Source organism: Triturus cristatus, chromosome 1_1, assembly GCF_964204655.1.
Source record: "Triturus cristatus chromosome 1_1, aTriCri1.1, whole genome shotgun sequence".
NCBI classification, from domain to species: Eukaryota; Metazoa; Chordata; class Amphibia; order Caudata; family Salamandridae; genus Triturus; species Triturus cristatus.
In genome coordinates, this window is record NC_140579.1 from 78376012 (window position 1) to 78607625 (window position 231614).

Here is a 231614-nt window from a genome sequence, read left to right on the forward strand (position 1 = left end):
TGAAAGCAAGACTGCAGAAGTAATTACTCCAGTACGCCTTACTAATTACAAGAAAAAAAAGATACCCCACAGAGCAGTTTTTTCAGAAGAACTGACATTTGTTTTAGGTGTCGTAATTCCGTTCATACTAAAAATGGTAGGCCATGTCCAGCTAAAAATGTGGTATGTCGGTCTTGTGGTAAAGTGGGCCATTTTGCCAAAGTATGCTAGAGTCACAAGTGAGAAAATGTGCGGATAGGACGCGTCAAAGACAACAGTGACAGTGAAAATGATGATCCCTTGGAAGAATTGAAAGATATGATTCTTGTAGTAAAGGACAGCGATATCAGAACAGGTGATCCCAATGACTGTGTAGACCCCTATGTTAACATAACTGTTGGAGAAAAGTAGTCACGCCTTCTTGTGGATTCAGGTGCACGTATCACCATGATTACAGAGTCATTATTTAAAGCAAATTGGGGCGACAGGCCGTTACTTCCCCCAGATTGTGCCCCTGTGTCCTACGAAGGACGTAAAATCAACCTCCTAGGGTACTTTGAAGACGTCATGGAGTTCAAAAACAGGCGCAATACATGGCAAAATATATGTGGTCATACATGGGTTGAATATCCTAGAGTGGTTTCACCAAGGGTTATTTGACATGATGTTATGTCCAGGTGCAAAGGAGCAAGTCTTGGCCATTCGCGATTCAACTCAAGTGGAAGAACTTCTTAACAAATATCTTAAAAGACTTCTCAGGAGAATTGGGAAAAATTAAAGGTTTCAAACATAGAATAAAAGTTAAAATAGGCGCTATTCCCGTAACAGATAAACTGAGAAGTGTACCATTTAGAATAACGGAAGATCTGGCAAAAGAGCTCGTGTCTATGCGTAAAAGAGGAGTGATCGAACCTGTCGAATCATCGGATTGGTCATCTCCATTAGTCGTAGCACGAAAAAAAAACAACAAGCTGAGGATATGCATTGACTTGCGCAGCCTGAACAAAGAAATTTGGGTTGACTCGCACCCTCTACCCAACATCTCTGAAATGTTGGGCATGGTAGCAAGAGCCAAAATATTTTCAAAACTCTGCCTGGCGTCCGCATATCACCATGTTGAACTCGACAGAGACTCCCGTCATCTCACAGCATTCAATTCACCCTCAGGCATGTATCAATTCTGTTGCATGCTGTTTGGCTTGGCCTCAGCAGCTTCAGTTTTTCAGCGTCAGCGTCTCATGGTCAAACTCCTCAAAGGCATCAAAAACGTGGCAATTTTCCAAGATGATGTCCTCGTATACGCTGCTGACCAGACAGAACATGATGAAACTCTGGGTCAGGTACTTTCCACATTTCAAGAGCATGGGGTTGTGCTTAAATGTGACGAATGCTTGTTCTCAAAAGACTCTGTAGAATACCTGGGTCACACGATCTTTAGTGCTGGTGTAACACCTAAACCCAGTCTTGTCCAAGCCATTGTGGATGCCTCAGCCCCAAAGGACAAAACAGGTGTGAAATCCTTGCTGGGACTGACTGAGTTTCATTCACGGTTCATTCCCGATTATGCTACCAGAATACGCCCCATATCAAATTTTCTCCAACATCAAACGGTTTTCGTGTGGGACGATGAATGCAAACATGCATTTGAATGGCTCAAAACTCAACTCACCATGGTCAAAGCCTTAAAACCATTTGAACCCTCGATACGTTGTACCTTGACTGTAGACACCAGCTGTTATGGTCTGGGTGCTGTCCTGACCCAGGAAGTAGGTACTCAAGAACACACAATAGGTTTCACATCTAAGGTTCTGCGGGACACAGAATCGCACTACTCTGTCATAGAAAAGGAACTTCTTGCCTGTAGGTGGGCTATCAAAAAGTTCAAGTGCTGCCTATGGGGCAGGAAGTTTACCCTACAAACAGACCACAAACCATTAGTAGCCATTTTGAGGAACACAAACCATCGCAACACCACGCCACGGATAGCCCGTCTTGCATCCAAACTGCTCCAATTCAACTTCGATGTTGTACACATCTCTGGAGGAAAGAACGTTCGAGCAGATGCACTTTCACGTTTGCCTCCTATTCCCAATGAGTTAGTGTTAGAAGGTGGTTCTGACACTATGGGCCGCCCGGATTTTTCGCTTTTTGAGTACCTTATTGTGGAGCTTCTACTGTGGGGGAGCCTCATAAGTTGGGACTCACCCACAGTGAACTCAGGATGGAAGAGACATGCCAGGGAAAGTCAGTGTGTTTTACTGTGTTTTCACTTCCTTATTCCCCTATGGGAATGTGGAGCCAGGGGCTATATTAACTTCAATTAGGCCTACAGATTACAGACATGCACTTAAGTCCAATGTAGCAAATGTGAAAAGAAGTATTCTGCAGAGTCCAAAGTCATATTTGTACTGCTTTTGGGTCATCCAGAACTGTCATATTTCTCTGAGCCAGCCATGACCAGACCCAGGCTGAGGGCTGACCTCAGCTGGAGGGATTGATAACCTTTCTTCCACAAGCTAGGGCCTCCTCTCCACGAAGAGAAGATGGGAGGGGCTACAGGCTCATCAATTAGCAGCTGTCACTGGGTGCCAGGCACCAGGCTGCACCAAGGAGAGAAGGCAGCGTGGAAGGAGTTGGGTTTCAGAGGCCATGTGGCCAGAGATACTGGACGACGCCCTTTTGAACAAACCCAGAGGCTGGACAAGAAGGAGGGAGCAGGGGCAGGAAAGTGATGTGTCGCTGTTTGATAGGACCAACAGGGACTTCCTGCCAGCTCCCTACTCAACTTTTAAAAAGTGCTTGCACAGGAAGAGAAGCTCTCTCTGGGGTGTGGTCGGCTGAGGCTGAAGGTGCTGGAGCCTGGCGCAATGGGCAGTTGGAAGGAAAGACCCCCTGACTGCCCCCAGGGCCCTAACAGCACCCGAAGAGCCCAGGACCGGTGCGCAGGAGCAGTGGCCTCTGCGCAGGGAAAAGAGGGGCCCAGAACCAGAGTCAGGCGAAAGGCTGGCCAGTGAAGACTGTTCCCTGTAGAAGGCACCCTCTTGGAGACCCGGAGGGCGAAGGAGAGTGCTCTCAGTGGCTGGGGGGCGCCACCAGGAGCAAGAGGACGCAAAAATGGGACGGATCGGACCCCCGGGGGCCGAGATATGGCCCCCAGAAGGTAGGCGACCTTTGACCCCACCTGGGACCGACGACGAAGAGCGTGGGGCTCTGCCGCCGGTCGCGATCATGCCTCGGGGTGGGCCAGGTCCCTGGGGCTGCCCTCGGAAGATGTGAAGGCGGGGGAGCGGCGTCGCGCCCCCCCCCCCCGTGAAGATGTGCCCAAGGGGCCCAGGAGTCCATCTCCGGGCCCCGAAGCAAAGTCGGGTAGCGCCGTCGAGCTCCCCGTGAAGTTGCCCCAAGCGGGGCACCAGGAGCCCACCCTGGTGCCCGCCGAAACCGTGAAGAGGAGGGAGGGACCCGGGATCCCATCCCCGGGCCCCGAAGTAAAGCCGGGGAGCGCCGTCGCACTCCCCGTGAAGTGGGCCCCCCAACGAGCGTGGAGCTGCAGGAGGGCCCGGGTGGGACCAGGCCCTCGTGAGACAAAGTAGGCTGCGCGGCTCTCCCCGGCACAGCGGGAGAACCGCTGTTCTAATATGCACGGGGCATGACGGAAAATCGCCCCATAATGCTTTGCGCCGTCAGGACTGGCCTGACTGCAAACCTTCCCGTTTCTCTGCTCGTGGTGGCCCCAGGAGGACGGGGACACCACCAAGTGAGTGCAAAGGGGCCGGGGGAATGGCTGGAGGAACGCAGTCTCACCCCAGCATGAAGAAAAGTCCCACCCCAAGTTTCATGGGGCATCTGAAAGAATAACCCCTCAAGGGCTCAGCCAGCATTTATCACCTTCTGGGCTGGAACTTATGTTCTACAGCTGAGGGTGTACTACGAAGTGCATCAAGGAGTGAAGGGCTGAGTTGGAGATGTCTGGAGAAGGGCATCCCCTGGAGGTGAAGTGGGGTAACTGCACCAAAATGCATTTGATGGAGCAGGGTTCTTACTATAAAACCGAATACCTGTTTCATTTCCGTATGTTATAATTAAAAATACTACTGATTAATTATTAATTATTAAAGATGTGTCGTGTCTAGTCTAATCAACCTTATTAACAGAAGAATTACACGTGGGAATGCTATTGCATGGCTAAAATAATAAGTGAACTAAGTTGGTGTGCAAATTGACAGAAATAGATGTTGCTTATGAGATGTTATTGTGTTTTGCGCTTATAATTAATACGCATTAATGGTTTTTGATGTCGCAAATGGCTAGGTAAATGCATACACATAAGGGTATTAGCAGGGGAATAACACTGTATAATCATTTCCGTGCAGTAATTATGTTTTGTGTTTCATTTTTGTTTAAGTTGTCCAATGTGGCCTACTTAAAGATGGCTACCACCCACAGCCTGCATTCGAGTTGCTAGAAATTTTGCAAGAAGGCTTTGCGCTACCTGTGACCTTGTCCTTCTGACGACCTGAAAAGCCATGACTATGACGATGAATCCGGGATGGATGCCAAGAGACCCTGAACCGGAAACTTGTTGCAAAACAAATCACTAACTTTATGAACTTACAGTGGTCCCATGGATGAGATACAAATTATCCAAAAGAGACATCCGTAGAAGTAACGAATTAGTTATGGACTCTTTATTTCTATTCATTATTTTGACGATCAATGTGTGTGAAAATTTTCTAATGTAGACCAATGTACCAAGACGACTTTATTTTCCGCTATTCAACTGATTAGTATGATATGATTGCAACATTAGGAATGTAAATTTTAGTATAAATATGAGTAGACTAGAGAGGTCTTAGGCCACTTCTTCCCGAACTGATGATCAGAGGTCCCGATGCTGACGGAGAGAGGACAGTGACTCTACATGACGGCTAGAAACTCTGTTTTGCTGAGGACCGGTTCTGACTTAGGATCTGACTTTTAGACAGAATAGGTAAATATGAGAAGAAATGAACTTGCATTTAATTGGCTTTCCTTACAATTTTAGATAAACAAATATTCTGTTTGAATTACTGTGTCGGGTGGTTATTTTATTGTCATGTTTATTGAATGTACAGAATATTATGATATCTTTCACCAGATCTATAGCAACTAGTTGATGCCATTGACCTCTAGGTATATGCAGATTGGTTAGGTACAGGAAGGTGTTTTCCCTTATACATGGCACAGATAGAGTGGTAGGATGAATGTTGGTGTTATGGGCCCCACCAGCGTGTGATGTGTGTATGCGCGTGTGACTGTGAGATCACTCCGTCCGTGGATGTAGAGGGGATTCGGAAGCTCCGATCTGCATCAGATTTCTTGGTAGCAGAATGATGGTTAACTATTGTCTTGATTTGGTGAAATTGCGTGTATATAAGCTTATTGATTATTGATTGATATTGATATTTGTACTAACACTATATGTTGAAGTCGCGTTGAGTTTTATGTAGTGTGTACGGCTTCTGGGACGTAGGAAGTCGGTGACAGTTCCGTAGTAGGGCAGAGGGAAGTGCTGCTCTCGGAAAAGGCGGGATTGTTGGCCCTGTATGTAGACAGGGGAAAACGTGTGACAATTGAAGTTGCGCGTCGCATTGTCTGGGTTCGATGAGGTAGCATCGCCGTGTGTTGCCATTAGAGACATTTTCTGCGTGAGAGAAGTGTGTATGATAGCGAAGGTCACCTGTGAAATTCTGGTCTTAGGTACCAGGGATCCAATTGGCATTCCGTTAACGCTTACCACTGGAAAGGTAATAGGTACTATCTGAGCTTGTTGGAAGGACAAAGGAGAGGTAAGCGCTGCTTTGTTAACGTGTGATATAATTCTGTAGTAGGACAGACTGTTCGCTGTTCTCGGGAAAGACAGGATTCTGTGTGAATGTACTACACTTTCTGGTGTGAAAGTGCGTGGATGAGAAGGCATTCTGGTTAATTGTGAAACTCTTAGGAGCATTCCGGAGAAAACAGTTAATTGGTGCTTGTTAGAGGGGTAGAGTAGAGGGATGTGCTACTTTATCAACGGAAGTAATGATTCCGTAGTAGGGCAGAGGTAAGCGCTGCTCTCGGGAAAGGCGGAATACTCGTGGGAAAGGTCTTTTGCTGTTCTTTGGTTAGCGAAGCGGACAATGGAGATGTTTGTATGCTGTAACTAACAGACTCGTAGAAATTGAAACAAAGTCTACCGGGTAGTTTTGTAAAGGAGGGGTAGACGAGAGACAGGAGACAGGAGCAGAAGCTGCTGCAGCGACTGCTGACGTCAGAAAGACCGTGCTGTGATTGGACAGTGGGTTAAAACGATAGAAGCACGGTGATTAGTGTGCTAGTGTACGCCGCACAAGGATTGGGAGACATACAGGGTGACATAGACGCTCCAGGATTGGTGCGTTGGTGTGAGTCGCGCTGCAATTGGACAGGAGATCGTACAGTTGTAGAAAAGACAAAAGGGTTGCGGAAAATAAGAGAATGTATTACCACGCTGACGAAAAGAAAAAGAAATCCTTGTTTAATAAGGTCCAAAACTGGTTTGACAAAGATAAGGATATTGTGACTAGGGAAGGACAGTTACTACCTCCGATAAGAACCCCCGCATCCTTTATGGTTGCGAAATATGGGTATCATACCTGTATATGGTTGGACAATTGGGTGAAGTATACGAAGGATGACGGAGTTTTAGCTTTCCCAGAACATGGCTCATTTAATCTGGCCATAATGAGGAACTTGCGGGAGAGGATGATGGGCTTAGAGCCTCGGCCTAGGCCAACACAATTCGAGGCATTGACTGAATGGGAAGATGAAGTGCATGAGCGAGAAAAGCAGAGAGGCGGAGGGAGTTACCGGTATATGTTTGGGCGAAAGCTTGATCGCGAAACCCATCATGACCGGATGAGAAGATGGGCGAGATGCTAGCATGACTGAGGGATTATATCCTGTGAGAACTGTAGAGGAGACAGAAGGGAGAAAGTGTACAGAAAAAGAACATAATGTAGAAACAAGGAGGTATGGGGCGAATGAGTCTGATGATGATGTCTTAGATGACATGTTTTACAAAAGATCACCCCCATATAGACGAGAACCAGAGATAGGAACAGCAGCTACTCCAATGAGAGACACCCTACGGAATATAAAAACAGAGGTTATGACCCCTGAGTTGAAAAGCAGTAATTCCCTTGCAGAGAAAGAGAGAGAAAGAGAAAGGGAGAATGAAATTGAGGATGAAAAGACCAGGGAACTAGCAAGGACCACATTTGAGTTGACGGAGAAAATCAGAGAACTGACGAAGAATCTTGAAGCAGTTACGGTGCCTGTAACAATAGGTCAGGTTATGCCTGTGTTTGACTAGCAGAGGGTTAGTGAAAATGGTTTGACAGTTCCATATGTAGCCAACAGATTGATTGTTCCTCCAGAGCAGACAGAAATGAGAACGGGAGAAAATCAGTGGAAATCAGGAGAAAATCAGTGGAGACATACCATATGTGGAGGAGAGTTGAATGTGCAGACTAACTCAGGGTTGAATTCCGGTTGTGTGGAAGGGAACAGAATGATTGGAGGATCGATTTTAGAACCACAAAGAGTAACAGAACCAGGGGGTGTAGAAAAATCCGCAGGGATAACTGTGGAAGACTTGAATGATTGGCTGAAAGCTTTGCAGAAGAAAGAAAAGGAATCCCAGGGAATTGATGTAGTTAGGCTACGTATGGAAATGGAGGAGCTGATTGTAGGAACAATCCCTACAGAAACGCTGAAAAATTATCAGGAAGGGGAGATTCTATTCCTGTGCAAGAGCATCACATGGAGAGCAAAGAACATACATGACAGGTTGAAAGGAATAGCCAGTGAAATGGGAATTGACATGGACAAGGTAAAAGCTTTACAAAAGCCTTACCGAGTGGATTTTACAGATAAGGACATCGAGAATCTGAATAATACAGGCCAGACAGGGCAGATTAAGGAGATGATTGCTTTGCTGAGAAAATGGGGAGATGTGGAAAGATGGAAAGACAGATGGTATAGAAAACGAGAGGATGTAGCAGACAGAACTTATTCAACATTCCCCCTGAAAGAAAAAGAGAAAGTAGTGACAGCTTATCCCATGAGGGAGATTCCAGGAGGAGGGTACGTACATGTCCCATGGACCAGACAAGACATTTTGTCATTTACAAATGACTTCCCTCGACTAAGAGAGAAGCCCGTCGAGTGGTATAGACAGGTCGACAGATTTGTGAAGTTGTCAAAAGTGCTGTGGATTGACCTGAATAGTCTGTTTGACATAATTGTGCCAGCAGACCTGGGGGCTGAATGTAAAATAGTCATAGATTGGCCCACTAAAGAATACCCAAGAGATCCTAAGACAGGAGCTCCAGACCCGGAAGTTATGAAAAAGTGTGAGCAGGTTATGGCTTTCCTGAAAAATAAGATACCCCCTAAGGAGACAGACTGGGTTAAAATAGATCGAACACATCAGGAAGTGAAGGAATCAGTCCATGCTTACTATGAAAGACTAATACTGGCTTTCAAACAGTTCAGTGTAGAGGAACATCTGGGTGACAAGGATCTGAGCCATTTTGTATACAGATTTGTGTATGGCTTGCGACCTGAAATCAGTGAAATGATCAGACAGCATACCGTAGACTGGCAGAGCAAAAAGATTGATGAGATCCTGAGACATGCAAAATACTTCAGTGATGAAATTGAGGCAAAGCAAAGGAAACTGAAGGAAAAGGCAATGTGGGCACAGGTGAAAGTTGCAGAAAGACAGGAAGCTCAGTTGGTTGAACAAGCAAATAACCCGGGAAATAAACCTAGGTTTGGCTCAGGAAAAGGGAAAGGCAACATTGAGGAAGCAAAGAAAACGTTTCCCTGCCACAACTGTGGAAAATTAGGGCACTGGAAATCCGAGTGTAAGAATCCACCGTCTACTAATGATGACAATCCATCATTGAATTCACAGGTGCAGAATGAGGGGTGTGGTCAGCATCAGCAACAGCAGAAGGCTGTTAAGCAGCAGAATCAGGTGCCAAAACCGCCCTTGCCACAGAGAAGAGGATCCCAGAAGTACAGTCAAGATTCGGGGTTCTACGATGAAGAGCAGGTAAACAAGCCAAAACGCGCAAGCGCTGTGTCACAATATTGGCTAAGGAATGAGGGAAGTGATTCTGAGGTAGAATTCTGACGGTGCCGAAGAGAGGAGGAAGAGTGCGTACTTGGCGCAACTCTAGAAATAGACCAGACAGGACCATTTGTAGATGGGAAAATCAATGGTGAAAGTGTTACTTTTTTAGTTGACACAGGAGCTACGAGATCAACTGTCAGGTCAGCTGATATAAAGAATCTTCCTCTCTCGGATGAAGCAATCCAAGTAGTTGGTGTATCCAACACACAGATCAGAACTAATCTTACTGAACCAGTAAGAGTTAGAATAGGGAAATTTTCAGAAATGCACCGATTTGTGGTGTGTGACACTAGCCCTGTGAACTTGCTAGGTAGGGACCTGCTGTGCAAGATGAATTTCACTATTTTCTGTACTCCAGATGGAATAACCTTTGAAACACCAGATGAGGATGTCCTATACAGAATGACCATGGATAACAGGGAGTGTGAGGCAATGGGAACATATGCTGTGTTTAATCCAGATGCATTACCCCCAGAATTAAAACAGACAGTAAAAGCAGCAGTCTGGGATTTTACTGGAGAAGATGTGGGCCTGATGAGAAATGTAGATCCAGTAAAGATTACTGTAAAAAAGGGAGTGGTTTAGCCAAATATTCCACAATACAGACTGACACCTGAAATAATTGAAGGAATAACACCCATAATTGAGAAAATGATTCAGCAGGGGGTGTTAAGGGAAATACTGAGCAGTCCATATAATTCACCAATAATGGGACTGAAGAAACCTAATGGAAAGTTCAGAATAGTACAGGATTTGCAAAAAATTAACAAGATTGTCGTGTCTTGCTGTCCCATTGTGCCAAATCCATCAGTGATTTTGTATCAGATTCCCCATGACGCAGAATGGTACACGGTAATTGATTTGTGTCATGCTTTCTTTTCAATCCCGTTGCATCATGACAGCCAGCCAATTTTTTCATTTAGATTTGGAGAGCGAATTTTGGCATGGTGCCGAATTCCACAGGGGTATACAGAGAGCCCTTCGATATTTAATCAATTGCTGAAGAAATCTCTGGAGAGTCTAACAATGCCTGAAAATTCAGTTTTGGTCCAATACATTGATGACCTGCTTGTGGCATCAAAAACACGAGAAGCCTGTGAAGTAGACACCATTGCTTTACTGAATCACTTGGCAGATGGAGGATTAAAGGTATCTCCAGCCAAATTGCAATTTTGCAAGAAAGAAGTCCAGTATTTGGGACATAATATTGAGAAAGGCCTGAGGAAAGTGACAATTGACAGGATTAAAATCATCAGAGGGATGAGAGCCCCAATGACACAAAGAGAAGTATGAATGTTCCTGGGGATGGTTGGTTACTGTCGTCAGTGGATAAGTAACTTTTCCCTGATTGCCAAGCCACTGATCAAATTGACAAAAAGTGAGGTGAAAGACCCATTGGAACTAAACCCAGAACAAATGGCAGCATTCAAGGAGTTAAAGAACAGGCTATGTGAAGCTCCTGCCCTAGGAATGCCAGATTACGAAAAAGAATTTGAGCTGTACTGTAGTGAAAGGAATGGATGTGCACTTTCAGTGTTAATCCAAAAACATGGACGTCTGAGAAGGCCTATTGCATACTTCTCATCAACACTTGACCCAGTAGCTGTGGGTTTACCAGGTTGCCTGAAAGCAGTAGCTGCTACATGCAAAAGTCTGGAACAAAGTGAGGGAATAATAATGGGATACCCTGTACGGGTATTCGTACCTCATGATGTGGCAGTCCTTTTAACAAGAAGCCGGACACAATTCATGTCTCATAGTCGGCTGACTAAATATGAGAAAGTCATTCTTGGTGCAACCAGTGTGAGCCTGGAGAGATGTGTGAATGTGAATCCAGCGACACTGTTGCCTGATGCTGAATGTGTGGGAGTGAGAGACGATGTTGATCATGACTGCCTGGATGTGCTTGATTACTGCACAAAGCCAAGGCCTGACATAAGAGATCTGCCACTGCCTGAGAGTGATCATGTGTTGTTTGTGGATGGATCATGCTTGAGAACGGATGAAGGAACATTGAGTGCTGCATATGCTGTGTGTACAGTTTCAGGAGTTGTGGAAGCATCACCTTTGAAAGGAGTTAAATCCGCTCAGGTGGCAGAATTGGTGGCACTAACGAAAGCTTGCAAGATTGGAAGAAATGTGAGAGTGACTCTGATGACTGACAGCCAGTATGGCTTCGGAGTTGTCCATGATTTTGGCCAGTTATGGCTACAAAGAGGTTTCCTGACCTCAAGTGAAACTCCCATAAAGAATGCTGAAGTGGTTGGAAAATTGCTAGAGACGATACAGCTGCCTAAAGAACTAGCAGTTGTAAAGTGGGCTTCACATGGACAAGGTGATGATTTTGTCACCGTTGGGAACAAATTTGCCAATGACATAGCACAATATTGTGCAAGGAATAATCATTCCATTAATCGGAGTAAAGAAAGAGAAATGTCTTTTTGTTCCTTAATGTTTACTAATGTGGTGGGAACATGGGAGGAAGTGAAGCAGTTGCAGGATGAGGCAGAAGATGAGGAAATGAAAGATTGGGTGAAAGCTGGTTGTGCACCAAGGGGAAAAGATCATGTGTGGGTCTATAGGGATGGAAGACCAGTCATGCCAAATAGCATGCTATCAACAATGGCAAGGATGTATCATGGCCAAGGACACCTGGGGAGGGATGCTATGATAAGGGCCTTTAAGCAGACCTGGTATAATGCAAAATTCAGGCTGATAGCAGAGAGTCTCTGTCAGAGATGTCTGATATGTCAGCAATTCAATCCTGGAAAGAGAACAGTGGTGAGCCTAGGAACCATAGGCAGGGAGGGAGGACCATTCACAAGAATGCAGATAGATTTAATTGAAATGCCCCAAGTCAACAGATTAAGGTATGTCCTGGTGGTGGTCTGCTTGTTCTCCAGGTGGGTGGAGGCATATCCAACAAGAAGAAATGATGGGATAACAGTGGCCAAACTACTGTTAAGAGAATTCATCCCAAGGTATGGGTTCCCAGTGACCATTGAATCAGACAGAGGAGGACACTTTTATAATGAAATAATGGGTTTGATCTGTGAAGCATTGAGTGCACAGCAGAAGCTACATTGTGCTTACCGACCAGAGGCTTCTGGTGTGGTTGAACAAATGAATGGTACTATCAAAAACGGAATTGGCAAAATGTGCCTAGCCACAGGAATGAAATGGCCTGATGTCTTGCCTCTAGTCCTGATGACAATAAGGTCTACTCCAGACAGAACAACAGGTTTGAGTCCACATGAAATTATCATGGGACGTGCTATGACACATGCCTTTGTACCAGTCAACAAGCTGATGACTATAACGGATGACATGATTTTGGATTATTGTAAGGGCCTGGCTGACGCAGTTCATTCTGTGTTTCACCAGGTTGGAGAAGACGCCACCACACTTGAAAAGAAACCAGCCCATGATCTGAGCCCAGGGGACTGGGTAAGAATAAAAGTCCACAGAAGAAGAAATTGCCTGGTTCCAAGGTGGGGAAGGCCAAGACAAGGCGTGCTGACTACAACGACTGCTGTGAAGTGTGCTGGAGTAAGAAATTGGATACATGCGAGTCACACTCTGAGAATTCCGAATCCAAGAGACGGCACTGGAAAAGAATACTTTGAAGAATCAGATTCTAGTGATGATGCAGACAGTAAGGCAGTAAGAAGGAAAAAGAATCCTGAAAATGGGGAAAGTGAGTCAAGAGAAATCTTCATCCCACCAGAAGAGGTTCTAAAAAGAACATTGCAAACTCCTGAGATAAGTCCAGATTCTGAAGAAGTGCCTGAAGTTCCAACTGACAGTGACAAACACAAAAAGAAAGAAAGAATAGAAAAGAAAAGAACATTCCAACAGAAGTAACACCTGAATCAAATGAAATAATTGGACAAGTTCCACCTGAGACTATTCTTGAAGAAGAAGGGACAGAAAAAGAAAGAGAGGGACAGATTGCGGAAAAACCCCGAGGAGGTGTAGGGAACATCAACAACAAGCTAGGTGAAGGGATAAGTAGACAGCAAGAAGATTGCGTGTCGGAGACCCGAGGAGGGACAGAAGTAGGGAAATCTCAAGAGGTGGAAAAAGAGACTGTTGGAGAAAAGAAAACTGTTGATGAACAAGAAGCAACTGAGACAGAATCTGATGAGAGTGAAAATGAGATACATGGAGGACGAGTTCTGAGAAAGAGAACTTGGATTAAAGAAAGAAACAATAAAGAAGGAAGACAAAAGAGAAACGCTAAAGGAGACCTTTGCCCAACAAGATAAAGAGACTGAGGTATCGACTGACACGAGTTAACTCTTCGAGAGCAGAACAAGTGAACGAAGTGTCAAGTCAAAATCCAACGAAAGAAGAGGAAACAAAGATATCAGAAGGAACTAAAAGAATCAGAAAACCAAACCAGAAGTATAAGTCACCAGAATGGACGTATGTGGCACTGCCTGAACAAGGAGAAGAGGCAGACAGTCAAGGAAGTCCAGAGGAGGCTTTACTGAAAGTGGTTGAAGAAGAAGAAGAAGCTGTTGGAATCCTGAGAGTTATCTTGTCCGATATTGGAGACAGATGTTCAGGACCTAATACAGTTTAATGATGATGAAGAAACAGTGAAAAGTGATGAAAATCCAAATTGAATAAATCCAAAGAAATCATTTGGAGAAGAAAGGAAAAGAAGTAAAATTAAAACTAATAGACTGTAATAATCTGTTGGGTACTTGCTGCCCTAAAGTTCGGTAGTGGAGCAGAAGAGGCTAAGTCAAAAGACACGGTCAAATTAACAAGATGGCTAACACTGAGAATAATCAAAGTAGATGTACCTTCTTGAAAAGATGGTGCAAGATGTGCTGCTGCTGTACAGGATTATTAATGCTACTTTGGAGCGTGCTTGCTCTACTGATCTCTTTTAGAGTAACAATAGACACTTTAGAAGGTCATACTGAGAACAGGACTAACATAGGGAAGAGTTCACAGAAGATAGTTCCAACTAGAACTAGCAATGTGTATATACATAAGGATAGGTCAATTAATGATTTTTCTAGCAATGTTTTTTCAAAATTGCTGTATGAATACGTAAAGACAATGGAAGTAAGGGATTGCTACGTCTGTATGCAATTACCTGCTTCTGTTTCGGAAGGAGTGACTTATCATCATCTTCCGGCTACGTATGGAATTTCATGTAGTGTGTTGATTAGTATATTTTATCAATTAGGGAAACTAGATTATAATATGTCTAACATAGATAATATTCTTGGGCAACTGCCTATGAATAAAGAACTGAATCCTGCTAAAGAAGCTAACACTTTAGGTGAGATTTTTATAGAAACTAAGGAATTAACATTAGAATATGTATTTAGAAACAATTTAACCTGCAGTTTGAAAGAAGAAGAGAAAACTTTTCTAGACATGGTTGAGAGAAGAAGGTTGAACATGCACAAGAAAGCAGAAGGACATAAAATGAGTGAAACAATGTGGGATATTGAGAAGGAAAAGGAGTTGAAAAATGGAGCCAGTCCAACTATGGCTATAGATGCACCACAGAAAGGCAAATTATGCATTACCAGGAAGAGATCCCAGTATGATTATTATTTCATAGGGACTAGTGAGTGCCATGATACATACTTTATTGCAACCGGATGGGGATTTAGAGGAGGAGATGATCCAGTTTTTCAGGGAGTGTATTATATTTGTGGGAACAAGGCTTATTACCGTTTGCCTGACCATTGGTTTGGCACATGTTATGTTGGCCTGGTCTTTCCAAAGATTTTTCACATGGATAGAGTAGAAAATGCTGAACAAACTAATCCATTAACACGCTATAGAAGAGAAACATGGTCAGAAATTGTAGGAGATATTTTTGGAGCTTTAATACCAGCAGTGGAAATTTCATTGAATGCATATGGCATTCGGAAGCTGTCAACAGTGGTAGATCGTTTGTCAACAAGCACCGCTGGAGGCTTTCTTTTGGTAAATACTGAAATGGTTGCTTTGCGCGCTATGGCGATGCAAAATCGACTTGCCCTTGACATTCTATTGGCAAAAGAGGGTGGAGTCTGTGGAATGCTGAAAGATCAACATTGTTGCACTTACATTCCAGACGAAAGCAAAGATCTAAAGGTCTATATCAAAAATATTACTGATTTGCATGAAGAATTAGTACCACTGGAAGCTGAAAGTATCTGGACTAAAATGGCTAATAAGATGATTGCTATTAAGAATTTTGTAGCTAAAATAGGTAGTACCATTTTTGGTAAAATATTATTTCCTTCAACGTGTGTAATTGTTACTTTATTGATTCTTAGATTAGTGTGTATGTGTTGTAGATATAGAAGAAATAAAAAGAAAATTACAAAGCAAGAAAATGTTAAAAAGAGACAATAGAAACCAGAAAGAGATCAACAAGAAATAGAATTAGAAGAATTAAGAGAAAGCATGTATATAGAAACTAAGAGGGAAGATGAGATGGAAACAAAAGGGGAAATTAAATTGATTTTTTGGGTTTTTTTTGATTTTTGTGGTGATAAGATATCACCAAAGGGGGGATTGATGGAGCAGGGTTCTTACTATAAAACCGTTTCATTTCCGTATGTTATAATTAAAAATACTACTGATTAATTATTAATTATTAAAGATGTGTCGTGTCTAGTCTAATCAACCTTATTAACAGAAGAATTACACGTGGGAATGCTATTGCATGGCTAAAATAATAAGTGAACTATGTTGGTGTGCAAATTGACAGAAATAGATGTTGCTTATGTGAGGTTATTGTGTTTTGCGCTTATAATTAATACGCATTAATGGTTTTTGATGTCGCAAATGGCTAGGTAAATGCATACACATAAGGGTATTAGCAGGGGAATAACACTGTATAATCATTTCCGTGCAGTAATTATGTTTTGTGTTTCATTTTTGTTTAAGTTGTCCAATGTGGCCTACTTAAAGATGGCTACCACCCGCAGCCTGCATTCGAGTTGCTAGAAATTTTGCAAGAAGGCTTCGCGCTGCCTGTGACCTTGTCCTTCTGACGACCTGAAAAGCCATGACTATGACGATGAATCCGGGATGGATGCCAAGAGACCCTGAACCGGAAACTTGTTGCAAAACAAATCACTAACTTTATGAACTTACAGTGGTCTCATGGATGAGATACAAAGTATCCAAAAGAGACATCCGTAGAAGTAACGAATTAGTTATGGACTCTTTATTTCTATTCATTATTTTGACGATCAATGTGTGTGAAAATTTTCTAATGTAGCCCAATGTACCAAGACGACTTTATTTTCCGCTATTCAACTGATTAGTATGATATGATTGCAACATTAGGAATGTAAATTTTAGTATAAATATGAGTAGACTAGAGAGGTCTTAGGCCACTTCTTCCCGAACTGATGATCAGAGGTCCCGATGCTGACGGAGAGATGACGGTGACTGTACATGACGGCTAGAAACTCTGTTTTGCTGAGGACCGGTTCTGACTTAGGATCTGACTTTTAGACAGAAAAGGTAAATATGAGAAGAAATGAACTTGCATTTAATTGGCTTTTCTTACAATTTTAGATAAACAAATATTCTGTTTGAATTACTGTGTCGGTGGTTATTTTATTGTCATGTTTATTGAATGTACAGAATATTATGATATCTTTCACCAGATCTATAGCAACTAGTTGATGCCATTGACCTCTAGGTATATGCAGATTGGTTAGGTACAGGAAGGTGTTTTCCCTTATACATGGCACGGATAGAGTGGTAGGATAAATGTTGGTGTTATGGGCCCCACCAGCGTGTGATGTGTGTATGCGCGTGTGACTGTGAGATCACTCCGCCCGTGGAAGTAGAGGGGATTCGGAAGCTCCGATCTGCATCACATTTACTAATAGTTATTTCCTTCAGAGGGACTGAAGTTCATTTGTTTAATGTGATGGTGTAGGGTGATGTCATAAGCCAAGTGGGGTTATGTTGCCAGACAGTCCTGCTGGGGTGTCTGGCTGTATATGCGTAATCCTGTGATTCCATCTGTGATGCCTTTAGAGGCTGTAATTGCAATGCATTCAAATGATCAACCAAGGTGATGAGTACTGTAATTCTAAAGTGTGCGTAAACACGGATTGTTGCTGCTGCGCTTAGGTGAAGACCCCAGACTGCAAGCCCTTAAGATATGGAGGTGCATACTTTATGGTCAGTAGGAGATGCTCAGTCAGGGTCATGTGTCACCAAGGCAGGTTTACCCCTTTTTAATGCTTGTCGAGGTAATGGGGTAGGTCGCCACTGGGATGGTGCCAGTGCGCAGGGTCCTCGCTCCAGGTTATGTTCAACTAACTGCATTGGGGGCAAGTTGATGTGCATACATGGGAGTGGTGGTACTAGACCCCACCCCCCCTGCGGGAGGGGTGGAGATGTTATGCAATGTCCCAAAGTAATTCCAACAGCTTATGTATATTTGTAAATTGGTGCATAGTATTGAGTGGTGTGTGTGTTTAATAAATGTACTCTTACTTTTATAAAGCAAAGTACAGACTGGACAATCAATTATTGAGTGTTATTTTTGTGCACCTGCAAATGGCGATTACTAGCCCACACCATGTCCCTTGAGTAAGCCTCAGACTGCTCTGCAACGCTACCCTCTGAGTGTCAGGCGCTACAATTGGGTGTTTGGTTCCCAGTGAAGGACAAATGTAGTCATGTTATTTGTGCAGGCCTCACAGATGCTGCCTCGTTTTCCAACAGTCAGTGGTTGACGAAAAGCATATTGACGATGATGAGCATGAAGACTTTATAGTTGCAAGGGTAGAACTACAAAAGGGGTGTTCTGTTGTTGAAAGCAGCTGGTATGCTGCCATGGACTCAGATGAAACATTGAAAGATGTAAAACAATACATTATCAATGGGTGGCCTAAAGAGAGGAATGTAAATGTTGATATTCAACCATTTGTTAAAGTCTGTGATAAGTTATCGCTAGAAGATGGTCTTGTTTTCAGACTAGATAAAATAGTTCTTCCGTTCAATATTAGGAAAACGCTGTTGACCAAGGCCCACGAGGGACACCAAACGTAGGATTCGTGAATACTTCTGGTGGTCCTAAATGGACAGAGACATTGATGCTTTGGTCCTAGAGTGTACCATTTGTGCGGGTATTGATAAGACTCTACGCACATCCAATCCCCCCCTCACTCCCATACCTCTTCCTGAGAATCCCTGGGAAAAATTGGGAATTGATGTTTTGAGTCCCTTCCACACCCTACCCCATCAGACACGGTTTGCAATAGTTTTAGTTGACTACTACTCTAAATGGCCCAAAGTCAAGTTTGTACCCAAAGCTGACTCAAAAGAGATTCTCGAGTTTATGAAAGAGATCTTCATGAGGGAGGGTATTCCCAAGACTGCCATCTCAGACAACGGTGTACAGTTAGTCTCGGCTGATGTCGAAGAATTCCTTAAAGAATCCTCCATCATCCACCTCAAAAGCTCACTCTATCATCCCCAAACCAATGGGCTTGTGGAGAGACTTTTATAGAGTCATTGGGGATTGTATAAGGTGGGCCATTGATCATAACAAAGCCATACCCACCGCTGTAAGAACAATGCTGTATTTATACAGGACCATACCCCACTCATCCACAGGTGTGTCCCCCTTTGAACTGCTCAAAGGCAGGAAGCCCAGCTCGGACTTTAGGCCAGCATGGATGTCTAAGTGGTTCAAACGCAGCACATCAGCACAGGAGCTTGATGTAATGGTTAGAAACAAAGTTAGTGATGTTCAAAACAAGCAAAAGACATATTTGATACCAGGAAACATGTCTCCAACAGGAAGATGGCTGTAGGTGGCATAGTGAAAATAAAGAGACAGGGCTTTGTGAAAAAGGGTGATTCTAAGTTCAGCGAACCTGTCTCCATTGATAAAATATGTGCTTTTTGTGTCAATAAATGTAATCGGTGGAACATGAACAAGATCGTAAAAGTCAATGTCAAGGTTGGTGAGAGTCCAAGTGTAAGTTCTGATATGGCCTCGTCACATTCTTCTGTTCCTAGAGACTGTGATTTTGATGTTCTCAATAACCCTCTTGCTTCCCCCAGGAGGAGTTCCAGAGTTGTCAGATTACCCGTAAGGTACAGGTAATTTCTTTACTTCATTCTCTCCCTCTCTCCCTCTCTCTCTCTCCTTCTCACTCTCTCTCTCCCTTCTCCGCTCCCCTGCTTCCTCTTTCCTCCTTTAGGGAAAGGAGATATATGTAGTGTTCTCTCCTCGCGCGCCGCTCGCGTGTGGTCACTGTTCTGTATGCTGTCTCGTGCTGCCCATTGGCAAGCGAGCCTTTCCCCTGGTTGACACTTGGTTTGCTGTGACAGTTGGTTACAGCCACTGAGGTGCTTGCACGCACACGGCGTTCGTCTGTGGGAACTTGTATTTGACATAAAAACTTACCTAAACTTCCTCACGTCTCCTCCGTTATTACAGAATCCTTCTCACAAAAAGACGGTTCCAGTCGGGGAGCACCAAAGTCCGTAGGCGGATAACGCTGCTCTCGGTCCCAGATGCTGGCGCCTGAGTTGGTAATTGATAAAGATTTCTGCGTCAACAGAGAGGGAGAGAGCAAATAGGGGTCTCAGAGGCACATGCAGAGAAAGAGAGAGCGAGAGAGTGAGAGAGAGAGAGAGAGAGAGAGAACAGACAGGGGTACTAGAGGAAGAAGCAGAGAGGGAGCACGAGAGAGCAGAAAGGGGGTACCACTAACACGCTGAAAGAGCAGTTTGAGTCGCCAGAGAATTGCTCACAGAGAAAAGACAAAGCAAACAGACGGGGCTCAGACAGAGGAGGAAGAGCTGATGGAGGGAGAGGAAGGGGGTGCAGAGCAGCGGCACTATGACAGAAGATGAGGCTAACAGAGACAGACTCAAAGGGACAGCGGCCGAAGCAGAGACGGCAGACAGAGCTAACTAGGAATGAAGTCTAGAAAGGGCGGTCTGGCCCGGGAGCGCAACAGAGGGTGAATGTGAGCGGCGACTTTCAAGCAGACCTAGTGGTTCAGCCAACAGCACTAAGCATGCTGGAACTTGTTGTCTCACCTGTCTCTTTTGTGCTTTTGGTTGAAAACCCCTGATTGGTTGAAAGACAAGGGAATGTGCTAACTCTGCTTGGCCCCTCTCAGGCTGCAGTGTCAACACTTAAAACATCCTACAACAGAGGTCATCAGCACTGGGAAAGTTGTAAATGAGGACACTCAGCTACAAACATCTAACAGAAGAAAAGAGGCTACACACATCTACCATAGAAAAAGAGAGGCTACAAACATCTAACACAGAAGAAGAAGAAGGGCTACTAACAGATCTAACATAGAAGAAGGGAGAAAAGAGAGCAGAGACAGTAGTGCAGAGAGATTGGACAGACATAATAAAGTGGGAAGCATGGAGAAAACAGAGCTAACAGGGAGTCATATGAGTGAACAGACAGGACTAACAGAGATGGAATTACAGAGAAAACAAGAGTTAACTAGGTCTGGGCGGAGTTTGCAGAGCCGCTGAGTTTGTTAGGTTGTGCGCGTTCGCATTGATTTTTAACGCAGGGTGTTTGTCCCGCACTGGAAAATCAGCAAAAATGGCACCATGCGCAGTGCAAGAGGGCGCTGCTACTTTCTGCCTCTCAAGTAGATTTTCTACTCGAGGGGCAGCTTTCCCAACGTGAACGGACGGTTTCTCAGCGCGAGTGGTCAGGACCATCCGCAACCACCCGCATCGAGAAATCTCGCTGGGAGGTGGTCTAGTGTTGAATTTTCCTCGCTCACGCCGGCCAACTTAACAGTGGCACGCAAAGAAAAAATCTCTGCTCTGCTCTGCTACGTCGAGCGGAATTTTTCACAATTCTGCGTGCTCCGCGTACTGCGGAAAACTCTGCCAACACTTGTGAACGGAGCGGAGTTCACCGCCCAGGCCTAGAGTTAGCATAGAGACAACAGAGAAAGCAGACAGAGTTAACCGAGAGAGAAGTACAGAGAACACAGAGCTAACAGAGTTCAACAAAGAGAGGACTGATAGAGCTAAAGGAGACAGAAGAACATAGAAAGCAGAATCCTCAGAGACAGAAGCAAAGCACCAGCAAAGGATGCAGAGGCAAAGGCTCACAGGAAACATACATGTGTGACAGAGAATGGAGCCAACAGACAGAGAGCACTGAGCACACATGCACAGGAGCACACGGTGCATACAGCGCTAAGAGAAAGGTGAGTGGTAAGAGTCAGAAGCAAAGGATGATGGGACAGATCTATGGGAAATACAAGGAGAGAGGAAACAGAGAGCAGAGACTTGAGCACACACAGGGCCAATGCCTCCATGCTGTAAGTAATGTAGGGTACCGTCACTAAATTACACTAAAGCACGGGAACAGGCACCAAAGTAGGCTCATTATTAGGTGACAGGAAGGCACTCCAGTGGTAAAATACTCGTCAATTTGGACCATCGAAAATGTTTGCTCTGTTCTCAAGGGTAGCCCTCTCATTTTTGCTGGCCTTGGTCCGAATTCCCACTCAAGCACACACCACCCCTTCCTGCACAGAAACAATCCTAAGAGGTGTTTTGTTCTTTCTATGTGTGCTGCAAAATGCTGCTCATGGAAAGAGGGAATAACAAGGGGACATAAAAACAATTCTCCTCACTACGCTTCACCTAGGGAGGCGTAATGATTTGGGGGCATATCAGCAAGGGGCCGCGATAGAATTATCGCCGCTTTAGCGTCCGTTTTCAGGCAAAAAGCGGCGATAATTCTATCGCACTATCAGCAAAGACACGCTAGCGTGTGTTCTCATGCCTCAGCGCCCTTTCCCTTAACGGCCAGCTTTGCATCTCTAATGAGATGCAAAGTGGGCGTTCCTCACCAGAATAACGTGGGAAATGTCGCTAACCGACATTTCTCCTATTATTAATCTGCACGCTAACCTGCACAGCGATAAGAAAAGTAGCGCTAACCGCGCTTATTGCTACTTTCCTTACACCTGGTTTCAATCTGACTTAGCCATTATATCCAATGGAAGGTGGATATTATTGCTAAGTCTGCCCTGCCCTATCATCAAGCTATCGCCTTTCGCTGTGCGATTATCGCTGGATTTCCAGTGATAATCGCACATTTAGCAGCTATCGCTTGGATTTTTATCGCTTTGGAGATAAGCGTCGCTGATAGGGTGCTATCTTATGGATAAAATCCAGCGATAGCCAGCCATAATTATCCTCGCGCTCAGCGATAATTATCGCCGGCTGTTGCTGATATGCCACCCGGTATTTCCCCAGGTTTACATACTCGTGTAAATCTGGGGCAGCGTCAAAATCCATGGGTGTTGTGACGGCAAACCCACCACAACCCCCATGGAACACCTCCCGAGCTCAAAGTAAGGCAATTCAGCAATTTGCGCTGCCTTGCCTTACTCCAGATCTATGAGGCCATGCAAAGCCACGCATTCTGGCTGTGCGTGTCCTCATAGGAATGATTTTTTTGTAATTTGCGCTGCCGGAGCATCACAAAAAGTGACGCTCCGGTGGCACAGGGGGCTTGTAAATATGCCCCTTTGTTTTCACTGTTAAACATGCAACTAAGCTCAGAACTCAGCATGAAACATGTTATAAGAACAGGCAAGTTGCCTTCTCACATAGCACATTCAGGAGCATATTTATCATGGGTGTGCGTTGCATTTGCATCATGCAACGTGGTGCAGGCATGACACATACTCTAAAATGCGATATATCAAGCCCCGCAGGGCTACTTTGCGTTGCTCTGAGTGGCTTGATAAATCAGGAGTAACTCAACGCAGTGCAAATCGCTGCATTGCGTTGCTCTGCCCCGGGAAGGCATTCCATGGGCATTGCATGGGTGTTCCCTTGCAACTCCAATGGATTTTGATGCATTCTCAGATTTACCATTGCTGGTAAACATGGGATTGTGCCACAAAGATACGTCTTCCCAGTAGAGGTGTAAAGAGGAAGAGAAATGTCTTTATTTTTCCTTGTTACTTCCTTTTTAGGTCTCGGCTAGCGTGGATGCGCACATGCGCAGCTCGCTCGGCGAGATTTAATGATTCTGAGGGAATTCTGTAAAGGGCTTCAAGCCCCGCCCCTCTTTCCCATTGGCTTGCGTCACCGTTTAAGCTAAACGGTGGCCAGTAATTGGGAAAGAGCACTTTGTGCCGGCTCATCTGACGTCCTCCCGTCGCAAAAGCTTTCTTATCTTTATGGGGCCATGTGTTTCAAACACATGGCCCCATAAAGAGAAGCTCCGGCGCGTGTTTATTTTTGCATCTCGCTTTCACTTTCAAATGAAAGCGAGATGCAAAAATAAACCACGGCTGCCTGGCGAGAGCTTGTTCTGGTTATCCAACTGTGTTATCCTGGACACATCTCGTTATCTTTCCCTGCTCCTCGTTTAACTTTAGTTGGAAAATCGAATGCACCTTAGAAATGGACTCCACGCCAGCACAAAAACAGTGCACTGAAAGTTGGACATGCAGATACGTCACTTATTTATACATTTTGGGATCTTTGGGCACATTAACTACAGGCATGTGTTTTTGTATAGGTGTTTTTTCAGCATAAACTCCATGATTCTGAATTAAATTGTTGGGCGTCATGTGTGTACGGGAGAATTGATTGGGTACCACGGTTAGCTGATGAAACAATGTCCGCCCCGCCTGCTGCTTCCCGGGCTGAATTTAATTTTATTGTGTGCTGGGCAGTGGACCTGCTGAGGAGGGACCCTGGGATTAGGAAACCCCAGGGGAGGATCTCCGGTCTAGCGCTCACACGGAGCCAGACTGCGCTTAAATCTAGCCTCAAGCTACACATTCAGAAGCATGGGAGCCGCGCTCAAAACTAAAGCGCACTGAGGACAGGCACCAAGTCAGAGCCGTACTCTACTCGGGAGCAGCGCCTCTCAGAGGCAGACTGCACCCAGGAGCTGCGCACACTCATAACGGAGCCCACTCGAGACTGCCCCCCCCCCCCCCGGGAATCGGATCACACGGACAATTGGCCTGCACCCGCCGCTTTATTTGTTCTTCTCTTCTCGACACTTTCATATGCAATTCACCAGCACTTAAAATGTTCCACGAAGTCGCTCTGATCGATCCTGAAGGGGGAGAGCAGAGGTAAGGGGGCGTTGATGAAAGGAGGAGACAATAGGAAAAGTGAGGGTAGAGGGCAAGGTCTAGAAAGGAGGAACCGTTGCCCAGGGCTGAGAAAGGAGAGCTGGTATATGAAGAGTGGGACAGAGGAGGGACGAGATCAAAGAAAGATAAAGGAGGCGGGTGAGAGGAAGGGAGGCACGGAAAGAGGGGACCGGGAGAGGGAGTCAGGGAGACGGAAACGTGGAGTGATGGCAAAGAGGGGAGAGGCAGGAGGAGGGAGAACAAAGATGGATAGAAAGATCTCTCAAGTAAGGGTAAGAGGGGACAGAGTAAGGAAACGGCAAGGAAAAAATGAGAGGGTAAAAAAGCTTTAGGAAAAGGATGAAATGGAGAGGTAGGAGACCATGGATTCAAGATATGAAAAGGACTGAGACAGACGGGCTGAGGAGAGGTGGGTCATGGCCGGTGAAAGAGGCCGGTGCGGCAGCGTGGTGATTCCGGCACTCTGGCTACCCACCTCTTCCATTTGTCATGTCCTTCGCCTGTCACTCCAGCAATATGTCTCTCCTGCATCCGCCGTGGCCCCTGCCTCTTCTCAGTGTGCCACTTTTCGTTGCCCGCGTGTTCATATTAATGAACTCACCCATATCAATTTGCCTGTATTCGTTTGTCCCCTCTATTTATTTTAAGACTTTTTCTGTGGCACTGCCAAAGCACTTTCTAGCGCTAAGCAATGGGAGTCAATGAGCTTGTAAAAGAGCAACTCGCTGAATCGAAGTAGCCAATTCTGACCCAGGGCTTTTGGACAGGGCGCGATGTCAGGATGTCTGGGGTAGCTGGCAGAAGAGGTGGCTTTTTGCCCTCGGGGGAGTTTAGTGTGGTTCTCCTCACGTCTGAGGTATCTTTGGAGCGGGCTCCAGAGTGTAGCGCCTTGAATCTAAAAGGAGCGCCAGTCAGATGTTCTGCTCCTCGCAGGACGAATAGCCAGGGAGTTCAGTGATGCATTGATGACCTCGGGTGCCCGGGTGGCTGCTAGGGGCTAACACCTTGGATATTTACCCACGTGTGCTGCTGTGGAGTGCTCCGGGCTTCTCGAGCCAGCCAGTGCAGAAACGTCAATGTGCGCGTGATGTGGTCTTGGCCAGTGACTGTGAGTGGCCTGGGCCCCATTCCCTCTCCCCCAAAAGAGGGTTGGGGAAATGAAAGGCTATCAGCCGTGAGGTGGGGGGGGCACCAATGGCACTTTTTCTGCCCCCGCCCGTGAATGCAAACTTCTCACTGGAAGACAGCACAGTGATTTAGTGAAAGAAAACAATCGGCCGCGAGCTACTCTGTAATGGGCCATCAGCAACTCGCCTTTACAGTGCCCAAAATGTTAATGTGTCCTGAAACAGCTCGGCATGTCTTGTTAGTTTAGCCAACAGGGCATTGTATTTTGGAACCTATAGTCAGGGTCAGTGGAATTAAGCATTTTTGTGACCATGGCGATTCCTGCATGATTATGGATTTGTGGCATTTTCCCACATAATCCACAATCTGCTGCATAATCTTCAAATTTCAATAAAAAACAAGCATTTGCAATGCAATCGGTCTCGCCGTTGGGACCTTATATGTATATAGTTATGCAGCACATTAGCCTGGGTGCTGAAACATCTACTGTATCTTTTAATTGCACTGTTCTGTTGTTTCCTATAGAAATGTAAACACATGGTGCTACAGTTCAGCCAAAAGAGGCATGCTCCATGACATTTCCTGTGAAAGACAACATTTATTACTGTCAAAAGTGGTAAAATAATACTGTTCCAGTTCTTCAACTATTTAAGATATCGGTCAGCCCAAAACTGTGACAGAAATTGTCTTTCTTTATCGCTTCCAGTGCTCACTATATGTCAATAGCCACGGTCCGTAAGTCGAGGCCTAAAAATAGAGATGAGCAGATATATAGGCAGTTGTCTTACTCTGTATAAAGTAGTAAAATTGAGTGAAAATGCTCCAGTGAAGAATTATGTTCGCTAATGCTGTGATATCACACCCTGTCGAAGTTCAGAATGCCACAATTTGGATACTGCATATACTGCACTGAAGTAAACAGAGAACTTCCCATAACTTGTGTCAGCAATGAATATGTTTGCCTTTCCGGATTCAGAGTGAAACATTGACGAAGTTGAGGGCAGGAGATGGTTTCCTTTCTTTTAACCGCTTTAGTGTGACTGTTTACAGTGATGTTGTTGGGAACCTGTCGATGGCCACATGTTAAAAGTAAATGCTTTTGGTGAAAACACTATAAACATTTTCTTTACAAAAATTAAAGTTAGAGTGTGAGGGTGAAGCCTCCTTTATGTCCCAAGTTTGATTTTTTATTTAGTTTTGCTATAACACCAGCGAGCACAGAGAGCTGGCATCACAGCAGAACAAAGTGAAAGTAGAACGTGCTAAAGCCGTAGTCTACTTTCTCTGTTGATTGATGCTGGAAGGCATAGCTTTTACCCCCAAACACCAATGTCTGCAGGAGAAACAGCATTGGAAAGGGTACAAAGCCCCTTTCCACTGTTGTCGCTCCATTGTAGATCTCTACTTGGTGATAGTTCTGAGATAGAACTCTCCCAGCAGGGATCAACCCCACTGAACACCAAGGTAGTAGTTCATTGTAGAGGAAGCAGTCTCTTGGTTAAGGATCAGTGCGCTCACTGACCAAAGGCCATAACAGTCATTCTGACCTCAAGAGGTAGAAATCCCACTAGACAACAGGATTGTGCATGGTGCATGGTGGAAAATAAAGGAGCTGGGCAGCTCACTCTAGTATCGGGCCAGAGCCACACATCAATGTGCATACTGTCTTTCTGCACCCTGGGGGTACATTGGGGATTTATTCTTTCTGAGGGTGCTGCCTCTTGGGCATGCTCCATTGACCCCTTCACACCCACTAGGGGCAATACAGTCTTTCTCTCCACAGTGTTTAGATTTCAGAAATGTCTGGGTCTGGAAGGTTTCCCTGGGTGGCGGCACAGTGTGGGCCCAAATACCATAGCTACCTGTTGCTTAAGTGAGACAATTTTGATGGAGACACATAAGTAAGGTACCATTTTTATTGAAAAATGTGCAGTAATTGTGGGTGGTAGCAATTAAGTGGTCTTCCCCAGCCTCCATAGGTTTCCTTCACAGAAATGTGGGAGAAATGTATGATTTTAGCCAAGGTTTTTATGTTTGCAGTGCATTGTGGGTAGGAAAACTTAATGAAATACATGCAAGTCAGACCATCCTGGAATCTCCTGGGTGTCTAGCTCTCCAAGTGTCGGGGTTTTGCAGGTTTCCCTGGGAGGCAGCTGAGCCCAGGCACAAATATCGCAGCCACCACTATTGCCAAAACAGGTATTTTCTTTTTCAGTAAATGTTAATATCTCCACGTTGTGTTAAGGGAGCTTGTGTGCCAAGGTCAGTAGTCCCAGCCACAAAAGTTGGGTACCATTTTTATCAGAAGAAATGCAGAAACTGTGTAACATTTGCTGTAATGAACTGAATTTTTATTGGCTTCCAATTGTAAGGCAGTGAGCAAGAAAGATCACATTTTGCAAATTACCCACTGAATCATATGCTGGAATGGGTAATGTTCCGAGCTGTACCAATAACCACTGTTCATACAATCAGTGTTCATACAATCAGTATCTAGAGTACATTTAAAAAATGTATAGGTTTCCCTCATACCCATTTATCAATCATTACATTTTACCTACAACGAAAATCATTATGAACTGCATCTCAGTTTTTGGCTCTTGGTATTGCATGTTTACGCGCAACCAACAAACACTATATATCCCTGCGAACAGAATGATCTGACTGATGTAACAGTATATTGCTTTTGCAAATAGGTCATCGGGGCAAAACATTACAGATAAAATCGCTGTTCGGTTAGCTTTTCTATTTTTTCCTACTATTTCCATTTTTTTTAAATCTCAATACCTATTTTCTTTAGGGAAACCATGAGTCAGATAAAAAAATCACCCAGAATTCAGAAGTGTATCTAGTTTTCAGAAATGTATTTCTTTTCTGGTTCACCCATGGCTTTATACCGGATTCCACCACAAACTGAATGTAGGTTGTAACCACAACAAGGGGATACATTGACTACCACTTAGAAAAATGCAAACACTGTGGTAAACATATTTTTTACAGCCCTTCTAGTTCATCAAAGTGGGACATTTGGGATCGTAACACTGCAAATCTTTCAATGATGACATTTCCAGAAAAAAACACTTGATTACACAACACTTTTTCCCCTTTAGATTAAAAAACAAAATAGCACATTTTGGCTTTTTTCTCTGTTCCCTGGTACCTTTTGAATCCCCAGGGTATGAGGTAGAAAAGGATGCACATTTGGCTACCTTTTGTGGATTAATGCTATAAAGGCTTAAACATAAAGTACCCCAAACAACAAAAAAGGGCTTAGCAGTAGCAGAGGAAAAGTCTCGGCAACTAAGGGGTTAATCATCGTTGTTTACTTATTCAACATAAACAACAGATGTTTCATTGGATTAAAAATAGCTGTATTGAAATTGCGTATGCATTGGTCTCAACTCTACAGCTTAAATGCACAATTTTAGAAACAATAAAGGCTTTCAATATTTTAAAATGCGTTTACATATGTAAACTGTAAGTATGGTTCACAGCTTATACTTGACCATTAAACAGAACTGGAAGGCAAACATGACATTTTTGCGGATATACTTCCGTCAGAACTCATGACTCCCAAGTGCTACCATTGCCGCAGCAAACACAATCAAATACATTCTGGCTTCTGCGTACATCTCTCTGGTCTCTGCTTGCCCTAACTCCTCGCCTGGCGCGCTTGGTGGCCTAAAGCATCTGTGACAAAGGTAGCCATGCTGATGTGCCCTACTCTGGTTTTCACTGCCTCGGTCTGTCATATGCTTCCGACCCATTGATCACAAAATCTGAAGCAGCATGGCTAATGCAGAAAGAAGGATTTACAGGGAAGCCAGCAGAGGGTCTGCCAGAGGAGCGCTAATAAAAGGAAATTATGAGGTCTGAGCACAGCAACAGTCACACTTTTAGGGAGATAATGTTTAGTTGTTTAGGTCGAGCCTAGAACAGCGCATGCGCTTGAGGAAATATGAATTTTGTGATCAGTTATGTCCCCTATCGTAGACCCCAACGGCTCCATGTGCATGCTATAAGTACATGTATGTTCCCTCCTGCTCCAGTTCTGAAGACGCAAATATATGTGCGTCCACCGTCAACATGTCCTCTTTCAGATCCGCCATGAATGGGTCAGATATTCCATTCCTAAGTATGAAAGGCCACCGACTTTATGTGGTTCACTTTCCACATCTCACAGATTCAGGCGAGTAGGCCCGAATTCTGTCATCGAGCCTTTTCCTGCCTTCTGCCTCTGAAAGCTCCAGTCTGAGCCTGCATCCGTGACCATGAACTTTGTCCTACTCCCTGCGCGGCTAACGGTGCCCGATCCACCATATTGCCTGCCAAAAACTGTATTTCACCTTCGAGATTATCTCCTTCGCTCCTCATCCGATGCATTCCTGTCTAGTAGTTTAGGTAAACATTCTTCCAGCTTCCGTGCAAAGGGCCAGGCTTCGCTGCCCTCATGCCAGTAATTCATAAGCCCCGTTACCATGGAATATTCCTACCCCCTCGCATCTAGTGTAGACACTTAGACGCTTGTACACGCACTAACAGTCAGTATAGTCAGTATAGAATAAGATTCTACCCTAAGAGACCTTTCCTTTTGGATAACACAGTTCTTTAAACATAGGATATTAGATATGATTTGGAATTAGGTTGACATAACCCCAGACTTCTGTCTCCACATGTAGAGCTAAATGTCAAGTCTCCTTCACCCTCTAGTTGCACGTCAATCACACGTCATGCAGCTGCGCGCGCATCTCTGCCACATATTTCTGCTGACATTGCAGGATTCTTTTATGGATCCACCCACTTGTAACATCATGTTTAAATGACGTATTTTAGTTACACCCATGTTTAGTTACGTATGTACAGTTTATCTGAGTTATCAGCTGTCACGCCTCTTGCATCTGTTTCACTGTAATGCATTTTCTATAAAACCGCCTAACTGTCAATAATATATGTTCCTTCCTTCCTGAACTTTCGTGGTGATGGAATAGAAGGCCCACAATTCGAATTGTGTTCCTTTCTATAGGAATAAAGCCCTTTTAAACCCTCTAATACCACGGATTCTGCCTCTCATTTTACTGAGTTATTCTTAGACAGACTTTACCACATAAAAAATAGTACCGGTAACGAAATATGTCTACAGTGTGGCCCGGCCATTTGTGGCCTGTGTGCTACTGCATGTGTTCCACATCCCTATTTACAAAGCATTGAAAATGGAAAAATAATGCTGCAAGAACAGATCGACTGTCTCATGAAAATAGACGTTACATAGGGGGTTCACTATGGTACAAGGAGGGAATGAGGAAAATAAAAATCTATGAGGCCTATGTGTCCCCATGTGCCCCCCCCAAACGCTTATATGCACATACATGTAACCTATGTATTTCCCCTCCATGGCCTTTCTATCATGATGCTTATGCTATAACGTGGCCTGCCATCATCCAGTCTCCCATGAGAGAAACGACAAATCTGTATTGAGGCCTACACGTTTTTCATCATGTTTTCCTGCATTTTCATGAAGCCCATGTTTATGGCTCAGCCAGAGCCGAAAAGAGGTTTCATGCCTCAGAACGCTCTGAAAGCTGCAGCTACGTATCCTTGGCCTTGCACACTTGGGCCTCAGCCAAAGGGGCCCCGACCGAGGTGCCGAGACAGTATTGAGCACGGTTATCTGCTTACTCTTACTGAAACCACATTCTTGCCTGGTGAAGGAGGAATGAACGCGACCCATCTGCAAGGAGGGAGCCCAGCCCTACTGTCTCTCTTTGTGAGATTGCAAAGCTCACGTCAGTAAAAAGCCCATAGCCCCCATGTAAGGCCTCTGCAGTAAATGAAGAAATAGATGCCACATCGGCTCTTGGTGATGAGTAACCTATGTCACAAATCAGTCCCTGCTCCAGACATCGGATATCAGATAATACAAGATGTGCTGGTCGTCCTGACACTGAAGGCCTCACTCACTGAAGGCCTCACTTCCAGACTTGTCCGGTTGCATAGCAACCCTCCCCACGTCAGTTACACGTCATGCTCGAGTTGAGCACAAGTAAGGCAAAGTTCCAGTACAATTCCAGCAGATCACGCAACCCCCTCCAGGTATCCACCCACACATGACAAATTACCCATTATCATCAAGTGGACGCCCACATGGACGCCCACCTTCACGCCTACTTACACGCCCACATGCTCTTATCTCATTCTCTCTTGCTCTTTTGCTTACGTACAATTGAGAAATGTATATATACTGTACTCTGTGAATAATGTTTTGAGAATATTGAGAATACTTTTGAGTCCCTTTCCAGATCCTTTTTGGTGATGGTAATATTCTCCCTTTGACTCGAGTTATTGGAATAAAGCCCTTTATGAACCTGATACCACAGACTCAGCCTCTTGCTTTATGCTTTATGCTTTTTGCTCGACATTTAGTATACGGGTTTCCAAAGTGCTACCTCCCAGACCTCGCTGGCCTAGCGCTTGCGTTCACGTGAGCGTGCACGCGTGCAGCCGCCAATCACTGCTGCGCGTGCACCACCCGCGTGCTTGACACACAGCGCGTCCCCTCCTCGCGATCACTTTCGCTGTGATCGCGATCGCGATTACTTTCGCTTTCACGGCCGCGCGGCCAATGCTTGTTTTTCAAGATCTTGAGATTACGTAGGATTTGAAACACACATGGCCTCTTAAGAACCAACATTTGCAATCTTTCTATTTCAGAGACTTATCCCCGTTCGTTGTTAACGTTCCCTTCACAAATCGGACCTCTTTAAAGCTTCAAACCTTTTGAGGACTCGGAGTAGCGCATTCTTCTAACTGACAATGGTGGCTTTCTTCTAACTGATGACGGCGGCGCTGTTAAATATTGGAACAAATCAATAGGCGAGATTGCACATATACCAATGGAAAATATCAAAGCTGCATACTTCTATTACAGTGAGGCAATGCAAGCAGGTTTGGATATTGCATATTACACCTGGTGAAGTACGATCCTGCTTGTTGGATTTGCAAAGCTCCTTGAAGCACTGTTGTTTTCCATAGAAGAAACACACCATACATAGATCCATATTTCATTCTTGCAGATAAGTGTCGTTTAATCAAATGCGACGTTTTACTAGACAGACTGCGGTGCTTTGATTGCACCAAAATAATAATTGTGCTAACATTAGATGTGACACCTTTAATCAAACAAAGCATTGTACCCACTTTAGGTTTGGACCTTTTTTTATTGTTCAGTCCCACAAATGAGATATTGGACAGTATCACTAGTAGTGCTGTAACTAGTTTGGATACGCTGCCTGGTAGTGCGTGTACAAAGGGCGGCGGTGCTTGGGGCAAAGCTTTGGTTACCATGTGCATCATTCATACTTTAATCAGAATTATGCTGCCTTATGGTGGTAACTGCATTAAACAAATGCATTTACCCTAACGAGAAGTGCGCCATCCGCAGCATTTTAATTGCAGTGATGTAATGAGCCTTCTGGGTGGCTGGGTCAAATCAGATGCTGATACTAAGATCACTTTAAGTTGCCTGGTGAAGTTCTGTCATGCCAGTTGCGACTTTGCGAAACTTTTTTTTGGGAGTTTTATATAGCGCAAACTAGACCCGAGAAATCGGGTATCGGAGCGCTTTACATGAGCACCAGTTTTGTTACAAATTGACTCATTCATGTTTGGCTAGGCTGGGGAGATTAAGTGATTTGCCCAGAATCTTGCGCGTTGTTGCCCAGACTCGAGCCCGGTTCCCCAGCTTCCAGGTCGACCGCTTTTGCCTTAAGGCTACAGAATGATCACTGTTCTAATTACATAAATGTGCTATGCTATTTCGGCGAAGAAGTGACGTTTTATTGTGTGGTTGAATGTCGGCGCAATGACACTGACCGTAGCTCAAGGAATTTCTGTCAATGGTGGGTGGCGATGCTGGACTAAGAACGGCGCTGACTTTAGCCCACTGAACTCGTGTATCCGCATTTACGCGAGGTCTGTCAGAGTGGCTTCATTTGTTTCTAAGCATCCGTTTACGCTTCTGCTGCTTGAGGCATCGATTTTCCTCTGCACCCCTGCATATTTGCGTACTTTTGTCTTTTTTGCTTCCCGTGTCCCTAACCAGATTCCTTTCTAAAGCTGGTGTAAATAAGGCATTATGGCAGTGAAAAAATAATAAAACGTGCCTCGCTTATTATAAATTTGTTGTTGTATGCCCCACATACATACACATCCCATGAGCAATTATTCATACATACGTCACTGCTATTTTACAAATGTCTCCAATGTGTATTTAGCCACCAGATTCGTATTGGGACGTTTAGGTGAAGCAGCCGGTACTTTATTTTGCAAGACACTGGTGCAACTTCATGTCCTTTGAATGCGCGGGTCCAATAGACTGCGACCTCCGGGGTGCGACATCTAACTATCGTTCATCTTGTATTTGTTAAAGTATTCCTCTCGGCGTTCAAAATGACAATGTTTTTTATTTTTGCTTTTTTTTAAAATACCAATGGCAATAGCGCTATGTAAATATAATTACTCCACTGCAAATAAAAAACCATATGTAAAAAACATTGCCATTTTCAACGCCAGCAGCTCTAACTTTAACAAATGCGAGGCCTATTGCATTGCAAATGCTTGTTTTAAAAGTTAACTTTGGGCCGCGATTAGACGGGTTTATTTTAAGGTATTATCTTTCAATTTACGTCAATTTGTTTGTCAGTTATGAAATCCTCCTCTCAATCACTGGAACCGCATTGATCTTTTATCTCTTTTATGAATGTTTATTTTACGTAATTGTAGAACTTTAGATTTTCAGCCATGTTGGCCTGTGAAGAAAGTACGTTGGCGATTTTGGGGCCTGGTGGGAGTAGTGATAAAGGCTTCTGCTCATGAATCCAGTAAGTTTTATTTTATAATACTTCAAAGACTGCCCCCTCCCCGCCTATCTCCCTCATTCCGGGCTGACGTCAGGGCTCCCGGCTGGGGTGTCTGACCCCTGGGCAGCAGAAAAATGAAAAGATCCTGGGTTGCCTGGCGATCGTGAAATTCGCCATCCGTCCACTTCTGCAGCCTCGCATGTGCAAGCATACACACAAGCATCAACTCATCACACGCTTGCTTAGGCATGCTGAAGTGGATGCCTGCTTGTGCCCCGGGGGGACCGCAAAGTGCTTTCTGATAGAGAAGCACTCTAGTAGGTCCCTGCTTTTGCCCCAGGGGCACTATAGTGCACGCAATGGACACAAAGATAAACCCCTTTATGAGGGCTTGTTTTGAAGCGACGAGCGGTGGCGTAACATATAAAGCTGCCGACGTTGGAGCTGGAGAGCAGAGTTCGATCCTCGGCTTGGGCTGTATAATGATAAATAATTAAAAGAAGGTCCGCTGCGTTGGCTGTATTAATCCTAAATAATTAAACAGAGATCTCAGATAAAACAAGCTTTGTGGGGAGAGATAAATAAAACAAGCATTGGCAGAGACAAATACAACAAGCATTGGCAGAGACACATAAAAGAAACATAAAACAAGCATTGGCAGAGACAAATATATATTTAATCTTTATTTCGGCCAATTTGGCCATAAAAGATATACAAAGGAAACACATATTACACATATAAAACCATCAAGGAAAAATAATCAGGCAACACATCAGATAAAAGGCCATGCGATTAAAATTTTGGCTTAAAATTAGGTGAGAGCCGGCGACTTTAGAATACGGGTGCGAATATACCAGACATTAGTAAGAAATTTGGCTAATGCAAACACAATTGGACCTGAAACGTCAGTTTTTAAAATTCTATACACCGGGAGGTACTCCCTAAAACCAAGGTTTCTAATGAGTGGTAGGAGCCAATATTTCCTGGCGGCCTTGTAAGTTGGACAAAACAAGACCACATGCAGATCGCTTTCCTCGGCACACACACATGCCGGGCATTGCTTGGTAGAGGGCGGTGTTGACCAGGAACAGGTGTAAGATCGCAGAGGCAATGTACCATATCTCCATTGGAGAAATAGCTTCCTGGCCAACACAGGAGACATAGCGTCCAGAACCCACTCCAGCCTGTATGAGTCCTTGCTTTGCGTGAATACAAATGTTAATGACCCCTCATCCTTGCAGTCTAGGGCCATAGATAATTTCTGCTCGTGATAAGCATTGACCAAAGCTCTTCGTGGGATCCTTAGTGAGGCATTAGCTGGATCCGACCACAGGTCGGGAAGCCCCAATCTCACACAGGACTTTTTTATATATTTTATCCACGGGATCTGTAGAGCTTTAGGGTGGGTTAGAAACTCCCTCAGTTCCGCCCTATAAGAAGAAAGTTCTTCACTGCTCCATAGCCTTCGCCAGAAGACTATGGGTCTGAGACCTAGTTCATCTGCTATTGGTCTCAGTCCCAGATCCATCCTCAGGGGGAGGAGCGGGGTGCTGGACGGGAGTGCTACTATCTGTCTAATGAAGTTGTTCTCAGTTATAGACAAGCTGCAGGAGGCTGTATGACCCCACAGTTCCGCCCCATACATCAGAGCTCCTCTAGCCTGTGCCATGTATATCTGGATAAGCGGCCCCAACGGTCGATATGTGGAGCTTTTCATCAACCGAGCAATGCCGCCAGTGGTCTGCACTAATTTAAGATTAGCCCTAATCTGGTGAGTTCCCCAAGACATGGTTTCATTCAACGTTACACCTAGATATTCAAAGGTGGAGACTCTCTCTAAACGTGATGCTCCCAGTAGGGGGTTCGGGCGTGATCTTAGGGTTGGGTTCAGGACCATAAACTTGGTTTTGGTGGCATTGATTTCTAACCCCCTGTCTGTGCAAAAAGACACAAAAGAATCAAGGATCCTCTGTATCCCCATAGGGGTTTGGACAGCAGCAGGGTGTCATCTGCAAACATAATTGCAGGCACCCTGCTGCCATTCAATTTTGGGGTGTCAGTGTATTCAGTTCCATTGAGATGGGCGATTACCCCGTTGACAAAGAGGCAGAACAGGGTCGGTGCCAGTACACAGCCCTGTCTAACCCCCCTGTCAACGGGGAATCTGTCCGTTAATTCCCCAAGTTTCCCGCACCTGACCCGGGCATAGTTATTATGGTGCAATCACTTTAAAATTATCAGGATATCTGGGGGGACCCCCATCTCAGCCAGAACACTCCAGAGTTTCCCTCTGGGCACGAGGTCAAAGGCGGCCCTCAGGTCCACAAATATGGTGTATAAACTGCCACCTTCCAGTATCGCTGCCCTCCAATAGATAACGTTCAGACGAAAAACCTGATCCACTGTAGAAACTCCCTTTCTAAATCCCGCCTGATACGGACTGAGGGCGCCCGTTTCCTCCACCCAGTCCTGAAGCCGATTCAGCAGTATCCTGCCAAACAGCTTCTGTGACACGTCGATTAAACTGATCGGTCTATAGTTGGCTGGGAGCAGGGGCGAGCCCTTTTTAAATATAGGAACCACCTCTGCCCCCAGCCAGGTACTCGGGATTTCCATGCCATGCAAAACTCCATTAAACACAGCGGCCAGATAGGGGGCCCAAACATCGGGCTCCTGCTTAAACAGGTCCCCGGGCAGGCCATCCAATCCTGGCGCCTTTCCACCTTTAAGTCCTAATAATGCTACCTTCACCTCCCCCACTGTTATCAAGTCCCCGTCATACTCTGCCAATCCAGTACCGATGTCAATCTTAGTTTCTCCCAGCTCAGAACTGTAGAGAGACTGGAAGTGTGCCTGCCACACCCCTGCTGCAATATTTGGCTCTATTGCCGAATGGAGGTTCCCCGACCCCCCATTTACTACTCTCCAAAACATTCGGTGGTCTCTTATTGCGAGGGAAGTGGTGAGCTCCTCCCACTGGTTCTCCTCCCATTCGGTTTTAGCATGGGTGACTAGTTTTTTATAAGCCCGTCTACTTTCTCGCAGCTTCTCTCTGCCTGTTCCCTCCTTGATGTTTCTGAGGAGTTCTCCCTTTGCCTTCCTGCAGGCTGCATTATACCATAAGGACTTGTGTTGCTGGGCCCTCCTCTGATTCTGGACCTTGCTAAAAAGCTCAGAGGCCGCTCCCTTTATAAGGTCCTCATGAGCCTGATATAATTTCTCATGATGGTCTTTATTGCCCACATCGTTGGCTAGATCTCCCACTTTTTCCAAAATAGGAATTAAACCTGCGTAGAGCTTCGAGAGTTTCGCTTGGCTCGTAGCTAGTTTATCCCACCTGATTCTTCTCCTGTTATTATCTAATAGAAGTTCAGGTTTGAACTCCTCAATGGTTGTTATGGAGGCCTCTAGCCCGGGATGACTAAGATCGAGTTCAAGGGCATTATGATCACTATCTAGTCTCTCCCTAACCCTAAAGTCCAAGATAGAAGACCAATTCACTATCTGAACAAGGGCATAGTCCAAGCGGGACTCTCTTCCCACTCTGTTCTACGTGGTTTTGCTTGGTACATCAGACTTAATACGTCCATTGCAGGCTCTAATTCCATGCTTTAGGGTAAGGGCAGTAATCTGCAGTGCCACAGGCGTCCATGCCTTTGGGGAGGGTGCTACAACAGAAGGTACTGACCACCTGGACTCTTCTTCCTTGGGGAATCTCTCTACGAGGCCGACCAGCGGCTCGAAATGGGAATTTAGATCCCCTCCCACTATGTAAGGAATGTCTCTTGGCATTTCCGCTAAATAGGCTGAAAGCTCCTCTATAGTGGAAGATTCACGCGAAGCTCCCACTGGCCTGGAGTAAATATTTATCAGGGCAAGTTTCGCTAGGTTCGGCCAGGCTAATAAAACCACTAGGATGTCGTCTGATGGCACCGGTAGGCGTGAAGCCTGGCATCCTAAGTGGGATGCCACCCAAGTTATGAGTCCACCAGAGGGGCGGCCCTTGCCCTCCCACCTAGCCGGGATGGAAAATGACACGTAACCTTGGTGCTTATATTCTTCCCTTGCCCAAGTCTCTTGGAGCATGCAAACATCCCCGGACTCGATGTAAGTTATCCAATCTTGAGTGCCCAGTTTACTGGCTAGGCCAGCCATATTCCACCAAATTAATCTCATGTGCGCTGGAGCAACCACAGAAGGGATTGCAGAGGTGGAGTGGAGGGAAGAGCCAGTACCAGAGCCAGATACTACCCCAATTGCTCTATCAGGGTCATTTTCAGAGGTGGGTCTAGCCGGATCAGAAGGTTTGCTGGGACCGTTACCCAAGGTCAGAGGGTTTGAGTCCGGGTTTGAGGACAGTCAGTCACCCCCATCCAGACCATTCAGACAGTTGAAACGATTATGGTCCAAAAAGGGTGTCTCCGGAGGTTGATAAACCGGACGTGGAGCATATCCCCTATGTCTAGGTCTCCGTTCCACCCTTGTCCAGTTACCTTGTAACAAATCATGGTGCATGCGAATGGGAGGGAAAAAGAAAGAAACTGGCAAAGTCTGTATGGTGGAATCCAGTGATCTATTTGACTCAGCACAAATGTGTAGTACTGTCCCAGGGTCTCGAAAAGACACCATGACACAGTCCCCTGCTATTGTTTTTTCAGTCTCCCCCAACCATGGTACCCTTCTCACCATAATGATCTCATTATTGAGGTGGGCTGGAAGAGGTCTGTTCCAATTCAACCATTTGATGATTTTCCTCTTGAGTGAGTGAAAGTTCTCATTTTCACCCATTTCTAGAGGAGGAACACCCGCCAAAACCACCATGAGGCTATTAGCCTCTGGTGGTAAGTCGGGTCTCCGTGGTCTAGGGGCAGGCTTACCAGGGAATAGGGGGGCAATACTAGCATTAGGCAGGACCCGAGGGTTTGTGCCAGGGGCTATACATTGGGAAGCTGGGCTATCTGTCTGTGGTGGTAGGATGTTAGGATTGCTAGGTGGAATTGGAACTGAAATAGCCATAAGTGGCTGTAAAAGGGGAGCGGCAGTAGTGCCCAAAGGAGGCCCCGTGTGGATCGGGGGATTTTGAATATTGGGGAAGGTTCCTATTGGTAGATTGGACTCAATGGTTCTACTCTGTTTGCTGTCCGAGGTTTTCAGGCTGGTTAAGGTTGCCTCCAAAATGGTCAGCCTGAATTCTATTTTCTTCAAGCTCTCGCTAATGGGCAACAGGAGTGATCCAATTAGAGATTCAATGTTCCCCAAAGAGATGCCAGGGAGTGATGTGTTAAGTGGGATATTCCCTTTGTCGCTGGTGGAAGCAGTGATAATAGTATTAGTACCCTTGGGGGGAGTAGCATTATGCACATTAACTAATGGCCTGTCAAGCATAGATACGGACTTAAGTGTCTTTCCAAAATCAGAATGGGGGATCTTGGTCTTCCCCTGACCACCCCTCGACTTCCTTCTGCGCTTCTTTGGTGGTAAGTCATGCACCTCTGCCACCACAATTTGCTTTGGCTTATTATTCCTGGTTTTAGCTCTAGTGTGCGTTTGGGTGAGTAAGTCAACAGGCGAACTACTGGCGACTAGTAGTGGAATGGTGTCCGTAGTTTGTTTAGGAAGTGAGCCAGGGTTGGGAAAGCTATCCCGTAGTAATAGGGGAACATCTTCTTGGGATAAAAGATCCTGACTACCATTAAGGGAACCTTCCTCTTGGGAGATGGGATAGGGAGTTATGTCACTGCGGGGCCTGTTTTTCATGTGTTTGATCGAGCGACGGCGCTCTGCCCTACGCATCTCGAGAGAGGTTTCGATTCCCCCATCACCCTTTGCCGATTTAAAATAATTGTCCAAAGTCCCGATGTTGGCTCCCCCCTCCTTTGCTGGTTTTTCACCTGTGACCGATGATGGCATACCCAGAACCTATTTCACAAACCAGATTTGATCAAGGAAATGCAGGTGAAAGAGAGTGGGCCCAGCCCAGCCTCCTGCGGCCCCTGACGGCCACAGACGGTCCCGCCCTTGTCCCGGGCTTATCCCCGGGCACTCCCGCGACGCGGAAGTTGCTGTTTAAATTTATAGGAGGAGAGTTAAGCTGTAAGTGGGGCGGGGCTTGCAGGGAGAGCGGCCAGGTGGCAGGTGGCGCGGGTTGACAGGACTGCTGGGAGACGTAGTCCTGTCCCGCCGCTCGCAGCCCTGCACTCACCCAATCCCTCACTAAAACAATCCACAGGTCTTTCACAGACGGCTCACGCGCCGCAGCGGGACCCGCGAAGCGGGTTCCGCAAGGAGTGGTGGAGGGTCCGAAGAAAAGCCAACAGCAACCAGCAAGTCCGAAAGGTATCCCAGGGCAGTGGAGCTCAGAGGGGCTTTTTCAGGCTGTAAGTGGGGCGGGGCTTGCAGGGAGAGCGGCCAGGTGGCAGGTGGCGCGGGTTGACAGGACTGCTGGGAGACGTAGTCCTGTCCCGCCGCTCGCAGCCCTGCACTCACCCAATCCCTCACTGAAACAATCCACAGGTCTTGCACAGACGGCTCACGCGCCGCAGCGGGACCCGCGAAGCGGGTTCCGCAAGGAGTGGTGGAGGGTCCGAAGAAAAGCCAACAGCAACCAGCAAGTCCGAAAGGTATCCCAGGGCAGTGGAGCTCAGAGGGGCTTTTTCAGGCTGTAAGTGGGGCGGGGCTTGCAGGGAGAGCGGCCAGGTGGCAGGTGGCGCGGGTTGACAGGACTGCTGGGAGACGTAGTCCTGTCCCGCCGCTCGCAGCCCTGCACTCACCCAATCCCTCACTAAAACAATCCACAGGTCTTGCACAGACGGCTCACGCGCCGCAGCGGGACCCGCGAAGCGGGTTCCGCAAGGAGTGGTGGAGGGTCCGAAGAAAAGCCAACAGCAACCAGCAAGTCCGAAAGGTAGAGACAAATACAACAAGCATTGGCAGAGACACATAAAAGAAACATAAAACAAGCATTGGCAGAGATAAATAAAACAAGCATTGGTAGAGACAAATAAAACAAGCATTGGCAATGCAATAGATGGGGGTGTGAGAAGGCATTGGAAGAAAGTAGTCTGTGCAGTAAAGGGGACAATAGCCGTGGAAGGACACAAATGAAGAAATGTCCATCATAAGGAGGGACTAACAAGCCTACAACCAATCGGAAGGCACCATCTAGGACACCAGCCAATGAAAATGATGGGTGGAGAGTGGGTGGAGCTTATATACACTATAGTGTATACTGCATGTCTCAACGAGACAGCGCAAGCGCTGCCTAGGCGAGACCTAATGAATTGTAGCCCAAAAGTGACTGGATGTGTAGCTGCACCAGTTGCCGCGCACTGGAAGGTCCCTCACAAAAGTTTACTGGTCACCTTTCTGTTGCCTATTTCTGCATTTGGAAGTCAAAGTGGCACTAATAGCGTTAACATATCTAAAAAGTTTCTTTGCTTGCTGCATAATTCAGCCACTGTGCCACATAATTTGATCCTAATTTACCACATAATTCCAGTGGGCCAGCTCAGAGTTGGCTCTAAAACATTATAAACATGCTCAAAATACCCCAGCATGCTAAATGTTATTGGCTACAATGCCGAAGCAGGATGCAGGTATGGTGCATGATGTGGGAACATTTGATACCTAGGTACGATGTGAAAAAAAGAAACATTAATTTTGTATCAAAACTTCTTGGCCCTCTAAATAGAATTGGTTTTCTTCATCTTTTTGTGCACTGCAGAAAAATACGGTGAACCCCTTTTTCCTGCATTCCCTTTCTTTATTTTCTGATTCACGATTCACGTGTTTCTTGGTGTTCGCGTTGGACTAGGAAGGGTGGAAAGCCTTTTCAACCATGCAAAATCTTAACTGGGCAGACCATTTGCACAAAAAAAAACACAGGGTATCTCTTCCGTAGGCTGATATTTTTTTTTCATCCCACATTTTGGGCAGTTTTGTATGCTCACTGCTGCATCTTACATCCCTCATTCGTTTTCGCTCATTTGCTACAATATACTTTTCCTATCAAGTATGGGACACATTCTAAGAAAAAAATGAAGCACAACATGGCTATTGGGCTATTCTTTTGAAATGCCCCACTATCCCGCAACCACATATGAAATGTTCGGCTTAATTGCTAAACATACTTTTATTTAATGTCATAAATTGTAGAACATTGTGGCTCAGTTTCTTTTAATAGTTGAAGGCTGTGCCCCCAAGACCTACCAACCAAACGCTATAGGCTACTTGCAATATTCAATATTTTATATATTAATTATTTTATTCATGATGACATTGTATTTGGATTTGAGGAGGAGGAGACAGAGCCATAACATACAAGAGCACAGAGAGAGGAGACAGAGCCATCACAGACAGGAGCTCAGACAGAGCCATCACAGGCAGGAGAACAGAGAGAAGACAGAGCTATCAGAGACTGGAGCACACTGGGAGAAGACCGAGCTATCACAGACAGGAGCAGAGAGAGAGTGTGGACAGAACTATCACAGACAGGAGCATACAGAGAGAAGACGTCACAGGCAGGAGCAGAAAGAGAGAAGACGGACCTATCACAGACAGAAGCACAGAGATAGCAAACAGGACTACCAGAGACAGGAGCAGAAAGAGAGCAGACAGAGCTAACAAAGACAGGAGCACAAAGAGAGCAGACAGTGTCCTCCCAGACAGGATGCAGAGAGAGAAGACAGAGTCATCACAGACTGGGTGCAGAGAGAGAGCAGACAGAGTCATCACAGACTGGGTGCAGAGAGAGAAGACAGTGCCATCACAGACAGGAGCATAGAGAGAGCAGACAGAGTCATCACAGACTGGGTGCAGAGAGAGAAGACAGTGCCATCACAGACAGGAGCATAGAGAGAGCAGACAGAGCCATCACAGACTGGGTGCAGAGAGAGAAGACAGTGCCATCACAGACAGGAGCATAGAGAGAGCAGACAGAGTCATCACAGACTGGGTGCAGAGAGAGAAGACAGTGCCATCGCAGACAGGAGCATAGAGAGAGCAGACAGAGTCATCACAGACTGGGTGCAGAGAGAGAAGACAGTGCCATCACAGACAGGAGCATAGAGAGAGCAGACAGAGTCATCACAGACTGGGTGCAGAGAGAGAAGACAGTGCCATCACAGACAGGAGCATAGAGAGAGCAGACAGTGTCCTCCCAGACAGGGTGCAGAGAGAGAAGACAGTGCCATCACAGACAGGAGCATAGAGAGAGCAGACAGAGTCATCACAGACTGGGTGCAGAGAGAGAAGACAGTGCCATCACAGACAGGAGCATAGAGAGAGCAGACAGTGTCCTCCCAGACAGGGTGCAGAGAGAGAAGACAGTGCCATCACAGACAGGAGCATAGACAGAGCAGACAGAGTCATCACAGACTGGGTGCAGAGAGAGAAGACAGTGCCATCACAGACAGGAGCATAGAGAGAGCAGACAGAGTCATCACAGACTGGGTGCAGAGAGAGAAGACAGAGTCATCACAGACTGGGTGCAGAGAGAGAAGACAGTGCCATCACAGACAGGAGCATAGAGAGAGCAGACAGAGTCATCACAGACTGGGTGCAGAGAGAGAAGACAGTGCCATCACAGACAGGAGCATAGAGAGAGCAGACAGAGTCATCACAGACTGGGTGCAGAGAGAGAAGACAGTGCCATCACAGACAGGAGCATAGAGAGACCAGACAGAGTCATCACAGACTGGGTGCAGAGAGAGAAGACAGAGTCATCACAGACTGGGTGCAGAGAGAGAAGACAGTGCCATCACAGACAGGAGCATAGAGAGAGCAGACAGAGTCATCACAGACTGGGTGCAGAGAGAGAAGACAGTGCCATCACAGACAGGAGCATAGAGAGAGCAGACAGAGTCATCACAGACTGGGTGCAGAGAGAGAAGACAGTGCCATCACAGACAGGAGCATAGAGAGACCAGACAGAGCCATCGCAGACTGGGTGCAGAGAGAGAAGACAGTGCCATCACAGACAGGAGCATAGAGAGAGCAGACAGAGCCATCGCAGGCTGGAGTACAGAGAGAGCAGAGAAAGCTACCAAAAGCAGGAGCACAGGGAGAGGAGACAGGCGTATCGCAGACAGGAGTGCAGAGGGAGCAGACAGAGCCACCATAGACCGGAACGCACGGAGGGAGCAGACAGACCCATCACGGACAGGAGCAGAGAGAGAGAAGACATAATTACCACTAACTGCAGCACAGACAGCTACTGTAGTGATCGACCGATCAGCATTCTAGTGTTCAGCATGTTGTAACACACACTGAACACCCACCCACCACAGGCGTCACCAGTCAGGTGACCCTGGCAATAAAAGGGGCCGAGCGCACGTGCTCGAGGCCAATTACCTAACCAGTACTCCTGTGTCCGTGTCCATCCTTTTGGCTGCATGTGGGCCTAAGACCCAAACACAACAATGGCGATGAGCGGGCTAATCCCGTGTGTGCAGCCACCTTTTGGAAGGTGGTGAGGGGGAGATCTGGCCGTGCGTGCAGCAGCCCAACTGATTGGAATAAAGGGGGAGAGAGCTGCCCGTCTCGAGGGCACCCCCAGAAGCCAGCGCAGAACACGCCCGATGGCCCGCAGGGCATGTGAAGAGCCCTGGGCCTGCGAAAGCGAGGTGACCGAGAGCCCACCCCGCACCTCATGAGCCTGCCTGTCTTGATCCGCACCCGCGAGGCGTGAGAAGTGCCCCGGGTGGAAGTGTGAAGGTCGGGAGCCCACCCCGAGCTCGCAGTGCCCGCATGTGGCTGACCCCAGGAAGCGCCGGACGCGTCTGAGGTCCCACGGGGCGTGAGAAGAGCCCCGGGGGTGCGAGGAGCCGAGTGGGAGACCCCCGTGTCGGAAGAGCCTGAGGCAGAGCAGGCAGACGGTGAGCCTAACGCAGCGCGAAGAGTGACCCAAATGGCATACAGTCAGCGGGTGCCCACCCCACATCAGCAGAGCCCCGTCAAAAGCCAGCCCTGCGTGGCCCCAAGCAGTAAGTAAGTAATTGTTTATTTGTACATGATTAATTAAAATCTTTACAAAATATCATAAAACATCGAAATAAGTGTTTAAAAATTCGTTAATACATTGCCTTAAAATAAAAATTTACTTAAGATCAGTTAAATAACCTTAAAGAGTTTTTTAGTTGTCATCAGGTGCTCTTAAGTCTTTTTCGCATTAAATCAAAAAACTTTACGACCTGGCAGTTCAGTTTGGTATATTTCGGGTTAAAACACAGTATTACAGCTTGTCTACAAGTCCGCATGCCATACTGCTTAAAGAATGGGCTTAGTAAGTTGTGCCTTAAGTCATTTAATTTAGTGCAAATGCAGATCACGTGAACAATATCCTCCTTGCCAGTTTTGCACAGTCGGCACTGCTCTGAGGAGTTATTCCTCTCCCAAGGTGGCAAATGTGGGAGTATAGGAATTACTCCGAGACGTAATTTCAGAAACCTTTCTTTGATTTCTATTTTCATGCCAGTACTAAGGTATACTTGTGGTTGTACTGGCCCGTAATCACCCAGCGTTGTCCAACCATGCGCTCTTTTCGCGAAATCATTCTTGTCTTCAATTACTGAGATGATGTGCGCTGATTTTTTTGCGATTTTTTTTGAAGGACAGGTGGTCTGTTGGAGTTTCCCAAGAGTCGGTCAGGCCCAAGACTTGAAGTGATTCAAATAGGTAGTCTCTGGCCAAAGATTTTTGATGTCGAAATAGCTCCCCCCATACGTTGGAGCTTAAGGAGCCAGTCTCAGCAGTGCGAATCTTGTGCCAGGTCCCTACGTACGCGCACCGCCTTCCTATTGTCTGTTTAATTATACCAAATTCCAGCCGAACCTGAGCAGGGGAAACATATTTGGGGAGATTGAAAATGGCCCTATATGATTTGGCCATAACTATGTCCAGTCGGGCGGCGTCCTTCCCATCTAGGGATTCGCTCCCGTATGTGAGGGTCGGCTGTAATTTTGCACGTAGTATTTGAAGGAGAGGTTTAAGTGTAAGATCAGGAAGTTTTGCCTTTAGTGATTTGATGGCCAGATGGATCATAATCGCCTTCCCTCGTAGGGATTCAAGTTGTGGCTTAGACGTGTTTTTTGCGTCCAGGATTACTCCCAGATATTTATAAGTAGTTACCAGATCCATTTTCCCTCCATTCAGGTACCAACGAATTTCCCTTTTTTTCCTATAGTTCACAGCCATGGCCTTAGTCTTTTTAAGATTTATTTGAAGGGCGTTTCTTTCAGAAAAAGTATATACAACGTTCAGAAGATGTTGAAGGCCCATTGGGGTTCGACTTATTAACACTAAGTCGTCTGCATATAATAAGTTGGAAAGGGTAATTGACCCCAATTTGAGCGCGTGGTTGGAACATTTGTCAAGTTCCCCTGGTAGGTCAGCTAGAAAGAGGTTAAATAAGAGAGGAGCCAGTACACACCCTTGTTTTAGTCCTTTCGTTGTCTTGATAGGTTTCGAAAGGTGTGTTCCTGTTCCAAGTTTGATTTTAATCCAAGTGTTGGAGTGAAGTAGTATTAGCACATCTAAGAGATGTTTCGGTATCCCCCAATGGCTTAGTTTCTGCCAAAGTTTGTTACGATCTATGTGATCGAATGCGGCAGTGTAGTCGATGAACGTAAGATATAAGGGTGACTTGGTCTCTTTGGCCTGTTCCATCAGCAGGGACAGTGCCATGATGTTGGTTGTAGTTCCTTGGCCTCTGCAGAATCCTGTTTGAGTAATGGGGATAATGGATTTTTCAGCTGTCCATGTTGTTAACTCTTCCAGAATTATGCCTGCAAAATATTTAGCCTCTACATCTAGTAATGCAATAAGCCGGTAATTATTTGGATGCTTCTTTCTACCGTGCTTATAAATCGGGCTAATAACTGACCCATACCAGGACTCAGGAAGTATCTGGGTGTAAGTTAGACTATTGAATAAAGATGCCAATGATTTGCTCCAGAATTCCACGTCTTCCTTGTACAACATGGGTGGAATGCCATTTGGGCCCGGTGCTCCCGCAGGTCGCCCTCTTTTTATTTGTCGTTTTACGTCGGCTGGGATAATTAAATTTTGCCATTGCTCGACACATGTCGAAACTTCTGCCGCTGGTACTAGTTTATCGAGTTTAGGTGAGGTCGTAGACCCATTCTCACGCTTTTCCTGGGACCTTATGGGTGTGCAACTGGTTTCTTTGCCTTCAGTTTTGGGCCACATGGTTTCTGCACGAGGTATGTGTGTTGCAACACCCTCTGTGATGTCCTCATTGTTAAAATGCAATGACAGATATTTTGTCCAAACCTCCTCTGGTATGTGGGAGTTTTGACCGCGGTGGTCTGGGTTATTTTTTTTTTTAACCATTTGCCAGAACTTCGAACTATTTTTCTGCTTCCCTTCATAATGGAGCTTTGCCCATAGATCTTCATTCTGTTCCTTCCTTTTTTCCCATTTCATCCGTTTCAGGTGTTTTTTTGCTGTCTGTAGGACTGTTCGCAAACTGCAATTTGTTTGATCCTTTCGTAACAGCCTTAGTGTTTGATTTATTAGCTGTTTTTGAGTCTTCATTTCCAGGGTTACTAGATTTTTATTAGGGACTCTCTTCCCCTGGCGTAACAGGTTTGGCAGGTTTTTTATCAGCTTCTCGCTAATTTTTGTAATGAAGCTCTGCCAGTTTTCCGACGCTTTACATGAGGAATTGGCTGTTTGAGTAAAAAGGTTTTTTGCTGTTGTACTTACTGACCCGATGTTATCAATGTTGCATCGTAACCGCCGTAGGTTTGACGTGACTTCCAAGCAAGGGCCTTTGTATAGTTCTTTTTCCAGTTTTAAGTTAACTTTTATTATGGTTTCTAAGGGTAGATGGTCGCTGAGGTCACTCGTCCCTATTCTGAACATTTTAGTCCAGCTGAACATGTTTAAAGATATAAACATGTACTCAAGATGAGAGGTTTGTTTATTAGAGTGGAATGTTGCAACTGGTGGGTCATCTTCGACATAACGCCCATTCAAGGCCCTTAGGTTGAGATGTTCCAAATTTTGAAGTACCTTTTTTGAGTACTTAGTTAATTTGCTGTTTTTTAATCGAGCCTTGTGTGGGTACGCCCCATGCCACATTCAAGTCTCGAGTAAGGTCGTCGTCTTGGTCCTCACTGATGAGAAGCATGTTAAAATCCCCCGCCATGATGATTAAGTCGGAGTTCTGTTCTTCCCTTATCTTCTCCAAGGCTGCTTCCAAATCTTTTGCAGCCTTTTGCTTTTGTTTTGGATGTATGTATATATTAATTATAATTACTTCTTGAGGCAGGTTCCGTAACCAAAGTGAAATCTTTACCACCTGTATTGCACTCGGGGGAGGTATGTGAGAGTCTATTTCTTTAATTTCGCCTATTGTTTGTATGGAGGCAAAAAGCATCAGTCCACCTGACCTCCGTCCAAAGGTGGAATTTTTATTAGCCGGGATGCAACATGATGCAAACCCTAACAGTTCAAATGCTTTTTCTTCCCAGGTTTCTTGAAGCAATAGGAGATCAAATCTGTTCAGATATTGAAGAAATTCCGGATCATTGCTTTTGCTGGCTAAGCCATTGATGTTCCATGAGCAGATACTAATATCCCTCATCTTATTTAAGGGATTAGCTAGTTCTTGCCCTTTTTGTCAAGTTGCGCCAGTCGTTGTGCTAATTGTGCGTTGGATTGACTTCCAATTAGGGTTACAGTCTCGCGAAAAATAAGTATTGTGGTTTGGATTTTGTCCTGTTTGTAGTTTCCTATTGTCTTTGGAGTATGCCCTCGGGGAATTACTCCTGGCACCCCTTAAAACTGAGTTGGTTCTTTTGGGTGCTAAAGACCTATTAGGTGGTAAAAAGGGTGTTGGATAGCGGGGGCGCTGTTCTAAACTCAACTCTATCCCCCATTGTTGGAATGTGTCTTCTTCTTCCATGATTTTACTCACTGTCTCAGCGGAGTTCCAGGTTGCTTTCGTTATTTCCGGGCGATGGGGTTCGGTGTTTGGCTGAAACTCTATTTGTGCAAGTTCTGAAGGGCTAATATTTTCTAGGGTAGTGACTGAGTGCAAAAGTCTTAGTATATTACCCCTGTTCAATATATCATCCCTACCTCGGAATGTATATTCAGGAATGAAGAGGATTGATGCCCGACTATGCAAATACTGAGGTGCTATTAGATTTACTGGAAGTCCCACATTATCTTGGTGGATGGGTTGAGGGTAACGTGCTAAACGTATTGTGTCTGAGTGGTTTAGTTGCTCCGTTGGAATGTTATCTGCCTTTTGAGGCCTTGTGTTGCTGTTTAAGTGCCATTTTGGTTGATGCGGCAACTCTGCTTTGATGACTGCAGCGTTGTCCGCACGTTTTATTATTCGAGTATGTTCAACAAATGTTGGCTCGACATTGTGAGCATTATGTGCCAATTGATTTAGTTTGGTTTGAGGGCATTCCTGTTCAAGTTCTTTGAGGACAATTTCCTGAGTCGAACTGGTTATCTGTTTATCGCAGGATTCTAAAAATGGTGAGGAAGTGCTACCTGTGGTCTTATAAGAGGCTGATGATTGATCATTGTTTTTTGCTTTTCGTCCGCGAGTCGCTGCTAAGGCGGGAGGATACAGTTGTGTCTCTTTATAATGCCTTCCGTTCATTGACAACCTGTTCCTTCCTTTCCTTTTCTTCTTTCTACGAGTTTTATTCAAAGCTTGATTGTTTGTTAGAGTTGAATTATCTATGAGTGTGGAAATAATCGTAGGGGCAATATCCAACGGGTCAAAAGGTGATGTTTGTTTTGAGAGTAAGTTGGTTGTTAAGCTCTGTTCGGCAGACGGCTCGTTCTCTCGATTTATGTGTGTCAATAAGGACTCTGGCGGTGGGTCCGAAGTTTGTGGGATCGGAGTTTGTGAGGCTGTCAGTTTTAGGTCATTTATCAAATCTCCCAGCATTGCTGGTAAAGATGATAATTTGTCCAAGATCGGGTCGTAAGTTTGCAATTGTGGAGGGTTTGTTTGGGACTCATAGACGGCGTCTTGGCCTCTTTTTATGAGACCATTTAATTCTGAAATTTTCCGGTCAATTCCTGAAATTGTGTCCGCCATTGTCTGCAGAATTATGAGTTGCAAGTCCATTTTTTGGGATTGAAATTCTAGAGCCGTAGTCGAATGCTGCAGAGTTTTCAAAATTATTGCCCATATTGAGTCGTTGCCCAGATTATCGATGTTGTTAGTTTTGTCCAATCTTGGTGATGCGTCGATGGGTGGACTGCATCCGACTGATTTCTGATTGTAGGTTGCAACTAGTTCCTCCCATTCTTGCGCTGCTATGGAGGACATGTCGTTGTTTAAGTAGTTGTCTGTGGGTTGAAAATCGTTGTACTGTGGTAAGGTGCAACGTTGAGGTGAAGTGAGTATTGCTGACCTATCATTTAATACAATTTTTCCTATATTGCTATTAAGATTTATTTGAGATGTCTGGTTTTGGATCAAAGAGATTTTGGCCAGTTGATGACACTGGGTTCTGCTTCCTTGTTCCATTATTTTGGTTTGCTGCAATATTTGTAATTCTTCAATGTCCAGGGTTACCTTCTTTGATTTCTTTGATTTTGGCGAACTACTTAGTGGTTGGAGACAGTGTAAGTCTTCCCTTTCTTCCTCTTTATGACTCTGGATCTCAAAATCCTTGCACTCAACCTGGCTCACTGGATTTTGGTGTTGGTGGATTACTGCCTCTATGGATTCAACTTTCTTTGATAGGCTCCAATTTTTTGATAACGTATTTATTGGTCGGCTCTTTTCCCAAATTTATGTGGTTGGAAATTGCTTGGACTGCCAGGGTTGCTAAGTGGGTAAGTGACCCCGCTTTCCTGTTTTTTACCTTTGATGGGGTTGGTACTGACCTTGCTTCAGCTACCTCAATATTAGATGTATTCAAAGGCCCAGCTTGCCTGGGGGGGCCTGTTAGGTTGCTGTCGGCGTTTTTTATACAGCTTTGATTATGTTCGCTTGGTAGGAGCGGTGCGTGGAGGCCCTTGATGCTCCCTGTCTTAGAAAAAATTGCTGATCCAGGATCTTTTAGGATAGAAAACTTCATATATATCTTCGGTTGGTAAAGACGTATCTTTTTCTTCACTGGCGTTCCCTCAATGGTTATAAGGTTGTTTAAACCCATTGGTGGTGATTTTAATGCCGAAGGCGGAAGCACCTGGGATGGTTCCTGTGGTTGCTGCAATCGTTGAGGAGCTGTCGCTAGACAGGGTAATACAATAAATTCGTTGTCGTTGTCGTGACACTTTATGTTTGAGGATTTGTTAAAGTCCGAAGTGGGAATTAGTTCACGACTAGTTCTTGGTTCTTGGTTAATAACTGACATCGTATCTTCCCTGTTTTCCGTTTTTTGACTTTCTCCGTTTTTGGTGGAGCTTTAATTTATTGGTGAAGATACTGACTCTAGTTTCCTTTTCCGAGGTTTGGATGGGGAGTTGATTTTGGAATTTGATTTTATATTGGATGAGTTGGAAGGTGGTTGCCTCACTTTGCCTGATCTCATTGCTTTTTGCTATATTTTCCGTTTTATACACAATTGATGTATTTGATATTTGTTTATGTTTCGTTATGGTACGTGGACACGGTATGTAGCTTGTTACTTGTTCAACTCTTGCACTGCTAAGTGACAATAAATTGCGACCTGGTGGTGCAACAATTTCCAGTTTCCCTATGTCCTTTCCATGTTTGTCGTGATGTTTGCAATATCCAAAATCCAAAGTAACCTATTTTTTTTTGGAGAGGTTTTTGGGGACTTCAAAGGACTTGAGAGAAGTAAGTGAGAAGTAAATGAGGCACGGTAGTGCACGATGATGTAACAACCAAGTACGCAACAGAGTTTTTGTGTCGATTTAGAGCAGTTTTCAGCAATTTTCAGTGATACAGCAATAATGTCCAACGATATCCAACTGCTCTTGAACTCGGTGGGTAACACTGGGATGACGCTATAATATCACCAATACCTGACTAGCAGCTGTTACCTGTTTGTGAGCTAATGAGCCCTTGGGGAGGGGGTACAACCCGGGCTGTTCTAATGCTGTTCTAAGCTCTATCTCTCTATTGGTTTGTACCCCCCTTTTCCTTATGGTTTGTTGTGTTTTTTTTTGTTGGTTTTTTTGTTTTTACACCGGGCTCTTACTTTGCGACTGCCTCTAATGGCAGCTGCGCTCGTGCGTCGTTCTCTGCTTTACCCCCAGCACCTCAACACAGCCTCGCCTCGCCTCACCTCGATCAAGTGGGAGCCGGGTGAGTGACTCCCACGCTCTCCCCTCCTGGGAGGTAGTGCAGGCAGTAGTAGTAGCCAGAGCGAAGCGGGAACAAGACCGGGGCTTAAAGTCCGCTGCCCGCAGCTTTCCCGGTTTCCTCCCAGCTTTTTTCCGGCTGCTCGCTCTGTTCCACTGTTCAACACCGAGAGTTACTCAGCTGTCAGCTGTCATCTTCCAACATAACCTAGCGATTTCTGCCGGGAGAAGCCAGAAATCGGAGACGAAGATCTCGGGAGGGAGTGCTCAGAAAGCAGGGCAGTTCCCTCCCTCAGCCCCTTCGTTACCTCGAGTACACCTCTCAGCTGCCTCCACCGGTCCGCCAGTCCGGGATCAGAATGCTGGTTTTCGCCACTGCAAAAAGCTTCAGTCCTCCGCTTCCTGCCACGGCCACCACAACCAGGGCACAATCACCAGCCTCTCCGCCAGAGTAAGCACCTTGGGGCAGTTACGAGGGGTCCGGACCGGGGGCCTTAGGTAAGCGAGGTGAGCCGAGCTGAGCCAAACGCAGTGCAGACCTCGACCAAACAGCGGCGGGAGCAGCGGCAGCAACGAAAACACGGAGCGGATTCAGTCGAAAAAACAGAAAGCGTGGCCCCAAGCGGAACCTGCACGCCACGGTGAGGATGAGGCAGGGCACCGCAGTGTCCGGTGGCAGCGACACCCTGTAAGGAAGAGGCAAGGCTGCTCGGGTGCCCGCATGGGTGAGGCACGCCCCCAGTAAGGTGAACAAAACCGCCGTCAGCAACGCCTGCCCCCGCGCAGCCCGTGAAGTGAGAGAAAGGACACCTACCGCATGAAGGAGTACGCGTCCTGCAGCCTGCATGTGTCCCAAGCAGCAGCCATCTGGAAAAGAGCCCCGTCCACGAGGCCGGAGAGCGCGTAGCCGGCAACCCTGAACGGGCACTGCTATCGGCCGGTAATACATTCCACCGGCGAGGGAGACACCGGGTGTCCCTAATGCTGCAAGGTGCCAGCAGCAGCGGGCCACGCTTCACGCGAGCTGGGACTGAACTAGCAGACCCCAAGACTCTGTCATGCGAGAGCAGCATGAAGGGCAACATACCCAGTAAACGAGCACTGAAAGCAATGTAGGCACGAATAGACCTTCAGCAAGGACTACACTGTTGTGGTCCACGATTATTCTGGGAACGTAGAGAAGAGCGTTTGCAGCATTTTAAATGTACGGACAAGACAACTCTTCACAGGAGGCAGCTGTACAATAAAAGGAACAAGGGACAGTGTAACAGAAAAGGCTACACTGGACAATGAGGACTGCCAAGTGCGTACAGCGAGTGCACAGGAAAGCTGCCATGCCAGAGTGGTGCCAAACCATCACACAGCCTTTACAGATGAAAAGACCATGCGCAAGAACGCGCCAGGAGTCAACGGAAACACCGCACCAAGCAAATATGCAGCAGCACAGGAACAGCGGCTACAGCTCCAGGTATGGAAGACTGGAGAGAATGCGCAGCAAGTGCGCCCAAGGAAGCACACGAACGGCGCAGTCAGAAGCGCGCCGAAGCAATGCGACTGCGGAGAGAAAGGACAGTGGTTGCGCGGACCACCAGAAGCACAAAGACCCGCAGAAGGAGGAAGAAGCCGACCAACCAGATGGTCGCGAGGAAGAAGCCGACCTGTCAGACGGTCGCAAGGAGGACAGACGCCGACCAGCCAGTTGGTCGCAAGGAGGAAGAAGCCAAACCAGCCAGATGGTCGCAAGGAGGAAGAAGCCGACCAGCCAGATGGTCGCAAGGAGGAAGACGCCGACCTGCTGATGGTCGCAAGGAAGAAGCCGACCAGCCAGTTGGTCGCAAGGGAGAAGCCGACCAACCAGATGGTTGTAAGAACGACGCTGACCAGCCAGATGGTCGCAAGGAGGACGGAGCCGACCAACCAGATGGTCGCAAGGAGAATGCAGACCTACCAGAGGTCAGAGAGCACACTGACCTGCCAAGAGGTCAGAGCGGGAGTGAAGGGGAAGACCGAGGGGACGTCAATGAAGAAGACCCCAGGAGAGGTCCGCGAAGAGGACCAGGAAGAGAAGGACGAGAGGTCCAACAACATCACTTGAAATCAGAAGTAATCACGAGAAAGAAGGTCGCGACGACCGGTCCAGTCACAGAGTGAAAGGAAGACAGTGTCCTAGTGGTGGGACAAGACCAGAGGGAAACGTGTAGAGTGCACGCTACACGCAGAAGCCTGGTGAGGACGAGCATGAAGGCGAGAAGACCGGACCGCGTCGCAAAGGAAGGAAAAGAAAGACAGATCCTGAGTGGCAAGACGCCATGACGAAGGAAGAAGAAAAGGAGGGGAGAAGAGTAAAGAGGTGTGCGTAACAGATCAACACACACACCAGAAGGGGAAGACCCGAAGAGGAAAGTGAGAAGGTGCATGGACATCCGAAAACAATACCCGGGAAAACATCAGCTCCACTGGGAGTACACGTCTATGTGCATACCTGAAGGTCACACGGGGACGACAGAGGCGAGCAGGCCGGTCCGTTGGTAACAACCACCTCTGGGATGGAGCGGAAACAAGACCGTGGATATCCAAGGGGCAGAGGCCTCAGGGACACCGGTGGCAGCGGATCCCAAAACGAGAGATGGACTGTTGAAGCTTGCTCTGGAGATCCTGGGAGAACAAAGGCAGAGCGCGAAGGACCAAGTGCCAACAGCACCCTTTGCAGGTGGAGCTTCGGACACGGAGAGAGGACCCGTAGCGACTCCTCCAATGCGGTTGGAGCGACAAGGCGGCAGTCCACCGGTCCAGTGGAAGCCTGGCAACAAAGGGCCTCCGGGTCGTCCAGTGAGAGGGGACACCCACGAGAGAGGGGTATCCGTGAGAGGGATATCCTGCAACGGTGAATCCTGTTAGAAGACAATTACCAGTTGGAGAAAACACCTCTACCAGGACCATACAGCGGAAAGTAGAACAACAATGGTCCACCATCATTACATCTACACTTTCACTGACGGCAGTACAAGAAAGAGACTGTAAGGTGCACTTCCACGGTGCAAGTTCAAACGAACACCTCCGCAGAGCACCCGGACATCGTGCCAAGGAGACAGAGTGGTCCCGGCCGCAAGGATACCATCGCCGGCAGTTGACCATCAGCGAAGAGGCTATGTGGAAGTCCTAATCACCGATTTTATATTTTGTTTGTAACTTGTGTTTTCATCATCATCTTTCTTTATTTCGACATTTGTCATAAAAGAATCGTACATTTAAGCATTATATAAAAAAAAAAAAAAAATTATTGCAAATATACATAAAACAGTTATTACATCAGAAAGAAAATAACAACACCCATGGGAGATGCCAATACATTAAGCCTCCATACAGCCTACTCTTTGGAGGACCTCCTCATGGCAACTGTGAAACTATAAAGGAAGGATCTAGTTTCAGGCAAAGTGTTCACAGCCTTCTTTTCCTCCACATAGCTGCCAGAAGTGATGACACAGCAAAAACTATTACAGTGGTTAAGTCTGTTTTTAAAATTCTATAAGCTTGCATACGATGCGTAAACCCCAAATTTTTACAAAGGGGAACAATCCAGCACCTTCTATACTTTTGATAAACAGGGCAAAAAAATAGTATATGCAGTTCATTTTCCAGGTCGAAAGCACAACCCGGGCAATTTTTGGGAGAGAGCGGGGACCATTTACTCGTAAAAGCTCCAATAGGTAGGGTGCCATATCTCCACTGCAAGTACAATTTCCTCGCTACAGATGGGCTGATATAATTTAAAATATGCTCAAAATAGTAACAATCTTTAGCCATTGTAAAAGTTCGTATTAAAGTAGCAGATTGAGAATTCTGTATAGAAGCAGTTAGTTTGGTTTCATAGTACAGGTTAGCCAGATGCTTGCGTGAGATGCTAGCGCATGCTGTCACCGGGTCAGACCACAACAGTGGGAGACCTATTCTCCCCAATTCCTCTTTCACATACCTCAACCAAGGATGTTTCCCCACATTAGGGAGCCCTAAAACTTCCAGGAGTTCTTTCCTATAGTCCTGGAGCTCGGGGGTAGTCCAAATTCTCCGCCAAAATGTTGAAGGTTTCAGACCCAATTCCTCATCTATAGATCTGAGGCCCAAATCAAGCCTCAGTGGCAATAAAGGAGTGCTGGGGGGGAGGGCCAACATCTGCCTTAAAAATTTAGTTTCTGTGACTATGATCTCTGGACGACAGTACAAGCCCCAGAGCTCACCGCCAGAGATTACTCCCCCCCCCCCCCCCCTTGCCTGTAGTTTATATATTTCGAGAGGTGGGCCGATTGGTTTGGCACATGATTTATTTAGTAGTCTTAGAATACCCCCCGCTGATTGGGCTAGCTTGAGTTGAGATTTGATTTGGTGTGGGACCCAAGGTGTTTTCTCTCCCACAGGTTCGGACTTCATTTGTTTTAACTTTCATTAAAGTTTGGGAGGGATGTAGTGATCGACCGATCAGCATTCTAGTGTTCAGCATGTTGTAACACACACTGAACACCCACCCACCACAGGCGTCACCAGTCAGGTGACCCTGGCAATAAAAGGGGCCGAGCGCACATGCTCGAGGCCAATTACCTAACCAGTACTCCTGTGTCCGTGTCCATCCTTTTGGCTGCATGTGGGCCTAAGGCCCAAACACAACAGCTACCAAAGATAGGAGCACAGAGAGAGCAGACAGAGCTGTCACAGACAGGAGCATAGAGAGAGCAGACAGAGCTAACAAAGACAGGAGCACGGGGAGAGGAGACAGACGTATCACAGACAGGCGTGCAGAGAGAGCAGACAGCGCCGTCACAGACAGGTTCGCAGAGAGAGGAGAAAGTTACCACAGACAGGAGCACAGAGAGAGCAGACAGAGCCACCACAGACAGGAGTACAAAGAGAGCAGACGGAGCTACCACAGATAAGAGCACAAAGAGAGCAGACGGAGCCACCACAGATAGGAGCACAAAGAGAGCAGACGGAGCTACCACAGATAGGAGCACAAAGAGAGCAGACGGAGCTACCACAGACAGGAGTACAAAGAGAGCAGACGGAGCTACCACAGATAGGAGCACAAAGAGAGCAGACGGAGCCACCACAGACAGGAGTACAAAGAGAGCAGACGGAGCTACCACAGATAGGAGCACAAAGAGAGCAGACAGAGCTACCACAGACAGGAGTACAAAGAGAGCAGACGGAGCTACCACAGATAGGAGCACAAAGAGAGCAGACGGAGCTACCACAGACAGGAGTACAGAGAGAGCAGACGGAGCTACCACAGACAGGAGCACAAAGAGAGCAGACAGAGCCACCACAGACAGGAGTACAGAGAGAGCAGACAGAGCTACCACAGACAGGAGTACAGAGAGAGCAGACGGAGCCACCACAGATAGGAGCACAGAGAGAGCAGACGGAGCCACCACAGACAGGAGTACAAAGAGAGCAGACGGAGCCACCACAGACAGGAGTACAGAGAGAGCAGACAGAGCTACCACAGACAGGAGTACAGAGAGAGCAGACGGAGCCACCACAGATAGGAGCACAGAGAGAGCAGACGGAGCCACCACAGACAGGAGCACAAAGAGAGCAGACGGAGCCACCACAGACAGGAGCACAGAGAGAGCAGACGGAGCCACCACAGACAGGAGTACAGAGAGAGCAGACGGAGCCACCACAGATAGGAGCACAGAGAGAGCAGACGGAGCCACCACAGACAGGAGTACAAAGAGAGCAGACGGAGCCACCACAGACAGGAGTACAGAGAGAGCAGACGGAGCTACCACAGATAGGAGCACAAAGAGAGCAGACGGAGCCACCACAGACAGGAGTACAGAGAGAGCAGACAGAGCTAACAAAGACAGGAGCACGGGGAGAGGAGACAGACGTGTCACAGACAGGCGTGCAGAGAGAGCAGACAGCGCCGTCACAGACAGGTTCGCAGAGAGAGGAGAAAGTTACCACAGACAGGAGCACAAAGAGAGCAGACGGAGCTACCACAGACAGGAGCACAGAGAGAGCAGACAGAGCCATCACAGATAGGAGCACAAAGAGAGCAGACAGAGCCATCACAGACAGGAGCACAGAGAGAGCAGACGGAGCCATCACAGACAGGAGCACAGAGAGAGCAGACGGAGCTACCACAGACAGGAGCACAGAGAGAGCAGACAGAGCCATCACAGATAGGAGCACAAAGAGAGCAGACAGAGCCATCACAGACAGGAGCACAGAGAGAGCAGACGGAGCCATCACAGACAGGAGCACAGAGAGAGCAGACAGAGCTGTCACAGACAGGAGCACGGGGAGAGGAGACAGACGTATCACAGACAGGCGTGCAGAGAGCAGACAGCGCCGTCACAGACAGGTTCGCAGAGAGAGGAGAAAGTTACCACAGACAGGAACACAGAGAGAGCAGACAGAGCCATCACAGACAGGAGCACAAAGAGAGCAGACAGAGCGATCACAGACAGGAGCACAGAGAGAGCAGACAGAGCCATCACAGACAGGAGCACAGAGAGGGCAGACAGAGCCACCACAGACAGGAGTACAGAGAGAGCAGACGGAGCTACCACAGATAGGAGCACAGAGAGAGCAGACGGAGCCACCACAGACAGGAGCACAAAGAGAGCAGACGGAGCTACCACAGACAGGAGCACAGAGAGAGCAGACAGAGCCATCAGAGATAGGAGCACAAAGAGAGCAGACAGAGTCATCACAGACTGGGTGCAGAGAGAGAAGACAGAGCCTTCACAGACAGGAGCACAGAGAGAGCAGACAGAGCCACCACAGACAGGAGCACAGAGAGAGCAGACAGAGCTGTCACAGACAGGAGCACCGAGAGAGCAGACGGAGCCACCACAGACAGGAGCACAGAGTGGGGAGACGGAGCTACCACAGACAGGAGCACAGAGTGGGCAGACAGAGCCACCACAGACAGCAGAACAGAGAGAGCAGACAGAGTCATCACAGACAGGAGCACAGAGAGAGAAGAGAGCCACCACAGACAGGAGAACAGAGAGAGCAGACAGAGATATCATAGACAGGAACATAGAGAAAGCAAACAGCTACCACAGACAGGAGCGCAGAGACAGCAGACAGGGCCATCACAGACAGGAGAACAGAGAGAGAAGACAGAGCCACCACAGACAGGAGAACAGAGAGAGCAGACAGAGCCACCACAGACAGGAGCACAGAGAGAGCAGACAGAGCCACCACAGATAGGAGAACAGAGATAGCAGACAGAGCCACCACAGACAGGAGCACAGAGAGAGCAGACAGAGCCACCACAGACAGGAGCACAGAGACAGCAGACGGAGCCATCACAGACAGGAGAACAGAGAGAGAAGACAGAGCCACCACAGATAGGAGAACAGAGAGAGCAGACAGAGCCACCACAGACAGGAGCACAGAGAGAGCAGACAGAGCTGTCACAGACAGGAGCACCGAGAGAGCAGACGGAGCCACCACAGACAGCAGTACAAAGAGAGCAGACAGAGCTACCACAGACAGGAGCACAGAGTGGGGAGACAGAGATATCATAGACAGGAACATAGAGAAAGCAAACAGCTACCACAGACAGGAGCGCAGAGACAGCAGACAGGGCCATCACAGACAGGAGAACCGAGAGAGAAGACAGAGCCACCACAGACAGCAGAACAGAGAGAGCAGACAGAGCCACCACAGATAGGAGAACAGAGAGAGCAGACAGAGCCACCACAGACAGGAGCACAGAGAGAGCAGACAGAGCCACCACAGACAGGAGCACAGAGACAGCAGACAGGGCCACCACAGACAGCAGAACAGAGAGGGCAGACGGAGCTACCACAGACAGGAGCACAGAGTGGGCAGACAGAGCCACCACAGACAGCAGAACAGAGAGAGCAGACAGAGTCATCACAGACAGGAGCACAGAGAGAGAAGAGAGCCACCACAGACAGGAGAACAGAGAGAGCAGACAGAGATATCATAGACAGGAACATAGAGAAAGCAAACAGCTACCACAGACAGGAGCGCAGAGACAGCAGACAGGGCCATCACAGACAGGAGAACCGAGAGAGAAGAGAGCTACCACAGACAGGAGCACAGAGACAGCAGACAGGGCCATCACAGACAGGAGTACGAGAGAGCAGACGGAGCCACCACAGACAGGAGCACAAAGAGAGCAGACGGAGCCACCACAGACAGGAGTACAGAGAGAGCAGACAGAGCCACCACAGACAGGAGCACAGAGAGAGCAGACAGAGCCACCACAGACAGGAGTACAAAGAGAGCAGACGGAGCTACCACAGATAGGAGCACAAAGAGAGCAGACGGAGCCACCACAGACAGGAGTACAGAGAGAGCAGACGGAGCTACCACAGACAGGAGCACAGAGACAGCAGACAGGGCCATCACAGACAGGAGAACAGAGAGAGAAGACAGGGCCACCACAGACAGGAGCACAAAGAGAGCAGACGGAGCCACCACAGACAGGAGCACAGAGTGGGCAGACAGAGCCACCACAGACAGGAGCACAGAGAGAGCAGACAGAGCCACCACAGACAGGAGCACAAAGAGAGCAGACGGAGCCACCACAGACAGCAGAACAGAGAGAGCAGACGGAGCCACCACAGACAGGAGCACAGAGAGAGCAGACGGAGCCACCACAGACAGGAGTACAAAGAGAGCAGACGGAGCCACCACAGACAGGAGTACAGAGAGAGCAGACGGAGCTACCACAGATAGGAGCACAAAGAGAGCAGACGGAGCCACCACAGACAGGAGTACAGAGAGAGCAGACGGAGCTACCACAGATAGGAGCACAAAGAGAGCAGACAGAGCCACCACAGACAGGAGCACAGAGAGAGCAGACAGAGCCACCACAGACAGGAGCACAAAGAGAGCAGACAGAGCCACCACAGACAGCAGAACAGAGAGAGCAGACGGAGCCACCACAGACAGGAGCACAGAGAGAGCAGACAGAGCCACCACAGATAGAAGCACAGAGAGAGCAGACGGAGCCATCACAGACAGGAGAACAGAGAGAGCAGACGGAGCCACCAGAGACAGGAGAAATGAGAACAGGCACAGCTAACTGAGCAGGATCACAAAGGTATTCATGCGAAATGAATGAACGAACGATGGACGGAATGAATGAATAAATGAATGAGGTAAGAGAGAACTGACGGATACAACATAGGCAGAGATAGGGCCTGGAAGCAGCGCGACACGTGCACAGCGCTGCAGACCCACGTGTCTGGCCCCTCTCCCCAGAGCGCCCTCTCGCCCCTTCTTCTAACCCCCTGCCCCCCTCACGCGCTCCCATTGACCTCAGTTTAATTTTTGTCACCACAGGATTTAGAACAATCTAAAAAAAAAAACAGGAAAAAAATCAACTCCGGCATCAGCAGCCCTTCCTCATCCTCCCTCCTCCCCGGGAGAAGTGAGCCGGCGGGGAGGGAGGCGGGCCAAGTGCAGCAGGGGGGTCAGACAGGGCAGAGCGAATAGATGAAGCACAGACTGGGCACGGACAGGGTGGGGAGACTCAGAGAGGCCACGGGCATGGGGGCTCACAGGGGGCACGGAAGGAGGGCTGACCATCAGGGGTAATTCGCAGAGAACGCACAGAGAGAGGGCCAGCCGGCCACCAGAACTGCTGCCAGCTTACCAGGCTGCAAACAGCTCCAGCGTCTGGCAACCAGACCCGGCTGGACACCTGTACCCAGCTCACCAGACCTGCACCCAGCCGGATACCTGTACCCAGCTCACCAGTCCTGCACCCAGCTGAATATCTGTAACCAGGCTCACCAGACCTGCACCCAGCCGGACACCTGTTACCAGCTCACCAGTCCTGCACCCAGCTGAATATCTGTAACCAGGCTCACCAGACCAGCACCCAGCCGGACACCTGTTACCAGCTCACCAGACCAGCACCCAGCCGGACACCTGTTACCAGCTCACCAGTCCTGCACCCAGCTGAATATCTGTAACCAGGCTCACCAGACCAGCACCCAGCCGGATACCTGTTACCAGCTCACCAGTCCTGCACCCAGCTGAATATCTGTAACCAGGCTCACCAGACCTGCACCCAGCCGGACACCTGTTACCAGCTCACCAGTCCTGCACCCAGCTGAATATCTGTAACCAGGCTCACCAGACCTACACCCAGCCGGATACCTGGAACCAGCTCACCACACCTGCAGCTGGGTACCTGTAACCTGATCTTTATCCAGCTGGGCACTTTAACCGGCTCATCGTACCCGCAGAAAACGTAATTCCTGTACCCAGCTCACCAGGCCTGCAGTCGCCTCCCTAGACTTGCAGAAATTGGATATTTTTACCAGCTCCCCAGTCCTGCAGTCAGAGCTGCAGTCCGCTGGATACCTGTGCCCAGCTCACCTTTAAACAGACCTGCACCCAGCCGGATACCTGTAACCAGCTCACCAGTAACCAGACCTGCACCCATCTAGATCTCTGTGACCAGCTCACCAGACCTTCAGGAGGATACCTGTAAGTGTAACCAGCTCACCAGGCTTGCACCCAGCAGCATAACTGTAACCAGCTCACCTGACCTGCACTCAGCCGGATACCGGTAACCAGCTCACCAGACCTTCACCCAGCTAGATACCTGTAACCAGTCACCATTCCTGCACCCAGTTGGATATCTGCAACCAGCTCTCTAGACCTGCACCCACCCCGATACCTGTAACTAGCTCTCTAGTCCTGAACCCACCCGGATACCTGTAACGAGCTCACCAGACCTGCACGTAGCCGGATACCTGTAGCCAGCTCCCCAGACCTGCACCTAGCCGGATACCTGTAACTAGCTCACTAGACCTGCAGCCATCTTGCCGGACCGGCAGCCGCCGGACCAGGCCAGCAAACGGTCCATCAAACATTGGCCAGTTGACCGGTCCTGCAGTCAGCGCACAGTGCCTAAAGCAAGTACGCAGGCCCCGCAACCACGTCGAGGACAGGTAAGACCCCCACAGGTAACGCTGACAGCCTGATGCGAGGGATTCGCGGAACTGCACGTTCACGCGCCGGAGGTGGGAGCAATCACCCGCTTGAAAGCAAAGCTGGAGAACCCGCGTGGGTGACAATGATGAAAAAGAAGGGCTGAGAGAGTCTGCGGGCCGGTAATGGGTGGGTAGGGGCAGAGGCGTTTTAAGGCATGGGCAAAGTGAGCCCATGGGCCCTGGGCCCCCACCTTTTTATATTTGACTATTGTCGCTCTCCCCAGTGTCATATAAGGATTTTTGGGGTCCTGGGGAAGAAATATGAATTGTTTTTTTGATCCTGGTAAAATGTAACATATAAATGAGTATTGTTTGGCATCATGCAGTTTTATATTAGCAGGAAATTGATAATGAAATTCAAATTTGTTCTTTACAGGGGGCCCGAAAAATAAGTCTTGCCTGAGTCCCCCAAAATCCTTAAGATGACACTAGGTGGGTGGGTGGATGAAATGATGGATGGAATGAATTGGAATGACTGGATTCTGTGAAATTGATCTATTGATGCATGGATGAATGGGATTGTAGTGAGATACATCATTCTAGGGCGTTGGTTTAGTCCAATGGATGGATGAATGGTCGGGTGGATAGATAGACGGGTAGATGGATGGACGAACGGACGGATGGATAAGATGGAGTGAGTTTGGTAAGGAAGATGTGGTGAATGGATGAATGATGCATGGATGAATGGGTGAATGGGTTGGTGGAATGAATTTGGTGAGATGAATGCGCAGATTGAAATCAGGAGTAGATTGAGTGAGATGGATGGATGAATTGAGGTATGTATGAGTGGATGTTGTGGTATTGGCAAGATGGATCTATGGATGATGTAGAGCTTTGATTTGGTAGAATGGATGGACGAATAGATGGAACAATGTGGTGTGTTTTGTGAGAATCGTGTGGATGGATGGATGAATGGATGGAACGATGGGGTGTGTTTTGTGAGAAGCATGTGTGGATGGATGGATTGATGGGTGAATGGATGGATGGATGAATGGATGGATGGAACGATGGGGTGTGTTTTGTGAGAAGCATGTGTGGATGGATGGATTGATGGGTGAATGGATGGATGGATGAATGGATGGAACGATGGGGTGTGTTTTGTGAGAAGCATGTGTGGATGGGTGGGTGGGTGGATGGATGGATGGAAGAATGGACGGATGGAACGATGGGGTGTGTTTTGTGAGATGCATGTGTGGATGGATGGATAAATGTACGGATGGAACAATGGGGTGTGTTTTGTGAGATGCATGTGTGGATGGATGGATGAATGTACGGATGGAACAATGGGGTGTGTTTTGTGAGATGCATGTGTGGATGGATGGATGAATGTACGGATGGAACAATGGGGTGTGTTTTGTGAGAAGCATGTGTGGATGGGTGGATGGATGGATGAATGTACGGATGGAACAATGGGGTGTTTTTTGTGAGAAGCATGTGTGGATGGGTGGATGGATGGATGAATGTACGGATGGAACAATGGGGTGTGTTTTGTGAGAAGCATGTGTGGATGGGTGGATGGATGGATGAATGTACGGATGGAACAATGGGGTGTGTTTTGTGAGAAGCATGTGTGGATAGATAGATGGATGGAGTTGGTTCGGTGTGATGAATTTTTGAATAGATAGAGGAATGGGTGGAGTCGGTTTGGGAAATGAATGAATGGGTGGCTGGAAAGACGTGGATTAATTACATGGATGGATGGGAAAGGTTTGGTGAGAGGGATGTAGGGAGTGGTGGTATAGATAGGTGGTTCATGGGTGGATTAGGGTGGATTTGGTGAGGTGGATGCTTGGATTTGGTCTAGCACATATTGGTTCGGTGGATGGTGTGGGTGGGTTTGGTGATGTGGAGCTGCATGGGGTGGGTTCAGTGAGATCGATGTATGATAGATATAGGGTGTGGTGATATAGATGGGTGGTTCATGGGTGGATAGAGTAGACGTGGGGAGGTGGATGCATGGATCTGGTTAGCACATAGATGGTTGGGTGGATGGTGTGGGTGGGTTCGGTGATGTGGAGCTGCACGGGGTGGGTTCAGTGAGATGGATGCATAATAGATATAGGGAGCAGTGATATAGATGGGTGGCTCATGGGTGGATAGGGTAGATGGAGGGAGGTGGATGCATGGATATGGTCTAGCACATAGATGTTTGGGTGTATGATGTGGGTGGGTTCAGTTAGGTGGAGATGGGTGGTTCATCACGGGTGGTGGGTTTGGGCATGTGCCTTTGTACAATCAAAGGCTCTGATCGAGATGGTTTGCTGTCTCTCATTAACAGGTTAGTTGGTGGGAGGAGGTTTGCCCTAAAAGGTGGACGGTAAAGGGTGGTGGATGATTGGTTGGGTTTGATGAGATGGGTGGGCAGAATGAATGGAGGTGGCTCAGTGAGAAGGATCGATGGATGAGTTAATGGATGGATCGGGTTAACAGGGAGGGATTGGATGTCTTCTTAGGTTTGGGTGGGTGAGCAATGGATGAGGGCATTTGTGATTGATGGATGGGTGAATGAGTGGATGGGTGTGTTGCACGAGTGTTGTGTGGGCTTGGGGAGGTGGCTGTAGGGAGTTTGTTTACTCGAATAAATGTGAGCTGGGTGAATAGATAGATGAACGAATGGAGATGGATGGATGGGTGAATGGATGGGTGAATGGAGGGGAGTAGGTTTGCTCTGATGGATCGATTTATGTATAGGATTATCATGGACCGATGGGTGGATTCATGTGTGTGAGTGCGGGTGGGTGGCTGGAGTGGGGTTGGTGAGTTGGTCTCAGTGAGGTGAATGGATGGATAGGTGGATTGGTAGATGAATGACGGATGTAGATGGTTTGGTGAAATGAATGGCTGGAAGGATGTAGTGGGTGGGTTTGGTGAGATGAATGGATGGCTGGTCCAGGAGGGGTGGGTGCCTTGAAGGGGACGGATGACTCGCTAGACCGGATGGGTTTGAGGGTCTCTTTCAAACCACTTCAAACAGTGCTTGATGCAAACACCAGCTGTATTTCCCCAGGGCCACGGGACGCTTCAGTGTTAAAAGTGTCTCTGTGCTGTGACACAGACCAGTTTGAGAATCAGGACAGAGGTGCATTGTGAGAGCTCTGAGAAGGCCTCACCACTGAGGAACCAGTATGTCCTGCAGCCAACTGGAGGTGCGTTCTAAAGCATTCAGTTTACAGTGCCCAGAAATAGGTGCATAGTGCCTTGCAATCTGAAGGTGCACTGTGTGTCCTACACGGCTGCCCCAGTACTGGGATACAAGTGGAGCCTGAACCCAATAGCAGAGGTGCATTGGGAGAGGCAGTCCCAGTACTGGCATACAGGTGCACACTGCAGAGAGAGCCAGCAGAAAGGTACTGGACACGAGTGTAAACTGCAGGTCCTGGCACAGGTGCATCGTAAGAGTTACTGGGATACAGGTACATACTAAAGGTCAGGATAGAGGAGCATTATATGAGATCTGTCCAGCTCCCACTGCTGGGTTACAAGCAGTGCTTGAGTTGTAAAAGATTAAGGGCGACATGTATGACCATTTCATTTTGTGACTCTCTAAGTGCTATTTTTTGTGGACTCGCAAAATTAAATGTACTAATGTCTCTCCGACACACTTAGTGATTCCCAATGAGGTCGCAAGTGACCTGCCTCATCAATATTCATGAGGCAGTGCACAATTTATGACCCATTGGGAATGGCCTGTACTCACAGGGATGGTGGCTTGCTGGGGTCAGCAGACCACTATGTCTGTGATTGCTTTTTAAATATTTTTGTGAATGCAGTCGGATTTCCTTAAAGGAAAACGGAATGCATTTAAAAAAGAAAAATTAAAAGCTACTTTTAAATTTTTTTAAGAGGCAGTGTTCTTAAAAATTTTTGCCACCCACATTCACAAAGGGGAAGGGGTCGCAAACATGCATTCATGCCCCTGCGACTTGGCATTAGGAAAGGATGCCCTTGGCACGACCCTCCCCAATACCGACTTGCAAACCGTATTTTACCAATTAGGTTACCGGCTCGTAAAATAGAGTTAGTACATGCTGGAAGCCATTTTAGCTGTCGCAAACGGTCCGATTCTCCTTTTGTAACAGCTAAAAATGGTCATACATGTGCCCCTAAGTGCCAAGGCCCAAAGTTTTGCTCTAAAGCAGGCTACTGGCGCTATTTTAGATCAGCATACCAAATACCAAGGCTACGCAGTCTTGATTCCACTTTATGTCGCTTTAGCTACTCCCTGCCCCTTTATCTCCCTTGTGCAGGTTCATGCGTCTCCCGTTTGTCATATTTTTCCAACTTTCTCTTTCTTCTTCTTTCTCCCGAGTGTGCTTTAACTCGATTTCTCTGGCTGAAAATCTGATGAAGAAAAGAAGTGCTGGTCAGCAAAAATGGGTACCAGTGGCCCCACCCGGAACCACCAGATCGAATTAAGCTCTGGGTACAAGTACCTACTACAGGTCAGGCTAAACAGCCATTGTGTGAGTTCCATTGAGGTCCTAGTGCTGCGGTACAAGTAGGTACTACAGTTTGGGATAGAGGGGCATTGGATGAGCTCTGCAGAGGTCCCGGCGCTGGAGGTTCAAGTACATACTACTGGTCATGGTTAGCTCTCTGTGAGTGTCCAACCCTGAAAGTAGACATATTACAGGTGCAGTACAGTATGCACCCCTTCCTACTGGAGTACAAGTAATTTCTGCATTTGAGGATAGAGGTGCATTGTGAGAGCTCTGTGCATGCTCCTGACTGTGGTACAAGTACATATTAGAGGTTGGGATAGCGGTTTATTGTGAGAGCTCTGCAGAGCTCCAAGTACTGGGATGCGATTACAATCAATACATTCAATAAATCAATCAATCAATAATTTGTATAGCGCATTATTCACCCTGAGGGGTGGGGCTACTCGAATAGCTGGTTCTTGAGGCCACTCCTGAATTCGGGGAGGGAGGTAGAGGTTTGGAGGTTGATGGGGAGGTCGGTCCAGGCCTTGGCAGTGAAGTGGGAGAAAGAACGTCCTCTGGCTCGAGTATGATAGATGTGGGGGATGGTGGCGAGGTCCAGGGAGGCAGACCGTAGGTGTCTGGTGGATTGGTAGAAGGTCAATCGGTTGTTCAGGTATCCTGGTTCGGTGTTGTGGAGGGCTTTGTAGGCGTGCATGAGCAGCTTAAAGTAGCATCTCTTCTTGACAGGGAGCCAGTGCAGGCTACAGACGTGTGTGTGTAGGAGGGGGTGATGTGGGGTCATATGGGCAGGTCCAGGATGATTTTGACTAGTGCATTCTGGATAGTTTGGAGGCGCTTGAGAAGGAGGGCGGTGGTTTTGGCATAGAGGGCGTTCCTGTAATCAAGTCGACTGGTGATGACAGCTTGCGTGACGGTTCTTCTGATGTCGGCTGGAATCCATCTGAAGACTTTACAGAGCATTTTGAGGGTTTTGAAGCAGGTGGAGGCAACCGAGTTGACCTGTCATGGAGAACTCACTGTCGAGCATGATTCCGAGGGCGGGTGGTGGGGGTGTGTGCTGGTCCTAGGGCAGAGGCCCACCAGGAGTCATCCCAAACTTTGGTTTTGTAGGTGTTGAGTTTGAGGCAGTTGGCTCTCATCCAGTCGGCGACGGCAGTCATGGAGCGTCGGAAGTTCGCTCTAGTGGCATCCGTGTCTTCGGTGAGGTAGAGGAGGAGCTGGGTGCCGTCGGCGTACACAGAGGTTAGATAGGAGTGTATTGTGAGAGCTCTGCGGAGCTCCCAGTACTGGGGTGCGAGTACACACTAGAAGTTAGTTAGAGGTGCATTATGAGAGCACGGTAGCTGTTTGCACACTGGCATATAGATAAATAGTAAAGGCAGTGTAGAGCTGCATTGTAAGAGCTGTGCGGACTCCCCAGTACTGGAATACATACAACTAGTGAAGACAGAAGTGTGGTATACCAGCGCTGGGTTCCGTGCACACTACAGGTTAGGGTAGTGTGAGAAGTTGGCCTGGTATATGCTGTTCACTAGTTAAAGTGGACACCTTGCACCAGTACAATTCGACTCTTATGGTAGTAGATTTAAGACAACCTTTTAAAGAAAGCTATACTAGTGGTAGCTGTGGAGAGCAGCCTTCAGGCTAAGCCTTTAGAGGAATGTAAAGCAGCTTGTTTTACCTTATAATCTCTTGAATTACTAAATGAAAGGACACCACACAGGTATATATATAAAATATATATGTATTTATTACTAACAACTCTCTGCTAATCTCTTTATGAGATTAGAAGTCAAGGACATATGCACAAATCAACATTTCCCAACAAGTTAAGCACAAATATGGCTGGGGCCCTACGGGCGTACCAGACCATATACTAAAAAAGAGACTTAGAGATAACGACTTGCAAGGGGACAAGGTCTAGGGCCTTCAGAAGTGCTGGGGCCTCACTAATCCACCCAAAGCAGGTAAGTAAAGTACCCATGGGAGACGCATGCAGTGTGAGAACACAGCCGCGGATCCCAATTGACTTCAATGGAGCAAGTCGCAATTGGAAATTTAGAGTTTTAAGATACTTCGGGAGAGTCTACAAGCAAGTCACTTACAGGGTAAGTAGTTCTAGAGCCAACACCCACAGGAGCACCGTAGTGCTGGAGTTACCTCACCGAGGGAAGCCGGGTGCATAGGTGTCTTTTGGAGTCGGGTCGCGGTGTCTTTTTCAATGGGAGCCAAAGAAGACTTGCTGCTTGTGAAGACAGGAGAAGTGTCCGGTGGAATCCAAGCCTGGATTCAGAAGAAGGAAGACCTGAAAGCAGAGGGGACAGTGTTCAAAGTCACTTGGCATTGACCTGGGGCAAGGAAGATGGATGCCCACAGTCATCGGGTGGTTGCAGTTGATCACGGGTGTCTTGACTCTTCAGCCACGAGGTCCAAGAGGCGTCGACGATGACCAGGAGCTGGATTCGGTGTGTGCCATGAAGTCTGCAGCTTACTACGGTGTCGGTGACCAGATTGGAGCCAACAAGCCTTGGTAACAGCAAGTCTCGTGGAAAGTGTAAAAAGTCAGCGGTGCAGTCCAGCAAGGTCTGAGGGACTCATCCATCGAGGGTAAGTCAGGGCAGGCCTGGAGCAACCAGGAGAGCCCTTTGGAACTGTAGAAAGGTCTTCAGGGGACCCACAAGCCAACCGGCAAGGGATTGCAAAGACGCCTCGGGAGGATTCACTCACCAGGGGCCCACGGCCACTCGCGACGGCTTAGGCCTCTGATCTTCGGAGGGAATCCTGCTGGAGGTTTGGACCACACGTGACCCAAAGCACACGTTCGTAGAACGTCGTGAAGGGGTTGCACTCGAAAATAGTGCACAGTACCCAGGGATTATGGTTCCTCGTCACTCGTGGGGTCTACTTGTCTCAGCGTCACTGGGGACTCACGATGGCCTTGGAGAAGTCAGGAAATCCTCTTCCTGGGCTGCAGGGACTTCGGACTCCGACGGGAGCGGGAAGGTTTGCGACCGTTGATTGCAAAGTTTGGTGCCTGCCAAGCAGGGGAGTCACTCCTTGACTCCAAGGGAGATTCTTCAGTCTTCCAGAGGAAGTGGAATGTCGAAGGTCCAGGATTCTTCTTCAGAGCATCGTCCAGGGATATATCGTTTGCAATGGCAAGGGTTCCCTAACTTATACTAGAAGGAAGGGAGGGACTAGCTCTATGACCCCACCTATGGGAGGGTCAGGGGAGTGGGTGGCTACACCCACTTCCCTTTGTCCAGTTTCGCGCCAGAGCAGGGGCAGGTAGCCCCTGAGCTGGTTTGAACTGGTGTATGCACAGAGGAGCCTACTGCTCCCCCAGTGCAGGACTTCAAAGCACTCTAGGAGTGCACCCACCCAGCCCTAATACACTAAACCCTGTCTGGGAGGTGACCACACCTCCCTGTGACAGGATGCCTATTGTTGGGCCACCTCCACTGCGAGTTTCGGTCATCAGCAGGAGGGCAGCCCAGTGTCTGTGACTGGTGGCATCCATTTTGTGATGCCAGGGCTCTTCAGGATTCTACTGTGTTTCCACAGTAGGTACATGTCTATCCCTCTAGAAGGGTGGGATCATACTCCCACACCAGTTACTGGTGTGGTGGTATGATTCCAGAGCATTTGACACCAAACACGACATGTTTTGATGCAGCCATCCCAAAGTTAGCATTTACCGAGAGGTTATAATGCACTTAAGAGTATATGGTTTGACCGCATTACCAAACAGCCCCAGAGAATAGACTCTGTGAGCTGCAGAGTGGTCCTGCTCAGGCAGAGGCACCCCCTCACATGGAAACCAAGCACCCTGCCCTCAGGATTGATAGGGCCTGCCTTAGGGGTGACTGATAGGTTTAAATGTGTGTGCAGGGAGAGATATAGTGAACCTAAATCTCAGTGAGGAGTGCTAACACCACCTCACCCAGGCTGCAGCAGTAGGCCTGTGGTGTCAGATTTAGTCTGCTTCCCAGGGGTGGCATAATACATGCTTCAGCCCCTGGTAGGCCTGTGAAGTACCTGTGCATTTGGTACCTAAGGTACCATATACTAGGGGCTCATACGGCACCACAGTAACCAATCACTAGTGCACCTAATATGCACACCAAGTTATTTAGAGAGAACAGAGAGGCTGGGGCCCTGATTAGCAGGGTCCCAGCCAGACTATAGCCAGAAACCAGTGTAAACATCAGAAAAAAGTGGGGGCAACATAAGAGGCAGATCCTACTCTCCTACAGGTAGAGGTGCACTGATGGAGCTTTGTGGATATTATCAGAGAGCTGGGAATCAATAGGTCCATTTTAGAACAATGTGTATGTCCTAGCAGTGGGATACTAGTGTCCCGGGAGGAGGCCCACTGGCGGAGCGCTGTAGATTTACAGTACTGGGGTGCAACAAGTGCACACTCCAGGTTAGGAGAGGGTCTGGCCATTTTAGAGGAGCTTTAAAAGAGCTTTGTGTGTGTTCCAGTGAGAAACAAACACCTGCCACTGACCATGAAGGAGGTGAACTGAAAGAGCTTCAGGGGTGTCTCAGGCTGGGGCTAAAGGGCACAGTGCATATGGGGCCCCCAGTACGCAATGCCGGCTACGATGTGAAACTTACACACTCATTTATAGAAGGGTGTAAAGGAAGTTGGGTAGATTAAAACAAGAATGTTCATATTTTCAACCTACACAACTTGGAATCAGGGGAGCAGCTTGGTCAGTAAGATTGGGGGAGGTGAGCTTCAGATATTCCATCAATCAGGCTGGCACATAATGTTAAAATAAATGTATATAACAGACAGGGAGCATGAGAAAGGCCTAAGGGGCAGTGAAAAGGGGGTGGAATGCAGGTTGGCAGGGGCACTGAGTGAGAGAAGACACATTATTTTGTGGAATAACCAACATGTTTGAAGTCTTTCCAAACACAGAGAGGGAGAGAGTGTGGGGCACCTTTTTGTCTCTGTGTGTAAAACTTCCTGGTGAAATCGGACAGACACCTCAGCCCTACACGATTAAAAGCACCTGTACCCAACTATTTATCACAAAATACATTTATTAGAGGGGTGTAATCAAAAGAACGTGGTCATACATCAGTGAGTAAAAGTAAAAAGTCAAACATGCCAGACTTACTACTGTAAATGATTTCGGACCACCCTTACTCCCTCCTCACCTAGCTCATTGTGGCCCCAGCTATGATCAGAGCTAGATTGTGCCCCAGCTAAACTAGCACAATAGAAAAACCAACCACTACAGATGGATATAGTACTAAGTGATAAGGATGTTTGTTATGACCAAAACCAGCTGAAGCCAAACATAATTCAGCCCCACCCATCTGGCCTTTCCTGCCCATTTGGCAGCAATCCCAGTTTACAGTTAGCTTTGCCTGTCCTTGGGGAGCATACTACTGCAAGATAAAGAAAAGTACAGTTTGCTGTTGCTGTTTCTGTCCGTGATCTCACTTCCTGTTCGTGATCTCATTTCCTGTCTTGATATAATTTCCTGTCTATGTCATGTGGTCATTTCTTTGTTTATTTCATACATTGTGTGTGACTCCCTAAATATCACGAGATTGTATCTCATCATTTCGAGTGATGAGGGTTTAATTAGCCTTTTTTGTTCTTGGGCTCCCTCAGTCTCAGTAAGTAATAAACCAGTGTTTCAGGCAGCAGTTGAATTCAAGTAAAAAGCAGCACTGGCAAAGCAAATAGGTTTTGCCTGTGAGAACTATGGGCAATCTTTTGTAGCCATGCTGTACAGCAGCGCAGGTGCTATGAAATGTGGCTAAAACGAATTTAAGAAAGCGCTAAGATGCAGCCAGTGGTAACGCATTTTTTTAAAGTGCATTCGCACTGGATGCATCATACGCTCTTCCTTTATTATTTTAGAAATCATTGCCAAATGCGGCAATGCCCATGCTGTACAGCATGAAAAAAAGGCAAGGGCAGAGCCACTATTCTCAAAGGTGAGACCTATTGGCTTTGCAAATGCTTGTTAGGACTAGGCACAACACCCATGTGATTCTGAGCAAATCACTTAATCTCCCCTTGTGTGAAAAAGAAAAAGAAAATTGACATTTGGCAAAAGAATTATATCACATAAAGAAAGCAATTGCGCCCATGTACAAGTCTCATTGAAAATACATTTGGAAGCAGATACCATCTGTTGTCACAATAAAAGCAGCCAATAACAGATGTTGTTACAATAAACACCCATTTCAAATGAGAATAAGGGCTTCTTTGAAGTGTGTGTGGCGTTGTATAACATAGCTACACATTTCAAGAGGTTCAACAAGGACAACAGGGAAGAAGAAAAAATAAAAGTAATATCTCAATCACAGCACAATCAGCTGAAGGACATCATTCAAGCTGAAGTAATCAGTACTTGGTTCATGCTCCGGCCGAAAGAAGATGAAGTCAATTAGAAGACAGTAAATAAGATCAGCAGTCAAGCCAAGGAACGTTAAGCATAGGGTGAGGTGCAAGCCCCTTGTTGTATACAATACTCTCGCAAGCGAGAGCGCATGCCGCACATGCTCTGTCGCAGGCGAGGCCTAAAACTGTGTTGCTAAGTACCATGGGGTGGGATCAATGAGCGTGAGGGCGGGGTCAAAGGTGTGACTAAAAAATCAAAATATTCTGTTAGTATTTTGTTGGTCTTTCACTTTCAGGTAACTGCATGCAAAAAAACCCACTTTAAATAAAAAATAAATGCAAGCTGAATGAATCAGTGGGAAGCGCACTACTTTACATTATTAAATCTCAAATGTGTTATTGCAATCAGTGCAGATGTCTGCGTGTGTAACCAGGGAGCCACAGAATTGAATCCTTGTTGGTGCAGTGGTGAATAGTGATTTGTGTATTTTTAGTGCTGCAAGGTCCCAGTTTGTGAAAGAAAGTCAGTCATTATTGTAAACATGCAGTACGCAAAGTATTAGATGGGCTGGCACAAAATGCGTGATAAAATGTGGGTTTCAGATTTTAAAAAGTGATTCCAAAATGGAGATTTTGGTGATTCCAGAATGTACCTAGTGCAAACAAATGTTATAACTGTCCATTAACAGCACGGAGGCCAGAGCTCAGCTAGGGACACCCTTACAATATCTCTCGAAAAGAAGAATCTTTGTCATCATGAAGCTTCAGGGACCTCCATGAATTAAAGCCAAGGCCGGGTTTTGAAGATTAAACCCCTGCACATGTTTCTGGGTGCAGGACCTGGCAAGAAGGCTTGTTTCTTGTTCAGCTGTATAGCCCTGCCTCGGATTCACAGTTTAAGAGGCTGTCTCCCTTCCATTTCAGCCGAGGCATCGCAACTATGGGAAGTAACCACCCCTAGATAGTTGTATTTTAACTAAAAGTAGGGGAATTGTTTTTATATGGCACGTCGTGCCCCACAGATACCCCCACCCCCACTTCAACCTCTGGTTTCAGGCACCGGTCGCTCTAATCTGAGGACGAACGAGTCTATGGACCCCAAACCCGCCCTGGTGATTGTATGGTGCCCACAATGCATCTCGGCCATGAAGCTAAAATAGGGGTCGTCATGGTTTTATTCGGCTTTTCTCAGATTCTTTTTGGTTGTGGCCTGCGGGACACATCTGAAGCACTGTGTCCAGTAGTCAGTACTTGACCGGTGGTCAGGACACAAGTCGAGGGCCTTTTGTTGGGGTACCCTGGCGGGGTGCTATCGGGAGGCTCACACCAAGATGCAATGGAGGGGAAACAAAGGGTCACAGCTTATCAATTGGCGGGCACTTATGAAAGGCATGCTTTTGACTTTTTTCAGTCCCTGTATATAAGAGATATGCAAAGACTGTAAGAATGTCAGATATGTTGGTCTGTCCCACTATTTACATGAATATCAATTTAAATACCACTATTTGGCTTTAGTTCATTTATAGCGCTTTAGCACTACTCATCCCAATGCAGGGCGTCAGAGCGCTGGACATCGCACATATACATTATACATTGACAATAAACCATATGTGTGTAAATCAATGTACAAGACGTGTTACATAAAACAGAGAGGGTTACAAGGTGTGGGAGACGTGTCCCTCATAGCTCGCTGTAGCAAAGTAGTAGGATTACAATTTATGAACTGCAAGTAACAAAAGGATCTCTGTGTTAAAAACCGTGAGCCACTAATCCATTTACATAAAGTCAAAATCAGTCATTTGCATGTTGCATAATGTGCTCTGCAGAAGACTTATTAACCCTCTATGGTACTTTGATTCTAAACTGGGACTGGACAAAACACATCTCTCCAGCAAATACATTATCCTCTAGCGTTATCCTACCATTACTATTATTCCCTGATATTTAGCTGGCACACAAAGATCTCTGCAGCAGTTGCCTTAACCCCATAAGTTATTTTTAAATACAGATTTTACAACCAATTAAGCGTAACAGATTTACTGCTACAGTTCTCCTTGTTGCCAATTTCTTTGTGTCAGGGCTTTAAAAAATAAATGTATAAGTTGAGGCCTAGATTTTACACCTGGGTTGTGTCAATTGTTTGGCACAACTCCAAAGTAAAATCTCATTTTATAAATATTTTAATGCACTCAAATATACTTATGATAGACCTGCTAAACTTATGTGAGGTCTTAAAATCAGACGTCATTTCCTGTTAGGTCATGGGTTGTGACGCCATGATGTCACTTAGATACGGCCACACTTGAATAGTCCTCCCACTCCTTTTTAGGTCTCGCCTTGGCAGCGCATGCCCTGCATGCGCTGTCTCAGCAAAACCTAAAGTAATCTCTTTATGTTGGCAAGCAGTCGGTAGTTTCTCCTGCCGCTTGCCATTTGCTAAAGGTTATTATCGCTTTTTCTACATTTGTTTTCAGTGGCTGTTGATGTCCAACTGACTTCCGTGTAGTCCGGAAGCAGCGGCCACCAACTACAATTTTCGTCCGCACTGTTCGGACTTTTTGTTTGTCCAGCGCATCTCTGCCTGACCTCAACATGGCAGCGGCACATGCGCAAGGAGCCGGGTGCGCGAGGGGTGGGCAGCGCATGCTGCTTGTTAACTTCATTGGTGTGCGCGGCTCTTGCTTCATTGACACCTCGCTCTGCATTTAGATCCCACCAGGTTTGGCCCAGAGGCAGTAAGAGTCAGTCTCATGGCTGGAGTCTGCACCATCGGATCCTGGATGGAGGTGGGTGAAATTGCTTTGGTGTGAGGGGATTAGTAGGCCTTTCACTCACGGCCCAACAATCAGGCTTCGGTTCCTCATTCCACTGCTCCCCGGGTCCTTTCTGTTAGCAAGAAGGCACGTAGGTGTAGCCGGTGGCAGAAGTGCGCTTGTGGTTACTTTGTGTTGTGTTAAGCAGGAGTCCGCGCCTGCTCGGATGAATGGCACAGAAGAGGGCATAATGGGCTCACTCAGGCGTTGGGAAGTGCACCAAGCGATTCAGCCCACACTGCCCTTCCGCACTCCAGCATTTTCACTCCTTGTAGGAGACTTGCGGTGTGAGGTCTCGCAGTTTATTCGTGGGTGTCATTTTAAGCACGCTGTATATTTTTGTTTCTTTTTTGGATGGGACCGAGTGGCAGACGATGACCCTTTGCAGTGTCACCCCTTCCGCTGCACCCAGCCACCAAAACCAATGCTGATTTATTATCTGAAGCTTCTCTTGCTACTTGGGCGGGCCTTCTGCAGCACTTGGCCCCTTTCTGCATTTCGTACTCAGTTCATATTAAAGCGCGTGCCTCACGGATTCAAGCAGCTGCACCTGGGGATGCCTCACTGCCTTGCACCTGTGTGCGCCTCCCACGGTCAGCCCTGGGCGATTCTTGTCCTCCTCTTCCCCCCCCCATTGTATGCACATCTCACCACCCCTGTGGTCTGTGCGCCTGAAGCCCATGTTCTTTTCTTTTGTTAACATATGCAATAAATATATTTTAAACCTTTAAATCATGTTGATTGCAGCCACTAGTGGCTTACGTTAAATGAGGGGGCAGAGCCATTCTCATCCTTCGCGACCCTTCTCCCTCTTTCGACATGGTCTCTCATGTCATCTTGCTCCCGAGAATGGAGATGGACATAGGGGGAACTGTGTTGCATTGGTTTAGTTCTTTTCTGAGCCGACAAACACAAGCTGATTCATTGGCCACCTGACAATCCACCTTTAAAACAGTGACGTGGTGTCCCTCAGGTATCTTGCCTTACAAGTTTGAGCTGTTGGCATTGTAAATGACAATGCCTTTTATTTAAAAGTTTATTAGCAAAACAGATAAATAAAAGGCATTGTCATTTACAATGCCAATAACTTAAACTCTCGCAAATGCGAGACCTATTGCATTGCAAATGCTTGTTCAGGACTTGTGCCCTGCCTGTAGTATAGCGTCATTCACACCTCACACTGAGTAAGGTGGGTGCGTTAGATCAAGAGATGTGTGGCCAGGTTCATGTGAACCTCTGTGCTCATTTCTGAGAACCACACTGGAATGTTCATCAGATGCTGGTGGCCCATATCCGGTACATCGTGTCTAGGCCGGGATGCTACAGAGGAAGTACGGTGTCCAGCTCTTGGGGCCATCATTTCAGCATTGTGTCTAGTTCTTGAGACCGTATCGTATCTGGAGCATTGTGCTCAGTTCCGCCAGCCTTACCAGAGCTATTGAACTCAGCGAAGGTCACGTGTGGCGAGCGCTGACCCCGAGAGGAGTATTGTGCAGTGACGTAGTCCGTGTGTCACGGGCCCTAGTGCAAGGAAGGAAATGAGCGCCCTGGTGATGTTTGAACTGTGAAATACAGCAATAATCAGGGTTTATTGGGCCCGTGGCCGCGGTGCCACTGCACCTGCTGCAGCATTAGAAACCACGCCCCTGGCATGGTGTCCAGTTCTGAAGGTTCATCTTCAAAGCATGACAGAGAGTGGTGGCAGTCCAGGACATGCTGTGAGAAGAGTCTAAGCATGTCATGCTGGAGGGAGGGGAGGGAAACAGTGAGGCCCACCCACATCTATGAAGGGAAATCACACAGAGGAGGGCGCATCTGTGAGTGGAAGATGGACCCTCGAGTGGGAGGGGCACAGATGGGGGCTGTGCACCGGAAGAAGTGCAGCCTGCACCGGAAGTCGGGGCGGGTGCATGGCGCTGCCATCACAAGTTCTGTAGAAGTAGTGGAGTCCAAAGGGGCCAGGCTAAGAACTTCCCTTCCTCTTCAGGCACTTCCTCTGCAGGGTCACTGCCAGCAGCAAGCCCCCCTCCCCGCTGTTAAAAGGAAGTGACTGTGGGCCCTCTCTAAAAATACCAGGAGGCTGTTACTGCCACCATCACTACGACCCGCCCCCGACCCTCCGCTTCCCCTCCTTTACAGGAGCCTAGGCCAGGGGTTTCCTGCAGCTTCCCACCAGATCAGATCAGGTCATTCCTGCAGATCACGCCCGGGTAGAACATCCCTGCAATTCACACAAGGTCAGACAATTCTGCACCTCCGACCAGATCAGATAATTCCTGCAACTCACACCAAGGTAGAACAACCCTGCAGCTCACACAGTCAGTCATTTCTGCACCTCATACCAGATCAGGTCTTTCCTACAGCTCACACCAAGGTAGAACAACCCTGCAGCTCACACAGTCAGTCATTTCTGCACCTCATACCAGATCAGGTCTTTCCTACAGCTCACACCAAGGTAGAACAACCCTGCAGCTCACACAGTCAGTCATTTCTGCACCTCATACCAGATCAGGTCTTTCCTACAGCTCCCACCAAAGTAGGATATTCCTGCAGTTCACACCAGATCAGGCCATCTCTTCAATTCATGCCAAGGTAGGACATATGACATTCCTGCAGCTCATACCAGATCAGGCCATACCTGCAGTTCACACCAGTTTCTGACATTCTTGAAGCACTACGCAATGGGTGTTTCCATTCCTCATCCTGATGATGACCCTGTACAAATAACCTCAAGGGGTCGAAACGTTGAAACTATAGTAGTGTACTGTACTGTTTATGCAATTCAGAAGCCTGCAACTCTATGCTAGAGTTTAGATCAAACAATTGTGTATTCGCCACAGTCACTATTTATGTATATATTGTATAGCACTAGCGCACTTCTTACTCACTTACTTCACACTCACTGTGCCTTTGTGTTGCTTTGGAGCACCGCTCTAATTTTGACTGTATATGGTAACAGGGTGAAATGATTTAATCTTCATAAGATTCCAAGTGGGGAGTAATCAAATAAAATATATTCTTTCTAGTAAAACCAATCTATTGATGGTTATTCACTAGGTTTCCGTGGAAGATGAAGTCGCACTTCCCCTTTCAGGGACCATTGTTTCCTATATGACTGTACTACCCCGGCCCCAGGGTTACTGGGTTGCCCCTTCTTATATGAACATCTACAGAGTGCAGGGAAGGATCTAAGGCAAACTGCCTCTGGGTAACGGACAGAGAAGGGCATAGTCACAGGATTAATTCCTTAGGACTGGTATGTTTGGGGTACACAGGCCCTATCCTCTTCCCCCAGATGTGCCACTTCGCTGGCAGTCTCTACAACTTATGGTGAAGTTCGTCATATTCCCCTTGTCCAATAGTCAGTGAAAAAGGATTCTCTCTGTGATGGCGTTTTCGTCACCCAGTGGAATCACGTGTGCTAAGCACAGGGGTTTCAAGTAAGTAGTATGCTCGCTATTAGGGTTCCACCCAGGATGTTTTCTCCAATAGTACAGGCGAACTCAGAAAAATACAACTGCTTATGCCAAAGCACTCTGATGCCCTCTTTTCCAGTTCCTGCATAATATCTACTGGCAAATGGGTGCCCACCCTGGGTTTATCTTTCCTCCAGCTCTTCCGCTGCCTCTGTCTGCGGTCTTTGCTCTGGTCATCTGTGAGAGAGGGGGCTCCGACCCACTTTAACTGGGATTTTGAGGTTTAGGGCCACCTTGTATTTTGACCTCTGGTGTGAGTCTTAATAATTGAGTTTCACTCCCTGTAAGCTTCTGTAAAATGGATTGTGCGCTAATCACCAGGGACCACCTACTAGAATAAGGTCGCTGCGGCACTGCTGGGGCAGGTGAGTCTGTGCTGATTGCACACGAAGACGTCACAAGTGCACAGCTGTGTGGGCTGAGCGAGTAGGACTGTCTGTGCACAGGTAGCCTACCGCAGACCAAGGCTACATAGTTGTGCCTTGTGCAGGCCTTATAATTTAATCAGGCTTCCAAAAGAAACACCCCATTACTTTTTACTATATTGTGAGTCTTTAGTGCCTGACTGTGAGCCCAGAGTGCCTCACTGTCAGTCTGTGTTGCTCTACAGTATCCACACTTTAGGTAAAGGCTGCACCAAAATACTAAGCTTGCATTGGCTTAACGTAAAAAAATGAAAATGACCGGCGTGGAAATTTAATATCAATTTGGAGTTATTTGCACTTTTTCATATCCTTTTGGGTTTGCAGTTTTTCCAGAGTCTGTCCTTAAAGAGATTCACATTTGGAACTACCCTGATGGGCCAAGTTGATGACTCCCCTGGCCAGCAGGTAGATCAAACCTTCTCCTGGACAATGTACCAATTCAGTGGAGATTAAACCTACTGGTAAAAGAAGTGGTTGAGGGAAATCTGCCTGGGTAATTTACTATCACATCACTGACACGCCTGGGCTTTCCATTCTCACATGCACAAAAGCAGGCAGGCAGACCTCTGCCTCCAGTAACATCAGGCTGCCTCTGGAAGTCTTGGCAGGAAGGAACCAGTGTACAGTAGCAGTTAGGGTTGAGGCTAAACGCAGGAGAGCGCCTTTGCAGACCAATAATTGATGCTCCTTATTGAAAAATCCCATCGTGATGTGTGAAAGGGAGGACCAGTCACTGGGCTGCTCCTAGAAAAAGCCTTTCGGGGATGGAGGAATGATGTAGCATCTTTGGACTAGGCAGAGATACTCAGGTCCAAATGTATCAAAATGTAACGCAGCGCAGCAAGTCACCTTGCTGTGCTGCACTGTGTTACAGGGAAAGGGCAGGAATGAGCCATATTTAGCACAATATGGCACATTCCTGTCTTTTTCCAGTGCTGGCGCTAAAAGTGTTTCCTAGTGCCAACACAGGCACTCTTGCACCATGGTGCAAGGGTGCCTGCATGGCAAGCTGTATTGTTTTTGTGCAGGAAGGAGTGCCATTCTGCACAAAACCAATCCCCTGAAGCATTTTCCTTTTTCTGTGTGTTTTGCAGAATGCAGCACACATAGAAAGATTAAGTAACGAGGAGAAATAAAAATCTCTCTTCTCGTGACGTCTCCCCTGGAAGGGCGCGGCATTTTGTTGCATTCCCAGGTTAACCAGTAATGGTAAATCTTGGAATGCGTCAACATTCATGGGTGTTGCGTGGGAACACCCAAGCAATGCCTGTGGAATGCCTCCCGGGGGCAGTGTAACGCAACGCAGCTATTTGTGCTGCTTAGTGCTACTCTGAATTTATCCAGCCACTCAGGGCCATGCAAGGGGGACTTGATAAATCACATCTTATGGGTTGCGTCGCCTGTGCATCATGTTGCATGGCGCAAAAGCAACACAACACAACCCCTTGATAAATATGGCCCTCACCATCTAGAACAATCTACCTTTAAACTCCTGCACAAGGGAGGAACTCTAAAAATAAGTGGATGCAGAAGGGGAGCAAGGGTGGATCCTGAGTGGACGTGAAGAAACACTTGGACGTATTTGGACTCTGGTTTCCAATGCTAGTGGCATTGCCCTCCCCCATAAGAGGGTGGACCTACTGGTAAACCTGTATGAGTTCCCACTGAACTTCTCTTGGTCAGTTCTGCTGGACGAAAAACTCCAGACTGATGTAAGACAAACAGGTGCCCTGCAAATGGCTAGAAGACCATGGGCCTGAGGAGTGCAGGCAGGCAGGCAGGCAGTGTGGTTTGCCTTGAGAACCACTTGGTGCTACTGCAAGAAGACTGCTGAGGGCCTGATGGGGAAAGGGGGCAGTAGTTTGTGCTCGTCCTCATCAGAGGAGGAGCAAACTAAATTAAAGAAACGCTCCATCAAGCAAAATGGAAAATGTAGAGGTCAGGGGGCTCTAAATAAACACTCCTGGTAGCTAGAGCATAGGAGCTTGGGAGCAAAAGCAATACACTCTGCCTAAAGCACCAGGCCTGAGATACACTGCTCCTTCGTGGCTTTTCTCAAGACCAGCCGGGCTGGGCAGAAGTGTACAGTGTCAGGCTGTTGATTAGATATTCTCATGGGAGGGTCAGTACCCTCGGGTCCCTGGTGGAGCTTCCTAAACCCCCGGGCAGGGCCAGTGCCCTCAGGGAATACCTTAACCCTGGGGATCATGTCCCGGTCGCTCATAGGGCCTTCCCTCAGGGAAAGTCAGTGCCCCCGGGGAACGATCTACCCTTAGCTTGTGTGGAACACTTCCACCCCTCCTGTTCCCCATGTCCGTGCCCTGGGGGAGCAGGAGAGCAAAGGAAGCCTAGCTTCCTCTCCTGCGACAGTGGGGAAACTTGAGGGGAGACATTTGGAAGAACACAATTCCCCACTAGCACAAAAAGTCCACCAGCCGGGGCAGGAAACCAGCTTGGCAGTGCAGGTTTCAGCTCCGAAATGACTACATGTGTGGTGCATTGGTGCCCCAAACCGGAAGGCAGGTAAACCCACTTCAAGAAAGAAAAAGAAAAACAAAGCCCAAGGGGCCAGGGACACCTCTGAGTGAAAATATTTGCTTTGGAGACCACCAAGGGGCAGCAGTGTGGCAAGTCCAAGACTTACAGGATGACCTTTTATGTTATATTATATTACTTTGCTGTTGTATAAGGACAAGCGCCATTGATAGATATGGAATTGCAGCACATTCTTTATATAAGCGACCTTTACTGCTGTTCTGGGAAGGCCAGCCATTGAAACCAAAGGTCCATCATTTGCTACTCTATGGGGAATATTCTTAAGAACGTGTGATAACCATCGCAAAATTAGCTTAACGCAACTTTGCAGTCTATCGCGGGAAAATAACACAGTGGTAATGTGGCATTCTCAAGCGGCAGTACCATGCAATAGGCTCAGGATAACGCATCAAATATCTGCGATAAAAGCATCGCGAGGCCGCAAAAATGCGAAACACGAACACAAAAAAAGCTGCGATGAGGCCAACAGTGATACAAAAACCCGCGAAAACCAGCGACAGGCCTGCAATTCCCACGCGTCATGCGGGAAAATGCACTATAAAAGCAGGGTACAAAAACGCGAGATTACAATGTACGAGCACAACCCCACATCCGTGACGTAGAACAAATGACCATTGTCACGCATTACATAGGCATCTCCTCACAGACACAATGTACATTGACATGCAGTCTGCATGTAAACTGTGCAAATGCAGACACATGTATGGAACACACAGAGAAACTGCAACTTTCCTTCACATCGCAGAGGGACAAGCAACCCCTCCTGCACACAGACGTGTCATGGCCATGATCAATCAATTATGACAGCGTGGACAAATGTAGGGGCAGTGACTCCCACTTACGTACATGTTGCCATGTTGTGGGACTTGAGTCACAGGGGGGATCCCTGCATCATGGTGGTACATAACTGAACCCAAAAGGAGCCCTGTTGTCACCTGAAGGTCACAAATGTCATCCAAAATGGAATGATCTTGGACACATGTGAATCGCCGAAGAGTGGGTTACCCTACTAACTGTGACACACAGAACTGGCAGTCCGAATGCGTGACACCCCAAACTGCCTCTCTGCACAGAGGTGACACACCCACCATCCATGAACACATCATAAAATTGTAACCAACACATGTCGCACTCACACTTGTCTGAGTGATGTGCTGTACAGATGAGTGACATGCACTTAGGGAATGTCATTTTGGATTCCATCTATTTGCACATGCTGTGCCTGTGGTTACACTGTACTGTCCCATGATTGCCAAGGACTGTCACAATGTGACGTGCTCATCTGAAGAAATTTGCAATGAGGGTGTCACTGCGGGCTATTCCTGCTGCAGCTGCAGTGGGGTGTGGTCCACCTGCCTCATCTTCATCATCATCGTCCGATGCCTCTGGGACTGGTATCCACGGTGCCTTGGTGCATACACATATGTTGTGCAACACACAACATGCAACGATCATCTTGCACACGATGTCTGGGCTGTACAGGAGCCTTCTACCTGTGACGTTCATATGCCAAATGTGCGTTCCACGATGCCCCTGGTGCGTTTGGGGGCAGCATTGTACCGCCTCTGGGGCTGTGAGTTCGGGGCTCTGAGGGGTGTCATCATCCAAGCGCAGAGTGCATATCCTTGGTCACCTGTGACGGTGCAAAGACATGAGTCAATAGTTGGTTATGCATGATGTGTTGCCAGGCTCACTGGTTCATTGGTGTGTGATATATGTGACTTTGTGATTTCTGTATGATATGTACTGCTTGTTGCAAATGAGCAGCATCACTGTGTATTACGTAGCCTCACTGCTGCTCCTCCCTCCCCCAAGCCTATTCACTAGTGTGCGCAGCGCGGTTGCATCACTTGCACACCTACGGCACACCATTGTCATGCCCGTCAGCGCATGTTCACAAGCCTGACAATGACACAGTGATGTTGTGCGCTGAAGGTGTGCGTCCACGTGTGTGTGTAGGCCTATGGTAAGGACAGGGTGGACACAGATATAGAGTTCATGCCTGGCTGAACTCGCACCGCGGTTGAGGGTGGACCTTTGGCTTATGCTGCGGAGATAGCGACACACACAACAGTTGGCATGTCTGATCCCGGACCCCGGGCGGGCTTGCTCACCCTCATGTACCCCTCGGCCTTGGCCGCACTCCGTGGGCATGCTGCATAGCAACATTGCACATTGCGTGATGTGTGGCGCAGACACCACACCAGAGACACACGCATCAGTTACCTCTTGGTAAAATCTAAACTTAACCACACCCAGAGCCACGTGTCAAATGACCACACCCCTACGCCGTACTGCCGTACGCCGGTCCACTCACTTACGCTCACAGGGGGGTCCGACACAGCCACATATCCCAGGTGTACCCCACTGCCTGAGGTGACAAGGTGCATACACATATGTTGTGCAACACACAACATGCAACGATCATATTGCACACGATGTCTGGGCTGTACAGGAGCCTTCTACCTGTGACATCCATATGCCAAATGTGCGTTCCACGATGCCCCTGGTGCGTTTGGGGGCAGCATTGTACCGCCTCTGGGGCTGTGAGTTCGGGGCTCTGAGGGGTGTCATCATCCAAGCGCAGAGTGCATATCCCTGGTCACCTGTGACGGTGCAAAGACATGAGTCAATAGTTGGTTATGCATGATGTGTTGCCAGGCTCACTGGTTCATTGGTGTGTGATATATGTGACTTTGTGATTTCTGTATGATATGTACTGCTTGTTGCAAATGAGCAGCATCACTGTGTATTACGTAGCCTCACTGCTGCTCCTCCCTCCCCCAAGCCTATTCACTAGTGTGCGCAGCGCGGTTGCATCACTTGCACACCTACGGCACACCATTGTCATGCCCGTCAGCGCATGTTCACAAGCCTGACAATGACACAGTGATGTTGTGCGCTGAAGGTGTGCGTCCACGTGTGTGTGTAGGCCTATGGTAAGGACAGGGTGGACACAGATGTAGAGTTCATGCCTGGCTGAACTCGCACCGCGGTTGAGGGTGGACCTTTGGCTTATGCTGCGGAGATAGCGACACACACAACAGTTGGCATGTCTGATCCCGGACCCCGGGCGGGCTTGCTCACCCTCATGTACCCCTCGGCCTTGGCTGCACTCCGTGGGCATGCTGCATAGCAACATTGCACATTGCGTGATGTGTTGCGCAGACACCACACCAGAGACACACGCATCAGTTACCTCTTGCGAAAATCTAAACTTAACCACACCCAGAGCCACGTGTCGAATGACCACACCCCTACGCTGTACTGCCGTACGCCGGTCCACTCACTTATGCTCACAGGGGGGTCCGACACAGCCACATATCCCAGGTGTACCCCACTGCCTGAGGTGACAAGGTTGCGCACGCTGTACACAGCACAATGTGATGTGGCATGGCCAGGGGCCCTCATGCATACATAAGGACACACAGAGATGATTTCTGGAACTGGCTATGGGCACGTGCGCCCAGCACCTTTTATTGCCAAGGTCACACGTCCAGTGATGCCTGTGCTGGATGGGTGTTGGGTAGTGTAAGCAACCCCTCAGGGGTTGGTTGGTGCTGGCAACAACTACAACAGTGATCAGACAATCAGAAGTTCAAAGTACAAACAGCAAGGATCCATGACTTGAGCTGCACAGAGTTAGTGGCCCCGGATGCACAGCAGCCGGCACAGGGACACCCGCAAGGGACGGTGACTTGTGGTGCACTGAGATAGGGCCACACGGGGGACAGTGGAAGGTGTCCATCCAGGGCATGATGCAGAGGGCAGAAGCAAGCAGAAACAGGCATTATGGAGGTGTCAAATGCTGCAGTCTCCTTTTTCCCACCATGTCAGTATCAGTTACATGATGGAGACAATCCCCAGGCCATAGACCCAGACGCCAACAAAGTTCAACGGGAGAGTGCCCATGACTCCCGTGGCACAGAGTCAGTGGCACCAGAGCTGGAGGGGATGCAGTCTGCGATGAGGCCCTGTACAATGATATAAACTCTGCAATGGACAAATCAATACTCAGTTCCAATTGTGTGTCCAACTCGACCGCAGTGTGTGCCGGAGGCAGCGGTCAGTGTGGGGCACCCGCTGTGCAGCCATCTCCTCCTGGATCTCTAACACACGGCATTGAAATGGCATGTGGAGAAGATTCCTGGTTGACAGAGGTGGAGGCACCAGAGCTGAGCTGCTGTGCACCCTGCGACGATGCCATGTCCTGCCGGGGACGGACTGGATTGGATTTGTCCGAGGCCTGCTGGAACAGTGTGTAGGCCTAAGGCAGAAGTCCGCAAGGGCCCACAGAACAGACACGTGTGGTCGGAATGCTATGCACAGAGTTGGTGTCACCACATCAAAGGGAGTATAGGAAATTAAATGATGCCATGAATATGTACTCTGTCATTGTGTAATCAAGACTCAGTTCCAAATGTGTAACCTACTTGTCCGCTCTGTATGTCAGAAGAGTGTGGCAACGGGAAAGGAGTACTGTGGGCCTTGCTCGCTGAGGCCGCGATGGTCTGAGGAGGCTGCCAAGGTCATGGGCCTCTGGCTTGGAGCTAGCACAGGCACGTGATGGGCACTCTTGAAGACACGCCGGTGTCGGCAGTTGAGCAGTGAGGCCTGGATGCGCAGGGGCGGACGAGACTGGTTTGGGGAGCAGCGGTCCGGGCTGTGGCACGCGCACAGAATCCCAGGCACTGCCACAAACGGCGTCGGCTTCGTGGTGGCGTGAGAGGCGCCACCCTGGTAGACACGTTGGCCATTCCGGAAGAGAACCACTCCCTGGACTACATGCTTTTTATTCACACCCCTACTCTAGCCTTGCGTACGCTGGGTAAGCCAACTCCACACACGCTTACAGGGGGACGCAACAACCTACATTTCTGTGATCTTCCCCACTGGCTGGGGTGACATGGTTGCGTCCACTGTCCACAACACTACCAACACCAGCATCATATGTCGACATGGATATGTCTGTGGTCTGCATACTGCAGTCTGTCCAGCACATCCACGCCACACTTGGCAATGTGTGCATTCTCATTCATGGGTCACTTGCCCCCTTCGCACATGCCTGGTTGCTACCTACCTCCACATTCCGCTGGTGTGTGGCTGATGTGCCATGACGTTGGTGGCTCATGTACATAGCTAGCCCAGGTTGCCACAGTAAGTTGTGCTGCCATGTCTGGTGGGTGGGCATGTTGTTTGGCATGTTGTATGTGAGTTTGTAACGTGTGCATTGCCAGAGTTGTGAGTTACATGATTGTGGATTGGAGGTGTGTGGTGTGATCATTTGGTACTTACCAATGAGCACTGCATTTCCGTAGGTGCCATCCTGGATGCGCCGGTTGATGATGGAGTGTCAGAAAATGTATGAAACAAGCACACTGCCTGGGTAGTTGGCGACGACATTGGTGAAGAGTCCCCGGTGGTCCATTATTGCCTGCACATTGATGGAATGCGTGTGCTTTCTGTTGCGGTAATTGTGTGCAGTGTCGGCAGGGGGCACAAGTAGAACATGTGTGCAGTCAATTGCCCCCAACACGTGCGGGATGCCAGCTATGGCGTAGAAGCCTTGCTTGGTCTCCAGCTGCTCCTGCGCAGTGTGTGGGAATTACAGGTACTGGGGTACCAAGCTGATGATGGCATCCAGGACAGGTTTGAGGAACTTGGATAGGGCTGGCTGTGAGACTGCTCCGACTCTGGCGGTTGTTGGTTGGAATGTCCCAGAGGCCAACAGGTGCAGCACAGCCAGCAGCTTGGTTATCCGCTGTGTTGGTACCGTCAGCCTGTGGGCAATGATGGTCAGGATGCGGAGGATGGTTGTCCCTTTGACCCTGTAGTGGGCGATGACATGCTCTGGTGTTAAGTCTGTGAGGCTAGTGCGTTTCCAGAGGGCCGCTGTCTTTGTCTGTGCTGCCTCTGTGGTGGTTCAGAGGGGGGCTGGGAGAGGGGGTGCGGGGGGGGGGGGGTCCTGGGGGTGGTGGCGGTGGGTGTTGTGGCCCTGTTGGGTCTCCGAGCTGCATGATGAGTAGCTCCATGGCATCTGTTGTTCTTCAGGTGTGGCTGTGGGCTGGGCTCCCTTTATGCTGCAGGTTGTCGTCCGACTTTGCACCAGGTCAGAGCAGGTGTTATTTTCCTGTTGCTAATGCGCCTTATCGCATGTTTTGGGATCTTATCGCCGATCGGCATGGTTGAGAATGTTGTGGAGAGGTGTTGTCGCGACTTTTTGCTCGGAAACGCCTATTCTGCATCTCCTTAGCGTTAGTTGCCGGGGTAATCCGTGGCGATGACTTTTGCGGCTGCTATTGCAGGTAAACTGGTGTTATCGGCTGTTAGCGCCAGCTTGTGAATGGGGCGAAAAATTTATCATGACTTTGGATGCGCTAAAGTGCCGATAACTCGGCGATGGGTCCTTGAGAATATACCCCTATGTTGTTTTATTGGTGTTTGGTTTCTTTGGTTAGTAGTGAGTCTGTTCAGTGTTAAGTTTCCAAATGGATTTAGTGAGCTAGCGTTCATGCCAATGAGTTTGATCTTAGAAGATCTTTGTAGTGTTTTATGTCTGTGGGTATCAGGATTTGTGGGTCTTGGTCGGCAGATCGCCAGTCTACCTTGCTCCCCAGATCGTAGCTCTTCCAGCGCGTGCGCGCGTGAGCATGAATAGCAGAACTAAACCATGGAGGGGAGGGGAATGGAAGTGATGCAATCTCGTCTACCACACATCTCTCATACTCCAAAAGATTCTTTTTTATATATATTAGTTTTATTTTGGATAGTTCATTAAAAATATGACACATAAACATCTTGGCGGGATTAACAATATACATAGCAGCATAGAGAGCATAAAAAAGACAGGGAGATAAATACATGTTTTATAAATTAATCGAAAAAAGTATTACTACATAATTAATAAAATCAACTATTACACGTCTCCCAGAGACCACCCCGTTTTCCAACGACAATCGTTGTTCATTTGAGCTACTTTATCCCCCCTCCAATGCATCAAAGGAAATTCCATAATGCTTTGAATTTAGCAAAAGAGCCAGACCTCGAACTATACACATTTTGTTCTGCCATTGTTGGAGTGTTGGGGTATGTTCGGTTCGCCAATTGCACATCGAAAACATCTATCTGATATCTGTGGGCATATGCTATACAGAAAGGCTGGGGTCCTGTATAATAAGGAAAGACGTCCCTACATGTCACTCCATGGGGAGTATTAGGTAAACATTCTTCAATAATAAACGCTCGTTAATCAAATGTTAGATCAAAGCTTCATTTATTTTTATAGAATCTCATCATTATGTATAGTGTTGTTCAATCACACTATTTCAATATTTACACATCAGATATCTGTTTTTCCATCACCCAATGCATTTCGGGACAAGCCCTTCGTCAGGGGAGGATTCCTAGAATATAATAAATCAAGTGAGTCTCAGTGCGACCATGCAAGCAATTGATATATAGTCAAAAAAAGTTCAGGGAAAAGAAACGTGAAAGGAACATGAAAAAAACATGAGTAGAAAAAAGGAATATTAATGCCTCGATGGGCGGTGTCAATGTCCATCATTCCAAGAGTCCTCTGATGAGCGACAAAATTCAGGGGTGTCAAGAGAAATTGAGCGCGTAAAACTGAAAATCGTGAAATAGCAGTACAAGTGATGAAACGCCAAAAAAAGAACAAAGTAACTGCCCATCATTTGAATCTGGCTGTGACAAGTGACCAATTCCAACTTTGTCTTACAGGGTAAAGTTTGTGCAGCCAAAGATCGCCGCGTGACAGTATATGTGACAATATTAATCAAACGTAAAAATTCATCTCCATGGAGTACGAAAGTCTAAGTATAGTAACCGCGATGTTTCAGAGTAACTCGAAGACAGTCAGTGATTTTAAAGACGGTCCCCCAGTGCAACAGCATCAATGCGAAAATGTGAAAAAGTGAATAGTAAAACCTGGAATAGAAAGGTTATGTTAAAAATGTCAGTGCTCTCATAGTGCCACAAGAAATCATAAAACATATTAGTGCGAATCAAGAATTACATACCGCCCTATTAGGTCGAGGAGATATCAGTGTGCCCTATAGGAGACGCCAATTCCACGTGGCTTTGGTCTTATGTTAAATAAAGTCTGGAATTAGGGAATTAAGATGTCCTGTGTGCAACTGCAAAGTAAAATTTCAATCTTTGCATTATTTATTTTATATCCACCTAGTTCTTGGAATTCCCTAAAAATCACAAAGATTTCCTTCTGAATATTTTCCCCGGGTTTAAGAAATAAAATGCTATATTGTCGGCATACAGTTTTATATTGGGCATCCCATTTATTGGTGCTGTCATAGTTGCTTTTCCCTAAGAGCTATCACCAATGGTTCTATGAACAGGGCAAAGAGTATAGATGACAGGGGACATCCCTGGTGCGTGCCTCCATTGACTCTACGTGTGCCAATATTTCTGTAATTAATGATTATTTGCGCTATGGCCCCTTTATAGAAAAAGGTTATTATTTGTATAAACCTTTTTGGGAACCCAAATTTCTCAAGAATCAGAAAAAGTATTTCCGAAGACACCAAGGTGCCGATCAGGATCCTGGAGAAATTTTCCCCGTACGACTCGTATCCGGTCTTTTTACCGTACGAATCGTACAAGTGCCGTACAAACTGCCAAGTACGATTTGCATGGGAAAAACTCCATACGAGTCGCATTGGGAATAATTCCCCACACGTCCTCGGGTCGGAAAATGTGTCCGACACTTCCCCGGACGATTTACCGTACAAACGTGAAAAGTGAAGTCCGACCGCGCAAGTACGATCCATCCCGTGCGTCCGATGTCACAACCGGATGGAAAAAACACCGTCCGCACCGAACTCCCATTGCAACCATGGAGACATGTGCCCACATACGTGCCGTACCCCCCCAGCCCCCGTGAGTACGTGTCGAACCCCCCGTGTATGTACACCCGTGTACGTTCGAGTCGTACCCCCACCCGTGTATGTACATCCGTGTACATGTCGAACCCCCCGTGTACGTACACCCGTGTACGTTCGAGTCGTACCCCCACCCGTGTATGTACGGTGCGTACCCCCAGCGCGTAAAATTTCAATCTTTGCATTATTTGCAAAAATATTGCCGTCCGGACTGCTGTCGGTTCGAATCGTACTTCCTGGGTCGTGAAACGCTGCCTGACAGCGTCCCGACGTGACGTCGGAGCATTCCCGGATCACATTCGTATGTATATTTTCGTCGGACGGTGTTTTTTACGAATCGTACGGAAATGGTGTTTCCGTGCGAATCGTACTTCCATGATTGTAAAGTTTTACAACCGGGTACGAGTCGGACGGAGAAAATGCTCCGACCGACGGTTCGTACCCGGTTTTTCCAGGATCGTAATCGCCACCCAAATAGTAAGCTTTTTTTAGCATCTAAAACCAGCACCTGTACTGGTATTTTATTCTGTCATATAATCCAGGGCTTTGATTAAAACATTTGTATTGGTAAAAAGCTGTCACCATGCCACAAGCCCGCATTGATCTGGATGAATAATAGAGCCTATCACTTTGTTCATCCTATTTGCTAAAAGTTTGGTAAAAATGTTATACCCTACATTTCATAGGCTTACAGGCCTATAGGATTTGATATTCTCTTTGTTCTTATCTTTCTTTAGGAAGCTGATTACCACAGCGATGCGAAAAGATGGCGGGGGCTCCCCACCTTCCAATATATGATTGGCAAGCTTTAAGATTTGTGTATTTAATATTGGAGCTAATTTCTTGTATAATTATTCACTTGCAGATTTACTATTCGATTATGAATTTACTACACTCTCTATTTCTTCAAGGGAGAATTTAGTAACCGTCATCTGGCCTTGTTCATTTGATAGGCATGGGATTGGTAGTTTATCTAGAAACCGCCTGAAACGGACAGCAACACTCTGCTGCTGTGACTTATTGACTGATTCATAGCGTTTGAAAAGGCCTTCTCAATATCTAATTATTTGGTTAAGTGCTCCTTAGTTTCAATATCTACCAAGGATGAGTTCCTATTTCTTGCTTGTCGTTCTTTGGCCTGCCACACCAGTAATCAACCCGTATATTCACTTTCTTCGTAGACTCCATGGAGCTAGGCAATGTTAGCAGTATTGCCTTGTGCGTAATAGTATTCTTGCATATCTAATTTTGCTTGATTAAAAGATTGCTTTGTAGCAGAATTTCTAGGTTGTAAAAATGCAATGCTAGTCTGCTCCAACAAGGCTTCCAATTCCCGCCTTTCTAGGAATGTCTCTATTTGTTACTGTATCTCTTTAGTTGTGATATATATCCCCGATGTGTGGCCTTCAAGGCTTCCCATACATTCTCTAAGAAAGCGGTGTTTGTGTTAGCCATAAAAAAAATTAAATCTCATCCTGGACCCCTAAACACCACTCCTCATTCTCCAAGTTAACTTTATTAAACAAGCATAGCTGATAGGTCTTGCCTTTGGGACCTTATAAGTGATTAGCCAGATGTTTTTGCTTGGCCTTTGTTTTAACCCCTTCGATGCTCAAGATGGAATGGTTCCGTCATGAGCATCGGTGCCCCTGTGCTCATGACGGAACCATTCCGTCATGAGGCCAGGGGCACGAAATCCCTCTGCTGCAGACAGCAGAGGGATTTCTATTTCACCCCTGTGACTTTGGGAGTTGGGGAAGAGCTTCCCCAGCTCCCGAGGCCCCCTCCCTGGTTTCTGTGCCATGAAGATCAGCTGGTCATTGCACAGAAACCGAAACTGAAATGAGCCTTTAGGCTCATTTCAGTTTCACTTTCTATGTGCTCAGCGGGCTATCTCAGCCCCCCCGGGCACGTAGAAAGACGGTAGAGGTATCATTGGAAAGGGGACATTAGCCCCCAATCTGCACCCCCGGGGGGGCAAAAAGCCCAATAGTCACCAGGGATTTTTTGGGGGCAAATTTGAATTAGGGTGGGGGCTGCCCAAAACAGGCATGCCCATGCCCCCACCCCCTCCCTCAAGCAAAAATTACAGTATTCCTGCCCCCCCTGGGTGGCAGATGGGGGCATTAGCCCCTAATCTGCCCATCCGGGGGGGCAAAAAGCCCAGTAGATGCCAGGAATTCTTTGGGCACATTTTAATTAGGGTGGGGGCATTGGCATGCCCGTTTTGGGCAGCCCCCACCCTAATTAAAATTTGCCCAAAAAAATCCCTGGCATCTAGTGGACTTTCAGCCCCCCCTGGGGGGCTGATGAGTGAATTAGCCCCCAATGTGCCCCGCCGAGGGGGGGCCAAAAGCCCACTAGACGCCAGGGTTTTTTTTGGGGCAAATTTGAATTCGAGTGGGGCTGCCCAAAACGGGTATGCCCATGCCCCCACCCCCCCGCAAAAATTACAGCCGTCCTGCAAAAAGCCAACTAGACGCCAGGGATTTTTTTGGCAAATATTTATTAGGGTGGGGGTATTGGCATGCCTGTTTTTTGCAACCCCCACCCTAATAAAAATTTGCTCAAAAAATCCCTGGCGTCTAGTAGGCTTTCTGGCAGATGAAGCATTAGCCACCAATGTGCACCCTCAGGGGGGCAAAAAGCCCACTAGTCGCCAGGGATTTTTTGGGGCGAATTTGAATTAGGGTGGGGGCTGCCCAAAATAGGCAAGCCCATGCCCCCATCCCCTCCCCCACAAGAGTTACACCCTTCCTAATCCGCTGGGGGGCAGATGGGGCATTAGACCCCAATCTGCACCCCCAGGGGGGGCAAAAAGCCCACTAGTCGCCAGGGATTTTTTTGGGGCAAATTTGATTTAGGGTGGGGGCATGCCCAAAACAGACCTGTCCATGCCCCCACTCCCTCCCCCTCCAAACTTACAGCCTGTCTGCCCCCCCGGGGGGCAGATGTGTCAGTAGCCCCCAATCTGCCCCCCGGGGGGGCTAAAAGCCCACTAGACGCCAGGGTTTTTTTTTGGGCAAATTTGAATTCGAGTGGGGCTGCCCAAAACGGGTATGTCCATGCCCCCACCCCCCCCCCTGCAAGAATTACAGCCGTCCTGCCCCCTGTGGGGGAAGATGGGGGCAGTAGCCAGCAATCTGCCCCCCCGGGGGGCTAAAAGCCCACTAGACGTCAACGATTACGCTGGCTTTTTTATGTGTGGGGGTGGGGGCTTCTCAGAATGGGCATACCAATGCTCCCACCCCCCAAAAAAATAGCCACAGTGTTTCTGCCCTCCTTGGGGGCATATTGGGGCAACCCCACCCCCGATATTCCCCCCAGGGTGGCAGAAAGCCGACTAGGCACGGATTTGTTTTTAGCAATATGCCTACCTGTCGATTTTGGGCCCTAGCGCAGCCGGCACATAGGGAAGCCTAGCAAACCTGTACATTTTTACAAACTAGACTCCCAGGGGAATCCAGGATGGGGTAACTTCACTGGCTCTCACCAGGTTCTGTTACAAAGAAAACCCTAGCAAACCTAAAAATGTGTCCAAAAAAACAAATTTTCCTCACATTTCTGTGGTTGAAAGTTCTGGAATCTGCGTGGATCCACAAAATTCCACACACCCCGCGTTCTCCAAAGTCTTCCAAGAAAAATGGTACCTCACTTGCGTGGGTAGGCCTAGTGCGCGAGACAGGAAACGGCCAGAAACGCAACGTGGACACCACATTTTCACAGTGAAAACTGACTCTTTTTTTGCAAGGAGCCTAGCTGTAGATTTTTAACCCTAGCTCTGCCGGCACCTAGGGAAACCTAGCAAACCTATACATTTTTTTAAACTAGAGACCCAGGGTAATCCAGGATGGGGTGAATTGACTGGCTTTCATAACGCTCTGTTACCCAGAATCCCTTGCAAACCTAAACATTTGTCAAAAAAAACAAATTTTCCTCACATTTCTGTGGTGGAAAGTTCTGGAATCTGCGTGGATCCACAAAATTCCACCCACCCCACGTTCCCCAAAGCCTTCTGAGAAAAAAGGTACCTCACTTGCGTGGGTCGGCCTAGTGCCCGCGACAGGCAAGGGCCCAAAACCTATTGAGGCGACATCAAAATTACCTATCACAAAACAACCTGGTTTTGCAAGGGGTTCCCATGAGTTTTTGGCCCCGAGTTTGGCTGCTAACTAGGGAAACCTACCAAACCCTCACATTTCTGAAAACTAGACACCCGGGGGAGTCCAGCGAGGTATGGTTTACGTGGGTCCCCCAACGTTTTCCTACCCACAATCCCCTGCAAACCTCAAATTTAGCTGAAAAAATCACTTTCTTCTCAAATTTCTGTGTGGGAAAGTTCTGGAATCTACATGGATCCACAAATTTCCTCCCACTCAGTGTTCCCCCAGTTCTTCCGATAAAAATGATGCCTCACTCATGTGGGTGGGTCAAGTACCCGCGACAGGCAAGAGCCCAAAACCTATTGAAATGACATCGACATTTCCTATCACAAAACAACCTGGTTTTGCAAGGGGGGGGTCCCATGAGTTTTTGGCCCCGGGCTTGACGGCCATCTAGGGAAACCTACCAAACCCACACATTTCTGAAAACTAGACCCCCGGGGGAGTCCAGCGAGGTATGACTTGCATGGTTCCCCTAACGTTTTCATGCCCACAATCCCCTGCAAACCTCAAATGTAGCTGAAAAAATCACTTTTTTCTCAAATTTCTGTGTGGGAAAGTTCTGGAATCTACGTGGATCCACAAATTTCCTCCCACCCAGTGTTTCCCCAGGTCGCCCGATAAAAATGATACCTCACCCGTGTGGGTGGGTCAAGTACCCGCGTCAGGCAAGGGCCCAAAACCTATTGAGGTGACGTCAAAATTACCTATCACAAAACAACCTGGTTTTGCAAAGGGGGTCCCATGAGTTTTTGGCCCCGGGCTTGGCGGCCACCTAGGGAAACCTACCAAACCCACACATTTCTGAAAACTAGACACCCGGGGGAGTCCAGCGAGGTATGGCTTGCATGGGTCCCCTAAAGTTTTCCTACCCAGAATCCCCTCCAAACATCAAATTTAGCTAAAAAAAAATCACTTTTTCCATACATTTGTTTGTGGGATCACTGTGCCGGCACAAATGTCCTACCACCCAGCGTTCCCCTTGTTCTCCCGAGTAAAATGATACCTCACTTGTGTGGGTGAGCCAAAGGCCTGTGGCTAGGAAGAGCCCAAAACATAGGGATTTAGAGTATAGCACCGAGAATTCTAAGCGCTACATTTTTTTAAAAATACGTTTTTAGCCAATTCTGCTTTGGACACCCACACAAGTGAGGTATCATTTTACTTGGGAGAACAAGGGGAACGCTGGGTGGTAGGACATTTGTGGTAGATTTGCAAGGGATTCTGGGTAGCAGAACCTGGTGAGAGGCAGTCAAGTCACCCCATCCTGGATTCCAATGGGTGTCTAGTTTTCAAAAATGTATAGGTTTGCTAGGTTTCCCTAGGTGTCGACAGAGCTAGGGTTAAAATAATACAGCTAGGCATTTTGCCAAAAAAGGGTCATTTTTCACTGTGAAATTGTGGTGTGTCCATGTTGCGTTTTGTGCCTTTTCCTGTCATTGGCACTAGGCCTACCCACACAAGTGAGGTACCGTTTGTCTCGGAAGACTCTGGGTAACGCGGGGTGGGTAGAAATTTGTGGATCCACGCAGATTCCACAACTTTCCACCACAGAAATGTGAGGAAAATGTGTTTTTTTGGACACTTTTTTAGGTTTGCAAGGGATTCTGGGTAACGGAACCTGGTGAGAGGCAGTCAAGTCACCCCATCCTGGATTCCAATGGGTGTCTAGTTTTCAAAAATGTATAGGTTTGCTAGGTTTCCCTAGGTGCCGACAGAGCTAGGGTTAAAATAATACACCTAGGCATTTTGCCAAAAAAGGGTCATTTTTCACTGTGAAATTGTGGTGTGTCCATGTTGCGTTTTGTGCCTTTTCCTGTCATTGGCACTAGGCCTACCCACACAAGTGAGGAACCGTTTGTCTCGGAAGACTCTGGGGAACGCGGGGTGGGTAGAAATTTGTGGATCCACGCAGATTCCACAAATTTGTTTTTTTGGACAATTTTTTAGGTTTGCAAGGGATTCTGGGTAACAGCACCTGGTGAAAGGCAGTCAAGTCACCCCATCTTGGATTTCCCTTTTTTTTAAACTTTATTTATGAATTTTGAGCAAAGTTTACAAGGCAGTAGGATATCAGGCAGTACGGTCAGGATCATACAGATATATGCAACTTCATGTTTATGTACAGTGTCCATGAATATGTCCGGTCAGATAGAGATTCACAGGTGGCAGTGACATACAAGTGACTATATCAGAGTCCCATTCAAATATATGTAGCTTTTCCTAATGTCACCCACTAATAGTAACCAAATAGTAGCTCCGCTCAACATTTTCGAAGGAAATACCACTTATGGAGTAGATGTGTTCGTAGGAACCTGAGCCAGTAGATATCCATGCAATGGTCCCCAAATATCCCTGGGCTTAGAGGCAGATGGCAATAGTTCAGCGTACGTGGTAGTTTGCTCTTGACAGTACACCAGATCTGCCAACCATTCCTTAAAGTTCGGCGCTCGACCCCGTCCCCATCTACATGCCACCCTCCGCTTTGCCAACAAGAGGGATAACACTACGAATTTCCTACACTTGATAGGTAGCTGTTTTGTGTATCCTAATAGTGCAAGAAGTGGGTCTCTGGCCATACAGATATCAACCATTGTCTCCAGTGCTGTAAACACCTGTTCCCAATATTCCTGCACCGTTGCGCATTCCCAGGCAAGGTGTAGAAATCCCGCCCCCGGCTGTTTACACCTTTCACAGCGATCATTGTCTGCCAACTGAAATCTGAGCTTTTTCACTGGTGTGTAATACAATCTGTGTAGGTATTTGTAGTGCAATACTCTCAACTGGCAGCTGGACGAGATCTGCGCCGTTGTAATGTCCTGAACCCCGTCCTCCACCCAACGCTGTCTAGCCGAACCAACAGCTTGCTCTCCATGCTCATGGATCGCGTGGTATAGTCTAGATACAAGATGTTTCCCATCTTTGGACCCCAACATCTGGTGTAGAGGCCCCAGGCATTCTGGTTCCCACGGGAAATCTGGGAGAAGCGTCCGCATCCCTTGTCGCAGTCGCACATAAAGGAACACATCTAGTGGCGTTTCATGCCTTCCCTGCATGAAGTGATCTAGTGTGCGCAACTGCCCTGCATGAAAGAGATCTCCCCACGTGCTGACCCGGGCTTTTTTACAGAAATCCTGGAATCCTCTCTCCTGTAGGAGAGAGAGACTGGGATGGTAGGTTAGAGGTAGCCTAGGGGAATACAGAAAAGGAGCATTCAGATGCTTCACTATCTGACACCACGCATCTACCATGCCAGTTATTGTAGTGGCCTGCTCCCCTCGGGGGCGCCTTGAACCATGTTTGAGGCCGTTGAGCGGTATTGGTTCTGCAAGCCAATCTTCCACCGCCACCTGCGGCATATAACGGGGAGGATATACCCAGTAATAAGCATAGTGTGCCTGGGCACTCAGAAAATACACCTCGAAGTCAGGAATATTAAGCCCCCCTTGGTCATATGGCCTAGTTAGTACGGACCATCGCAGACGTGCCTGCCTCCTCCCCCAGAGTAGCCTAGTGAGTTCCGAACGCAATCCTTGAAAAAAATATTTCCCAGGGTAGTAGGGTATATTAAGAAATAGATAAAGGAACTGTGGGAGTATTATCATTTTTATGATAGATGCCCGTCCTGCTAGCGAGAGGGGCAGGGAGATCCATCTCATCACGCTGGTACTTAAGCGGTCCATAGCGGTGCCGTAGTTTGTCCTTATGGTCTCCTCTCTGTCCCTGGTTATCTGTACCCCCAAGTACTTTAATTCAGGATGACACCACACCAATGGGAAATCAAGTGGGAACAAGGTGACCTCCTCCGTAAGTGGAAACACCTGAGATTTCCCCCAGTTAATACCCACTCCAGACAGCCGACTGAAACGTATGAATTCTCTCAATAAAGGATTTATGTTATCCTGGGGGTCCCGTACATATAGCGTGATGTCGTCCGCGTATAATGAGATCAAGAGCTGCCAGAGACAGCAACGGAACGCCTTGTCACGGTGAACCTGCCGTAGCCTAGAGGCCAGTGGTTCCACCGCAATGGCGAATAATAGCGGGGACAACGAACACCCCTGACGAGTCCCTCTCGATATTAGGAGCTGTTGAGACAAATGTCCATTGATCAAGATTCTAGCCGATGGCTGACGATACAGTAACTGAAGCCATGATAAATACAGCCTTGGGAACCCCATCCTCTGCAATATCCCAAATAAGTAATCCCACTCCACCGAATTGAACGCCTTGGTGGCGTCCAGAAACACCGCGGCCAGCGGGAACTCCGGGGCCACCGTCTGAATCAGTGAGAACAGGGTCCGCAAATTATGAGACGTCGCTCTACCCGGCACGAATCCGGACTGGTCCGGCAATATCAATTTATCCATAAGTAGGGACAGACGGTTCGCCAAGACTTTGGCTAATATCTTGGTGTCACAATTCATCAGCAACAGTGGTCTGTATGAGTCGCACAACTCTGGGGGTTTCCCTGGTTTCAGCAGGGAAGTGACTACAGCTTCCCTCATTGAACGAGGCAGAATCCCTGCCTCCATGGATTCTTCATAAACCTCTTTTAGCACTGGTGCCATGATTTCTATATAGTTTTTATAAAATTCAGCAGGTAGCCCATCCGACCCCGGCGCCTTGACAATTTTTAGCTGCTTTATTGCTTCCTTTATTTCGTCTAATTCGAACGAGACTCAGAAACTCCCGCTGTGTATCACTGAGCCACCCTAGAGACACCTCCCCAAAAAACTCGTCTAATTCAAGCAGTCCCTGTCTCTGAGAGGTATACAAGTCTTTATAGTGGTTACAGAACGTGTTTAGAATATCCAGGGAGTCTCGTTTTGGCAGTTCTCCTGGAACCTGTATTTCCAATATATGTGAAGCAAATCATGGGCGTCGGGTTATCTCCGCCAATGCCCTCCTCGGCCTTTCCGCTTCTCCATATCTACGAGCCACCCAGTAGCGCCCTTTGTGTTTTGCTTCTCGTTGCGCCGCTTCCTCGTATTCCGTTAGTTTCTCACGAAAGGTTTTATGCATTTGTCCCACCTCTTCGCCCTCCATCTGTCGTTCTAGGCTCTTCAGCTCTCGCTCAAGTCTTTGTAATGTTCGCTGCAAGTCTTGCAGTACTCCAAAACTTTTGGAAAGACAAACACCTCTTATGGTCACTTTGAACGCTTCCCATATCATTTCTACGCTATCTACCGACCCTTTGTTCCTCTTGAAAAAATCGTGGATTTCTTCTACCTGGAAGACCTCATCCATTAGGGCCATGGGCTGAAGTAGCCAGTTCGGTCTAGGAGTGTCATAGCCCGGCATAGACAACGTCACCTTAACCGGGCAATGGTCTGAGAAGGTTCTAGCCAAGTGAGCCACTTCTTGTACAGCCGACCCCATCCCTCTCGACAGTAAACAGTAATCTATTCTTACCCAGGTCCCCCTGTAGGAAGTAAAATGGGTACCTTCCCTTCCCTGTTGATGTAGGTGCCGCCAACTATCTATTAGTCCGCCTTCCCAAATAATGCCTTGTAGTGCCTCCTGCGCCTTGCTATAATGATGTGACACCGGGTGCGATCTATCCAGTGGTGGCTGAAGGACTGCATTAAAGTCCCCCCCATATTATGTGTGTGGATCCAATGGTCAAAACCTTACTCCACAGGTCAGTGAAGAATAGTGGGCTGTCCGAGTTGGGACCATAACAATTTACAAATGTGATAGAATCTTTTCCCAGTCTCCCCCATACAATAATGTAGCGGCCTTGCGAATCCTCTGCTGCTCCTATTTGTTCAAAGCGGACCTGTGTCTTGAATAATATCGCTACTCCCCGAGCATACGATGAGTAGGATGAAAATAGTCGTTGTCCTGCCCATTTGCTCGCAAATCGGCTACCAACCCTATGGTCTATGTGTCTTTCTTGCAGCATCACCACATTAATTTGGTGCCTATCCAGGTACACTAGCACCTGCCTCTGTTTCCGCGCGTCACCGAGCCCTCGAATATTCCAAGTCATCACATTCAATGCGCCACTAACCTCCTGTATCCCCATCGCTCAGCAATCTCAACTGAATCGTGTTTTGTGAGTGTTCTGATCCAGAACAATGGTATCTGTGATAGACTCTCTTTTCGCACATGCCTACCCACTGCCATTCTGTGATAACAACATATTGAACTAACTCCTCCCCTCCCACTGAAGCATCCCAATCATGCCAGAAGTACACATTCCCTCCCCCCTCCCAGCGCCCATTAGTCCTGCTCGCACCAGCCAACTAACAGTCCCCCCCGGTGATTCACAGTGAAAGGCAAGTACAGACAGGGATAAAGGGCAACAACAAAAATACAACATAATAGGGTATTCCCCGATGGGGTTACGCCTTAGGGCTCTCTTGGCCCCCAGTCCTTCCGCCTTTTTCACTCCACCGTTTGGGATGGAGACCGTCTCGACTCTTCCTGCTGCTCCGCTGGTTTCGGCTGTCGTCGTAATTTCTTCAGGAACTCCTCTACCTGCTGCGGCCTGGTATAAAATGTTTGCTTTCCCTGGTGCGTGACTCGAAGACGGGCCGGATATAAGAGGGCATAATCTATCCCCGCTTGTCTCAGTTTTTGTTTCACCGCCAGAAACTTGCGACGTTCTTCCTGCACTTGTAGGGTGAAGTCTGGGAACATCGTGAAGGACACTCCCTCATATGTTAGGCTCCTTTGTTCTCTGGCAATCCGCAGCGCAACATCTCTATTTCTGTAATTCAATAGGCGCGCGATTATGGGTCTAGGCGTTCCTCCAGGTGGGGGTCTCAGTCCCAGGGAGCGGTGGGCTCGTTCCACTATGAAGTGAGGGGAGAGCGCGTCCGTGCCCACCACTGCCTTCAACATGTTCTCAATATACTCCTCCATTCTTCCCGTGTTGGTGCTCTCCGGTATGCCTAAGACGCGTATATTATTCCTGCGACTGCGCGCTTCTATGTCCTCGTTCTTTGCTGCGATTACCTTAAGTAGCTTGTCTAGCTGTGCTGTTGTCTGTTGTACTTGTTCCGCTGTATCTTCGACGGTAGAAATGCGTTGCTCTGCCTCTTTCAGCCGCGTCTCATGACCTTCCAGAGTGCGGGCAATGGCATCCATGCGTACCGCCATTGTATCCATTTTGCCTCCTATTTCTGCGAACCCCCGCCGCATTTCCAGCAGAAGCGCATTCAGCCCCTCGCCGGGCCCAGATTCCGATGCTGTTGGCGCTGATGCTGCCTCCGTCCCTCCCTCAGTGTCCGCCTGGGGCGGTCTCGGCGGCTTCTTGGCGTCAAACGTAAGTCGCGACTGACGGGCATCCGTCTTCCCCATCTAGTCGCTAAGTGCAGCAGCAGCCTATTTCGAAACGGGAATATGGTCGTTTGCGCTAACAATAGCAGGTATCTTGAGCGTCAGCCTTCTGCCAGCCAGTGCGATGGCTCTCACCACCTCCGCACCGCGATTCCCTGTATGCCAACGTCTCTACACGTAGCGGAGGGATCCCAGTCACAGGCGACCAGAACAAGTAGCTCTCGTCTCACCCTCCGTCCCCTCCGTCAGGAGCTCTGAGGGAGTTTCAATTGGCGGCAGACAGACCCTCTACTCACTCATTCGGCCTTACGTCCTCAGGCCTCTCACATCCGGACCATCCGGAGCATGAGGATTATTCGCCATGCAACGCTGGACCGCAAGTCCTCCGCACTCGTGCTCCGACCACAGACAGAGGGTCCGCCACTCAGCGCTGTGTCATCCCCACCACCGGGCGTCGATGTACACACATCAATTCACCGCTGGCACCCCGATTGATTCAGCGCGAAAGGTCTTATCAGCCGTTCAGTTCCTGATATCACCGCGAGCCTCTCGCTACTTCGCCGGCCCTGATGTTCGCACTCATATACGCCTCTCCGCCTCTTCCACGACGCACTGCTTGTGTCGGACCCCGGGTCCCGCTCGTAGGCTCACCTCCTTCACCCCATACATCAGCATGTGCAGCAGGTCAGGCAGTTAGGTGCCGTCGCGTCCCAGCCGCCACCTTTCGTCAGTACAACCGCTCCAGGCCACACCGCAGTTCCCTCACGTCTTTCCCGCCGCCAGCCTCTTTGAAACTCCTGCCCTGCAGTCTGGCAAGCGGAGCTGTTGTCAATGTAAGTTCTACCAACCCTGGGGTCAGCGTCGGTAGTCCGCTCGCGCCTGCCGTGGGCCGCGCACCGTCCAGCCTTTCCAAGGCGCTGTAGCCTCGGCTCTCGCGTACCACGTCACGCCACCACCTCGCTCCATGATTCTGGGGCGATCACCTCGGTCTCCGCTGGCAGCCCGTGAAGTCTGGTGAGGCGGGCGACAATCGACCAGGTCCGTGCGTCGCTAGGTCCAGTAGCGTAGCGGGTGCATCTCGCTTCAAGATGTAATCATTTAGAACGATCTTTCCAGGATAAATACCGGATCGGATAGACAGCTTGCGGAAGCCTCACGTTAGTGCGGCCATTCCGCTCGTGCGCCACCTAGCGCCCTCCCTTGGATTCCCCTTGTTGTCTAGTTTTCAAAAATGTATAGGTTTGCTAGGTTTCCCTAGGTGCCGGCAGAGCTAGGGTTCGAAAACTACATCTAGGCACTTTGCCAAAAAAGATTCATTTTTCACTGTGAAATTGTGGTGTGTCCACGTTGCGTTTTGCGCCGTTTCCTGTCGCGGGCACTAGGCCTACCCACACAAGTGAGGTACCATTTTTCTCAGAAAACTTTGGGGAACGCGGGGTTTGTGGAAATTTGTGGATCCATGCAGATTCCAGAACTTTCCACCATAGAAATGTGAGGAAAATTTGTTTTTTTGGACAATTTTTTAGGTTTGCAAGGGACTCTGGGTAACAGAACCTGGTGAGAGGCAGTCATGTCACCCCATCTTGGATTCCCCTGGGTGTCTAGTTTTTAAAAATGTATAGGTTTGCTAGGTTTCCCTAGGTGCCGGCAGAGCTAGGGTTCGAAAACTACAGCTAGGCACTTTGCCTAAAAAGGGTCATTTTTCACTGTGAAATTGTGGTGTGTCCATGTTGCATTTTGCGCCGTTTCCTGTCGCGGGCACTAGGCCTACGCATACAAGTGAGGTACCATTTTTCTCGGAAAGCTTTGGGGAACTCAGGGTGAATGGAAATTTGTGGATCCAAGCAGATTCCAGAACTTTCCACTACAGAAATGTGAGGAAAATGTGTTTTTTTTGACAATTTTTTAGGTTTGCAAGGGATTCTGGATAACAGAACCTGGTGAGAGGCAAGCAAGTCACCCCATCCTGGATTCCCATGGGTGTCTAGTTTTCAAAAATGTAAAGGTTTGCTAGGTTTCCATAGGTGCCGGCAGAGCTAGGTTTAAAAAACTACAGCTAGGCACTTTGCCAAAAAAGGGTTATTTTTCACTGTGAAATTGTGGTGTGTCCACGTTGCGTTCTGCGCCATTTCCTGTCATTGGCACTAGGCCTACCCACACAAGTGAGGTGCCGTTTGACTCGGAAGACTCTGGGGAACACAGGGTGGGTAGAAATTTGTGGATCCATGCAGATTCCACAACTTTCCATCACAGAAATGTGAGGAAAATGTGTTTTTTTGGACAATTGTTTAGGTTTGCAAGGGATTCTGGGTAACAGAACCTGGTGAGAGGCAGTCAAGTCACCCCATCTTGGATTCCCCTGGGTGTCTAGTTTACAAAAATGTATAGGTTAGCTAGGTTTCCCTAGGTGCCGGCAGAGCTAGGGGTTCGAAAACTACAGCTAGGCACTTTGCCAAAAAAGGGTAATTTTTCACTGTGAAATTGTGGTGTGTCCACGTTGCGTTTTGTGCCGTTTCCTGTCACGGGCACTGGGCCCACCCACACAGGTGAGGTACCATATTTCTTGGAAAACTTTGGGGAACACGGGGTGGGTGGAAATTTGTGGATCCACGCAGATTATAGAACTTTTCACCATAGAAATGTGAGGAAAATTTGGTTTTTTTGACAATTTTTTAGGTTTGCAAGGGATTCTGGGTAACAGAACCTGGTGAGAGGCAATCAAGTCACCCCATCTTGGATTCCCCTGGGTGTCTAGTTTTCAAAAATGTATAGGTTTGCTAGATTTGTAGTGCTAGGGTCCAAAAACTACAGCTAGGCAATTTGCAAAAATAGGGTAATTTTTCATTGCGCAATTGTGGTGTGTTCACGTTGCGTTTTGAGACGTTTACTGTCTTGGGCACTATGCCTACCCACACGAGTGAGGTACCATTTTTATCGGAAGACTTAGGGTAATTCAGATTTGTACAGCAAATGTTATTACCTATTGACTTTCGATGCATTTCTGCCTTCCAAATGAAACACAATGTGTAAAAAAGAAGTCATTTTGAAAAATGACCGATAATTCTCATGCTAGTATGAGTATTCCAAATTTCGGAAATGTGCAAATATCTACTGTTTCTAAACTCTACATTTTGTTCCCATTTCAGAAATACAAAGGTGTCTTTCATACCGATTTTTCCATGTATACATTTTCCCAGAATAATTGCTATACACCCGGTACGGATGTATGACGTTACTACGCACACTTTTACAACGCATGCACTTACAACGCATTTTTTACAACGCACAATCCATTACAACGCATGACATTACAACGCATGACACTACAACGCATTTTTAAAAAATACCTTTACAACGCATTACCATTACAACGCATACTACCTTTACAACGCATACCATTACAACGCATAATATTAAATTACATTTAAGGTAAGTATTAGATAGTATAGGGGTAAAAATTACTATTCTAACTCCAGGGGGTGCAACAGTAGGGTAAGTGTTGGATAGTATAGGGGTAAAAATTACTATTCTAACTCCAGGGGGTGCAACAGTAGGGTAAGTGTTGGATAGTGTAGGGGTAAAAATTACTATTCTAACTCCAGGGGGTGCAACAGTAGGGTAAGTGTTGGATAGTGTAGGGGTAAAAATTACTATTCTAACTCCAGGGGGTGCAACAGTAGGGTAAGTGTTGGATAGTATAGGGGTAAAAATTACTATTCTAACTCCAGGGGGTGCAACAGTAGGGTAAGTGTTGGATAGTATAGGGGTAAAAATTACTATTCTAACTCCAGGGGGTGCATCAGTAGGGTAAGTGTTGGATAGTATAGGGGTAAAAATTACTATTCTAACTCCAGGGGGTGCAACAGTAGGGTAAGTGTTGGATAGTATAGGGGTAAAAATTACTATTCTAACTCCAGGGGGTGCAACAATAGGGTAAGTGTTGGATAGTGTAGGGGTAAAAATTACTATTCTAACTCCAGGGGGTGCAACAGTAGGGTAAGTGTTGGATAGTGTAGGGGTAAAAATTACTATTCTAACTCCAGGGGGTGCAACAGTAGGGTAAGTGTTGGATAGTATAGGGGTAAAAATTACTATTCTAACTCCAGGGGGTGCATCAGTAGGGTAAGTGTTGGATAGTATAGGGGTAAAAATTACTATTCTAACTCCAGGGGGTGCATCAGTAGGGTAAGTGTTGGATAGTATAGGGGTAAAAATTACTATTCTAACTCCAGGGGGTGCATCAGTAGGGTAAGTGTTGGATAGTATAGGGGTAAAAATTACTATTCTAACTCCAGGGGGTGCATCAGTAGGGTAAGTGTTGGATAGTATAGGGGTAAAAATTACTATTCTAACTCCAGGGGGTGCATCAGTAGGGTAAGTGTTGGATAGTATAGTGTAATATTATGCGTTGTAATGGTATGCGTTGTAATGGTAGTATGCGTTGTAATGGAATGCGTTGTAAAGGTAGTTTTTAAAAATGCGTTGTAGTGTCATGCGTTGTAATGTCATGCGTTGTAATGGATTATGCGTTGTAAAAAATGCGTTGTAATGGTAGTGCGTTGTAAAAGTTGCGTTGTAAAGGTTGTTCCCCACCCGGTACATAATAAAAAACCATTGCAAGTCGCTGCTCAGTTTTTGGCTCTGGGTTCGTCGGGTTCTTGGTGAACCTACAAGTCCTATATATCCCCACAACCAGTAAGGTCCAATGGATGTAACGGTATATTGCTTTCAAAGAGCTGTCATAATTAGAAGAAGTTACAGGTGAAAACGTTGACACAAAAGGCTGTTTTTTCAACTAATTTTCAATTTTTCCCATATTTAACTGTTAGTTTCTATAAAGAAACCTTGAAGGATCTACACAAATGACCCCTTGCTGAATTCAGAATTTTGTCTACTTTTGAAAAATGTATAGCTTTCCAAGATCCATTATTGCTTGTATACCCATTTTTACCATTAACTGGAAGGAGGTTGAAAGCACAAAAAATAGCAAAAATAAGCTATGTCCCAGAAAAATGCCAAAACTGTGTGAAAAAATTTGGTTTTTCTGACAAAAGTTTGTAACTCCCTAAAAGCTGGGAAAATTGTGATTTCAGCCCCACAAACCCTTTTTTGATACCATTTGCAAGGAAAAAAACAGACGCTTCATTTGCAGCAGTTTTTCCCATTTTTCCCCCCAAAAACCAAAATGTAGCTGTATTTTGTCTAATTTCTGGGTCCCCTCCAGGGGAATCCACAAACCCTGGGTACCTTTAGAATCCTCATGATGTTGGACGAAAAGGACGCAAATTTGGCATGGATACCTTATGTGGTCAAAAAGTTACAGGGGCCTAAGTGCGAACTCCCCTAAATAGCCAAAATGGGGAGGGGGGGGGGGGAACCTAGCAGTGAAGGGGTTAAGCTATGTTGTAGAGCAGTGTGGCTGCTGTGCAGCTGTGTTGCTTTGTAATGTTGAGCTAGCTTTGTGTTGATCACCAAGTTGGTCGCACACTGCTCCACCCACTAGCGTGTTACCCCGAAGAATTGTGGTCCCTGTAGTCAGCGTCGGCGGGTACGCCTATGCTCAGTGGTGCGTGCAAGTCAGAGTAGCGTTAGCCATCCCTGGACACGTGTTTCGCGGTAGTTGCCGCTCGTCAGCAGGGAGTAGGAAGAGTGCAGGGTTGCTTGTGTAGGCTGCTAAAATCATATCAGGTCTGTACCTCTCGTAGCGAACGCAGGTGCGTAACCATGAGCCCGTCGACTCCGGGGCTCAGAGAGCCACTAAATATATATCACCAAGTTGGTCGCACACTGCTCCACCCACTAGCGTGTTACCCCGAAGAATTGTGGTCCCTGTAGTCAGCGTCGGCGGGTACGCCTATGCTCAGTGGTGCGTGCAAGTCAGAGTAGCGTTAGCCATCCCTGGACACGTGTTTCGCGGTAGTTGCCGCTCGTCAGCAGGGAGTAGGAAGAGTGCAGGGTTGCTTGTGTAGGCTGCTAAAATCATATCAGGTCTGTACCTCTCGTAGCGAACGCAGGTGCGTAACCATGAGCCCGTCGACTCCGGGGCTCAGAGAGCCACTAAATATATATCACCAAGTTGGTCGCACACTGCTCCACCCACTAGCGTGTTACCCCGAAGAATTGTGGTCCCTGTAGTCAGCGTCGGCGGGTACGCCTATGCTCAGTGGTGCGTGCAAGTCAGAGTAGCGTTAGCCATCCCTGGACACGTGTTTCGCGGTAGTTGCCGCTCGTCAGCAGGGAGTGGGAAGAGTGCAGGGTTGCTTGTGTAGGCTGCTAAAATCATATCAGGTCTGTACCTCTCGTAGCGAACGCAGGTGCGTAACCATGAGCCCGTCGACTCCGGGGCTCAGAGAGCCACTAAATATATATCACCAAGTTGGTCGCACACTGCTCCACCCACTAGCGTGTTACCCTGAAGAATTGTGGTCCCTGTAGTCAGCGTCGGCGGGTACGCCTATGCTCAGTGGTGCGTGCAAGTCAGAGTAGCGTTAGCCATCCCTGGACACGTGTTTCGCGGTAGTTGCCGCTCGTCAGCAGGGAGTAGGAAGAGTGCAGGGGTGCTTGTGTAGGCTGCTAAAATCATATCAGGTCTGTACCTCTCGTAGCGAACGCAGGTGCATAACCATGAGCCCGTCGACTCCGGGGCTCAGAGAGCCACTAAATATATATCACCAAGTTGGTCGCACACTGCTCCACCCACTAGCGTGTTACCCCGAAGAATTGTGGTCCCTGTAGTCAGCGTCGGCGGGTACGCCTATGCTCAGTGGTGCGTGCAAGTCAGAGTAGCGTTAGCCATCCCTGGACACGTGTTTTGCGGTAGTTGCCGCTCGTCAGCAGGGAGTAGGAAGAGTGCAGGGTTGCTTGTGTAGGCTGCTAAAATCATATCAGGTCTGTACCTCTCGTAGCGAACGCAGGTGCGTAACCATGAGCCCGTCGACTCCGGGGCTCAGAGAGCCACTAAATATATATCACCAAGTTGGTCGCACACTGCTCCACCCACTAGCGTGTTACCCCGAAGAATTGTGGTCCCTGTAGTCAGCGTCGGCGGGTACGCCTATGCTCAGTGGTGCGTGCAAGTCAGAGTAGCGTTAGCCATCCCTGGACACGTGTTTCGCGGTAGTTGCCGCTCGTCAGCAGGGAGTAGGAAGAGTGCAGGGTTGCTTGTGTAGGCTGCTAAAATCATATCAGGTCTGTACCTCTCGTAGCGAACGCAGGTGCGTAACCATGAGCCCGTCGACTCCGGGGCTCAGAGAGCCACTAAATATATATCACCAAGTTGGTCGCACACTGCTCCACCCACTAGCGTGTTACCCCGAAGAATTGTGGTCCCTGTAGTCAGCATCGGCGGGTACGCCTATGCTCAGTGGTGCGTGCAAGTCAGAGTAGCGTTAGCCATCCCTGGACACGTGTTTCGCGGTAGTTGCCGCTCGTCAGCAGGGAGTAGGAAGAGTGCAGGGTTGCTTGTGTAGGCTGCTAAAATCATATCAGGTCTGTACCTCTCGTAGCGAACGCAGGAGCGTAACCATGAGCCCGTCGACTCCGGGGCTCAGAGAGCCACTAAATATATATCACCAAGTTGGTCGCACACTGCTCCACCCACTAGCGTGTTACCCCGAAGAATTGTGGTCCCTGTAGTCCCTGACTTGCACGCACCACTGAGCATAGGGTACCCGCCGACGCTGACTACAGGGACCACAGTTCTTCGGGGTGACACGCTAGTGGGTGGAGCAGTGTGCGACCATTTTGTTTAGTTATTTAGTGGCTCCCTGAGCCCCGACAGCCGACGGGCTGTAGGTTACGCACCTGCGTTGCTACGAGAGGTACCAGACCTGATATGATTTTAGCAGCCTACACATGCAACCCCACACTCTTCCTACTCCCTGCTGACGAGCGGCAACTACCGCGAAACACGTGTCCTGGGATGGCTAACGCTACTCTGACTTGCACGCACCACTGAGCATAGGCGTACCCGCCGACGCTGACTACAGGGACCACAGTTCTTCGGGGTAACACGCTAGTGGGTGGAGCAGTGTGCGACCATTTTGTTTAGTTATTTAGTGGCTCCCTGAGCCCCGACAGCCGACGGGCTGTAGGTTATGCACCTGCGTTGCTACGAGAGGTACCAGACCTGATATGATTTTAGCAGCCTACACATGCAACCCCACACTCTTCCTACTCCCTGCTGACGAGCGGCAACTACCGCGAAACACGTGTCCAGGGATGGCTAACGCTACTCTGACTTGCACGCACCACTGAGCATAGGCGTACCCGCCGACGCTGACTACAGGGACCACAGTTCTTCGGGGTAACACGCTAGTGGGTGGAGCAGTGTGCGACCATTTTGTTTAGTTATTTAGTGGCTCCCTGAGCCCCGACAGCCGACGGGCTGTAGGTTACGCACCTGCGTTGCTACGAGAGGTACCAGACCTGATATGATTTTAGCAGCCTACACATGCAACCCCACACTCTTCCTACTTCCTGCTGACGAGCGGCAACTACCGCGAAACACGTGTCCAGGGATGGCTAACGCTACTCTGACTTGCACGCACCACTGAGCATAGGCGTACCCGCCGGCGCGGACTACAGGGACCACAGTTCTTCGGGGTAACACGCTAGTGGGTGGAGCAGTGTGCGACCATTTTGTTTAGTTATTTAGTGGCTCCCTGAGCCCCGACAGCCGACGGGCTGTAGGTTACGCACCTGCGTTGCTACGAGAGGTACCAGACCTGATATGATTTTAGCAGCCTACACATGCAACCCCACACTCTTCCTACTCCCTGCTGACGAGCGGCAACTACCGCGAAACACGTGTCCAGGGATGGCTAACGCTACTCTGACTTGCACGCACCACTGAGCATAGGCGTACCCGCCGACGCTGACTACAGGGACCACAGTTCTTCGGGGTAACACGCTAGTGGGTGGAGCAGTGTGCGACCATTTTGTCTAGCTTTGTGTTGATGTTGTTTTAGTTCATGCTGATGTAGTGCATCACTTATGTTGAAGTTGTGCTTTGTTGGTGCTGAATTGCTGCTGTGGTATGGCTGTGCTGGTGCTGATGTGGGGCTGCACTGCTGGTGTTGTAGTGATGCTGATGTGGAGCAGCGTTGATGCTGAGGTGGTGCAGCACTGTTGCTGAAGTGGTGTTGTGTTGGTCTGGATTTGCTTTTGAATTGTGGCTGCGTTGGTGTTGGTGCATTGATGCTGGGTGGAGCTGAGCTGATGTTGAGATGGTGCTGTGTTTTGCTGTGCTGTGTTGATGTTGAGGTGCACTGGAGCTGAGGTGGCACTGTGCTTTTTTCCGTTTTGGTGCTGCACTGTTAGTGGTGCATTGATGCTGTTGTGCTGTGTTGGTGCTTAGGTGGTGCTGTGGTTGTGTTTATTTGCCGCTGTGCTGGTGCCGATGTGTTGCATAGTGATGCTGCGGTGGTGATTAGTGATGTTGAGGTGTTGCTGAGTGATGCTGTGGTGCTGTTTATTGATACTGATGTGTGAGAGTGATGCTAATGTTGTTCTGTGTGATACTTTGGTGTTGTGCTGGTGTGTAGGTGGTGCTGAGTGGTACAGAATCACACGACTTTGAGCAGAAGCCAGGATGTTGTCCCTGTTCAAAGTTAGCAGCACTTACCACTATGCTACATCCCTTTCACAGTGACTGCATGCTGACTGATACACAAAACGACCATGTGGCATGCAAAACGTGGGTATATCGCATGTGCAGCCTACCAAGATTACTGCATAGTGACCGGTACAAGGGGACGTGTGAAGAGCAGAACGGCGCGCATTGCCTGTTTACTGAAGGTCGAGTAGTACACCAACATCACAGATGTACATTGCAGACGTGTGCGCCTAGGCATTGTTCTGTTATTACTGCATGCTGATTGGCGGAGTTCACATGTAAAGTGGAACGTGAGTTCCAAGGTGGTACAGACTCACACGACTTTGAGCAGAAGCCAGGATGTTGACTCGGTTCAAAGTCAGCAACGCTTACCACTATGCTACATCCCTTTCGCAGTGACTGCATGCTGACTGATACACAAAACGAACATGTGGCATGCAAAACATGGGTATATCGTGTGTGCAGTCTACCAAGATTACTGCATAGTGACCGGTATAAGGGGCCGTGTTATCCCATTATGTTTGCAGCTACCCAAAAACTAAATTAGTATTATCAAAGATAAAATACACTTTTTTGTAGCAATACGATTCGAACTTTGTTTTTTAAAACAAAAATGTTGATTTTACGCTGGTTCATGTAGCTGTGCAAATAAATCCCACTGTATTAGCATCTGTTTTGGAGGAAAAAAAGAGCCTGAAAGTCTGCTGTAGTGTGAAACATTAGCATGTTCCCTACAGCTGCGAAAGGAAACCAAGACAAGCTAATTGAGTGTAAATAAGCCTCATTGTAAAGATCGTAATCTTTGCGTCTGCAGCATCTGTGAGATGCAGATCAGTAACTTAAAAACAACGTGCAAAAACAACTGTAGGTCACAGCTAAAAATGTACAAAAAACAAGAAATGCGACTCACACGCAAAAGGATTTTAAAATTTACAATTGATTTTATGGATCCCACACAGGCCCTAAAGTACATGGGACTACATTTATTTTATAAAAGCGTTCCACCAGTCGAAGATTAGATCGTCTATTGTAGTTCTCCAAATCTTGTAGCTTGATTGCCATCTGACTTTTGTCATTCACCATTTGGGTGACCTCTTGCTGAATGCTGATCAATTTGTCCTCCAGATCTGAGATACGGTTCTCTGCTTCATTTATTCTTTTTGGTGTATTGAACATGTTGTCTATCTCTTGGGCTTTTGATATTTTCAGGTCCCTCGTTTTTCTCAAAATGGTAGCCAACATATCTTTAATTGATTCATCTTTTCTTTCTCCTTCTGCTACTCTTTTGTCCGTAGTACTTATCTTGAGAGTTCACCCTCCATGCATTTTCCTTTCACTAGTGAGACTTCTTGTGAGCTTCTGCTGATATCCTCCCTTAATGGGGGCATAGTAGTTATTGGGGAAGTGATTTAGGACAATGATGAGCTCATAGGTAAACTTAATGCTAGGCATGGCAGACTGGATGTTAGCATTTGCACTGAGAGCTGGGTCTGGGCCAGTGTAGATGTAAGAGGAGCGGCGCACTCACCTCGCTCCAGCTGGAGGGAGGGACAAAGGCCGGCCGGTACCCTCACGATCTTACAGACTCAAGGCTCTCCGACTTGGGGTCTGATTCCTATGTTGTTCGGAAGGCCTCCGAATCGGGTTCAGATTTCCCGGATCCGATTCGTAGCCCTTGTTTCTGACAGAATCGTACACAGGTCCGAACAACCAAGTACGATGCTAAGATCTCGTCCGCGTCAACCGAATCATTTCCGAACCCGATCCTGTCCATACAACTCATTTGTAGCCGAATCGTGCTGCGCAATGGAGCTGGATTCCGAACCAGCGAGTACAATGCACGATTCGGACAGCCGTATCGACTCGATCTCAGTGAGACTAAACGGCTGTTGGAATTGGACTTCTGAGGGCCGCAGCAGGCCCCCCAAATCCGTCATGGGGGTGCCCATGGGTCCCCCCAATCCAAGCATGCACAGTGTGGTGGGCACCGTGGAGTGTACACTTTTCACCACCCACTCCTTTTTTTCTATGGGAGCCTGTGTACGCTTTCAGTATATGGGCTCCCATAGAGTTCAATGGGAGTCCGAGCGACCCGAGTCCGTAGCATACGGATGCATCTTACTCGCTCGGTCGGACTCCAGTACTCCGAGTCGTACAGAAAGCATTCCAATCCGATTTGGTCTGGAAGCTTTCCTTACGAGATCAGAATCGACCCCTTAGTTGCGGACTGCACAAGCCCTACAAGCCCCGCACGAGGCACCAACTCTGCTCGCTTGTCTCCTTGTGAGCCGGCAGTCCAGCAATCCAGCAGCCCAGTGATGGCAGCCGACGTAAGAAACCCGCTAAGCTAATGAATATCCGCACTCTAAGGAGGCACGATGCAGCATTTCCAACCACGGTGCCTTCACAAAGCCCCCGGCATTCAGTTGTGCTCAACGGAGCACCTCGTACGGAGCACCATGTCCGACTCCGTAGCTGGCTGTCGGCAGTTTGTTCGACATCCTGAAGCAAGTAGGTGGGTCACAGGACCACTAACGGCAGCGTATTGGGAGACATCTGCCATTATCCAAAGGATTCTTGATAGTGTTTTCAAAGATGAATGCCAAACATATACTATAGATATAAAATATAAGCAAAGTTTTAATATGTTGCATAAACATTGAAATTATCTTAGAATTGAAAGCCCTGGTGGATAGGCTTAGTGACTTCATAACAGTGGGCTGCAGAAAACCCAAACCGCAATTGAAGGAAGCTGGTAACAGCAATGGTGGAATCCTGTGTCAATAGCGAACGACAAATTCAGGATGGAAGTGGGATTAAAAACACAGAATCCAAAACCAAAACCAAGATGTAATACAAACGCAAGTCAAAGTTCAAGCAAAAAGGCCAGGGACCTGAAGGAACTGAAAAGAGAACAAAATAAGAAAGATGAGGGACACAATAATGGTGAACAAAGCCAATTGAAAGAGAAGGACGAACAAGCCAATACAACAGAGTCAGTTGTCATGCCCCTTCCTAAGGTAACTGGACTGCTTATAAAGCTCTGCTACCTCGCATGAGCTGGAGTTCCCTCCACTTGACCCCCACCAGCAATGATCCTGCCGACACAGCTGCCATAGACTGGTTCTCCATACCTTTCCTGGCTTTCTCGTCCATATTCTGTGGCGACCAGTCTCACAGGCGAATCCCTGAGCCCACCTAACTCCCTTATTCCTGTAAATAGGTGAATGTTCCAAAAAATCTGTCTGTTTTTTTCTTTAAATTGTCCATTGCTTAGCTCCAACATGGTGTTTCCTATATCTGCATCACAACTCTGTTGGTGTCTTGTGTTGCTATGTTGTTTGCACGTTGGTGTGTAAAGTTCATGCTGGATTTTTCTGTCTTTTTTCTGGGGTGTATTTTGGTGTTGTCTATGACAGTACCATTGATTGGATCATTGGCCAATGTATTGTTTCAGATTGATATTGTTCCCACAATTGTGAGAGGGTTCTGTCTAGAGTTTCTTATATGGTGAGAGTGGAACAATGTTGTGCAGCGGTATTGTTGAATATAAGATGCTTTTGGATACCTAGTGAAGCCCAAATATGGGGCCTCGGAAGGATGTTGGATGTCTGTCTAGAATGTGCTGATTGGGAGGATGTGCAGTGAGTCTTGGGCTGGTTGGTATGTGCATCCAGAAATAGGTTTTCTCTAAGCTTCAACTGCTGCATTCATTGGTGTGATGTTAAGTAAAATCTCCTTGAATAGTTCCCACTTCTTTACTGAGCACTGGACTAAAGAGGACTTGAACCTATCGTGTGGTATGAAGTTCCCTCAGAGATCTAGGGTCTCCATTCCTCCTTGTTTGCCACCAGTATCAGGTAAGTCTTCCGGGTTCCTCTGTCCCTCACAGCCAGTTAGGCTGTCCTGGGAACACCTATGGCTGCTGTCCTTGCAGACATAGGATTCAGCGAACAATGACCCGGGGCAACTCTGATTACTTGGTATTAAACATTATTTAGGAATACAAATCTGGCAAACAAAGAGGGGCAACAGGAGGAGTATGGACAGAACAATGCCATTTACTCAAATATCAATAGAAAGCTCATGATTCCACATTCACGCCTCATTCATGTCTTCAAATACACTGTTTTCATCCTCCCTCTAAAGACAAAGTACACTGCAGAGAAATTCTTAGAAAGCAGCATTAGATACAATGGTTTTCCCTTAAGGAAGACACTGCGTGGCTTAAGAATTGATTATCTTCGATTATCATCGATGATGATGATCGATGATAATGAATTGTTAAGCCACATATTGTTCTTTCCATACTCCTTGTGTTGCCCCTCTTTATTTGTCCTATTTGTATTCCTACATGATGTTGAATACCAAGTAATGTGTGTTGCCCTGGGTCATTGTTCGCTTATTGCATTTCCCTGCCTAGTGGAACTCCTACCCAGTTGCAGGAGGCCCTTTTCTTTACATTTTGTAGCGATGGGAACCAGGTCCTACTTCGAGTTCGCTGAATTACCATAACGCCCCTCTTCAGGTCATGCCTTACAGGGGTACAGAGGTTGTGCAGTCACTGGTTACTTTTTGAGGATGGCATGGGCCAGAAAGACTAGTTCAGCCAGCACATGTCTCACTCACTAATAATCTGCTATTGGTATTATTTTTATTAAAAAAATGAAGACTTCCCAGCAATGGGAATGCGAATGGTGCAATACAAAATTCCCAAAACACCTCAAACATCATCATACATACTTGCACTCCTCTCGCTTGCGTTCTTCTGCATTTCACACACATGCTCAGTTATACACACAGACACTTGAACTTTCTTTCAGCCCAGTGACACTGTCTCCTCTCCCTCGGGTGCGCCCCTATCAGAACATCAGCTTCAATCCCCAGATCCTGAATATGGACACAGGACATGGGACCCCCCTTCTCCCACGCATTCCCATGTTGCATAGGCCCCCTGTGTGGACAGTTAAATATGCAAACCATTCCTAGGTGTGAACAATAAGTGGAGTCCCCACACCATCTTTTCTGTGAACATTACTCGTTTAACACCAACTAAAAACCTATAGCCATGGGTGACTTGAAAATTCAATATTCTGACCACATGTACATTGCCAGATAGCCGTTTGCACCAGAGGTCGAAGTGTGCAGCAACTTCCAGGAACAGCGTTTCACTAGTTCGTTTGTTGACGTTCCCTCTCCTTCCTTTCATCAAGGGAATGAGATTAGGGAGGAGTAAAAAGGGTTTAGGGAGGGACATCACCCAGCCACAAAAGTATGCCAATTTGCCATACTCCAGGGGTGGACACATGTATTTACAGTCTTGTAGTAAATTTACACTCATTTGTACATATTGAAAAGTAGCACATTTACTCCAAACTGTAAATTACTGAAAAGTGTAAGTTACCTTTGTAAATTAGGCCTGTTTTATTCTAGAGGTAGAGTCGAGAGATGCTGTTAGGGGGGCTGGCCTTGGAGGCGTGGTCTGAAAAGTGTAAGTTACCTTTGTAAATTAGGCCTGTTTTATTCTAGAGGTAGAGTCGAGAGATGCTGTTAGGGGGGCTGGCCTTGGAGGCGTGGTCTGAAAAGTGTAAGTTACCTTTGTAAATTAGGCCTGTTTTATTCTAGAGGTGGAGTCGAGAGATGCTGTTAGGGGGGCTGGCCTTGGAGGCGTGGTCTGAAAAGTGTAAGTTACCTTTGTAAATTAGGCCTGTTTTATTCTAGAGGTGGAGTCGAGAGATGCTGTTAGGGGGGCTGACCTTGGAGGCGTGGTCTGAAAAGTGTAAGTTACCTTTGTAAATTAGGCCTGTTTTATTCTAGAGGTAGAGTCGAGAGATGCTGTTAGGGGGGCTGGCCTTGGGGGCGTGGTCTGAAAAGTGTAAGTTACCTTTGTAAATTAGGCCTGTTTTATTCTAGAGGTGGAGTCGAGAGATGCTGTTAGGGGGGCTGACCTTGGAGGCGTGGTCTGAAAAGTGTAAGTTACCTTTGTAAATTAGGCCTGTTTTATTCTAGAGGTAGAGTCGAGAGATGCTGTTAGGGGGGCTGACCTTGGGGGCGTGGTCTGAAAAGTGTAAGTTACCTTTGTAAATTAGGCCTGTTTTATTCTAGAGGTGGAGTCGAGAGATGCTGTTAGGGGGGCTGACCTTGGGGGCGTGGTGTGAAAAGTGTAAGTTACCTTTGTAAATTAGGCCTGTTTTATTCTAGAGGTGGAGTCGAGAGATGCTGTTAGGGGGGCTGACCTTGGGGGCGTGGTCTGAAAAGTGTAAGTTACCTTTGTAAATTAGGCCTGTTTTAATCTAGAGGTAGAGTCGAGAGATGCTGTTAGGGGGGCTGACCTTGGGGGCGTGGTTGGCCGGTACGTTAGGTGCAACAGGAGCAGTGTTGTGCCACTCCGTGCGAGCTAGGCAAAGGGTTTTGAGTTTGATACATTGAGTGCAATGATGTGATCAGAGTCTTTGGGCACCAGAGTTGTCCACCCTTTGTCATTTGCGTATGTTTCTGCAAGGAGGCCTCTATAGATTCCATTGTAGCAATTAATGTATAGTGGGGCCGCTACTCATAAGAGCGTGGTTTGCTCATGAGTTTGCAGGAGGGGAGAATATCACAGAGGCCAACAATCACTCTGAAGCTTGCCAAGGCATTTGGGTCAGCTGTAGGTGTTCGCCTCTTAGAGCCGAGTGTGGTCACTGGTTTTTGTGGAAGATTGATACAACCTTTCCATCCGAGATGAAGGAGCGAGCCCGCGGACTAAGCCCAAACCATAATGACAGTATTCGATGCTTCTACACCAATGTGTAGTACCTCAGCGCTATCATCCTTCGGGCAAGGCCTTTTGTCAGACATCCAGTTTTGCCCATGTTGGAGGCAGTCTTGCTCTACCATTCTCTTTTCCAAATATTCACACCCTAATGTGTATTTGGGTATTGTCTACAAACATGTGGTGTGCTTATGGAGGATTGCTGCATGGGGCCGTCAGGTGTTGCAGAGGGCCAGCAAGAAGGGGGAATTTAGAGGTACACCAAATGTGACTGAGTGGTGTTAATGAGAAACGAACAGAGTCCTAAGTAGTGATTGTAGTATAAGAGAAGTGTTCCAAGCCATTGTGAGACACATCTCCCTTTAGTCCAATCAAAGGACATCATTTATTGTTCGGTGGTTGGCTTGCCGACTGTCAGGGTGGCAAAGAACATTACGTCCACCGCTCTGACGGACTACCAACTACCAACTGCCAAATTCAAAGATCAGAAGTAGCCCAGCCATTACCTCTGTGCCGTTTGATGAGCTGGCATCAGAGCCGTTCATCTGAAGGCACTACAGGTTTGGTGGATGGCCGCCGTCTGTTAGGCAGCTGTTCACCAAAGCAGGAGTTTGCTTCTGGAAAAAAAAAACGAATGCCCTGTAGAGACATTTTTACAAAGAAGTGACGGAGCGCTGCGTTACCCTTCTTGGCTTAACGCCGCACTCCGACACTTTTAAAACACAGAGCTGCACAGTATTTACAACAATATGGTGCAGCCCTGTGTTTTAGTCTTCGCTGGTGCTAATTTCAGCTGCTTTCCGCCAATGCAGGCACCCTTGCACCATAGTTAAGCCACTTAACGCTGCCTTGTAAATAAGGCCTCCTTTCATGCTATAATTAGCATGAAAGGGGTGGGCAGTGGGTGTTGCGGTGGGCGTTCCACCGCAACACCCATTGATTTTGATGATGCCCCCTATTTAGAAGGGTGGCGTAAATAGGAGACAGCGCCAACATTAAGACCAGAAAATACCTTGTCTTAGCATGGCGAAACGGGAGAAATGCTTTATTTCTCCTCGTTTTTGCTGTTTCTATTTGTGCTGCATTGTGCAGCACACATAGAAACAGCAACATGCCATGCATGATTGTTTACGGGTAGGAAGGTGTCCCTTCTTTAAAAATGACGAGTTGCAACCTCTGTGTGTGCTGCATTGTGCAGCACACATAGAAACAGCAACATGCCGTGCATGATTGTTTACGGGCAGGAAGGTGTCCCTTCTTTAAAAATGACGAGTTGCAACCTCTGTGTGTGCTGCACAAAGCAGCACTCATAGAAGTTACAATCACCGTTTTAAGATTGTTTATGTGCAGGAAAACGTTTTTAAGCAGAAAGAAAGAGATTCACGTGCTGAGTGAATCAGCTTGAGTTTCAATTACTGTTTATTTCAGGTTAATGAAAACCACACAAACTGCATGACTTATACATCCATGAGTGGAAGAAGAATTCATAAACATTATGATGTGTATATAAAGAATCCACATGTTTCAATAAATCGCTACTGGCGAGAAACATCATAAAATCCAACAAGACTAAAATAAAAAACAAAAGTACATGGGAAAGTGTTTGCCGCCCCCTTCGTGTTCCCCACTCCACTAACATGGGGTTCAGCTTTCTCAAAATCCAATAAACTTTCTTATTATAAAGGATCCGCCTAGATTCAGCCATGACAAAATCCAGAAAAAGAAAAAAAAATCTCTAACTTTGATCTAAATGATCTTTTATTCTACAACTTTTCAAAGCTCACCTTCACAGTTCGAGCGTCCAGCCCCAGTGCCCTGGCTTAACCTGTTGTGTAACCCTACCACACAATTCTACAATGTATCTTTGGGGACAGGTTTCCCTAGGTGCAGCAGCTAGTAGAATGCTCCTGTTTGTATTCTAAATGTCATATAATAGATTTTACAAGGCACACAGGGGTCACTCCTATGCAGCACGAGGGCCAGGTTCAATGAATCAACCCCAGTACTTGACTAGAATTCAAAGCCTGGAGTAACAAAGCCGCTTCATTCCTACAAAGGACCCTTCACCGTGCATGGGAACAGGCTCAGCGTTTACGACATAGCGCTTAATAAGCGGCTCGTAGATTGACCTCCTAGCGCCGACAACATCTATTCAACCCATTCATGAGGTATGTTTCACATGCCTCCCCGTCAAGTCAAAATTCTTTATTTCTAAGAAATAAATTCTTATAGAAATATTACATAGGCTTCATTTAACATACATGCCTCCCTACCCTGACTTGAGGGTCCCACGTCAGCTTTAAACCCACCAAGAAGATCAGCGATATTCATTGCTAACTCCAATGGCTCAGAGTTCAATATGGCGGACATGTTGTACAACCAAAACACAACACTTTTAACTTTTAAGTGCTACATTGAAAGCCCGTTTGTTTGAGAACTAGCACCGCTTAGAACTCTACCTCTGTGCAGCCGCAATTGGTTGTAAAGTCAGAGTAATCAAGTGTGAGAATATGCTCACCGCCTAACTTAGGAGCGGTCGGATTGCCACCTATTAAGAGTTTGCTCAAGTAACAAATGTAATACAGATTCCAGGATGCATACTTGTTTATTCCCACCTTACACCGCACTTTCCCTGTATCATGCCCTCTCTTGTCTAGGCTGACATCTTTCCATGTCTTAAAATGCGAGGCAATAAGAAATGAATGCAAGGTTTGTGGAAACACCATCTATCCAACACACGTCACCTCAAGTTGGCCCGCGCTGATGCCATACAAGATCGACAAGTGCACAGTGCAGCATCATAGCTCTCTGGGCCAGAGAATTATTGCCCGTTGTTGTAAGAGCATGGTGAACATCCGACTTCTAAACCCTAACTGAGTCTTTGAAACCAAGATCGGGGTCCATGTCCAATCTATGGCAGGTTGTAAAATGCCGCAGGGAAGACCTTCTTCCTGAGCAGAGCATGGCCATCAGGCGGAAGTTCCATGCTTCTGTCCCTGGGCTTTGTTGAACAGTTGCTAAGATGGAGCCTTTCCAAGCTTCCAAAAGAATACCACACTTGAACACAGCTCTGTGTAGAGGAACAAGTAGAGTTGACCACCGTCTCAGCTGTAAGGGCAAAGCACTACAGCCCACCCGAGCTCATGGCGCTCAACTCGTTAAAACTCTCAATTATTTCCATCCCAATATGCAGTGGTGGCTGGCATTTACGGGGGGAGGGTGACCAGGCATGCACTAAAATAATGAGGAAAAAAAAACAGACCTCTTCTTCCATGAACAGGATGCTGCAACTTCCTTGACCAATCCTGGCGCCGCTCTCATGCAGAGTGAGAGCAGTGCCCTGACTGGAGGGAGCAGCCTCACTTGGCGCTCCACAACGCTTTGGAGGTCTGCACTTGCTCTAACCCTGATGTCTTAAGAGAGGCTGGGTGAGAGTTGTTTAAAGTGCCCATATATGGCTGGCCATCGCAAGATGGCTGATCAAAAAGACATGCACACTTTAAACAGTGCATAGACAGCCCACCCTCCTCCCTGCTGATGTCATTCAGCAGGCCTCGCCCCTTCCTGACACTCTGTTTGGGACGTGGGATGAAAAATAAAAAGGTAATGAATTACCATTTTAGTTTTCATCTCTTGGGCGTTTGAGGTAATTGAAATGGGACGACGCTCCCCCGCTTCAACTGAGGAGCTGCCCCTGCCAATAAGGTCCCATGCCTTAGGATACCATCTCATTTTCCCAAACAGCGGACTTATCGGGATCGCCAAAAAGAGTGCAGGCATGTTATACATTTTTAGTATTCATTGTGTGGCTGTCTATGCACCCCTCGGCCAGCAACCCCTGGAAGCTGATAGTATTTCTAACTTCTCACACTGAATATTCAGTCCCAGATGTGAATGCTAAAGGTTCAATTTTTGCCCCTTGCCCAGTTTTCTGCTGCTGTTTTAACTCTTACTTCCATCATCCTCCCCTTCCTGTCTCTTTAACTCGTGAATGCCGATGCTCCCTAGTCTTGTTTCCAACTTGTGCCTCTTTCTTCCACCAGCCTCCACTTCCTGTATCTTTCTGTCACTCTTGCAGGTTCTTTATCATCCATGCTTTCTTCCTTTGTTGATGCTTTAATATGTTTGTTTTCCTCCTTTTTCCTTTTCTTTCTCTCGTTCTGGGCCAAAGTTTGATGATGAAAAATAAACTCTGTCTTCTAATAATGAGTGCAGGTGCCCCCCACAAGCTGAGCACTGAGTACCAGGGGATGAGAGGTGCTCTTTGTTTCTGACCCTCCTCAAAGTCTGAGGCACCTCGCGTCACTTGGATTGAAACTCTGCATCGAACCAATTAAAAAGATCCTTACTGTGGGAACAAGCAGTCGGACCGGATGAATCCACGTAGCAGGTGCAGAGGTCGCGCTTTCTCCTACATAGCAGCAAAGACATGGAATGAGCTACCCTTTCATCTATGGACGTCCCCATCTCTTTCAGAGTTCCGAAAGTCCCTGAAGACTTGGCTATTTGCCTAATCAACTGGACTCTGCTAGATACCCTCATGGGTGACAAGAAGCGCTGTACAAATCTACTGATTGATTGACTAAATCCTTATTTATGGGCCTGCAGTGGGACCTGGATTTAACCGTGCACTACACACTTCTCAGACACGATGGAAATATATAAACACCTGCCATGCAGCCCCTCTGACTCAAGAGCCATCTGTCTCATAATCCATTATACACAAAAAGAAAGGTTGTGGCCAGAGCAGGTTTCTGCATATAGCAACCAACAGGGGCAAGAGAAAAAAAAATGACATATGTAAAGACGAAAAAAATAAAATACCCACAAAGATGTACACGTGCACTCCTTCCGTAGAAATAAAGCACAGATTCAAAAGTGCTCGGGCATGGGTTTCATTAGCGGTACCAAGCTGGAAAAAACCCAACGCGTTTCGGCGTCAACACGTCTTGCTCACGGGTAAATTCATGCCTGGGACGCGCTATTCATGCCTGGGTCTGCCTTGAGGTGAACGGCTAAGATTTCCTTCCTTCCACTCTGCTCATCGCTGCCGTGAGGGGAACGGCTTTGGCTGCTTGTCAGGCCCGCTGCATTGCTGCAAGGGATCTGGCCAGGTCAGGCAGCGGACTACACTACCCAGAAGGCCCTGCACAGCGCCGAGGATCGGCGTCATCAGAGGGCGCCAGAGGCCCTCTTAGCCAGCATGGGGCTCACGCAGCGCGGGACGCGCTATTCATGCCTGGGTCTGCCGTGAGGTGAACGGCTAGGATTTCCTTCCTTTCACTCTGCTCATCGCTGCCATGAGGGGAACGGCTTTGGCTGCTTGTCAGGCCCGCTGCATTGCCGCAAGGGATCCGGCCAGGTCAGGCAGCAGACTACACTACCCAGAAGGCCCTGCACAGCGCCGAGGATCGGCGTCATCAGAGGGCGCCAGAGGCCCTCTTAGCCAGCGTGGGGCTCACGCAGTGCAGGACGCGCGCAGGCGTGCCCGGGCCAAGGGCGGGCCCGTCGGAGCCCGTCAGAGCCCGACAGAGCCCGAAGGAGTCCGGGCTGGGCCACCCCCCAACGTGTCCTGATGGGTAAGCACAAATACCTGGGTAACTCAGACAAGGGGGGCCTAAAAGCTAAAATACCCAGAAAGTCACCGTCCATAATTTCTTACCTGACTTCGGCCGTGGGTGCCCTGATCAAGGAAATAGCAAACGCGGGAAAGGAGCTAGGCCTGGACACAAGTGAAGCCCCTGGGGAAGGGATTGTGGTGACAGTTTCCCTGGCATCTGGATCCGGTGGTATTGATTAGTGGCCCCAATTTAAAGAGCAACGCTTTACCCCCTGTTATGGCCGCCATAGATGGTGTGGTTAGTCCTCAGAGGGCTTATACTTTGGCCCATGGTAAGCCTGAAAGGGCCCCCTTGGAGGGGTCTGTAGGAGCAAAATGCTCTAACAAAAAAGCTACAAAGCGCCCTAAGGGCCCCAAGAATAGTACCTCCAAGACTGCCCAGGCAGTTGATGAGTCCACTCAACAGACTTTGCGGTCCCTTATTGAGGATATCTTTAGCTCCAGATATGAATCAATGTTGACTACTATTGCTAAGAACATAATTGACACCATGAACTCCTGTGTGGCTGCTCTAAAAAAAAAAATGTGAACGTTTAGATACTATTATGGATTCCCGTTTGAGAGAAAAATTGCGCTCCATGGAAGCAAATAATGATGTGGCTCAGTTACCTGCCTTTCCAGCAGCAACTAGGCCAATCAGTAGAGGGAATAATCAACCGAGTTACATGTTGCCATCTTCGGGGGGGGGGGGTGTTATATTGAATTCAGGGGATAGGTCGGGTGTCCCCCATATTTCGAGCCAAAGGGATTCTAATGTTATCCCCTGTACCGTCACAACGCAATTAGGGGGAACCCTGAATATCATAAGAACTCCAAACTTTATATCAACAATAGAATCAACCTCCCCCCAGAAGCTACTCCTTTGGTCGCTGTTCTTGTTGGGGTTCCCTCCCTAGATTGTCCAGAAAATGAGTCAACAAATGGCTTGTTGCGCAAAACAAAACATTTGTGTAATCATTATTGTTCAGGTCTCCCTGAGATCTCAAATCATATTGTAATGGCTAGACTGGCGTCCTGGGTGGGTAATCGTCCCAAACAAGTTTCTGGCGACTGTATCATAGTCAACTTCAATAAACCAGATATAGTGGACAGATTGTTTTGGGATGCTACCGACCTAAATGGGGGTGGCAAAAGGGCTGTCCCGCTGGTTTACTTTTATCCACCAACAAGTATAGATTATCCCCCTAACAGGATAAAGGCCAATAATACCTCCCAGCCATTGTCGCGCCTGCCTCGATCTCTAAGCATCGTCTCTAGCCCTGCAAGTATGTGTGGGGTTGGAGCCTCGTCTCATAATATCACAGGTGTGCGATTAGGACCCAAGGAGGAGGGCCTACCACTGTCAAATAGATTCTCTCCATTAAGCCAGTATGAGTTGAATGATTGACTTATGGAGAAAGAGGATAGTTCATTTGTACCTAGCCCTAATAACTTGGCTGGCATTGATACTGGGAGCGAGAGCTGCTTATCTGAAATGTCTCACATCAATCGTGTTCGAGAGGATACTGGAGACGTAAATCCAACCAATTGTAGAATTATTAGCTGGAACATTGCAGGCTTAAGATCTAAAAGAGATGATCCTAATTGGCTAGATTTTATAAAAACATTTGATATAATTGCCTTTCAGGAAACTTGGGACTGGGGGGATAACTTTTGGTTGGATGGTTTCAGTTCCTATTTCCTACCAGCCCGAGCTGCTTCGGCAGGAAGAGCAAAAGGTGGCCTTATGTTACTTTTGTCCTTGAAACTAAGGGGCCTCACAAAAAGAATTGACCTAGACTCCTTCAATTGTCTGGTAGTAGAAATATGTTCCCCAAACTACCCAAAGATACTTCTTGTGAATTTTTATAATTCTGGGGAGAATGATTTCAGGGATCAACATTTGAGTATGTTAAAACTTTTTTTTAGAAAATTACAGGGTAATGCATTCCACTTTGTACTATGTTGTGCTTATGGGTGATTTTAATATACATCTTTGTGATTTGCACTGCCCATTTGAAGATGATTTTGGTTATAATTTTGCAACGACCCCCCATTTTGAACATTCAGAGCGGGGGGAGGGTTTAGAGTCTCTCTTGTCTGAAGCTGACCTTTTTGAACCTGGCTTTGCTAATAACTTTGAGCGGTGCCCCACGTTTAAATCTACGGCCAGAGACACCATTATTGATTATATATTTTTGTCTCCTATGTTACTAGACAAAGTAGTTTTCTATAATGCCAGGGAATCGCCTTTTAGTGACCATAACCCTGTCATTTTGGAACTAGATAAAAGTTGCGGTTTATTGGTCTTTGGTAGTAGGCACTCTGCTCCTAGTAGTGTGACCACCTTTGATCAGGGGAGAGGCTCAGATGGTCTAAAGTCATGCCTGATATTTTCTTTATAGACCTGTGCGAGAAAAGCAAAGGGAACATCTTAATATGTGCTGATCCCTCTAGCCCGCAGGATGCTATTTTTAGAGCCTTTGAGGGTATTTGTAATCAGATAGCTAGCGATTTAACAGTCAATTCCAAACAAAGAGCGTTACGTGGCTTAAAATGGTTTGATGATAAATGCTCACGTGCTCATCGATCCCTTATTCTAGCATTGAAAAGTCTACCCCGTGATAGGGTTTTAATTGCTGACTTGCGGAAACAGTATAAGATAGCTATTAATAGCCGGAAAGCAGAGATCAAGGCAGAGGCGTGGCATGCGTTGTTATCAGTCGAAGTATTAAGGGATAGCTCAAAATTTTGGGAAATTATTAACACCCCTTCTTCTCTGGTATGGATAATGAGATACAGGAATGTAACATCACAGAGGCTCAATGGTTGTCTCATTTTGAGGCAATCTATGCCTCTACTGAGGCTCAGGACTTGTTCTTTAGACCATTAACTGATCAAGCTTTAGTTCCACTTGTCTTTTCTGAAGAGGAAGTGGAGAAAGCAATCAGGGAGACCACTAGTGATAAGGCCCCAGGCCCTGACTGTGTCCTTGCAGATCTCTATAAAAGTGAACCCAAATTTTGGGCAAACATTTTGGTAAACATCTTCAATGCCTCTGGTATATTAGGGTTTCCTGCATCATGGTCCCGATCGATTATCATCCCGATTTTTAAAAAGGGTCAGAGAGGGGATCCGCGGTGTTATAGACCAATATCCCTGATCGACTCTTCTGTGAAGATATTAGGAAAAGGGATTTTAACCAAAATTTTGGATTGGGCTACTGAGAAGAATATTATTTCTGTTTTACAATACGGGTTCAGAAAAGGTAGAAGCACCATCGACCAGTGCCTCAATTTGTCCCTATTAATCAGTAAATATACTGTGGCAAAAGAAGGCTGTTTAAGGATGGCATTTATGGATTTATTCTCAGCGTTTGACCTGGTCAACAGGTCAAAGCTGTGGAATATCCTGATGGATAAAGGTCTTGACCCATCTTTAGTGTATTTTTTGGCCGATCTTCAACAAGATCTTACTGCCTCGGTCAGGATCACACAGGTTGGCAAATGTTCAAGTTCCTTTAAATCAGCCAGAGGCGTCCGTCAGGGGTGCATCCTGGCGCCTCTGCTTTTCACCCTTTACATCAATGACCTAGACAAGTCACTTTTGGCGGCGTCTTTGGACATCCCGCGTGTAGGAGACTGTCCTATCCCGGTCCTCCTATACGCGGACGGATGTTCTTCTAGTACGTACTGCGGTGGGCCTCCAGCGGCTCTTAGATGCCTTTGGGGCCCACATGCAGTCGCTGGATTTGGTAGTAAACATTGGAAAGTCTCATATTATGTCATCTGGTCTTAGAGTAAGAAAATCCAAATCTTCTTTTACTTATTTAGGGGTTGTTTTTGACGATAGGTCTTCCTGGATACCCCAACAGAAAATTAAAAAGAATGCTAACACTCGATCCTCTCTAGGTCTAACGGGGTTCGCAAAGCGTCTGAGGGCCAGACCGATTGAGAGCATATTGAAAATATATAGAGCAAAGTGTCTGGCGATTGCGGCCTATGGTTCCGCTATATGGGGTTTTAAAGAACAGGCTGGTATCCAAATAGCGGGAATAAAAAATGTACGCAGCCTTTTATCAGTTCCACAATCTACTCCAACTTTTTCCATAAATCAGGAACTGGGAATAGGTTATATTTCTGACAATTTGAGTACAGCCCAGTTGCTCTGCTGGCTCAAAACTTGGTTAAACCCTGAATTGACCTTGAATCACCAGATCCTACGAGATTGTGTTTATTTAGATAACTCCAACAAGATTAAGTGGTTGTCTTATGTTAAATGTATGTTAACTAAATTGGGGCGGCCAGAGCTATGTTGTGGGTGAAAACAAATTTCAAGAACCTATTGTCTGTGGAACGGGAAGAACATGAGTTACATAAACCCTTAGTAAGGGCCCATTTTTTAACAAAAACGAATACCTGTATTGAACCTTATTTGGTAACAGTAAATAAGCCCTTTCATCGTTGGCTTTTAATTAGGTTCCGTTTTAATTTGGTTCCTTTTTTATTAGGTGATTTCCAGGAGTGGTGTAATCCTGAGAATGCAGACCCTTGTCAATGTGATAATTATTCTCCCCAGGATACCCACCATTTTATGATGTTTTGTCATTTTTATACTGTTATTTGTAAGAAGTATTTAATTCCCATCCTGAGAGGAAGGGGTTTTCTGCAGGTCAGACCAGCGTTACTTTATCTGCAGACATTGAATACCCCATGGGATATTTTTAATATTGCGTGTTTCTTGGTTGCTGCTATGAGGCTTAAGAAAAATAGAAATTTGTCGTTGAATATTGCCTAGATATCCAATTGTTGTTATATATGTAAATCCAAAAGTCTGTGATTTTGGTTATAATGAATTTTATAAGAAGGATTGTTTACACATTTTGTCTGAATGTTTGTATTTATTGTCCATGTTAGCTCTGTACTGTTATGATTTTAAATTAATCGAAAAAAGTGACTTGACTGACTGACATAACTTTTTTTCTGCATACATATGCAAACAAATTCACGTACAACGTGAGTTCATAATCGACATAAACAATGGAGTGGCTGGGAGCAGCAGGTGCCTAGGGCCTACAAACAATATAACGACCACATTATATTGTTGTTACGTTATATTGACGATCTTTTCATCATTTGGCGAGGCAGTCAGGAACAAGCTATTGACTTTATTGACTTTATTTCATTTCTTAATAGAAATGAGGTCAATCTCAGATTTGAAGGGAATATGAGCAACACATGCATTGAATGTTTGGATTTGCAGATAGAGGTGGTGAATAGTCAAGTTACATCTAGACTTTTTCGTAAGAAAACTGCAGGTAACACCCTTTTGCATGCAGAGAGTGGACACTCTAAGGCATTGATCCAAAGTATACCATATGGTGAGTTCCTCCGGTTGAACTGCAGCTCTGATATTGACTTTGAAAAGTAATATGAATGTATGACCACTAGATTTCTTAATAGAAGTAAAAAAAAAAAATCCGATCTCCTCTGGTGAAAGGAGGCCAGGCCAGACTGGGCACCTTTCTTGCTGTCTGAAGTGTCCCAGGGGTGCAGGGCTCAGTTCCCTCCCTGACGCGCTCTGCGCTGCTCTCCCGCACCTCTGCCCCTCAGAGGACACCAGAACACTCCCGCTGCTTCTGAGGGTTCACCGCGGCACCGACATTGACACCATGACGGCTTCACAGTCGCACTATTACAATTGTGGTTGTGGTTGCGGAAATGCAGCGTAGCGGCTTCTCAAACGCCCTGCTACCTTTGCTACCGCTGCAGCTGACACTCACTGCTTCCCGCTTCCCACTCTTGCTAGCAAACACAAGACCAGGTGGCTGTTTAAACACAATCTATGGCGTCAATCCTCAGTTTAAATAAAAGACAAATACGTTTGTTTTTTCAGGCTTTTGTACTACAGTCTTTGTCAGCTAAATAGAGAAGCTGAACCACGTTGAACCACGCTGACTTCAGCTCACCCACAGTCACAGTAGTCACTCCTGCTCCCACTCCATCCGCTGTTCCATCCGCTGCTCGCCGCCGAAAACACAGCATGGGGTAGAGCTCCTCGTCCACCCCACCCCAGCTGCTGCAGAAACTGATGTGGGTACAGGCCGCAGGGGCTATGAGCCTCGGTTGCAGGTAGCAGCAACCGTGGGATACTCTGAGCAATTTCTGGGCAGTGCCGCCTAATTGATGGCGGCCTCACGGAGCGCTATGCGAGCGACGTGCCTATCCTCGCTCAAATGACTCGAACGGTGGCTGCCGAAAAACCCGGACTGGATCAGAGTGCCTCACTGCGTATTCAGGTGCGTGCAGAGCAAAGCTTGTTCTTCCTCTCCTAGCTCAGAATCTTAATAGAGATTTCTTAATAGAGGTTATACGGCTAGGTCCATCACGGCTGCACAAGAGAAAGCTGCTAATCTTGAGAGAAACAAACTACTAGCCCCCAAACATAGTGCCAGTAAGGAGGACGATAACATCATTAGATATGTAAACACTTATAATTCTGGTTCATATGAACTAAAGAAATGTCTCAACAAACATTGGAAAATCTTGAAAACTGAGCCTACTTTGGAGGGAGTGTTGAAAGACTCTCCGAACATCTCATTTAGAAAAGCTAACTCTCTAAAAGATAGGCTGTGTACTAATGAAATTACACTTACAAAGCCTATTAGTACAGGTATTCAAGGCTTTTTTACCTGTATGTCGTGCAAAGCGTGCAAATTTAGTTCCAATGTCAAAAAGGTTCTGTGCCCAATAACAAACACAGAAAGACACATAGAAAAACATTTGACTTGCCATTCTGATTACTGCGTGTAAATGCCCATGTTCTAAACAGTATGTGGGCAGCACAATGTTTCTGCAAAGAAACGTGTGTTGGAGCACATGCGGGCAATTCAAAACAAAGACAAGGGGTACCCAGTGGCATGCCACTTTGAAGACTCGCACAAAAGTAATCGGAATTTACTTCGCTTTTTTGTTATCGATCAAGTGCCTGCTAATATTTGGGGAGGAGATAGGATTCGCTGGCTTCGTCAGTTAGAATCGAAGTATATCTTGGAGCTAGACACTAAAATTCCACGAGATTTGAACTCTGAGGAGGAATTTTCTTGGTTTCTGGGTGACTGAAATATACTAGCTGGGTACTGTGAAGATACAATAATTGTTTTACTTTACAGACGAAATGATTATGAATCCTCTCTTCTGTTGTTCTCTTTCATTTCAGTTCTTGTCCATTTGTTGTTTGATTTCTAGTGATTGCTGCTAGATGCCATATGTATCCCATAATATTTTTAATATTTTAACTGCACTGTCACTATCTTACTTATCACAATTTCACTGTCCACTTTGTTTGCGCGCAACACTTCAGTAGTGCAAAGGCCATGCCATTTGACCTTCTACCTCCTTTTTAGGTCTCGCCTAGCGTGGCAGCGCATGCGCTGCTCGCTCGGCGAGATTTATTGCTAAGGAGGACTTTCAGAAGAGAGCTTGAAGCCCCGCCCTCATTTCCATTGGCTGGCGTCCCCGTGTATGCTAAACGGTGGCCTGCCATTGGAAATGAGGGTTTTTGGTTCACGCCCTTTCGCCTCCGAGCCGGACTCGGTGGCCTGCTTTGCTGCTGTCGCAAAGCACTTTCTTATCTTTATGGGGCCATGTGTTTAAAAACACATGGCCCCATAAAGAGAAGAGATTGATGCTTGTTCATGTTTCCTGTCAGTTTCCCGTACGTGTGCGTATTTCATGTTTCCTGTCAGTTTCCCGTACGTGTGCGTTTTCCATGTTTCCTGTCACTTTCCCGTACGTGTGCGTTTCATTTTCCTTGTTTTCCCGGTGATCAGATGGAGCCAAAAGTATTTGCTACACTGTCTGACCCTAGGCAATTTACATAAACTGTCGCGTGTTATTTTAACGGCAAGGGACGCCGTTCCTGTGGTGCTCCGTCACTGCGAGGGAGGGGTGTCATCTTGAGCACTGGGAGAGGCCGTGGCGCACAGGCGGTGTTTGTGAGCGCTCCTAGCCCACACCCACCCGTCCCGGTGCAGGTTGCGACATGTTGGGTGGGTGCTCCGAACAGCGAGGTCAGCCAGGAGCGTCGGCAGGGTGGTGATGGAGGCCTCGGGCCGCATCGTGTCTCCCCGTTGCTCATCTGAATACAAATATCCCAGAACTCACCAGAGTCGCAGGGCCTGACAGAAATCACACCAGCTCAAGAAACGTTTATATGCCTTTGTTTTACCTAATTGGGAAGATGTTTTGTAGTAATCCAACAACCTAAAGCGCCATGAAGCATCAGTGCGTGCGTGTGCTTTGCCTACATGGCCAGCTACCTCTGTGGGACACATTTTTTTTAGCGTGCCCGGGCCGATTTTGAATGCCAATCCAACCCTGTGAGAGATCTCAGAAGTGTGGGAGCATGCATTTCAGGGCAGAAGAGGGCGGATTCTGCACACACCCCGAGGCCCTTAATTTGTCTCTGCGGGAGAGCTGCTGGGCTTTTTGTAAATAAATATGAAGCTGACACCAACCACTGAGCCCAGAAGCTGCTCTGCTGCAGACAAGAGGGGCCCAACAATGGCACATCCCGGGACTGAAACAAGCACTGTGCTCCCATCCCGTACTTTGTTTTAATTTAGGGTCTAGGCGTGAAGGTCTCTTTAGGTTTTTGCTTTGAAGTTTGAGAACATGCAAATGAGAAACAATAAAAGTTCCACTCCTGATGGATATTGCACTAATCAAGAGCCTTGCTCGAGATATAAAAGTGTGCGTGTGATTCATTTGTGAATTTACTCTAGAATGATTCCGTTTCTTGTTCTGTGTATTCCCAATGTGCTTCGTCTGCACTTTTACCTCACACTGTAGAAAGGGTTGATTACAGACCATTAAATAATGTTTACACCCTGATAGACCATGCATGTTTATGTTTAAGGAAATGCTGCTGGTAAGGAGTTAAATGCTTTGTATATCAGAATCTTTTTTATCCTTTTATTTGCAAGAGTGATGCTGTATTTTAAAACGTGTGCTGTTTAATGAGCAAATTCCCTCTGCTGCACCTTGAAAGATACTTTGTTATAAAGACAGTGTAGTTTAGACCGGAGACTTGTAGCTCACCGAGTGGTTCCTTACAACCATTTATTGACGGCGCCTAGAAGTGGCAAAAAGCACTTCGAAACAGAAAGAAGAACCCGAAAGTTGTGCTTGGCTTATACTTATAGCGCCGTTTCATGCAGTGCGTTGAATATAAGCAAACAGAAATGGGAAATATTGTTAACAGTGCATTTAGTAGAGCTGGTGAAATGTGTTATCCCTGAGACCCAAATAAAACGTCTGTTTGGGCGAAAGAAGCGGTAATAATATCTACATAGAGAATGTATTGCCGCAGGTCCTTGAAATGTGATCAGGAAGACAAATCGTCCTGCAGCCTATTGGTGCTTTCTTCTGATATTTTTATTCTCAGTTTGACAATAAAACAGGAATATCTTCGTACTGTTCTCATATTAATACTGTCTCACCACCAGTTACTCCCCTGCAAGGCAGGCACCAAAGAATCATCGATCCAGTTTGCATCTCCGAAGCTCCTGCCGGACTCCGAAGAATTTTGCAACACAGGAGGTGGGTTTCCGTGGTCTCTGAGGTCGATCTGTGCCCTCAGCACAGGCCTGTATCCCTCGTGGAAGACCGTGCAACCCTAACCCCTGGACACCGCAACCTTTTGCAGAAGCATCAGCTTTCCAGCGATACCTGCAGCTGAGCTTTGGGTTACTTGTAGTGTGGACCCCGAGCAGCATTTGCACTGAACTTTAGATTACACCTGGACGAAACTCTGATACTGAATCCTGGCACTTCGGCGATCTACATTGAACTAGATGACTGCAGAATCTTCCTTGGAGTAAAGGAGTTACTCCCATGCAAGGCAGGCACCAAAGACGCATCGCTCCGGTTTGCATCTCCGAAGCTCCTGCCGGACTCTGAAGAATTTTGCAACACAGGAGGTGGGTTTCCATGGTCTCTGAGGTCGATCTGTGCCCTCAGCAATTCTGAGGCCTGTATCTCTTGTTGAAGACCGTGAAATCTGAACCCCTGGACACCGTGACCATTTGCAGAAGCAGCAGCTTTCCAGCGACTCCTGCAGCTGAGCTTCGGATTACTTGTAGCCCTGATCCCGAGCAGCATTTGCACTGAAGATTGCCCGCTTACACTCCATGAGTGTTTCGTGAGCTGGCCCTTGGTGTTTTCTCTCGAGGTCCCTTTGCGATCCCTAGTCCGTCAACTGGTGGGTCTCTGTGAAGGCAACTTTACTTCTAATTGGTCTTACCTGGTTGCTCCAGACGTGCCCTGACTCTCCATTGCTTGAGGAGTCCCCAGGGCCTTGCTGGTCCACACCGAAGCATCTTTTCTCTTCCTGCGTGGGTTGCTGTTGCCAAGGCTTGTTGGGTCCAATCTGAGCACCGACACTGCAGCACTCGACATCCTTCATGGGACAGCTCGAATCCAGCTCCTGGTTGTCGTCAACGCCTCCTGGTCCTCGTGGCTGCAGAGTCAAGCTTCACCTCTTCGCACCTGAAACACCCGACATCGGTGGGCATTCGTCTATCGTGCCCCTGGTCACTGGCAAGTGACCCAGACTCTGTCCCCTCTGCTTTCAGGTTCTTCTGATCTTCGATCCAGGCTTGGATCACATCGGACACTTCTCTCCTTCCCGGCAGCAGCACTTTGCAGCAGATCGCCATTGAAATCAACGACGATTCCCGACACCATTTGACACCTATGCACCCGGCTTCCCTGGGTGAGGTAACCCGAGTACTCCAGTGCTCCTGTGGGTACTGGCCCTAGAATCCCCTAAGTCTAAAGGGGTTTGCTCAAAGTCCTCTCCTAAGTGTCCTTAACTTCTAAAATTCCAACCGCGACTTTCCCATAGAATAGTACAGGGCTCGCGCCTGTGTTCTCACACTGCGCGCGTCTCCCGTGGGTCTCCTATGTCACTACCTTGGGAGATTACTTGGGGTCCCAGCGATTCTACGTGCTCTAGGCACTGTGTCTAGTCAAGTCGTGGTTCTTATACCACTTTCCTAATATATGGATTGGTCCGCCCCTAGGGCCCATTGTATATAGTGCTATTTACTGTCGTTTTAGAACTGTATTATTGTGTGCCTTGCTCTCTAACTTCATAAAGAGGTTAGTAGAGAGTGTTTAGAAAGAAATACATATATTTTATATATATATATACACCTTGTGTGGTTCCCCTTTCATTTAGTCATTCAAAAGGTTATAATGTGGTAAACCAAGCTGCTTTACACTCCTTCAAGACTTAGCCTGAAGGCTGCTCTCCATAGCTTACCACTAGGATAGCTTTCAATAAAGGTTGTCTTTAAACCTATCATCAATAAGGGTTGTTTGGACTGGTGCGAGGTGGTGCCCACTATAACTAGTGGACAGCATATGCCAGGCCAACTTCTCACACCTAGTACATTTTGCATCTTTGGCAGGAAAAATATTGTAACAAAGGAAATATTACATCTGAATTGGGAATTATATTATTAATTGTGAAACCAAGTATAATAGAAAATACATAGTGTCTAATTATGAAAAATTAATAATGTGCTTTGTTGATGAATCTTACCCTCAGTATTGGTAATCTCTGTGATGAGGGCACGAGGTTAAAGAAATTGAGATATGGCGATTTTCTTTAAAGTAGACACAAGCAATATCATTGTATTTAAAAAACCCACTACAAAATGGCCGATCTCTAACAAACATTGGTGTTGCGTTTTCATGTGTTGTCCATTGTTTATGTCGATTATGAACTCACGTTGTACATGAATTAGTTTGCATATGTATGCAGAAAAAAAGTAATGAATTTACCTGTGAGCAAAGCGTGTTGACGCCGAAACGCGGCTTTTTTTTCCGGTTTGGTACCACTAATAAAAACCATGCCCGAGCACTTTTGAATCTGTGCTTTATTTCTACAGTAGGAGTGCACGTGTACATCTGTGTACGTGGTGATTTCTAAATAAAGACAGGGCTGCCTCGGACCCTGGCGTGCACTGCTGCATCAGTCTCCCGGCTAACCCGAGGGGGTGGAAAGGGGATATATATATATATATATATTCACTTACAAAACCATAGGTTTCACACATGTTATAGTTAGGTGGACATTTCACTCTTAAAAAACCAATGAAATTCCCCCGTTATAGTTAGGTCAGATAACTATAACTCGCGCGCCCGCAATCCAGTGCTCATGACGTCACATATTACATCACTCATGCCATGGTCAGTGGCATCACTCATGACATCACTGATGACATCATCCTTGTGATAGAGTGGCGGTCGCGCGAGTTATAGTTATCTGACCTAACTATAACGGGGGAATTTCATTGGTTTTTTACGAGTGAAATGTCCACCTAACTATAACATGTGTGAAACCTATGGTTTTTTTAGTGAATTTGCAAGGTTTTTTAAATGCTAATTCCTAACTATAACGTGTGTGAAACCTATGGTTTTTTAAGTGAATTTGTACGGTTTTTTAAATGCTAAGTTATGTATGGTTTTTTTTTTTAAGGTTTTCCACCGTGCGCGCACCCCGCGATTCAAAAAAAAAAAAAATGTTTTTTCACCCTTCGGGGTCCTTTAGGGACCCCCTGACAAAGGCTAGGGGGTCAGGAACTCTCTACCCTGCCCCCTTTTCACGTTCGCCACCTCTATTTTTCACTCTCGCATCCACAACAAACAAATGGCGGCCGACACTTCCTGATTTCGACCGATTCGAACGTTGACTGACATGTAACCACCAATCAGAATTACGCTCGCGCACGTTAGGGTGCGCGGCTATAGATATTTATGTGTTTTAACTGCAATTTTCTCAGGAAATACTGAACAGATTTATTCCATACATGCAAAAGGCACATGCCTGACCTGAGGACTACCTCTCTGCCAAATTTCAAGTAATTCTGTTCAGCCGTTAGGGCTGTACCTTCGACTAAAGGTCCTATGGAAAAATGCATGGGGAAAACGCATTTTGGGACCCCTCTTTTTTCTCGGCCCCCGCTTGACGAATCACCCAGAGACTTTCAGGGTAGGAGCTGAGCGGAGCGCCCCATTAGTTTTGAAAATTTCGCGAGGATTCGTCAACCGGCGCCAAAGTTATTCAAAATAGAATTTTCACATTTTCCTAGGGAAACACGGTCCTAACCGCCAGTAGATAATATATATATATATATATATATATATATATATATATATATATATATTATTACAAAATAGGTGGGGCGCTACGCTCCGCTCCTACCCTGAAAGTCTCGGGGGGATTCGTCAAGCGGGGGCTGAGAAAAAAGGGGGGTCCCAAAACGCGTTTTCCCCATGCATTTTTCCATAGGACCTTTAGACACAGCTACAGCCCGAACGGCTGAACAGAATTACTTGAAATTTGGCAGAGAGGTAGCCATAAGGTCAAGGAAGTGCCTTTTGTAGGTTTGGTGTAAATCTGTTCAGTATTTCCTGAGAAAATAGCATTTAAAAGCATATATATATGTGGGCGGAGCCTAACCACACATCTCATCCTGAGATCTGATTGGCTGTCAGCACTTCATCCAAGAAGTGTTGGCAGCCATCTTGGGACCAATATACATGATAGCACCTCATTAAAAAGCATTGCAGTTAATAGAAGGTTTTAAGACTTTAGTTACATTATAAATCATTTGTTGATGGTACCATACTCATTTTAGGAATTGTGGTATGTTCTAAGGTGATTTCACCATGTGAAAAAGCCTTCTGCTGGGATATCATGATTGAGAGAAAAATATTTTCTCATGCTTTTACCACAGAGGTTTGGAAGGTGATCTATAGGCTAAACTGAGAGCTTATTTTCTGTAAATTCACATTATCTTTCTCAGTCATGTGAGAATGAAGTCTGACATTCTCAGTAAAACATGTACATCCAACAAGGGCAGAGACTGTCAGTTGATTCCTTTGTGTTCTACTGCAGCTTCCCAGAGTGTTCCAAAGAACTACTAGAGCGCTAACAGTCCTACTTATGATAAACGTATGGCACACCTGAAGCCATCTTGCTTGGATTAAAGTGGTAACTCTTAAAACATTTAATTTAAAAAGGAACAAAATGAGGGGGTTCATTTTTCCATAAAAAGTATGATTAGTGCTGCAGAAAGAAAAATTAGGGCACATTTTGAGTGACTTCTCAAATCCTCTTCTATTTCATTAAAAGATTCTGACATGCAGACTGAAACATGCACTTTCAATACCAGCAGCAGTTTTCCCTGGTGAGCAGTAGCTTTACTACAGTGATCTAATGAGCAAAAAGAGTGCTAACATTCTGAATTTATGGCAAATGTGTGACACATCTGAATGCCTTCTTGATGGAATCAAAGTAAAAAACTGAAAGTATTTCCTACTGAGGAGACTGCAGTAAATGAGGAAATTAGGAAACTTCATAACAAATAAGTCTCCCAAGATGGCCACCAGAGACAAAAGAGCCCAAATGTAGCCCAAATATCACCCAGATGTAGCCCAAGTATAGCCCAATGACAGAATGTCCCAGAATGTTCTTAAAAACAACTAGAGCGCTTACTGTCTTCATTATGACAAAAGTATGGCACACCTGAAGCCATCTTGATTGGAATAAACTGGTAACACTTAAAACATTTAATTTAAAAAGGAACACAATGAGGAGGTTCATTTTGCCATAGAAATTATGATTAATGCTGAAGAAAGAAAATGAGGGCACATTTTGAGTGACTTCTCAAATCCTCTTCTATTTCATTAAAAAATTCTGACATGCAGACTGAAACATGCACTTTTAATACCAGGAGCAGACTTCCATGGTGCAGTAGTTTTACTACAGTGATCTAATGAGCAACTAGAGTGCTAACATTCTGAATTTATGGCAAATGTGTGACATATCTGAATACCTTCATGATGGAATCAAAGTAAAAAACTGAAAGCATTTCCTACTGAGGAGACTGCAGTACATGAGGAAATTAGGAAACTTCATAACAAATAAATCTCCCAAGATGGCCACCGGAGACAAAAGAGCCCAAATGTAGCCCAAAATCACCCAGATGTAGCCCAAATATAGCCCAATGACAGAAGTGTGCAAAACACTTATTATTTTGTGTTTTTGCAGTGTTATATAGTGCAGACTTGTCAGGTATTGGAGTGCTTTACATGAGCATTGGTTACATCACACAAGAACAAATTCATTTTGGTTGTAGACATGGGGAGATTAAGTGATTTGACCAGAATCACAGAATGTCGAGCTGAAGCAGAAACTTCAACCTGGTTCCCCAGTTGCAAAGTCTGCAGTTCTGGAAGTAACACCACATCCTCTCCCCTAAGTGCAAAATGTAATCAAGTGGTCAACTGGATAAAAAACATAAAGATAACAAATAATTTAAAAGTGCTTTGTCGCTATTTGAAAACTCAGAAAATTTGTCCTTATTTTAGTCTTTTAGAGCACTAACCATAATTTTGATGCCAATAAGACCCTCTCATATATGTAATTTCTAAAGGAAATGCTCTAGGTATTACAGTTTTGATTACATCAAGATGATGTCAGGCGTTCCACACTTTTGTAATAAATATAGAATGTTAGCAATCTAGTTGTTCATTAGGATACTGTTGAGAGGCAGAGGCCAGGGGCACGGACTCTGAAAATTGAAGGCAGGTAGGAGGGTGCAAAGGCAACAATTTAACCACACTGAGCAGGCAGGAAGGGCCGTGGAAGCACAACAGACTATGGAGGGCAGTGGAAAGGGGGGCAGGGGCAACAAACCAACAATACAGGACTTGCAAGAGAGGCTGTTGGAGGGAAGATCTATTACGGGTCAAGGAAGCTAGGGGCGGTCCCCAGATCCCCGGGAGCCACCACAGAACTGAGCAGGAGAGTGAGTCAGGGACAAAAGGGGCACCTTAATTTGAGCCGGGGTGCCTAGGAACGCTTGCTCCAAAAATGAAGAAAACAGACATATGAGACATGGAATTGGAGGCAGAATACAATGGCAGTTTAATGAGAAGATGCAACTTCAAAGAAACCGCAGAATAGAGACAAAGTACAAAATACAGAATCCAGATAATCATACAGCTGTCATGATATTCTCTGTATCTCAATTAATGTACTGACAGAGAGAGAGAGAAAACACATCTATAAATGCATCATGAGAAACAAGTTACACCAAGGAAAATGTTACCTAGGAACACTCACGTTTACTCTTAGAGCAAGCATTCCTGCAATTACAATACAAAATCTTTTAAATGCAAAAGTAAAGAGAACAATGGTTAAACATAACATGACATTTCATATAGGTAAAATAGAATAAGATACTTCAAGCAAAGCAGAGCAAGACATTTTAAGCAAAGGAAGACAAGAGCTCCCAGCTCTTGGGGAAAACCTGCACTGCCTGTTAACCTACATACAGACGGCGAGGTAGTCCGTCGATATCTGTGGGTGCTCCCTTTTTATATCATTTTGTGGGCTCCTTTGCACGCTACATCTACCTACGTATGCTACCCAAAAGCTTCGTCTGCAGATTTTACCAGACATTTCGTCATTTACCCACTTAATGCTGACAATGGACTGGGTGAAAAGGTCAGTCTCTCAGGCCAATCGCTTATCGTAAGTTCCATAGAGCAAGCAGAAAATAATGGGTATTGTACGGGAATTCAATATATTCATGTATAAAATTTCATCAGTTCTCCTAACTTGACGCTCTGCGGTTGCCACTTCCTTAAAAGCGGGAAACCTGCCCAGGAAGCAAGTACCAGTCCAGGATGCAGCCTACTGTATGTCGACAGCTTCAGGGGGATGTTGAACTTTGATACCGAGCACGGAGCACTCGGGTAGGGTGGGGGCTACTAGTTTGGAGCAGAAGGCCTCGCAGACCTGCCTTCAGACTGCTATACACTAAAATTGCAGAGCTATGGTCAATTTAACAAAGAGGCCTACATATTGAACAGAAGGGCCTACACAGGGGTTTTATGCTGGCTGAGTGGTAAGGATGTCTCAGGATAAATATATAGCAACACAGGACCCGCTGGTCAATTTAATACGGCCTACAAATGCAGCTGGCAGGGCAAGGACAAGGTTCTCATACTTCAGGTGTGGACAGAACGGGCCAGGGGGCCCCTGTGATACAAAATCTACCCTCCTTCAAGGCTGTGGCAATGTAATAGACCATTGTGGGCAGAAGGAAGAGGCAATGGTAGTACAACCATACATGCCAACAGACCCGATTCAGCCAGGAAACGTCCAATGTTTTTAAGCTCAAATGGGCTTTATTTGATCTGTCTCCTGTCTACAATATCCTCTTTTTCAATGTAACTCAAAGGGGAAAATCAATACCCCAGTTTTTTTTCAAAATCTCCCTCTTACCAAGTTCAAAATGTTCGCAAGTATGGTACATTGGATCATGGAAGGAAATGGGATAGGGACATGGACTTGGATAACAGAGGACAGGAGGCACATGGAGAGGTGCACCAAACTGACCCTGCAGGGCAGGCATCAGGGTTTGCAGCAGCACAATACACCACACAGGGCATGCAGGACGGGAGTGCAGCACAACAATCCATAGAAAGCAAGAGGGAGGGGACAGGACCATGCACATGGACAACAGAGAACAGAGGGGCAAGAGGCAATGGTAGCTAGCTGACCATAATGGACAGACAGGAGAGAAAGCTGCAGCATAACAGACCATAAAGGGCAGGAGGGACGGATCAGGGGCATTACAATGGAACAGACAAGCCAGGAGGGAGGGAGTAGGGCTGGGGGCAAGGGGGCAGGGCAGGAGCAGCAAGATAGCCATGGAGGTCAGGCAGGATGGGCACTAGAAGCAAGACACACCATGAAGAGCAACAGTGAGACTGTGATGGCATACACACAGACCATGGAGGGAAGGTGGGAGGGGGTCAGGGGCAGCTAACTGACCACACAGGGAAGGTGGGAGGGGCCATGGCAGCACAGAAGACCATGCATGGCAAGTGGGAGGGTTAGTGGCAGCACAATGGCTATGATGGGCAAGAAGGAGGGTGGAGGGGCATGCACAAAGGACGATGGAGGATAGAAGGGAGGGTCAGGACCTGTGCACAGACAAGAAAGTTCAGGGGAAGGGACCTCACAACAGACCACACGGGGCAGGCATTAGGAGCAGTTGCAGCACAACAAACCAGGGAGGGCAGAAGGGTGTGGCAGTACAATGGACCATGTAGGACAGGAGAAGGAGGATAGGGGCATGGCATGTGGACAGGCAGGGTGGAGGTGGCAGGGACAGGTTACAGTCATCTGACAATGCTAGGCAGGTGGGAGGGGAGTGGCAGCTCAACAGAACACTCAGAGTAGATAGGAGTGGCAGGTCCATGGGACATGGTGGGCAAAAAGGATGGAGCAGGGGCATGCACAAAGACATCGGAGGGCAGGGGGAAGGAGAATAGGGGCAGCAAGCTAAGCACAGAATTTAAGCAGGAGGTCAATGATGGGGCATAGAATTGGGCAATGGAGGGCAGGAGGAGTGGACTGGTACATCATACTAAATTGAGGGCAGTGGCAGCACATCAGACCATGCATGGCAGGAGGGAGGAGGCTAGTCCATGGATTCACACAACAGAGGATAGGGAGGAAGGGGATGGGGCAGCAAGCTAACTGTTCTGAGAAGGCGGGTATTAGGAACTTTATTGTTTTTAAAACATTGTGTCTGTGTGAACTACTTAAAATATGAACAAGTATGCAGCATAATCTCACTTTTATTCAGGAAGAAGAGGACGTTTGTGACTGTGACTCCAGGCTCACTTGGCAGAAACACCCCCTGACCCTCCACCCCCTATCGCAAAATGTAATGCCTGTGAAAAGGGTAGGTGAACACAGTGTTATATAGAACATAGTCCTGAGAGCACGATTGAAAATGAAAACTAGATATAGTGTATGGTATAAACTATGCACCAAAAAGTGTGATATAAGATGAACCGGGCGTGAAATATAATATGCAATACATTGTGCGCAATGACAGATTCATTGGAGAGTGCGAGATAGCACAGGCACTAGCGCGTGCTATGCGATATGCGCCTTGGAGTGTAATATGCACAGGGCAGTGTTGTGTAACCTAACTAGTCTTTAAAGTTGTAATATAAAATATGTGCTGGGGAGTGTAACGTTGCATATGCACTGTGACAAAGATATGGATCCCAGATTGTAATATGCATGGCATAGCACTGTGCGTTATAACATAGGCATCGAGGAAGGCACGTTAGATGGGGCAATATAACCCGTGCGAAGACAAGTGTGGCATGACATATTCACGGGGTGGTGTTACAGTGCACATGGGCTAGAGAGTGTCATAGCATATGCACTAGCTAGTGGAATACAACACAGAGGTGTGTGGCACTCGGCAGGCAATGGTGGGTGTAACACAGCATTGGGCTCTGTCAGGAGCGCCCTGTGACTCTCAAGTGATGTTCGTCCCCTTTCCAGAGAGTCAAATAAAAAGTATTACACATCCGGATGTGTGTTTTATTAACCGTGAGGGGGGTTTCTTGCATAGTTTTGGTCGAATTTTTGTCGAATCCCCTTTGAATGGCTTGGTGTGCATGTGTATTAAATGTGCCCGTCAATAGCTACCCATGTTTGTATAAATAAACGACAAGGGTGTCTACCGGGATTAGGCACGGTAGGGCATCAGACATGTCAGAGCTTCACTAGTGGTGTAAATACATTCCACGTGGATTCATTGCATGCATAGTCGCCTTTTAATGAATATCACGCAAATCGTCATGGTGATAGGTACGTACGGTTTGTCCAGCATGTCCTAGGTGTGTCTATAAATATATATTTTTTAAAAATAATAAAAAACAGTGGCCGGCCCTGGGGATTGGGGTAAAAAAAATATAATTAGGAGACTGGCCCTGGGGGATGGGGTCATCAGGGCCAATAAATTAGAATAAGAAGGGGAACCAAACAGCCCCCCTTCTTAAAAAACTAAAATAAATAAAAGACTGGCATCGTGCCGTAGGCCATGCCCCCTCCGTGCAGCACTCTGCAAACGCGCCCCCAACAGGCATCTCCAGTATGCGCCAGGGAGCTGCGCTGCAGCCAGGTGTTCTGAGGCCAAGCCCCTTTTTACACCTCTCTGCAACGCAGCTCTGTGGCGCTTACTGGAGGTACCTAGTGGTCTAGTTTGACCCTAGGGACCCTTAGGATTCAAGGGGACTTAATCTCTCAACTTAGAACAGCCACAGGGCGCGTTTACACAGTGGTGAAGGGAGGGACGGGGCCTGAGGTGACGTGTGCAAACACGCACTATGGCACGTTTTAAATTGGGGATATAATTTCCCTTCAATACTGAGGGCCCCTGGGGGCTAACTAGCCCACCAAGTGCTTCCAGTAAGCGCCACTGAGCTGCATTGCAGAGAGGTGGTCCAGGCCGTGCCACTTTTTACACCTCTCTGCAACGCAGCTCTGTGGCACTTACTGGAGGTACCTAGTGGGCTAGTTGGACCCTAGGGACCCTCAGGATTCAAATGAACTTAATCTCCCAACTAAAAATGGACACAGGGCTTGTTTACACAGTGGTTAAGGGAGGGGACGGGGCCTGAGTTAACGTGTGCAAAAACGCCCCGTGGCCTGTTTTAAGAGGTAGTTTTAATCCCCATGCCCTATTATATACTAGGGGCTTACAGAGGAGGTCATGCTAATCACAGGGGGACCCCAACGCATAATGTTCTCTAGTGTATGTAGGTGTTTTCACTGTATTCTAAGTGTCTTTTAACATAGCACTGGCTCTAGGACTGGTTAGTCAGACTCAGTTACCACCAGTATCCGTCTGAAAAAGTTGAGGGTACAGGATGATTTTGCAACAAGGCTTCTTTCTGCTCTTCTTTTTGTTCTTTCTGCACGTTATCCTTCTTCCTGCACTTATCTTCGTATTTGAGGACTTCTGTTGCTTCTTTCTGCACTTCTTTTGTTTCTTTCTGTGCATTTTTTCTTCTTTCTTCACATGTCCTATCTCTGTAGGCATAGTTAGAAATTAGCATTTAAAAAACCTTTGAAATTCACAGAAAAAACCATAGGTTTCAGGCACGTTATAGTTAGGAATTAGCATTTAAAAAACCTCAGAAATTCACTGAAAAAACCATAGGTTTCAGGGGTGTTATAGTTAGCTGAACTTTTCACTTGTACAAAACCATTGAAATTCCCCCGTTATAGTTAGTTCAGCTAACTATAACTCGCGCGCCCGCAATGCACTGCTGATGACGTCACATATTACATCACTCATGACATGGTCAGTGACATCACTCATGACATCACTGATGACATCTCAAATGACATCACTGATGACATCGCTGATGACATCATCCAGTGAATGTGTGTTTTTCTGAAAATTAAATATGTTTTATATATGTATATCTCAAGGTCGATGGAAGAATAAATGGGTATATAAGTGTCTAAATGGATGATTTGTTTTTGAAAAATTGATTGTGTAACTGACTGATTAAGTGTATCATAGTGAATACATGGCTTAGTGAGTAATGTTTAAATATGTAAATATCTGTATCAGTCTCTCACTTTGTGTATAAGTGGCTGCATGGGTTGGTGAGAAGCTACATGGGTGTCTATATAGGTTATTAGTTGGTTTTTTGAGTATCAGTCTGAGTGTCTGCATGGTTCGGTGGGGGGTATTACGTAGTGCATAGGTGCATGAATGAGTGACTCACTGTATGTGTTGAACACAGCATGTGTGCAGGACTGTATGGGTGGATGAGTGTGTGTATGGGTGTGTTAGTGAGTGAATGACTGTCTCTATAGTGTCTTTATGAGTAACTACATATGTTTTAAACTAGTATATGTGACTATTGGTGTATATATGTGAGTATATGTGAGAGTGAGAGATTGAAAGAGTTCCTGTATGAATAAGTATGTGTTTCTATAAGTGATTGTTTAAAAGACTAAGTATGTGTAAGTTTCCGTAGAAGTAAGTATGGTGGTGTGTGTATAACTGTATATGCAAGTAAATGTATGTTTGATTCTTTATTAGCATGAGTGACTATGTGTGTGAGTAACTCTATGGATGAGTGGCATTGTGTAACAGGATGTATAGGTGTATGAGTACATATGATGAGTGAGTACATGTATGAGTGACTGTATAGGACTGTTGGTGAATGAGTGGATGTGTATGTGGATCTTAGAATTACTGAAGAGGTTGTTGTAACTGGTATTGGTATGTCCATTGTTTTGAAAATGTTAGTCTCTATTTTTGAATGTGTGTATCAAAGGTTATATTAGGGTGAGAGGAGGTCTGCCACTCTATCACAAGGATGATGTCATCAGTGATGTCATCAGTGATGTCATTTGAGATGTCATCAGTGATGTCATGAGTGATGTCACTGACCATGTCATGAGTGATGTAATATGTGACGTCATCAGCAGTGCATTGCGGGCGCGCGAGTTATAGTTAGCTGAACTAACTATAACGGGGGAATTTCAATGGTTTTGTACAAGTGAAAAGTTCAGCTAACTATAACACCCCTGAAACCTATGGTTTTTTCAGTGAATATATATATATATATATATATATATATATATATATATATATATATTAATTAATTAATTAATTAATTAATTAATTAATTAATTACAGTACAACAGCGAAATTACATGGTTTCCACACTGAGCGTTGTGGTAGTACCGCGGCGCTACAAAAAAAAAACTATTACATTTGACCCACTCCATCCTCACAAGGGTCAAGGGGTCAGGGTACCCCTTACATTCTCCCTTATTCATTACTTGTATTACTTATTTATTTTTACAACAAAAGGGCTGAGACTCAGAGTAATAAAATGGCAGCTGTAACTTTCTTTTCATGTTGCAGCTAGTTAATCCGACCTTGGACCTTGTGGTACCGCAGTAGTACTGAGGGAGTACTGTGCCAGCCAATCAGATCGCATTTGGAGCTTGCAGCAACGCGGTACTCCACGATAGTTCTACAAAGGCATCGCGCCATTATGTATACATATATTTTGAACTTTAATTTCTAAAAAACAACTGAACAGATTTACCCTAAATCACAAAAAGCCTGCTTCCTGGATCAATATCGGTCTTTGTGCCACATTTGGTGTGCAGGCAACCCTCTGCCCCACACAGCTTTCGGCCATGTGCAGCTTGGTGTTGGCTGCGGGATCTGGCCTGGAAGCAGGCCCTGCACACAAGCTAAAACGAGCTGTTAGACCCCGCCGTGCACATCCTTTGGTTGTACATAGCAGGGGGGTGGCTGCAGGGCTTGGCTTGCGACTAGACCCTAAACCTAACTTCCCAGGGGCGACCAAGATCCAGCTGTTAGCCAACTCCAATGGGCTTGGAGCTCCAAGACCCTGCCTTCTTTTTAGGTCTGGAGTTGGCCAAGACCTTTTGACTTTTTGAAAAAGTAATATATATAATATTCTTATTTAAAGGGGCTTTCAGCCGGCTGTCTGCATCAATTTGTCTGTTGGTGTGTCATTCACAGTTTGCTATGACCCAATCGAGCATACAGCCTGGGACAGGGGGTCAGCCCACCTCAGCCACTGAATAACCAACAAAAACATTTTGGGCATTAGCTAATTGCGTTCTTTTTTGGATTGATGATGGCCCATCTACTGCTCAAACAATAAGGTTTTGCACAAACCATGACAGAACAAACAAAAATTGCCAACATCAAAAGTCGGGCAGACAACATCAGAACTATTAGCTTTGTCAAAGCCTGGTACTTTATGGTACTACGGTATCGCGGTACAACAGCGAAATTACATGTTTTCCACACTGAGCTTTTGTGGTAGTACAGCTGTAGCGCAGCACCAAAAAAAAAACTATCTAATGTGACCCCCCCTCCATCCCCGCAAGGGCCGAGGGGTCAGGGTACTCTGTACATGCCCCCTTATTCCTTAATATTATTATTTTTTTTTTTTCAACTAATGGGCCGAGACACCAAGTAAGAAAATGGCAGCTGCAGCTTTCTCTTCATGTTGCAGCTAGCCAACCAGATCTTGGACCTTGCGATATCGCGGTAGTACTGAGGAAGTGCAGTTCCAGCCAATCAGATTGCATTTGGAGCTTGCAGCAACGCGGTACTCCACGATAGTACCACAAAGGTATTGCGTATATACATATATTTGGAGCTTTGATTTCTCAAAAAACAACTGAACAGATTTCCACCAAGTCACAAAAAGCATGCTTTCTGGACAAATATCTATCTTTATGCCAAATTTGGAGTAATTCTGTTCAATCATTTTTGCTATGAAAAATTGAATAGGAAAAATGTGTTTTGGGACCCCCCGTTTTCCTGACTCTCACATGACAAATCACCCCAAAACGTTCCGGAAAGAAGTTGAGTTGGTCTAACTTTTTTTTGGGAAAGTTTTGTCAAGATTTGTGAAATTATGCCAAACTTATTAGTAGACAGACAGACAGACAGGCAGACAGATCGATTTATCTCAAAGAAATAAACTTTCAGTGCTGCAAAATTATGCAAAAAGGAAGTTGGGAACCATGTTTTAGGTGGAGAGCATCTCCTTCATATGGAACACTCTACAACACCACCAATACCACCAACACTCTAAAACGGCTCACCTCAAATGTCTGTTTTTCTAGCAGAGTTTGAAGCATAGGATTAGCATAGTGCCACCCATGCTAAGCTGCAAAATGACAAAAGCCTTCTGCTATGTCAATATTTCAATAATCGCCTTGTGTATATGGTAGAGGGTACTTTACCCTTACTAAGCGCCCCATATTCACTTTCCTTGATTTGCTTTCTGCCACAAATCCCGCAAACGTCCAATCAGTTTTTTTGTACTCATCTGTCTCCCTAATCCATGCAGGGCATAATTTTAACAACACCTTCCTCTCATGCCCTCACATGGAGATATCCCAGTGGCACTGTTTGGGGCTGTCCTATGCAAGCTAACAATTCCTTGAACCACTTTGGATATATCCAGCCCATTGCTCACTTGCCACTGAATACATTCCACTATCAATCTCTTACTACTCTCAATCAACACATTAGTTTCAAAATGGCGCCTCTCTCTCTTGAGTAACTTCCAATCTCAGATTGAATGAATTGAGCACCATTGTCAGTCCAGGTCTTCCTTGGTAATCCTCCCCTTAAAAGCAACTTCTCAAAGAAATCCAACACCACACCCAACTTAGGATTTCTAATAAACTCGCCTTCGAACCATCCTGTCTGGTAATCCACCCCCACTACATACATACCCGTGCTTTTCAGGCAAGACACTGAAAGGCCCCAAAAAGTCTACTTCTGTCGCTTTCTAAGTTATTTCCGCCTCCTCAACTCGTTGGAAAGGAGGACAATGAGTCGACAAATGTTCCACACTCGTTACATAAATATTGCACTAGCCTGTGTAGTCCTTCACTTCTGTGCCTGCCTTCGGCTACCAAAACACTTATCTCGAGACTCTTATCAAAGGAATTTCCATATGCCCTTTGTGTGATTCTTCTAACAACTTTCTACATAAAAGTATCATAATGAACAACCCATCTTCCACAAATAATTCATACACTATCATTGATCAGCATTGTAACTCTGAATCCAACGTTCTTTCTCCGGGTCACTAACACATAACCATGTTGATTATGAGACTTAGTACATGGTAAAGAAGACTTCCCACAATGCTCTTTATCCATTTCAGCTGGATTCCCTACACAAACAATTATTCGCACAATCGCTCCGCTCTGGAACATAGTCCAGCAAATAAAAATTTTCCAATAACTTACACGCCAATCCGGACTTGTCCTCACAGTAAACTCTTGTTCCCCTTAACACTTTGTGATAACTGTGCCTAATCAATATGCACGGGCATCCAATCAAGCTTTAATCATGAGAAACGATTTTTGGGAATCCTCCGAATATTCCAGATCCCCTTTCTTTTTCTACGACTCAAAACATTCTGTCAAACCAGCTAAAATCTATATGAAACAAGAGTAGAGTTCATGCATTCCCAAGAACTGTAGCAGCTGTTAATTGAGGGTTTATAGCTCCTTCCATACCTGCAGTCAAATTCGGCTTAGGTATAACACCTTCCAAAAGCACATCTCAAACACTCCCCTAAATACCTTCCAAACACCCATTTGTCCTTTCGCAATATCATCCCTACGTCTGTTATTCATGGTAAGACCATGTTAAGAATATTGTTGTGTTCTTGCTCATGCCTTTCCCACACAAGAAGGTCATCTTTAAACACTGATAAATTACACATTCCCTTGAACAGGTGAAACATTGTACATTGAAAAACAAGTGCTGCAGAGGCAAGACCGAATGGCATCTTCTTAAATTTAAATATACTATTAGGTGTAACAAAAGTTGTTAAATGCCTTGATTTCTCGTTAAGCACCACATAATGGTACATTGTGCGTTGACCTCAAGTCAACCTTGGTAAATATTCTCGCCCCTGCAAGTATCGCAATTAGGTCCTTAATCCAGGGTAAAGGATATAACTTCAACCCAAAAAGCTTTGTTAAGGCTCATAAAATCCATCCACAGGTATATTTCCCCTTTAGCCTTTCTAGACCTTTCCCGGTCAACGTAGGTGACAGCCACAGTGTATTCTTTAACAGTGTGATGATGTCCTCAGCATACTTTGTTTTGATGATCACACTTAATTCTTCTCGTATACTTTACAGAGCATTCTGTATTCTCTGTTTGGTAGAAATGGCTCCATCCATAATTTGATACTATGTACCACTTCTTCCTCCCAACCTGTCTTCAAACCATGTACCACATTCCCCTATCCTCGTCTCCTCTACCCTGACAGATGACACATTAATAACCTGTCTTGGAGTATGACCATCTTAAATTCTGCTTAGTGAACGAGACTTAGAATGTATAGACATTTCTATGCCACACACACTTTCCCTTCTATTGATTTTGCTCTACATTTTAGGTTTGCAACAAGGAATCCTATTGATTCAATTGTATTCCATCTATAGCACATGTTGTTATAACTGCAACTGCAACTTTCCTTTACCCCAATGTTTCATCATTAGCTCTTCTGGATACATGGGCTACCGATACACAAACATGCTAGTTTCAAATTCCTCACACACATTCAAGGTACTACACAACTTAGACACCACCTATCTCCATCAGCCAACGAGCCAGACAACTCCTACTCGCACACATCCCACACTTCTACAGAACCAGATCAGGAAGATGAGTGTCCTCTTAAATCACTCCTAAAGCGTGGAACGGCCTCGCACCCCACACTAGTGCCTCCTCCTCTCTGCTTGAATTCCACAAGAAGCTGAAGACCTGGCTTTTCAAGTAACCAACCTACTATAGGCAGGGCTTGGCACACACCCCTGCTCTGCGACAGGATACCCTCACGTGTGATAGTGCTCTTTACAAATACATATATGATAGTCACTCCGGCTCCAGAATCCACCATTAACTGAATCATTCTTTCTTTCCATACTCCCCTTCACATAAATGTCCTTTACAAGACTTGCCTCCCTTCTCTGCACCTTCTATTGATGCTTTGCTCTCATCATATTGACACGATTCTCCAATCTCATTTCCATATAATCATTCCCTTCCTCCTTAACTTCCCCTTTTAGTTGTCTCACCATTGTTCTCCTACTTCTTCTACATACACACCTAGAATTCCCCAGTCTTCAACCCTTCTTCCAATCCTTCCAATCAAAAGGCAGCTCTTTGAATGGAAATGTGACGCCATGATCCCCATTTGTGGTACAAAAGGGGGTGGTTATGGACGGAGCATCAGAACCAATCAAACACTCACACCCAGTCCACAGATCTGGGTTTGATCCATCACCGTTCTTTAGCCCACTCCGCCACCCCAGTTCAGACATGGCCATATGCAAATCAGTCTGACCCTGTGCCTCATGGGAACAGTCCAGCCCGAACTGCCAACTGCCAAGCCACTTTGCCACTGGATTCAAGCAAGCCTGCCTGAAGACGGCTGAAATGCCAGAAACCGGTCCTAGGAAGCTTGTTTCCGGTCCAGGGAAGGCATGGCTTGGCAGTTCGGGCTGGACTGTTCCCATGAGGCACAGGGTCAGACTGATTTGCATATGGCCATGTCTGAACTGGGGTGGCAGAGTGGGCTAAAGAACGGTGATGGATCAAACCCAGATCTGTGGACTGGGTGTGAGTGTTTCATTGGTTCTGATGCTCCGTCCATCACCACCCCCTTTTATACCGCTTTGTTCGCCATAAGTTGGCAGGGTATGCTCAGACGTGAGTCCCTTGCTCGCTTTGCCACTGGATTTAAGCAAGCCTGGCTGAAGACGGCTGAAATGCCAGAAACCGGTCCTAGGAAGCTTGTTTCCGGTCCAGGGAAGGCATGGCTTGGCAGTTCGGGCTGGACTGTTCCCATGAGGCACAGGGTCAGACTGATTTGCATATGGCCATGTCTGAACTGGGTGGCAGAGTGGGCTAAAGAACGGTGATGGATCAAACCCAGATCTGTGGACTGGGTGTGAGTGTTTGATTGGTTCTGATGCGCTGTCCATCACCACCCCCTTTTGTACCGCTTTGTTCGCCATAAGTTGGCAGGGTATGCTCAGACGTGAGTCCCTTGCTCACTTTGCCACTGGATTTAAGCAAGCCTGGCTGAAGACGGCTGAAATGCCAGAAACCGGTCCTAGGAAGCTTGTTTCCGGTCCAGGGAAGGCATGGCTTGGCAGTTCGGGCTGGACTGTTCCCATGAGGCACAGGGTCAGACTGATTTGCATATGGCCATGTCTGAACTGGGTGGCAGAGTGGGCTAAAGAACGGTGATGGATCAAACCCAGATCTGTGGACTGGGTGTGAGTGTTTGATTGGTTCTGATGCTCCGTCCATCACCACCCCCTTTTGTACCGCTTTGTTCGCCATAAGTTGGCAGGGTATGCTCAGACGTGAGTCCCTTGCTCACTTTGCCACTGGATTTAAGCAAGCCTGGCTGAAGACGGCTGAAATGCCAGAAACCGGTCCTAGGAAGCTTGTTTCCGGTCCAGGGAAGGCATGGCTTGGCAGTTTGGGCTGGACTGTTCCCATGAGGCACAGGGTCAGACTGATTTGCATATGGCCATGTCTGAACTGGGGTGGCAGAGTGGGCTAAAGAACGATGATGGATTAAACCCAGATCTGTGGACTGGGTGTGAGTGTTTGATTGGTTCTGATGCTCCGTCCATCACCACCCCCTTTTGTACCGCTTTGTTCGCCATAAGTTGGCAGGGTATGCTCAGACATGAGTCCCTTGCTCACTTTGCCACTGGATTTAAGCAAGCCTGGCTGAAGACAGCTGAAATGCCAGAAACCGGTCCTAGGAAGCTTGTTTCCAGTCCAGGGAAGGCATGGCTTGGCAGTTCGGGCTGGACTGTTCCCATGAGGCACAGGGTCAGACTGATTTGCATATGGCCATGTCTGAACTGGGGTGGCAGAGTGGGCTAAAGAACGGTGATGGATCAAACCCAGATCTGTAGACTGGGTGTGAGTGTTTGATTGGTTCTGATGCTCCGTCCATCACCACCCCCTTTTGTACCGCTTTGTTCGCCATAAGTTGGCAGGGTATGCTCAGACGTGAGTCCCTTGCTCACTTTGCCACTGGATTTAAGCAAGCCTGGCTGAAGACGGCTGAAATGCCAGAAACCGGTCCTAGGAAGCTTGTTTCCGGTCCAGGGAAGGCATGGCTTGGCTGTCTCCCTCATATCTCATATTTCCAAATGGCTTTGCAGCTTATTTATTGTCACCCGTGTATAGTGCCAAGACTTCAAGCAATCTATCAAATAAACTAACTTAAGAAAACATAACAGTTCAGCCACAAAGGCTTTACAATGGCAGAATCTTTGGAAGAGAGCGCGATGCCTGACGCAGGTCTCAATCATGGTGGTAGTAACACTGGGCTACATTGTTATTATGACCTGTGGCATTTTATGTACACCTAGCTAGAGTTTAAGATGAGTTATACACCTTAAGTAAAAAAAATTGCAGCTGCCATCCGAAGTTGCTCCGACCACAGAGCCACAGGAAAATGATCATCTTGGCCAGTCACCAAACAACAGACAAGTGCCCTGTCAAAGGCCTTTTTTATACAACTGACCTACAAAGTGATGTTCCGGCTCCACTATTCCTATTAGATTGACTGCCTAGAGTTCCATAGAGTAACCAGTATAATTTATTTGATATGCACTAGCAGAACTATTTCCCTGAGGACAACACAGAGCTGTTAGTATCTCTTTTGAAAGCACCAAAACTGCATCACTGTCTGGATGGGTCTGGATTTAAAGTCCTGGGCTTGGCCAGAGTCGACACATGCAGGACATCTGTAATGGACACAGTATTTCTACCCTGTGAACTTCTGACAGTCATGTTTTAATATATATTTGGATACATTTAGGCATGCTATGTGGGGTGATCGGTGATTAACATTATATTTGGAATTGTCATCCTGGTAGGGGCAAGAGACAGGAGGCAGATACACACAAGGTGTAGTGGCTATGAAATGCTGCATGCAAAACAGAGGTGGCTCCGCATTGACATTCGCCTATTTGTATTATACAGCTGGTTCATATCTAGCAGTAAGTTTAACATCAAAAGGAGTGGGGCCAGACAGCACTAGGTCTCTTTAAAAATGTCGAGACCCTTGTACAATACTGTCAGGCCCCACTCCTTTTGATATTCGATGCATACTTTGGGACGCTGAGTGAGAGGCTGTTATTCCTCGCTTCTCTCCCCTCCATTGATTTTTTCAGTTTAGCAGTAAGATTATACATTTATGGCTAAGATGAGGCTAGTAAAACCATCAAAGAATGAACTGTGTTACATAGAATCTTTATCACCTCCAGCTATGACCTGGCTTACTCAGTACTTTGGCCCAGCCACATTTAATTTATTTATCATTGTTATCTTCTTCTGACTGCTTGCTAATAAAAGGTCTTCCTTTCCTAGGCAGCCCTTAACTCCTTCAACCATCAGCCATGCTTGAACTGCTTCTGGTAGCCAGAAAGCAAGGGATCTAATTCTATATAGCTCGTTGCATTTATTGTGGTGCGTGCTTAGGCGCTAACATTCTTTGTGATGATAATACATAATTGTCACCAGGGCAAAACTACTAAAGGTAAGTGGGTGGCTGGTAAGCATAGACAAATCATAATGTTATCACAGGAAATGACATCGCAACCAGTGATGTCATAACCCTGTAATTAACCTAGCTTTAATGCAAATGGGTATACATACGAGTGAAACCGGAAGTGGGATTTCTCCATGTAAATGTATATAAAAGGAGCATGTTGATATGACTGTAAATCAGTAAATGCATGAGGCTGCATTTAAAGACTAACGCATGTCTGGTGAATGATTTAAATAAAATAAAATAGTGCATGCATGCACACTTCCCTCCTGAATGTTTGAATGTGACTGCAAAGCAGTGAATGTGTAAGGCTGCATTTATTTTTAATAAAGCATGCCTAAAGAATAATTTACATTCTTTAGTGGAGGGTCGCCACATGTTTCCTTATAAGGTAGAGAAGCTGGCACAACATTGCCACCAATGTGGTTAAGTGGAGGAAAGGTGGTGAATGCGGACAGGGACAAAGTTATGAAATGAATGAATAAAAAACAAGATCAGTATAATGAGTAGTATCACAAGCGTCATGGTGCAAAAGAGGGTGTGGAAGATCTGATGCTTGTGGGCCAACCTAGTCACATATGCAACTATTTTGAATTGATGGGACCTGTTTGGACTCCACTGATAATCACATGCTTTGCTTTTGGGGAATGGTCACACCTCGAGAATGGGCAGGCCATGCTAAGTACAAGGAGCACTGAACGGGCAAAGGATTGAAGCGGCAAAACAGGAAACACAGTCAGACTCTTGGCAGAGTTGATGTAAACCACTAGGCTCACCGAGTGACCACACCAAAGGGTTTCTATTGTTTTCTTGTTTCTGTTTGTTTTGGGAGCGAGATGTGTTCTAATGAGTTTCCTGGATTTAAATAGCTTTTGGATGTAGAATATGAGATTTGGGAGAGTTCTGTTCTTGTAGTGCATGAGCAAAATGATGGTGTTTGCCTGTTACTTAACAATAAAGCACTCTCAGGTCCAGTTTCACACTCTATTTCACATTTTCGTGACCAAAGATCATGGCTTGGTGCTACTTTTCAGATAAATGTGAGAGATAGTTTACAAAAACACTGGCCAAGTACCGGCCTTTAGCCGTGCTGCCCCCCTAATTTAACACACTGTCAGGCTCATTTAGGGGGATATTCTCAAGTCCTTATCGCTGAGTTAGCGGCACTTTATCACAGCCAAAGTGGTGATAAATGTATCGCACCATTCTAAAGATGGCGCTAACAGCCGATAACACCAGTTTCCCTGCGATAGCTGCCGCAAACAATATCGCCATGGATGATACCGGCAACTAATGCTAATGATATGCAGGGTAGACGTTCCCGTGCAAAAAGCCGCGAAAACACCACTACACAATATTCACAACGACCAACCAGATCGGCGATAAGATCCCAAAACATGCGATAAGGCACGTTAGCAGCAGGGATTTAACACCTGCTCCGACCTGGTGTAAAGTTGGAAGAGAACCTGCACCAGAAACAGGCGCCCAGCCCACAGCCCCACCAGAAGAACAACGGATGCCATGGAGCTACTGATCATGCAGCTCGGACACCCAAGAGGGCCACAACACCCACCGCCACCACCCCCAGGCCCCCCCTGACCATCCCCCCGAAATACCTCAGAGGCAGCGCAGACAAAGACAGCAGCCCTTCAGAAAACGCACCAGCCTCACAGACCTAACACCAGAGGATGTCATTGCCCACTATAGGTTTAAAAGGACAACCCTCCTCTGCATCCTGACACTCATTGCCCACAGGCTGACGGTACTAACACAGCGGAAAACCCACATCCCTCCGCAGACAAAGCTGCTGCTGGCCGTGCTGCACCTGTTGGCCTCTGGGACCTTCCAGCCAACAACTGCCAGAGTTGGAGGAGTCTCACAGCCAGCCCTATCCAAGTTCCTCACACCTGTCTTGGATGCCATCATCAGTTCGGTACCACAGCACCTTTACTTACCACACACTGCGCAGGAACAGCTAGAGACCAAGCAAGGCTTCTATTCCACAGCTGGCTTCCCGCACGTGTTGAGGGCAATCGACTGTACACATGTACTCCTTGTGCCCCCTGCCGCCACTGCACACAATTACCGCAACAGGAAGCACACGCATTCCATCAATGTTCAGGCAATAGTGGGCCACCGGGGACTCTTCACCAATGTCATCGCCAACTACCCAGGCAGTGTGCACGATTCCTTCCTCTTCCTACAGTCCATCATCAACCAGCGCTTTCAGGATGGCACCTACGCGAATGCAGTGCTCATTGGTAAGTTACAACTTAACACACCACACACCTCAACTCCACCAACATACAACTCACAACTGTGGGAATGCACACACTGCAAAATCACATACAACATGACAACCAACATGCCCATATACCAGACACGACAACACAACTTACTGTGGCAACCTGGGCTAGCCATGTACACAAGCCATCAATGGCATGGCACCTCAGTCACACAGTAGCAGAATGTGGGTAGAGGTGGGAACCAGGCATGTGCGAAGGAGGCAAGTGACCCATGAATGTGAATGCACAAAATGACAAGTGTGACGTGGATGTGTTGGACAGACTACAGTATGCAGACCACAGACATTTCCATGTCGACATACACTGCTGGTGTTCGGAGTGAACTGGACAGTGGACGCAACCATGTCACCTCAGCCAGTGGGGAAGATCACGGGAGAGTAGCGTGTTACGTCCCCCCACTGTAAGCGTGAGCATAGTGGGCAGGCCTGGAGTACGCCAGGGCAGCGTAGGGGTGTGAATAAAAAGCATGTTGCTCTGGGCATGGTCCTCTTCTGGAATTGCCAACGTGTCTGCCAGGACGGCGCCTCTCACCCCGCCACGAGGGTGACGCCGTGAGCCGTGGTGCCTGCGATCCTGTGCACCTGCTGCACCCCAGGTCTCTGATCCCCAGACCCGTCTTGCCCGCCCCTGCGCACCCAGGCCTCACAGCACACCTGCCGACACCGGCGTGTGGCAAACAGGGCCCGCCACGTGCCAGTGCAAGCTCCACGCCCTAGGCCCGCGACCTTGGCAGCCTCCTCAGACCATTGCTGGCCTCCACGACACAGGCCCCCATTACTCCTTTCTCATTGACGTACTCCACCGCTGCCTCCAACCTACACTGCGGTCCAGCAGGCCTCACACTAATCCAAACCAGTCTGGACCAAGCAGGACACGGCATCGTCGCAGGCTGCACACACGCTCAGCTCTGGTGCTCCTACCTCCGTCAACCACAAATCATCGCTACATGCCATTCCAACGTCATGTGTTAGAGTTCCAGGAGGAGCTGGCTGAACAGCTGTTGTGGCGTGCTGACCGCTGCATCCGGCCTACACTACGGTCAAGTAGGTCACACATTTGGAACTGAGTCTTGATTTATTCATGGCAGAGTTTATACCATTATACAGGCCTCATCGCCTTTCAGCTCTGGTGCCACTAACTCTGTTCCCCAAAAATCATGTAAACTCTCTGGTTGAACTTTGGTGGCATCTGAGTCTATGGCCTGGGGGTTGTCTCCATCATCATGTGGCTGGTACTGACTTGGTGCTAAACAGGAGTCTGTAGCATTCTTTTACTCCATATTGCCTTTGTCAGCTGGGTTCTGCCCTCTGAATCATACCCTGGAAGTACACCTTCCACTGTCCCTCGGAACACTCCGCGACATTCACCTTGGACATCGATGAGGGCCCGCTCAGCACTCGTGGCACTACCTCAGTGCACAGCAAAACACCGTCCCGTGGCGGTGTGCCTGTGGCGAACGCAGTGCATCCGGGGCCACTAACTCTGTGGACCTCAAGTCATGGACCCTTGCTGTTTGAACTATGAACTTCTGATTGTCTGACCACTGTTGTAGTTGTTGCCAGAACCAACCACTCCCTGAGGGCTGGCTTACACTCACCCCACACCCATCCAGCACAGGCATCACTGGACATGTGACCCTGGCAATAAAAGGGGCCGGGCGCACGTACCCGTAGCCAGTTCCCCAAACTATCTAAGTGTGTCCGTGTGGACATTATGTATGCATGAGGGCCCCGGACCCTACCACATTACATTGTGCTGTGGACAGCGGACGCAACCATGTCACCTGAGGCAGTGGGGTAGACCTGGGACATGTAGCTGTGTCGTACCCCCCTGTAAGCGTAAGCAGAGTGGGCTGGCATACAACAGTCCAACGTAGGGGTGTGGATCATCCCCCTGGGGCTCTAGGCGTGGTTGATTTCTGGGCTTGCCAAGGAAGTAACTAATGCGTGTGTCTCTGTTGCAGTATCGGCGCCACCTGTCCCGCAATGGACAATGTTGCATTGAAGCACGCCCCCGGAGTGCAGGCTCGGACGAAGGGGTAAATGATGGAGCGCAAGCCCCCTCGGGGTCCGAGATCATACATGCCAACTGTTGTGTGTGTATCGCTATTACCGCAGCATAAGCCAAAGGTCCAGCCTCAACCGCATCGTAAGTTCAGCCAGCCATGTACTATGCATCTGTGTCCGCCCTGTCCTTACCATAGGCCTACACACACATGGCCGCCCACCGACAACGCACAACGCACAACATCACAGTGTCACCGTGCATGCATGGACAGTTTCTTCACATGAGGACGTCACATTGTGACAGTCCTTAGCAATCATGGGACAGTTCACAATGACCACAGGCACAGCATGTGCACATAAATTCATTACAACACAAATTCACTCCTCTGTACAGGCCCATCACTCTGACAAGTGGAAGTGCAACCAGTAATGCTGACAATCTCTGAAATGGGAAATGGATGGTGGGTGTGTCACCTCTGTACAGAGAGGCTGTTTAAGGTGTCACGTTTCCGAAAAAGCATTTCTGTGTGTCAAAGATAGTACGGAATCCCACTCATCAGCGTATCATATGTGTCCCAAATCATTAAATTGAGGCTGTCATTTGTGGCCAACAATTGACAACAGGGCTTCTTTTGGGGTCAAACATGTGCCACCATGATGCAGGGATGCACCCTGTGACTCAAGTCACACATCATGAGCAACATGGACGTAAGGGGGAATCGTTGGCCCTACATTCGTCCATGCTTTCATACTTGATTAATCGTAGACATGACACATCTGTGTGTGTTAGAATGTATTGTTCACGTTCAGTGGAGTGTTGAAGCGGTCTTAGTACTGGGCCATGCTAACAACACTTTACAATGTTGCCCCATGGAGGTACAACCAGAGTCCTTTGGGGATTGTCAGGTTACTCGTAAGAGGAAGTGTCCAGTCCGCAGTCAGATTGCCATGTCATTGTTGGGCACACAAAATATGGCAGTGCATTTCGAGGTCCGAGGTTATTGTCGCAGGGTGCATCGGGGGACAGTGGAAGGTGTTATTTCAGGGCATGATGCTGAGGGCAGAACCAAGCAGTAACATGCCATGTGGCAGAGATGAATGCTACTGCTTCATTCTTACCACTGAGGCAGAGTCATCCTCGTCGTCGTCCTCTGACGTTTCATGTGCCTCACATGTGGGTGGTGGTGGTTTGGTCTGCAGCACTGTGTGACACTGACACATCAGGGGTCGGAGATGTGGATGTAGAAGTAGAAGCAGCATTCTTCTGCGCAATGTCTTGTGGCATCACTCCCATGATGAGGATCTGCAGGGCATGGGAGATCCCATCTACAGCTTGCTCGTGTGCAGCCATGGTAGCCATTATTTGCGCATGCATCTGGTCCATGTTCTCCATGACCCTCCTCATGTTTCCCAAATCACAGATGACATCGCTGTAGCCACTCAGACTGGACAGTTGTTGTTGTCTCGGAGTCATGACTCCAGCAACGCCAGCCATGGATTGTTGGAGGGCATGGGGCAGACTGTGGGTGTGCATTAGGGAGTGTAAGTGGTCCTTGATGGGACTTAGACACCCACGTATGGCACCCAGGTTGGCAGCCATGAGGGTGAATTCCACCGGCCTACCCGTTTAGCCAGCTCCTTCTGGCAGTCTAACACACAGCGTTGGAACACCATGTGTTCTTCGTTGAGGTGCTGGGAGCCAGGCGTGGTGGTGGGTGCTTCCTGCTGTGTGGTCTGTGCAGGGGGTGGGCTCACCTCGATGGTGCTGTGCTGCCCTGCAACTGGAGGTGGGCTGCGGAGGTTCTCCATGAACCGTTGGAGTTAGTCGAAGTCGATGTCCGGGGGCTCGTCTCCATCATCACTGACGTGCTGTAGGGTCTGCTCTGCAGGAGGTGTTGATTGTCCCTCTGCAATGTAAAGGGGAGATGCAGTTTTACAGTGTGTCCCATGTATGTTGATGCATTGGCGAAGTTTACATACAGACTGCATGACAAATTGTGACTGTTTGTGAGGATATGCCTATTTAATGCGGGACAGTGGAAATTTGTGCTACATCACGGATGTGAGGTTGTACTCGTACATTGTCATCTCACATTTTCCTGCTATGCCAGATGTGATTGGCCATTTTGTGCACACATGCGGCACCAGTTGTGTCCTGTGTTCTGTTGTGAAAGTGTTGCAGTCTGTACCACATTGTTACCAATGTAGAGGTGCTCAGAATCTTATGTGTGTGTGCTGCAGTGTGGCACAGGGATCAGGGGCATGATCCAGAGTCATTGTGGGTGTGCATGTGTGCCATTGTGCCCATCTCCCCCCATGCCCCCAGTCCCTGGTCGGTACTCACCCTGTTGATGTTGTGTCAGGTCATGTTGAGCAGTGTCTGGATCCCCAACTCCTGGCACCATGTCCCGACTGATGACTGTAGCCACCATTTTCTCCATGTCATCCAGCTCCTGTTGTGCCGCTTACCCCCACCTCCAATGAGCGTTGCTGCTTTCATGTTGGCCTCGAGTTTCTTCTTGGCTTTACCCTTTACATCATTCCAGCGCCTCTTGACCTCTACCATTGTCCTCCTCAAAGCTACAACTGCATTCACATGGTCCAAGATGGTCTGCCATATTTGTGTCTTTGTTGTCAATGACACGTTGGAGGTGCCGAACAGTTGTTGGTAGTGTTCTGTCACCTCCATGATGAGGATCCTGTTTTCCTGCGGACTGAACCGCGTCTTCCTCTTCCTCTTCTCCTTGGCCTTCCCCGACCCCGAAGTTCCTTGCTGGTCATCTGTGGGGCTTGTGGGGTTTGCGTTGTCCTCTGCACTCAGTCCGGGTGCATCCATGGTGCTACGCAGTTTATTTATTTATTTTTAACTGCTTTTATAGTGCATTTTCCCGCATGAGGCGTGGGAATTGCAGTCCTGTTGCTGGTCAGCGCTGATTTTTGTATCGCAATTTGGGACATCGCCAGTTTTTTCGCGTTGGTGTTTCGCATTTTTTCTGTGTCGCGTTGATTTTAACGTGGTCATTTGGCATGTTATCGTGAGACTATCGCATGGTGCCTCCGGGTTGAGAATACAACATAAACACGGTGCTATTTTCCCGCGATGTGCAAAGTTGCTTTAAGCTAATTTTGCGATGATTAACACACGGTCTTGAGAATATCCCCCATAGAGTTAAGTATCTTGGCAATTGCATGGACATAATATTGGGGTCGCCAGAGGTCGCAACTGTGACCCCTGTGGATGACAGTTGGCGTCAGTTGAAGCACAGACAAAATGAGAACGTGCATTAGGAGTAGAATAAGCCCAAGTGATATGCTCGAGTTTAGCATATCAATTGGTCTTTTAGAATTAAAACCCAAGTTTAGAAAAGTTCACACCTTCCCATTCAAATTCAAATTTCTGTTTTTCTATTTGTTTGTGAACTAACTAAAATATTTAATCATTTGTGTATTTGTTTGATGCTTACTTTTTTGTGTATTGTTTTGAAGTTTAAATCGTGGAAATTGCCTAGGTAGGGGTCCCTAGCTTTCAGTAGTGACTCAGTAGGGGACCCGGATTCCAGTACACATTCAGTGGGGTACTCTGAGGTCACTGATGATTTAGTGGGGTTCCACAGAAGGTAAAATGTTATGACCAGCTGAGCTAAGTGTCCCTATTCTGTGTGTATTTGTGGGAGCTTGCAAGTGGTGTGGTAGTTCTGCTATGGTTGCACAAATCTGTGTGTAACATATGCTCAGGTTTCATTGAGAGAGAGTCTGTTTTTTATTTCTATAAAATGTTGTAAAGGTAAAAACCTTTTTGCAGTATTCCCCGCTCCTCTCAAACGGCTGCTCTATGTGCAGCTTCTCTTCCCAGGTAGGTAAAAGGAGCTCAGACCCCCTTTGTTGCCCTGGTCATGGGCAGCACCGGCCCCATCCCTACTCAAGAGAGAGTAGTAGAAGTCATACTACTTTGCCAGCCCTGAGTACAGCAGTCTATGCCACTCACTCATTTCTACGTGTCTACATGTTAACAGGTGAGGAATGACTGCACTTGGCAGTGAGGGAGGGATGTTACTCAACGTGCACAGTGATGGCGGAGTGAGGACACTCGTTAGGATCCTACTGGTCTGTACGTTCTTTATTTATTTTATTTAACTTATTTACATAGCGCTTGCGATGAACTGAGGTGCCTTTAGGAGCTTAATTAATAGGTATTAATAGTTAATAGGTATTATTATTTCTCAACTGAATGGCAGTCATTGTAGAAACCGTGAACAGATGCCTCGGCCCTGTAGGTCACGCACGGATGTCTATACTAGATGCTTGGATCCATTGGCCTCTTCATGTCTGCTCCTCAAGTAAATCATTGCTTCTCTCCTCGTAGGTGATTGGCTCTGAGAGAAGATCAATTTTCCATTTATGAACACAACCCCTCCTGCTCCACACAACCAAGGACGAGGGAGGATCTGGAGGACCGGACCAGGATCTCCACCATGCCAGGGATGGAGCTGGCCTTACTGGTGTGTGTGCTGAGCGTGGGCTTGGGGGTCCGAGGACAGATCATCAAAGAAGGGAGGTAGGTGATCTCTCGCTTCCAAACACGCCTTTGCCACCTCCTTTGCCCTGGTTGGCGTCTTTGTTGGTCTTCAGGGGTTGGAGGTCAATTGAGGGGAAGGTTCCTTCCAATTTACCATCCATTTGGACTCTAGTGTGAAAGTAGAGATGACCTCCAGGGCTGGATGGACAAGGATCTAGAGTCCTCCAGGGCTGGATGGACATGGTGTTCAGGGTCAGACTGACCTATAAGGCAATCTGGCAGTACCAGATAAGCCAGTGTGACAGGTCAGTGTGTGGGCCTAGTTTGTGGTGTTATGCACAGTTTTGTGGTTGTGTTTGGGCTACTGTAAACATTAGCCAGGAGTAGCAAGCAGCACTGTGCATGCTGTGGATGCTGTTATCTCACCACATGCAGTCTGTATGTACAGACAGCTCTTTTGGGCAGAAACGTAGGGACTGGTCAGTTAATTTTTATCTTTTTAGTGGGGAAGAAACACTGTGAATTTTACAGCCACATTTCTCTAATATAACCGCACACATTGCCTACAACAAGCACAAATACCTGCAGCCCCCACAAATCAGAGACCCCTCAGACAGCGTGACCTCAAAAGTCCAGAGATGTTCGATTTTCAAATATGGGCCACGTTTATTTACACTCAGTTCATAAATGTGGGTCACTTTTATTTACTACCCAATTCATAAATGTGGGCCACTTTTATATAGTACTCAGTTCATAAATGTGGGCCACTTATATTTACTTCTCAGTTCATAAATGTGCGCCACTTTTATTTTGGTTCTTGGGCCATGGTGTCTATGGCAGCCAAAATGTTGGAGGCAAAACCCTCCATCAGTTTTTTTCTGAATATTTTCCACTGTTGTCCCTGAAGGCATATTCAATACCATACTTCGACCTAAGCCCGCACTGTGGTCCTTAATAATATGGTTAAAAATACGGTGTTCTGTTTGGATGGAAATGTTCCAATAGACGTGTCAATGCCATTTCCAGCCACATCCAACTGCTTGCCTCAACAGGACTATCAAAGCAGTTCCACCACCCCTACCTGTCCGGGTAATAGGTGCCTTCTTCACCCCCTGGTTGGACTACATGAGTACACCGCGGACAAGCAGTACCAAAAGTAACCCTGCCTAACTGGCTGACTGAGACTTTACAGGAGAGGTCTCACTGCTGAGACCAGGGGAGTGCTTGACAGGATCCAAGAGACATGTCTCTGCCTCATACTCAAATGTAGATGGAACTTGGCGTGTCTACTTTCAAGAACCAGAATCATACCTTACCGGCTCATTAGAACGACATGCTCGGCAGACAGTTGTGGCAAGGAATTAGATGTTATTGATTCAGAAATCTGGCAATCACAAATATCTAGATACCCTTTGGGTAAGATGGATTCAGATGAGATCAAATAAAAAAATGTCTAGCAAGGCTGACCCTTTCTCACGTCCCCTTAACTCGGTGAATACTCCCTCAATTACTTTTGCCTCTTGTGATTTCTTGTCCGAATATCATTCACTTTATGTCTCCCTTTTTTTTGTTTTTATTGGTAAATTAAGTGCCAGTACTTTATTTGCCTCTTGGCACACTTTTTTCTTCGCCTGTTTCAATACTCTTTGGGGAATTTTGTCCAAATTTTCTGCGCTTCCCTTGTCCCAGTTTTCCCAGTTTTTTGGGAGTGGGGGAATAATTGTCCTAGTTTTCTTGGCTTCTCTTGTCCTAATTATCTTGACTTTTATTGTTGTTGAATGTTGCCCTAGGGATCTGTGCTCGTCTTGTCTCATTAGTCTTTGCTTCTCTGGTCTTACTTGGGTTTGCTTTCCTTGGGGTATTTTGCCCTAAACTTTTTTGCTTCTCTCATCCCAATTTTCTTTGCTTCTCTTGTGCAATAGTGGCATTATTTTTGTTTTCACTTGTTCCTATTTTCTTTACTTTTCTTTCAAAACGTTACTCTCGTGCTCCTTGTTTTTCTTGTCTCGGTGGTATTTCTGTCTCTTTAGGAAATATTCTTCACTTTTCTGAGGGGAATATTCCCCACATGTCTTTGCTTCTCAGCACGCTTTGCGAGATGTTGCCCTAATTTCATTTGTTTATCTTTTTCCAATTGCATTTGCTACAAATGTTACTCATTTTATTTCTTGTTCTTGAGTGTTGCTACCCAAATTCTGTTTGCCAAATAAAATCATCACTAATAAGTTCATTTTGGATAAAGTTTCTCTTGACAAACACTGAGCCATTTGTAGTTCCTGTTTATACAGAGCTCTGCTTCTAGTTCCCTGGCTTGCTCTCCTTGTGGAATATTGTTCATTTATTTGCTTATCTTTCGGTGTGCTGTCATAACTTTCCAAACTGCATTTGGAGGTAATGCCCACATTGTATTGTACTGTGTTGGACACAGTGCTCTATATCCAGCCTGCAGCATTGATCCAGTTTAGTAGACGAGGACCCACCGAGAGAGGGTTCTGCAGTTTATCCACCCTGACCCCAATGCACACCATCCCTTCAGCCTGTGACTGTGGTGTAGCTGGAGGAGAGACCACCATCTCTGGCTGATGATCCGCAGGTTCCTGGCTCCATGTTCTGCTGTCGTTCCTGGGCTCTTCACCCTTCAAGTCTGTGTTATTGCACATAGCATCTTTGAACTTTTATTCCCACTTTGCTGATCACTCTAAGGTCTCATAAGTCCTTCCTTGTGTCCTCACTCTCTCCAGGGCATCATCTCTTCTAGAAAGTCACGGCAGTGTTAGGGCAGCCACTGTAGGGTCTCAGATGCAGCAGCATGGAACACCTCTAACACAGTCTCACATGGCGGCGATAGGGCCGCCTTAGACACAGCTTCTCGTGGCACACACGCCTCTGGCGCGACTTCTCTGCAGCACAATTTGCCTTGCGGACAACTTCCGTCTAACACATCTCCCTTGGTGACGACTACTGACCGCGTTCCCTTTTGGAACAGCTCTTCGTGGTGAGACTGGTGCCCACAAACCTCAGGTCACGCAGATTTCTCTCCCAATCTTCCTTCGGCTGGCAGAGCCACAGAGCATCGGGGGTCAAGCAGCTCTGGTGCTCTGGACAGCCACACCTCTGCCGCGCTGGCAGGCTTTTACCCTCTCTCAGCAGCAGGTTGGCATCAAGGCACGACAGGTCAGAGGAACAGCAGCTTCCATCAAGGCAACACTTCAGGTGATGTCCTCTCACCTTTGGGAGGCTGGCGGTACGTCAGATACCAACAATGGTTACCACACGGAGCACTCCCTTTCTTGGTTAACCCCTTCCCCGCTCATGACGGAACCACTCCGTCATGAGCCACGGTTGCGCTGTGCTCATGACGGAGTGGTTCCGTCATGCTGTGGCCGTTGGCCGCCGCTCCGCCCACGCGGCGCTAATTCCCCGCCTGTGCGGGCGATTAGCGCAGTGGGCGGAGTCGTGACGGAACCGCTCCGTCATGAGCACAGCTCAACCGTGGCTCGTGACGGAGTGGTTCCGTCACGAGCACAGCGCCACCGCGCTGCCTCCAATCCCCCCCCAGCGCCGCGGCGGAATTCCTGCCGCGGCGAAGGGGTTAAAGAGAACTTGGAACTTCCATGATAAGCGGGTCAGTGGCTCCCAATTTTATATAGGTGAAGCAGACGAGGGATGTGGATTCGCTGCAATTTTAGAACTGGTTTGGGTCGGGGTTTTACTACTGAATATCGACAGCAACAATAATGAGATACAAGAATATCAAGAGACAAAGTACCGAAAGGCATGTGCTTACAGCGTAGTATAGATTTACTATTCTTAACTCCACGTCTACGTACCTTGCATATATAAGTACCATGTGCGTGCATATATGTTGATTTAGGTATAGAAAATATAGACTCGCTTATGTGTCAGTATATTTTTGGGATAGTTTGCCCTCGATATTCCACCCCACCAATATTGTGGGTTCGATATTCAGGTTGCACACCTGCTCGGTTCTCTTTCCATGTGTGCTCTCCAGACACAACCTTTATGCAGAGTGATGCTCCCTACATCAAGGTCACCTCCAGCCTGGAGGACCCACAACAGAGGATCCAAGGGGCGTGAGATGTGTGTATCCATCTCAACAACCGCACTGGCAGTGAACTGGAAAGAGACAAGCGTCTGCCAATGTCAAGGGGACCATTCATCCTCTGAGCAACAGACACTGTAGTCACAGCCTTCACACACCACCAAGACAGACAGACAGACACAAATCAAAAACCAGGACACCAGATACTCGCAGGTGGGCACTTAGGCACTCAGGGAACACAACATCACACCATGAAGGGGACAGTCACAACCCAACTCTGTGGTTTTCAGTTGGTGACAGAAGGGCCCGTTTTGTATTAGCTGGGAGCAAAGACAACCCCTCCCTACTTTCTTCTCAAACCTCTCCCCCAGTTAATAATTCCAAGATCAGACACACTTCATGTTTCAGGATAGGATAAAGGGATAACTCTGGGCTCACAGCAGGATGAATACAACTGCAATGCACCTCAGACCAAAGGGCCCTGAACCTAGTTTTGTTTTTTAACACTTTTGACAGTGTGACCTTTTGTACGCAAGAGGATGCTCAGAGGATGGGGATCTGTGTGCAGGGTGGGGACATCACATGCGAGGAAAGTCGTTTTTTTTAATTATAACTGCAAACATAAGCCCTGGCTAAATATATTCAAGCCCCTCCCACACCAAAGAAGGCTGCAACTAGAATGCAACCTAGGGCCATGCTTGGGTCTTAGCAGCTTCCTCAGGTCATAGCAGCTATCCACTAAGAGCAAGCACCGGCCTACTGGGGAAATGTCACGGTAGCAGAATGGCCCCTCTGGCCGTGACCGCGTCTGCTTTCCAAAAAAGGTGGTGGATTTTACAGCTTTAGAACCCCAACTGAATTTAATTTATAGTCAACCGAAAGATTTTTCCTGCATATATTTATTATTGAAATGAGGACGGTTTGGAATACCTTCAGAGACTCTGCTCATCATTTTCTATCATTTCATGAATTCATTATTTTCATTTTACAAGCCAGTGGAATTCTGGATTGTGAGCACTTAAAACAAACATAGCTTTTTCAGTACTACGTCTGTTTACTTGTCCTAACAGATGCTAGGAGGGACCTAAATCTGGATGCAAAACGCTTAGTTCTAAAGTTGCTTGACGAATGGAATGGGAGTTTTGTCGCTGAGAGGCACTGCCTCTGGACAGCAAGCCTTCCTGACACAATACCTGCTAGAAGTCTCGTAGGGATGACTGCAGCGCTGTGGAGGTCATGCCCAGATTAGACCATCACTGGGCTCCTTTGCCCATTAAGCCATGTCAAGTGCGTCTTTGAACAGAAGCGTCTTAAGCTGTTTCCTGAATAGGTGCCGGCTCCTTACACAGGTACTCGGGCAGTTGATTCCAAAGTTGTGGGAGATGGTTGGAGAATGCTCGACCTCCGTTGGATGAAGTTTTGTAGCCTGGAGTGGCCAGGCGGCAGGTCTCGGACGAGCGCAATGTGCGACTCGGAACATAGGTTTGCAGGCGTTCTTTAATATAGGCCGGGGCTTTTCTGTGGATTGCCTTGTGGGCGATACAGAGGCCCTTAAAACTAGCTCTCTGTTTGATTGAAAGCCAGTGCAGTTTGCGGAGCAGTGGGGAGGCGTGGGCCCGTCTTGGCAACCTAAAGATCAGTCTAGCTGCGTCATTCAGCACCAGCTGTAATTTATTAGTCAACTTCTGAGGGAGACCTATGTATAGGGCGTTGCCGTAATCCAATTTGGATACAATCGTGGCTGATACGATCATTTGCAGCGAGGCAGTTGAAAGGAAGGGGACAAGTTTTCGCAATTGTCTCATTAGCCCTATGCATGTTCCGACCACTGGGGTGACTTGGTTGGCCATGGAGAGCTTTGAGTCGAAGTTCCCCGGAAGTGCAGCGATGGACAGAGGAGTCATCCAACCATGTTTCAGTGAGTGCTAGGATGTCTATGTCTCCAGGACCTGGCCTGGCAGTTCGGACTGAACTGTTCCCATTGGGCACAGGGTCAAGATTGATTTGCATATTGCTGGGTCCAAACTGGAATGGCATGGTGAGCAAAAAAACGATGGATTTAGGCCCAGATCTCTGTACTGGGGTGAATGTATGACATTGTTCTGCATTCTGTCCATCAATAGTTCTTTTTGCATTAGTCACCCCGAGTGGGACGGGTATGCTCAGACGTGAGTCCCGTGCTCTCCATGCCACTGGAATCAAGCTATCCTGGCTGAAGAGGGTGAAACCCCGAAACCGGTCCTAGGATGCTTGTTTCCAGTCCAGGGAGGACCTGGCCTGGCAGTTCGGACTGGACTGTTTCCATTAGGCACAGGGTCAAGACTGATTTGCATATGGCTGGGTCCAAACTGGAATGGCATGGTGAGCAAAAAAACAATGGATTCAGGCCCAGATCTCTGTACTGGGGTGAATGTATGACATTGTTCTGCATTCTGTCCATCAATAGTTCTTTTTGCATTAGTCACCCCGAGTGGGACGGGTATGCTCAGACGTGAGTCCCGTGCTCTCCATACCACTGGAATCCGGCAATCCTGGCTGAAGAGGGGTGAAACCCCGAAACCGGTCCTAGGATGCTTGTTTCCAGTCCAGGGAGGACCTGGCCTGGCAGTTCGGACTGGACTGTTCCCATTGGGCACAGGGTCAAGACTGATTTGCATATGGCTGGGTCCAAACTGGAACGGCATGGTGAGCAAAAAAACAATGGATTCAGGCCCAGATCTCTGTACTGGGGTGAATGTATGACATTGTTCTGCATTCTGTCCATCAATAGTTCTTTTTGATTTTTATGCCCAGGCTTTTTACAGCATGTACTAGTGTGGGGGTGGCACCCAGCTCTTAGGGCCAGAAACGATCGATCCAGGGGTTGTCTTTCATGGGGATGACAAGTACTTCTGTTTTATCAGAGTTGATTTTCAATGAGTTGGCAATCATCCAGGTAACCGTGAATCTCAGGAGTTTTTGAGCCACATCCTGGGCATAGCTGGAATTATCAATCTGGAGGATGAACTGGGTGTCATCCGCGTAGTTAAAGACGCGGCAGTCCATGTGGGCAAGGGCTGTCACCAAAGGCTGAAGATAGGTGTTAAAGAGGAGCGGGGACAGTGCGGAGCCTTGCGGGACGCCGCAGGTGAGGGTACCTCTATCTGATACCCGCTCCCCTAGCTGGATCCTCTGGGACTGCTCTGTCAGGAAGGAGGCTAGCCACTGGTGTGCCGTCCCATGAATGCCCAGCTTTCGTACTGTGGTGGGCTCTAAACCCAGCTTGTCGCTTCTGGAGAAGTTGGTTATCCTCCAGGAATAGTGAGAGTGTTTTGAGAACATGTTGTTCTATCACTTTCGACAAGAAAGGGAGCTGGGAGATGGGCCTATAGTTCTTAAGGTTCGCGGCATCAGCCCCAGGTTTCTTTAGGAGGGGGGTGACCCTGGCTTCCTTCAGGTTGGAGGGTAAGTGGCCAGTCTCCAAGGAATTATTCAGTTGGGCAAGGAGCTGTTTTTCCAGGTCGGGGAGGGCAATTCGGAAAATTCTTGGGGGACACGGGTCTGCGGGGGAGCCTGATTTGGTGCAGTTCATCAGTTGTGTCATTAACGTAGCATCCAGCGTAGGAAAGGTGGAGAGTTGCTTGTCGGAAGGGGGCGGGGCCTGATCCTGGGTTAGTTGCCCTTGATTGGTGGGGGTATTGTTAATCTCGGAGATGATGTCCCTGACCTTTTGGAGGAAGTAAGTCAGGAATGTGTTGCAGTCTAGGGGTGCGGCTGCAGATTTCACCTCCGATTTTTAGCTGAGTTCTTTTAGTATTCTGAAGGACACTTTCTGCTTATTAGGGGCCGCAGTGATTCTAGCCTCATAGTACTCGGCCTTCCTGACAGTGATAGATTGTTTATAGGCGGTAAGCATGGTTTTATAGGCTGTCAGTTCTGCTGGGTCATATGCTTTCTGCCACCTCCTCTCCGCGTGGCCGAGGCTTTGTTTCAGTGCCCTCAGTGTCTCGTTAAACCAGGGGTCCCCCTTCCCTTCATCTCTCACTCTGTCACTTCGCTCCGGTGCTATTTTATCTATCGCACAGCGTAGGGTGTTTGTCAGGGCTTCACTATCCTGGTCGAGATTTCCAGGTTTGAGGTTCGGGGGGGGGGGGGTTCTTTGTAGGGCTTGTACTAGGTTTCCTACTTCTATTTTTTTCCCGCATCGCACCTTTCTCCACTCTGGGGGAGGTTGAGAAAATTGGCCCTCCATTGGAACCCAGCAGCTTAGTAGTGCGTGGTCCGACCATGCACAGGGGCTGATGGCTGTTAGCCTAGCCCCTGGGTGCGAGGTCCAGACGAGATACAGGATGTGCCCTTTTGAGTGTGTTGGTGCCTCCACCAGTTGGTGGAGCCCCATTGTGCACATTCCTGTCTCAAACTGTCTGGGGGGCGGCTCCTTTGGAGTTTTATCCAAGTGCTAAATAAAATCACCCGCCACCAGAAGTCGTTTGTAACGTGAGCATAGGTTTGTGATTACCTCCGCAAACAGATTGTTGAAGCTGGGGGTTGACAGTCGGGCGGTATACTACCAGCAGTAGTAGACAGGACGATTTTAGTGAGATTTTAACCCCTAGTATATCTGCGTTGTCCATGTTCTCTGCTACTACTTTGGTGGCTGTTAACCGTTTGTTAAACAGAATAGCTACACCTCCACCCCGCGTCTTTCCTTCTCTGTTTTGCCAGAAGGCTTCGAAGTTCCCCAGAAGTGCAGCGATGATGTCTGGAACAGAGGAGTCATCCAACCATATTTCAGTGAGTGCTAGGATGTCTATGTCTCCATCCTGGAGGACAGAATAGACTTCTAGGTGGTGCTTCTGTAGGGAGCGCGTATTGAGGACTGCTACTTTCAAACCTAGTGGGTTACTAGGTATGGTGATGGTTTGGGGGGCTGTGCGCGAGGTGATAGAACCTCCCGCCTCATTTCTTCTCAGCAAATTTTCAGCGCTCAGCTTCTCTACTGCCTCTATATTAAGGGCGTGGCTACATGAGGCTATAGTCTGCAATTCTGCCATTGTGTAAGTCTGAGTTTGACCAGTGGTTCTGGCCCCTGGCCCCGGTCGGTCGTGGACAGGCTGCACGTCCGCTCCAGCATGGATTTTGAGCTACTCCCCTTCCACCCACCAACCAATCAGCTCTGCATGGCAGCAGCTGTTTCCCCCCTTGGGCACTAGACCGCTGTAGCAGAGCATGTGAGAAAGTGGTTCTTAAATAGGTACAGGATGTACAGAGTCCACAGTCCCCAGAGGTTTGGCAGAGGCTAAAGTTAGATATAACCTTACTCTCTAAAGTGGTAGCTTGGTCGAGCAGTAAGGCAGTATCAGAGGACAGTGTAAAGCATTTGTTGCACACACTCAGCCAGCAAATGGTCTCACACACTCAATAACTGAACTCTAGGCCAATGGTTTATATATATAAAAAATATATGCTTGTTTTATTTTAGAACCATCTATAGGTATTAAAATATACTTTCTCAGAATGAGATGCTTTATATAAATACTTTTGCAATATGCAATTGACTTTTGTAGAAAGTTACAAGTGGTTGCAATAGGCAACACAATTTTAAACACAATAATGCATTGAGTTCAATGGAAGTTTTAAGTTATTTGAAACAGATTACTTTTAGGATTACTTTTGGGATTCCAGGACTGGATCCTAGATTCAGTCCTGGGTCAGTACTTAGAATCAAGTGATAAAAGTCGACTTAATTACTGTGATGATTTTTAGACAATATTTTGCTATTTTAAAAGTTGACACAGAAAATATTTCATAGAAAACAGTCAATGATTCCCTATGGAAGAAAATTCAAGTTGCAGGTATAGTATGTTCTCGTTACTTTTGTAATCCAGTACTGGGTACCTAGACTCAGTACTGGGACCTTTATCCCAAACAGGTAAGCAATTACGTTTTCAGAAGTTATACGATTTTTAAAGAATATTTAAAGTTTGACAGAAGAAATTTCACAGAAAAAGAGTCAATGATTTCCTATGGGAGAAAATTGGGTTACTGGCAAGTACAGTTGTAAATATTTTTCAGAGTCAGTGCTGGGTACCAAGATCCAGCACTGGGAGCTCACCTAATAGCAGGTGAGTATTTTCGTTTTCGTTATCGGCTGATTTTTGGTGAATATTTTAAGATTTGAAAAGTCCACACCGAAGAAATTTCAGGAAAAAGCCAGTCAATGTTACCCTATGAAGAAAAGTAAGTTATCGGTTTAAAGGTAAGTACTCGACTGGCAGAGTTAAGGTTCTGGGCATAGACTCAGGGGTCTCCCAGGGTCAGGTAGGTACAGTTGGTTCACCCTCAGCTGCACAAGGGCGGCCAGGTGCAGAGAGAGTTAGGCCCAATGTTATCCTACGAGAGGTAGGGGGGCCTTGGTTGGTGGCTGCTAACTAGCAGGCCACGCGGCTGTGGGAGCTGGGCTCCTGGTCACTTACTCAGGGCAAGTGGGGAAGTAGATAAGTGTAGAGGTTGCACTGCCAGGGCCACTCGGGCGGCTGGGTGCAGGGTGCTTTTGAGCCTTCGGGCACTCAATTGATTTCAATGGGAAATCTCCAGTTTAGAAAAAGACTGCGAAGATTCTTCAGGTGCCACCACCACTTCGAGAGGTAAGTTGGGTAGTTGGAGGATAGGTAGGTACCCCGGGATTGGGCACAGGGGGCCGCCGGGTGCAGGGGTGCCTTTTGGTGTCGGGAAATCTTACCCTCTGTTGATCGCGGTTGGGGGTTGCACCTGGTTCTGAGGCTGCAGGCTTCTTCAGGAATGTTGAGGGGGGTTCTTGGGTGCCGGACCCGGGGTCACAGTCACCGTGGGGTCGTCCTCGTGGTCTTTGTTCACTCCGGCACAGGCCAGGCTTGGCGGGTGCAGAGTGTGCTGGGTTCGCAGTTCCGGGCTGCTGCCAGGGATTAGAAGTAGATTTTGAGTAGAGCCTCTACTCATGGGAGTCCCAGGGGTTTAGAGTCAAAAGGTAGCCAGGTCCTCCGGGGTTTGTGAGGTTGTTGGCCACAAGAGATGCCGGGTTGGAGCAGGAGCAGGTTCGAAGGTCGACAGGCCGGTAGGGCTGGGGGCCAAAGCAGTTGGTGTCTTTGTTGTGATCTCTGTAGAAAGACACCTGGAGCCAGGAGGTATTCTTAAGCCATCTTTATTCAGTCTCCAGTTCAGGTTACATCTGTCTCTACTCCAGCCAGCCTAGTGTGGTACCAGCCCCACCAGGAGCAGCCTCCCTAGCTGCTCAGCCCATCTTCAACTGCCAACACTCATCCACTCAGACACCCAGGCATTCCACGCATCACAGGCACACCAACATTCCATGACCATCTCACGCTCTGGCTGAGCAGCTAGTGGCAGCAGGGCTGGACTACATGTTAAACAATTAAGTAGGATATAACATTATCCCTTTTTCTTCAACGAAAACAAACATGCAAGTGAAAAAAAACATCAAGGAAGAACTATCCACAAGAAAAATGAACAATGGTACAAGTCCCACGGATGCAAACATAAAAATTAAAACATCGCAGGAGAAAGAACCATTATACAAAGAAAGGATAGGATAAATACATTTGATAAACAATATCTCCCATCCCTCCCTTAAAGAATTAAAAAAACATTTTAAAGCAAGAATAACATTACCCGAAATACATTTGAAGCATTTTGCATTAAACACTGTGACGTAATGCACTACAACGGAAAGGGTACAAGACCCCACACAACTAATGCCCAAAGTCACAACCTAGAGTAGCACTAAAGATAGCATACCCTACTACTACAATCCCAAAAGAAAGGGAAACAAACAAGTATAAGGATCGTCACCCATAACAACTCCCGTGAAGGGATGTACATTAGTACTGTGCACAACTACTTATGGACTAAACCATAACCCAACCCAGTGTGAGGGTTAACCTAGGTACAAACTATTTATGGACTAAACCTTAACCCAACCCAGTGTGAGGGTTAACCAAGAAGAGATGTATACTAGTACCGCGCGCAACAATTTATGGACTAAGCCACAACCCAACCCTGTGTGAGGGTTAACCTAGGTACTCCAAACCCCTTGTAGAGGTTACATACCCCCATGAAGGAGTAACCAAACATTAATACGAAAAAAAACTCTTGACCCCCTTGTGGAGGTTACGTACCCCATATGGGAGTTACAAACACAACTAAACATAGAGCTGTTACCCATAACCTTCCCTCGTGTATGGGAACCATGTGATGACCACCCACAGGACCTTAGACGCCCCAACCAAAAACGAAAATCTGTGGCATCACGACCAAAGATGTGCAAATCTCACTATCTTAACCTCTGATAAACGAGAACATTGTGGCTTAATAAACTACACACTATACATATGCACCTAAAGAAAGCAATATGCCCACGTAAAACATGCTGGTGAGTGCCCACACACCCGAGTTCTGCTTGTACAAAACTTCTCCTCCATAAGAGAACAAATACATAACCTGTGAGAGTCACAGGACACCTTTGTACCTGAAGCATAGTCAGCAAAAACAAACTGTGTGCAAAAAAACGGGTCCTTCACCATTCCTCACGGTGTGTTCCTCAACTATTCCTGCCGAATTCCAAACAGTTAGACGACCCTTCAGCAAGTATACTGTTAACAAACATAGCGTTGTCGCCGGCCGTCCAGTCGATCTTCACAAAACTTTATTAATATCACCATGGCTGGCAAAATATTACGTGGTTGGCAAAGCGCGTCCGTGGATAACTGCAATGCTTGTAAAGGCATAGACAGCAGCCACCAAACACAAAATGGCTGTACGTATTTGCACGTCCCGCCGGATGGCTCACGGCACGTTCAGCCTGGAAAGCGTCCAGGGACGAAACAGCAGCGGGATGGCGAAAACGTCACAGAAACTCCACTGGGGCCTCGCGCAATGCCTAACAAAGTGAGTAGCACGAGCATTACATTTTAAAATTCGAACTTGAGGACAGCGGTTGAACTTGCCAAAGTCAGGAGGTAGCACCACCAAAACAGATAAATGTCAACTTACCCCCACACCTACATACGTAAAAGCGATGGCCCGGGAACGTCTCTTCCCCAAACGGCTTAAACACAAGCCCGCACACGTTATGTGCATCATCCAAAAATGAACACCGCTGAACACGTGTTAATCAGCTCCAGAACAAGACCCGGAGCGAGGTTTTCTGCTCCCGTGCAGATAGTAATCAAGACAACTTCCTCTAAATGCCCAAAGCAAGACAATCCAGGGCAAACGCACTAATTGTAGAACTCCTCTCCACTCACGATGTAGCAGGAAAACACAAACGTAGGATACCATTTTGAACAAATACTTGTTTTCCATCTGCGCAGCAACTGGATGCAGAGCAACTAGATGCATGATGATGTGACCGCTTCTCTCAGAAACTGAATGTAGCACCATATATGCCTTTTTCCCTTGATGTCACTGTAATCCTTTAGGTATGATGTGTGGTTTTGGAGGCCCCTTACATCACTGCAACTGTCAATTAATGACCCTTTTGAACACGATATTCTCCATGTGTGCAACCTCTGCACACCTTCCGTTTATACATCTTTTTAATTGACTTTTTCTTCTTTCAGTGGCTGGAACACCATGTGCGGTTGTAGTTGAACTACTCCTCCAACTCACTGTGATCCTTTTGTGGCTAACATTGTGGCTGGAACACCTGATGCGGCTGTAGCTTAGCTACTCCTCCAACTCACTGTGATCCTTTTGTGGCTAACATTGTGGCTGGAACACCTGATGCGGCTGTAGCTTAGCTACTCCTCCAACTCACTGTAGTCCTTTAGATGTAAGTAGTATTCCCAGGCTGTAGTGTCTTTATTGATGACACTTCTCTGTGGGCTGTCCATTGGAGAGGACACTGGTGGGGCTGGCGCTGGCTTTCATGGGAATTCATTCTTTACAGATGTAGTAGCTTGTAGGATCTCTTAGTTTCTCCTTAAGTTTCTTTGTAGTTCCTTTGTTTCTGTGCTGTTCCAAGAGTCTCTAGGGTCCATGTCCGCTCGTCGCCAAAATAAATGTTGTGATCTCTGTAGAAAGACACCTGGAGCCAGGAGGTATTGTTAAGCCATCTTTATTCAGTCTCCAGTTCAGGTTACATCTGTCTCTACTCCAGCCAGCCTAGTGTGGTACCAGCCCCACCAGGAGCAGCCTCCCTAGCTGCTCAGCCCATCTTCAACGGCCAACACTCATCCACTCAGACACCCAGGCATTCCATGCATCACAGGCACACCAACATTCCATGACCATCTCACGCTCTGGCTGAGCAGCTAGTGGCAGCAGGGCTGGACTACATGTTAAACAATTAAGTAGGATATAACAGTCTTCCTCTTCTTAGCAGTTGCAGGGCAGGTCTTCTTTCTTCTAGCTCTTCAGCGGATTTTGGAATCTGGAATCTGGGGAAGGAAGGTTCAGGGTGCCCCTAAATACTAGATTTAGGGGCGTTATAGGTAGGTGAAGGGCAGGGACCAATTGGTCCCTGTCCTGGGGTGGGTACACCCCCTATCCTGCCTCTCTCCTGTGGGAGGGGGGCAGTAGCCTAGTCCTGATAGGGTAGGGCTCCCCATCTTCAAGACCGCGGGAGCCCGGAGCTGTGCTTCACCTCGCCTCCCCCACCTGAGGGGTGGGGTTGGCAGGCTGGCACATCCCCTGTCCTTATTTGGGGTTTCCGGACAGGCTTCCCTCCAGAGTGGGGGGTTGCAGTGGCCTGGGGAAGCTCACCGAGGCAGCATGCCTTTGAAGCTTCCCCCTGCCCATCCTGGGGGAGGAGATTTAGCAGCTCGCCCAGGATGTGCATTGTTGCAGGCCCAGGAGAGCAGGGGCTCTCCACCCAGGGGTCCAGCAACATGTCTGCTGTGTGGCAGCCTAGGCAGCCTCAGAGCAGACGTGGATTGTAGGTTAGGTTTTAGGGGGCATCTCTAAGATGCCCTCTGGGGTGCTTGGTACATTAAATCCCACACTGGCATCAGTGTGGGTTTAATGTGCTGAGAAGTTTGATACCAAACTTCTCAGTCTTTAGTGTTGACATTATGTTGCTGTGGAGTTCGTGTTTGACGAGCTCTCAGCACCCTGTACTCTTAAATGGCAGCACTGCACTTACAGTGCCCTGGGATGGACCTGGGTACTGTAGGGGCACAGGGCTCCTGCTCCTGTGCCCACACCATTGGCATAGGGCACCCAGCTAGCTGATGTATGCCATGGCAGTGTAGGTGATGCACATGGCACACAGGGATGTGTGCCATGTCGAATCTTTATTTTGTCTTGCACCCAGACACTCAGCCTGCAAGGCAGTGTGTGTGTGTAAGGGTACAGGGCCTCTAAGGGTGGCACAATGAGTGCTGCAGCCCTTAGAGGCCTTCCCTGGTCGCCAGGCCCTGGGTACCTAGGATACCATTTACCAGGGGCTGACATGTGGCCAGGGTTTTCCAATTTGGGTTTTGTGTTTTTAGGGAAGGAACATAGGCCCTGGGCACCTGATTGGCAGGTGTCCAGGGTACACTCAGTCAAAGTACATTCAGCAATTCAGCAAAAAGTGGGGGCATACCATGCAAGAAAGATGGCACTTTCTCACAGAGCGGAAGTGCGATGCCCTAGGCGGTAATATCGGTGGGGAGAAGTAGCGCAAATTATTGTCTCTTCAAAGTGCAAAATCTATTTAAAACAATAAAACCAGTTTCACAATCAATTTTTAAAAGGTGCCGCACAATGTTAAAACCAATTCCCCTGCTCCTGATACACCCCCGAGATTTTAGCAGTGGGAATATCGAATTTCAGATAAAAACAATTCAATTATAACATTTTAAAAGCAATTGAGACCGCAATCAGACTGTGCTTGCTTGTGCCTTGTGTGAGTAACTGCACCTTCTGTATTGTTCTTTTTACCCACAGAGCAGTATGCTCAAAGCAGACATATAAAGTGCCGCTCTTCTACAATGAATCCTTCATTCAGCCCGTGTATCGACCCTACATCACCACCTGCAAAGGGCACCAGATCTGCAGCCTGTACAGGTAAAGTGAGGCTTGGGAACTGGAGGGAGTCCGGGAAGAGAACCAGCGGTCCTGCTGAGGCCCTAAAGAATGAAGAGAGCGGTAGGTCTAAGTGGAATTTCAATTACAGCAGAGTAATCGAAGTAATTTCATTAACTCCGCTTTACTCTTTCAATCAATCAATCAATCAAACATTTGTAAAGCACGCTACTCATCCATGAGAGTCTCGAGGCGCTGGGGGGGTGTGGGGGGGGAGCAGCTACTGATCAAACAGCCAGGTATTGAGGAGTCTCCTAAAGGTCAGCAGGTCCTGAGTCTGTCGTAGGTGGAAGGGGAAGGAGTTCCATGTCTTGGCGGTGAGGTGGGAGAAGGATCTGCCGCCGGTGGTTGTTCGGTGGATGCGTGGAACAGTGGCGAGGCTGAGGTCAGCGGAGCAGAGCTGGCGGTTGGGGGTGTAGAAGGTGAGTCACTTGTTGAGGTATCCTGGTCCTGCATTGTGAAGTGCTTTGTGAGAGTGGGTGAGGAGCTTGAAGGTGATCCTCTTGTTGACAGATAGCCAGTGCAGGTCCTTCAGGTGTGGCTGTGGCGGGGGATGTCGAGGATGAGGCGTGCGGAGGAGTTTTGTATGCGTTGGGAGTCTCTTCTGGAGTTTGGCCGTGGTTCCCGCGTAGATGGCGTTGCCGTAGTCCAGCCTACTCTTTGACATGGAATTACCGATAATAACACGATTACGCAGGCTTGCGTAATTAAGAGTTATTTGGGGGAAATATCCTACTGCAAGAGCACATTTAGCGAGCGTGAGCAGCTGCTCATGATCACTATTTGTTTTCTGCTGCATTTAGCGCTATTTCTTAGCACAAAATGCATCCCCGCATCCATTTTGGACACAAAGGTGCATCTTAGCTAAAAAAATATTGCTGAACGCTGGGAGTAACTTGGGGGGAATTATACCCCAAGTGCACATATAGGGAGCGCAAGCGACTGCTCGCTATTCAAGATCTGTTGCATTTAATGCTATTTCTTAGTGTAAAAAAGCATCCTTGCGAGAGGGCATTTTTGCAGTAATAAAATAGCGCTAAATGCAGTATTGCTATTCTCGCGTAATACTGTGTAATCCCTCAGACATTTTGGGTGATTTTGTGTGATTACGCTACACAGAATTACATGAGTTACGCCCACACCCAGAGAGGGGGCTGCATGAAACTTCAGTACACGGACAGTGTAACCTGATCTAATTTATTACTTCATGCATACAATCAAAGAATGAATGAATGTATTGGGAATTTGTGTAGTACCCCATGCTTCAGTAAGCCTTTGTTTGTGGGCCTACCAGTGTTGGCGATTATTATACAGCCTAGTTAAGATGGCAAAGTGACTTGGATATGGAGTTTTAAACTTAATGTAAGATACAATCGTCTGTTTTGGAAAAATGGCCCAAAATACTTTTATGTATGTATTTTTATAAATGTGTTTTAAAGCATTCTGATTGCATGATGGGGATGGTAGGAGGGCCTTTTATTATTTTCTTCGTGATCAATGTCCTACATTTAGGTCATTCATAATGGCCGCCACTGGAATATTACAAGTACCCGGCGTGCCATTTTCAAGCTTGTCTGGAGACTATTCTTGTCTTCTCACTGACTCTTCTCCACACCCACCACCTCTAACCCCGTCACATCTTCCACCGCTATCCACACATATTCTAGGACACGTATATTCAATAGTGAAGTTGGTCTTTGACTGGGGAACAGTGCAGGACTGGAGAAAAGCCATGGGAAAGTGGGGAGGTGTTTATTTTTGGGGGTCGTTGCCCGCTGGGGACACCGATCTCTCCACATGGTAATAATAGATTCTAAAACAGCCCATTTGTAACCCCCATGGCTGAAAGAGAGTCAAGAATGAATCAATTTGATATTTGACTCAGACAAGTGGAGCAGCCATTGTATTTTTATGATGTAATAGTTGTTGCAGGGGATACGCATTATTATTTTTTTAGCCTAAACCAAGCCTTTTTATTGAGGGCCAGTCAACATTTTTTGTTTCCAGGACAGCCTACAAAGTGTCTTTCCGCCAGGTGAAGAAGGAAGTGCTGCAGACCAGCTACATCTGCTGCCCGGGGTGGCAGAAAAAGCACCCCAGCGCCACCAGCTGTGACGAAGGTGAGTTCTCCTGAGGGCTGGAGGGCACTGAATATGGAGGGTTGAAGTACAAAGAGGGCGAGATGGGTTGGGTAGGGAGAGCGGAAGGCGGTAGGCTAGAAGAGATGGTGGCGACAGGAAGTAATACAAGGACAACAAAAGAGGTATGACAAATGTTAGACATCGGGTTTCTAGTTGGCAGAGGTATGCCCCCTGTCCAAGTAGGAACCACAATTCTAGTCAGGGTAAGTCAACACAAACCTAAATTATCCTGTGCTCACCCTCTGGTAGCTTGGCACAGAGCAGGCAGGCTTAATTTAGAAGGCAATGTGTAAAGTATTTGTGCAATAACTCATACAACAAAACAGTAAATACACCACAAAAAGACTCCACACAACTGTTTAGAAAAATAGAGAATGTTTATCTGAGTAAAACAAGACTAAAGCAATAAAAAATCCATCAAGTAGAAGTCTAGATAGTTAATTTTGTAGAAATAAATGCAATGAAGCTCTTAGAAGAAGGTAATGCTAAAAAGGTTACTTCAGGTCGCGTGGGACTGGTGCAAATCCAAAGTTCAGGCTGACCGCGACGAAGTGCAGTCCGGCTACGGGGACCAACTTGGGCCCGCTGAACACAGTACCTTGGATCCTGGGGCACAGTCTACACAGCGAGGATTTGCGATGTCTGGATCAGTTCCAAGAGGCTGTGCGGCGAGCCTTTGCGAGGCTTCGCGTGATCCGGCGTCCGTTCCGAGAGCTGTCAGCTGTGTGGAGAGGCTTCGCATTGTTTCACGAATTGGCAGAAACTCAGCTGCTGAATCCACTTCAGAGGCCCAGAACTTGGAAGGGGCACCTCAGGCAAGGGTAGGACTCATAGAAAGCAGAGTGCAGCTGCACAAGCAGAACTGCAGGAAGTCTTTTGTGTCCCTGAGACTTCAGAAACAGGAGGCAAGCAAACAAGCCCTTGAAGATCACTTGGAGGGAAGGCAGAGTCCAGCTCTCCTTCCAGCAGGGTCAGGGAGCAGCAGTAGTAGGGCAACAAGCAGGAAAGCAGTTCCAGAAAAGCAGTCCTTCTAGAAAAGTAGTCCAGCTGAGTATGTTGAGCAGCACCGCAGTACACTGACAGAGGTTCCACTCAAGATCCAGAAGTGTCCGATTAGGGAGGGTCAGAGACCCAGTACTAAACCCTAATGTGCCTTTGATGTGTGGGTACTCCAAAGAGTGGTTTTGAAGTGCACGAGCACCCCTTTTAAGCCAGTCCTGTCTGCCACCTTTTCTAAGGGGATTCCCAGCCATTTGTGTGGGGTTAGGTCATTACTCCTTCATGTCCCGTGTGAGCTCTCTTTAACTCCTGTTTGCCCAGGCTGGCCATCGGAATGAAGAGGGGTGTTCAACCATCAATGGCCTTCCTGGCTTTATGGCTGTCGGTGAGCTCTGCATGAATGAGATTTGTCATCCCATCCAGACGGGTATTGGAGCCAGGCTGGAGATCACATAGAGCAAAGCTAAGAGCAGAAAAATTCCAACTGTCTGAAAGTGGCATTTTTGCAACAGTAGTGTTAAATCCAACTTTACCAGCAAAGCGCATTTACCACGACTATTCCACCCATATCAACCATGATACAGCTACTCCCCTGGGATCTGGAATTACCACTTAGAAATACGGAGGGAATTCCGAATGCTAGTCTTGGAGGGAAGTAGGCCTCGCCGGAGATATGGTTAGGGGGCTACTTAAGTGGGTGATACAATCAGTGCAGCGGGCATACTAGTAGCATTTAAGTTACAGGCCATGGGCACCTTCAGTGCATGTTACTAGGGACTTATAAGTAAATTAAATATGTCAATTGGGCACAGTCCAATGTTACCATGTTTTAGGGGAGAGAGCAGAAGCACTTTAGCACAAATTAGCAGCAGTAAAGTGCACAGAGTCCTACAGCAAGCAAAAATGGGTACAGAAAATAGTTGGAGGCAGGGGAAATAGTTGGGGGAAGATCCTCCCAAGGTTGTCAGGTCTAACAACAAACAACATTAAAGGATAAGGGAAGCTGAGGCAGAAGGGCTGTAGAAAAACGGGGTGATCTCACTATAGTGCCTCAAAAAGAACGGTGGGGCTGGAGTAGAGTCAGTCATGTGATGCAACACCATTTCAGACAAAGATCACCTTGGTCCACTCAGAGTAATTCTACATCCTGCAGATCACTTTGTGATTGGTCACAAGAAATTTGGCTTCATCACTCCTATCCTGCTAACCCTCCCGTGGCTTCTTATAGAGGCGAGAGCCCGATTTAAAACTGCTCGCACCACTCACAAAGCACTGCCCTCATCTTCGCCCATGTACCTAACTGAGAAACTGAAACGTTTGGGTGCCAAAATGGGGTAAAAAACACACAATGGCTTCTCCTTGAGCCTCCCACCTTCAATCTAGAGCGGTTCATGAATCAATCATTCTCCAGAAGCAATACAAATACTTGGAACTCCCTCTCTTCGACCCTCCACTTGACCATGTGCCATGCTAACTTCAAAATAGATCTTAAATTTCTCTTCGAAAGACACTTGGGTTCAATTCTTCTACTTACACTTGCTCTCCAATGTATGCTTTAATTTGCCTGATGTGACATCTCAAAGTTTACCCCTGCACCACCTGTCAGGGAAGTTGAATACCTAATGTATTCTTGATCTGATTGTTTTGTAACAGTTCTTTAATAAAGCACCCTGATGCCCTGGGCCATGTCCACGCAAGATAAAATCACAAAAGTAAATCAATATGAAAGTATGGGGCTGCCCTTGTCTCTCACAGGGACACAGTTGACCAGCAGCTTTGTAGCACTGCATACCCATGCCTGCACCCTCCTGTGTCCTCCCCCTCCCCCCCACCTGATGTGGGGAGGAGCCTAGGAGGTGGGGTTTGAGCAAATGGAAATAGATTCCCCCTCTATCCCAAATATACCTCAATTTCCGGGGTACTTTCTCTCTCCCAGAATGCAATACTTAATTCCTAGCCCCACAAACATTTCTTGAAACATCTGTGTACGCAGCTGTCCAGCACTTCATTCTCCCTGTCCTAACATTAACAAATGTCTCCCGCTTCGCCTTATCTGGGGTAGCAGTGTAATGTGTGCTTGTCTTTTGGTGTTCTCATGCAGCGGTGTGCCGCAAACCATGCCAAAATGGAGGACTCTGCGCCAGACCCAACGTGTGCGAGTGCCGCCCAGGGTGGGGAGGGAAGTACTGCCATGTTGGTGAGTAGAACAACAAAATAATAAGAACAACATTTGCAATCATCCCCTTTTTCTATACTTCCCCCTAATATTCCCCTACTACCCATTCTCAATGCACCAGGCTCTTCTCGTGCCACCCGGCGGAATGCCTCATGCACTGGCAGATCAGGGCTGCTTTTAATAATTCATGATGGAAATTAATTTTGAATCCTGAGCACAGGGCCCTTAAGAGCGTGGGGTCCAAGGTAAAGATTCTCAGCTGCCCATTACTTATGACAGCCTTGCTCTCTCTCTCTTCCTCAGTCTCAGTCTCTGTCTCTCTCTCTCTCTCTCTCCCTCTTGTCCACCTCTACCCTCTCACATGTGTGTGTTTCTGATGGTCTCTATTCTGGTCTTTCAGATGTGGACGAGTGCCAGGCACGTGTGACGTTCTGTGCTCATCGCTGTGTGAATACGGTAGGCAGCTACAAGTGCGAGTGTCAACCTGGCTTCTCACTTGGATCAGATAGCAAATCCTGTGACAAACTGCCCACCACAACATTTCCCCCGCTGATGCCTGCTTCAGGTAAGCTCAGGGTGTATATAAATGTGTGGGGGGGTGGGTAAGCTGAGGGTGTGTTATGTTATACATTTTTATAAAGCGCAAATATTTACCCAGAGGTGTCAAGGCTCTAGCTCAGTGAAAATAGAACAGAACTCCTAATGATGGGTACGACTTCTCAGAAGTGTTACTAGAGTGGTGGTTTCCTTACTTTACTTAGTAAACAGCCATGTTTTTAGTGCCTTTCTAAACATGAAGAGATTTGAACTGTTCCTGATGCGGGGGGGAGTGGGGGGTAGGAGGTTCTATTCCTTGGCAGTAGTATTTACAAAAGGTGTGTGTGTGTGTGGTGCAAGCTGGGTGGGTGTGTGCGGGTATGGTGTAAGCTGAGGTGCATTTGTGTGTGTGTGTAGTGCAAGATGAAGGTGTGTATGTATGTGGTGTAAACTGAGGGTGTGTGCGTAGTGTAAGCAGAGGCTGGTTATGTGTTTGGTGTAAACGGAAGGTCTGTGTGTGTTGTAAGATGAAGAGTGTGTGTGTGTGTGTAGTGTAAGATGAGGGGTGTGTGGTATAAGCTCAGATTGTATATGTGTGAGTTTAGTGTAAGCTTGGGTGTATATGTGTTGCTATGTGGTGTAAACTCAGGGTAAGTGTACACTGGTATCTATATATACACATATTCCATAGGAAAACTAAAGATGAAAGTGTGTTAAGTGTGGTAATCAAATTAAGAGCTCTCACACTGGATTGTCTTGAAAGGAGTTTATTGTATCAGAGATAAAATCCCATACCACAGTCATGCCAGGCACAGCTAGCAACTGAACTGCCTGGATCAAATGTGAGCATATCCTAAAGGAACCAACAGCTTCAGCCCGGCTGAAGCTGCCTGCCTATGTATATTATAACACAGCTCCCTCCCCTAGGAAAAACTTATAAGATCAAGAAAAATCCAAACCAGCAAACAAAACATCAGACACATACTGGACATGGAGGTCCAGCTGATGAATACAGAACACAAATCAATTACAGCAACCTCAACACAGCACACCCCTTAAAAGCAACCTCCAACACACCCTAACTACAAACATAGTCTCCTAAATAACATGGAGGCCTCCTCATCCTCACCTCTTTTTCACCATGTAGTCTTCCTATTGAACCATTTCCACTTCTCAGAATTTCAGTTGTTTCCTGAGACCTGCCCTCTCCTTGATGGTTTATAAATTCATTGTCATTCATTAGTAACCAAGCAGAGCATCACCCGACTTCACTTTCACCCTACCCTGTCTTTGGCCCAGAGCAACTCTCCTGAAATGCCACGTTTTCCCATTGTCCAGCTTGACCCAATTGCCACCAACAGTCTTTACCCTGTAAAGCCCCCGAACTTGGTCAGTCTTTTACCAACTCCACCCGGCTTAACCTTGACCCAATAACCTACATGAATGAATGAATGAAGCATATTTTTAGAGCGCACAGCTTCTCAGCAAGAGTGTCCCGGCGCTAATAGTCTTGAACTAAGAGACTAGATAGTCACACCTAGCACTGGAAGAACCAAGTTATCAGTAAGTGTTCTCAGACAGGGGCCAGGCGGACCAGGGGACCTATAGATTAAGACCCCGGTCAGGCATTGAAGAGATGAAAGAGTACAACAGAAAACAAGACATTCTGCATCCTCAACATGGTCCATAGACATGGAGGAACAGTTAAACTCCTATTTAAACACAATGGCGACACTCCCCACCCCTTCCCCGTCAAACGGTCTTTCCTAAGCACCATCAAGTTATACATCCATGAAAAGTTTTTGCACGTTTCCTTTTTGGCACCCTCATTTGCTCATAGAGACACCATCACGCATCCAGGATGGAACCAATTTGTTTTCTGGCTGCCTACCCCGCATCATCTCATATGGGACCTTTCCTGTACTTGTATTTACCATGGTGCAATATGCCCAAACCATGTCTTTGGTAGCATCCTGCACTGACAACCCAGCATTACACGCTAGTTGCATTGTACCCGTTACCAATTTATTGACCCTCTCAACTAGTCCATTCCCTTGGGGATTGTACAATGAAGTACATGCAGGCCTTATATCAATGGTATCCAAAAAACATTTAATCTCCTGCTAAGTAAGAGAGGGTATACTCTCTCTTCTAAACACTACACCTAAGACATCAATGGTTGAACTAATAGTAGTACACTTCATAAACACCACCTCCACCCATTTTGATTTTGCATCAATCAGCACAGCAATGACCTTCTCTCATTCGTTAAGGAATTAGAAAGCTCCGATAATGTCTAAACACAACTTCTCCCACACCTCAGTAGCTTCAGACCAATTCTGTTTCTCTTCCAAATTGCCTATACCCACTCTCAATCGCGTCTCAGAATCTGCACACATTTCTAACTTCTCTACCCACTCGTTCACTTGATTGTCCATGAGTGACCACCAAAATGTTTCTCTAACACTCTTTATGGTTAACATCTGACCACGGTGTCCCTCATGTGCTAGACTGACTAACCTAGGTCTGACTGCAGTAGGTGGCATGAATCATTCCCCTCTCATCAGCAACCAATTATCATAAACCATTAGTTCATCCACCATCTTGAGGAATGGTTTTACCATGTCTTGAAAGGTACTCTTTCTCCTCACCATTCCTTTAATCAATTTTACATCACTTTGTAGGGTATCATCCTGCTCCATGGCCCGATCCAGTCCTCCTTAGAGACTGATCTTCCTAAGCCTTCTGTGGCATCATTTACACTGGTTACCACTTATTTTGCAGTGAACTCAGACTGTTCCGCAGCTTTGTCAGGCAATCTAGATAAACAATCAGCAACCTTATTCTTCCGTCCCGGCACATACTCCACCATACACTCATAATGCTGCAATTCTACTGCTAATCTTGCCAACCTCCCTGAAGAATTTCTTATGCTTCCAGGTCCCAAAACTTTGAGTTGAGGTTTGTGATCTGTCCTCATCCTCTCTATCAACACTGAATACTCAAGAGTTCACCATCTATACCCACACCCTCCACTCATATGTTCACCCTCTCCAACTGTACCCATTACCATGCAGTCTGGCACTCCTGTGTGGGAGTGAGTACACTCAATGAGTTCATTGTAGGTCATACTGCTCCCTTTGCATCTGCTCAACTCAGAAGCGCCTGATCTGGAAACCTCTTCCTGGAAGCCTCACATTACACCCCACTAACCTCCTCTTTGTTTTCTTCCAGAGCCATGGGATGCAGCCTCTGAACGACTCTCAAACGAGGTGCATGAGCTGAGGAGCAAAGTGAAGACCCTGGAGGAGGTTAGTGCCAGATTAGGACTTTTGGAATCTACCCTTGACTTGGGTCTAGAACAAGCACTGCTAATATAATAAGTTCTAGAGCAAATAGTATTTGCAGCGGGTTCAATTTGAGGGCTTGTAGTTATATCCGGTTCTAGAGCAGAAAATCATTGGCACAGGTTTGAAATCAGTACGTCATTGGAATAGTGCTAGAACATGCTTTCCTGTGAAAGAGTTCTATAAGAAAAACTGTCCTTGGAGAGGCGTTTAGATAATACTGTCCATGAAGTAGGTTCTGCAGCATAAACTATAGGCTGAGCAGGTTCCGGAGAACTGCCCATTCAGTGGGTTTTAGAGCAAAACTCCTTGACTTTGGGGAAGGTTCTAGAACAGAGACTGATTGCTGAGTAGTCTTGTCTGTGAAGCAGGTTGTAGAGTGGAATCTACACTCTGTGGAACAGAAAAGGCTATTGTAACGGGCTGCAGAGTCCTGTCCATAGAGAAGGATGTAGGGCAACCTATTCATTTAGCAGGTTCTGCAGCAGGCTGCAATGGTTTCAGTTTAACAGCAAACATTCCATGGAAAGTGTTCTCGATTACGCGGTTCCTGAAGTAGGTTATAGAATACATCCTCCCTACAGCAAGGCACTAGCGCAGTCTAAAGGATACGGATCGTGCATGGGGTAGATATAGGGTCAGAGTGAGGTTATCCTTTAGATACACTCAAGAGCAGGCACATCCATAATGAAGGTCCTAGAGCGGGAACCGTCCCCTACACTAGATACTCCTTGTCGCGTGCTCGTTAGCACTACATGTTCCTGCAGCAGCTTCTATAACAGTGTCTTAAGTAGAGCTAGAGGGATCAAAATGAGAACCATAGTTGAAGCATGTTTATAGAGGAGACAAATCCTGGTGAAGATCACCGAAGAGTGATATCTTACTCAGGACTTGTGCAGGTTCTGAAAGAACCAGTTTCCCTAGTGCATCTTTTAACAAGCATCCTCGGTGGATGCTCTAGGTAGAAAAGTGCCTCTGGGCAAGATTCTATTGGTGAGTGTTAGCGACAATACAGGTTGTGAAATGAACAATGCTGTAGTTACTGGTTGTGGAGTCGGGAGTGTTACTGTTTCAAGTTCTGGAGTAGGCCGTGCTCTTTAGACAAGTGTTTAGAGTTGGCAGATCCATCGGCACAGCTTCTAAGGCATACATCTTTCCTGGTACAAGTACTAAAGTTAATAATGTCCCTCTTGATGATTCTAGACTGAGATGTCCCTTTGCTGGAGGTTTTGAATCAGATGATGCCCAGAACCTGGTAGATCTAGATGGGTACAAGGAGACGCTAGAGCAAAAAAAGTCTTGCCTCATAGTCGAGCAAGTACCTTTCACAACTTATCAGTAAGAAGACCGACAATCTGGTCCTGGGTGCTCCAAACCACCTGACATTCCACAGAAGAACACCTCCAATAGCTACACTTGTGCAACACATCATTACTTCTCTTAGTTAAATGCCCATAATTATTGGATTCAAGATAGATTCTAACTTAAGGATGAAAACACAAGTTAAGCCCATTATCACCAACATATTGTCTCTTTGTTCCTCTCTTAAGAAGATTATACATTTTTTTTCACCTACTGGTGGAGTCGATAGTAAACCCCAGAATGACTCTGGTTAAAGCGCTGTTTCTTTTTACCAACAGAGTGTAGTGGTCCAGAAACAAGTGCACCCTGGGACCTGGGGTCCTATGCTGGACCACCATTGGTGGTGACAAGCTTTTCAGTCTAGGAGCTATCTATGGCACTCCTTCGCATTGGACCTACAGCTAGAATGCTTTTTTCTATAGTTCAAGTGTGCCATTAAATGCCACCTCTTTGTTTAACTCTCCACCCTGCCAAAATAGTACGCTCTGAGTTCAACAACACCGAGGGACTTGCTCTGTATAAATATCCTCAACTCTGTCCTGCCTGTGAAGTTCTTAGATGCAGACTTACTGAATGTGCCCCCCTTCTCCACAATAGGTGCCCAAACACAATCCCTCACAGTCTGCCATCCACCGGTGATGCACAGGTGTGACTCCTGGCTGCTCAGGGTCAAGTTGCCTGATCACAAGCAGATGGTGCCATTTTAGATCAGGGTTTAGACCATGTACTGCCCTCTACACAAGGTTTTCAGTGTAGAAAGCTGTAGGCCACTGGCCGGCACATGCTCCTGTAGGTCTGGCCTCCACAGATCCAAAAACTGCATCCACCCACATTTCAAGTTGAATTCAAAATGGAGTCCAGAAGAGCATCCATCAATACCACAGGCCCCGTATTATGATAAGAGTGCACCTTAAATCAGGTGTGTGGTCCGCAAACAGGGAAAGTGTGCTCAATTATGTTGAATGTGCTGACCTTAGAACAGCCACAAAACTTGTGCTGCCCTTGGGGCAGCTCATGCAAGTGAAATATGAAGCATCTGCTTCAAAGCCGACTCGTGTATCACTGTGCAGGTGGCAACCCGCCTGCACTTTCAAAAGAGATTAGAGATCCCTTTGCAGGCGTGGGCTGTGAGTAACTGCATTCGCCTGCAAGAGGATGTCGAGTGGGCCATCGGAACCCCTTAAACTCTTCGAGAAGGTTGCCATTAGGGTATGAACTGACCGTACGCCCTCCTGAGGGCATGTTTGCCTCTGCACCCACACCTGTAATATGGCATGTTTGCAAGGGCAAAGAGATTCTCTCATTTGATTGAGGCCATGCCCCCATGCAAATGAGGAAACGCCCTCTTGAGATGCTGTTTGCGCTACATGTGCACTATCACTGTCAGTGTTACAGAATTCGAAAGGGACTAGTGAGGCATGCCAGCGAAGCCACAGATGCAGACAGAGGGAGATCAATTTTATGCTGACCACTGGTATCCTCTTGTCCCACTGGATGCCTCTCATGGAGACTTTTGGTGACCTGCTGAGGCCTCTCGTAGTGGCTCTAGCTGACCTACTTACGCATATCGTACTTTCCTTTAGGAGTTCTAGATGCCTTTCATGGTGACCCTAGTAACCTCTTCACACCTTAAGGGTGACCTCCTTATCACCGTTCGTGCTGACACTTCTCTCATGATGACTCGGGGCAACGTCATCAGTCCTATCATAGTGACCCTTGGTGACCTGCCCGCCCCCCCCCATGTTGACCCTGGATCACCTTCTTACTTCCCCCTCAGGTTGGCCCCTTAACAACTCTCTGGACATCTCCCCTCTAATCCTTTCTGATCTTTTGATAGCTTCCTGCCTTTTCTTCTGCAGAGGATCGAGTGGACTGTCAGCACCTTCCAGAAGCTAGTGCCCATGAAGCTGGAGGACCTGAAGGCGGAGCACGTGGTGGAGCTGTGGGCACGGCTGCAGCAGCTGGACCAGGTGGAGTCCCTCAGCGACCAGCTCATGTACATGGAGGAGAAGATGGGCACCTGTGAGTATGGGGGCACTGCTACTGGGTCAGGGGGAGAGGAAAGAACCTACTGGGCCTTCAACATGCAGCAGGGGAGGAGGGGTGTGAAGAGGACAGAGGGGTGTGAGGGCAAAGAGATGAGGGAGTGAGGAAGAGAGAGTGAAGCGAGGCGGGAGTGAAGGAGAGAGAGTGAGGAGAGGGAAAAAGAGATGAGGGAGTGAAGAATAGACAGTGAGGAGAGGGCAAAGAGATGAGGGAGTGAGGAAGAGAGAGTGAGGAAAGGCAGAGAGAGGGGGAGTGAAGAAGAGAGAGTGAGGACAGGCAGAGAGAGGCGGGAGTGAAGAAGAGAGAGTGAGGACAGGCAGAGAGAGGAGGGAAAGAAGAAGAGAGAGTGAGGAGAGGCAGAGAGAGGAGGAAGTGAAGAAGAGAGAGTGAGGAGAGGCAGAGAGATGGAGTGAGGAAGAGAGAGTGAGGAAAGGCCGAGAGAGGAGGGAGTGAAGAAGAGAGAGTGAGGAGAGGCAGAGAGAGGAGGGAGTGAAGAAGAGAGAGTGAGGAGAGGCAGCAAGAGGAGGGAGTCAAGAAGAGAGAATGAGGAAAGGCAGAGAGAGGAGGAAGTGAAGAAGAGAGAGTGAGGAGAGGCACAGAGAGGAGGGACTGAAGAAGAGAGGGTGAGGAGAGGCAGAGAGAGAAGCGAGTGAAGAAGAGAGAGTGAGGAAAGGCAGGGAGTGAAGAAGAGAGAGTGAGGAGAGAGAATAGAGGTGAGGGAGTGAGGAAGAGAGTGAGGAGAGGCAGAGAGGGGAGGGAGAGAGAGTGCTGAGAGGCAGAGAAAGAAGGGAGTGAACTTTTTTAACATAACATAACAAGAAGAGAGAGTGAGGAGAGGCAGAGAGAGGAGGGAGTGAAGAAGAGAGAGTGAGGAGAGGCAGAGAGATGAAGGAGTGAGGAAGAGAGAGTGAGGAGAGAGCAAAGAGGTGAGGGAGTGAGGAAGAGAGAGTGAGGAGAGGCAGAGAGGGGAGGGGGAGAGAGTGCTGAGAGGCAGAGAAAAACGGGAGTGAAGAAGAGAGAGTGAGGAGAGGCAGAGAGATGAGGGAGTGAAGAAGAGAGGCAGAGAGAGGAGGGAGTAAAGAAGAGAGAATCAGGTGAAGGAAGGGATTGAAGAAGAGAGAACGGAGAGGAAACGAAGGGAATATAGTGAAGGAGAGAGGAGGGAAGAGAGGTGAGAAAAGGAAGATGGGAATAAGGAAGGAGAGAGAAGGAGTGAACAGGGCTGAAAGTGGGAGGAGTAAAGGAGAAGTTTAGACGAGGGAATGGGCTGAAGGAGTGGACACCAGAGTCGGATTGGTAAGGCGGGCACTCGGGCAATGGCCGAGGGGCCGGGATCCGAGGTCCCGCTGTGGGCTTCTTTTTTGGGCAGCCTGGGGTGGGGTGATTTGGCTGGTGTCTACGTTGTTTGGATGCAGCCAATGGGTCCCTGAGTGGCCTTTCTGCGGCAGATGGGCGTCCATTACCTCCCTTTTATCAACGGGCAGAGGTGTCACTCCCTTTCTCTCACTGGGCCGGACCATTAATGTATGCAGATTGAGAGGGGGCAGGGGGCCTGAGCAAAAGTGGCCTCACTTGTTTTCAGGTGTGTTTCACCAGAGTGAATTAATCCATGCATTGTTTTGCGGAAAGGCGATTTTTTAAAAAAAATGTTTTTATTGTTTTTTAATAAAACATCAAAACAACTCAGCAGATACATCTCAGTCAGCATCCATTCGTTACAAGTGACAAGATTTACAAATTATAAGGATACAAAATTAGCAAAATCACGATTCCCCTGCACGGCCCCGGTGGTTCTACCCCCCCCCCGTACTAGATATCTCACAGGTCCCTTGGTTAAGGGTGGACCTAGGAGAGCGAGCCCCTCGCCCTTGCCCTGTTTCAGATGTTGTCCAGTGCATCCCCATGTCTTGTAATAGCTTAGCCATGGCTGCCAAATTTTCACAAAGTTTCGCGGGCAACCCCTCGCTTTATATACAGTCTTTTCGGCTCCCATATACATATCCATACCACTCCGCCACTCCTTCAATGTGGGAAGCTCAGGTCTTCCCCAGTGCTTAGCTATATCCTGTTTAGCCACTATGAGAATATGGTTACTAAGAAGAAGTTGGTACCTAGAAATGTCAACGTCTGTGTCAATATATTTAGTTCTTACACAATCCATGTCCAGTAACTATGTATTTGTTGACAGTCCCATAACATATGAATGAAGGAGCCTCTTGCTGCACTACATCGCAGACACTCTGGCGTTTCTGCCCTGCCCATCGCATGCAGTTTCGCCCGGTCGTAGTATACCCTGTGTAGGAATTTGAACTGAACCAGTCGCAGTCTGAGCTTATTCGCCACCTCTCTAGGGTGCATCAAGGCCATCTCCCAATCTATCAAAAGAGACACAATTGATGGACGGAATCTCCCAGTCTATATCTTCTAGTGTACCTTAAAGGTCTTCCTACTTACCCCGGAGTGTCATTAGTCTGTCAGGCATATTATTTATTAGAGTTTTGTAGGTCCAGGAGACCACTTTCTCCTGTATCTCTTCCTGTAATAGCCGACCCTCTAACGGGGCATATTCCAGGAGATCTACAATATCAGGTTTCTGTGCCTACCAGGTGTGTCGGAATTGAACGTATTTATAGTGCTGTGTAGCCGTCAAGCTATATTTCGCTTGTAGGTCTGCTAACGTCATCAGTGTGTCCTGTTGTGTTATGTCTCCCAAGGTAGTGATGCCTATAACATCCCATCCTTTAAACCCCCTCAATTTTGCAAGTTCAGGAAACCGTCAACCCTCCCATAGGGGTGTGGCTCTATTTAGCCTTTTTTCCAATTGCATCACTCATTCGGCCTCCCTCCATGCCTCGATCGCTCTATTCGTGTCTGGTAGTAGGCTTCTCGTTCCTTGGCCCCCATAGATGTAGTGGAGGTGTGAGCGTTTGTGAAATTGGAGTCTCTCTACGGCACATGTCCCCATTCGTTGGTAACCACAAGGTGTGCCGCCCTATAGTATGCCCTGACATATGGTAAAGGCAGCTTGTCACGTTTTTGGAAATGTAGAGTCCCAAATATTTGAAGCCTCCCTCAGCCATCGGCAGACCCGCTGGTATAGACTGCATATCAACGTGGCCCCCTATCGGGTATAAGACCGACTACCCCAGTTAATCTTATATTCTGCCTGCCTACCATATTCTTCGATTACGTTCAGAATAATTGGGAGTGTCTTATCCAGGTTTGTTATATACAACAGAATATCATCTGCATAGAGTTCATCTAGCAGCTGACCCTTGGAGTCCCGGAACCTTGTCAGGTCTGGGTGCGTTCTGATCAGACACGCTAGGGTTCGAGAACAAGCGAAAAAAGGAGGGGGGACAGCAGGCAACCCTGTCTAGTCCCCCGCCGGATGGGAAACTCAGCCGATTTAACGCCATTTACTCGTACTCTAGCCCTGGGATTTGTGTACAGGAGATCGACCCACGCCCGGAAGTTGTGTCCGAAGCCCAATTTTAAGAGGACCCATCTCATGAAGGGCCAGTGTACTGTATCAAATGTAGGCCTGGGCATAGTTCGCAGAGTTTTGCTACGTGGAACTCCGCAAAGTTACAAAAAAACTCTGCAAAGTTACGCAAGTGGCGGAGTGCAGTGTGAACTGCAGTTTGTGCTGGTAGTCCTGTCGCTCGGGTAGAAATTCTACCCGAGCGGCAGCTTGTGCTCGCGAACTTACCGTTCGCGAACTTACTGGTCGCGAACTTACCGTTCGCGAGCAGGGAAAAAACTCTGCTGCACATCGCGAAGCGGAGTTTTCTGCACTCCGTGAGCTCCGCGTAGTGTGGAGTGCAAAAAACTCCGCAAACGGAGCGAAGTTCACCGCCCAGGCCTAACCAAATGCCTTTTCGGTGTCGAGTGATAATAGCAGATGGGGAGTTTCACTTTCCTTAGTCACATCTAGCCAGTTTGCCAGTCTACGAAGGTTGACACACGTGGCGCGTTTGGGCATGAAGCCTGACTGGTCCTTGTGTACCAGGGCTGCTGTGACTGTCAAAAGGCGTGTCACCAGTATGGAGGTCAATATCTTGGTTTCGACATTGAGGAGCGAAATCGGACTGTAAGAACCACAGCAATCCGGGGGCTTACCCGGTTTTGGTATGACCACAACCGTGGCTTGACAGAGGTCTGGGGGAGTGCACCCTCCTCTTTTGCCGCTAGAAACAGATTTAGGAGCCGTGGGGCCAGGATACTACTATTGTGTTTGAAGAATTCCCCTGGGAGTCCGTTCGACCCCGGGGTTTTCCCCTACTTCTGCTTGGCAATGGCAGCATTGACTTTTTCCAGAGTAATGTCCTCGTCTAGGGCCTCCGTGTCTTCAGTTCCCAGGGTGGGCACGGCTATCACAGTGAGATAGTCGTCTATGCAGCTCTTGTCCGTCGTCGAGCAGGCCACGTACAGGTTGGCATAATAGTTCCCGAACACTGCCGCAATCGTGGGTGCCGTCATGTGTTGTATACCCCCCTCTTCAATTTGAGCTACACAGTTCGTTTCTCGGTCTTTCCGACTCAACCATGCTAGTAGCCACCCCGCTCTGTCCCCGCTCTCATACAGTCTGTGGTGAGTGGCCAGAATTTGTGTGCGGACTTCTCTTTCCACTAGGGCCCGGAATTCCCTCCGTGTGACCTCCAATTGTCTAAGCTTCTCTGCCTTGTTAACTGGGGATATTTCTTTTTCTAATTCTAACAATTTACTCTCTAGGTCTCGTATTTGCAGCGTTTCATTTCTATGCTTACGGGCTACTACGTTTTGCATTCTCCCTCTGAGCACTGCCTTGTAGGCCTCCCAGAGGGTGGCCTCCGAAGACACGGACCCTTCATTATCTTGAAAAAATAGTTTGGTCTCTATGACAACGGCCTCTGCTACCTTTTTATCGCGTAGCTCCCAAGCGTTCAATTTCCAGTCCGATTTGGACCTCTGTTCCCTACCCACAACCTGCAGCTGTAATGGGGAATGATCGGAGAAGCCTCTTGTTAGATATTCTGTGTCTACGATGACTTGGATTTCCCCCGCTGGGGCAAAGAGGTAGTCAAGCCGGGAAAAGGTCTTACGTGCCCCTGAGAAAAACGAGTAGCTACGGTCAAATGGATCGTGGCGGCGCCAGAGACCCGTCAGGCCTAGTGAGTTCACAAGGTCCGCCAGTGGGGTAGACACCCGAGTGCCTGCCACTGGATGGAATCTATCAACAAGTGGGTTCATCACATCGTTAAAGTCACCCCCTATTATATGAGTTTGAGTCTAACAGTATGTTAGCCACGGCCTGTAGCGTCTGGAGCTGCAAATGCGGTAGAGCATAAACACTAATCGGTGTGAATTCCCCCTGTCCCCACGTGCCTCAGACCGCTGATTATGTGCCCCCAGAGTCCACCCATGTCTTAACTACGTGGAAAGGTCGAGTTTTCTTAATGAGGGCGGCTACTCCTCGGGCACCGGGGGAGAATACCGCATGCCCGGGTCGATTTTCAATCCCAATCCAACCCTGGTGGAGACTGGAGGGAAATGTGATGTGTGAAGAGGAGTGAAGGTAGAGGTTATTGGAAATGGTGAGTAAGAGTGAGAGGTGGGATGAGGATAAGGTAAGGGTGTGAGGGGGGAATCTGGGCATGAGTGAGGTGACAGCAGATGGAGAGTGAAGAACGAGTTAAAGCGTGAGTGAGAGGACGGAGTGAGGAGAAGGTGGAGAGTAAAAGCAGGGATGTGGAGAAGGCAGATGGAGGGAGGGAGGGGGGTCCTGTATTGTGTGACCACAGGCAGCTTATCACGTGTAAAGCTGACATGCACCCTCGATGCTTGTGTTGAATTTCGAATACTCTATTGTAAGAGAGAATAAATCCCACCACTAACCTGGGTTAGATCTCCAGTTTAAATGGCCACTCCTCCTGCAGCGTTGCCCTCACTGTCCTCTCTCCCTTTCTCTGTGTCTGTCTGTCCCTGTCCCTTACACAGGCGCCTGCAAAGACAACGAGACAGCGCTCAAAGTGGACCTGAACAGTCGGTGAAGACCCCTTCGACCATCCACCAGCGCCACCCATCGAGTTCTAGGAGAAGTGATTCATTGTTTATAGACACCCACTCTATCCCTGAGATCCCCTGTACCCTTCCTCTCCAAGACTCGGTGTGTATCCCCTCTCTGTCCCTTCTCTGCACTTCTTCCTCTATCCAACACTCCGTGTACACCTCCCTTGTCTCTCGCCAGAGGCCCTGATGCTCCCCATGACTCCCTGTACATCTCTCCTCTCTCTCCAGTGACCCTACAAGTGCTTAATTTGAGCCGGTGGTTTCCGGTGCTGGGCACCAGCACTTAATTGTTAGCACCTGCACTTATGACATGGCGGTGCTCTCTGTATAATTTAGAGATGAGCACACTAGCAGTTGCTTTTTTAATAAAATGCATATTAAAATTGCTAATACCTGCCATCCATGCTGTTCTTAAAGCTTTGGGGGCCTGGGATAGTCTGAACTGTCACACTTGTAGGAATGTGATGGTCAGTAGTTGTGCTGGCAGCACTGACAGGAGCAATGGGTGGTGCAAGCTGCAGTGGCCTCCTGGCAGGGCTCTGGCACATTTTAATTTTTTTTTACAAATTAAGCACTGCCAGGCCTTTTCTCTCCCCAGAGGCTATGTTCGCTCCCCATGGCTCTTTGTACATCCCTCCTCTTTCCAGCGGCCCTTCTCACTCCCTATAACTCCCCGCACATGTCTCCTCACTTCTCTGTGGGCCCTTATAGCTCTTTCACCAAGACCCTTCCATCCTATGCTGCGCTCCACCCAAGAGACTCCGCTCCTCAAAGACCCTCCCATCCTATGGTGCGCTCCACCCAAGAGACTCCGCTCCTCAAAGACCATCCCATCCTATGCTGCGCTCCACCCAAGAGACTGTGCTCCTCAAAGACCCTTCCTTCCTATGCTGCCCTCCACCCAAGAGACACTGCTCCTCAAAGACCCTTTCAACCTATGCTGCACTCCACTCAAGAGACTCCGCTCCTCAAAGACCCTTCAATCCTATGCTGCGCTCCACCCAAGATACTCCACTCCTCAAAAAACCCTTCCATCCGACGGGACGCTCCACCCAAGAGACTGCGCTCAACCCAAGAGACTTCGCTCCTCAAAGACCCTCCCATCCTATGCTGCGCTCCACCCAAGAGACTGTGCTCCTCAAAGACCCTTCCTTCCTATGCTGCCCTCCACCCAAGAGACACTGCTCCTCAAAGACCCTTCCAACCTATGCTGCACTCCACTCAAGAGACTCCGCTCCTCAAAGACCCTTCAATCCTATGCTGAGCTCCACCCAAGATACTCCACTCCTCAAAAAACCCTTCCATCCGACGGGACGCTCCACCCAAGAGACTGCGCTCAACCCAAGAGACTCCTCTCCTCAAAGACCCTCCCATCCTATGCTGCGCTCCACCCAAGAGATTGCGCTCCAGCCAAGAGACGCAGAGCTCTCTCAAACTCCCCCCACCAGGGCTCTGTTCCTTTCTCCCTGTAATGTTCCAAATCACATACACACTTGTGTGAAGGGTCTTAAGAGTAGAAGTTCATTTTTGTGTCCTTTTAGTCAAGATTCCTTCAAATAGTAAAAGAAATCCCTGGCTCGTGAGCAGGAGCTTTACGCTGCAAATGTCCTCATCAATAACCTCCTGAAATCTGGTGCATATTCTAAGATCATTTAAGATGCTAGGCATGTGCAACAGTGATTTCACAGTACTCGGTTTCAATTGGCGGAGCACACTGTTCTCACAAGTGATGTAATAGGGAACTGCTGGCATGGACTAGGTTGTGAGAATATGGCCATATTGGCCATAAAAGAACCTGGCCTTAACTAAACTTCAGTTTCCATGATCCTCTGCATGCCTGCCCAGTGACACACTTCCTGTTACTGTCACAACTCCCATGAATTTTACCTCTTATGTTTAGCTCATTTGCAAGCCTCACAATCAGCAGATTACCAGGATAGCTGCTGCAGGTAACCATCTCATAGCAGCCTGCTGCAGCAAAAAACAGAACCTTTTCAGGGGCCGGGGAGCCCTTCTCCCCTTTCTCATTCCATTAGAACCCACCTCCTTCTCCAAAGCCCCTGATCCCTGAAACGCCACACTCTTTAATGTCCACCTTCATCCCCAGCCCTCTTTCTCACTCCTTTTTTCTCTTCCATATTCTTTGCATGCTTGTCCATGGCCCTGTTCCAAGCTTACTGGCTCTCCTATTATGCTTCCTGGCATCCATGCTCCAGAACGCTGCCATGTTGTCTAGCATTATTCAGTGCTTCCGTATACCCCTCTACGCCAATTTCTGTCATTGTTGAAAACCAGGCGACTCAAACAATCTGGGACCTTTCGCTGTCTCCTGCTCATCTAATGCCTGTTGGAGCAACAACATCACATCACTCGGTTCATATCATCGATGTTCAATGGGTGCTCTACACAGACCTACAGTCCGGTGCAAGGCTACTGAAATTATATTTTTTTGCATTTTTAATATATGGTCTAATTTAAATGTTGTAGTATAGCTATTAATTATTAATAAATACATTCCTGATTTTTTAAGGTTCCCCAAAGTGTTGTGATTGTCCTGTCATGAGATGAGTGTTTTTATGTGCATGGCCTTCTCTTTGGGCACTGTCAATCCACATATTTCTGCTGCCCTGAGCAAAAGTGACATTTTGGCAACTCATTTCCAGGTAGCAGAAGCCATGTTTGATGCTCACGGTGGTAAACTAGTATCCCCTCGGTGGCGACACCCGCCGCGTCCACTTAGTGTATCTGCCGCAGAAGTGACTCAGCCCATAGTAAGAGCCACTTTCTAGGCATCTAACCCTATGGGAGGGTCTGAGCGAGAAGCCTGATAGGAGCGGTTGCGGGGTACAACTTAATCTATGAAAGACAACCACTGTAGCCTTCTTTTGGCTTGTGTTAGCGTGATCTTTAAAAGCTGACCAATGATGATGAAAGTTGAAACAACCATTAATAAGATTTGGGGAAACTCAGCTCAAAGCACTTTGATGTTGGGAATTGCAATGTCTGATTAGTAAGCGTATGTGGCAGTCCAGAAGACAAAGCAATACGTTTTTTATGATCTGTGAGTAAGGCAAGTATATCCAGGAATAAAGGGTAGGAGAATTACAAGACCGAATTGCGGGCGATATTAATTGGTTTTTATAGGAAAGACCCCTTATTGTTGGCAGAGTGTTACCATCATAGATGATCTGTGATAAGTACACCACTTTGTAGAATTTGGAAAGACTTCCAATCCACGGATGAATCCCAGTGCACAATATACTCCAAGTGGTATTTATATGTGTTCGATTACTTAAAATCATTACATGTAAGTATCTTAAAAGGATAGTCAAAGAAATAAGTAGTACAAAAATATGATATTGAAATGCTTAAAATTTACAGGCACATGCATTCGCAAAAATCGGCCATTTGCACCCACAAAAAGGCCTTTCGCCATGCATCAAAGTGTAAGGCACTCGCAATTTATTGTGATTTCTTAAATTGCGATTGCAATGGATGCGATGTCATCCATGTAATCCCCCGACACGGATGTGTTGGGGGATTACATGGATGACCAAGTCCCCTACCACGGAGACATAGACCCTGATTACCAACAGGACCCTGATCAAACTTGGGGCGACCCTGTAGATCCAGGTGCACCTCTAGATGCACAGGACCCACAACTCTATGGGGCGAAAACATCCCCCACAGAGGACACTGCAGCGTTCAACGCTCTTATCGAACGTGCCGCAAATAATCATGGAGTGCAGCTTCACTCTGACACCATCGAGGACGACTTTCTTATGGACACCTTCGCATCCTCAGAAAGACATGTAAAAACTCTGCCCATGTTGAAAGGGGTCCTCAAACCAGCCAAGGACATCTTCAAAGAACCCACCAGGGCACGAGTGATAAACCCCAGGATCGATAAGAAATACAGATCGGCGCCTGGGGACCCTACTTACATCAGAGGCCAATTACCACTAGACTCCATTGTCGTAGCGAATGCTCGCAAGAGGGCACACTCGCAGACGACAGGTGACGCTCCTCCCCCGGACAAAGAGTCCAAGGTGCTAGAGACCTCCGGCAAGCGAGTTGCCGCACAGGCTGCCAACATATGGCGCATAGCCAACACTCAAGCGCTCCTCGCTCGCTACGATAGAGCGCACTATGACACATTGGAGCAACTACTCCAACATCTCCCTGACCAGTACAAAGAAGGTGCAGAAATTCTCATCAGAGAGGGACAGTTACTCACAAATGCTTCCATCAAGTGTGCACTAGATGTCGCAGACACGGCTGCCAGGGCCATTAACACAAGCGTCATGCTGCGACGACATGCTTGGTTGCGAATCTCCGGATTCAAACCTGAGGTGCAAAATAATATACTCAACCAGCCTGTCAACCCCGACTATTTATTCGGACCGGAGGTTGACACCACCCTTGAGAAAATAAAAAAGGACACGGACACCGCAAAGTCCATGGGGGCTCTCCAGACTCAGTCCTTTCGGAGCAGCTCCTTTCGTCGCCCCGGAAATAGAGGAGCAGGTAGAGGACAGGGGTCACAGCAGACATACAACAAGGGCAATACACAAACCACCTACGATAAAAACACCCGGGGTGGATATCGTGGCTCCAGTACAAAGGGAAGAGGACGCGGCTACGGCAACACCAGGTCCTCCCCCAAGAACAAGCAGTGACGCCCTCTCCCTTCCTCCCGACCACATAACACCTGTCGGGGGAAGGCTACAAAGGTTCCTGTCCACGTGGAACTCCATCACCACGGACAGGTGGGTCAAAGATATTGTCAAATACGGTTACTGTCTAGAGCTAACCTCCATTCCACCCACAATTCCTCCAAGAAACCGTCCTATGTCCTCAGAGCACTTAACGCTCTTACAGCAGGAGGTGCAAAGCATGCTTCTAAAAGGCGCAATAGAGGTCGTACCCGTCCACGAGCAAGGTACGGGGGTGTACTCCCTGTACTTTTTAATACCGAAGAAAGACGGGTCACTCAGACCTATATTGGACCTGAGACCCCTAAACAGATACATTCTTTCCGAGCATTTTCACATGCTCACTCTCCAGCAAGTCCTCCCGCTGCTCAAGCAGGGAGACTTTCTAGCCACACTGGACCTCAAGGATGCGTATTTCCACATACCCATTCACCCATCACACAAAAAATACCTCAGGTTCACTGTTCAAGGACAGCACTACCAATTCAGAGTCCTTCCCTTCGGCGTGACAACGGCACCAAGGGTGTTTACAAAGTGCCTAGCTACGGTGGCGGCACATCTACGGAGGCAGCACATACACGTGTACCCTTACCTGGACGACTGGCTCGTTCAAGCGAAGTCAGCCCAGCAATGTGCCAGCCACATGTCCCGCACCATTCACCTCCTTCACAGTCTGGGGTTCTCACTAAATTACCCAAAATCCCATCTCCAGCCCGCACACGTACAACAGTACCTAGGTGCGACTATAGACACTCTGGCGGCCACAGCTCAGCCAAATTTAGTGAGGATCAACAGCATTCAAATGCTGATCTCCAGGTTCAAACCCCAACACTCACTTCCAGCACGAGTGTTCATGCAGTTGATAGGCATGATGGCCTCCTGCATTTTCATAGTCCCACACGCGAGACTACATATGCGCCCGCTTCAGGAGTGCTAAGCACGTCAGTGGAATCAGGCTCAACGACAGTTGAAAGACCTAGTGTTGGTGAGCGGTCGGGCATACAACTCTCTGCATTGGTGGAATCCTCAAAACCTTTGCAAGGGCCGACCGTTCCAAGAGCCTGTTCCACAAATAGTACTGACAGCGGACGCGTCTCTCCAGGGATGGGGAGCTCATGTACTCCACTACACAGTGCAGGGACTATGGATGACACAACAGAAGAAGATGCACATCAACCTTCTGGAACTGATGGCAATCTTCCTGGCCATGAAGGCATTCAAAGTACATCTGTGCAACAAAGTCGTGTTGATCCGGACGGACAACATGACTGCCATGTACTACATACAGAAGCAGGGAGGAACACACTCTCCACAGTTGTCTCATCTGGCTCAGAGCATGTGGAAGTGGGCCATTCAGAGGAACATGTTCCTCATGGCAGAGCACCTCCCGGGCAAGGACAACCAGATGGCGGATCTGCTCAGCAGACACAGCCACCAGATGCACGAGTGGGAGTTACACCCATCAGTACTCCAACCGTACTTCCAGCAGTGGGGTCATCCGGAGATAGACCTCTTCGTCACAAGCGAACACGCAAAATGCCAAAGCTTTGCCGCCAGGTTCCCACATCCGCAGTCGCAGGGCAATGCGATATGGATGAACTGGTCCGGCAGATTTGCGTACGCTTTTCCCCCAGCGCCGTTGATACCGCTGGTGGCTCGCAAACTCAGACAACACTCCCTGACACTCGTCCTAGTTGCTCCTACGTGGGCACGCCAGCCATGGTACACCACCTTCCTCGAACTTTCCGTGGTACCGCATCAAAGGCTGCGGATCAAACCCGCGCATTTGACGCAGAACCATGGAGAGATTCAGCACCCAGATCCGCAACAGCTGAACCTGGCAATCTGGCTCCTGAAGTCCTAGAGTTTGGCTACCTCAACCTGCCACCCGACTGTATGGACATCATCAAGGAAGCCAGGAGACCCACTACAAGAGCTTGCTATGCAGCCAAATGGAAAAGGTTCGTCATTTATTGCAGTAATAATGACATTAACCCGCTGGACGCATCCATCCAAAACATCATTTGTTACCTCTTACACCTATACCGATGCAATCTGGCGTACACCTCTATACGTGTCCATTTGACAGCAATATCAGCCTATCTGCAAACCAGGCAGCACCTCTCACTATTCAGAGTGCCTGCCATCAAAGCATTCTTGGAAGGACTCAAACGAGTCATTCCACCAAGCCACCCACCGGCTCCAATGTGGAACCTCAACCTGGTCCTCACACGCCTGATGGGTCCACCCTTTGAACCTCTCCACTCATGCGAGATTCAATTCCTCACCTGGAAAGTAGCTTTCCTAGTAGCAATCACTTCTTTAAGAAGGGTTAGTGAACTCCAGGCACTAACAGTTCAAGAGCCATTTATACAGGTTCACGCCAACAGGGTCGTACTACGTACCAACCCCAAATTCATGCCCAAGGTAATCTCGCAGTTCCACATGAATCAAACTATTGAACTGCCCGTTTTCTTCCAAAACCCACAAACTGTCGCGGAACGAGCACTCCATACACTAGACGTAAGGAGGGCCCTCATGTACTACATCGACAGGACTAAACCCTTTAGGAAGACAAAACAACTGTTCGTTGCCTTTGCCCCACACCACAAGGGTAACGCCATCTCCAAAGCAGGGCTAGCCAGATGGATAGTTAAGTGTATTCAAATTTGTTATCAAAAGGCAAAACGCACATTAACTATTCCCCCACGAGCCCACTCAACACGTAAGTTAGGGGCCTCCATGGCTTTTCTAGGAAATATTCCCCTGCATGATATATGTAGAGCAGCCACCTGGTCCACCACACACACATTTACCAAACACTATTGTGTAGATGTGCAATCAAAACAGCAGGCAGCTGTAGGACAGGCTGTTCTCAAAACCCTTTTTCAGACCGCTGCAGCTGGCACTGGTAGCCGCCGCTAATAGAGGGCACTGCTATACATTCTATGCACAGATATGAATTCAGCAGCCCACATGCCTCGAACTGAATATGCTACTTACCAGTATGCATCTGTTCTTGGCATGTAGGGCTGCTGACATTCATATCGCCCTCCCTCCTCCCCGGCGCCTGTAGCAGCTGCAGCTCTCAGAATTACTGTAAGCATGGTCATCACTTTTCTGTATCTACTCCATCACTGCCACAATGGCGAAAAACAATCTGAGGATGGAGAGGATGCCCATGCGCACTGTAGTCCAGGGGAGGAGTCACCTATCCCAGGATACCTCGAAGACTCTTCCAGGACAACAACGTGCAAACATCCGGACCCAACACTAGGCGGCGATCTATGCACAGATATGAATGTCAGCAGCCCTACATGCCAAGAACAGATGCATACTGTTAAGTAGCATATTCAATTTTTTAGATTTATATGAAGGCCTCTAAAAACAAATGCCCTACAGAGTTTATCACGCTCGCATCTCAAATTCTCAATTTCAGTTTCAAAAGTTGTCAGAAGTGTCAATATCAGAAATTAAAGAAAATCACAAATTTAAGATCCTCAAGATAAAAGGATGAATTATTATGAATTTCCCAAACCTTCGAAATGACGCTAGTTACTGGTAAAGCTTAATCTGAGAAGAAGAAATACTCTGTTAAAGTTACCATATCAAGAACAAAAGCCATATTGGCGGGTATGTCATCGTGTTCACTAAATTAAGAATTTACTTTTTCAAAATACTGATATGACATTTTTCCGTCCTACAATTTGAAGCATCTTGCAATTACTGGATTCGGAACCCTTACTTTCACAGCTCCAAGACGCAGAGTATTCTTTTATTTTACATTTTGCACTTAAATTAGTCTATATTGTTTGATCTACACTTTGATCCAGTATTCTATTTTGATAATTTGTGCTATACTTTTCAAACCATTTTCCTGGACATTTGCAACATTTTAAATAGGTTTTATGTGTACCTCCCCACAACAAGATTTCAGTGGCATACCTTGAATGTTACATGAATCGACATGTTTCAGCGCTCAACTTTCTGTCTAGTATAGGTCAGATGTATTCATTAGGACTTTCAGTTTATGGTCCCAGTTAAAGTGAAAAAGAAACGAGGTGGGGAGAGCGAAAAACACTGCGGGTCTGATTCACAAAGGTAAACTTACACTCATGGAGACATTTACTATTGCTTGTCATTCACAAAGGGATTTACAAGTAGAATATTTATGGGTGCAGAATCTCCGCACATAAAAAGACCTAACTTTTTTCATGTGGGGACTCCGTACTTGTAAAGATACTACTCGTAAATCCCTTTGTGAATAGCAAACAATCGTAAACTTACACAAAAGTGTACATTTATCTGTTCCTTTTGCAGTAGTCGACCAAAAGGACACATATGGTTGTTTCCTATCAATCAACAAACTGTGAATTTTATGATTCCAGAGTTCTTCCAAATCGCTGGCTTAGAGTAGATCTCACATATGGTTCCAAGGAGGCCTAGCTTGGATACTGCCTCTCTTATTCCAATTTTACCCTTGTCCTTTGACTCTTAAATAGAGTGTGCGTTTTATCCTTTCATCATCGCCATAGTCTTGGTTTCCTCTCCTCTCTTCTCCCCTTCTGATATTGGTCGTCCTTGTACACACATCCTTCGCACTAACTCTCCTGACCACTCCAACCCACTCTTACCCTGCTCTCCTCCCTTTCAAATTCTGTTTCTAGTCTATGAACGAGGCCTACGGTCCTCTAGCCTGCTGAAAGTGATCCTGCAAGCATGAGATAGAGGGACTGGAAGTGTAGGGGTGAAAGAAAGATGTGGCGTTAAGGCCAGGGCTGCAGACTTTGGAGCAGGGGAACCAGTTTTGAGTATCGGCATTGGCTCAACATCCTGTGATTCTGGGCAAATCACTTATTTATTTATAAGTTTTATATAGCGCTAGCTAGACCCGGGGGTATCAGAGCGCTTTACATACATAGGTGCCTATCATAGCATGACAGAGGGATGCATACAGATAAAAAGCCAAACATTATAAGTAGTCGTACATTGCATAGCAGGACATAACGGTGCATGAGGATATAAGCAACACTTTATAATTTGGCATGCAGTGACGGATAGAGGGGGAGCTCACGAGGTTGAAAACATTCCAATCTCTACTTATCCATGATGAACAAATAAGCAGGGAGTCAACAAGGTTATTGGAGACTTGGTTTGTTGACTAGGACGGTAAGGTATTTCTTGAGGAGAATGAGTTTCAGGTCCCTTTTGAAGCACGGGAAGGAGGGGTTGCATCTGTAGTCGATCGGAAGTGAGTTCCATATCCTGGGTACGTTACCAGAAAAGGATCGGGACTGAGTGGTTGTCTTTTTGAATTTCGGAGGGATGAGAAGAAGTGAGTTGGAACTTCTCAGGGATCTGGATCATCCATCTTTGACCAGTTTGCTGTTAAGGTAGTTAGGGGAATGTGAGTGGAGGGTTTTGTGTGAGGCCAATTTGTAGATACATCTGCCTTCAATGGGTAGCTAGTGGAGGGATGGTGTGATGTGATCAAACCTTCTAACCCCCGTTATGAGTCGAGCAGCCATGTTAAGGACTGACCTTAGAGGGGTTAGGTGAGCTTTTGGTGTCCCTGTAAGGATGGCGTTCCCGTAGTCCAGTTTGGATAGGACTAAGGATTGAACAACAATCTTGAAATCGTCTTGGGGAATGAAAGGTTTCATTTTCTTCAGGTGTTAAAGAGTACAGCGCACTTTTTGCAGAGTTTTTGATGTGGTCCTTCATCGATAAGTTCTTGTCCAAGGTAATGCCTAGTGATTTGACCGAGTCGGTTATAGCGAGGGAGCAGTTTAGGGCATCCAGGTTCTTGAGCCAGTCATGGATAGGATCGTGGTTACTTTTTGTAGCGAACTATATTGATTCCGTTTTGTCTGGGTTCAACTTTAAGTGGTTAGCGTCAAACCAGGATTGGATTTTGGTTAGTGTGACATTGAGGTGTTGAATGTCGCTGGGTGATTTGATTTTGTAGTAGAGTGGAGTGTCATCTGCATATAGGTGATATTTAACTCCTGCTTCTTTCAGAATGATTGTAAGGGGTTCCATGAAGAGATTGAAGAGGGCAGAGGAGATGATCGAGTCTTGAGGGACCCCGAGTGTGACTCGTGTTGGCTTAGAGAGACAGGAGTTGATTTTAATTTGTTGAGACTGGTGCTGGAGGTAGGAAGCTAACCATTTTAGTACCATGCCATCAATGCCAGAGCGGCCCTTCAGAGTCCCAAGTAAAACTAGGTGAGTAATTGTGTCAAAGGCCGCAGATAGGTCAATAAGGATGAGAATACCGGCTTCACCTTCGTCTAAGGCTCTGTGTATATCGTCCGAAATATTAAACATGGCTATTTCCGTGCTACACCCTTTCCTGAATCCCGATTGAAAGGTGTGGAGGAGGTCGAAGTCATCAATATGTGTGTTAAGTAGGGGTGGGCGGAATTCGCGTAATTGCGTTACGCAAATCTCCGCGAAACGGTAAAAAATCTCCGCGAACACGCAGAAATTCCGCGAACACGCAGAATTGCTTGTTCGCGATGCTTTTTTCCTGTTCGCAATTGCTGTTTGCGTGCTAGAGGAGAAATATCTCGCGAACATGCATTTTGAGAACGCGAACAAGCAAAAATTTCGTGAAATCGTGGAAAGCAGACTTTTGAGCAATTTCGCGTTCTCCGCGGAACACGAAATTACGCAAATTACGCAAATTCCGCGAGCGGAACGGAATTAGCCGCCCAGGCCTAGTGTTAAGTTGTTGGAGAACGCACTACTCCAAGGTTTTGGCTAGGAACGGGAGGTTGGAGATAAGTCTGAGATTGTTGAGACCATTAGGGTCGGCTCCTGGTTTTTAGGTCTCGGCTAGCGAAGGCTGCTCTTGCGCAGTCTCGCTCGCGAGATTTAATGACTTGGAGAAGAGGGGCTTGAACCCGCCCCTCTTCTCCCCTCTTCTCCATTGGCTGGCCTCTTAAATGCTGGCCAGCCATTGGAGAAGAGGTTTGTCACTCCGAACAGGCCCCATCCTTTTCGGATTCGGGGGCGTGTTTTTTCGTTGCTTTTAGCCCGGGCGTGTTTTTCTCTCCTCCCGCCAATGGCAAGAGGAGAGAAAGGAAAACACGCCCCCGAATCCGAAATCGCCGCTGCCTTTCTCCGAGGCATTTCTGCTTCGCCTCGGAGAAAGGCAGTGGTGTGTGCAGTATCGGGGTAGTGTGCTTGTTTTTGGTATGTTTTAGGCAATTTTAGTTGTTTTTAAACACGCTTTTAAACATTTTTAAACGCTAAAGTGATAAGCTCCCTTAAAACGTTTGACGTCAGCCTCATGGGGTACCGCCAGCTTGGCCGATGTCAAAGTAATTTAGTTGTAGTAAATTCCTAAACATTTACATAGAATCTATTGATAACAGTCATCCGCCGTATTTGAAAGCTGTAGTTTAATTGTTACCGGCTAACTTCTGGTCGAATGTTTCTTTCTAATAACTGATAGTGTTGCTGTTGTCCGTCGTCTAGCTGAGGTAGGTTTCACTTTCTGTCCTTCTTTTGTTTCTAATGTCTATTCTGCCTTGATGGCTTTTCGCGCGCTGCCTTGTGGAATGCCGCGATGACGTCACGAAGAGCCAGCCCCTCCGCCGGCAGCCTGAGGTGTGGGCGGAGCCTGGTGCCAGGGGGCGGGGCGTTCCGTCACTCCTGGAGACAGTCTGAGCGCTGGCTCAGGGTAGGGAGAGGCGGCGGGTGGAGGAGGAGTAGAGCCCGCGCAGTCGCAGCCCGGGCACCAACGGTAAGCAGGAGGCGCAGGGAGCCGGTGACAGAGGGTGGGGGGCCTATCTAGTCTTTAAGGACTGTTGGCGGGGTCGATGAGATGAACCTCCCCCCGTTGGAGCTCACGTGCCTCTGACAGCTCTGGGCCTCAGACAGGTTGTTACCCTTGACCGCCAGCTCCCAGGCCACTCTTAAACGAGCGTAGTGCCACACTGCATATGTATGTAATTACACCCATGAGTACAGTACTTCCGGCCTCCTAGGCTATACCTGCACAATGCCCACATGCGAACTCATCACCTCTCTCGTTGTCCAGCACCCTGAGGGCCTCGGTAAACCTACACAGTGCCCCCAGGCCTCCTTAGATCGGATACATTGCACGATATTTACGCCCGTTTCAGGGATCGGTGTGTAGCGCTGCACACATCCCAAGGCCGAGATTCATTGTAGAGGAAGCGTCATGCCCCTTCCCGATCCGTACACCCGATCCTTCCACTACATGCTTACCACTCCATATGTCACCCCAAGTCTCCCGAGGATCCTCCTTTCCGAAGAATGTACATGATACCACCATATTTCCATCCACTTTAAATATCCCACGGGACCTTCTGGCCTCCCTCTTGTCATCATGGAGACAAGCGGTATACACGTACGCTGCCCCCGATCGCCCTTACTCTCTGCCCTGGCATCTTATTATCAGTGGAGATACCGATCCTTCAGTCTTCTACCCGCAGATTGCTCCCAGAGTTCCCTGTTACAGCAGAGACAGACCATTCTTTTTCTTCTGTCACATGACTGCATCATACCGGCAATACCTTGGCATCCTTTAACTGGCACGGAGCCCCCTCGTCTTTTGCCAACAGAGATCACAGAATCACACTTCCGTTTTAGATGAAAACGTGTTTACCAGTGTCTGTGACTTTCATGTTTCATCATGGTGTCCCATGCTCCTTATACCAGCAGAAATCCCAACAGCCTCCGCCTATTCTCACAACTTCTCTCTCTCAAAATATCACTACCTCACTCTCTAGCTCGCAACCTCACAACTTCACTCTCTCTCACTCACTACCTCAATCACTCTCTATCTCACTCTTTCTATCTCACTAACTCACTTTCACTCTCTCTTTCACTACCTCTCTCTCTATCTCACTACATCACAACATCACTCTATGCTTATATATCACTACCTCACAACATCCCTCTCCCTCACTACCTCACTCTTTCACTACCTCAATCTCTCTATCTCACTACCTCACTCTCTATCTACCTCACTCTCTATCTCACTACCTCACTCTCTATCTACCTCACTCTCTCTCACTACCTCACTCTCTATTTCAATACCTCACTCTCTCTCTCTATCTCACTACCTCACTCTCTCTCTGCTAATGCAATAGGTATCACATATGCAAAAAAAAAAGCTAATGCCAATAGAAATGACAATGCCATTTATTTAGGGATACAAAAATGATAAAAAAATAATGAGCAATACCATTAGCTCTACCTATAATATTGCCGAGACCATTGCATTGTAAATGCTTGTTTGAGTATGGGTGTGATTTCTCCTAATTGAAGGGAGTCTGGGACACAGCCTGATGTGAGAGAGGAGTTGACCTTAGTCCAGAAAGGGGTAATGATGTGGTTGAGTGTTTGTACAATTGTGGCTGGGAGGGGGTCCATAGTGTGGGAGGTGGGCTTTAAGCTCGCAATTATATTGAAGACCTCGTTTTCTGACACAAGTTCGAGGTCTGACCAATTCGCATCATTTTTCAGTTGGCAGCGGACCAGGTTGTCCTTGGTATGAATTAGATTTGCTTGGTCGAGAACTTAATCTCCCCGTGCCTACAAAAATGAATGTGTCCTTGTGTAACGTAACTCCAAAACGCGCTCCAAAACCTTCAGGTCGAGTTCGCGCTATATTAAAAAAAACTGCAAAAAAAAAAAAAAAAAGAGGCATGATGTGGACTAGGCTGCCGAGAAACGCTGGCATTCAGCAGGTGGGTGGGCAGTGGGATTTTAAACAACATACTGGGCCCCTCTACTTACTTTTTTTATTAACAAATGAACCGCTGATCCTTCCTCTACGATATTGCCCATCCCTAACTCTCCCTCTCACTTCAGATACACTTTTGGGCTTTCTGCTGAAGAGAGGCAGTGTTTCTGGGCATACTGGTGATGTAGCGTTTAAAAGGTTGAAAATTGTAGGGGTGCGTCATATTCACTGTTAGTTGGCACCCGCATATAATCAAATGTGTACTCAGGTATTTTGTGTGTGAAATGTTTTAAGAGATGTATAACCTATATCGATGTAATTTAGAAGTTTTAGCAATGTACAGGAGTATTGTGAATGTATTTAGAGAAATGCATAGAGTTTTAGTTTATATAAACGCAATGTGATGTTAAATTGTGTAACCTAGAATACGTGCATGTAGATTGTTTAGACATACATGAAAGGGAAGACGTAAATGTCAATAGCCTGATTTAGGCATGCTTGTGTAACCGAGTAGTGGCCAGAATTCACATATATCGTTGAGGAGAAAGGCCTGTTATTTTCTTATGTTAGCCGAGGGCAATAGGCCAAAAGGATTTATTCCAGTAGAGGTTTTAGGCTGTAGTAAATTGCAAAGTTAAAAGATGTGAAGTATGTCTGCATTTCATGATCTCACTCCAGGTGCAAGGACAGTTGCTTCGTTAGTAGAGAAGTTCTTTGTTCACGATTTGACTTATGTAGTCGAAGCCAGACATGGGAGTGCATTGGAATGTGCCAATCGTAACTCCTAGTGCGGACGGTGTCTGGGACTCAAGGCCAGGCTGATGGACGATGGAACTGGACAGCGCTCGATGGAAATTTACTGAAAGACGACCCGGCTGGAGAGGAGGTGCAAAAGGGCGTGTTCTGGGATTTGGGGTTCTGTATTAGGGAAAGCGCCCCGAGGGTGGAGGCAGAACAGAGCAGACCAGAGCAGAGAAGAGTTAGGCGAGGAGCTAGAGGGGGCATTTTTATAGATCAAGCTCTCCAAGTGAAGACTTCTTAGGAAGTTTCACTCTGACACCTTTTCTCGATTAGAGGGTCTCAAGGGTTTGCTAAGTAGGGATGACATCTAGTACAGAGATGGTATGGTCCAGTGTCCCTAATATCGACATTGGCTTGGTAGTTTTCTACCTCATGCTTTTAGAAATTGTGCTTTTAGGTATTTTTAGTCGTATGCGGATTCTTCGTAGAGTAGCATTTGTGTTAGTGCCTATGTATTTGTTGTGCCTCGTATTGAGGAGTTTGTATCTTCAAATTTTTATGTTGATAATAAAAGCCAGAGAGCCAAGAGATTAAGTCTCGAGTCCTTGATTATGACAAAGTGCGGACAGCGTTCTTCGATAATTGTGTTTATTCCCTCCACGCTATTGGGCAAGTAAAAAGTTCCATCCGACCAGAGTGGGTTCTTGTAGATAATTGACGGATACGAAATGGGCCTGAGCAGTTGGTAGCAGAGACGGATGGTTACTTCCGATAGCGAGGGACTATTAGACTAGATAAGGATAAGTGATCCTTGAGGCCAATAGACGATAAGTGATGGTGAATCATCAGATGGTGAGCGGGAGACGACGGCGGCAGATGAGCGTCGACGGCGAGTAGCAGTGCGGCAGGAAGCAGCAGTTCCAGTAGTGAGTATGAACAAAACGAGATGTTGTAGGTTGCGGTGTTGAGTTGTTGTGTGATGTCTTGCGGAGTTGATGTGTATGTCGAGTGATTGTGAGATCAGGCTGTGAGCGCGCGCAGCCCGGGAGTTGTGGTGTAGAAGACACCTGAGATAGATTTTGTTGACCACCCAAAGGTGATCGTGAGGTACCATCGATCACCTGGACCGAGATAGGGGGAGCGAACGTGCGTGTGTATGGCAACTTAATGCTGGTCGTGGGTTGTTGTGTGTTGATTGGAGTATTAGTAACCTATCAGAGGCGATCTGTCTGCCCGGACGGGGACAGACGGTTGCCAGCCGAGGTCGACAATTTCGAGAGACTGTGGACGTACAGTCAGAGGCTGTGGACGGACAGCCAGAGAAGTGACTTAATTGGTTACTTCAGCGTATGAATGGGACGAGTGCCAGTGTGAAACGTGTCCGGTGAAGGGAACTGCGGCGTACGGAGGAAGGTGACGTCAGAGAGTGTCGCGCTGTGATAGGCCGGTTGGTGTGAGTCGCGCTGTTATTGGAGGATTTAAGAGCAAGAAGCAAACAGAGCGCGAGATCGAACTTGTTCGTCATGTAGTGTCTTAGGGTTTTGCGAGAATTGTGTAGAGGCGACAAGCATGTGGTTACTCGGAAGGGGGAAGAAGCCCCTCCCGAGGATACCCCAGCACATTATATGGCAAAGAATGTGGGATTACATACCATAGTTTGGATTGAGAATTGGCACAAGATTACACAAAGTGAAGGGGAACTAGCTTTCCCGAGGTATGGCTCATTCAGACTAGCGGTGCTGTATCAGCTGAAGTCTGTGATGGCGTCTTTAAGACCCTTGCCAAGGCCAACACAGTTCGAAGCACTACATGCGTGGATTAGAGCAGCACATGATAAGGAAAAGGGAAGGAATCAGGAAAGGGTGAGAAAATCGATCAGGGCATTCCAGGATGCCAAGTGGGATGCAGCGGAGAAAAGATGGAGAGTGCAGGCAATTGAGGAAGAGAAACTGTATCCCTTATTAATAGACTCGACGGGGATAAGACATGTGAAGGCACAGGAGGAAGAAAGTGACTCTGATGATGGAGTATTGGAAAGACTGTTGGAGGAGAGGCCGCCTCCTTACAACCCAGAAGAGGCAGAAGACAGGTGGGGTGAGAGAGGGGAAACTAGAAGGGTAACAATTCAACCCGAGACTCGAGTAGAAGGGATGGTCTCGTTTGGGACAGAGAGTCCACGGAGTCAGTCTGAGGCTAGTGGGAGGATCGAGAGAGAGATGAGATTACCGGATGCAGTGAGGGTACCGGTCACCATTGGACCGATTGTGTCGATTTATAGTCCGGAATCGGAGGAAATGGAGAGGTCCGAACGGGTAGCTGAAAGAACGAGGAGGGAAAGTGAGGAAAGTGGGTTGGAGGGCGCAACGGCCCGACCTCCAAGCCCTGTACAATGGAGTACACCCTTGGTAGCGGTGTCAGATACATCTAGGGGCGAAGAGGAACCGAGACCAGTGAGGCCGAGAAATCTGATGGAGTCGAAATCAGATTTAAGGTCGTGGGTACCATCAGAGAGGCATCAGAACCCAAATGCGGTCCAATCGGAGAGAGATCGGGCTAATTTTATGAGTCGTTCTGCTCTTATGGAAGCACCAGAAGAGAGTAGAGAAAAGGAACCGGAATGTGAATATGACGAGAGACATGGAGCAAGTTGTCAGGTGTTGAGAGGAGCGTTGAAAGCAGGGATGATAGATATAGTAAGGCTCAAGGCAGAGGTAGATGAAATAATACATGGGAGTTTACCTCTTGAGAGAATAGTAACATACAACCCGGATGAGCTGTTCTTTGTAGCGAAAGATGTGACTCGTAAAGCACGAATTGCACACAAGAAATTAAGGGGATTGGCGAAGGAATATGAGGTGGATTTATCCAAGACTAGGATGTTGCAAGGAAGTCATAGGATGCATTATACTGAGCGGGAGTTGGAGGAGAAAAGGGTTGTTGGATTAAGGTCACATACCAGAGAACTGATTCTAGCCATGCGAGTATGGCTGATGCTTGATAAATGGGAGGAGAAATGGTCTAAGAAAAAGAGCTCTAAGGGAGCGGAAGGAGGAACTCCGGGTGGAGGGTTGACACTGGCAAAGACCTTCCCTTTGAGGGAAGTGGCGAATGGGGGATATGTGCATGTACCATGGAGCAGGGGTGATTTGGCATCATTTACGAATGATTTTCCCAGGCTCAGGGAGAAGCCTGCAGAGTGGTACAAGCAAGATTTCGAAGGTATTATGGATCGATCTAAATACCTTATTTGACATTGTGGTTCCGGGAGATTTGTGGAACGCATGTAAGGTTGCCGTTGATTGGCCGGACTATGAGCCTGATAGGAACTTGATTACAAATGGTCCGTCGCCAGCGGTGATGAGGCTGTATGACAAGGTAATCACCTGGTTGAAATCAAAGGTTTAGCCGCAAGACATTGATTGGGTGAAAATAGACAGGACAGTGCAGGAACCAAAGGAGACAGTACATGAGTTTTACGAGAGGCTCTTGAAGGCTTTTAAGCAATATAGTGGCCTAGACGAGTTAGAAACGAAAGATATGGGACAGTTCGTTTCTAAGTTTGTGTTGGGTTTGAAGCCAGAGGTTAGTCTCATGATACAGCAGCACTTGATCTGTTGGCAGAATAAGCCCGTGGATGAAATCTTACGGTACGCCAGGTACTGCACGGATGAGATTGAGTCGAAGCATAAGAAGCTGAAAGATAATTTGTTGTTTATACAGATGCAAGCTGCTCAGGGACCGCCGAATGGGAGACCAGTGGTAAGGAGACAGGGGAACTATCAAGTAGGAAATCAGAATGTTCAGGGGCAGGGAAGGCCAAGGCCTATAGACCCTAGGACTGGCATGGATGTAGCGATACTGAAGAAGACGACTGCGTGTCACCAGTGTCACCAGGTGGGACACTGGAGACGCGAGTGTCCCCTGAACCCCTGGAACCAGCAACAGATGGAGGGAGGAATATCTCAGGTCCCTGGGGCGGAACAGGTACAGACGGTGACTACACCGAGAATGATGAAAGGGGGGACAGGAGTCCCGCAGGTGCAGGTTCCACAGCCACCCAGGATACAGAACATACAGCAGGGAGCTCGAACATATTTGCAGATGCCCATGTTTGAAGTAAGCGAGGAGAAGGATACAGATTTGCTGTCCCGGTTAAGTTTAAGCCAAGACGATGACTGCATACTTAGGGCCATCTTAGAAGTAGATCAGAGAGGACCCTTTGTGGAAGCAGAGCTTGACGGACACCCTATTACCTTTTTGGTTGATACGGGGGCTACTAGATCGACTATAAGATCGGCAGTAGTCCCGGGGGTAGAGCTTTCGGGGGAAAGTATACAGGTTGTTGGGGTGGCGAATAAGAGGCTAGTTAGCCCTTTGACAGAACCGATTCCAATTAGGATAGGAAATTTTAGGGATCGACACCAGTTCGTGGTGTGCGATTCTAGTCCTGTTTGTTTATTAGGGAGAGACTTATTGTGCAAGCTGAACTGCACAATTTACTGTACCCCGAGAGGAGTAGAGGTACAGACAAGAGACGATGACACGACCTTTAAGGTTGCGAATCAGTGGGTGTGTGTGGAAATGTACCCAGCTTTAACGGTGGAGGAGCTCCCACTCGACCTGAGGGACTCAGTGTTTATCGATGTGTGGGACCTAAGTGGAGAAGAGATTGGCTTAGTCAGGGGAGTGGATCCAGTGAGGATACAGATCAAGCCAAATGCAGAATTCCTGAGAACCCCTCAGTATAGATTATCCCCTGAGACGATTGCAGGGATTAAACCTGTGATCAAGTCCATGATTAAGCAGGGAATACTGATGGAAATCATGGGTAGTCCATGCAATTCGCCCATTATGGGACTGCAGAAACCAAGTGGGAAGTTCAGGATAGTGCAAGATTTGCGAAAAATAAACGATATAGTTGTTCCATGTTGTCCAGTGGTACCGAATCCATCTGTGATTCTGTTTCAGATCCCATGTGAAGCTGAATGGTTCACAGTGATTGACTTGTGTCAAGCATTTTTTTCGATTCCCCTACATGAAGAGAGCAGATTTCTTTTTGCATTTAGACTAGAGAATCGTGTATTAACGTGGTGTCGTATCCCACAGGGGTATACAGAGAGTCCATCGATTTTTAATCAACTTTTGAAGAAAAACCTCGAAAGTCTTGTGTTGCCACAAAACTCTGTTTTAGTGCAATACATTGATGATCTGCTTGTTGCGTCGGAAACAGAAGACGCTTGCAGAACCGATACGATTGCGTTGTTGAATTTCCTGGGAGAAAATGGTCACAAGGTGTCCCCGAACAAGCTGCAATACTGTTTACCTGAGGTACAGTATTTGGGGCACCGAATTGAGAAAGGTAAAAGAAAGGTGTCTCCAGATCGCATTGATGCCTCAACGCAGAGGGAAGTTAGAATGTTTTTGGGAATGGTGGGCTATTGCCGCCAGTGGATCCCAAACTTTTCTTTTGAAGCAAAGCCTTTACAGAGGCTGACGCGAAAGGACGTAAGTGATCCGGTACCATGGGACGACGACTGTTTGAAATCATTTCTGAGGCTGAGTGAAGCCTTATGTAGCGCTCCTGCGTTGGGAATGCCGGATTACAACAAGTCATTCGCATTATTCTGCTGTGAAAGAGAAGGTTGCGCATTAGCAGTGTTAACTCAGAATCATGGAGGAGTCCGTAGACAAGTTGCCTATTTTTCAGCTACCTTAGATCCCGTAGCTTCTGCGTTGCCCGGATGTCTCAGATCCGTTGCTGCAACAGGTGTCAGCATCGAGAGATGCGAGAGCATTGTGATGGGACATCCCCTTACTGTACATGTGCCACATTCCGTTGAACTATTGATGACTAGGACTAAAACACAGCACCTCACGAATAATAGGCTGACTCGTTATGAGCAAGTCATCCTTGCAGCCGATAATGTGATATTGAAGAGGTGTGCTGTTTTAAATCCTGCTACATTGTTACCTGTCCCAAATGTAGATGATGATGAAGATTGTGAGGACCATGATTGTCTCGATGTGACTGAACTATGCACCAAACCGAGACCAGACATTGTCGACGAACCGCTCCCAGTTTCAGATGAGATTTTCTTTGTGGACGGTTCATGCTTAAGAGACAGTGTCGGTCGATTGAGAGCAGCGTTTGCTGTATGTACCATCACGGGGGTGGTTGAAGCCGCTTGTCTAGAAGGAGTACACTCCGTGCAGGTGGCTGAGCTTATTGCTTTGACTCGTGCCTGTTTGGCAGCTGACAAGATCCGTGTAACTATTTACACGGACAGCCAATATGGGTTTGGTGTGGTTCATGACTTCGGACAGCTATGGTCCCAGAGAGGGTTCATGACGTCTTCAGGTTCACCCATTAGAAATGGTGACCATGTGCGAAAATTGCTTGAAGCATTGCAAGGTCCTGATGAAATTGCTGTTGTTAAATGTTCCGCACACACTAAGGGAAATGATTTTGTTTCATTGGGTAATAACTATGCCGACGAAGTTGCCCGGTTTTGTGCAGAGCAGGGATGTAATTACACGGAGAACCACATTGAGGAAACTGAGGAGAAAACAGTGTATGATCAGATGTTAGCCATGGCAGACTCCTGGGAGGAACTGAAACAGCTTCAGGAAGGAGTTTCGGATCAGGAGCGAGACAGCTGGATACGAGCTGGATGCGAGAAAGGAGATGTGGATATATGGGTTTCGAATGATGGACGAGCGGTGTTGCCAGAATGTTTGTTGAATCCCATGGCGAGGTTGATACATGGTGCTGTACATCTTGGTAGAGACGCAATGATGCGAGTGTTTCGTCAAACTTGGTACAACCCGAAGTTTCGGGCGGTGGCCGAAACCGTGTGCCAGAGGTGTGTCACTTGTCAACAGATGAATGTAGGGAAGAGGACAGCTGTGACGTTGAGTCACATAGGGAGGTCAGGGGGACCTTTCAATAGGATGCAGCTGGATTTCATTGAAATGCCGAAGTGTAATGGGTTGAGGTACATATTAGTCCTAGTATGTGTCTTTTCCAGGTGGGTGGAGGCATACCCTACACGCAGATGTGACACACTCACGGTAGCAAAATTATTATTGAGAGTACTCATTCTGAGGTACGGTTTCCCGACCTCTTTTGAATCAGATAGAGGAACTCATTTCCACAGTGAAGTCATGAAGTTGCTTTGTGCTGCCCTAAATATAGATCAGAGGTTACATTGTAGCTATAGACCAGAAGCTTCAGGGATAGTGGAGCAAGTGAATGGAACTTTAAAAGCTCGAATGGCGAAAGTGTGTTCGTCGACGTCCCTGAAATGGCCTGACGCATTACCCTTAGTTCTCATGAGCCTCCGAAGTGTGCCTGATAGAAGGACTGGATTGTCACCCCATGAGATCCTTATGGGGTGGGCGATGCATTTGCCAGCAATACCTGCCACTGCTCTGATAAATATCACTGATGATATGATCCTGGACTATTGTAAAGGCCTTGCTGACGTGGTCCGTTCTGTGTCTCAGCAGGTGCAGACAGCAACGGTTCCAGCTGCGAGTGACCTGTGCCACGACCTATGTCCAGGCGATTGGGTCCTGGTTCGCAAGCACGTGAGGAAGAGCTGCCTGGATGCTAGGTGGCGAGGACCCTTTCAAGTGATCCTCATCACGAACACAGCAGTCAAGTGTAGAGGTTTACCGAACTGGGTGCATGCTTCCCATACCCGTATAGTTCCAGCACCCTTAGAAGATACAGCCCCTCTCGAGAACGAAAATCCAGCTGAGGTGGCCGAGCCATCTGAGAGGGCAAGTCAAGCTGTAAGGGTTGCTGAAGCAGCTGGTGGTGCACTGAATCAAGCTGAAGGAGAACGTGAGAGAAGCCCAGAACCAGAAACAGGGGAAGAAGTAAGAGGTGCAGTGGGCAGTACTGAATTGAGTTCTGCCGAAGAAGGAGAGAGCAGTGCACAGGGTATCGTGGGAGAGACCAGAGGTGCCACAGAAGCAGAAAGGGTTTGGCCCGCGAGACAGAAACGGGTAAACCTGAGGTTGGCGCCGAGCACAGATCTCGCACCAGTTTCGGAGGAGCCAGAAGCAGAATCGAGTGATGAGAAGCATCCTCAAGGTATCCTGAGAAGGTCAAAGAGAACTAGAGTGCCAAGTCAGAAGTACGCTTCACCGGAGTGGGCATATCCAGTGACTGATGCCAGGTTTACCGAGCACGGGAAGATTGAGGTCAATGACATTGGTCAGCAGTGCTCCGTTTCCGAGAGTGGAAGTGTTGCTGAGAATTCCAGGACTGGAGATTGATGGAATCCTGACCATCAACGTCCCGAATACGCCATTTCTAAGCATCATTCGTGGTCTGATCTTGGATACCTTGGATTTCCCGACGTTCACAGTTGCGCCACCTCCACAAGAACTGACCATTCTTAAGCTCGAAATATTGCAGGGGGTCCTAGAACTGTTGGGACCAGCAGTTATTCTGGACTGATTCAAAAGTGTTGTAAAGCAGGAAAAAGAAGATAACCTAGACCCGAGGGGAAGAAGAATAAAATTAGGGACGTTCCGTTATAGAACGAAGAAAAGTTAGGGAGGTCTGCAAAAGTTCATAAAGAGACATTAATGAGAAAGAGACTTACCATTCCAGAGACTGTATTGAACATTGAGTATATTCCAAAGATAGCAAATCCTGGAAACACACATCGTAGGGCTAGATTAATAGTAGGCACATTGGTAGGGGTAGTGATAGCCACTATATTTGAAGTAGTGATAAGTTCGTACATGGTGGCCCACAGGCAGGAGGGAGAGGTTCAGGGAGCACCTACACCTACTACTCCAGGGCAGAGAGGTGTTAATATTAGAGATCAGAGAACATTAAAGTTAAAAGAGGATCGTAGACTCCACATGGATTTGTCGAAGGGCGATTTTAAACTCAATGCTTATGCGAAGTTGTTGTACGAGTATGTTGATGCGATGGTTGTGAAGGATTGCTATGTGTGTATGCAGCTGCCTGCTTCAGTAGATGAGGGTATCAAATATCATCATCTCCCATTGACGTATGGGATTTCTTGTAGTTTGTTGCTTAGTTTATTTTACGACAGGAGGCAGTTCGAGTATTTTTTTTCAAATTTTGATACGGTACTTCCTGAAGTTCCAGCAATCAAGCATTTGAATAAGTACGATTATTATAAGAAAGAGGACAGACTCCTGAAGTATTTTAGACCAACTGTGAGGTTGGATACTGTGCATGCTCACCGGCAAAACCTGACATGTGCAATGTCTGAGACGGAGAAGAAATTCATTGACCAGGTAGAGGACAGATATAGAAAGTTGACCCAGGCTCGAGATACCGGAGATAGTTCAGTAGATTGGACCGACGAGGAGAAATCTCACAAGTCCAAGGGAAGCTATGGACCAATTGCATTAGATGAAGCGCAGAAAGGGAATTAGTGTATTGGACGTCCTCAATCAGCTACTGAGAAGGTTTCAGTGGGACATAGCACCTATTCCCATACCTTCACTATGGAGACTTCTGTTAAGAACTTTATGCAAGGTGCAGTACAAGTGATTCCGACAGTGTATTATGTATGTGGGAAGAATGCTTATGTAAGATTGCCTGCAAATTGGTATGGCATATGTTATTTGGCTATTATATTCCCGAAGATTTATCACACGGAGGACTTGGAGCTGTTAGAGACGAGACAACATTCTAGGAGACGTAGGACTGTAAATGCAGGTGCAGTGATTGGTGATCTATTTGGAGCGATGATACCTAGTATGGGTGTGGTTTTGAATGACGTGAAGATCAGAAGGTTGGCGACTGTAGTTGACGAGCTGTCAATGAATACAGCGAGGTCCTTGTTGTTGGTGAATGGAGAGATGTTGTCGATACGGAATATGGTTATGCAGAATCGCCTTGCGTTAGACGTGTTATTAGCAAAAGAGGGCGGAGTCTGTAAATTATTGAAGGTTCAAGAATGCTGCACATATATTCCAGACAATACGAAGGAGTTGGGGAAGTACATAGACAACATCACAACTATTCACAAGGAAATCATGGATTTGACGGAGGAGAATGTGTGGGAAAAGATTGGACAGGGATTTGGTAGAGTGGGAACATGGTTTACAAATTTGGGGAGGGGATTTCTTGGATCGGTGTTGAAGCCAATTATCATTGCTGTGGTTTGTGTGATTTGTTTGTGGGGATGTGTGAAAGCTTGGAAGTGGTATCAAGGAGGCAAGGTTGAAAGAGCTCTTAGAGCAAACGAGCAGAGAATGGCGAAATTTCAGGATCAACAATATGAGAATCTTAAGAGAATGGAGGGAATTCGACATGGCAGGGAAATGACAAGTACCGTCTAAATCAGTCTCTAAAGAAGGGAGATTGTAATGATGTGATGACAGATGTCATCAAAGGGGGGAACTGATGTAGCGCTTAAAAGGTTGAAAATTGTAGTGGTGCGTCATATTCACTGTTAGTTGGCACCCGCATATAATCAAATGTGTACTTTGGTATTTTGTGTGCGAAATGTTTAAGAGATGTATAAGGTATCGATTTAAATTAGAAGTGTTAGCAATGTACAAGCGCATTGTGAATGCATTTAGAGAAATGCATAGAGTTTTAGTTTATATGAACGCAATGTGAAGTTAACGTGTAACCTAGAAAACGTTCATGAAGATTGCTTAAAACATACATGAAAGGGAAGACGTAAATGTCAATAGCTTGATTTAGGCATGCTTGTGTAACCGAGTAGTGGCCAGAATTCACATATATCGTTAAGGAGAAAGGCCTGTTATTTTCTTATGTTAGCCGAGGGCAATAGGCCAAAAGGATTTATTCTAGTAGAGGTTTTAGGCTGTAGTAAATTGCAAAGTTAAAAGATGTGAAGTATGTCTGCATTCCATGATCTCACTCCAGGTGCAAGGACAGTTGCTTCGTTAGTAGAGAAGTTCTTTGTTCACAAATTGAGTTATGTAGTTAAAGCCAGACATGGGAGTGCATTGGAATGTGCCAATCGTAACTCCTAGTGCGGATGGTGTCTGGGACTCAAGGCCAAGCTGATGGACGATGGAACTGGACAGCGCTCAATGGAAAATTACTGAAAGACGACCCGGCTGGAGAGGAGGTGCAAAAGGGCGTGTTCTAGGATTTGGGGTTCTGTATTAGGGAAAGCGCCCCGAGGGTGGAGGCAGAACAGAATAGATCGGGGCAGAGAAGAGTTAGGCGAGGAGCGAGAGGAGGCATTTATAGATCAAGCTCTCCAAGTGAAGACTTATTAGGAAGTTTCACTCTGACGCCTTTTTCTCGATTTGAGGGTCTCAAGGGATTGCTAAGTAGGGATGACATCTAGTACAGAGCAGGGACAGAGATGGTATGGTCCAGTATCCCTAATATCGACATTGGCTTGGTAGTTTTCTACCTCATGCTTTTAGAAATTGTGCTTTTGGTTATTTTTAGTCATATGCGGATTCTTCGTAGAGTAGCATTTGTGTTAGTGCCTATGTATTTGTTGTGCCTCGTATTGAGGAGTTTGTATCTTAAAATTTTTATGTTGATAATAAAAGCCAGAGAGCCAAGAGATTAAGTCTCGAGTCCTTGATTATGACAATTTGCAGACAGCATTCTTTGATAATTGTGTTTATTCCCTCCACGCTATTGGGCAAGTAAAAAGTTCCATCCGACCAGAGTGGGTTCTTGTAGATAATTGGCAGACAAGAAACTGGGTCTGAGCAGTACCGTAGGCCAAATAACCCATCTGAGAAAACACCACTTGATCCAGGGGAAGGCGCACCTTAGCAGCCAAAAAACTGAACGTGTTGTTGTTGGAGGGGATTAAGAAGAAGATCTGATCACAGTGGAAGGTGAACAAGAGGGAGACATTTTCTCTGTTACACAAAGCAGCCCTGTCCTCAGCAATGCAGTGGTACTACCCAGATCATCATCAGTAACATCGCAATAGCACAAGAGTCAGAGTGAGACACCAAGGGGTCCCAGGCAAGAGAGTACAGCAACGAAAAAACGTGCGTTTAGCCTAACATCTTGCATCAAGAAGTCACCTGCATCAGTGGCACCAGAAAAGAAAAAACTCCAGGCTACCATTCTCAGCATGTTTAGGTCAGAGGAGCAGTATGAACGCAACGACCCAATGGCACGTTTGTACAACGCAAAGCTGGCTAAAATGTTAGCGCTGGACCTCCTCCCTTTTTCTTTTGTGGAAGGGGTGGGTTTTCTTGAATTTGTGGCAGCCATCAGCTCGAAATGGAAGGTTTCCAGCCGGTCCTATTTCGCCAGAGTTGCTGTTCCAGCACTACAGCACTACACCACGACGTTCTGGAATTGCTTGGACAAGCTTTGCACCAGAGTGCTGTTCACACTATCCACCTGACAACAGACATGTGGACCAGTTGCCAAGCCACTGATTACATGTGCATCACTGCACACTTGACCTCCTTTGTGGGGGTTAGAGAAAAGATATCTGACGGTGCTGTTGACGCAGCTGAGATTTTTAATGCTGCTCGGAAACATGCAACTGTAGCCATGCCCGCAATGGAGAAATCTCATACTGCTGCAAACAGTTTGGAAGACTTTGACAGCAAGGTCTTTGAATGGGTGCGACCAAGAGGGCTTAACTTTGGTTTTGTTGCCACAGATAATGGCAGTAATATAGTTAAGGCCATGGCTATATCAGGGTCCTGTGTTTGGCGCACTGCATTAACATCATTGTTCAAGACTTTTTGAAAAAAGAAGACAGAGTCAGCAAATTACTGACCTCCTTCAATAGAATCTGCACACATTTCAGCCATTCTTTTAAAGCCGGAAAGCAGCTGAGGATCATTCAACGTGATAATAGAATGCCAGTTAAAGCACTCATCCAGGAGGTGCCAACACGTTGGAACTCAACTTATTACATGCTTGACCGTCAGTTTGAACAGTAAAGACCAATCAATTAATATGCCATACAAAGAGGGGATGTTACTGTGAAAGGCATGATCACTGAGATGTACCAATGGGCCTCGTTAAATGCCTGACAGAGATGCTACTTCCTTTTGTGTACTATACTCATTCCCGATTCTCTCTCAGGTGACTGACTGTCTCATTTTTTTTTTGCACATGCTACTGTCAGTGTCTACTACTATCACCACCATGGCATTTTGGGAAACCAAACCATCGCCATGCAGCCATCAATTCGCCTAATTATAAATAAACATCAATCACAAGAAAGAGAAGAAGTTTGGGGAGGCATAATTAACAATATGGAAATTAATTCATTCATTCACACACCCACACCCTTCCGAGTCCATAGGGGTTGTAGTTGCAGACTGCATAGACTAGGAGGAGAGACTGACAGTGCTAGTAGGACAAGTCACAAGTGAGGCTACTGCATCTATCTGTTGGTGTGTTTTACTATCGGCAGATTATTCAAATCAAAAACTGGCTGCGGCCCAGCAGCAGCAAAGGAAACCGTGTTAAGTAAAAGATGAACCCCCCCACAAAACATATACATCATATATAAACTATAAATAATGTATTCCCCTAACAAATAAACTAATGAAAAAAAACACAACACCGGACCCACCCCTTTTCCTAACCTCAACCAATGTCCATAAGAGTCCAATGTCCATTCCATTATCCATGAATAAACCCCAACTTTTCCCCAATGCCCAATTCCCACCCACCCGAAAAAAGATAAGATAAGAAAAGGGGCAAGGCGACGGAGTTCTAGCGGTGGGCTCGCCGGTTACTCTCCATGGCCTTTATCCGCCCCTCTAGGCGCACCACCCGGAGGAGCATGCGGAGCTTAAATGCCTTACAGTTGCATGCACAGGTGTGGGCAGCAGTGATCAAAGAAGTGCGGCGGGAGGTTGCCAGACCAAGGCGCTGTACCACGGGAGGCACTGGGGGGGCCTGGCTGGGGCCCGGGACATTGGAGGAGGCTGCAGCTGCTGCCGCCTCCTCCTCCCGTGCCAGAACTACAAGCCTCCAATATTCGGTACGGATGGCCTTCAGCTTCCATTGCCAGGCCATGTCTGCTAATTCCTTTCCGTTTGGTGGTAGGTTTGTTTGGGAAGGAGTAGCTATATCAAGAAAGAAAAAACACAATTGTAGCCAATACTCTTAGCAAAACAGTAACACAAAATTAATTATACAAATAAAATGATAGTGGCACAGCACTAGCAGGCACAGTACATAACATTTGCTGTATCCTCCCACTTCCTCGGCCTCTAACATCAGATGGAGTTTCAGGCATTACTGCTAGGCACTATGGAGTAGACAAGTCTTATTCTTCTCTCTCTCTCTTGTTTAGCTAAATTAACCTTGCCAGCTCAGTCAGCTTGTGCCCTAGACAGACATACTCGTGTCGCAGACTCACGTTATTTTTATTTACCACTGTCTGCAGGTAGGGCAGCTGTAGTCTACAACTACACAATTATCTTATTTTTCTATTATGGCCATACTCTGTTACATCAATGGCAACTTCTCAATTTCACTTTCACCCTGACTACTACAAGACAGATGATATCTGATCCGAATGATCATTGATTATATAAGGGACGACGTGAGGTACTATTGATTGTTTGTGTAACCAATCATGCAGCCGATAGGTCACCGATGGCAGGCTGACATGGTTGAAAATGACAGTTAGATTGATGTAAAAAAAAAAGACACTATAATTATAATAACTAAGTAGGTAGGTAATGCGGGGATAAGAAGAATTTAGAAACAGATAGATCGAAGTAGATTTGGTAAAAAATAGAATTAGGAAACAAAAATAATAGTTAAAAAAAATAAGTTGCATTATAAGTTAGGGCAATATACTTATTAATAAAAACAAAAGGAGCACCTACTGGGGCCAGCAGCAGAGCCATCTGTAGAGGAGCAATCCTGGCCCTGGGCGAATCTCCAGCTCCCGCCTCAGACCCAGGTGTCTTCTTCTTGCCCCTTTATGCTGATCATGTAAGACATAATAAAGAGACAAAAATTGATTGGTGTGAAACAAATAATAAATATTTTAAAAAACGCTCTAAAAAGATTTTTTGAACAAGAAACGACAATTGCAATAAAATTGACCTATCTAATCTGATCGGCTAGTAGTATTGTGATCGCGACCGTCTAGTTATTTTATTTATTAATCCAGTGTTCCATTCCGATTCCAGAATCCAAACCTAAGTACAACCTAGCCCGCCAATTCCAAAGACAATCGGAATGAGTTTCCAAAAATTATATTTGCTTCTTCTAAGTTCCGATCTCATTTGCAATCATCAATGAATCAACGGGGCAAATTTTCCACTATGTCTGCATTTCCATTTATTTTAGTCCTCAAAAATGCATAGATGTACGCATGCATATTGCATACACCAAACTACAAAAGGTTCTACTAAGGCAGAGCTTTCCAAACTGTGTTACCCGACACAGTACTGTGTCGCCTGCAAATGGTGGGTGTGTCGCGGGATGACACTGGTATTAACAGGCACTTAGCACATAACTGCTGCTAATTAAGAGGCATTTCTTTGAAAGCTTTGTTCTCACTATGCCTCATCTATTGCATAATGTCTCCCAGTAAATGGTCTTTTAAAGACCTGCGAAGTACTTGGGTGCGGCTGTGTGTCTGCCCGGGAAGCTGGAGTGAGGTGACAGAGGGTGACAGAGGGAGACAGGCAGAGAGGGAGAGAGGGAGGGAGAGAGGGACGGAGACAGAGGGACGGAGACAGAGGGATGGAGACAGAGGGAGACAGAGGGCAACAGACAGAGGGAGACAGAGGGA

At 47.0% G+C, this 231614-nt stretch overlaps 1 protein-coding gene across 4 annotated transcripts; it reads left to right on the forward strand.

Annotated features, from left to right (window-relative positions):
* Positions 1 to 62063: 62063 nt before the first annotated feature.
* On the forward strand, positions 62064 to 203205 carry LOC146869493 (epidermal growth factor-like protein 8). 4 transcript variants are annotated; one of them, XM_085599952.1, is made up of 9 exons: positions 62064 to 63520; positions 165772 to 165963; positions 181895 to 182014; positions 184040 to 184152; positions 187274 to 187369; positions 187749 to 187913; positions 191120 to 191196; positions 194454 to 194616; positions 200620 to 203205. In XM_085599952.1, exons 2-9 carry the CDS (start codon positions 165881 to 165883, stop codon positions 200670 to 200672), a joined length of 870 nt encoding a protein of 289 aa, XP_085456078.1. In that variant the 5' UTR covers positions 62064 to 63520; positions 165772 to 165880; the 3' UTR covers positions 200673 to 203205. The 4 variants fall into 4 exon arrangements, with proteins under 4 accessions (XP_085456078.1, XP_085456084.1, XP_085456088.1 ...); XM_085599958.1 differs by having other exon boundaries at positions 62064 to 63053; XM_085599962.1 differs by lacking the exon at positions 184040 to 184152 and having other exon boundaries at positions 181895 to 182095.
* The last annotated feature ends 28409 nt before the right edge of the window (positions 203206 to 231614 follow it).

What these genes read in the sequence shown, in the direction of transcription:
- LOC146869493 (XM_085599952.1), top strand. Translation starts at nt 165,881, where the DNA reads ATGCCAGGGATGGAGCTGGCCTTACTGGTGTGTGTGCTGAGCGTGGGC. An exon ending in CAGATCTGCAGCCTGTACAG is followed by an intron (nt 182,015 to 184,039) that starts GTAAAGTGAGGC and finishes TTTTGTTTCCAG; the next exon opens with GACAGCCTACAAAGTGTCTT. An exon ending in AGGGAAGTACTGCCATGTTG is followed by an intron (nt 187,370 to 187,748) that starts GTGAGTAGAACA and finishes CTGGTCTTTCAG; the next exon opens with ATGTGGACGAGTGCCAGGCA.